The sequence below is a fragment of the Mytilus galloprovincialis genome, chromosome 12 (assembly GCF_965363235.1).
Source record: "Mytilus galloprovincialis chromosome 12, xbMytGall1.hap1.1, whole genome shotgun sequence".
Lineage (NCBI taxonomy): Eukaryota > Metazoa > Mollusca > Bivalvia > Mytilida > Mytilidae > Mytilus > Mytilus galloprovincialis.
In genome coordinates, this window is record NC_134849.1 from 9,410,726 (window position 1) to 9,699,083 (window position 288,358).

General features: G+C 32.5%; 5 protein-coding genes across 11 annotated transcripts; all 5 read right to left on the minus strand.

The window, feature by feature from the left end:
* Positions 1–78,699: 78,699 nt before the first annotated feature.
* Positions 78,700–177,601, minus strand: LOC143055047 (polyadenylate-binding protein 1-like). Of its 3 annotated transcripts, none has more exons than XM_076228191.1 (20): positions 107,040–107,244; positions 105,772–105,884; positions 105,520–105,610; positions 104,778–104,900; positions 103,318–103,406; positions 101,771–101,864; positions 100,112–100,330; positions 98,111–98,161; positions 97,533–97,724; positions 96,141–96,206; positions 94,162–94,375; positions 91,297–91,490; positions 90,051–90,169; positions 89,214–89,292; positions 85,950–86,183; positions 85,374–85,577; positions 83,876–84,047; positions 81,927–82,204; positions 79,900–80,130; positions 78,700–79,078 (listed from the first exon to the last, which is right to left on the minus strand). In XM_076228191.1, exons 1-20 carry the CDS (start codon positions 107,118–107,120, stop codon positions 79,004–79,006), a joined length of 2,919 nt encoding a protein of 972 aa, XP_076084306.1. In that variant the 5' UTR covers positions 107,121–107,244; the 3' UTR covers positions 78,700–79,003. The 3 variants fall into 3 exon arrangements, with proteins under 3 accessions (XP_076084306.1, XP_076084305.1, XP_076084307.1); XM_076228190.1 differs by having other exon boundaries at positions 96,102–96,206; XM_076228192.1 differs by lacking the exons at positions 105,520–105,610; positions 105,772–105,884; positions 107,040–107,244 and adding an exon at positions 177,527–177,601 and having other exon boundaries at positions 96,102–96,206.
* On the minus strand, positions 126,417–162,794 carry LOC143055045 (polyadenylate-binding protein 1-like). Of its 3 annotated transcripts, none has more exons than XM_076228187.1 (23): positions 162,579–162,794; positions 161,100–161,263; positions 158,251–158,366; positions 155,203–155,362; positions 154,892–154,966; positions 153,908–154,141; positions 151,950–152,138; positions 151,242–151,401; positions 147,338–147,609; positions 145,771–146,052; positions 144,146–144,427; positions 142,563–142,826; positions 139,692–139,794; positions 139,249–139,275; positions 137,978–138,054; positions 136,456–136,674; positions 135,866–135,978; positions 134,859–134,967; positions 132,628–132,750; positions 132,012–132,124; positions 129,942–130,047; positions 128,936–128,990; positions 126,417–126,760 (listed from the first exon to the last, which is right to left on the minus strand). In XM_076228187.1, the coding sequence occupies exons 1-23, from the start codon at positions 162,778–162,780 to the stop codon at positions 126,546–126,548; spliced, it is 3,660 nt and encodes a 1,219-aa protein (XP_076084302.1). In that variant the 5' UTR covers positions 162,781–162,794; the 3' UTR covers positions 126,417–126,545. The 3 variants fall into 3 exon arrangements, 2 of the variants coding, with proteins under 2 accessions (XP_076084302.1, XP_076084303.1); XM_076228188.1 differs by lacking the exon at positions 126,417–126,760 and adding an exon at positions 127,755–128,086; XR_012971925.1 differs by lacking the exons at positions 126,417–126,760; positions 128,936–128,990; positions 129,942–130,047 and adding an exon at positions 134,347–134,467 and having other exon boundaries at positions 132,113–132,124.
* Positions 168,717–171,482, minus strand: LOC143055050 (polyadenylate-binding protein 1-like). The gene is made up of 3 exons (XM_076228197.1): positions 171,435–171,482; positions 170,858–171,049; positions 168,717–170,007 (listed from the first exon to the last, which is right to left on the minus strand). Exons 2-3 carry the CDS (start codon positions 171,029–171,031, stop codon positions 169,945–169,947), a joined length of 237 nt encoding a protein of 78 aa, XP_076084312.1. The 5' UTR covers positions 171,032–171,049; positions 171,435–171,482; the 3' UTR covers positions 168,717–169,944.
* A 12,308-nt stretch (positions 177,602–189,909) lies between the features above and the next one.
* Positions 189,910–232,089, minus strand: LOC143055049 (uncharacterized). Of its 2 annotated transcripts, XM_076228196.1 has the most exons (19): positions 231,986–232,089; positions 227,137–227,284; positions 224,187–224,261; positions 221,958–222,158; positions 220,315–220,509; positions 215,324–215,480; positions 208,869–209,173; positions 207,495–207,558; positions 204,437–204,732; positions 203,568–203,628; positions 200,122–200,342; positions 198,818–199,042; positions 194,528–194,640; positions 193,939–194,047; positions 192,619–192,741; positions 192,238–192,350; positions 191,977–192,082; positions 190,564–190,590; positions 189,910–190,239 (listed from the first exon to the last, which is right to left on the minus strand). In XM_076228196.1, exons 7-18 carry the CDS (start codon positions 209,079–209,081, stop codon positions 190,573–190,575), a joined length of 1,662 nt encoding a protein of 553 aa, XP_076084311.1. In that variant the 5' UTR covers positions 209,082–209,173; positions 215,324–215,480; positions 220,315–220,509; positions 221,958–222,158; positions 224,187–224,261; positions 227,137–227,284; positions 231,986–232,089; the 3' UTR covers positions 189,910–190,239; positions 190,564–190,572. The 2 variants fall into 2 exon arrangements, with proteins under 2 accessions (XP_076084311.1, XP_076084310.1); XM_076228195.1 differs by lacking the exon at positions 190,564–190,590.
* Positions 232,090–234,993: 2,904 nt separating this feature from the next.
* Positions 234,994–251,215, minus strand: LOC143055048 (polyadenylate-binding protein 4-like). Of its 2 annotated transcripts, none has more exons than XM_076228193.1 (11): positions 250,767–251,215; positions 249,648–249,841; positions 246,954–247,069; positions 244,054–244,213; positions 243,100–243,174; positions 242,109–242,342; positions 241,416–241,619; positions 240,611–240,782; positions 237,785–238,092; positions 237,265–237,495; positions 234,994–236,292 (listed from the first exon to the last, which is right to left on the minus strand). In XM_076228193.1, exons 1-11 carry the CDS (start codon positions 250,969–250,971, stop codon positions 236,218–236,220), a joined length of 1,974 nt encoding a protein of 657 aa, XP_076084308.1. In that variant the 5' UTR covers positions 250,972–251,215; the 3' UTR covers positions 234,994–236,217. The 2 variants fall into 2 exon arrangements, with proteins under 2 accessions (XP_076084308.1, XP_076084309.1); XM_076228194.1 differs by having other exon boundaries at positions 237,815–238,092; positions 250,767–251,214.
* Between the last annotated feature and the right edge of the window lie 37,143 nt (positions 251,216–288,358).

A 288,358-nucleotide genomic window follows, 5' to 3' on the forward strand; every position in this document is an offset into this window, starting at 1 on the left:
AGCTTGAAAGAAGATAGAGTAGGAATTTGACGAATATGCAAATCTAATTCATTCCACAATGTAATAGAAGATGGAAAAAAAGACCGTTGATAAACTGATAGACGATTCAATTGTATATTAATGTTATGTCTATTTCGCTGATTATAATTATTAGTATCTGCTACATACGGAGGAACCAATGCTTGTAAATAATCCGGTGTTTGGTTATTTACAATTTTATAAAACATGGCCAGTTTTTGGGATACGATTGCTTTCAAGCAATCTGTAGACTTATACTAGTGGCCCAGGACAATGCCCTCACGTCAACCGTTTTATTCTAAACATTAATGAACATCTCAGATTCTTATGATTGTCTTGGTTTAAAAGGTAAAAACAAACAAAGGGATTGAACTTAAACAACTTTCCTATAATGTTCTTTTCATAATCTTCATGGTTGATATTTCCCTTGTCTTATATGTGCGTTTTTAACAACACGGAAAATCATAATCAAGCAGTATTTATATTTAGTGTTTTTATAAATTTAGAAACACGTCAGAGGGAATTCCCCAGTTGTGATAAAAATGCGAGAGTTCTCTGAATTCCGATAAATCTATTTCTGTCATATAAGAACTGAAGTGAAGTTTTACTTATATGTCACCGTTATTAAACTGATATTTGATATTGTACTTCCATAAAAAATAGAAAACCATTTAGGTTTAATATACGTTCTTACTAGAGGGTTTGTTTAGGTAATTATGCGCATGCGTATAGTTTTCTTGACTTCAAGGCGTACTAGGTTAAATGGTTGCTCTGGATTCCCCACTCGATTGATTAATTTATAACTCATGGGATCCTTTCTATGTATGTCTACTATTGAGGGTTATTGTTGTTGCATAATTTCAAATCATATGCATCATTTAAATTAAAATTAACTTTCAAACCCCTTCAGGCGAAATGGAGTCTTCCATGTTATCGTTTCGAGTTGTGTCCCTTCCGGAAGTCACTTCCGTGAATTCACATTGAGAAAAATTAACTCGTTCTGTCGATAAACGTCGTATTATATTAAAAACGATCGCAATTTAAACAGAGGAATGTGTACGGAAAGGAGTTATGATCACTGGCCCAAAGGAAATTAAATATTTAAAGAGTTAGGAATGGGGTTCCTCCTAGAATTAACGTAGGAAAATAGGTGATAAGATACGAAGTGAAATACTTCTCTCACTCTGAGTCTCACCGACTGCTGTGGAAAGTAAACTTGGAATTGATAGTACAAAAATAAAACACAATAGGCCCAAGTACATTGTTCATACACTTTTAACCGGGATTGGCTATTTTGTAAATATTCAGATTACGTAAATTACATTTTACATGTGCAGTTGAATTAGTTTTGAAAATAATATTATCCAGCTACCTGTATACATGTGTCAATAAAAATAATGGCAATCGTATCCCCCAGAGCAATCTGCTCTTTGATTTAACTTCCCTTCTGACACTTAATTTCTCCCATCCCGTCTCTCTATAAATATAGTTGATACTAGCATAACATGGTAAACCGGTAACTATACGTGCAGCTTCAATCTGAATCTTTTCCAACCGTTCGGAATTTATTTGCCAAACTTCAGATGAATATTCCAAAATAGGACGAATAAAAATCATATAAATCTTTTCAAGATATTCCCTTTTTAGTCTAAATTTTAGTTTCCTCAGTACATTTACTTGTTTTGACATCTTCTCTATCAGTTTATCAACATGTTTATTCCATTTACAGTCACTACTAAAAATAATACCTAAATGTGTATGTGTATCTACAGGAGCTATTGAGACACCACCTAGTAATAAAAATCATAATATCTGTTTTTTTAGGATTAAATTTTAGCATCCACTTTTCAGACCAATTTTGTAAATTATCTAAATCAATATTTATTAAAGTGCTGAGACTTGTAACATCGGGTGCAGTATGGCCAGTAGATGTGACATCAGCAAAAAGTCTACTGAACCAACTTAGATCATCTGCAATGTCATTTATGTATATCAAAAATAATAATGGACCGACCCCTGGGGCCCACCAGCTCTTAAACGGCCCAATGTGGATAGTGAATCTTTTCCTTCAACAGACAGACCAAAAAAGATAAAGATACCAGAGGGACATTTCTGCTATCATCTGTGAAACGGATATTATAAAATGGTCAACTATAAAGTGATGACTTCCATTAAATTTTGAAAAAATTCTTTCAACATGTAACTCTCTGTTAAAACATTTCTTGTGAGCAGCACCCTCTATCACGTAAATTGTGATATAAAAAACAAGCACTGGAATATTGAGAAATAGCTGCTCTAATTTTGTTTTTGTAACATTTTAATTTTAAAAGAATATCACTGAATGCATGATGTTAGACGTCCTCAACCAAATAATATTGTATGACCTTTTTATCTATTGATCAAAACCAACAATCAGATTTACAACCTTGGGTATGCATTTTTGATCAATATTTTATTTCACATTATATCTTTTATAAAGTAATCTTTTATATTTGAGCATTTAAATTTTACAAAGTTACGCCATTGTGATTGTTGAATATATTCGATTAGAAAATTTAAAAATAAAATAAATAAAAAAGCATTGTTAGATCAAATACAAGTTAGTCTTCATTCAATTTAAATCTTGGCTTGCTGTGTTGCACAGTGTACAGCAAATCTTGTAACGAGTTTCATCGCATTTTTAAAATCGAATAAACTTGGTTTCGTTTTTGAATTTAAGAAGTTCTATAAACTATGTTTTGTATTATATCGCTTATCATTTTCGACCTTATAGATTTCATTGAAAAAACATTAGACATTTATAAGCCAGTAAAAAATCTAAATGTATTTCCCTCTTGGTAGAGCGCTCTTCGAAATGCACTCATTCACATCAAAATGTATTCCCTTTGAAGTAGTTGTTTTTCTATATTTATTTTTCTAATTCTTTGACAATTTATCCCTTTATGCGTTCATTGTACTAACAAATCAACTCATTATTGCCGTTTATCTCAGACGACGATTTGATGTAATTGAGGGTCATAACTTCTACTGGATGAATCAAAATATGCTAACAGGTGTTAATGAAGTTGACAACTTTGTGGCATGTAAAAGGCAATAGAAGGGGGTCTTTATCTAACAAAAAATGAAAATTTATTTGTTAACATTAGAGTACAGATTCTTATATAGGCTATTTTTTTCTCGTGGAAAAACGGATTAATCCGATATCGATAGTTAAAAATCCGAGGTTATAATAACACTTTCAAAAACCTTGAGTGTAAAAGGCGTGATTTGAAATTGATAACGCATTGTTGACAAATGCATTTCATTCTTTTCCCTCTGTGTTCCTCTGACATTCTATTAGTGTTCTCCAAAAAACAGTTGTTGTAATGACACTGTTCTAACAAAAAACGTTGTATATATCCCGACAGTTTCCTGAATAAATATTGACATCTCTGTGTTGTGAAACCACATGTTTTTTTTCTGTACCAAAAGAAGAGGGTAAAACATGATTAATCTTATAGCTATTCAGCTTAATCTCAACACTGCATGATTGACAAATACACACAGCAGGGACAGTTTTTCATGAAAGAGATATGATTACCAATGAGACAATATAAGGCCCGACACGCCAAAGAGAAAAAATAAATATATCAGGCCTGATGCATGACAAATTGATAAAACAACTAGACGTGTCAAAGCGACACGGATGGCCCCGTCTCAAAAAGGTAAAAAAAAATGTGCAATTTCAATAACACATGTAGACACAAACATGATGGTAGTCTCACATATCAAGAATCAGCTCAACATCTGGAGGCGTATAGAAAAGAAGTCTGTATAACTGTGATTTTCAACAATTTTCAATGTTATAAACCCATACTTTTGGCCACAATTAGCAGAGCATCAAAAAGTTGAAAGATCTGCAATTTCAATAACATATGTGGACACAAACATGATTGCAGTCTCACATATCAAGAATCAGGTCAAAATCTGGAGACATATAGAAAAAGAGTCAGTACAACTGTGATTTTCAACAGTTTTCAAAGTTGTAAACCCAAAATTTTGCAGAGCGAAACGAAACTTAAACTTGATCTGTAACTAGTAATGGTTTGCTCACATACTAAAAATTAGCCCAATATCTGAAAGCATTTAGAAAAAAGGTCTGTATAACTGTGATTTTCAAAAATGTATCATAGTCCAAAGCCCTAAATTACAGCAAAAAATTGCAGAGCGGAAGGAAACTTAAACTCCGTATAATAGTTTGTTACAAATATGACGGCCAACCACTAGATAACAGGTTCCTGACTGGGAAAACATATACTGTGACGATATCAAATATGTTTTTTAGCGCCAAGCCCTTTAATTCTCTTACCTAGAACCATTCTATTGTGTTACAAACTGTGATTCGGATTTGAAATGTTTGCCCCAAAGATACACACAGGTATTGGAAACTAGTTGGAAGTAAATATCAATACAGGAAAAATCAGAAGTACAATAAACATTTATCATTCAAGGGTTTGATGTACAGACGTCATAAACAATCTGCAAATAAGAAAAACTCCTTGTGCAATGCCAAGATTTAAGAAAATGACATTTTCCATGCGTTTTTGTTTATATATATCCATGCATATAGTCATGTTTGAATTTATCAAAAACCAAATTTACAAAAATCAGCAACCTTCTATCAAGGACATCATGATAGAAAATACAAGCTGGGGAATATCGTATCAATTTGGAGATATATACTTGGTATGCAGGCGCTGCTAGAATGAATCTATATAAAAATGGAAAGTTAACAATTGGGAATCTTAATCATATCTTTTGTCCTAATGTTTTTGCAACCGACCCTAATGTTCAATTTCTAGATGTTAGTTAACATATGAAGCCATTTGGACTGTATTTGTTGTATCCTTTATTTCGAGTTCGATGGGATAGATCCGTTTAACATAGTCACCAAATTTATAATTAATTAATGAGAGAACATCGTCTATATAGAGGAAAGTAAAAATAAAAGATATCGATGACATATTTTGTTACTTCCAAAGAGGTTCCTGTATGTAGTCAACCTTAAAGCCTCGGTCAATCACCGGATAGCTCGAACAGACGCCTAACGGATAACTTTTTTTCAATCCGTTCATGTCCGTTAGACGTCCGTTCTTATCCGTTAGACGTCCGTCCATATTCGTTGCATGTCCGTGAAGCGTACGTTTTATCCGTCGTTGTCCGTTCTGTCCGGTGGAAAATTTTGAGCATGTTTAAAACTTTGAACGAACGTCCAAAGGATAAAATGTCCGTTGAACGTCCGTTAGGCGTCCGTTTTGTACTGTACTCGTCCGTTTCGTTTCCGTTTTGTTACCGTTACGTGTCCGTTATACATCCGTTGGAGGTCTGGAAGATAAATTCACCAACGGACTTCTACCGGACGTTTAACGGATAAAACGGATGTTGAACGGATGAGAAACGGACTTCTACCGGACGTATAACGGATAAAACGGATGATGAACGGATCTAAAACTGATAAATGCTAATTGAAATTTCGCGTCAGAAATGCCAATTATTGGTATGTCAGATTTCTTAAGGTTCATGAATTCTTGTTATTCATAATCGATCTTAGAGTATAGGCACGTCTTCACAATCAAGCAGTTCTTTTTTCCAGGCCAGACACTGCCCTTTGGCGGAATTTTGAGGAACAAACCAAAACCAGTTACACAGAAACATTTTGAATATTTATGCGATTTACATGTATTATTTTTGTCGCCTTTGATTTTTCCGTATATCTTGTTCATCCGTTTTATCCGGTACGCTTCCGTTAGGTGTCCGTTTATGCGTTACTCGTCTGTTAGATGTACGTTCGACATCCGTTCTGTCCGGTAAGTGTCGGTTTCTCGTACGTTGCATATCCGGTGTGTGTCCGTTATGCATCCGTTACACGTCCGTTTTATTCGGTCAGTACATCAACGGACATCCAACGGATAAATAAAGGCAACAGTAGTATACCGCTGTTCAACGGACATCCAACGGATAAATAAAGGCAACAGTAGTATACCGCTGTTCAACGGACAACTTTTATTTTCATCCGTTAGTCGTCCGTTCGTGCTATCCGGTAAGGTGTGACCGAGGTTTATGCGAATAAAGGAACAAGTCCACAAGAAGAGGGACACAATTGGTTCCAATGTGAATGCTGATAATGTGTTTAAAACCAGTCCTCCAATCGTAACAAATATGTTGTCAATCAAACAAGCATGCATCTTGATAATGTCAGTTTCAAAGAACTTCTTGTTTGAATCAGAGTAATTATTTACAAAATAGGATTTATGTACTTCTCTGAGACAAGACTCTTGTATCTACGTTGACCTTATTTTTTATGAAACAAAGCAAAAAATAAATGTCGGTCGCTTATGATACCACTATATATATGTAAACAGATGTGTTTATTTTTTTTTATAACGAAATAAAAAAAGGAATAGCATTTAACATAATTGCTACTTCCGAATTACACCGTAAAACATGAACAGATGATACTTAAATTTATAAGCTGAAGTATTTTACATTCTGTAACTTTTAGTTTCACGTACTAGTTTGAATCAGAGTAATTATTTACAAAATAGGATTTATATACTTCTCTGAGACAAGACTCTTGTATCTACGTTGACCTTATTTTTTATGAAACAAAGCAAAAAATAAATGTTGGTTGCTTATGATACCACTATATATATGTATACAGATGTGTTTTTTTTTTTTTTTTTATATCGAAATAAAAAAAGGAATAGCATTTAACATAATTGCTACTTCCGAATTACACCGTAAAAACATGAACAGATGATACTTAAATTTATAAGCTGAAGTATTTTACATTTTGTAACTTTTAGTTTCACGTACTAGTTTGGTTGAATTTTCTGTTTCTTGAATGTTCAAGGAAATCATGGTTCAAGCTGGATCATAGTTGAATGACATGATTCTTAAAATTATCATCACGAATCTCCTAATATGGCACATATCTGTGATGTTTACGTTTTGCATCAATTTTACATACTAGTAACTTGAGGCATTGACACAAAACGCGTTCAGCAGTCACCCTCAGCAGTTAGTATTCAAATTGTCAGAAAAGTTGCAAATATATATTGATTTTAAACCTTGACAAAAAGAATGTAACTACTAATTATGGGTGTTTAGTCATCATTTATTAAAAAAAAAAAGTAAAATCACAAAAATGCTCAGAGGAAAATCGAATTAAAAAGTCCCCAATCAAATGGCAAAATCAAATGATAAAACACATCAAACAAATGGACAACAACTGTCATATTCGGGACTTTGTACAGGCATTTTCTCATGTAGAAAATGGTGGATTGAACCTGGATTTATAGCGCTAAAGATTGCAGTTATATAACAGTCGCATCAAATTTCGTTATTGTTGAGGCTTGTATAGGGTATATTGGGATACGGGATATTTGCCATTTCAATTTTAGGGATATGGGATATCTGTCCTAAAGGTAAATGGGATATGGGATATTGATGCATTTATAAGGAAATTGAATTTTTAACATGAAAAAAAAATAAGTGGAATTTAAAGTTAAGTACAGAAATATTTACATCTCACTTGATTAAATTGCCCAAAAAAGTTTAATATTAAAGGTCATTTTAGTGCTTTGTAGATTTTAATTGAGTTTATGGTCGTTTTATTCAAAGGTCATCAAAACCCATTGAAGCGAAAAGTATTGATCTATTTTCGATATTTATATGCTCATATGTACTGATAATTAGGTCTTTCCACTTTTCTGTGGAAAGACCTATTGTTTTTCTTCTGATTATTTTTTTTTTTCTTCCACCTAATTTTGTTCTTGCGATAAATATTTGTTTCGCAATATGTCGCTTAGATATTTGGTATATGATATCGAACAGTTTATGCGCTTTTGAAATTAACCCTGCGTAACCGAATATTTTTCTTTGTAGGAGTTATCTCCCCAAACACTATGAACGCTCCATATGAGAGTTATTTCCCCTTTTGTATTTGAAATTTTGAAATGTATTTTAAACTGGAACACCATAAGTGATAGAGTCCTAGGATGTTTTGATTTGAGGTCCTTGGTCCAAAAAAATGAAAATTAGGTCAAGGTCAAAGGTCAAGGTCATATTCTAATTTTTGAATTAGGCTTATTTCCACTCATTTCCAGAAACCGTATAAGATATCGACCAATTATTTTGACTAAATTGTTAGTTGTGACATGTCGTAACTTAATAATTTCAGTTGAAAGGGTGCGTAGACAATGAATGGGAGTTTTTGCCCCTATCATATCTAAAATTATGTGTAAAGTGATATAACTTATTAACCATACGTATTAGAGACCCAGGGTCTTTTGATTTGATATCCTCAGTTTGTGACCTTCAAATTGAGGTCAAGGTCATAGGTTAATTTGACGTTCTAGATTTTGACCTTTGCTTTAAATTCATATCTATACATCATAAAGCCATATGAACTGACATTTTAGACTGATTTTAATATTTTAATATCGAAATAGATATTAACTGGTGGAAAGACCTTCTTGGTTTTTAATTTTAAAAGTATTTGTTTTGCTTTCCATACTTCGTTCCTTATTGTTAATTTTCCTTTTTTTAATGGTGATGTTCCTTTGGCACTATCTTACGGTGTTTGTATATCACAACACCTCCGCTTTGCCCGTGTCTGTTGTAACGTTTTGGATTTTAATGAACGAAGTCTATGTATTACTGGTAATTTATTAAGTCAGGGATTTCGTTACCACAAATCACTTAAAATCTTTACTAAATTCTAGATTTGGTTTTGAAGTTTGGTTCTACCTGTAGAAAACTTATTTCAATCAAACGGGATAGCACATCCTCATTTTTACGGAGATGTTGTTTACCGTGCAATTGGATGCTGGATGTGTGCATGATTGATAGTTTAGTCTCAGATGCTTACTTTTTATTAGTTGTAATTGACTTTGAACTAGCTGTCACGGTAACTGCGAGTACTATCAGATCTGTACTTAGTGTCTTTTTGTTGATGGGATGTACAAGTACTCGGTCACATCCACTCTCTGTTTTTGTTAAATGTATTTCTATTTGTATCCATCTGATGAGTTAAGCCTTTTTCAACTGATTTGTATAGTTCGTTCTTATGTTGTACTGTTACACCACTGTCCCAGGTTAAGGGGAGGGTTGGGATTCCGCTAACATGTTTAACCTCGCCACATTCTGTATGTATGTGCTTGTCCAAAGTCAGGAGTCTTTAATTCAGTGGTTGTCGTTTGTTGCTGTGTTACATATTTGTTTTTTGATCATTTTTTTATACATAAATCAGAGCGTTAGTTTTCTCGTTTGAATTGTTCTACATTTGTCATTTCAGGACCTTTTATAGCTAACTATGCGGGATCGGAGCTTTGCTCATTGTTGAAGGTCGTACGGTGACCTATAGTTGTTAATTTTGTGTCACATGGTCGCTTGTTAAGAGTTGTCACATTGACAAGCATATAACATCTTTTTTTTTATATTATATGCTCATATGCATTGATAATTTTCTTGAATAATCATAGATTTTTGTTAGATGTATCCATCTGATGAGTTAAGCCTTATTCAGGGATGGGCACGATTACTGACAAATGTAATCGATTAATAATAATCAATTACATGAAGGATTTTTGTGCAATCAATTAATAATCGATTACTCAAATTTTAGTATGTAATCGATTACTTTATCAAAAGTAATTACATTACTTTTCGATTACTGTTAATTACATACGTCAACATTTCAACAAAAAATAACATGAGTAAAACCACGGGGGGGGGGGGTAACTTCCTATTATTGGGTATACGGGGATGTGCCAAAAATATGGGTCATAATTTTGCGAGATTTTATATAAAAATGACCCTCCTTTTTAATGACATCCTATATTAAAATGCATTTACGTTTGATAACTGTATATTGATTTGGGGTATGTCATCTACATATCATATATAACGATACCATATATGTGCACCAAACGATGTCAATTCATATATAAAAACTTAAGGGTAGCTGGTTTATTTATGAATTATGAGTGATGATGAGTTAGTGCTTATTTAAGCATGGGTCATATTTTAAATATTGTATATAAGTATAGGTCATTCTTTCTTAAATATTTATATAACTATAGGTACTGAATTTCAGTGAATGTTATATTAATATAAGTACGTTTTTTGAGGCAAAAATGGCACACCCCTACCAAAAAATCTTGAATTTTTTACTTTTAACATGTATGAAAGATGTCATCGCATTGCAATAATCAATTATATATTCATAACTTATTGTTTTTAAAAAAAATAGCTTTCTTACTGACTTAAGTTAGCTTTTTTGTTTTTACTCTTTAAAAAAAAATTATTTTAGCATAGTTAAATATAATGTTTAAGGAAATATAAAAAAAAAGTAGAATAATTAATCAGTTAAGCTAATTTTTAAGATCAAAATTTATTTTTATAATGACATGCATTATTTAAACCTTTTGTTTGAATAACCACCTTAATTACAGATTATTTAACTGCCACTGGAGTACAATTTATTACCTGGGGCTAAATATTGTAAATTTCCTTCAGATAATTGAAATAAAAACAAAGTGTTTGTTATTGATTAGAATCCTTTGATCATTAGTTGTTAAGATTTGTTAGCTTCTTCAATCAAATTATATACAAAATATATTTATAGTGTCAAAGGGATATATGGATCTATTTCTAAAAAGAATTGCTATGCATTGCTATTGGTTCATTGTTAAAAGGATTTTGTGTTCTTTTTTAATTTAATGTATATATATGTATATCATAACATTTAAGAAATCAACTGTTTATCTATTCTAAGGTTTAATTTCAACTCTGATTGTAAATGATGTTTTCAGGACATTTAATACAAATAAGCTTACTACTTTTAAAAAATGTAGTACAGAACTTAACGAAAGACAGACACATTTCTTATTTCAAATCTTATTTTATTATTTCAAATCTATTTTCTTGTTTTAATATAAAAGCTCTTGAATTATTGACAAGCACATACATTCATTTGTTTCAAAAGCTAGATATAAAGTAAATTTAGGTATGGGATCTGGTTGCTCAAATAATAGATAGAAATAAGGCAGTTGCTTAACTCTAATGTAATGTTGATGCATAATATTTATCTGTACCACAAAGTGATAACATACATATTTTCCTCTGAAATAGGTTATTTTTCATCAAACTATTTTACTAAAGTAATCGAAATGTAATCGAAAAGTAATCGATGATTACATCCAAATTTTTGCTGTAATCGATTAAATTACGATTACATGTAATCGAAAATGTATTCGATTACAGATTACTGTCCATTACTTGAAAAAATGTAATCAATTACAATCGATTACGATTACAGATTACGATTACCCCATCCCTGGCCTTATTGCTGTCAATGTTTTTATATGATTACAGGATATTTTCTAGTGTTTTACCTCTTATTTTTACGTGGCGCGGATCTTCAGAGGTCTCCATGCTAGACAAGCTGGGCCGAAGTCCGTCAGAGCACGTCCCATATCAAAAAGTAGATATTTCGCCGTATAAATTATGGTAATAACGAATAATTACTAAATAATCAATGTAAATTAATATATTTCTTTCTATTACTGGTGTTGTGAGGAAGGAAATTTAAAAAAAGTAACAAAAATATTGGGATCTATGTAATTCATAAAGTTAAAGATCACAGAGTCAAATGCTGTGTTATTTCTTTGCAAAACAAGGGCTGAGCAGATTTTGCCTGCTGTAAAAATATTACAACAGGTAAGTGTAATATAGGTACATTAGCAGAAAGCTTTCTTGTGTTAAATTTTGAGTTATTGAACTTGCATGCTATATATCCACTCTTTGATATGGACCTGCTCTGACGTCCCTCAGTCTCAGTTTGTCTGGCAAAACAGCCGTTGGATGTCAGAGCAATCTCGGACAAGAGACAGGGTTGAGTCCTTCTGTTCTTTCCAACATATTGTAGAGTACAATGACTAGGATACATGTATTTTATTGTGACGTGTTATAGACATGCAAGATATTTTTGATTTATGTTTTTATTGGTATAAACAAGGATTTGTATAGTATACTATACAAATCCTTGGTATAAATTAAGCATAATATTCTGTATATTATATAAAAGTTATTATGTAGGAAACAGTAACTGTGTGAAATAACTTGTATTATACTACTTGTAATGCTTGTAGTCTGGAACATATGATAATTGAAGCAAATAAGTTTTAATTAACATTTAATAAGTATAGTAAGAACAATTACAATATAATGTATGTACTGAGATTCCGCCAATTAAGACGCACCCCTTGATTGACTGCAAGGGTACAGCGGATCCATGTACACTCCCTAAGGATTAATGGAGATGTGTCCTTTACAATATTATCCCACCACCAGAACAATCCCCACCCAACACCGCCCAAGGGAGCGTGTAGGACACCGGGAAGTCTGTTATTATGGTGGAGGAAGCCGAAGTACTCGGAGAGAACCACCGGGCCACTCGGTGGAAACAGACAAACCAGAGAGATATCAGAAGATTGATCTCCAGGTCAAAGTAGGGGACAACTTTGACCAACCGAGGCCCCCAAAGTACCCATTCTAGTTTAAACTCCGGTCTGGGTACCAGAGATGTGTGTGAGAGGGTGAAAATTACCCTTCTGATGTACTGATATTTTTAGCACCCCGAGTGAGAATCGAACTCGGGACCTTCAGCACTGTAGCCATTGGTCTTAACAACTAGACCACGAACTCACATATAATGATTTTTCTAGAAATATTGAATTAATGTCATTTGCATATATTTGATAAACCAGTTGAAGTTCATGTAATAATTTACCAGTTCATAATAATAATCCACTGAATAATCCAACTGTAGGTTTTGTATTTTTGTGATGATCCAATTGTAGCAACTGTAGTAGATCGTAGTAAATCGTAGTAAATTCCACGCACCTGTACTAGAATTTTATGAATGAAATGTACTGACATGCGCAGTAAAACCCATGTGTCCCTTTGGACGATTGTTCAATAAAAACACTATTTTTACATGTTGGCAACTGTTTTCAAATACTCCTTGTAATTCCTTAGAGTATTTGTAGTCAACGTCTTCAATGTTTTGCAGATGTTAATGCTCACTATCCTTGATATTTAACATTTTGGTCCGCCGCTGACACACATAACTTTTCGCAAGGTTGTTTACGCATTGTGACTTCCGGTGATGCAGCTGTCTATACTATGACAGGAGTAATTCCAATACAAGGAACAATACATAAAGCTGTCATAAATATTTATAACAAAATATGTGGAATGGAATCCTCAATAGAAAAGGAACTAGCTGAACGACAACTACTTATGTCTGGTTTCAACTCTCAAAGCTGGTTCTCAAAAGCAAGATGCATTCTAGCACAATATAATCTACCTTCAGCTCATGATCTAATCACAGGGACTCGGTTAGCAGATTAAAATTTTGTAAATCAATGTTTTTAATTTATTTTTTATTATTTCCTGTCTATTTGCATTACTATATTAACGTATTTAACGTTGCCATCACTATTTCTTTGTTTTCTGGCAATGTACAGTTTACTATCCATATCCATATACTGAAAAAACCTAAAGGGATCTAAGTCGCCATCTTGAATTGCCTTCCCTACTTTAGATAAAAAAATAATTAAAAATATTAATAAATTACTATATACCTTACAACAGCCCTCATTTTCTTCCGAAATTATTCTTCTATCACATGCATATTTTGATTTGTGGATTAACAGAACCCTTACGCAGTTTCAGTTGCATTCGTGTAAGAATATTCAAATTTCCCGGCGAAAGCAACGTATCATTCGGAAACTTCCAGGTTGATGCGTTTACTACAACGATAAATCCTTATAAACAGACGAGTGCTGTCCCCTGATTTATTATTACATATCGAGCGCAAAATTATTACTATGTTAACGAATAGAAGCTTTCTTCAAACGGGGTAACATAAATCATTGACTTTTTCGTAGACACATAAATAAAATGAAGAAGTTACTTAAAATATTGACACGTTCAATGGGATTTTATAAGGTTTACTAGCAGTACCAGGATATAAAAAAAAAGGGGAGAGCCGGTTGGTAGATCAACTTGGAGTAATACTTTGAAAAAGTATATTAACTTATCATACATGCATGTATGAAGTTCAATCCGTAGGCCGCTTTTCCATATACATACATACTCCTCTGATTATATAAGTGTTGTACTGCATAAATCCATGATTTGAAAAATATCAGGACGATGTCAGAAGATCTCAGAAATACAACCCGATAGTTTGGGACAATCATTTGATATTTTTAATGGGCGGAAGGATAGGAGGATAATCTGATATTGAAACAATACATGCACTAACTGTTCAAAGACATTTTTGTTTGATATTTAATTTATATGAAGGATATCTTGGTGTGGCGTAGGTATGAAGTTAGGGGACAGCACTCGTCTGTTTATAAGGATTTATCGTTGTAGTATACGCATCAACCCGGAAGTTTCCGAATGATACGTTGCTTTCGCCGGGAAATTTGAATATTCTGACACGAATGCAACTGAAACTGCGTAAGGATTCTGTTAATCCACAAATCAAAATATGCATGTGATAGAAGAATAATTTCGGAAGAAAATGAGGGCTGTTGTAAGGTATATAGTAATTTATTAATATTTTTAATTATTTTTTATCTAAAGTAGGGAAGGCAATTCAAGATGGCGACTTAGATCCCTTTAGGTTTTTTCAGTATATGGATATGGATAGTAAACTGCACATTGCCAGAAAACAAAGAAATAGTTATGGCAACGTTAAATACGTTAATATAGTAATGCAAATAGACAGGAAATAATAAAAAATGAATTAAAAACATTGATTTACAAAAATTTTATCTGCTAACCGAGTCCCTATGGATCTAATGCTCAATCCGATCAACGCAAATCGATGGAAAACACAAGTAAAAAAAGCAGTTGACAGTGTCTGGCATGATCAATTGAGAACAAAAGTATCCCTATATAGTTCTCTCAATTATCTATCCACTAACAATATACTCTGGCGAAACACTCATCCTTGTCTTGCAAGTGTAGGCACATCATCTCAGGATATAAGTCGTCTTCAAACAAAACTAAAGCTCCTTACAGGCACCTACTATCTTCAAAGCAACAAAGCTTCATTTAATCAAAATAGCGTAGATCCAACCTGCTTACTATGCAAAGAATCCGCAGAAACGGTAGATCACTTCCTTCTGGAATGTAAGACTTTGCATGATATCCGCATACCATACCTGCATGAACTTGAAAGCTTTCTTTGTAGCTTTAGAAACTGTACCAAATGCTTTAATCTTACTAACGTTGTAATAGACGCATAGCTCATTTTAGATCCGAGTCACTTATTATGTGCTTGTGGTTGCAGATGCAAATGCACTGACAATTGTTTTATGGTAGAATACATATCCAGAAAATTATGCTATGCGTTACATGCCAAGAGAAACGAACTCTTAAAGACCTTACCGTCTAGCAAGAGCAAGAGTCAAAGACTGTAGCCAACGTACACCCCACGGGGCGTACATTTATATTTATATTTTTTATATTTTCAAACTATAAGTGTGTATAGACATATATATTCATTGTGAAGTGCTCCTTTGAAGGAGGGATTTCCTAATACAGATACAGATACAGATACAGATACAGGTGGCGCTGTATATATTGTTGTATTTTTAGTTACCATAGAAACTTGTTTAGTACCATGCAAACTTTGTTTATTATAAAGGTTACTAAAATTGTATATTATTGTGATTTTTGTAATTCAAATATTTAGTTGGACGGCAAGCGCAATCCAACAATCCAACTTTTCAACAATCCAACAACCCAACAATCCAACATTGACGTAATTTCGACGCCTGTTCGTCAGTTCTGCTTAAACTTTTGGTTCTTTCGGTTGGTATTTTTATTTGCTCGTCATTTATTTTAGTCAAAATGGTTTATTTTTCTTAGAAACTTCATTTTTTTAAAGGTTAAATTGTAAAGGAAAATAGTAAAGTTAGCGTTTTCAAAGTTTAAAAGGAATTTTTCATTTTAGGCTAGCGGACTCTTTGAAGTTTTATTTCTAGTTTATCTTTTAAAGTTAGGATTATTGGAATTGTTCATTGAAGTTTATATTTACTGTTAACGTTTGTCATTTTGTAATAAATAGGATTAAATAGGAAAACATTTGACAAGTAAGGGATAATTTCCTAAATGTCTGCAAATTATAATAAACAATACAGTTTATGTATGGTATAAGCTGTATTTCATTGTTAGTTATTCAGGAAAGGCTCTGAATATATAACTAATAATAATAAACATTTTTTTATGTAACTGGTGAGGTATCAGTTACAACTATATACAAATATGTCAGAAAGAGGTCTTCTGACTAAATTCACTAGAAATTAGTATTTTCTCTTAGTGTAATTTATTAATTATCTTATAAAGATAGCAGGACTCAGCCTTTTTTATGTATTTTTCTGACACACCAACATATTATCTCTTGAGTGTAGAGATAAGTTAATAAATATCTCTTGAGTTTAGAGATAAGTTAATGAATATCTATGGCAAGCCGTTGTGGAATTTATTCCCTATTTATTAATATTAAAAAATCATTTATTAATATTAATAAATGATTTTTTAATATTAATGAATCATTTTTTAATATTAATAAATCGAATTTTTAATATTAAATAATACGCTGATTTTTTAATATTAATAAATGAATATTTAATATTAAAAATTCATTTATTAATATTAAAAAATCATTTTTTAATATTAAATATTCAGTCTGATTTATTAATATTAATAAATGAATTTTTAATATTAAATAATACGCTGATTTTTTAATATTAAAAAATCATTTATTAATGTTAAAAAATCAACATCAATGTAACTTAGCGTTTAATATAAGGCAAATCAGTCATTATCTGTCAAACGCTTTAATGATGATTATTGGACAAGTCGGTCCGTAGAAATTTTGGAGACCAGTCTATGTTAAGTTAACTCGGACCACAGGCACTAGACGTTCTGTCAATAGTATAAAAATATTGGCAATTGGAAGAAAATAGTGTCCATATATATAATATATTATATATATGGACACTATATTATATATATGGACACTAAATTGGAAGAAAATAGTGTCCATATATATAATATATTATATATATGGACACTATATTATATATATGGACACTATTTTCTTCCAAATGCCAATATTTTTATATTATTGACAGAACGTCTAGTATTATATATATGCATGGATATGGAACGCCAACACTGTCTTGTTTTTCATTATATGAAGTGCATTTACCTTTATATGATGTGTATTTACCTTTATATGCTGTGCTTTTACCTTTATATGATGTGTACTTGTCATTATATGATGTGCAAACACCTTTATATGATGTGCAAATATCCTTATATGATGTGCAAATATCCTTATATGATGTGCAAATATCCTTATATGATGTGCAAACATCATTATAGTATGTGCAAACATCATTATAGTATGTGCAAACATACTTATATGATGTGCATATATACTCATATAATGTGCAAATATACTTATATGATGTGCAAATATACTTATATGATGTGCAAACATTCTTATATGATGTGCAAACATTCTTATATGATGTGCAAACATTATTACATGATGTGCAAATGTACTTATATTATGTGCAAAGATCCTTATATGATGTGCAAATATACTTATATGATGTGCAAATATCCTTATATGGTGTGTACATATCATTATATGATGTGCAGTTTCCCTTATATTACGTGCAAACATCTTTATATTATGTGGTTGTGTCATTATATTATGTGCTTGTAATCTTATATTATGTGGTTTGGTTTACTTCATTATATGAAGTCGAAACGTCATTATATGATGTGCCTTCATCGTCGTTATGGTCAATGAACATGATTACGATTAGAATGATTACTGTCTACGTCATAACTGATTTCGATCTGCTTCTGTAAACTATTAACCCGGCTCAAATATGTGTCTATCGCTAGCGAAAGTGCAATTCATAGGGAGAATGAGACAAAGCAATTTAACAAAATCAACGTTTCAACATTTCGGTTGAAGATTAAAATCAGTTAATACAGGAGCTAGTTGAAGAAATCTCCGCCTGTGGAGAAAATGATAACAAATTTAAGAGCCTTTTATAACTTGCTATTCGGTTTAAGCATAGGCTCCGTGTTGAAGGTCGTACTATGACCTATAATTGTTTCCTCTTACAAATTATGACTTGGATGGAGAGTTGTCTCAGTGGCTCTCATACCACATCTGCTTATTTCTATTCATTGCAAAAGACACCATTGAAATCACAGTCTGTTTCAAAAATATTTCATAACAATAGCTATAAAATTATCTACTGATGCATACTATGGCGATGTGGTTTGTTTTATTAAATGTTATTGAATAATATTAATCTGTAAATGGTAAGATGTATAATGTAGTATTGAATATGTACAATGATATTAAATCTAGTATATCATATAATCTATGCCACTAAAGGAGTAGACCGATTTCATTGAGCCGCAACTCCTCTAAAACCATACCAAGTCGGAAATATGTGTGATAGGACTTTTAATTTGTCATTGAACCAATCTTTTTTTTCCACAGAAAACGCCAATTATGTGAGAAAATACCCAATTTCGAAGACTGCAAGCTTAGTCGACGTAGACTGAGTGCCCACAAAATGCGAAATGGCTATGTAGGTAATTATAAAAAATGAAAAAGTGGTATCTTTGCTAATGAGACAACTCTCCACAACAGACCAAATGACACAGAAACTAATAACTATAGGTCACCATACGGTCTTCAACAATGAGCATATACAGATTGTTTATTTTCAACTTATTCTAATGGAGATTTTTTTAATTGCTTATAAAATTCTGAAACATTAGTACTAGTATGTCAACAGATTTGGAGTAGCGTCAACGATTTCTGAGATATAAGGGGTTGATTCCTGATGAAGTGTTTTAGATTTAATTTTTCGTCCGATTAGATCGGATTTTACCGTTGTGGTACTTATTTCGATCCTTTTCGGTAATGGCAACGGATTTTACGTAGACGATACAGTTATTGAGTTAAAAGGGGGAAAAACCCACTGAAAATCACACTTTGCCACACTTTTTCCAATTTAGGGTACTTAATATTTTTATTTTCCAAGATGAATGGGGTGACGCCCGTCTTTTGCATTTTGTTCCTCTTTATCGTCTCTTTAAAACAATTTTAGAATAAAACGCATTAACTTTGTCATTACTGTGTCCACCTTATTACTGTGTCATCACTCTTTGTTTCAACACTTGCCCACTCGCTGGCGTCTTCTTGTATCATCGGGATAGGTACATTTTGTACTAACCAAGGGGTCGTGATCGATTTTCCTTCTGACACGGTACGAAAATCTTTGTTTTGTTTACATTATATCAATGTGTAACAGTACTTCATTCAATCTAAACATATTTGTTGTTTTAAGAAATGATTTGGTCGTAGTTTGGTGATAAGAGAAGTCTCACTATTTGCCCAAAACAAGAATCCTTACTAAAATTTGTGCAAATACTTGTCAAAGAAGTTGGCGCTCGTCTCACCCGATATGATTCTATATTCATTGCAACTCTGTTTCTGATAGAAGGCCACTGTTTGTGCGTAATAAGTATAGCTGTTTCAATAATTGGCATTGAAATATTTTGAACCTATGTTATTTTTCGATATTTTATTCCGACAAGAAGCGTTGTGTATAGCTGACCACATGAATCCTTCTGTACGGTGCATAGTTAAATGAATGTACGGTATATAGTTTTTCATGCTTCGAAGTACCTACAAAGCTATATCCGCTGTACCGATGATACACGATAGTAATCATAATTCGGAATACTTTGCTTGCTTGTGACAATGGTGTTCGACAAGGAGAAAACTTATCACCTTTCCTATTTTATTTACTTTTGATTGACTAAAATAATTTCTTAGTGACTAGAAGTATTACATGACTTAACAGAACTATACCAGAAGATCTGGAAAGAAAATTAGAAATATATCTTAAGTGTTTTGTTATATTGTTTGCAGATGACACGGTGTTGTTGGCTGAAACAGCACAGGACCTGCAGAGTCAACTCAATGCTTTTCATGAAAATTGTAAGGCTTGGAACTTGAAAGGAAAGTTGTCAAAATTAAAGTCTTAGTGAGGTTTTTCTTTGGACGGAAGCCAAAAAATCTCCGATTTTCTTACAATGATACTAACATTGAGATGATAAAACAATATAACTATTTGGGAATTGTTGTTACTAAAACGGGAAATTTCAATATGACAAAAAACATTTATCCGATAAGGCTTTAAGCCATGCACGAAAACTTGAAAACAGGAAGGATGTATAAGATTTCTGTAAAATGTCAAATTCAGCTTGTTCGTTTATAAAAAAATATATAAACACGTGCGTTTGTCCTCCAGCTGGCTTAGTAATTTTGAAACCTCTCTCTCTTGTTTTGTATATATATATATATACTGTAAATAATTATTATTTTTATCTCTGTATACTGATGTCATACATTGACATTGCTAATATATAGATTAAGAGGCCATAAGTATACCGGTATGGATGATTGATTGACTGTTATTTAGCGCCACTTTCAACACTTACATGCTATTTCGTGGCGGTGAGTTTATATTGGTGGAGAAAGCAGAATTGCCCGGAGAGACCCCCGGACCTTCGTTTGGAAAACATACAATTCTGATCAATTAAGATTGGAATCGAGCTTACCTGCCACGTGCGGGATTTGAAATCGCACACCTAAGTGTTGACATGCTAGAGATACAGCAGTTCGACTACTTATAAAAAAGAAGAAGTGGTATGACTGCTAAAGAGACAACTCTCCACAAGAGGTCAAAATGACACAGAAATTAACAAGTATAGGTCACCGTACGGCCTACAACAATGATCATAGCACATACCGCATATTCAGCTATAAAAGGCCACGAAATGATAATGTAACCAATCGACCACCGAGCGCCCTTCACTTTCACCCGAAATGGATTAAAGGAGATATGGAATGAACCTGAACTCGGTGTATTACATTAACGTGCAGCTTTTTATCATGTTTTTGTGCATATATTTGACAGTTTCAACTATGGATGATTATGGGTGGATTCTTGAGGTTCAGCGGCAAATTGCATATATATGCATATTCGTACAAGAACATGTTAATGTGGGATGAATATTAACCCTGTTTTGTACTAGACCGACACCCTGAGCCGGATTTTTTAACATGTTAGTTCAAAAGGTAGCATTCCGAAGGAGGACATGTATATCACCTTTCCCGGACACATTTTCTGATTCCGAGCCGACCAGCTTTTGCTCTTAATCCTTAATCCCGCGTGCTTATATAATTAGCTGGGAAGCAGCATGTAAATAAGAATTTTAAAGTCTTTGGTTTTGACCCGGCCGGGGTTCGAACCCACGACCTTTTCACTCAAGGCAAACATGCTACGACGAAAGTACCACCACTAGACATGCAGTAACCCGCAATATAAAAGGTTTCGTGGAAAGCCGCTCATATACTAGTATTCACCTCTAGACTCAATTAAACAGGGCTTACGTACCGACCATTGATATTTTTATGTGAGGGCGGGGGGGGGGGGGGGGGGGGGGGGGGGGGGGTTGGATTCTAAATTTCTTGAAAGAGATTTATTTCAGAAGGGAAGCGAAATAGTGTGTTTCTATTTAAAATGAGGAAAAAATAAAACAATGATGAAACTTTAAAAAAAAATAAACCATGTTTTTTTTTAATTTTGAAAAAGAAAATACACGTGCTCCTTCCCTTAAACTAGAGTCGGTGTCTAACACATTTATTTATTAATATATAATGAACAGATCATCTGTTTCAGCTTTGGATACAAGGATCTGACAACACGTCATTTTTTGCGTTTATCCTGGAAACATTATAGATTAAAAAAAATAAAAATAGTGCAATGTGTCTGAATATACTCTATAGTAAAGATACTTTTTGGGTAGTTTTGGCTTTTCAGAGTTTTGTTGTTTTATTGGCTATTATCTTGATAACTAATAATAAAGAAACCTTTTCTTGCAAGGTATATACAAGAACATATATAATCAAAGTACTGAAGTATGAAAGTTGTTTGCGACTTCAGGGAACTAGTTTGTTCTTATGTTGCACTGTTATACCACTGTCCCAGGTTAGGGGGAGGGTTGGGATCCCGCTAACATGTTTACCCCCGCCACATTATTTATGTATGTGCCTGTCCCAAGTCAGGAGCCTGTAATTCAGTGGTTGTCGTTTGTTTTTGTGTTACATATTTGTTTTTCGTTCATTTTTTTACACAAATAAGGCCGTTAGTTTTCTCGTTTGAATTGTTTTACATTTTCTTATCGGGGTCTTTTATAGCTTACTATGCGGTATGGGCTTTGCTCATTGTGGAAGGCCGTACGGTGACCTATAGTTGTTAATGTTTGTGTCATTTTGGTCTTTTGTGGATAGTTGTCTCATTGGCAATCATACCACATCTTCTTTTTTATATTAGTTTGGATTTGCCATTTGTGGTTTCATTAATATTTACCACACCTTCATTCAATAATAGCATCAGATGAAAAATTCTCTGCTAGAAGAAATTGTTGAAACTAAATTTTCAGGTTTTAACAATTCAGATGACCGAAACGAGTCGTAAAGATTGATGCCTACGGTTGACGAAGAATTCGCCATAACATTATACCGCGGCAAATTTATAACTATATAAAATTGAATGCCACTTTTCCTATCCCCTCTTTTTTTTTGGTTACAAATGACCGGTTCCTTATATGAGCCATTACTCTATCAGAGTCCGATTTATTCCCAATTGTTTGTGTCTATCTTGAGAATATATTAAGAGAAACTCGAACAGCTAACATGATCAGAAAGGCAATATTTACATAAATGAAAATACAAAACTTCGTGTATTATCTTCTTATAGAAAAATTGCTAACTCTAGGTATACCGAAATTGACAAATATAATGCCTTCCCTCGTCAAAACGATCATAAAGCATGACATAAAAGAATTATTTATTCAATTCAATAACCTTAACCGTATTGTAGACTCCGTATGTTTATGAATAAAGATTTGCAATTCATATATATTTTTACAATTTTCCAACAATATCAGATGTGAATTTTTTGCATCTTAAAACGAGGTACTACATGTAACATGCCAAGGTTTATTTCAAGTCTCAACCATTTTCCAAACGGTACCAACAGATTTGATCCTAATTAGTAGTAACGGTTACTCCGCAGAAGCAGATCGGAATCAGTTATGACGTAGACAGTAATCATTATAATCGTAATCATGTTCATTGACCATAACGACGATGAAAGCACATCATATAATGACGTTTCGACATCATATAATGAAGTAAACCTAACCACATAATATAAGATTACAAGCACATAATATAATGACACAACCACATAATATAAAGATGTTTGCACGTAATATAAGGGAAACTGCACATCATATAATGATATGCACACATCATATAAGTATATTTGCACATCATATAAGTATATTTGCACATCATATAAGGATCTTTCAACATAATATAAGTATATTTACACATCATATAAGAATGTTTGCACATCATATTAGTACATTTGCACATCATATAAGTATATTTTCACATCATATAAGTATATATGTACATCATATAATGATGTTTGCACATCATATAATGATGTTTGCACATCATATAATGATGTTTGCACGTCATATAATGATGTTTGCACATCATATAAGGATATTTGCTCATCATATGATGACAAGTGCACATCATATAAAGGTAAATACACATCATATAAAGGTAAATGCACATCATATAAAGGTAAATGCACATCATATAATGGTAAATACACGTCATATAAAGGTAAATGCACAACATATAATGAAAAATGGGCATAATAAGACAGTGTTGGCGTTCCATACATGGACACTATTTTCTTCCAATTGCCAATATTTTTATACTATTGACAGAACGTCTAGTGCCTGTGCTCGGACCATCTTATATCGACCCTGACTAGTATTTAGGAAAGTTTGAACTATTTAATGATTATAAACCATTAAATATTAAATGTTTAATTAGATTTTCTTTTAATAGTTTCTGAACTTGCCAAAATAAAAGCGTTTTAGGGACAAAACAAATTGAGAATGACCGATATTTAGCAAACATACCACAGTACCGTGGTTAAATATTCTGCATTGCCCCTATCAGAGCTTTGAAAAGATCTATTCATATCAATATTTAAGTTCAGGAACAAATCAAAACATAATGTCACATTCAAGTGAACCACTGACTAAATTCTCGATCGATTTATTTACTTGGGTCGACATAAGCGATTTGTATGCATCTTTTTACTAGTCAAATAAGACACGGAATTTCGACCCTTCCATTTTTTACATTCAAATAATTGTAATACGATTTCCCTAACTTGGAGTCTGGACTAAGTAAACAAACAAACTATTAGTCCAATGCATACAGTTGAGTTACCTTGTTTCTTCCAGGGGCGTAGCTGCCTTAGGCACGTTAGGCACGTGTCTACACATAATTTTTGTATAAAAAAAAATAATAAACAACGCTATCTGCAGATGCACGCCAGAGAAGTCGTCAAAACTCTTTAATTATCAAATATCATGTATACACTAGTAACTATTAGTGAATGGAGTATTGGATATACTTAAATGTCATCATATCCCCCTTTATATAGAAAATATAACTAGAACTTTCGTTCAGATCATTTCGCTTCTATCAACAAATGCTAGAATAAACCTCAACTTAGTTATAAGTAAATGAGCTGTAACGACAAATTATTCACCAAAAGAGAAGCCTTTCATGTCCCTCTCTGGAACGCGGCGTAAATTTTTGTTTTACGTAAGGACTTATTGCCACCTCAACTTACACACATGATCTTTTGTTAATTAGTTGCTGGTTTTCAACTAACTTCCCACTTAGTCTGCATTCTACCTACATAAAACCGTGCCAAAGTTGGGCGTCCGTTTGGCTGTGCAGGATGTATACAGACGCAGTCAATTCAGGTCAGAATGGGGACGTTAAATCCGATGCATGATGGAGAGAGAATGCCACGCTCTCTGCACGTTAAGAAACTTGCAACAACTCTTTGAGGGGTTCGTAGGTGGTCTACTGAAATTCTAAATTTATGTTCCTATCCACCTCATTTGCGAATGCATGGGATTTCCAAATTTCCAGACCTTCATTCTCGACGACCCCTATTACAGAACCTAGCTTCCTGTTATATTTATCATTATTTTTGATTTAGTCCTGAACATGCATGAACTATTTGCCACTGGACGTTAAACAATCCATCAATCAATCAAGCTTTCAGTAACTTCGAGTAATCAAAGATCTACGTGTAATGACCATAAACATGCATTCAAATTCCTTAGCAGGTAGGGAGTTTACTGTACAGGATATAAGGAAATATGAATTTCTTGAATTTTGTTCCAAAGTATGAACAGAACTTCTGCCCGAGGCATTGACTGTGTGTATATCATTAGTATGTGTTTGTGTAGCCAGGGGCATATCGTCAATATACATGTTCTTTCAATTGACGTATATTAATTATTCCCAATCAGAAAGAAATAGATGTGAAAATACTATATAAGTTATGCTGCTTAATTAAGGGCTTATGTTAATAAAGAAAATGTTGTATGATTACCAATGAGACAACTCTCCATAATTGTAAAAAAGAAGATGTGGTATAATTGCCAATGAGACAACTCTCCACAAGAAACCAAATGACACAGAAAGTAAAAACTATAGGTCAACGTATGGCCTTCAACAATCAGCAAAGCCCATACTGCATAGTCAGCTACCTGCACTGGGCAACACATATTGTAGATATTTTTATTGCACTGGCTGCATCTAAATTACAAAAACATTATTGTTACTTTGGAGACTACTAGTAGTTGCCGGAATAAATGGTTGGGTAGGGATCTGAATAATTACAAACGTAACATATTATTTAGGTCTACGGCTACCATGTTACTTTGCGTTATTGTTACATTAATGCACTTCAATGTACGCTAGATTTATTAAAGTAGTCTCTAATGTAACAATAATTTGTATACGACCGCAAAAAAATTTTGCAGTCGTATTGTGGTATCACGTCGTCGTCGTCTGCGTCGTCCGAAGACACTTAGTTTCCAGACAATAGTTTTAGTTTAAGTAAATGGATCTCTATGAAACCACAAAAAGAAGGTTGGGATTGATTTTGGGGGTTATGGCCACAACAGTTTAAGAATTTTAAAAGGGCCTAAAAAGCGGTCCAAATAAGTATTTTTTGAGTATCCAGACACTAACTTGTGTGTAAGTGTATAGATCTTTCTGAAATTGTACCATAAGGTTCCATACCGGAAAAGGAAGGTTGGGATGGCTTTTGGGGGTTATGGCCCTAACTGTTTAGGAATAAGGGGCCAACAAGGGTACAGAAACAATTCATTTTTAATACTTTGTATAAATTGGTTATTTCTTGACCAAATATCATAGTAGATACTTGTTGAATGTCATCTAGTTATATCAGGTGATTGTTGAATGCCCTATAAGTATAACAGGTACTTGTTGAATGTCCTATTGGTATATTAGGTTCTTGTTGAATGTCCTACAGTATGATAGGTACTTGTTGAATGTCCTACAGTATGACAGGTACTTGTTGAATATCCTATTGGTATAGTAGGTTCTTGTTGAATGTCCTACAGTATGACAGGTACTTGTTGAATGTCCTAATGGTATAGTAGGTTCTTGTTGAATGTCCTACAGTATGGCAGGTACTTGTTGAATGTCCTAATGGTATAGTAGGTCCTTGTTGAATGTCCTACAGTATGATAGGTACTTGTTGAATGTCCTACAGTATGACAGGTACTGGTTGAATATCCTATTGGTATAGTAGGTTCTTGTTGAATGTCCTACAGGATGACAGGTACTTGTTGAATACTCTATTGGTATAGTAGGTTCTTGTTGAATATTCTATTGGTATAGTAGGTTCTTGTTGAATGTCCTACAGTATGGCAGGTACTTGTTGAATGTCCTAATAGTATAGTAGGTCCTTGTTGAATGTCCTACAGTATGATAGGTACTTGCTGAATGTCCTACAGTATGTTAGGTACTTGTTGGATATCCTATTGGTATAGTAGGTTCTTGTTGAATGTCCTACAGTATGACAGGTACTTGTTAGATATCCTATTGGTATAGTAGGTTCTTGTTGAATGTCCTACAGTATGTTAGGTACTTGTTGAAAGTCACACAATATGACAGGTACTTGTTGGATATCCTATAGGTATAGTAGGTTCTTGTTGAATGTTCTACAGTATGTTAGGTACTTGTTGAATGTCCTAATGGTATAGTAGGTTCTTGTTGAATGTCCTACAGTATGACAGGTACTTGTTGGATATCATATTGGTATAGTAGGTTCTTGTTGAATGTCTTACAGTATGATAGGTACTTGCTGGATATTCTACAGTATGTTAGGTACTTGTTGGATATCCTATTGGTATAGTAGGTTCTTGTTGAATGTCCTACAGTATGACAGGTACTTGTTGGATATCCTATTGGTATAGTAGGTTCTTGTTGAATGTCTTACAGTATGATAGGTACTTGCTGGATATCCTACAGTATGTTAGGTACTTGTTGGATATTCTATTGGTATAGTAGGTTCTTGTTGAATGTCCAATTGGTATAGTATGTTCTTGTTGAATGTCCTATTGGTATACTAGGTTCTTGTTGAATGTCCTACAGTATGACAGGTACTTGTTGAATGTCCTATTGGTATAGTAGGTTTTTGTTGAAAGTCCTACAGTATGGCAGGTACTTGTTGAATGTCCTAATAGTATAGTAGGTCCTTGTTGAATGTTCTACAGTATGATAGGTACTTGTTGAATGTCCTACAGTATGTTAGGTACTTGTTGGATATCCTATTGGTATAGTAGGTACTTGTTGAATATCCTATTGGTATAGTAGGTTTTTGTTGAATGTCCTACAGTATGAAAGGTACTTGTTGAATGTCTTATTGGTATAGTAGGTTCTTGTTGAATATCCTACAGTATGACAGGTACTTGTTGAATGTCCTAATGGTATAGTAGGTCCTTGTTGAATATCCTACAGTATGATAGGTACTTGTTGAATGTCCTACAGTATGTTAGGTAATTGTTGGATATCCTATTGGTATAGAAGGTTCTTGTTGAATGTCCTACAGTATGATAGGTACTTGTTGAATGTCCTACAGTATGACTGGTACTTGTTGAATGTCCTATTGATATAGTAGGTTTTTGTTGAATGTCCTATTGGTATAGTAGGTTCTTGTTGAATCTCCTACAGTATGACAGGTACTTGTTGAATGTCTTAATGGTATAGTAGGTTCTTGTTGAATGTCCTACAGTATGATATGTACTTGTTAAATGTCCTACAGTATGACATGTACTTGTTGAGTGTCCTATTGGTATAGTATGTTCTTGTTGAATGTCCAATTGGTATAGTATGTTCTTGTTGAATGTCCAATTGGTATAGTAGGTTCTTGTTGAATGTCCTACAGTATGACTGGTACTTGTTGGATGTCCTATTGATATAGAAGGTTTTTGTTGAATGTCCTATTGGTATAGTAGGTTCTTGTTGAATCTCCTACAGTATGACAGGTACTTGTTGAATGTCTTATTGGTATAGTAGGTTTTTGTTGAATATCCTACAGTATGACAGGTACTTGTTGAATGTCCTAATGGTATAGTAGGTCCTTGTTGAATATCCTACAGTATGATAGGTACTTGTTGAATGTCCTACAGTATGTTAGGTAATTGTTGGATATCCTATTGGTATAGAAGGTTCTTGTTGAATGTCCTACAGTATGATAGGTACTTGTTGAATGTCCTACAGTATGACAGGTACTTGTTGGATATCCTATTGGTATAGTAGGTTCTTGTTGAATGTCATACAGTATGACTGGTACTTGTTGAATGTCCTAATGGTATAGTAGGTCCTTGTTGAATGTCCTACAGTATGATAGGTACTTGTTGAATGTCCTACAGTATGACAGGTACTTGTTGAATATCCTATTGGTATAGTAGGTTCTTGTTGAATGTCCTACAGGATGACAGGTACTTGTTGAATATTCTATTGGTATAGTATGTTCTTGATGAATGTCCTACAGTATGGCAGGTACTTGTTGAATGTCCTAATAGTATAGTAGGTCCTTGTTGAATGTCCTACAGTATGATAGGTACTTGTTGAATGTCCTACAGTATAGTAGGTACTTGTTGAATGTCCTACAGTATGTTAGGTACTTGTTGGATATCCTATTGGTATAGTAGGTTCTTGTTGAATGTCCTACAGTATGACAGGTACTTGTTAGATATCCTATTGGTATAGTAGGTTCTTGTTGAATGTCCTACAGTATGTTAGGTACTTGTTGAAAGTCACACAATATGACAGGTACTTGTTGGATATCCTATGGGTATAGTAGGTTATTGTTGAATGTCCTACAGTATGTTAGGTACTTGTTGAATGTCCTAATGGTATAGTAGGTTCTTGTTGAATGTCCTACAGTATGACAGGTACTTGTTGGATATCCTATTGGTATAGTAGGTTCTTGTTGAATGTCTTACAGTATGATAGGTACTTGCTGGATATTCTACAGTATGTTAGGTACTTGTTGGATATCCTATTGGTATAGTAGGTTCTTGTTGAATGTCCTACAGTATGACAGGTACTTGTTGGATATCCTATTGGTATAGTAGGTTCTTGTTGAATGTCTTACAGTATGATAGGTACTTGCTGGATATCCTACAGTATGTTAGGTACTTGTTGGATATCCTATTGGTATAGTAGGTTCTTGTTGAATGTCCTTAAGTATGATAGGTACTTATGGAATGTCCTACAGTATGACAGGTACTTGTTGAATGTCCTATTGGTATAGTAGGTTCTTGTTGAATGTCCAATTGGTATAGTATGTTCTTGTTGAATGTCCTATTGGTATACTAGGTTCTTGTTGAATCTCCTTCAGTATGACAGGTACTTGTTGAATGTCTTATTGGTATAGTAGGTTCTTGTTGAATATCCTACAGTATGACAGGTACTTGTTGAATGTCCTAATGGTATAGTAGGTCCTTGTTGAATATCCTACAGTATGATAGGTACTTGTTGAATGTCTTACAGTATGTTAGGTAATTGTTGGATATCCTATTGGTATAGAAGGTTCTTGTTGAATGTCCTACAGTATGATAGGTACTTGTTGAATGTCCTACAGTATGTTAGGTAATTGTTGGATATCCTATTGGTATAGAAGGTTCTTGTTGAATGTCCTACAGTATGATAGGTACTTGTTGAATGTCCTACAGTATGATAGGTACTTGTTGAATGTCCTACAGTATGACAGGTACTTGTTGGATATCCTATTGGTATAGTAGGTTCTTGTTGAATCTCCTACAGTATGACAGGTACTTGTTGAATGTCTTAATGGTATAGTAGGTTCTTGTTGAATGTCCTACAGTATGATATGTACTTGTTAAATGTCCTACAGTATGACAGGTACTTGTTGAATGTCTTATTGGTATAGTAGGTTCTTGTTGATTATCCTACAGTATGACAGGTACTTGTTGAATGTCCTAATGGTATAGTAGGTCCTTGTTGAATGTCCTACAGTATGACAGGTACATTATGTAATGAGGGAATAGGGGATGAGTTTCATATATTGTTTACCTGTAAAAATGCTGATGTTTCTGCTCTTAGATCAAAGTTTATACCAAATTACTATGTAATGAATCCAAGCAAGAACAAATTTACTGGCTTGCTGTCTAAATGTAACGTACAAGTTCAAAGGAAATTATCAATTTTCGTGAAGAAAATTATAAAATACTTAATCTAATTGTACCAATTGTCTTTTATAATATACTATGTATTTGTGTTTCGTTTGTCCTGTCTCGCTATGTACTATCTAAATATGTTTGTATATATTGTCCTCTTGTACACAAGTATGTGTCTGAGATTATGAATAAAATCTTGAAAATCTTGAAAATCTTAAATGGAATATAGCATTTTAAACCCTACAACTGTACGAGTTTATCAGCAAAGTTTAATAACCAAACTAAGAGATTTGTTACGTGTGCCTTGTAAATAGAGAGGGGGGTTGACATTTCCCAAAGTAATTAAAGCAATTAAAGCTTAGACCCATACGTATATGTCAGCAAAAAATGGGAGTTTGGGTGTCTTGGTATGGCAAATATACCAACTTTCCTAAGATATTTTCCATGTTGACCAGAAGTAGAGGTAGGCATGGTCTCTAATATTACCCATAGTACCAGACTTGTAAAAGTTTTGAATATAAACAAGAAGATGTGGTATGATTGCTAATGAGACAACTCTCCACAAGAGACCAAAATGACACAGAAATTAACAACTATAGGTCACTGTATGGCCTTCAACAATGAGCCAATCCCATACCGCATAGCCAGCCAATAAAGGCCCCGAGATGACAATATCTCTTGAGTGTAGAGATAAATTAATACATGCATTATACTGAATAGATTCTTGTCATATCATCTAAGTCTATAGTTTATGTATATTACTAGTAAAAATTGTTGTTTATCTTGAATATAAATGTAAATATATGATTCTTGAAATGAATAAAAGATAGAAACTTATTTATGTGACTTTTAGCAAATGCCTATATTATACTGACCAGCTCATATATCTTGTCATACTGACTTTGTTATTTACAAACTACTCATAAAATTTGAGTAAAAACTCTTGGGTCGAAGCATTTCAAGCCCCTGCCCGCTACAATATGTTAACGTGTAGGATGAAGTTTCTTATCAATGAAAGAAGAATGCTATCAAAATGAAATTTTACAGTCATATGCATCACGGTTTGAACAATTTTAAAAAAAAGTCTGAAATTAGACCCCTTACACTAAATTTATCGTTTAAGATCACATAAAAAGAGTTTGTTATACAAGGCTCTAAGATGGAACACTTCATCTTCTGGACACATACATGTATATTCGTATTTAACACTGGAAGTATGCACTGTAAATTTCCTTAAACACAGTTTGTTTTCCCAGTCAAAATTGTTGACGTTGTGATGATAAGGAAAAACATGAGTTTGGGAATGAATTCATAATGATTTTTTGGGATATTTAAAAATAGTTTTAGGGATATGGGATATTTGTAAAAAATATTTTATGGGATATTAGTGGTAAACATTATAAGGATACGGGATATTGGGATAAAAACTTAATGGGATATGGGATATTAATTTTGATACCCCCTCTAAACAAGCCTCATTGTTACAACGATGTGTGAACAAAACAGACATAATCGGTAAAATAGTAATAATATGAATAAAAAAACACATTCATTGTTTCGCGTGTTTGGCGCCATAAAATACAAACGTCACATAGGAAGAAATCTTGTCGTTCAATGTCTATACAAAACAATTATATTTTCACATGATGAATGGTGATAGGCAGGGTTATAGAATCAAAAATTATTTTAGAACTAATAACAGAAACAGACCGAGATTTGAATTATCCACAAATTCTTTAGAATTTTTAAGAATCTGTATATGGTAGATACTACTACGCGAGTAAGATGATTTTGTCGTTTGTCGTACTAAGTATTATCAAATTTATAATAGAACTATACCTAATGACACGTAATAGAACAATAACATAATGACGAGATCTTTAAAAGTAGAGAAAGAATATTAAACTATGAGCATGGAATGTTTCATTATATACTCTGCCTGCGACCCGAATAGCATATCATATTTATGTATCTTTTTTTTTTAACTTTATGTAATTTGTTTTTTCTAAATTACAGGTTATTGCTATTGTCTGTGAAATGCTATCAAGGTATGTATTTTATTACTTTTGCTATATTTTTGTTGAATACGTTTTTAAATCGATGAATATGGACGAACGACAGAATTTTTCTTTTTACTTAAGTTCCTTAGAATCTGCAATAGTAAATGATGTTCAAATACTCATATCACATTTAATATGATTTAACTAAAATAATGATTTGATTTTAATCTTAGATATTTAAATGTAGTGTATTCAAATAAGGTTAATATGATTCATTTTTACATAATGTAATGTTAGTATACTGATAAAGAAGCTACGTATTAAGCTTATAGATTTATCATTGTTTCCCTTTTTTTATATTCTTAAGCTTGTGGTGGTTTGTGCACTTTAAAGGAGTTTATATATTTCTCAATAGAGGTAAAAGTTTGTATTTAAAAGATAATTTCTGTCATCTATATAGCTTCATTTAAATTGAAACCTTCCGAGTAAAAGCGCAAATAACGATGTTGTTTCCCCGATTCCAGACATGTATCATAGAAATTCTATTCATAACTGTGTATGGTCAATCGTCAATGTCTGTGAACAATTTAACATAACGAAACAAATAAATGTAAAATAATGAATTTTGAAAGTATGCTTTTCTCCGACATATGCCTTGTCAAATTGAATCTATTTTCAGAGCTGAAGAATAAGGACTACATAAAACATGGATTCCCCTGAAAAAATCAAGTTTATAAGATGCATTCTCATCGTATTAGATGAATTTCCTCAAATAATGCAATGCATAATGAATCATTCTGGAGTGGATTGCAAATTTATTTACGACAAAATACAAAGAGATACTTATTTCAAAAGCAAAAAATTGAACCCAGAAGATATGAAAGCTATACAAACTCTATTATCAGATGGATATACTAAGCTTGATTTTACACTAATGTTCAAAATTATTACGCACTACAACATTTTCATATCACCTCCAGCGAGGGGATGGTCATCTGTCCCAAACGATCAGGAAACTGATATAGGAGATGATGCACAGCGATTACGTCTTGAACGAAATAATTTAGTTCATATGGTATCAGCAACTATAACCGAAAACCAGTACACTGATTTCTTTAAGAGAATAACGGAAATTGTGAAACGCATCGATTCACATATTGGTTATTTTGGAGAAGCGTCATTTGAAAGACGTATTCAGAAATATCTTAGTATTGTTATCAAAGATGAAATTGTTGAAAATACGCAGAAAAGATTTCTAGAAATCGAAGGTTTAGAAGGCAAGTATATATTTGAGGAATTGCTTTTGTGAAATTTTGTCTCAAAATTGTGAAAAATTATTTATTTTTTATTCTGGTTTATTTCCTCCTAGTTTTCCAAAACTCATGTTACACTCTATATGTCCGTTGTGCATTTTCAACTTACTTTACTGGTTAAAATTTAAGATTATGATATACAACATGGCTGATGTCTCTTTGTGTCATTCTTGTATTTTTAAACAGTACACTGTTTTTATTTTTATATTTTGCCAAAAAAAATGAAAAAAACTCATCAATAACTGCTGGAGGAGGCTACGTGACCTTTGACTGTGTTTAAATCAATGCAAATTTTGTTTTGTTGATATTCTTTAATTTTGCTGATTAGAGTTTTTTTATTATCTATGACCACTAATGCATTTAGAATCTAAATCACCACACGATGGTTGATATGCTTTGCACAAAGACAATAGCAATGTTAATTAATCCATTAACAATTTTGTAAAAAAGCTGAAATGGTGAAAAAACTCCTCTAAGGAGTCAATGCGTTTGCATTGGCTACTTTGACTTTTTTATAGATTCATATACGTACAACTTTTGCAATGTTTTGTTTTTATGCCCCACCTACGATAGTAGAGGGGCATTATGTTTTCTGGTCTGTGCGTCCGTTCGTCCGTCCGTCTGTCCCGCTCCAGGTTAAAGTTTTTGGTCAAGGTAGTTTTTGATGAAGTTGAAGTCCAATCAACTTCAAACTTTGTACACATGTTCCCTATGATATGATCTTTCTAATTTTAATGCCAAATTAGAGTTTTTATCCCAATTTCACGGTCCACTGAACATGGAAAATGATAGTGCGAGTGGGGCATTCGTGTACTGAGGACACATTCTTGTTTATTCTGGGTTTCAAGACGAAAGGCAGAGGCTAAAAAGTAGCATCACTGTCCTTGATTGTCCCAATACTCATCTAGTGCAGACCAATTGGTTTCTAAATATATCAAACCAAACATTGATTGCAAAATCTATCTCGGGTTATATTTGCCTTATAAAAGATTTTTCTTTTCCAATAATACTTCCAAGCAAACCTAAGCTTAACTATTTTGAATTCACTAATCTGTATGCTGGAGAATATCATAAAACATGTTTCCCTGAAACAAAATGTATTTACAAGTAAGTATCACATACTTCTACTTATTCAACATTATTTACTCGGTGTCAACATCCATTACCAATTTGCATTTTCAGAGTATTTTATTTTCAAAGCTGGGAACAAAGAGTTTCACGTTTGGCATGGAAAATCAATAAGAGATTTTATTCAACAAATGGATCCAGATTGCAGTAAGTACTATTTATCAACTTAAAAAACCTTATTAGATGAAATCAAAAGCAAAACATGACCTGAATACTCATTTTTTGAATTGACTACACATGTTTAACTGACATCTTTTGTGGATTCTTATTCTTCTGTCTTCCAGGGGGTGAGGCATCTGTCATGGAGACGTTTTGAATATCTGCTTAAGTTCCGAAGTCACATATGCTTTTATACGTTTAGATAATGTATAAGACATATTCTCAAAATTTTCAAATAAGGGATTAGTTAGGGCTTTGTGTATTGTATAAACGTCACGTAAGGAACATATTCTGTCGTCTATTTGGATACAATTGCTTGTTTGTTGTGTTATTGCTGTTATTCGGAGCTCTTTTATTCTATTTCGATGAACATAAATGTGTGGCTTTTTTCATTTGATAATTTGTTCAAACTATTTGCTCGGATTTTTGCATTTCATTCAATCTCTAAATATTTTTCGATTACAATTTTTGTTTCTTTTCAGAACTCACTTAATCATTTGAAAAAATGTGCTTTTTTATAAAAAAATATACATAATTTTCATATTGTTTGTATATTTACGGAATAATTTTACTTGATTCATTGTCATGACCTTATAAAGCAATTTTTTATTTTTCTCATCCATAATTGATTTGCATGTATGTTGTGTACTTTTAAATTGATTTTGAAGTGACAGGATCAACTCCGATTACGTTGCTGTTTCCTAACATAGAAGATCCAGGGAAAATAGCTGGTCTCATTGAGCCTTTGAAGGAAGAAATAAACAGAGGTTCAGTGTTGATAAAGTTGAAAGGAGCCGAAATGGGCAGTCTTATTTTACTTCTTGTGATCGATAACAGAACTTTTGCAGATAAGAATATATTGACAGTTGCCATTAGCGATTTTATAATTCGGCTTGTGAAAACACTTGATATACACAAATGTTTCTATGAAAGGAACGATATCGTTATAACAATAACTGAAGGTAAGCCATTGTTGAAAGTAAGTGAAAATCAATCATAATTTTTCAAGAAATGTACATGTTTTATCTGACTTAAGTTTCAAAGTAATAAAATGATTGGGGTGACGTAAAAAATTTAAAACACCTAGTTTGTTTTTAGGAATCAACACGTCTAAACACCTGTCTTAAGATATATTCATCTGTCTGCTTCTTATACTACAGTTTGAATTGGCTCATGTTGATGTTTGTTGCACTTTCTATTTTTCATCTTTTCTAAGATCAATAGTTTTACATCATTGCTGAATTTCCCGAGTACATAAATTAAGAGGATCGTGAGGAACACCGTCGTCTTTGAAGTTACCTAAAGTAAGATTACTTCATGTTGACGGCATCAAGATGGTATATACTATTTCTAGAAATATTTAAATGGCGTAATTTACCCAAAAGGAAAACCAAAACACACAAGACGAAAATATGTAGACAACTTTGTCAAAAAAGGAAACACGACAAAATGATAAATATCTAAACACAACTAAAAAATATCAAGACTGACCAACACGAGCCCCAGAAACAACAATGAGACTGAGCCCCTGTAACATTATAAGTTTCACTCTTTAAGGGCATACGATACAGTTACAGAGGAGGTAATGACGTTGCTAACGTAAACTGTTATTTTTGCGACGTCAAACTGTGACATATCGGGAAAAGATGCTTTTTTCAACTGATTTTTATCACTCAAACTGATTTAATTTAAAAACGAGTGTATGGACCCCTATTTTTTAAAATGACATTTTGTTTCATTTTGCATGGAGATTATGTGAACCAAATTTTATAAAACTGTAAATAGTGCAATTTTTTTTAATGTTGATAAATACATGAAATATACAGCAAAAAAATACGTTTTTTTCTCAATTTATGACCATTTGATAAATATGAGTTATTCCTGAATAAAAAATGCATAAATAGTTAGGATACTTATAAAATACAGAAATTACAAATTATTTAACAAAAAACAATTTGTGTTTATCTTTTAAAACAAAAAAGGTATGGCTTTTTTTCGAGAGGGAAAATACGGCCACAAATCCGAATTTTGAGCAAATATACAAAGTTTCGACCCCTTTTAACTCAAAAAGTAGCACATGAAGGTATATTTTTTATTACATATTTGATTTAATCAGGCAAAAAATAGCCTATATGGAAATTTTCAGCAAACTGTTAATACAGGATCAAAACTGTATCGTATGCCCTTAAACATTTGTTAAAAAGCACAAAAGCGGATTTGTTATTGTCTAGTATCGCACTAGGGCAGGGAAAATATATCTAGTTTCATATATGTTTATTATGCAGGTAGAGAATGCACAGGTAATGACGATCGTATGATAAAAAAACAGAACGAAACGGGGTCTCTTCTCCTAAATTTGGAAGTAGAGAATGCAGTTCTGATGTCAGAATCAAATTTACAGGACAATATCGAACAATTCCTCGAGAGAATGGTTTTAAAAATTAACGGACAGAAATTGTTCAATCAGACGGAGTTGACGGCTATAGTTGAGCTTAATGATGCAGGTATGAAATATCTTATCGAAATATTTATTGCGTAACCAGCTTCTATTTTTCTATTTTTTTGTTACATTGTATGAATGTACATATACATTATGCAATATGTATTGTGTGTATCTCTTTACCAAAGTAGATTTGTTGAGAAATAAAGATATGTCATAAATTTTAAAAGCGTTTTCTTGTGTTTCAATTCGCATTTAATTATCTAAACTGCTTTATTATTTTGCAGTAGGACAATTCCGGGAAGTATCAGAAAGGATGAAAAAAGGTAAGTAGTTACATCATATAGATAAGTGTGTGTGTGTGTTTTGGCAGTTTGATGTCTGTACACTTATGTTACGCAGGTGCAGTAGAGGTTAGATAAATAAGTGACTGGCATGTAGTAAAAAAATGCATTGATATCAGCAAAACCTCAGTCATGTTTAGTAATGTGTTTAGTCTAGTCCGCCATCATATACATTTTTTCTCCTCTGAAACTACTCAGCAACATTTAACCGAAATTAGCCTAAATCATTATTAGTATATCTAGTTTATAAAATGTCTTCGGCAATCCAGCTTGTCTAACAAGGCCGCAATGGCTTAAAATAATGAATAGAAGGAAAATGCAGTTTTTTTTGTTTATATCTCTGAAACTTAAGCCTCAAGAGTTAATCGGATATTTTACCAAAATGTTCATCAGGTTAATATCTATCTGCCCTGAAATTTTCAGACGAATCAGACAACCTGTTTTAAGGTGCTGCCACTGAATTAGTAATTGTATTGAGTTTTTTTGTTATTCTTTTAACATAATTATAGATAAAGATAAGCTGTTATTGATAAAGCTTATAGATAAAAAATAACGATATACAAACGTTATGAGGTTAAGATCTATCCGTCCCGACATTTGTAGACGAATCGGATAACCCGTTTTGGGTTGCTGCCTGTGAATTAGTCTATTTACGGACATTTTGCAGTTTTTGAAATTATCCGGAATTTTGTCATAAATTGAGATAAACTCTAATCAGGAATTATGTTCAGCAATGTAAGATCTACAGATAAGTCATGACAAATAATTTCCCTTTAATGTCAATGCTTGACAATTTTCTGAAAATATTTAAAACTCTGAAACTACATAGAAACACTCAATCAATCTTTGCAACAATTATACTCACAGTATCTAGTTCATAGTATGTGTCCTCTAATCCCACTTGCAAACCAATATATGCACATTAGCTAAAAAAAATAGTATAGGGGGGAAATGCAAATTGTGTTTACTATCTTGAAAACTGCTGTAGATCTACCTACTGTCTATATAAAAATGTATATTCATCAAATAGAGCATAGAATACTTATGTGTGCTGGGATAAAATGCATAAGAGATTTTTAGCTAGCTTTCAAAGTTGTTATCCATTCTTTTAATGTGTTTGAGCTTATGATTTTGCTATTTGATTGAGAACTCTGAATTTTCCTCGAAATCAAGTTATTTTTGTCATTTTACTTTTTATAGTATTTATCTATTAGTCAGAAATGCATTTTGGGATTTATCTGTACAAGGAACGTTCAAACCATAGACGTTTGCCATATAATGTAATTTGGCATAGCCACAATTACTATTTGATTTTTCTTGATAAAAACAAATTTATCTGGTTACGGTGTCTTACAACCAAAGTGGGCCTTTTTTTGGTAAATATAGAACAATGGGGTTTACAGTTGAAGACTATGGGGAGTTATAAAAATAAATAATAGCAGATGGTTACAATTAAAAACTAATTCAAATGATGATAGTAGGTATTCAGTAAACATTGTTTGACTACCATTGAATGACTCTTTTCAGGGGTACAATTGTTTTATTTTTGCTTATTGGTTCTCCTTGATATATTCCATTTTTAAATATTCATGGTGACTCTTTTATAAATATTTGTTATATCTTTTCTTTCAACAAACTTATTTCTATTGAATGCACCAAGACCCGGCAGGTCAGTCGGGTTTATGGAAACCCCTTTCGAAATTTTGTTTTCAAGGGTGTTCCATAAAACATGAAACACATTTCAATGCATATAAGCATTGTATAGACCCTGGTTGAAATAAATTTCGGAGCGGTGGAAAGAAATTTTTATATCTTTTGTTATGTATATTGAATATAATTAAAGATCGAGACATACTGTAAACAGCAAAACATATCAAGCAAGGAAAGACCTACAAAAAATTTAACATGACCAATCTGCAATTTCTATCTTATTAAAGTTTTAGTCCTTTAAATTTATTTTCAGCAATTAGTTGATATTTTTGGTAAATTTTCTGCATATTATTAAGCTGCTCGGCAAAATTAATAAATGTATATAATTATGCAAAAGCCTTATTTTAGTATTCGTATTGTCATCTGATAAAGTCATGCCGATTATAAGATACACAGTTTTCTCTGCTTGCAAATCTTTCTGTTTGTACCCGTCGACCTGGAACTGATCAATTATTGGTAATTACTTGGAAAACAAAAGGTCCTTGTATGGAATATTTTTTAATCAACAGCATTGTGATATATATTAGTTATAAATAAAGTTGAATTCTTTGAATCGCTGTTTTACATCATGCCCGTTAACAAATTGAAAATTGTACCTATACGCCTTATTCTAAGTCCAGATTCAATATGCTTGATTTCTTGATTGACAACATATTTGTTACGTTTGGGTGACGTGTTTTTCAACAGACTGTCGGCATTCCAATGGGAACAAACTGTGTCCCTCTACTTGCCGACTTATTTCTTTATTATTATGAGGCTGACTTCATGCAGGAACTTCTTAGGAAGAAAGATAAAAAGTTAGCAATATCCTTCAACTCTACTTTCCGCTATATAGATGATGTTCTTTCACTAAATAATTCAAAATTTGGTGACTATGTGGAACGCATCTATCCCATTGAACTGGAGATGCAGGATACTACAGATACAGTTAAGTCGGCTTCATATCTTGACTTACATCTAGAAATTGACAATGAGAGTCGGTTGAAAACAAAACTTAACGACATAAGAGATGATTTCAGCTTTCCAATTGTGAACTTTCCATTTCTAAGTAGCAACATTCCAGCAGCACCTGCATACGGGGTATATATATCCCAATTGATACAATATTCCCGTGCTTGCATTTCCTATCATGATTTTCTTGATAGAGAGTTGCTGCTCACAAGGAAGCTATTAAACCAAGAGTTCCAAATGGTGAAGTTGAAATCATCCCTTCGTAAATTTTACGGACGCCATCACGAGTTGGTTGACCGTTATGGAATAACCGTTTAACAAATGATATCGGATATGTTCCTTACGTCGTAACTAAAATCCCCTTCCCTTTCATGAATGTGACCTACCGAATTTACCAGATTTGTTATCACATAAGCAACACGACGTGTGCCACATGTGGAGCAGGATCTGCCTACCCTTCCGGAGCACCTGAGATCACCCCTAGATTTTGGAAGGGTTCGTGTTGTTTATTCTTTAGTTTTCTATGTTGTGTCATGTGTACTATTGTTTGTCTGTTTGTCTTTTTATTTTTAGCCATGGCGTTGTCATTTTGTTTTCGATTGATGAGTTTGACTGTCCCTTTGGTATTTTTCGTCCATCTTTGTTAGTATTCGTATTGTTATCTTAGAAAGTCTGACTGAGTAAAATTCTACAATAGGGAACAGTTTGCTAATAATTGAAATATGTAGTGTAAACCCTGTGATAATGACCCGTGTATATAGCAAAATCATAAATACACCGTCTGGTAGTGCGCCTGTAAAATGTGGAACGTACAGATAAGGTAATAGGTAACAGGCGAATATACTGTTGGTCAGGGAATCGGATTATACCCGGAAGTTGTTAATTATTGGGAATATTAATTATGTGGAAAACAAAAGGGTCTGGAGTGGTGCAAGTTTTAATATACACTATTGTCCTATATTAGCTATATATAAAATTGAATTCTTTGATTTGTCGTTTTTTTCCATGACGGTTGCGGCACGGGACGTTTGCGCTTTTTAATAGGACGCGTTTTTTTATTTGGACACTTGCGCTTCAAATCATAGGACATTTGCGCTTTTTACTTCAGACATTTGCGCTTTTGCAATATTCGGTTTTTATGACTATTCATCCTCTTTTATCCAGACTTGGGACTGGCACGTTTGACATGGCAGATTTAAAGTCATATTTTCCTTTATGGTTTAAAAGTTTCAAAATCACTTCGTAGCACATTTTAAACCTCATTCATGTCATAGCACTTTGATATCTATTATAATTAAATAACGAGGTCCAATTTGTCAGCCGTCATCACGTTAAAACGATGAATCAAATAATTCAACTTTATGTATAACTATATAGTACAATGCTGTTATAAAAATTAGACCACTCCAGACCCTTTTGTTTTCCACATAATTAATATTGCCAATAATAAAGATGTTCCGGGTCGAATCCGATACCGATACCAATAGTATATTCACCTGTTACATGTACCAATTACCTTATCTATACTTTCCGCATCTGACAGGCGCACCACCAAACGCTGTATTTAGGATTTTGCTATATTTTGACAAGGGTCGTAATCACAGGGTTGACACTACTAAATTCAATCATTGTCACATTGTTCCCGATTGTAGTATTTTAATCAGTATGACTTTCTTAGATGACAATACGAATAATAAAAATCAGGACTTAAAATAAGGTGTATAGGTACAGCATGTACAGTTTTCAATTTGTTAGCTGGAATGACGTAAAACAGCGAATCAAAGAATTCAACTTTATTTATAACTCATACAGGACAATGCTGTTGATTAAAAAATACTCCTTTTCGGGCCCTTTTGTTTTCCAAATAAAATTAATAATACTATTAATTGATAAGTTACAGGTTGACGGGTTCAAACAGAAAGATGTTGAAAGCAGAGAAAACTGTGCATCTTATAATCGGCATGACTTTATCAGATGACAATACTATCAATTATGTCTGTAGAAACATATGTTAGTGGTCGGTCGTTAAGAATTTTCTCTATTTCTGTGACAAATATCTGTAACATATCCAAATTGATTAACGCACGTCCTAGTGTCTTTTTCAAATTTGTTTTTGTAAGTGCCATTAATCTCTCCCAACACCCTCCGAACCAGAGTGCACGCTTCGGAATGAATCTCCATTCGACTCCAAAAGAAGATAAAGCTTTTCCAATTTTCTTTGACTCACATAGCCGTTTTACCTCCTGTGACGCTGAAATAAAAGAAAGCGCATTGTCCGACATAACGATCTGTGGTAATGATTTTCTACTTGTAAATCGTCTAAATCCAAGTAAAAAAGATTTTTCGTTCATAGTTGGTATTATCTCCAAATGGACGGCTCTTGTCGACGCACACGTAAATAAAACATGTGTAAACTTTTTTCAATGTACCATCATTTTCCTTGACTTGAAGCGCTGGTGTAAAGTCTATACCTGTAACTGTGAAAGGCGGTGCTTCTTGAAGGCTTATTTTCTGTAGTGGTGGAGGGTCTGGTGCCCTGTACGGTTTTCCGTTGACCTTTTTGCAAGTTGTACATTGTGAAGTAATTTGCGGGTGAATTGGCGCAAAGACGGTATCCAGAATGTTTGACGGATTTGTGTAACGGTGGCATTAACTCCAGAATGCATAACTAGTTCGTGTGACTTCAATACTATAAGCTCTGATAATCGGTGATTTGCTGGTAAAATATAAGGATGTTTTGCTGATTCTGATGATGGCGCATTATGAATTCTACCTTTACATCTCATTAAATTGTTTTCATCTAAATATAGTTGAAGTTGTCGAAGTCGTGGAAGTTTAGTTTTCTGCGAATTTTTTAATGTGAGTGCGCGTACTTCACCGGGGTATGCCGTCGCTTGGCAACATCGTATCCATAGTATAGTTGAATGCTGTAATTTATCTGGTTGTAATTCCCCAGTGTTTCTCATAGACTTAGTTGTCTTACAATTTTGAATAAAACGTTGGACATAAGTTGTCACTCGCAAAAGTTTCTCGTAAGATCCATACCTATAAGCATTTATAATTTTGTCAATTCGAAAATGAAGATCATCATTTTTGTCAGTGTTGCTTTCTTCATCTAGTGTCTCTTCATTGTCGTCTGCTAATACGGATAAAGCTGTGTCAATAGGTATATGTGTTTCCAAGTTGGTTGAATTTTGAATTAGGCAAGTCGGTCCTGTTTTCCATAATACGCTCTCCATAAACTGTTTTGCGGTTATACCACGAGTGAGCAAATCAGCAGGGTTACAATTTGTCGGGCAGTATTTCCATTTGCATTCTTCTGTTAATTCATTTATCTCTTTAATTCGATTCGATACGAAGCGTTTCAACGGTTTTGACGTATTTAACCATTGAAGTACAATTTGGCTGTCCGACCAAGGTGTCACATCTGTACATTCCAAAGTAGATTTAAGATGTTGTGTCAGGCGAGCTCCTATTACGGCGGCCATGAATTCCAATTGAGGCAATGTGAGCTTTTTAACGGGTGCAACTGGTGTTTTTGCCATCACTAATGCGGCACTATGTCCTTTCGATAGATACATGTATGCTACCGCTCCATACGCTTTCATGCTTGCGTCGACAAATACATGTAGTGATCTTGAGTTTGTATTTCCGGTAAAGTATTGTCTAGGCAATTTCATACTTGTAATGATTCCTATGTCTTTTGCCAGATCCTTCCATTGTGACTGTAGATTTTCGGGTAGGGGTTCGTCCCAATCATAGCGCTCTTTCCACAGATCTTGCATCAAAATCTTTGCTCGGATACTAACTGGGCTTAAAAATCCTAGTGGGTCAAATAACTTTGAAGATTCTTTCAGAATTCCTCGTTTTGTGATATTTGACGATACAGACGGTAAAACTAGATTTTGTTTTTTGTCCATGGATTTATGAGTTTTGAACAGCGGTATACTACTGTTGCCTTTATTTAGCGTAAGATAATTCATCCGTTTCGACATTCCAACGCATTCCCAATATTTTTGCTTCTTTTTCGGTATCTAACACGTCCTCCTTGATAGCTAAATTTCTCACATTTTCGTTGTTTGAGGTCCATGAGCGAAGATTTAATCCTGCATTTAACATCAATTGTCGCGCTTCTTTGAAATAAGTTACGGCTTGAGTTTCATTGCAAATGCTAGATAAAATGTTGTCAACATATAAATCCCTTGTCAGTATTTTAGTAGTTTCATTTTCTGTTTGCTGTAAGTGTTTTAGCAGGACAGCGTTTAAGATAAACGGCGAACACGTCGCTCCAAATAGTACAGACTTGAACCTGTATGTCGCTAAATCGCTTGGTGGATCAACAGGGTTATCTAACCATAAAAATCGTGTGACATCACGGTCCTGTTCATGCAGTCCGACATGTAAAAATGCCTTCTCAATGTCAGTTACTATGGCACCGGGTTCAATCGAAATCTGATTAAAATCTTTGTAAGGTCGTTTAAAATCGGGGGTGTGTTCATTAAGCAATCATTAAGACTCGGTAACTGGGATGACTGTCGGCAGCTACACTTGTAAACTAGCCTTATTGGTGTAGTTGTTGAATCTTTTTTAACGGGATGGTGTGGGATATAATGTACAATACCTTTACTAATATCGGGATCCTTAACCTTCTCAATAAATCCTCTGCGTTCTTGATCATTGATTATCTGTCCATATACCTTAAGCATTTTGGGATCTTGACTTAATTTTCGAATGACGTTTTCAGTTCTTCGTTTCGTAACGAAGAAGTTGGTAGGCAAGGGTTCATAATCTGGTTTCCATGGCAACTTTGCTATGTACTTGTTTTCTCGAAATTCGATTGCTGACTTTTGATATGTTCCCATATAGTCTACCGTTTCAACATATGTCGTTTTGCTATCTATTCCTATGGACTCTAATTTCCAAAATCTTTCTAAATTGAACTCCTCTGGTTTGTGCGATGTCAATATGTTGTACAAACCTACATTTCTCTGTTGACGATTAGACGTCGGAATTGGACCAGACAACAAATAACCAAGTTAGGATTTTACGGCGGTTGGACCATTTCCTCTTAATATTGTATCCTCTACGAAATCCCAATAGAAATCAGCTCCGATGAGCAAGGAAATTTCAAAAGAAGAGTTGTCTTCTGTAAACGGATGAGCTAAACGTAATCCTTTCAGGTACTTGAATTCTCGTATGCCATTACCGATGTAATTGCTTAACGGGCTGGCGATGTTCGGTACTACTAGAACCTCAACTGGAATTTTCGTTCTATTTATCGACTCTACGTATACGCGTGCTCTTGACAAATGACGGACTTTGCTGTCGGTACTTCCAAATGCCGATAAATGTATGGTTTCTGTTCATAGTATTTCTAAATCTATTTTCGACGCGAACTCCTCGGTAACAAAAGAGCGCTGTGCTCCTTCATCAAACAAAATGTGCGTATCAACATATCGATTTCCCCCAACTGGTGCAACGGCAGTTTTTAGAAGCACGTTCGAACGGAATTTTTCTTCAGACGAATGAAAACTTGCGGCGATCAATGTATTTACGCTATCATCAACTACGGCATTAACTGACATTTGCTGATCATTAGTACATGTATTTCCATGGCAAAGACTTGTGTGGTGCTTTTGATGGCACTGGCGGCAGCGAAATTTCGATTTACAATCTACGGAACGGTGTGATCCTAAACAGTTAAAACATAACTTCTTTTCTTTGACGATTGATAGGCGTGTATCGTGATCTATAACATTTGGGCATTTTGCAGGGTCATGTTAATTCTGGCAGAATATGCAAGGTTTTTGTCGAATATTTTGTGTTTGTCTCTCACGGTTATCGAATGTAACTACTTTACTCGGTTCACATTTTCTATTAGCGCATGTCAAAAACGATGCGGTCATTGTGGTAGGCTGCATTGAATCCATAAACGACGACGAACGTTGTCCAGCTTCAACTATAGTGATTTCTTTCAAAATTCCACGTCTCAAATCAATCAATTCCCAATTATCGGAACCGTTTTCACGAGCTAAGTGTTGTCGTATTTCTGACGGAAGCTTGTTCAGTATTATCGGAATAAGTAATGCACCATACGATTCTCCGGAGCGGCCTAACGATTCAAGACCTCTTATAAATGCATCTAACTTGTCGTAATAAACACGTAGACTGAGTAGGTTGTTTTGTGGTGCTGTAAGTTCTAGCATAGCTTGCATATAAGCATTTGTAATCTTATGCGATTGTCCAAAACGCTCCTTTAAACGTTTAATAGCTTCCATGTAATTTGAGTTTGTGAGCGGTAACCCGTCAATAGTTCTTGCAGCATCATTAACAAGCTGGGGTTTTAAATAACTAAATTTCTGTACGTCTGTGAGTGTTACATTGTAATGGACGGAAGATTCAAAAGAGTCCCAAAATGTTTGTCAAGTCAGAATTTCTCCATTAAACATGGGTAGTGTAAGTTTCGGCAAATGGTGATTTTGGTTGCTAGGTTGCTGAAAGGGATATATTTGTGTTGTGTACGGAACAGAACTGTGTTGATTTTTGTTTTCAAAAGTGTGAGAAGGTAATGCGTGATCATGCTTTGTGATATCATTATCAGTACATAATTTGTTTGCGAATGTTTTCCGTAAATGTCGTATTTTGGTGTTCAAAAAGAATTTGTACTCATCTGCATTTAGAATTTCTTCCTCGATGTCCTCCTTCTTTAAAGAATTCATAATATCTTCGTCCAATGCACTAATAATTTTCTGTTTTTGAATTAATGTTTCTAAAAGTTCAGCACTTTCTTCATTGTCCAAGTTTGAATCATCTTCCGTTTTCCGTAAAAGTCTCTTTACTGCACTTTTGTGACCAGCTCTGACTGCTTTTAGCTTGCTGTCCATCTTATCCAATGTGTGGAATAAACTAAATAAGTCGTATATGTACTTTGCGTATAATATTTACAATGGCGAAGCCCATACAAGGTGTAAGCAACGTCACAAACATGTGAACGTAAATACGGGAAACGTAACGTTATAACTTCGAACTATTCTCACCACTTGGAATTGGTTCATATCCTTACTTGTCCAGACGCTTATATGAATAGCGAAGGGGAAAATGTGATCAATTGGAACCCTTTTGGACAACTCTTTGTGAGGCCTCTTCACCTTATCAGGAGCTTGTACATTATTGATGTGAGAGGGAAATCAGCTCTTTGATTGTAAATAAACATGTATTTGCGGCCATAAATCAATAATTTTTAAGATGTTTTAGTACTTTAGTGATTATATTTTATTTTAATCAATCTATCCAAAACTCTACATCGAAGATATGGACTAAGGACTCATCTTTGAAGTTTACGCCATATTGCTTTTATTGACCGGAAGTGTTATTTTTGTATTTAAACATTAACTATAGAATAAAATAAGTGGTTTAGAGGATAACTTAAAGCTAAAAGTTTAATGACCAACACAAAAAAAAAAAAAACATTTTCTTTACATTTTGAAAAAAAGTTAAATATCAATTTAAAAAAGTGATATTTCTATGTCCGCCATTTTGAATATTACCGGAAGTAAGGGTTTTAAAGACATATGTCTTATACATTGTATCCATTAGCAGCATCAAAGAAAGGTTCCTGCACAATTTAATGATAGTAGCAATTCGTCAAAACACATTTCAATCACCCTTCCTTAAAAAATAAGCTTATTTTAGTACAATGTCCGCCATGTTGGATTTTACCGGAAGTAGGGTTTTTAAAGACATCTAATCTATATGATATATTCAAAAGTAGTACATAACAAAGGTGTGTACCAAATATAATTATAGCAGCATGATACACACTAGCCTCTGATACTGGGCTGATTTAAGTATGATGTCCGCCATTTTGAATTTTATCGAAAGTGAGACATTTTTTCAAATGCCTATCTATCTAAAATAAAAGAGTAATAGTTGAAGAAGGTATATGCTAAATTTTATGCTTGTAGCAGGATGTGCACAATTTTTTCACAAAGCTGCCGTACTATAAACATTTCAAAGACATTAAATCACATATAGTCATCACAGGTCAGTTTTCGCTTGATATCTGATGTCCAAAGAGTGAACAAATTTAGCCCTTGTTTTCTGTTCTGACTGTTATTGCGCCAACATTTTAAATAAATAATAAAGTTTCTCTTTCTCAATTTTTGACTGGGGTGTCTGTTCATAAGAACGAATCTTAATGTAATTCGCCGACTCATCATACAAAAAATACAAAAATACAAAAGTACAACCCCTCCCGTTGTGGGTTTAGTTTCATATCATTATAAAATATACGATAGAACATAACCCGTATCATACCAACAACTGTAGTTTCAAAGCCTCGGTCACACCTTAACGGATAGCTCGAACGTATGCCTAACGGATTACTTTTTTTCAATCCGCTTATGTCTGTAAGATGTTCGTTCTTATCCATTAGACGTCCGTCAATATCCGTTTCATGTCCGTTTATCGTAAGTTTTATTCGTCGATGTGTATTCTGTCCAATGGGAAATTTTTGGACATGTTAAAAACCTTGAAGTGTCCGTTGAACGTCCGGTAGGCGTCCGTTTTGTAGGTCACACGTCCGTTTCGTCCCGTTTTGTATCTGTTACCTGTCCGGTAAACATCCGTTGGGGGTTTGGTAGACAAATTCACCAATGGACGTCTACCGGACATTAAACGGATAAAACTGATATTTAACTAATCTGAAAGGGACCTCTACCAGACGTATAACGGATAAAACGGATGATGAACGAATCTGAAACGGTTAAATGCCAATTGACAATTTCGCATCAGGAATGCCAATTGTTGGTATGTCAGATTTCTTGAGGTTCATGAATTCTTAATATTCAGAATCGAACTTAGATCTAAGAGCACGTCTTCACTATTAGGCAGAACTAATTCAGGCCAAACACTGCCCATTGGCGGCATTTTGAACCAAAACCAATTACACAGAAACATTTTGAATATTTTTGCGATTTACATCTATTATTAGTCTCGGCTTTAATTTTTTCCGTATATCTTGTTCATACTTTTTATCCGGTAAGTTTTCGTTAGGTGTCCTTTTTATGCGGTAAACATCCGTTCTGTCTTGTACGTTTCCGTTTCTCGTACGTTGCATATCCGGTGCGTGTCCATTATGAATTCGTTACGCGTCCATTTTATTTGGTCAGTATATCAACCGAGTCCTAACGGATAAATTTTTTGTCAACGAACAGTTTTTATTTTCATCCGTTTGGCGTCCGTTTGTGCTATCCGGTTAGGTGTGAACGAGGCTTACTAAATGTGTTAATGCACGTTGAAGCCCCAATGCATGAATCTGCGTTTCATGTTGATTTATATTTACAAATGATGACCTTGTTACGATGGTATAATGTATTCAATGTTTTGACTAGTTTGTTATAATCAAAATCCCTAGTGTAGTATTTTTTTCAGCAGATACCATATAAAGACTATATCAAGATTATCAAGTACTTAATCATAATTTTTAAGTAGAGTTGAGAACAAAGCCTTGTACATTTTAATACAGTTAGGTACAGTCTAGATCACAGCGAGTCTTGTCAAGTTTTTGCCCGACCAACAAGGTAATTAAAGGGATACCATATTAAAAACAATCGAAGACAAAATCAGACAGATCAAGAACAGTAGAACAGTGAGAACCACACAGTCGAAACTGTTGTGACAAATGTTGTTCCTTGCTTCCTTGGGTTCGAAAATTTTTAGTGCATTTTTTGAATAGGGAATAATTAATGTACACTTTTAATATGTTTATCGAGAAATACACTTGAAAAATTGTGCTTCAAAATAATGATACCTTACATACGATAATCTTACTTTATTTATATTACCATTCTTAAAGATACAACTGATATCACATATTTCTTCTTTGTTGTAGAATTTCAAAAGAATCAAATTTCAATTTGGAGGGAAAATCTCAAGCACTATGTGGCATCAAATGTCACTAAGGTATTTTTGGAAAAAATGGAAAAGGAGCAATGTCTCATTATAACGGGTTGTCAAGGATCTGGAAAATCAAGCCTTGCTTATTTTGCAGCCTTAACCTATGAAAAGAAGAATTTTACCATCCTTCCCGTTTCCAATCCTAATGATATCTTGACATCTAATTTATCAGATTCAAAAGCTGTATTCATATTAGATGATGTTGTAGGGAAACATGCACTAAATGCTAAAAAGATGTATAGTTTGGAGTTTGGTATGTCCGAAGTGGAAAAAATTCTTTTCAGAAATAGACAAAATTTGAAACTGATAATTACATGCTGTTCTAACATTTTTGAATCGAGTAACCTTCTAAGCATAACATCAGCATTTCATTTAAATTTGCATTCAAACGAATTCACACTCTCCTTAGATGAAAGAAAGGAGTTACTAAGAATGTATTCAAATGAATCCATTTTAAAATCTGAGTTAAGCGACGAGATATTGTTAAGCCATGATAACTTACCATTTGTATGCAGTTTCTGTTCAAATTATTCTTGTGATATCACTAATTATTTTGATAATCCACAAGAAATTATTCTGAAAGATTTAAAGGAGAAAATTCAGAAAAATGAGAAATTTTTCGTCTCTTTGGCCTTGCTTGTTGTTTGTAATAATAAAATAAACGAAAATTCCTTAGAAACAGAATCACAACTACATAATGCTATATTGAATGATATTAGAACTGAAGTAAATATTGAAGGAGAAGTTGTGAATACGGATGTTCTTCAGTGTTTGGATGCTGTTCAGAATTTAAGAACAACATTGGTGAAAAAAATCAACGGAATATTTATGATGTATAATGATTATATCTTTGACATCACTGTCGGTTTAATTGGAGAGCGGCTAATTAAAACGTTGCTTAAATATAGTTCAGCATCATTTATTGCTGATAGGTTTACTTTTTTAGACGTTGAAGGCTTTCCGTTTTATGTGCATATTAGTACAGACTTAGCAGATATGTACTTTAACAGACTTTTCAAAGATATTACCAATGGAAATAACTGGGAAGTTTTTACAAGTAATCAAACACAAAATGAAAATTACAGGACTTCTTTTATCAGCTTTTTAAAAGAAAATGGACACTCAAACTTAATATTTACATCATCCCCTTATGATGGCACTACCGCGTTGCATGTATGTGCTTATATGGGTTATCGAGATTTTTGTTCTTTTATTCTTGAAAATAGTCAACTGATCAATAGTAAGGATGATACATTTGGTAGTACTGCTCTGCATGTTTCCTGTTTTAAAGGAAATACCGAAATTGTTAATTTGCTTGTTGATAATAAAGCCGATGTCAATACATTGAACAATTTTGCAGCAACACCATTGTATTACGCATGTTGGAAAGGGAATAAGGACACTTTAGTCATTTTGCTTGCTAAGAAGGGTGATGTTAATCAGAGCGATATTAATGGATTAACACCCCTTATGATCGCGTGTCTAGACGGGTTCAAAGAAAAAGCTGAATATTTGCTTCAGAATGGAGCGATGGTCAATAAATCATGCAACAATGGCTGCACTGCTCTGCATTATGCTTGCACAAAGCATCACATGAATACTTTGAGTTTGATAAAAATGCTAATTAATTATAACGCGGCTATTGATGCACTCAATTTTGATGGTAAAACACCTCTTTTAAATGCTTCCTTATTGTGTGATGAAGATAGTTGTGCGTATTTGATCGAATGTAACCCTAAAGAGGTATATCATGTAGACAAAAAAGGTTTTACGTCCTTGCATTATGCTTGTTTTTCTGGAAAGTCAATTATAGTTGACATGCTTTTGTCATTTAACGTTAATCTAAATAAGAGAAGCCGTAATGGAATTACACCCTTGTATATGGCATGTGTACAGAATCATAAAGATATTGCAAAGAACTTATTAAAACACGGTGCAGTAAATTATCTGGAAAACGAGGATAGGAATTGTTTACATGCGGCAGTTTTGGATGAAAACAAGGAATTAGTAAAGATACTTTTAAAGTATGAAGCCAATGTTGATATACAAGATAGTGGCGGCATAACAGCATTGCATGTTGCAAGTATGAAAGGTACTTTTGAAATAGTGAAATTGCTTGTTTTGCATAATGCAACAATCAATCTTCAAAACAACCATGGTGACACACCGTTGCATTTTGCTTGCAAAGGCGGACATGGTAAGATAGTAGAGTTTTTGTTTTTGCAGAAAGCACTTTTAAAACTAAATGATGACAATACATCACCACTCCACCATACTTGTCGTAATGGCGACAAGGTTTTATCAGAAATCTTAATTTCACATGGAGCAAATATCAACCAACGGACGAAGAAAGGCATTACTCCTTTGCATGAGGCTTGCAACCAGAAACATCCAGAAATTGTGCAACTATTAATACAAAACCATTCTGAAATTAATCAAGGAGACAATAAAGGTATAGCACCGCTCCATATAGCTTGTTGGAGAGGTAATACAGCGATTATAACCGAATTAATACAACAAGGCGTTAATATTGATAATCAAACAATGGGCGGCGACTCACCATTAATATTAGCTTGTTCAAAGGGACATGTTGAAACAGTACAACTTCTCGTACGACACAACGCAAACACAGATTTAACTACTAAAAAGGGTTTAACACCAATGTATGTTGCGTGTTTCTTGGGGCATATTGCCATAGTACATATCTTAGTTGAAAATAATGCAGATACAAACATTTGTTCGTGCGAGGGATGTTCACCCCTGCATGTGGCATGCCATTTTAATAATTTTCAAATTTCAAAACTATTGTTAGAACACCAAGCACTTATCAACGCACTTGATAATTGTGGAGTTTCACCACTGTTTCTAGCATGTGGCAATGGAAATATTGAAATAGTTGAATTTCTTTTGGATCGTAGCGCTAATGTTAACACATCAGATGTAAATGGTAACACACCTTTGCACGCTGCTGTTTGCGTGGAGGATATTGATTTGATTTCAATGTTAATACTTTATAAAGCAAAAGTTAATAAAGTAAATAAAAATAGAACTTCCCCACTTCATGTGGCGACTTTTAAAAACTCAAAATGTGTAGCTGAACTCTTAATAAGACATCGTGCGGAAGTTAATCAAGTCGACCAATTGGGACTGACCCCATTAATGATAGCTTGCTCTCAGGACAGCAATGAACTTGTCGAAATGTTCATTCAAAATAAAGTCCTTATCAATCAAAGAAACAACATTGGTGATACAGCATTAGTTTTTTCTTGTTTGAATGACCAAGTTAAAATTTCTGAGCTTTTGATAAACACTGGCGCAATTGTTAATAATTCAAATATGTTAGGCATGACTCCTCTACACTACGCAGTTCAGAGTAAATGTGGAAGCTCAATAAGGATACTACTAGAGAACAAAGCAATTATAAATTATGCTGATGTATCAGGATCAACACCATTGCATTTTGCATGTAAAACAGGAAATAAAGAAATAATTAAAACGTTAGTTTTGAATGGTGCTGATGTCAACAAAGAGGACAATATGAAAAATACACCACTTCTGAACGCTTGCTTCATTGGTAGCACACCAATAGTGCAGTTTCTGTTACAAAATAAAGCAAACATGAATTCATACAATAACCGTGATATTGGACCGCTACATATAGCAATCTTTAAAGGACATTCCGACATTTTAAAACTACTACTGGAACATTGCAATACAATATTTAAGCAATCCGTGAATCACTCCTTTTCCTACTCAAGGTATTCGGCCCCTAGGTGTTTAGTAACTTATAACATAGTTAATAAAGGTGATGTAAACAAATTTACTCCTTTGCATTTAGCATGTTTTTTCGGGCAAACAGCTGCTGTTGATTTATTACTTCGTAATTGTGCTGAAGTCAACGTCAAAGGTTTAAACAATTGTACTCCAATACATTTCGCTTGTTATAGAGGACATGAAGATATCGTAAAATTGTTGATTCGGTTCAAAGCTCATGTGAATATAACATCCAGTAATAATTTTACGCCTCTCCATTGTGCCTGTATTAGTCGGAAAAGGCAAATTGTCGAAACATTGATAAGATATAATGCAATCGTAAACGTTGTTTCTAAGGAAGACACAACACCACTTCATATTGCATGTCATCAAGGTGATCAGGTTATAGTAGAGCAACTGTTGCGGAGTAACGCGTTTCCAAATATGTCGGATAAAAATGGAATGACGCCATTAGATATAGCATGCCACAGAGGCCAAACAACGATATGTCAACTGCTCGTTAAAGAGGGAGCTGCTGTTAATAAAGGTTTTCATAACGGGTTGACCCCCCTTTATATTGCATGTCAAAATGGTGATCCTGCATTAGTGAAATTTCTTCTTTGCCAGAATGCATCCATCAATAAAGGCATTAAAAAAAAGTTTACGATGTTTGATGTCTTGTTCATGTTGTTTAGAAATCAGAAGACTTTTTTCAATGATTTAATTATCTTCCTTTTAAAGATTGTACTCTCTATTGGAATTACATACATCTCTGCGGGTGACATTTTAGGAATCGTATTTCAATGTGTACTGCAGCAATTAGAGCAACACAGACTTGCACCAATACATATAGCCTGTCAGGACAATCATAATAAAATAGTCGACATTTTACTGAAAAACCATGCAAGTGCAAATGCGCGCGCATGCGGTGGCTTTTCCCCTCTTCATATAAGCTGCACACAAGGTAATGAAGAAATAACAAAACAGCTTATAAATTTTAATGCTAATATCAATTGCATGGATAATAACGGAATAACGCCGCTACATGCTGCTTGTTTTAAAGGACATATATCAATAGTGCAACTACTACTGGAAAATGGGGCAGCTATAAACTCTAACGATATCGCAGGATTAACGCCGTATGATTTTGCATGTTTTGAGTCTCACAGTGGTATTGTAAAGCTCTTAGGAAATAATATCATCGACAAAAATAAGGTTATACCATGTGCGACAAAACGCTCACTCATTGAAAGACTAAAGCCGTATTGTTCATTCAAGAACAAACTGTGTATGTTCGTTCCTCATGTTGATTCTGTAATCCGAATACCATACCAAAGAACTACTAATGAAACGGTCACCAATGTCTCAGTTTCAGCTTCTGATAAAAATGATGAAAAACAAATTTCCCCGGTGCATCATATTACAACAGAGCCAATGGTTAAGCCACCAGGATATCAAGGAATAGTTGGGGGAAATAATCCTAACTACGAAGCCGAGGATATTCTGAACTCTTGGTATCTTTCTGTAGAATCCAAGAAAGAATTAATGATAGAGCAATTTTCGACAAGCTTGTCAATTCAAGATGTGAACAGTAATATTCCATCTTCAATTGATACAAAAACAGATATCAAGGATATTATGAAGTATACTCCTACATTATATTCAAAAGTACAAGGTACGAGTGAAAAAAAACCTACTGAATTGACGGAATTACCCAACATTCACATCCCTTTCATGAGTTCTTTACAATATAAGACTGTTAATACTTGTACAGAAAGACGACGAACTGCTACTTACTATCGACTTCATGACTTCAAATCAATTTCACAAGACAAACTCGAAAAAATAAGTAGAACTAACTAGTTCTATGCTTTATTAGGTTCACGAACTCAGGTTTACAGGCGATGTGTTTGATTTTGGAGCAGCCAATGCTATTATCAGACAATTTTATCAGTTTGTTTTACAGGGTTTACGGCATCTAAAGGAAGATGCACAAGAGTCTTTGCAGAACATGTTGAAAGCTTTAGAAGCAAATAATAAAAAGATTCTTCAGTTACCTGAACAATGCACAGAGATTAGTAGATTTAATATTGACAGTTTATAGAATATAGCTATGTTTACGTTACCATTGAAATATGTAGTTTTTTCAGATGATGTCTACTTTTGTATAGAAGCGAATTTATTCTCATTTCCACATTAAGACAAACTATGTTCAATACATTGAAACTTCGAAACATATTTGAATAGAATTCTTAAAGGATAATAAATAATCGACACACACTTATATTTATTCGAAGCATCCTCTGTTGACAAAACATAACATTCGTCTACTGTGTAGTGTTAGAATTGTATGTTTTCATATTGCACATCACTTTTGGGATAAATATCTCTTTGTACACTATGTGTTGTACATGATTGATGAGCATCAACTTTGAATATAAAGTTATCAATTGTACCAGGGTTATAACTTAGTACGCCAGACTCGCGTTACGTCTACATAAGACTCATTAATGAATATTAGAGTGTTAGTGTTATTTTTATTTTGTACACTTTGTAGGCGTATATATTCTTTTCTATTGTGTATTGTACTGTTACATTTCATAACAATACAGTGCTCGTGTTATAAGTGCGTTGACATATATTTATACGTTTTGTAATATATAGTGTAACAAAAAATTGAATGGGGGAATGTTTCAAGAAAACAACAACCCAACCATATAGCAGAAAATCAGCCAAAGGCCATCAATTCCACAATGACTGAAAATAATCTCGTACCTGAAGGCCGGCTTCAACTTCACCCTCAACAAACTGTTACGTATACTAACAATAAAAGTGGATATCACACAAAACTCCAAAAATATAGAAATGAGCAAAAACTAGAAAATTTCATGGATTCTGTTTTGTTTTCAAATTCTAATAAATAACATCTTTCTGTTATCTTTTCCTCAACTGTGACGTACCGAGCTTATCCTGGTGTTTTTCCTGACAAAAGAAAAAAAACACCCTTCCGGAAAATCTTTGTTATGCTATTTGTACTGTTATCTAGTTTTGATACTTTTTCAATGATTTCCTTGGAATTGTCGATTTGACTACGATTTATGAGTTTTAATATCCATTTGGATTCCTTCAATAGTCTTGTATTAACTTTGTGACTTTATATCTGTGTACCAGTGCCTGTATTTGTTGGTACTGTGAAGCCATTCAAATATAAACTACAAAAAGCCAAATTGTCAGCTTGTTTGTGTTTTTTCTATCAGTTATACTTTTTGTGTACAAAGTTGAAAAAAAACATGTACAATTGAGAGAAACAATGAATGCAAAGTTTTCTTTTTTCTAAATATCAGTCAAATGATCATTTAAGATCGAAAATAAATAACAACGTCATGATCAAAAAGGAAAATAACAATAATAGTATTCAAGACACAACATAGAAACCTAAAGACTGAGCAACATGAACCCCGCCTAAAACTATGGTGATGTCAGGTGCTCCGGAGAGGTTGACAGATTCTTTTCTACATGTGGCACCCGTCGTGTTGCTCATATTATCACAAAACCTGTAAATAGTATAATTCGGTAGGTCAATTTGTATCACTAAATAATACAGAATAATGATAGCAGTTTAAACTTTTTGAAATTTAAGAAAATAAACAAAAGCTTTCTTCAATCTTGAAACAAAAAGTATAAGTACATGTAGTAGGTTATTGAAAAAAGATAAGGACAATTTTAACCTATATTTAATATGAAAAAGACGATGTGGTATGATTGCCCAATAGACAACCCTCCATTAAAGACCAAATGACACAAAAATGAACAACTTTTGGTCCCCGTACGGTCTTCAAAAATAAGCAGAGCTCATACCGCATATTCAGCTATAAAAAGCCCCGAAATAACAATGTAAAAACATTTCAAACGAAAAGCTAACGGCATAATATATGTACTAAAAATGAATGAAAAACAAATATGTTACATATAAACAAACGACAATCACTGAATTTCAGGCTACTAGACTATTTATTGAAAGTCGACGGGTGCCACATGTGGAGCAGGATCTGCTTACCCTTCCGGAGCACCTGAGATCACCCTCAGTTTTCGGTGGAGTTCGTGTTGCTTATTCTTTAGTTTTCTATGTTGTGCAATGTGTACTGATTTGTGTCTCTTTGTCTTTTTCATTTTGGCCATTGCGTTGTCAGTTTATTTTCGATTTATGAGTTTGACTGTCCCTCTGGTTTCGTTCGCCCCTCTTTTGGAACAGGCACATACAAACGGAATATGGTGGGGTTAAACATGCTAGCGGTATCCCAACACACCCCTAACCTGGGAAAGCAGTTTAACAGTACAACATGAACCGTGGTGTAGGGGTTAGTGCATCGGACTACTAACACAAAGGTTCTCGGTTCGATTCCCGTAGGAGTTAGTGCATCGGACTACTAACACAAAGGTTCCTGGTTTGATTCCCGTTCGGGAAGAAAATTTCAGGATCTCAATTTTCGGCTCTCCCTTGACATATTTGCGAGTATGGTCTTGAGGAAACGATGATAGTCCGTCGGAAGGGGACGATAAATGGCTGACCCGTGTTAAGAGAGAGCCATATCTCTTGCACGTTAAAGACATCCTTGTAGATTTCAGAAAGAGTAGGCTAATGCCGCTACAAGGCAGCACTTGACCCGCAAAGTGGAAAGGGATTAATATAAGTTGCAAAACTTGTTTCCCAATCCACAATAAATACATATGTTTAAACTAACAGTACAACATAAAAGCGAACTATAAACATCAGTTGACAAAGGCTTAACACATAATTAGATGGATACAATACAAATACTACACAAGAGTAAACGTGGCAGAGTACATCTCAACGACAAAAAAGACACCAAATACAGATATGAGAGTACTCGCATTTACCATGGTTACTGACAGCAAGTTTAAAGCCACTAACAACAAATTAAAAAATCGTTTATCTAAGATTAAAAATTCTTCTTGCTGACCTCTTCTTATTTTTATATGAATTGGAGTACATTCAGACACTTGTCAAAAACAAAAGGATCAAAGAAGCCAGATTATGCAATTTCACTTTCAGATATATTGATGATGATCTTTCTATATGTAACATGCCAAAAAATATATTAGAAATTTTTGAGTTACCTCTCTTTGCATATATAGAGTTCAACTATTGAAGTTTTGTAAAATGTCAAATACATTGAATTACATTAGAAATGTTTGAGTTATCTATCTTTGTATAGAGTTAAGCAAATGAATTGAAATTTGGAAATTAAATAAAATTGGAAAAAAGAGACAAGATAATTTTTATATTAGCATTTATATATTTTATCAAATCATATTTATGATACAGTTTGATTATTTTGTCCAGATATTATTTAAAGGTATTTCAAAATATTACTTACTTCATTCTAGTAATTACTGTACAGGTAAAAACTGTTCACTACATTGTATATTTTTACTATTGATAAATAACTGATCGACAGGTGTAGTTGTGTCTCAGTTTTGTGAACAAGAATATTTGAAGATTTAAGGTTGGTGTATTTTGTAAATATTTATGATGATTGTGAATATGACTGTTTGATATAAAAGAGTTTTATAAAATACAAAAAGAACAAAAATATGATATGTAAATGTAAATAACATTCTATATTTTTATCTGAAGTTTTGCAAATGCAAATATGATTTTGAAATTTGGTTTAATCATTTGAATTTGAAATATAGTTTTATTGAACTAATTGATAGGCATTGTTGAGAAATATTTATACTATGAAAGATGTGTTTTACATTTTAAATATAAAAGGTTCTGATAAAGTAAATATTGTTCACAGGTAGATCTATATGTGATTTTCATACTAGACGATGATATTATTGCAGTAAAATTGTCTTCCATTTCCTTATTTAGGGTATGTATATTGAATTGTTATTATGTGCCCTTAATTGATATTATGATAGTGTTTAGTTAATTTTTGATATTTCTAATTGAAACATTATTGATTATTCATAAACAAATGTTGTTTACTTTGAAGACTTTCTCTTGTGTTCATATTTTGATTTGAGAAATGTTATGAATTGTAATATTCAGAAAGGGAGATAATCAAGTTCTTAAAGCTTTTATATAGCTTTGGTTAAATTAATGTTTCTATTGTATTTAATTGATATTTGAAAAAGCAATCTTTATTTCAAATTAAATTTAATTGAATTTATATCTGCATTTCATTAGTCTTATGATGTTTTGTGTTTTTCTATTTTTCCACAAATATTGCACTATTCAGCGTTGCCAATAATTAATATTATTTTCGATATATGTATAATGTGAATTCGGATATATGAATACAGTATAATAAATTCATGAACCTTACATTTGTGCTTTCGTAAGCCAGTTTTATCGTTTTCGGAGGTTACATATAAACAATTTAAACTTTTCTGATTGGGTTCAATTAATATATCCCACAGAACTAAAAATTAAAGAAACAACAGACACGGTTTCCTCCGCCTCATTTTTAGACTTATATCTCGAATTTGACTTACACAGTCATCTCAGTACCAGAATCTATGACAAACGAGACGATTATAAATTTCCACCACCTTTATAGCAATATACCAACTGCACCTGCATATGGGATATATATTTCCCAACTTATTCGATAGTCAAGAGCTTGCAGCTCCTACTTAGACTTTTTAAAACGTCTGCAAAGAAAGTTGATGAACCAGGGGTTTGTCAAGAACGTATCGTCCTTTTTCTAAAACAAAGTTCATCGGAAGTTACCAAGACCTTTGATAAATATTCCACAACTTCACAAATAATACATTATGTGTTATATTGTTCTTTAATTTTTCTTTTTTCAATTACTAATATTACTTTTACTGTTGGATTGTTTTATGTAATATCCATTTAACGTGACTTGGTACTTGAAAATCCCGTCAATGTGTTTGTATTATCTTTCATTTTTGTTGGTGTGTTTTGTATATGCGACTTTTGGTGTTTCTTTGGTTCTTATAACATGACTCTGTACTTTAAAAGTTCCCGTCAGTATGAGATTGTTTTATTATATGTCATAATGATATATTTCTATTATGAATTAGAAAATACGTTGAACCACAAACGTCAAAATTATTCAGTCGCGTAGTGGAATGAACTATTTGTGGATTCTTATAAATTCTATATAACTTTTGATCTATTTTCAATCTCGGTATATTTCTGAAAATAATTCTTACATACTTTTTATTTTTTAACCCTGTCTATTAACATTACCCATGTGAAATTTTAAAATTACTTTTATAAACATTGAACGACAAAAATATGTGACGTATATGATTTTCTGACGTCAGACCTGCAAATCAATGAATGTGCTTTTAGATAGATGTGTCTGTGTTCTGTTGATTTGTTCCTTTTGAAATTGTTACACGATGATGACTGCTGTTCCCATATTTTGACCATATTATTTATGATGTCTGTTTAGTTCACGCATCATTGTGAATATAACGGAATTTGATGACACTGTCAACAAAGCGAGAGATTTAACGCTATAAAACCAGGTTTTATCCACCATTAGTGTGCTAGTGACCTAATACGATATATACGGAGTCAATAAATTCCATATGGGGTTCGATCTTCGCTCTCGACCCATTTGGAATTTACTGACCCCGTATATATCGTATTAGGTCACTGTCATTTATGGTGTTTAAACTCTAATGTCTAATGAAGACGAAAGGCGCGTGTGGCGTATTAAAATATAATTCTTTCTCTTTTGATAACTAATCACAACCTCAGTGTTGAATGGCTAGTAATAAGTTTTTGATATATTTAATCCACTCGGTAACCGACGCATCTCTGATTCTGGTTCTATATATTTTTCCAAAAGATCATATTAACTTTATTTAACATGATACGATTTTTCCCAAATCAAACAAAAAATAAGAGGTTCATTGCGCGATATTTTCCGAAAATTAAATTTCATAACAAATCCTAAAAAAATTTAAAAAAAAAAGATGGTTCAAAAGCAATATATTTATTGGGGGATCGATATTTGTATGCTTAAAAAATGAATACATGCATATATTTTAGGTCAAAGAATATTTGTTTTATAATTTCAAGATGCAATTATAAACTATTGCTTATAGAACAGCATTCTATTGAAGTGTTTGCAGTTGCCAAAAAATCTGCCATCTGCAAATAGCGATCATTTTGTTACTCTATGTTAAGATAGCAGGGAATATCAGGGAGAAGAACGATTTTCCATAATACAAGAAGGGGTATTTAATGTTCGAAAAGAAATATACGAGCTAATTAAGGTAAACATATGTTGTTTTTAAAGTCATACCTTTTTGCCTTTGGTAATTATGTTTAAATGCAAACATGACTTTGCGACTAAATCGTAGTTAGCATTGAAATAAGTAACCATCGTAAAACACGTGGTTGTCTAAAGCAGGATATAACCGAACTAAATATAATGCTGCTGCTTTTGATTTTGTTTAAAAACGTGTTAAACATGTAAAAGGTGTTTAGAAGTTTGATCTCTTTTATTATTCATAAAATTCAATCATTCGCTGTTTTAGGCAGTGATCGTTCTCATTCTGTGCTGTATTCAATTCGTATCTCGGGCTTTTAATACTTTCATTTTGTTCATGTTTTTATTTAAGTTTCTTTGCTTAATTGTTTGAGATTGATTGATTGTTTGATTGATTGAGTTGATTTACTGATTTACCCGTCTTGTGACTCATGTAATTATTAACTTTGTGACAATCCTCATTTAGTAGGTGACGTCCAAGGCAAACAGATGGCGTTATATTGGTTACGTCGATTAGAACTTACCAGTCGTCATCTGGCGAATCATATATTTTACAATTGTCAACCAACTTGTAGTGGCGTTTCAAAGGGGTGATCTCAACTTTGCTTTTGAACTCTGTTCAAACCACCATTTTCTTCAAGTCAGGCGTTTTTTTTATATTTGAGTTAAGCCTTCCAATTGATTTTTATAGTGTGTCTTTCTATGTTGTGATGTTATACTATTGTTTCAGAATATGGAGAGGGTATGGTACCATAAAATTGTTCTATCTCGCTGCAAATATTTGCATCTGTCCTAAGTCAGGAATATGATGTACAGTAGTCTGTTTATGTAGTTCATACGTGTTTCTCGTTTCCCGTATATAGATAAGATTGTTGGTTTTACCGTTTGAACGGTTTTACACGAGAAATTGTGGGGGACCTTTCTCATGTTAATAGATTGCTGTTCGCTGCGAGTCAAGGCTTATAGTGTTGAAGGCCGTACCTTGACCTATAATGGTTTTAACTTTAATAAATAGTTACTTGGATGGAGTGTTGTCTCACTGGCCTTCATAACACATCTTCGTATATATATCTATCGATTTCATCCTTTCATTGAGACTCTTCGGGATAACTGATGTAGTGTCGCTATAGGCAACGTCGTTAAGGAGATTAGTGACGTTCCGGCATTGTTCGTTATAAAAAATTCTCTGGAGAGAGAGAAATTCAGAGAATTTTTTATAACAAACAATACCGGAACGTCATAAACCTCCACAACGATGTCGCATATAGCGACACTACATCATTTATCCTGAGGAGTCCTAATGGAAGCATGAAATCGATAGAATTATACTGTTAACTTTTTATTTATTTTACTATTTTAGTTAATGAATATATATATCTGCACATGTGAAAATTATGTTTTACGCCTATATATATATATATATATATATATATATAAATAAACAAGACTAAATTGAAAACTACGTTCAAACCTATGATTGCGTTGGATAAAAACCGCAATTTTTATACGTGTGCATGCAAACAAATTTCGTTGTAGAAGGGTCTAAACAGCACAAACAACATTTTCCAAAAGACCAAAAAGGTGAAAAAGTATATTTAAACAAAACGCTTTTGACTAACAGGTCGAACAACTGATGTTCTTAAACCCTGCTGACCCTATATATATAGAGCCCAGGTGGTCGTGTGGTCTAGCGGGACGGCTGCAGTGCAGGCGATTTGGTGTCACGATATCACAGTAGCATGGGTTCGAATCCCGGCGAGGGAAGAACCAAAAATTTGCGAAAGCAAATTTACAGATCTAACATTGTTGGGTTGATGTTTAGACGAGTTATATATATATATATATATATAAGTTTACTGGTTGGTAGATTCTTATGGACTCTATATGTCTAGCGGGACGGCTGCAGTGCAGGCGATTTGGTGTCACGATATCACAGTAGCATGGGTTCGAATCCCGGCGAGGGAAGAACAAAAAATTTGCGAAAGCAAATTTACAGATCTAACATTGTTGGGTTGATGTTTAGACGAGTTGTATATACATTATGTACACAGCCATGTATCACCATCATTGATGGCGATCCGATGGATACATCTGTTGTAGGGTTGTCACTGACTCAGACGTACTTATGAATATAATTATTTTCTGTGACTGTATCTTACATGAATTTGTAGGATCCTTTACTATAGATAATTTAGCTGATCTGTAACAATAACATCTTCATGCCTTATATATCATGTACTGTAGTACGCCGCTAGATTAAAACTGACGTGGAAAGGTAACACATGCCCACCGAAAGCTCTTTTTTTGAGAGCCAAGGTGGTCGTGTGGTCTAGCGGGACGGCTGCAGTGCAGGCGATTTGGTGTCACGATATCACAGTAGCATGGGTTCGAATCCCGGCGAGGGAAGAACAAAACATTTGCGAAAGCAAATTTACAGATCTAACATTGTTGGGTTGATGTTTAGACGAGTTGTATATACATTATGTACACAGCCATGTATCACCATCATTGATGGCGATCCGATGGATACATCTGTTGTAGGGTTGTCACTGACTCAGACGTACTTATATATATATATATATATATATATATATATATACAACTCGTCTTAACATCAACCCAACAATGTTAGATCTGTAAATTTGCTTTCGCAAATTTTTTGTTCTTCCCTCGCCGCTGACTGCCATTGGCGATTGCCAAATAAAATTGATCACAAGATGTAACAAAATAGATCTTAATTTAAATTTAATACTAAACATAAAAATAAAAACTTGTGGCCAAGATGATATATATTATTTTTTTTAAATTCGAAACTACATTTCATCAAATTATAACAGTTCGTTAAAATATTGTCACTATTCATAAATAAAGGCATCAGTAGTATACCGCTGTTCGAAACTTATTGATCGATAGAAAAAAAAATCCGGGTTACAAACCAAAACCTAGGTAAACACATTAAGGATGTACACCTCTAAGGAGCCAAACATTTCTAGAATTAAACTTTTTTCCTTAACCTGATTTTTGGGTTTATATGACTGTAAAAAAATAATTGGTAAAGAAAAGATCAGAAGGTGGTGCACTTTTTTTTTGCTACGGCTCTTTACAAACGCCCAATTTTGATGATTTTCCCATTTTTCATCACTTTTTACCTATTTTGGGGTTATTATCGTGAAAAAAATTAGTTCCATAAAACTTTAGTTTGGTGTTAGTATAAGAGAGTTTTATCATATTTTGATGCATTTTTGTGCCAAATTTACCATGCTGTCAATTCTGTAAATTAGTGATTTTTCTCAGTGTTAAGGAAAAAAAAATGCATATTATTTGATCTTTTTTGTTAAAAATGATTGAAAAAAATACATGTCTTCAAAAAATTGAAAAGACAAAAAAAAAATATGGGATGTACATTATTCTTGTAAAATTTATTGTAACACTCATCCATTTTCTTAAAATTTTGGCTCAAAAATAAAGGCAACAGTAGTATACCGCTGTTCAAAACTCATAAATCCATGGACAAAAAACAAAATCGGGCTAACAAACTAAAACCGAGGGAAACGCATTAAATATAAGAGGAGAACAACGACACAACACTAAAATTTAACACACACAGAAACGGACCAAGCATCAGACAAAATCCCACGAGAATAACAAATATAACATCAAAACCAAATACATGAATTTTGGATAGACAAGTAACGTGACACGTCTTTTTTGTTTTTTATAATGAATTTTCTTTATTGTAACAAATAGATTAGCACAACATGTATGAACAAAGGTATACAGAATGACATTTTCACACAAAGGAAGTATTAAATAATAAAACAACAATTGAATATATATGATGATGCAATAATAGGTTGAAAATAAATAAATATCTTATAACATTGAAATCTTACGTGTTCTTGCAATATACATAAGTGGTGTTTCAATCAAATTTTAACATTTGTTATTTATTCTATGATAGGGGCCCAGGGACTCCAGTATTTGTTATATTCCTCTACAGAGAGGTTTTTAAATGAAATGTATTTTTCTAAGTTCAAGTGTTCCTTTAAATAGTTTTTTAAAGCATTTAGATTTGGCAAAAACTCTTGTAGTTTTGTTCTGTAAATGTAGTATTTTGAAAGTAGAATAATCTTATTTTTAACAAAATTAAATTTAACATTTTCGTAGATACCAAACAAAATAATCATAATATTCAAAGGCAGTTCAATGTTTGTCATTTCAAAAATCCAGATGTTAAGTGCATGCCAGAGACTGGCAACCATCGGACAGCTCCAAAATAAATGTTCTATGGTCTCTGGTCCTTCTTTACAAAATGTACATATGTTGTTGCTATTTATTTTCATCTTGTAAAGTAATGAATTAGTTCCCAAAATTCTATGGATAGTTCTATATTGGAACCAGCAAAGCTTAGTGCTTTTACTATATTTTGTACACGAAGTGTGTATTTTTTTCCAGTTAATACCAGTCATATTAAGATGGTTCTCCCATTTTTCCTTTGCAGCAAATGTAACATATTTTTCATTCAATACTTTGTACATTTCCCTTGAACCTTTTTTTGATTCAAAAAAGATACTGATGTTAAAAGGTAGTATTGCATGAATTTTTTTCTCCTTTACTTCAATATGAATCGTGTTTAACCACTCATTAAGCGAGTGCGCTATTCCATAATAATGTAAAATATTTGGCCTAAATTGAATTAATAGTTTGAAATTTTAAAATGACATAACTTTGTCCTGGTCATCTAACAAATCTTGTACTGTCCAAATTCCCGCATTTGCCCAGTTTTTGTAGTAGACTCTTGAGACACCAATTTTAAAGTTTTCTGCCTCCCATAAAGAATACGATAGAATTTCATCAATACATCTTGGTTTTCTAATTTGATTAAGGGTTTTCCAAGCATCAAAAACCTCTTGCCAAAATTTATTTGTTGACCTTTTGATAGGCCCAATATAACTTATTTCAATAAAATTTATTTGCTCCACAATAGAGACTAATCTCACCCACTTTGAGTTCGAATTATACAGACGTCTTACCCATGTAAGTTTTAGTCCCTGTATAAATGCTTTTAAATTTAGCATTTTTAAACCACCCTTATAATAATCTTGACATAAAAGATCTCGCTTGACCTTATCTGGTTTATTATCCCAGATACTGAATTTTAATGTGCGTATAGTTATGCGTTTACTTTTCTACATTGGTTAGAGGTATAGGGGGAGGGTTGAGATCTCACAAACATGTTTAACCCCGCCGCATTTTTGCGCCTGTCCCAAGTCAGGAGCCTCTGGCCTTTGTTAGTCTTGTATTATTTTAATTTTAGTTTCTTGTGTACAATTTGGAAATTAGTATGGCGTTCATTATCACTGGACTAGTATATATTTGTTTAGGGGCCAGCTGAAGGACGCCTCCGGGTGCGAGAATTTCTCGCTACATTGAAGACCTGTTGGTGACCCTCTGCTGTTGTTTTTTATTTGGTCGGGTTGTTGTCTCTTTGACACATTCCCCATTTCCATTCTCAATTTTATTTGTTAAATTACGTAACATATTCCCATCTGGACTAGGGATAGATAGAAACAGATGATTTAATTTAGCTATGACCAAAGTTTTTAAAATGGTAATCTTTCCAAAGGGGGTGAGATACTGTTTTGACCATTTTTTCAAAGTGTTGTCTATATTATCTAAAACTGGCCTATAATTTAAATTAATCATTCTATCTAGGTCGACTGAAAACGTAATTCCAAGCAACTTAAATGTACTGGAGCCCCATTTCAATCCCCACTTTACACAAATTTGATCCTGGCTATGTTTTTTGCGACCTATCCAAATAACACTTGTTTTTTCTATAGTCCCGAGATTTCAGCATATAATTGGAGAACACGAAGAGATGCATCGAGCGATTCTGGCGAGCCATCTAATATCAATGATTTATCATCCGCATATTGAGAAAGTACAAATTCTGTATCATCTATAGTAATACCCTTTACGTGACACGTCTTATCGCAATGTGAAATTACACTCAAAGGAGAAGGTTCAGTAAGACCCCATTTTGGCCCAAAAATATAGCAGTTTTAGAAAATTGTGAAAATGTAATCTTTAAGCTATATTTTGGAAAGTAAAATGCTACTGCTACATAAATATGAGCTGCTTTTGACAATATAATGCACAAATATCGCGTTCTAGCATCATTTAATCATGCTAAATTACTGAAATCTTCAAAATTTTAGCATTTTGATTAATTTTTAGACGGTTACCGTCTAAAATGAAAGTGGCCGCATTCGTGTTCATTCATGATATTGAAACGTAAGTTGTATTTGATGATAATACAAAACATATATAAAGTTTGAGGATGAACACGGATGTGGCCACTTTTATTTTTGACAAAAACCATCTGAAAAGTGACGTTTTTTGGCATATTTGATAGATTTTTCATATTTAAGCTGGAAGCAGAGCGTTTTTAATGACTAAACCAGTTAAAATCTTTCACACACATTAATCGAATCAATTGAAATAGACATTTAAGTGTTTAAAAATTGTCCAAAAACTTTCGTTAGATGAACCTGAAATTTGAGGCCAAAATCGGCCCTTACCGGACATACTCCTTTATTTAAAAAAGACTGACGAGATGGGTCAAACAACTTAAAAACCGGATTACTCAAAAAACAATTAATGAAAATACACAAGAGTTATGTTTGATTATAATATTTTATAAATTCATTCATATTTTCCACTTGTATCACATGTTTTGGAAATAATTCAAGAACGAGATTTCAACGAGACTGAATGAGACTGAAAAGTAAGAAGAACACATTCTTAAATATAAGAGGAGAACAACGACACAATACCAAAATACAGCACACGCAGAAACGAACCAAAACACCAGACAAAATCCGACGAGAACAACAAATATAACTTCAAATCTAAATACATGAATTTGGGATAAAATAAAAGTACCGTGACACGTCTTACAGCATTGCAAACCCACACTCAAATATAAGAGGAAACAAACGCCCCAACAGAAACACAAGGCTAAAATGCAACACACACAGAAACGAACTATAATACATTGTACAACAATGGCCATATTCCTGACTTGGTACAGGACCTTTTTAAAGAAACAAAAGGTCGGTTGAACCTGGTTTTGTTTCATGCCAAACCTCTCGCTTTAATGGCAATGTTGTATATAACATTAAAATGACAACATAACATTACAGGACTACAATACATACAAATTGGGGAAAATGTTGGACAAAGAAACACACGGATAATAGCTAACAAAAGACACCATGTTTACAATTTAATACGTAAATAATTAATTATGTTTACGTACTGGTTCCCAGATATGATCCCTGTGTTTCATACCGTAGAGACATAACTAAGGAATGTTACCAGTAAATAAGCATATGCATTTTGGTCTAATTGAAATCTTAAAGTCAAGGTTGGGGTATCAAAAAATTTAAGTGTAAGTTTAAACTCTTAGCATTCGGGGCATATAAATGTAGAAAATATGCCACAGAACCCTATTTTTTTACCTTTGAAAATAATAGAAGTACATATATACTTTCCATTCTAGGATCTTACCTTTTTCAAAACTCCATAGTAAAAGTGGTACAGTTTTGGCCGTAAAGGGAGTGTTTATGGGAAATTGCATTTTAGATATTTACAGAAATGCAACCTACAGACGGATAGAGAAAGTTTCGCTTGTTGTCATTCAATTAGAAGCATTGATACAAAACGTTTGCATTATAATTATAAAGTTATGTGTCATGAATTACACCAAATAAGGTAACACTTGCTACTGGTCACTAAAGTTATGATTCCTAAATTCTATAAATTAAAGGTAATTCAAATTTAATGTATCATTAATGGGTAACATTTTGTAAAATTAGGTATTCTCTTGATCATTGGATGCATATACACTTAACCAATTACCAATGCTATACTTCATGCTAATCAAAAGGACATCATAAATTATCAAAAATGATTGTCAGGTCAATAGACGTAACTCACTCCTTACTTTCGGATCCTCTTTAAAAAAATATGGCATACTACATGATAATAAAAAGTAACACGCAATAGGGAGTCCATGGTATAATTATAGATTGTCGATGGTATTCTCAGCGAGATTGATCTTCTCGCTGGAGCCGGTACGGTGGAAAACAGAAAAGCAATCGTTTAAGATGACTTATGATAACCTGTATGTCGCTATTTAAACTAGTTTCTAGGGAAAGTTCATAAACTACCGATAATTCATGATAACTGAAAAGGACTGAAAGAGTTATCAAAATTATCTGACAGGAAAATAAACTACTCTTATCACCACATGTATCCATCTTCTCTGTGATAATAACAAACAATAATAGAACATTGTATACTTCGTGATAATACAAAACGACTAAAAGAGCTGTATTTGAAAGTACCAAAAACTGAAATAAAGACGATACATACCACCTAAATGTTGGTCCTCTCAGAAAATTCAAACAGTAAAAAAGCCACTGGCTTGCTTTATGATACTTAAAATGGACAATGAGAAAAAAGTAAAAACACAAAAATACTGAACTCCGAGGAAAATTCAAAAAGGAAAATCAAAAATCAAAAGGCAAAATCAAAAGTCCAAACACATCAAACGAATGGATAACAACTGTCATATTCCTGACTTGGTACAGGCATTTTCTAATGTATTCAGAAATATCAACAATACTTGACATTACAATTGACAATAATAACCAAACACATTGCTCCAGTATGTTGACTAAGTAAATCTGAATACATTGTTGGATATAACCAACTTTACAGTTTGTCATAAAAGATAAAAGAATACGATTGTGAAGCTACACTGACGGTATACATTGTAATACTGACATGGTTTCATGATTGACATGTAAACCTTGACTTACAAATAAGAATGGAACATGGAGTATGTATAAGTTTCAACAACCAAACCAAAGAACAGATAACAGTAGAAGCCCACCAATGGGTCTTCAATGCAGAGTGAAATCATGTACCCGGAATTGTGCCTAAGCTGTCCCCTAAAGAAAAATGTGTACTTGTTCAGTGAAAATGGACGTCATACTAAACTCCAAAACATATAAATAACTAAAATTTAAAACAAACCACAAGATTAACAAGGGCAGAGGCTTCTGACTCGGGAAAGGCGCAAAAAGTATACATATATTATCAACATGATCAATGTGAATCCAGTTTGCCCACTTTTTGACTCAGACTTAATATATATTATGTAATGCTGTACTCGGAATATATGCTTGATTTTATCGCAATGAGATAAAACCGTAACTTTCCTACAATGGAGATACATTAACTGCAATGAGAGTAAGATTACATTACCTTCAATGGAGATACATTTACAGCTTAACCTCCGATTACTCACCAACTCTATGATTATACACTGAAATTTTAGGAAGATAAAAACGAAAGAACAAAATACTTCCTCCACGAAATCTATTATAATTGTTGTAGAGAAATTTCCATTCGCTAATATTTTAACAAATAAATTAACAGATATTTATCGTTTTAAGGGATGTGCACTGGTTTTAATGTATAGTTAGGAAATACAATTACAATATAGATAAAATAAGAATTTCAAACAACTTTCCAATGAGATAAAGTTGACATTACCTCCAAAGGAGATGAGACAATATCTGAAAAGTCTTATATTTGGCAACGGGAAAAACAAACAAAAAATGTCTTTGGAGCCTGTATATTAAAATCACAAAACAAAGAAGAAACATTGCGAATTAAGGAAGAGTTGCCAGTATTTGTCAAAAATAATAAATGTGGTTACTTCGGCAATGTAACAAATGTTACCTAAAAATTTCAATTCTTTCCTGTTACGAAAGTGAATCCATTTTTTTTTAATGTGAATGAAGAATTAATACTATTTGTGGTTCACTAGTACATCCTGTGATATTGTATAAAACATAATAATATAATATAGTATAGTCCGATTTGTAGGTAACATGACATAACCTTCAGTAATAAGACATAGTTGGTAACAAGAAAACACTTTAGCTAGCTTTAAAACCAAGTTTAATCCACCATTTTCTACATAAAAAAAGTATGTAGTACAAAGTCAGGAATGTGACAGTTATTATCAATTTGTTTGATTTGTTTGAACTATTGATTTTGCCATTTGATTAAGGACTTTACATTTTTACTTTTCCTCGGAGTTCAGTATTTTTGAGATTTTACTTTTCATTTGAGAACAATTCCTTTCTCTTGATAATTTGAGAAAAGTAAATCATTTAAAATTGGTGTAAACAATTAGAGATAACAGAAAACAAAGTCATTTTGTCTTTTTAAACTTCAAAATGCAAGATGAAAAATATGTCTGTAATGAAAAAAAAATTACCATACTAGAATAGCACAATGTTCTCTGCTCAATAGTCAAAACCCTGTCTTGTAATTCAATATTTTTGTTGCGGATTATTTACTACGATAATGATAGCTCATATTACATAAACTGTTTGACATATAGTAATTAACTTTGTATTTCATCAGTAAAATTGTTTTTCACATCCTTCCTGTTACTGGTTATAGCTATACTGTTACTTTTTATCAGGTGACATGACATAACGGAATTACGCAGTACTCTTTGTCCTTTTATTTGAATAAGATGGAAGTTTACCTTAATAATTAACACAGTTTTGAACAAGAAAAATGTTAATTGTTTAGATATGCCTTAGTAAAAAAAAATATCAACAGGGAACATTTTTCTAAATAATCTATTATATTTGATTTGTATATTTGATTTGGATATTCTTTGAATACTTGAGAAAACAGCAGTGGACAACATACATTTTTGGGGGGTTGAACATTTAGATAATAATATTATAGTGAAACAAATTTAAGAAGCAGTAAAAAATTGTCAAAAATTGGTGCATTATATACTCTAGATAATGCTGAACCTTAAAATTTTCCATATAAAAGATAATTGAATTAAAGAATAATTGCCGGTGAATAATGGAACAAGGAAGAAATACATTTTCAAGTATTGTCTGAGCTTATCTCTGTTCACATACACCTCGATGATTATACGCTGCAGTTTTATGAAGATGAAAACGGAAGAAAAAAATACTTCCTCCACGAAATTTATAAGACTTGCCCTGAAGAAATTTCCATAAGCTCATAGTTTAAGAAATAAATAGACAGATATTTATCATAAGTGATGTGCATGAGTTTAAATGTACATGTAGGAAATGAATAAGAAAGTAGATAAAATAAGAATTGCAACTAGTTTTATTAGTTTATTAGTCTTCATCATATGTTTAGTAGTAAATACAGTAGTTTTGCATATGTGATAAATAGCCTGCTGTTTAATCCATATCGCGCAACTTTGATACGCACCCTTTATCGCATACCCTTTATCACACCCCTACCCTTTATCACACGCCTACTTTTTTTTTTTTTTTACATAGTCAGTTTTGGGTTTTTTTTTTGCTGAAGAAAATTTTTCCTCAAAATAGGTAAATTTTAGAATGGCGTCATTGTTTGGTATATGACGTCACGAACGTCGAGTTTTCATATTGTATATGACGTCACGAACGTCAAGTTTACATATTTTTTGGCACACTAAATGCAACTATGAAAAATACAAAACACACAAATTAATACAATAATAAACAAAATATTTTTAAAACAACAGCACGCAAATTGTAAGGTAACCCAGGTGCTCAAGTAATTGAGCAGTTCTTTTAAGGCCTTTGAAACAAGACAAAAGTAGAACTGAAGGTAACCCAACTTGCTATGGATCAGAAAACAGTTCATATACTATAATACTCTTCTGTTGAAATATATGATAAAGTGTATAATACATGGCAAAATCCGTATCACATGTCGTATCACCCTCGACCAATATCATCCCTCGGGCCTAAAGGCCCTTGTGCTGATATTGATGTCTCGGGATGATACGACATATGATACGGATTTTGCCATGTATTATTCTCTATATATTAACTTCGATAGAGACACATTTTCAGCTTAATCCCTGATTTCCATACCACTTCTATGATTATAATCTGCAGTTTAAAGGAGATGAAAACAAAAGAAAAAATACTTCCTTTACGAGATCTGTAATAATTGTTCTGGGGAAATTTCCATGGGCAGATAACTTAACAAAAAGATAGACAGATAATTATCATAATGGTTTTAAACTAGTTGAAGCGACAGCAAGAAAGTTAGATTAAATGAAATGAGAATTGCATCCCACTTTTCGTTGCACTCGATGATTTTTTGTTGTGCTTATGGAATGCATATATTTATATTTTTCGGCTTTTGCTTTTGGTCATGATCAGACAAACTCAGCCTTTTCAACTTATTTTTCGTTTACGTTGGGGACCTCGATTTATTACTCCATATACTAAGTAGTTAGTTTAACATTTCCAAATAAGATATATTTAGATGACTTTAAGAGACTCACCATATATGTCATTCAATTCAGTTTGACATGTCAAACAAGAACACATATGGTGTACGTTTTGTATCTAAACCAGTATTTTAATATATTGATAAATTCTTCAATACAAGGTTCAGATGGTCCAGCAAAAACCGGAGTGATCTCGGATGCTTCGGAATCAGATCTTGGGAAGCAGATCTTGTTTTAATTGATTTACGAAATTTGGAAATCGGCAAACTTCTATCACAATAGTTTACCATAGACACATACAAACATCACAGCAGTTGACCTGGACAGTACAAAACATGACAATAATTGACCTGGACACTACAAAACATGACAACAGTTGACGTGGAGACTACAAAACATGACAACAGTTGACCTCAACACTACAAAACATGACAACAGTTGACCTAGACACTACAAAACATGACAACAGTTGACATGGACACTACAAAACATGACAACAGTTGACCTGGACACTACAAAACATGACAGCAGTTGACATGGACACTACAAAAGATGACAACAGTTGACCTCAACACTACAAAACATGACAACAGTTGACCTAGACACTACAAAACATGACAACAATTGACCTAGACACTACAAAACATGACAACAGTTGACCTGGACACTATTAAACATGACAACAGTTGACCTGGACACTACAAAACATGACAACAGTTGACATGAACACTTCAAAACATCACAATAGTTAACTTAGACAATATGGAGAGACCTTCATATAACAATTATCAATAATGAATAATATGTCATGGACACTACAAAACATGACAACAGTTGACCTGGACACTACAAAACATGACAGCAGTTGACATGGACACTACAAAACATGACAACAGTTGACCTCAACACTACAAAACATGACAACAGTTGACCTAGACACTACAAAACATGACAACAATTGACCTAGACACTACAAAACATGACAACAGTTGACCTGGACACTATAAAACATGACAACAGTTGACCTGGACACTACAAAACATGACAACAGTTGACATGAACACTACAAAACATCACAATAGTTAACTTAGACAATATGGAGAGACCTTCATATAACAATTATCAATAATAAATAATATGTCATTAAGAAGAAAGTGTTGCTGAAATTAATTAAACATTCTGTATGTGCCTGTTCCAAGACAAGGACTTTCCATTCAGTGGTTTTCGTTAGTTAATATCTACAATTATTGATTTCTTCGTTTATTCATTTGTACTTAAATGAGGCAGTTGTCTTCGTTTAAGTTGTTTGATTTTATCATAAAATAGGGACTACGATGGCATGTAGTCGCAAAAATCATCGCCATTTAGTCTCTGTTGGATTGTTTTAATATTTCATTTGATTTTTGGTTTTTTAACGCCACTTTTAAGCACCGCATTTAGGCTATTTCGTGGCGGTTGATCGGATTGTCCGGAGAAAAACATCGACCTTCGATAGGAAAACTGACAATCCTAGTCAAATAATAGTCGAGTGCATGATTGGCAATAAACCAACACTCTACCAGAGATCATATAAAAAGACATTCATTAACAACGATAACTCACCGTACAGCCTTCAACAATGAGCAAAACCAATACTGCATAAAAGACTAACAAAGTCCCCGAAATGTCAAATGTTAAGCATTTCAAGCGAAAACTAAGGGCATGATTCATGTACAAAATAAATTTAGAATGTATTCGTTGGACACAGATGATGCCCCCACTTGCATAAAGTATTAGACTAATAGTCCACCAGCAGAGGCATCGACCCAGTGGTAGTAATAACATTAACGGTACCAATTTTCTTGCACCAGGAATCAGAGCTTTGCATGAGGGAGATACATTCCTTAATTTATAATAATTTCTAATATTTTGTAACAGCAAATTTTAATAACACAAAAATTCCGTATTTTCATGCCAGTACCGAAGTACTGGCTACTGGGCTGGTGATACCCTCGGGGACTAATAGTCCACCAGCAGAGGCATTGACCCAGTGGTAGTAATAACATTAACGGTACCAATTTTCTTGCACCAGATGCGCATTTCGACAATACATGTCTCTTCAGTGATGCTCGTGACCAAAATATTTGAAATCCAAAGCTTATATAAAAGATGAAGAGCTATAATCCAAAAGGTCAAAAAAGTATAGCCAAATTCGTGAAAGGAATCAGAGCTTTGCATGAGGGAGATACATTCCTTAATTTATAATAATTTCTAATATTTTGCAACAGCAAATTTTAATAACACAAAAATTCCGTATTTTCATGCCAGTACCGAAGTACTGGCTACTGGGCTGGTGATACCCTCGGGGACTAATAGTCCACCAGCAGAGGCATCGACCCAGTGGTAGTAATAACATTAACGGTACCAATTTTCTTGCACCAGATGCGCATTTCGACAATACATGTCTCTTCAGTGATGCTCGTGACCAAAATATTTGAAATCCAAAGCTTATATAAAAGATGAAGAGCTATAATCCAAAAGGTCAAAAAAGTATAGCCAAATTCGTGAAAGGAATCAGAGCTTTGCATGAGGGAGATACATTCCTTAATTTATAATAATTTCTAATATTTTGTAACAGCAAATTTTAATAACACAAAAATTCCGTATTTTCATGCCAGTACCGAAGTACTGGCTACTGGGCTGGTGATACCCTCGGGGACTAATAGTCCACCAGCAGAGGCATCGACCCAGTGGTAGTAATAACATTAACGGTACCAATTTTCTTGCACCAGATGCGCATTTCGACAATACATGTCTCTTCAGTGATGCTCGTGACCAAAATATTTGAAATCCAAAGCTTATATAAAAGATGAAGAGCTATAATCCAAAAGGTCAAAAAAGTATAGCCAAATTCGTGAAAGGAATCAGAGCTTTGCATGAGGGAGATACATTCCTTAATTTATAATAATTTCTAATATTTTGTAACAGCAAATTTTAATAACACAAAAATTCCGTATTTTCATGCCAGTACCGAAGTACTGGCTACTGGGCTGGTGATACCCTCGGGGACTAATAGTCCACCAGCAGAGGCATCGACCCAGTGGTAGTAATAACATTAACGGTACCAATTTTCTTGCACCAGATGCGCATTTCGACAATACATGTCTCTTCAGTGATGCTCGTGACCAAAATATTTGAAATCCAAAGCTTATATAAAAGATGAAGAGCTATAATCCAAAAGGTCAAAAAAGTATAGCCAAATTCGTGAAAGGAATCAGAGCTTTGCATGAGGGAGATACATTCCTTAATTTATAATAATTTCTAATATTTTGTAACAGCAAATTTTAATAACACAAAAATTCCGTATTTTCATGCCAGTACCGAAGTACTGGCTACTGGGCTAGTGATTAACAAAGGAGTTTAAAATCTGACATTTTCCCTAAAAAAGCTATGCAATGCTGACAATAGCTTCAAACCAATTATATATAGTGACACAATGTGGTTATTTCTTACAATTTTTGGAAAAAAAGAAAACAATCCAAATTATATAACTACTTGATAAATGTACAATAATAATAAACAAGTGGGCAAACATATCTAAACAAAAGCTCTGACAATACAGTTTATAAATGCTTGTAGTGATGATAACAAGAAAATCTGTCTAATTATCTGCCATTAGGATCTACTCCGGTTTCTCTAGTTCCCTCTTTAGTTTGCTGCTTCAGTAGCAGGTGTTGTTTCTTTGGCTTGATGAGCTTGCAGTACAGCAACGGCTTCATTTACCTGAAAAATATACAACATTTTTATTTTTGTTTATCAACTGACACTAACGGTAAACGTCAAGAATTATTGTATACAACAAATGTCAATTGACAAACCAATCCTGCTGCAATTTTTAACAACAAGATTCAGGCCATAATTTCTTAATTCATTTACAGTATTTGGATAAAACAAAATCTACTCCAACTACAACATATTAAATTGTAAGACATATAAATCTGACAGCCCTTTCAATATCTCATTAACAAGAAGTTGTATGATAACGTAAATCAAAATTTATTTTGATACAGAGTATCCTTTTAGGGAAATCCAGTCAGAACTCAAAACTTATTCAAATTCCAAAACACTTTCATATGTATTATTTGTGATGCTATAAATTTTAGTAGGAAAATCTTAGCGTATGAAATTAATTCAGGAGCTTTTACAAACGTTAAATTTGTATTGACTCACAGTGGTCTGGTAGATAAGGGTGAATCAATCTGAACAGTAGTGTACCATGTTATAAATAACACTAAATATACACAACAGGGAGATAACTGTAAAAATGAGCCGAACGTTTTAATCATGTCCTATTGATAAAGTTAAAGCTTTTAAACAATCAAAACTAGTGTTTGTCAAATCGTTATATATCCAACAATTTATCCGATAATATATATGAGGGTAAAATTTTTAGAAATTTTCATATTTTTGTTATAAGGTCGAAGCCAATATTTTGTCAAAGTTTTACAAGAATTAAAAGGGACAAATTATTTTAAGTCAAGGTGTTTGGGACCACCTTAAACAGAGGTTTCCTACGCAGTTCTTTAAATAATTTGTTCTACAACCTTTGCCTCTAGTGACGTCTTGGATTCGAAAATGTGTAACAACTCAGAGTTGTCATTTTCCAGTAACATTCCAGTGATCTTTCCAGCCAGGTCTGGGTACATACTTTGGATAAGAGGGAACACACGTTCTCCTAACATCTGTTTCTGTTCCTGTTGAGGGGAATCGGCCAACATTTTAGAGGTCAGAGACTCCTGAACTTGAACTTGAATCACTCCCCCTTGGGCTGAATGCTCAAACAGAGTTATATTTATTTATGTGCATGTGCTTATACTGACGGTCAATACTATATTTCTAAGGGACACAATATGTTTCTTACATGTACAGACACTGAATAATTTTCATTATGAATTCTTTAATGATGCTGTATTACCTTTCTTTGATCATTCAATGTTTCATTCTTAATTTTCGTCTGGCGTAAAACTAAAATTCAAATGTTCCTCCTCATAGAAAAACCAAATAGCCTGCTTTTTATGAGATGCCACAACTTGATAAATTTTGTTAAAAAAAAAGAAGTTATAAAATATGAGGAATCTAAAGAAAGTCATCCTGTAAATTCAGAAATTATTCAGTGCATTTATAATTGTGAATTTTGAAAAATAAAAAAAATATTCTAATTTTATTATCACTATATTAGGAATTGGGGAAATGCTACAGTAACTACCGCAATCGACTACGCACAAATTGAAATTACCGGAGTTTCATTAGACCTTTTTTTACCTACAAATTCATGGCGGAGAAGGAGGTGCGGAGTATGTACCAGTGCAATCAACACAAATCCGATTATGGTACATACATTTATATATGTTTTTGATATAAGATTACAAGTTCTTATTATTGCTATACAAGAACTTGCATTATTTGCATTAATTAAAACCTGGCTATAATTCCTTAGTTTACAGTAATTCAATGGCACTATTTTTTTACTATTCACACGAATCTTACTTTAAAACAACGAAGTTAAAGAGAACATGAAATCTTAAGAATGCCATATTTCTAAGAGTTTATCCTTTACTTTTTTTCAGTTCAGAGTACTTCTTTTTTAAAAGTGGTGGAAAGATAATTGGTCAACATGGTATATAATTGAAATCTTCCTTTTCACAAACCATCGCATTACCTTCGCTAATGGAACAGAATTTTGGATCAATATTTAATCAACTTCTCGGTTAGAAAAGACCCTTAAAGGACATACGATACGGTTACAGGGAAGGTAATGACGTTGTTAACGTAAAATGTTCTTTTGGAGACGTCAATCTACATGTATGACATATTGGGGAAAAGATGCCTTTTTCGATTAATTTTCATCATTCAAACTGATTTAACTTGAAAACGAGTTCATGGACCCCTCATTTTTAGAATGTCATTCGGTTTGATAAAGTATTAAGATTGTATGTACCAATTTTCAGGGGGAAAAGGTCAATAACTGATTCTTTATTAAATTTGATAATAAACAGCAAAAAATGACGTTTTTTTCTACATTTATGAATATTTGATAAATTTTGTAAACAAAAAAAAATCTTAAATTTATATGATATTTATATTAAACAGAAATTGCAAATAATTTAACAAAAAAACAAATTGTGTTTATCTTTTAAAACAAAAAGTTATGCATTTTTGTCAGACGGAAAAATACATCCACAAATTTGAATTTTTAACATATATCTTAAATTTCGACCTCATTTTACTCAAAAAGTAGGACATGCAGGTAAAATTTGTTATTACATATTTGATTTAATCAGGTCAAATTTCTTTATGGAATCAGAACTGTATCGTATGCCCTTAATTGAAAACAAAGCATGCTAATTCCTCAGTATGCCTATCTGTGGCATAACAAAGTTTACAAATTGGTGGCCTTCGACTGTTGTCCTCTTTGGTCTGGTTGTTGTCTCTTTGACACATTCCCCATTTCCATTCTCAATTTTCATTGATGATACATGCATTTCCTAAACCCCAGAGTTCCGGACCATTAAAATCAATTTTTTACTCGAATAAGACCTTTAGTTTGCCCCAGATAGCGAATTGTTCCTACCTGTGGCATAACCATGTTTTGCTGTCTTCCAGCTTGAAGTGGGATTCTCATCTGTGTAGATGAATACATGCTGGCTGGGTTCATTACTCCCGCTGGTGGTGGCACTTGTCCTCTGCCTGGTACAGACTGTGGCATGCGTGGTGGTTGTTCAGTGCCAGACTGTCCTGTGATTGGACGAGCATTCATGCCACCACGGATGTTACCTTGACCAGGTCGTCTTACTCGAGCGGCAGCAGGATTGCCAGGTGTGACCTTTTGTCCAGGCATATTCTGGAATCCTTAAATAGGAAGAATCATTGTTATACAAAGCAGGCTAGTAATTATTGCCTATCAAGAAATTTCATCACTCAATTTTAGGTTAACAAATCTAAATTTAATTTATTTATGTTATAAAATGTCTATATATATATATATATATATATATATATATATACAACTCGTCTAAACATCAACCCAACAATGTTGGATCTGTAAATTTGCTTTCGCAAATTTTTGGTTCTTCCCTCGCCGGGATTCGAACCCATGCTAATGTGATATCGTGACACCAAATCGCCTGCACTGCAGCCGTCCCGCTAGACCACACGACCACCTGGGCTCTCAAAAAAGAGCTTTCGGTGGGCATGTGTTACCTTTCCACGTCAGTTTTAATTAATCTAGCGGCGTACTACAGTACATGATATATAAGGCATGAAGATGTTATTGTTACAGATCAGCTAAATTATCTATAGTAAAGGATCCTACAAATTAATGTAAGATACAGTCACAGAAAATAATTATATTCATAAGTACGTCTGAGTCAGTGACAACCCTACAACAGATGTATCCATCGGATCGCCATCAATGATGGTGATACATGGCTGTGTAAATAATGTATATACAACTCGTCTAAACATCAACCCAACAATGTTAGATCTGTAAATTTGCTTTCGCAAATTTTTGGTTCTTCCCTCGCCGGGATTCGAACCCATGCTACTGTGATATCGTGACACCAAATCGCCTGCACTGCAGCCGTCCCGCTAGACCACACGACCACCTGGGCTCTCAAAAAAGAGCTTTCGGTGGGCATGTGTTACCTTTCCACGTCAGTTTTAATCTAGCGGCGTACTACAGTACATGATATATAAGGCATGAAGATGTTATTGTTACAGATCAGCTAAATTATCTATAGTAAAGGATCCTACAAATTAATGTAAGATACAGTAACAGAAAATAATTATATTCATAAGTACGTCTGAGTCAGTGACAACCCTACAACAGATGTATCCATCGGATTGCCATCAATGATGGTGATACATGGCTGTGTACATAATGTATATACAACTCGTCTAATATATATATATATTGTTTGATGATGTCAATGTTAATAACAAAACTTTAATGAACGTTTATACAAACAGAGCAAGCAAGCCTACCGACGATTTACTCTACAAGCATTAGGAAATTAGCTGTAATATCTCCGAAGACCTTTCTCCAAAAATCTATGTAATATAATTTGTATTTCTCTCATTTTTTTAATTAATCAAGCCGTTAGTTTTCTTGTTAGAATTGTTTTACACTTGTCTATGATGGATGGTTTTTTTTCTCATTTTTGAAAGCTGTACAGTGATGTATAGTTTATATCAACTTCTTTATGTCATTTGGTCTCTGTGTAGAATCATCTAATTGACAATTATACAACATCAATGGGTGTCATTTATTGATTTGTTGCATATTTGTTTTTCGTTCATGTTTTCTACATAAATAAGGCCTTTTTTTTTCTCATGTGAATTTTCTTAAATTTGTCATTTCAGGGCAATTTATAGCGGAATTTGCTGTATGGGTTTTGTTCGTTGTTCAAGGCCGTACGGTGACCCATATTGTTATATTTGTGTGTCATTTGGTCTCTTAAGGAGAGTTGTCTCATTGGCAATCATACCACTTTTTTTATATCTGCTAATTTATATACATACCACTAGCTGGTGTAGGCTGCCTAAGCTGTGTTGGCCATCTTGGACTTGCCCTCATCTGTGGTACCTGTATTGGGGCATAGAAGTTTCTCTGTCCCTGTGTCATGGTAGGAAGGATATATCCTGGTCCAGCTGTTGGGAACATCTGACTCATCATACTAGCAGCAGGCTGTCCCTAAAATCATAAACAAATCAAACATGTAAATACTCGTCAGAGATACCAGGCTCAAAATAAAATGATAATGTGTGTCTACATTACTCATTGGTAACACTCATATATAGAATCAAAGAGCTTGTAAGGACTGAAGGGTAAAGATTGGTTTAATTTTTCAGCAGGAGAAGTAACAATAATTTTAATAATAGGCTTTATTTTAAACACACTCCGTCACATTGACATGTGAAACAAGAGGTAACGTTAAACATTGCATTGTAAAAACATTGGTTGTATTTGATTCTATAAAAAAAGGCAGATAACTCTAATTTTATAGATTACTTTAACAATGACATCATTGATATTTTAAGAACAGACATATTTAAAAAGATAACCGCATCTTTTACAAGTTTTTCTTGACAAGTATTACATCATTTATTTAATTGAAAATTCGAGCATATATTGCATTGATAAATTTCTGGAAAGGTTCATGGATAAGATGTATAGAATGTTAAGATCAATGCACTATATTTTGTGTATATCAACAGTAGTGATCAACCTTGGGAGATTTAGAAATGAAGTCAGTTCCATAGGGGTTTGATTGCATTGCATGCAATCTTTACCCAAAAACACGTAGAAGGCATTTATAATGATATATGAAGTTGAGTCAACATTTCTGAATAGTGAAAATGTCCCTAGCGCCATCTATGGGCTATAAAGGCCATAGTGTTTTGCAAGTTTCAACATTGAAAATTACTATTTTAATGATATTTATCTCAATAAACAAAATATTTGGTGAAAAATCTACCAAGTGTAATCTTACATGTTCTGTCTGATGATTTAGGTTTATAATAAGACAACACCGACATCTGAACTTTTATATAAAGTGACAACCTCAACAAAAATTATATAAGTCTTGTGAAAATATGCCTAAAATACAAAAACAGATCCTCAATTCTTTAAGACTACAACAATACATGATATAAATTTTTATTTCGCTAAAGATTTTTTACAAACACTTCAACCACCCTTTATTCATTTGAGTGCCTATCGTCAACCAGGATCGATATTGGATGTTACAGCCCTTAATAAATACAAATCAAGGTTAACCAATTTAAAAATCTGTATTGAATACATTAGAACCTATATACCCAAAAACACCATAGAAATAAACATTATTTTTACATTTAAATGAAAAGTAAAATCACAAAAATACTGAACTCCGAGAAAATTTCAATCAGAAAGTCCCTAATCACATGGCAAAATCGAATGACAAAACACATCATAAGAATGGACAACAACTGTCAGAATTGGCATTGAATTAGCTCACACAAATAATTCAATTTTCACCTGTATTCTGATACTAGCAATACGCTGCATGTACTGTGATGCCAAGTGAGCCTTCCTGTCTTCTTTACGTTGGGCTACAGAAACATACAAATGCTTGGTAACCACAATCTTCCCATTCATTTGTATGATGGCATTGTTTGCCTCCTCTGGAGAACTGAAACAAACAAAACCAAATCCTTTCGATGTTCCACCTTCTGACATAACCTGAAAGTAAAATTGAAATAAAAAGTAAAGAAATAAGTGCTGTTTTGTTACATAGTTTCAAGAGATGGCATTTTGAAAAAAAGGTTGTCCGTCTATAAGTGGCAACTTCGGAATTTCAATTACATTTATTAGTACAAAAGCATAGTTGGCACCCATAAATAGTTGGAACTTTGACCTTCCCGATGTGTAATTCTATGGTATACCCTTGAAATCATTTGCATTTTCTGTAGATCATACATATATGTAAGCAAAAACAGAATCAAAAAGGCAAAAGTAAAATAGTGAATTTAATGCACACTTCATTCATTCTGGCTAATCATCACCCCTCTGGTTCATAAATTGACAATTGTTCTCTGTCATATTCCTACATACCTTAGCACTTGTAATGGTTCCAAACAGAGAAAATTCCTTCCTAAGCCTTTCATCATCAATGTTGTCATCCAAATTCTTTACATACAGATTAACTCCTTGGTATCTATTAATTCTCTCCATTCGGATTCTCTCATATTTTTCCTTCAGCTCTGCTTGTTTCCTTGACTTTGTCTGTGTTCTTCCAGAAAACAAAGTCCTTTCGTTGATGTTTGAACCGTTCAAATCTTCAACAGCCTGTTAAAAATAAGTCCTGTTAATGTTTCTTGTTGTCAACATTCATGTCATTTGTCTATATTTACAAAGCTATAAAAACCTGTACTTTTATGAGTATGTCAGTGAAATCAAAAATTAAAACCCTTCTTTACCGTAAAATAAAGTTCTTTATAATATATGATTCACTACTTTAAAAACCTCTTCAGACAATCTTATCGCTGATATCAGACATGATATGTCAAAAAATGATAAAATAATAAAATCGTTCTCAAATATCAAAACATTTGTTCTCATAACAATCATTTAGTTAATGAAATATATATGCCACAACCGCAACAAGTGTATAACGATATTTCTCCAATCGAGATAATTAAATTTTAATATTCAAAGCGCGAGGCTTGCCGAGCTTTTTAAATAATTAAAATTTAACTGTTGAGAGTGGAGAAATATCGTAATACACGAGTTACAGTGATGGAATCTGTTTCTCTGATGATTTTAATCCTTCCTTTACAAAGATTTAAGGAAAGTTGTGCACTTTTGATGTGACGTCATCAGAAATGGTCGCCTTTTTTTTATGACGTCACAATAAAATTATTCAGAAGAAAACAAGAAAATTTAACGTCACAATTAAATTTCATCCAATCAGTTGCCGAGAACAGACTTTTCACTAGTGAGGAGAAATATTTTTCTCACACCGGGCAGGAAATATGAAAAAAAACAACACAAAAATTAAAGAAAAACTCATTAGTTTTACAGTATACACACTACAAAATGCACTGTGACACATCACAAATGGTAGTTTTGATGATGTCACTGTTAAATAGAATCATTGATCTATAATTTTGGTGCTTGGGTTTGGAGCCTAGCGTACATCCAGAAAACCAATGGAACATGGAGAAACATACCTTACTGTATCACTTTCAATCAATTAAAATCAATGTGAAATCAATCTTAAGAAGGGGTTTTTAACACATTCTCTTTCTGTGTAATGTACAACAAACTGCGAATCATATGGTTCCATCAATAAAAAAATACTTCAACCATTGGAGTCTCGTACTGTAAGTTTCATACTTTTTTTTATATCCCTGAACAATGTCAGAAATATTGGAACATATTCCAACAACAGATACATTTAATTTTAGAAAAGCCTTACAAATAATCGGTTGCCAAGATAATCCTTCAAACAATAAAAGTAACTAACATGCCACTGCACAGCATCACAAAAGTTTATCTGGCAACTACCACAAATTAAAATGGTCAGATTATTCATATATGTACAGTGCTTGTAAGTGACAGTCCACTACCCAACATCACGAAAGTTAACCTTCCCACTTCAAAACATCCTAATAATCTACATGGAATCTATAAAAATCATTACAATAATTTTCCTGGACACAACAAAACATCAACGTTTTTTACCTGGACAGTACAAAACATCACAACAGTTGACCTGGATATAACAAAACATCACAACAGTTGACCTGGACAGTGAAAAACTTCACAATAGTTTACCATAGACACCTAAAACATCACAACACTTGACCTGGACAGGACAAAACATCACAATGGTTTTCCTCGACACTACAAAACATCACAATAGTTTACCATAGACACCTAAAAACATTACAATAGTTTACCATAGACACCTAAAAACATTACAACAGTTGACCTGGACACAACGAAACATTACAATAGTTGACCTGGACACTGCAAAATATAACAATAGTTTACCTTCAAACTTCAAAGCATTAAAATAGTTTGTTTGACACTACAAAACATCACAACAGTTGACCTGGAGAGTACACAATATAACAATAGTTTACCATAGACACCTGAAAACATCACAACAGTTGACCTGGACAGTGCATAACATCACAATTGTTGACCTTGACACTACGAAACATTACAATAGTTGACCTTGACACTACAAAACATGACAATAGTTGACCTGTTCAGTACAAAACATCACAATAGTTTACTAGGACACGTCAAAACATTAAAATAGTTTATTTGACACTACAAAACATCCTAACAGTTTACCTGGACAATACAAAACATCACAACTGTTGACCTGGACACTACCAAACATCACAATAGTTTACAATTGACACCTAAAACCATCACAACAGTTGACCTGAACACTACAAAACATCACAATAATTTATCTTGACATTACAGAACATCAACCGTTTACCATTGACACCTTACAACATCCCAACAGTTGACCTGGAGAGTAAAAAACATTACAATAGTTTACCTGGACAGTACAAAACATTACAATTGTTGACAGGGACACTACAAAACATCACAACAGTTGACATGGACACTACAAAACATCACAACAGTTGACATGAACACTACAAAACATCACAACAGTTGACATGGACACTACAAAACATCACAACAATTAACATGGACACTACAAAATATCACAATAGTTTACAATTGACACCTAAAACCATCACAACAGTTGACCTGAACACTACAAAACATGACAATAATTTATCTTGACATTACAGAACATCAACCGTTTACCATTGACACCTTACAACATCCCAACAGTTGACCTGGAGAGTAAAAAACATTACAATAGTTTACCTGGACAGTACAAAACATTACAATTGTTGACAGGAACACTACAAAACATCACAACAGTTGACATGGACACTACAAAACATCACAACAGTTGACATGGACACTACAAAACATCACAACAGTTGAAATGGACACTACAAAACATCACAACAATTTACATGGACACTACAAAACATCTCAATAGTTTACCTTGACACTACAAAACATCCCAACAGTTTACCTAGACAGTACAAAACTGTGTGTTACATAACAATTGTTTACCTAACACTATCATAAAATAAAGTAGCAGTACTAAATCCACTATAGTTCACCTTCAAACATAAGTGAAACCCCTCCATACCCAAAGTCTTCTGTGAAATTTATAAGTGAACACACCTTTACACTTATAAGTTTCCCAAATGGTTCAAAGATATCTTTCAGTTCATCCTCAGATATATTGTCACAAGAGTTATTTACCTCGACATTGTTTAATTTCTTCATCTTGTCTCCAAGAATTTCGAGTCGTTTATGTCTATTTATGAATCGTCCCACAAACCTAAAAAAAATGGGGATTTTAGTGCATTAAAGTGATATTCATTTAATGTTAAAATTATGAATAGGTTTAATACTTCGACCTAGGAAAATTGACTCGTGGTTCCGGTATAATGCTGGAGCAAATGGAAAATGTAAGTAGTCAAATTAATAAATAGACAGGTGATTCCGTTTGAACTAAGCAGTGCTTGTTCAAAGATAATCAAAACAAAGTTAAAGAGGTAGATGCAAAATATTCGTTGGTAAGGTAAATATAAATTTATAAAATAAAAAATATGAAGCATAAACAGCTTGTGGATGTTCGTTGCATTTTTTTTTTCTTTTAAATTTATGTTCTGGTTTTATCCAGGTAGTACCATTACAAATTCGCCCGTTAACTCCTACTCCTTTTCTCATAATTTAATAAAATATATTTTATAAGGCCAGAAAATGAAAAATTGTACCAAAATCTTGTTACTTCATCATAATTTTTGAACGAATAAAGGTGCCAATGTTAAATATATGAAACATCTAGAGAAATGTGTTTCCAAATATATTTGCAATGGCTTATATCTCAAAATCCAGGATATGAATGTATATATTATTTTTTTCTGCTGTTTTTGTTCCAGTGTCTATAAACCTCTGCAAATAATAGATGTTTTAAAAACTTCTTATTTTGAAACAATAAGTTATTTGTTTTTCTAAACTCATATATTCCTATTTTTGAGAGTGAAAGATCAACTGATAAACACAAGACGAACAATGGTTACAATGAAAACTTACACTTTCTTTCCATTCAACAACATCCCATTCACCTTTTCAATACAATTTCTGGCTGCTTCCGCAGTCTCAAAATGTATAAATCCGTATCCACGGGATCCATGCTGTTTATCACAGACAATCTAGAATAAACACAAAAGTCTTACATCAACTTCATCTGATATATCTCAATGCAGTCCATCCTGATTATATAGGAATTTTTAATTCCCTCCAGTATTTCATTTGATAGTAAAATGCAAATGATGATATTAAAAAGCACAACAAAAAGTCAATGAATCGTGATCCAAGTTACACATGTTACATGGCCACATTATTTCTTTGACAATTCTTGTAGATCATGATATCAAATATATTTGACTTGTCATAAATTATTCCTTTCGATTGACCTTATCTATGACTTTAACATGTAAACTTTTAAAAGGTTTCAATAGACCATGACTTAGAGTAGAGTGGTCAACGTATCATGGAAATGAGATGCACCACTGCTATACAATCACAAAACTATTATAATGGACCATTAGTGCTTTTCCTACAATTGGATTTATCACAAATTTTTCAAACTGAAGAATTGTTTTGAAGTAAAATTACCATCATTACGGATCCAACCGCAGGCTGATAAAGTAAAAACTTTAATAAATTTCCACTGCCAAAACATCATATCTACGTCTCGATATAAGACTGCGTCAAGAGGGATACATATTTTTTTTAATAAATTCATCATAACTTACAGGATTGAAATTTTGTATGCTGGAACAAAAGACTTAAAAGTAACGTTCGATACAAAAATGAAAAATAAAATACAATGTTTAAAATAAAATATTTTTTTACAATAAACTTTCTGACCGCCCTCTGTAATACATGTAACATAAAGAATCCCAACGAAATTAAGGTGGTACCTAACGCTACAGGGAGATAACTCTGTAAAGTCAGCTAAACGTTTTAATTACGTTGTGTTGTAAAAGGAATATTAAGCTTCTCATTGATCAAAATTGGTGTTTGTCAAATTGCTATATAACCAGTGTAATTTTTCTGACAAAACGTTTGGTATAATTTTTTTTTAATTTTTATCTTTTTGTCAAAGAGTCAAAGTAAATACTTTGTCAAAATTTTATGAAAATTAAACGAGCCAAATTAATTTTAGTTAAAGTGTTGGGTACCACCTTAACCAAAATCTGATTCTTCATTATCTTTTGCTACTGAATTGTTATAATCTTTTGAACAGATTTTCTATTTTTAACAGTTGTCTTACCTTAGAAGATAAAATATTTCCAAAGGCAGATAAGGTATCGTATAATGCCTCATTGTCAATACTTTTATCAAGATAATTGATGAATACGTTGCCAACATCGGATTTTCTGAGATATGGATCTCTTTGTGACCACATGATTCTTATTGGTCGACCTTTCAAATTGTCAAAGTTCATTGTGTCAAGAGTTCTCTCAGCTGCAAGATATATTAACAAAGCTTTTTATTTGAGTATTCTATACATTTTGTGCTAGACAAATACAACAAGAAATAAATGTAGCATGATGATGTTATAAATGAATGAGGGACGAAAGACACCAGAGGGACAGTTAAACTCATAAATCGAAAATAAACTAACAAGGCCATGGCTAAACATGAAAAAGACAAACAGACAAACAATAAAACACATGACACAACATAGAAAACTAAACAATAAGCAACACGAACCCCACCAAAAACTAGGGGTGATATCAGGTGCTCCGGAAGGGAAGGCAGATCAAGATTACAGCCGCCAGTACTCCCCTTGTTATTTATTCAATTCATATGGTAAAAAAATATACGATCTGGAACAATTACAAGTAGCTGACAAGTTATAAGTATGAAGGATAAGAATGACCTCTGGGAATTGACAAAATATATTATGTAATGCATTTAGTCATTAAAGAACATAATACAAAGTTTAGGAGAGAGGATTTCCACCTTTTACAAGATATTAAAATATTTTTTTTACATAAAAGGGGATGACGGGGTGTACGTAACTCTTGAAAACTAACCTTATTTTTCTTTCAACTTTTTATCCAGAAAAGAATGATCAGTTCTTTATGTTCTTCAATTTGGTAAAAAGGTTGGCAGGTTAAAGCTAAAGTAAATTTACTACTTATATCACTGGGCCACCGAGGTACCAAGAAAAAAGGAAGAAGACAATTTATATGTATGTCCAGAAAAAGTATTGGACGCGTCAAACATTCTGACAGTCTCAGAAAATCAAACTTTGTATGCAAAGAAACATACTCAGTAAGCAGTGTTAAGTTGCTAAAACTCGGTGATAAGACTAATACGATAGGTCACGTTCGGGGGAAAGGACAACAGATTGAAGGTACGACACTTAGAACATCACAGTTGTAATCTGTTGAACATATATTCTATCAATTTATATAGTGAGAAAGTTAAAGGATATTGTAAGCTTCTTTTCATTCTCCTTTGTGAAGTTAGCGACTGATATAAATAAAGAAACAGGTCGACAAGAGAAACACATCTGGTGTACATGTGAAAGTACATTGCTTTTTGAAAAACACGTCCCCGAAACGTAACAAATATGTTGTCGATAATGGTTGCGTTCAATATCGTAGCAGATAGCGTAGCAGCTATGTCTTAGATATCTACCTATGTTGAACGATATGCTATGTAGCTGGCCTATCATAATGGGATCATAAGTAAGTACCTTTCCAACGCCATTTTTTATCGACTTGATTTTGTTGGGCTATATAGATCTATTTATCGGCTAGGATATATATGCGTTCATTAGCCAAAATCCAGACAGCGCTATGAAACAAACCAGAAATTTCTTTCATTTTTTTTTTTTTAAACGGAAATAGAAGTTTGGGATGTATCATCCTGATCAAAGAGCAGACAACTGCCGTTGCAATTAGATTGGTGAAGGTATAAAAAAAAATGATAGATACAGACAAATTTTTTTGAATAGAAAAATAATTGAAAGTAAACTGAATTATGCAGAAGGATATTTACCAACTTGTTGTCAAAGGGAATTATTAAAAAAGTATCTTTTTTCCTTCTAATTTTTTTATGCAAACTGATTTGAATAGTTTGTGACTTACAATGTTCGATATGACAGGTTTTTTGTTAGGTTGAAGAAAAGTGTGTGGCAGTGATTAACAATCATGGGTTGTACAGTTGTGAAAAAGTTTCCTTTAGATGTAATGAATAACCTATTTCAAACAAATGTTGAATCATCAATTTGTAAGTTTTACGGACGCCATCACCAGTTGGCTGATCGTTATCGAATATCCGTTCTATAGATGATATCGGATATGTTCCTTATGTCGTTACTACAATCCCGCTCCATTTTTACGATTGTGACCTACAGATTAGACTTTTTATGCTATTTGTGACATATTTACCTATTGTGTCTGTTTGTTTTGTTTCCACGTTTGATGTGTATGAGCTTTTGATATTGCCATTTGATTAGGGACTTTCCATTTTGAATTTTCCTCGGAGTATTTTTGTGATTTTACTTTTTATGGTCATTGATAGAGAAATCATTGAGAATAGGGAATTCATAAATAAGATGACCATGACTGTGTCTACGTTGAGAATTAGATTGGAAATTGTCTATAATGTTCACCGAGCTACAGAATGGACCGAATAGAATACACATACCATCGTTGTTGTCATCGTAACCATGTGATGTTGCATACTCTTTTTAACAGTGATTATAGAATATCTTGTTTTACATTAGTCTGACATTTCCTTTTGAAATAGAAAAGGGATCTGAATTTATATTTTAAGATGAGATTTGTTACCTTTTTTTTCATTTTAGAGCTGTGTTGCTGACTATTTTTCTTAAGCTTCTTACCTACGTTTAATGATACTTAGGTTGTGCATTTTTACTTTCCTCCTCAAACATAGTTTTTTCTATTTGATTTTTGATTTTTTCCAGGGTACGGGGATTTTGACACACATGTTTTCTCAAATACATGTTATGGGTCCTTCTATGTCCTATTTTTCTAACAATTTGTTTTCCATGTATATGTTGTCGACTTTTCAACATCAAATAAACCAAACAATATACAATCAAAATGTATCATTTAGAACATGCAAATTGCGAAGCCTTTAACTCTGAACCGCTTACCATCTCCTTCCTGTTGAAACTTAACATATGCATAACCACGCGAACTTCCTGTGATCTTATCTCTACAGACATGGATACTGAGGACTTGACCTGCGGTGGAAAATTTCTCAAACAACATAGCTTCGGTGACATCTGGATGCAGATTCCCTACATAGACAGCTCCAGCTGAATTCATAGCTTGCTTTTCAATTGCTGAATATGGCGTTGTTAATTTCTAAAACATGTAAAAGATACTCAATGTAAAAAAAATCAAAGACGAAAGCCAACGATCTGGTTCGTCAGATGCGCGTGTCGTCTTGAGAAGACCCCAAAAACAGTTGGGAAAATAGATCAATTACAAAAGACCATAAAAAACTAAAATTGACTTATTCAAATTCTTGCACGATTGTCCCTACTATTAGCCAACTTCAGCACTAATCAACACTCATCAGCTGGTATTGTTTGTATTTCTCCTTGTTTTAATGATTCATTTTAGGAAACCGGGTCACTAATACAAGAAACTATTTTTTGGTAGTCTTTCTGTTTTGTTGTGTATTTAGAAAGTTGCTTTCATTTAAACTTAAATTGTCCTATTCAAACAATTTATCTTCAACATTTTAAATGTGCCGTCTATTCTGACCATTGTGGATATATCTATGTAGAGCGACAATCATGTTTCTATAAAGGTCGAATTTAAAATTTGTTTCGTATTTATGTGGAGCGACAATTATGTTTCTATAAAGGTCGAATTCAAGATTTGTTTCGTATCTATGTGGAGCGACAATCATGTTTCTATAAAGGTCGAATTTAAGATTTGTTGCGTTAATTTGTTTATCAGACTACATGTCAATATGCTTAAGGACATTTTCTTGGTCTTAACCAATATTTATATAAGCATCCTTGTTAATTTCTAAATAGATAGTATGATTAAAATGCCATATTTTGATTGGCTGCACAGGCATTTGTTCACGTGAATTTCAAATGAATCTCACATGAAATCCCAGTGCAAAATTTCATGTGAGATTCACCTCAAGCCAGCTTATACATGAAACTCATGTGAAAATGTTCATGTGAATTTCACGTGAATTTAGATTCACATGAATTTCATTTGAAGTTTACAAAAAAATATTTTTGAATTTTTCATGATTTCACTTTATTTTAAATTTTATTTTTAGATTTTGAGGTGAAGCTCATGTGAATTACACGTGAAGTTCACATGAATCGAAATTCACGTGAAATACAAGGGTGTTAATTTACATTCTTTTTAATGTCACCCTCTAGTCATGTCAAATCAAATATCTATGATTTAAAGGACAATGAATTGAATTTACATCAAGTAATCAAATACAATGCTTGAGTTCTACGTTTTGGGTCAAATTTTATCATTTGATTGTCTAAATAGAAAAATAAAACATCTGGCCTCGTTGGTTTTTTTTTTTCTTTCTAATACCCGTTAACGTTGCTATGTACGTGGCGTCATATATATATATAATAAAATAAATCTGTTAAAGACAATAATGATAGGACATTCAGTATAATACATTAAATAACACATTAATATCATATAAATAAATGAGAGGGTGAAGAACCGCGATTAACAATGTTTTCTCGGGGTGAAAATCTGCTCTATCACCGTCTTAGCTATGTGTTATTTATATTGTAGCCTATTGAAGATTTATAGTAGCGACTCCTTTGTCATGTTTCATTGTAATTTTAGTGAAGGATTTATGACACTCTAATAAGTTAGCTTTTCTATATAACTTTTGGAATGGAAATGGCGTGAAGTGTTGCTATTAAAAGTAATGTCGGCAAGTACGCGTTGTCAGCTGAAGTCATTTATGATTAAAACTTATATTAATACTTATAAGTTTATCTGTATATGGTAAGAGCTGATTGTAGTGTTTATACGTGTAATCATAGAAACAAGAACATCTTTGATATTATCTAGCCTTTAAATCTACCCTGATTTGGTTTCCACGACACCCTTCGTAAATTGTTACCTCTATGGTAGTTGTGGTAGTTTCGTTTGCTTGGTGAGCTTGCAGTACAACGACAGCTTCTTGTACCTGTAACATACGTGTTATTAAAGGTAATCTATACAGTCATTATCATAAATTTACTGTTTGCAAAAGTATGAATTATTTTAAATACTAAGGATTGTCTTATCCCAGGCAGATAACATAAGACGTATTTGGCACAATTTTTTGGAACTTCTGGTCATCAATGCTCTTCAACTTTGTACGTGTTTTGGCTTTCGATTTTTTTTTCATCTGAGCGTCACCGGTGAGTCTTAATTAGACGAAAAGCGCGTTTGTGTTTGGCGTATTAAATTAAAAGCCTAGTACATTTTGATAGCTATTATTTGTATGTTTCTCTGTTCTGTATGTTCTCCCATTTATTTCTTTGTAGTCCTGTCATGTAATGTTGTTATTTTGATGTTATATTTAACATTGTCATAAAAGCGGAAGGTTTTGCTAGCCACTAAACCAGATTCAACCCACCTTTTTTTCTAACACAAAATGTCATGTACCAAGTCAGGAAAAATGGCAATTGTTATCATATAGTTTGTTCATGTGTGTTGCATTGTCGTTTGTTTTTGTTCACTTCAGTGTATGTGTTGTTTTGTTGTAGAAATGAACTACACATTTATTGTATTGTTTATTTGCTTAATTCTTTGTCCTGCTCTTGCATTTATTTATTCTGTATTCCATTCATTTACTGGTGTCATTTAGTGTTATATTTAACTTTGACATAAAAGTGCTAGTTTTGGCTCAAAACCCACCGTTGTTTTCTTATAATGTCCTGTATCAAGTCTGGAAAATGACCATTGTTATCATAGTTCATTTTTGTGTGTGTTGTATTTTAGTGTTCTGTTTCTATTATGTCGTCGTTTTCTTATATTTGATGTTTCCCTCATTTTTAGTTTCTAACCCGGATTTGTTTTTTTCTGAATAGATTTATGAATTTCGAACTGCGGTATACTACTGTTGCCTTTATTTAGTCATAAATGGTGTTGCTATCTTCTCAGTCTTGCAAAAAAACAAAATAATATGCCTCATAGATAAACTGAACCATAAGCAGTAGGTCAATGGAAACGGAAATTTGCATCTGTTCAGTTCAAAGAAATTTTTTTCAAAGTTAACAAACATCGTCGAAGGACAACTACGCGGAAGATACATGATGGCAAAAACTCACAATGACCTTTGGTCAAGTGAACAAAAGGATTTTGTTTTCAATGTTTTTATATAATCGTGTGTTAATTATTGTGTGCGGAAAGTTGAAAAAAGCCAAATCGTTTGAAATGAAGTGCACCACGTGATAAATCTTAGTATACAGTAAAGTAAAACATAGAGTGCATTGACACTGTTCTTTTTATCTTTTTTCCTACAAACCTTAGATGCTAGTGACTCCTTAGATTCCAGAATGTGTAACAATTCAAAGTTGTCTATTTCCAGTAACATTCCAGTGATCTTTCCAGCCAGATCAGGGTACATACTTTGGATCAGAGGGAATAGACGCTCTCCAAACAACTGCTTATGTTCCTGTTGTGGGATTTCAGCCAACATGGTAGAAGTCAGTGGCAACTGAAAATTGTATGACTTGCTTTTGCTCATTCTTATTTATCAAAATTTTATTTTTATTTTCTTATTAGTTTCAAATCAGAAACTTACCTGTTCTCCCTTGAAGAAACACATATACTTTATTTGATGTTGTATATAATTATATAACCACAGCATCATCATTTTTTAAAAGAATTTATCAGTATTAAATTAATCATGATAAATATAATAGAAGGCATATAATCAAATGACTTGATTCTTTACAATACAAATACTGCTGATGAGCAGTTGTAATACCTGAACCAAATATATTGAATTAAAGATCGATCTTCAATCAGATTGACATTTAGATAGAGAGGGAGAGTTGGCAAAAAGAGTGATTGACTTATTACTACCCAATTTATTGCTACCTGTGTTTCTTTTGCATGATGAGCTTGCAGTACAGCAATGGCTTCTTGGACCTACAATATATTAACGGTAATGTTGGTCATTGATGAATTAGTAGAGTTTTTATACAAACACACAGCAGCATAGATAAATACACTGAACCATGAAAAAAGGACAACATACATATACAGCTGTATAGTACATAGTATCGAGGTTGTCCATTTTTAAACAAATGAAACTTTATACAAAGAGTGTTTGTATAAAAACTCTACAAATCCACAATTTTCTACATTTGAAAATGCCTGTACCAAGTCAGGAATATGACAGTTCTTGTCGATTCGTTTTTTATGTGTTTTGTCATTTGATTTCTCCATGTGAATAGTAACTTTCCGATTTGAATTTCCTCTGAGTTCAGTATTTTTGTGATTTTACTTTTTGCCATTGTATTAGCATATCTATGTCTAGCATTCGTCACATGCAAGATGAAAATAAGAGAATACAGGTATCATTACTTAAAATAGTTCCTCGTTCTAACGTTTCCTCGTTTTACTTATGCTCAATGACGGGGTTCAATAATTCTTGTAAATTTTATTATGACTATTATATTATCTGGATAACACTATTAAACGTTTTTTTTATAATGCTGCAAATTGATCATGCTTGTACCAAAAGGCAATTGTTCATGCTTCTACCAAAGGGTTTCCTTCATTTTGATTTTAAAATATCATTCCTATCTTTTTAGTGACAGAACAAAACACTTCGATAATTGCAAATTTGGGATATTAATGTATGGTAAAATGATGATGCAATAGGCACTTATATGGTCAGAGAAAGCAATTATGTATATGGAAGGAAAATACTGTGAATTTTTAATTAACAAAAGCTTAGCCATGGGATGTTTTTTTTCCTTTTTGACCTTGTATTGCTGATAATTGTTTTCATTTTTGTGTCTCTCTTTCTACAATTATAATTATAATATTTAATGTTTATCTCTTACTGTTATAGTTTTTAAATGATATATAGCCAAAACAATACAAAATTGTTAAACAATGGCATTTCAGGACAATTTTCTATAGGAATAGGTTTGTGCTGTCTTGGCCTAGCTATTGCTATGTCAGATTTTTCTTTTTCTTCTTCTTTAAAAATATAAGACAAATCTTGCATCTCTTCCCTTTTTAATTATATCATTGGTGGTCTTGTATGGATCATTGATGGAAACAACTTTTAAAAAACGTGATACCCCAGGATAATAATGTTATAATTGTGAAGTTTAGAAATCACTGGAACAATCATGGATACTGATAAAATTATAAGAACTTTCTGTTTGACTTGTATAAAAGGGGGACGAAAGACGTCAGAGGAACAGTCAAGCTCATAAATCGAAAATGAACTGACAACACCATTGCTAAAAATGAAAAAGACAAACGGACAAACAATATTACACATGACACAACATAGAAAACTAAATAATAAGAAACACGAACCCCGTCAAAAACTATGGGTGATCTCAGGTGCTCCGGAAAGATAAGTAGATCCTGCTCCACATGTGGCACCCATCGTGCACCTTGTGTGATAACTAAGCCGGTTTATAGTCTAATTCGGTAGGTCACATTCATGAAGGAGAAGGGGATTGTAGTTACGACGTAAGGAATATGTCTGATATCATTTGTAAAACGGTTATTCCATAATGGTCAACCAACTCGTGATGGCGTCCGTAAAACTTACGAATACCATAACAATTCCGTTTAGATTGCAACTGTATTCTCTTGGTTTCCTCGTATAATGTTCTAGACGTTTCCTCTCTAAAGTTTTCTAGAAGTTTCCCTTCTAACACTGTTCTAGACTTTTCCCCTCTAATACTGTTATATTATTTTTAGTTTGTTGACGTTATAAAAAAGGTGATTTCTGGCCGTAACTCAAATTTGTGAAGTACGCGAAAAGCTATTTGAGAAGGCAAAAAGGGAAAAATCAATCTGCAAAGTAGTTTGCATGTATCAACCCTCATTAATCATTTTACTACAAACCTTAGCCTCTAGTGACTTCTTCGATTCCAAAATGTGAAACAATTCAGAGTTGTCTATTTCCAGTAACATTCCAGTGATCTTTCCAGCCAGGTCTGGGTACATACTTTGGATCAGAGGGAACATGTGTTCTCCTATCTTCTGTTTTCTTTGCTTTCTTTGTGGGTCGGAAATCATGGAGTTAGTCAAAGGCGCCTGATCTTTGACTTTGATCACTTCTCCCTGTGCATCAGGATAAAAAATAATTATTGTTCTTGTTAATGCTAACGACCATAGGCAGTATAATTATAACTTATGTATGTAATACTTTATCTTACTACTTGCTGCCATGCACTTAAGAAATTATCAATTCATTTCTACATAAGGAAATGCTGTATCAAGTCATCAACTGTGTTAAGAATTTCAAGTAAAATGTTTAACACAATACGATCTACAAATAAATTAACCTGGTCAAAATCAACAACTGACTCCTTTCATGTATATGAGTCATTTCCCTAGCATGGTCCATTTTTGTATTTGGCAACTTATAGATACCTTTTTAAAGAGAGTCGAAAGACACCAAAGGGACGTTCAAACTGTATAAGTCAAAAATATACTGAAATCGGCATGGAAAAAAAACCCAATATGTATTAGCAACAAAAAAAAAATACAACAATATGCCAAGAATTGTAGAATACTTTACAGAATTCATTGCCATTATATGGAGATTTTTCTCTAAATTATATTATTTGATCAGAATTTTGATCGTAAACTATAACAAATGATTATCAGTACACGCAGTTCTGATAAGAATGATTTACAAACTGACGCCAATAAAAATAAGATAAATGTCAAAATGATTCATTTACGAGGTGAGCGACCCAGGCTTTTGAAAGACTCTTGGTCTTTTGTTTTTCTACTGTAGTATTACGACGAATTTATCAATTTATTTGTCTGGCTGTCTTTGTGAAACATGCAAAGTACGGAAAGGCTAATCTGCACCTTCAATATGTAATCTGACTATGCGGTATGTGCTTTGCTTGTTGTCGAATGTCGTACAGGGACCTATAGTTGTTAATTACTGTATCATTTTGTTCTCTTGTGAAGAGTTGTCTCATTGGCAAACATATCACATCTTATTTTTATGGTACCTTATCAACCTGTCGAAAGTAACAGTTTTACTAACATCTATTAAGGATTTTGTTTTTAATTCATTTGGGATGTGCTAGTTATCGTACTACGAGTAGTACATGAATAATAGGTAGTATATTGATCAAACCCGCTACTTTGTGAGGGTTCGAAGTATTGCCCCTTATATTCAACGGTCTCGTTATTTTAAACAGTGAAGTTTATCATGTTTGTCTTTTAATCGGAAAAAACTAAGTTACTCTGGAATGAATATGGAAAGTATCTGGATAAAGACAGTTTTGTCATATTCTTGTCAAGCATAATATTGTAGGGAATTCAAGAAATATGTGAGATGCAAAAAAATCTTTTGTTAGTGTTACAAAAATTTGCAAGGAAAACGGAAGGATTAAAAAAAAGCAAACCTTAAACTTGGATGAAACAAATGTTATCATCAGAGTTGATCAGTTCCTGTATAAACACTATTTATTGAAAGTCTAAATGCGTTCGTGTTTATTAATCTACGAAAAACTAAATAGTAAACCTGTTCAGACCTACCTCATTTTCTGTAATGGAAGAAACTCGTGTTTGCTCTGACAAACCACTAGGACCCAGCGGATCAAGCAAAAATGCAATCGATTTCGTTGTTTTTCTGAAAATTGAATAATTGAAAAAGAAGATGACTGTATCATGTTGTAAGCATGGCCTTCGTAAAACGTAGATTGTTACCGTCGCAAATTGAGTTTACGCAACTTAAAAAGAATGCGAAGAGCAGTGAAGACCAAAGACTTAAATATGTTTTCCAAATGCCGCTTTGCATGGAGCAAAACGGCTTTAGTGATCAGACTTTCTTATTGACAACCTATTTGCTGAACTTGGGGTATAATTGTCAACAAATTGTTGTTATTCCAATTGGTACTAAATGTGCGTCTCTGCTAATCCTTCTCGACTAATCTTTATATGAGTCTGACATTTATAAAAAAAAAACCAAGAAGATCAAAGACGCTAGATCATTTAAAACAATCCAAACCTTTCTGATTGGTTTCCATTATTATAACCTCTAAAATTAAAAAACACCAGAGCTTCCTCTGCCTCAAACTTTATGAAACATTTCACATGTCTAACCAGATAGTTGTTGAACCAGGGTTATGTTAATGAAAGAGGAGGGTTTTTACGTTTGTTTTTTGTTTTTTGATTTTTGTTTTTGTTTTTTTTTTTTTTTAACTTTTTAGAAATTAATTATTTCGATTCTAATAGGACAAACAGTCATTAAAATCTGAAGCGAAGCGCGGTATGATGTGTGTATGGCTGTTCATTTTCACTCCCTTTTTAATAAAGTTCATACATTTTTATAAATCTGTAGCTTACATAGATAATTTCGTGAATAACCACAAAAAAAAATCTGCTTAATTCTTTAAATTATCAAGTTTTTAATACTCCGTTACACGTTGAACCTGACGTGTTGCTCATTTGATTAAGTCCATGTAAGTACAAACTTGGCGACAAGTCCAATTCGGTTAATCACCTTCAAGTAATAGTGAACGGGATTATGGTTATGACAATTGAAAATATCCGTAGTCATCTCTAAAACAGATAAACCATAACGGTAAAGCATCTCGTCATTTTTTCGGACGGAGGATTTTTACAACATCAGTTACAACTCTTGGTTCACATTTATGAACATATAACATGTATAAATAAAGATTATGAACATTTGTTTTTTTAATTTTTGAATCAAATTCTACCATTTTGAAATATAATGTGTCTGTAGGCAATCTTAAAGGAATTAATTTTTATAATAATGAATTGTATTTCATTTTATAATCGACGTTTATCAATAAGTACCTCTCAGTGATACTCGGGCCCTAAATATTGAAAATCATAAACAAAAAACTAACTGTGAAAAGCTGAAAAAGACCCCAAAAAAGGACAAAAGTATAGCCATAACAGGACATGAGACCTATCATCGAGGCTTGCGTAGTTGTGTAGTTGTGTAGTTTTAATATTTGTTTTTATCAAAATAATATGATATTTTGAAGATCATCAATATAGAATTTGATATATATTATTTACAATCGTAGATATGATTTATAAGATAAACTTACGGGTTTAAATGATTGCACGACTGTAATTCTTTGAGATATAGGAACACCTCGCTGAATAGTCTTTTGTCAGGTCTACATATATCTGCATCCTGTGGAACATTATGCATATTATACATTAATCATTAAACACATTGATAGATGCACAAGTTTAAAACTGAGAATGGAAATGGGGAATGTGTCAAAGAGACAACAACCCGACCAAATAAAAAAACAACAGCAGAGGGCCACCAACAGGTCCTCAACGTAGCGAGAAACTCCCGCACCCGGAGGCGTCCCTCAGCCGGCCCCAAACAAATATACAATAGTCCAGTGATAATGAACGCCATACTAATTTCCAAACTGTACACAAGAAACCAAAATTAAAACAATACAAGACTAACAAAGGTCAGAGGCTCCTGACTTGGGACAGGCGCAAAAATGCGGCGGGGTTAAACATGTTTGTGAGATCTCAATCCTCCCCCTATACCTCTAACCAATGTAGAAAAGTAAACGCATAAGTTTGCCTATTTTGCAATATGGAATTCCAAGATAACAAATGTTTTGTTCCATATGTGAAGGTTGATGATAATAATCATTTTGAAATGACTTGAAAGCAATACTATAAAATGTAAATAATCAATGCTTGCCCAAATGGAATAAAATGTAAATAATCAATGCTTGCCCAAATGGAATAAAATGTAAATAATCAATGCTTGCTCAAATGGAATAAAATGTAAATAATCAATGCTTGCCCAAATGGAATAAAATGTAAATAATCAATGCTTGCCCAAATGGAATAAAATGTAAATAATCAATGCTTGCCCAAATAGAATAAAATGTAAATAATCAATGCTTGCTCAAATGGAATAAAATGTAAATAATCAATGCTTGCCCAAATGAAATAAAATGTAAATAATCAATGCTTGCCCAAATGGAATAAAATGTGTAATAATTGGAACATCATGTTTGTAAGCTTTTATTTTTTTGGTCGACCAGTATCAAGTAGTTATCAAAGGTATCAGGATTATAAGGTTATGGTCAATTACGTGTCACGGTACTTTTCTATCCCAATTTCATGTATTTGGTTTTGATGTTATATTGGTTATTCTCATCGGATGTTGTCTAATGCTTAGTCCGTTGCTGTGTGTGTTACATTTTAATGCTGTGTCGTTGTTCTCCTCTAATATTTAATGCGTTTCCCTCAGTTTTAGTTTGTTACCCCGATTTTGTTTTTTGTCCATATATTCATAATAGCGGTATACTACTGTTGCCTTTATTTATGACAAATATATTGTTTTGTTATCATTACGTTGTACTGAAGAACCTTATACTGTATAATTTCTATTGTTTCTACCTTTTTTCAATTCAGCCATTTTCATTCCATCAATTATTTGCGATCGCGGAGAGATATGAAAAGAGGTTCTTGTTCTTCTTTAATTAAGTCTTTTACTTATTGACCAGAGAAAAAAAAATAGTTATACCTTCAATATTTGTACAGCGCATGACACAGTTACATCTGTTGAATGTTCAAGAAGAACTAGCAGCAAACTTTTTATCAAATACCTTAAGACAGGTATACTTTGAACAATACTTCCACCTGCTACCTATATAAAACAATTCGTAAATTTTATTTATAAAAGTAAATAAGCAAAATACCAAACTCTACGAAGCATTCCAACCTGAAAATATTTTATAAAATGTCAAAACCAAAAGCTCAAACACACCAAACGAATGGAAAACAAGAATTTACACATTTTTTAAACCACAAATAAAAAATGTCATTAAAATCAAGGAGACATGTGATCACCGATGTTCTATTCTCATGAAAGTAGAAAGTCGAGAAAATAATCGATTATAAGATGTAGTTTAAAATTGTTGTTGTTGTTTTCTTTGTACTTGTTTCCCTCTTGTACGCAGACATAGGCTTGCTTTGACAGCATGTTGTACAAGTAGATTCATTGGTATTTTCTTGTTCTCAAAGAAAACAAAGGAATCTTCAGTCTTTCTTGCTTTGATTTGTTTAATGTATCGATGTTTTCTTAAGGAATTAAACCTTGAGCAGTTGGTGAAAACTTTATATTCGAAGACAAGACAGCTTAACTATAGCACAACTTTTTCTTAAATTAGATAAAGCAAATTATAATCCACAATGTTGCAATGTTGAGAAAAACTGTTCACAAATGTCTTACATCTGTGATCTTAATAAAAGAATAGATTGCTTACTCCTTTATTAAAAAACAACTCTCCAATGAAAATCGCCAACCGACAGAGTCGAAGTACTGTTTCCGAGCTCTTTAAATATTCTTCCTTGCATCTGTGATTTAAGAAAAAAACATCTTGAAAATATATCAATAATAGGATGACAAAGCATTATCAACATGTTCAATATTCAAGTTTAACAATTATGCCATGTGTAGGGTTGCTCCTTGTTTACATCACAATCAGTATAAATAGAACGATAAACTGTTAACCTACCTCAAAAGAAAAAGATTTCCAAAGTTGGCAAAAGTCTGTCTTGTCTTTGATTTACAAATTAAGTACTGTACAAGTGTTGCTCCCGTATTTTGAAAACTCTGATCACTTAGGCACTGGAGATATACAAAAGCAGTATAAACAAATGCATGTGAAATAGATACACAAGACGATAAAAATTGAAATGTATATTTTGGTTAACCACAAAATTTAGGTTCATCACCCTATGGTTTCTTAAGTCTTGTGCCAAGTCATGAATATGGAAGTTGTTATCAAATAGTCCATTTCTTTGTATGTTGGCTTTTGGTTTTGTTGCAGTTAGTTTGCCTGTTGTTCCTTTATTTTCCTCAGTTTTAGTTTTTAATCCGGATTTGTTTTAGCTTAATCGATTTATGTCTATTGAACAGCGGAATACCACGTCGAAATTTCGCCAATCGATGGAAAAGAGTACATAGGGTAAAAAGAAAAACTAAGGGAATCGCATACGAAATATACAGTTGAATATTGCCAAAACTAAATTTCCTCGGACCTCATATTATTAATCGAGATATTTCAATCATGCGTTAAGAACAAATTTAACAATGCACCACAATGATGTTTTATGGTACATATCATACCAAAAGATTGAAATGTCCATAACATGTGCCCAACTAATTGTATTTTGTTGTCTGCGGACTTTCATGTAGATAATACAAATTTGTAATGATGACCCTCTATATAATCTTGTGTGTACTCTATCAAAGTATTGCAACCAAAATGTATAATTTATCATTCACATAGTTTTGACGGTCCACGCATAGGTCCGTCAAATATCAACCAATGCTTCATTCAATTTACATATATCTGTCTCAATTTATGTTTAGTCTGCCATATGATTGTGATTTAAGTTGTCGTGTGTGCTGTTGTTTGTTTGTCTTTTTCGTTTTTAGCCATGGCGGTGTCAGTTGTTTTGGATTTATGAGTTTGACTGTCCCTTTGGTATCTTTCGTCCCTCTTTTACACAGTAGTGGCCGCTGCGTCTCAGTTTTTAACACATTCGCCAATTATGTCTGTTTTGGTAACCCATCAAATTTTGTAGATATAAGGACGAATTAACTAGTTATACAAACTAGGTGAAACAAGTCATGTCTTCTTCAAAAATGTGACAGTTAGTTTTTGTTTGGTATGTTAGATTATTTATTTTGGTATTTGATTTTGTCAGCTTTTATGGAATATCCTTGGAGTTCGGTATTTTTGTTTTAGTATACCTTTTTTTCTATTCAGAGATATACCTTTTCAAACAAACTTTCTACAAAATATGTTAAAACCATATCACTAGAGCAACTGTTTAGCATCTGTAGAATAATGTCCATTGTTTCTTCTAAGTCGTCTGCACATGAAGTCAATCCATATACGATATTATTGAAAGCAGAAATAATGGCGTCTACATGAAAACAGTCACTTGCATCACCAACTAGCTGGCAATCTTCTGTTAAGTTAATCTGAAAATATTTCTATTGCAGGTGAACCCTTTAGAAAAATATTTCAACTTGAAATATAGTTCTTCTTATTTGATTTTTTTAATTTTTTACGTCATTACCATTAATCATTAGCGTTCTATCTATTCCTTAGCTTATCTATTGATGAAAGCCGTACGTCAATTACAGTTTCTTTCGTCACGACATTTTTTATCTGATGGAAAGTTGTCTCATTGTCAAATCTACAACATTTCGTCTTATTTCTATATACAAGGCTCGTTTAACAAGAAAGAGTCTGATTGACACAAACTGGGACATGTCGTAAAAACTTGATAAAAACTGACAAATAAAATTTACTCATGTAAGCGTGAATAGAAACATGATAAATAAACTCATCCTAGATACCAGGATTTTTACGCCAGACGCGCGTTTAGTCTACAAATACAAAAGACTCGTCAGTGACACTCGAATCTGAAACGGATAACAAGGTCAAATAAAGTACCAAATTGAAGAGCAAATAAAGGACATAAAAAAACACATTTATTATTTATTTATTACGCATGTTGAAAATAATCGTTAGCTAACTCATTATGATGTGGAAAAAAGCTTTTTGATAAAAATCTCAAATTCTTCGCTTATAGTTTTCCAAACCAGTCAGACTATCTTCAAACGATTGTCGTCAGTGTATCAGTGAGTTTTAAACGACCGTTGTATGTTTCTTTTATCAGAAATCTGCAAACGTCATTCGTTGGTGTTTACCAGAAATCTTTGATCTATTAATCTGGATACCTTGGTATTCCAAGCAGTTGAAAAAATGTAGGTAGGTATATTTAAAGAAACAATTTAACTTTATTACAATCATTATTATATAATTATTTTTCTTAACCTATTTCCAGTAATACACAGTCTTACTGTACTGAAAATGCCGATTGGAATTGTCTTCATCTGTGCCATGTGTGTTGACGCATAGACATTTTTTTGTCCCTGTGTCGGGGTAGAAAGGATATATCCAGGTACAGCTGATGGGAACATCTGATTCATCACAGCAGCAGCAGCTGACTGATACTGAAATCTGAAAGAATCAAACATGTTATATCTGTGTTGTGAAAGTACAATTTAATAATAAAGCATTGCAATTAAAAATATTGTTTGCATTAAACGTAACTGCCGTGTACAAAGTTGTGGTGATTGTTTAATGAGACACTTGCTGTGAACACCCATGTAAGATTTTACCCGCTCGGACCCGCTTGTATTATACAGAAGGAAGTTCACAACAACTCGTGGCAGCAATAGGAAAAATATTTGAGAAACCATATATAAACTGTAGTTGCTAGACCATCTTCATCTACCTGGTCATCACCTGTGATTTTAGCCCGTCAGAAGGATGGTTCTGTCGGATGGTGCGTTGACTATGATTTGACCTAAAAGGACGCGTATCTATTACAAAGAATCGATATGTGACTTGACTGTCTGTATTCTGCAAAGATATTTTTTCTATTTTGACCTTTAAAGTGGACATTGGCAGATAAAGCTGAATGAAAGAAAAAAAACGTGAGAAAACAGTGATATCCATTTCATCAATAATACTACAACCCAAGAAACAAATCGTCATTTAAAGGAGCTACGTATACTGGCCAAGTAAAACGCAGTGGCCCCAAACTCATTTCTATCTCTGTAATACCAGTTGCTGAAATCTTTTTCCCTCTTCAGCTATTAACTATCCACGCGTTGCTGTCTTTCACTCAAGGTGATGTTCTTTTGCAAGGTTCCCATAAACATTTTTACTGAGCACAGTGACATCAGCACCTGTGTCAATTACTGCTTTTAACTCATAATCATTTATTTTGACATACGTTTGAATAACAGCGGATTCAACTCTGTCAATACCTAAACTATTTTCTCAATCAAAACTATCAACAGGAGATTCGTTGTGTTTCTCTGGTAAAAATCCAAGAAGTTAAAGTAATAGTTTTCTTATTTATATTATCTCTATACTAATTTACAGCATCAACACTGGACAAAACTGTTTTTATATTATGTTTATTCTTGCTACATTGGTCTGATTTCTTGCGAACAATTTTAACATCACTTCTTGAAGGGCCTAAACATTCAGTAGTTAATGTTTCTCAGAAGAATTTTTCTCTGAGGTTGCAAATTTTCATTTCAACTAACTTTCTTCTGACCATTCACTTTCCTTCTTTAGAATAGATTGTTGTCTTTTTTTCAATAATTACTTCATTATTGCTAAATCCATTACTACAGGCACAGTCCTTTCAAATTTAAAGGATCGAAAGGTGTTTTGACTGGTGCATCAACACCTCTTTGTTGGTTTTCTATATAATCATGATTATTTCTCTTTGGTTTCCACTGATCTTGTTTTGATGGATAATTACGCCTGTGATGACCAATGCCATTGTAATTATAACACCTATTGTTATTACCCTCTGTTTTCCTTGCGTAATTGGACTGGTAAATATTACTGTTTGACAAATTATTAAAATTAGCCATTCCCTCAATAATGTTGTCTTTGAGTTCTCTGACAAACTGGTAAAGTCTTTCTTCAGTTACGTATTGTTTTTAGTGTAACCTTCTGACATCGTTTTCTTCACACTTGCTATCGAAGTGTACATCTTCTATTGAAATTGTTTTGGTTTTACCATTCCTAGATCATGCCACTTGATCATATTCATGGCTTCAGCAATAAATTTTGGCTGCTTGATTTAAACATCGTACGTCATATTTTCATCATTAGAACCATAAAGGAAATGATCAACAGTCAATTCCTCGAATAGCTGAGTGCCTTTAATTTCTTGGTGAGCTTTAGTTATCAGGTTAACAACTCTATAAACAAATTCGTGTAGGCTTTCTTTGTTCTGCTTATGAAGATCTTTGAGTGCTGCTCTGTATGTTGATGGTCAAATATTGTCACCGAACCTCTTCCTTAACTTAACAAACCAACTAAAACTGTCTGTCTGTACTGCATTTGGGAGCCTTGACGCAAAGGGTAAAGCTTCATCTTTCAAACACAATAACAGCTGTGTTGCTTGCTTCTCCTTGTCCCAAGTGTAGCCTCTTGAAATTATCTAGAATTGACACCAAATGATTCCCATTCATCTTTGTCATGATTATAAAAAGGAAGTTTATGGTGTGGTTTATTTGATGACTTACGACTAAATATTTGATACATTGGAATTTGTGTTTTCTGGACAACGATGTCTATCATATCTCGAATAAATATTACCAGCAAGTGCTCTTGGATATTCTGTTCCGCTATCTGGTTGTATAGTTTCTGTAGGAAAATATGTCTAAGGTTCAGCAAAAGTACTTTTGGTATGTGTATAATCAGACATATTTCTTAGTAATTTTGAATGTCTTGTGTAGGTCTCTGTGTACCCATTAAATCTTTCATGATGCGTACTATCAGAATTTTAAGATGACGATTGTCTATGATCAGGATAAGTATCGACATACTGATATCTGCCAACTGCAGAATAGTCAATTCTCTACTGTTCATGTCTCTTTATATCACAATTCTCCCTTTCAACAGTGCTATTATTGCTTTGATGTTCTCTATTGCTTTGACCAGATGATCTGTTAAATTCCCGTCATTCAGAGTGATCAGTACTCTAAGTATTTGGATTTTCCTTCAATGTCCGAGTGATCAGTATTCCATGCACTTTTGTATGAATCTCTATTTTCAGATGGAATAGTATTCTCTGGACTTTGATTTATTGGTCTCCTATTGTCAATTGAATTTTAATATGTAAGGTACTTTGATGAGCATATCTGTTAATTCCCCATCTAGGGATTGTATCCCCTTGTCTCGTTGTGGTTATTTCTATACTTCATTATAACTATCTTTCTATCTTGGCATTGTACATTCATCACCGAAAATTGGTTTATTAACTTCCGAAACACGGGTCATTGTTTCAACTTCATTTGTTTCTGAATTTTGTGGTACGTTTTCTCGATTTTCATTCAATATGTGTGAATCCAATAATGAACCTAAACAAATTCTTAGTTCATATAAATTTCTAGTTCTTTGAACAGTGGGTAACTGACGACTTCTGAGCAGTAATGTTTATGCAAATGTAAACTATTGTACGAAGGTAAAAATTATAACATTTTTAAAATGATTTCAAATGAAAAATATTTTTATTCTTAAAAACTTCTCGTTAGTACTTTTCGTAGTATTTCGCAAGTAATAGAAATTCGCTTATTAACACTTTAATTACAAAACAAAAACCTTGTTCTATATGTCTAAACCCGATACTTAAATCACAATTTACTCAATATTATTAACATCTGTAAAATTTCAAACCTAAAAGCTTATAAAACCATTAAAGGATTTGAAATGTTGTCTAAAAATCACATTAAAAAAAAAACTCCAAAACCAATAAATCAGCTATAAAAAGGCTAGAAGTAATGCTAGCCCTACAGTTAAATTTCAAATTCAAAGTTTAATACGATTTTAAAAGTTTTGAAAAACGTACAAATCAGCGAAAGCAAAAGCTGCCTTGAAAAATTTTGATTATTTAAATACTAGTAACACGAATACGATATTTCAAAACCAAAAGCTCAATTCGCTTTGAAACGTTTTGAAATCAAAATAACGCTAAGTAAAGGAAAAAGGGGTGAAGGGTAAAAACCAAGAACCAATGAATGCTTTAAAACATTTTGATACGCAGGAAACGCTGAACAAAAGGACAAATTTCAAAGACCAAAGCGAAATATATCCTATAAAGTCTAGAAATATAGGAGCAAGTGAACTTAAAACTAAAAGCCAAACCAGTGCCATCAGTTGTTGTGAGCTTACTTTTATACAAACGGGTTTGAGCGTGTAAACATGGTAAAATCTTATTTGGAATGTTACAACAAGTGTTTGTCTCATTTTAGCTCACCTGGCTCGAAGGGCCAAGTGAGCTTTTCCCATCACTTTGCGTCCGGCTTCCGGCGTCGTCCGTCGTCGTCCGTCGTCGTTAACTTTTACAAAAATCTTCTCCTTTTAAACTTCTGGGCCAAATTAATCCAAACTTGGCCACAGTCATTTTTGGGGCATCTCTAGTTTAAAAAATGTGTCCGGTGACCCGGCCATCAAATCAAGATGGCCGCCACGGCTAAAAATAGAACATAGGGGGTAAAATGCAGTTTTTGGCTTATAACTCAAAAACCAAAGCATTAAAAGCAAATCTGACAGGGAGTAAAATTGTTTATCAGATCAAGAGCTATCTGCCCTGAAATTTTCAAATAAATCGGACAACCCGTTGTTGGGTTGCTGCCCCTGAATTGGTAATTTTAAGGAAATTTTGGTGTTTTTGGTTATTATCTTGAATATTATTATAGATAGAGATAAATTGTAAACAGCTATAATATTCAGCAAAGTAAGATTTACAAATAAGTCAAGTGACCGAAATGGTCAGTTGACCCCTTTAGGAGTAATGGCCCTTTATAGTCAATTTTTAACCATTTTTCGTAAATCTTTGTTATCTTTTACAAAAATCTTCTCTGAAACTACTGGGCCAAATTAATTCAAACTTGGCCACAATCATCTTTGAGGTATCTAGTTTATAAAATGTGTCCGGTAACCCGACCATCAAATCAAGATGGCCGCCACAGCTAAAAATAGAACATAGGGTTAAAATGCAGTTTTTTGCTTATTACTCAAAAACCAAAGCATTAAGAGCAAATCTGTCGGAAGTTAAATTGTTTATCAGGTCAAGATCTATCTGCCCTGAAATTTTCAGATGAATTGGACAATCTGTTGTTGGGTTGCTGCCCATGAATTAGTAATTTTAAGGAAATTGTGCTGTTTTTGGTTATTATCTTGAATATTATTATAGATAGAGATAAACTGTAAACAGCAATAATATTCAGCAAAGTAAGATTTACAAACAACTCATGTGACCGAAATGGTCAGTTGACCCCTTTAGGAGTTATTGCCCTTTATAGTCAATTTTTAACCATTTTTCGTAAATCTTAGTTATCTTTTACAAAAATCTTCTCCTCTGAAACTACTGGGCCAAATTAATCCAAACTTTGTCAAAATCATCATTGGGGTATCTAGTTTAGAATATGTGTGGCGTGATCCTGCTAACCAACCAAGATGGTCGCCATGGCTAAAAATAGAACATAGGGGTAAAATGCAGTTTATGGATTATCACTCAAAAACCAAAGCATTAAGAGCAAATCTGACAGGGATTAAATTGTTGATCAGGTCTAGATCTATCTGCCCTGAAATTTTCAGATGAATCAGACAGCCTGTTGTTGGGTTGCTGCCCCTTAATCGGTAATTTTAAGGAAATTTTTCTCGAATATTATTATAGATAGGATAAACTGTAAACAGCAATAATGTTCAGCAAAGTAAGATTTACAAATAAGTCAACATGACCGAAATGGTCAATTGACCCCCTAAGGAGTAATTGTCCTTTATAGTCAATTTTTAACGATTTTCATAAAATTTGTAAATTTTTATTAACATTTTCATTACCATCACCAAAACACAATTTTGTTATGAATCCATCTGCTTCCTTTGTTTAATATTCACATAGACCAAGGTGAGCGACAAAGGCTCTTTAGAGCCTCTAGTTAATAATTACCACGGCAGTTACGTTTTTTGCGAACAACATGTAAACAAACAAAACTTTATTATCAAAACACAATAAATATTCAATAAGTTTATTCTCACAGGAATACGCGAATAAATGATAACAAATGAACAATCAACGTTAATGTGTTTGAATCGCCGATCGCGCTATATTTAACAATGGAATCTACGATCTACATTATCTATAAATAGGACAAAATATATATTTAGAACTTGATGCGTAGATCAGTATAATAATGTGTAATGTTGTTTACCTTTTGTAAAATATAATATACTATAAATCTTCTTATTCATTAATCCAAACGTCTACATGAAATTCTTTTGTAAAATAAAATATACCATTAAATCTTCTTATTCTCTCATAGAAACAACCCCTTCTTCAAAATTAGATAAACAATTTCTGGGCGGAAGTTGACGTCAACAATGGGAAAGTGAAAGTACGAGAATAAATATAACGTAACGTTGTGTAAGTTGTACTTTCACAACACTGTCACCCCCCTTTTTAAGCTCAAGATTGAAACAAACCAAATCCAAGAAATTATAGAATCTATTTCAAGTTGAAAGATTCCCGAAAATTTAAAAATTTCTCGGACTTTGCAACTTCTATAGGCACTTTATTTTACATTGTAGTGACTTAGCTCACAGGAAACAATGTCAAGTTTATATGAACACAAGATTGTGAAGCCGCTTTCACTAAGTTAAAGAATGCTTTAATGTCAACACCAGTCTTAGCCTCTACAAATCCACAGTTACCATTCATTTTGGTTACAGATGAATCTAATGAGGGCATAGAAGCAGTTTTTTTTCACAAGTTTTTCGCAAGATGTACAAGAAAAAGCCATTGCATTTCGTTCAAAGAAATTAAATAAAGCACAGCAACGTTATAATGTCAAGAGGAGGGAACTTCTGGCAGTTATCACATTTGTCCATCAATTCAGACATTTTATTCCAGGAACAAGTTAACCACAGCTCTCTTATATTGCTGTTCAATTTCAAAAAATCCCTAAGGCCAGTTAACCAGATGGCAAGAAGTTTTGTCACAATATATACAACTTTGAAATTCAACATAGAGTAGGAATAAAACACACAAATACCGATGCACTGTCAAGAAAAGACATTGATTCTTTTCCTGTACACGAAGACAAAATAGATTATGACTGGAGTGAGTTCCATGATACAGTAGACAATATCAAAGACATTGAAAGAACTAATGAATCAATTCGTGCAGTAACACGAAGTAGTAATAAACAAGCAAAAATTTTAAAAAATGCCAACTAGTTGCTGAAGTATACTGATTCCGAAATGAAAGAACTACAGAAGAACGACAAAGAAATTGGCCTTTAATTCACATGGAAGGAGTTTAAAGAACCAGCAACAAGAGAACAGGTTGCTAAATTTATTTCTGCCACAAGGAAATATTTGCTTAACTGAAATGAAATAATTATGGATTGTGTATTGTACCAACGATTAATTCCAAACAACCCTACTGATGTTTCAAAAATGGAATCCTAACCATTGCCTAACCAATGTTTTCATATCGGTACCCAGAAACACGCTAATGAGTTCGTTTCTAGATTTGGAATACCGCTGGAAATCTATACCGATCAAGGGACTAATTTTCAAATCAATTTATTGTAAGAGATGTGTAGGCTCCTTGATATCCATTAAACGAAATCAACCTCTTTTCCCTCATCATCTAAGGGCCTAATTAAGAAATTTAACAAAACTTTAAGGAAAATTATTAAATCTATGTAGATGAAAACAAAAGAAAATAGGATTTCTATATTCCAATATGAAGGAGTGCATACAGACGTACTGTTTATCCCTCTACTGGTTTAAGTTCAAATAAATTAATGTTAGGACGAGAGAAGTGAATCTACTCCATGAATTACTCTATCCAATACCACGTCATAATGCCCAGAAACCTGTAAATGAATACGTTGATGATTTGAGAATTCATATGGAAGAAATATACCATGTAGCTCGAGAAACTCTTAAACAGTCAGGGGAAAAGCAAAAGCGAGACCATGATACGAGAATAATTGATAAACCATCATTCAGTTGGATCTCTTGTATTGTAGGAACAGTATTGTGGAAGTACAATTTACACAAAGTTGCGTTATATTTATTCCCGTACTTTCACTTTCCCATTGTTGATGTCACCTTCCGCCCCGAAATTGTTTATCTAGTTTTGAAGAGAGAAATTTTGTTTATGTGACGTTGAAATAGAAGAATAAGAAGATTTATTGGTATATTTTATTTTACCTAAGTTATTTTTAGGTAAACAGCATTACACACTATATTGCTGACTTTGACATAAAGTTCGAAATACATAATTTGCCCTATTAATAGGTTGCACTTTGTAAATACAGCTGTTTCTCAAACAACGCCTCTTTTGGGGAGAAATAGAATATTCATACTTAATAAATTTGGTTTACATACTGGTTCCCAGTTCTGCTCTGTAGGTTGTATCTTATAGAGACATAGCTTATGAATGTTACCAGTAAATATACATGTGAATATTGTATATATTGAAATTTGTGGTAACCCTACAGTCGGGGAAGCAGTAATTAAGTAATTTAGTGTTTGTTTAAACTTTTAAAAGTTCGAGGCATATAAACGTTGAAAATATGCCGCACAGCCTTATATGTTGACGTTTAAAAAAAATAGTAGTGCATATCAACTTTCCATTAAAAAATTACGAAACTTCATAGTAAACGTGGTACAGTTTTAGACGTAAATGGCAAAATGCATTGTCAATATTTACATAAATGCAACCTATAGATCGAAGTTTCCCTTGTTAAATTGGCTATTCAAACACATAACTTTGATTGTTCATTTGATATTATTGTTTCGCGTATTCCTGTGAATAAACTTATTGTATATTTATTGTGTATTGATAATAAAGTATTGTACTTTTAAAAAAGTTGTTTGCATAAAACGTTACAGCCGTGTATAAAGTTGTGGTAATTGTTTATTGCGACAAACACTTGTTGTGAACACCCATGGATGACTTACCCAGTCACATCCGTTTGTATTATAAAGAAGAAAGTTCACAACAATATGACTCAATATAGCAGTAGCAGGCTGTCATAAAATCAATGTCAAATCAATTATGTAACATCACAATCATCGTATCAGTAAAAGGGTGAAACTGAAATGCCAATGAAATTATGCACACAAACTCTGACTCACATCCCTGTAGGCTGTCTGTGAAAACAAAACTCAATCAAATACGTTATATTTCCTTGACAGTCACATATTGAGGAGATGTTTAAATTTTGAGCTGCATAAATAACTGAGAAAGTAAATACCGGAAAAAAGGATGTTATACCCTGATAATTTTGATAACAGATAAATAGTTTTTCATCACGAGAGAATTTATTGCGTTTTAAAAATATATCACGATCTGGCTTAATTTGGAAATAAAACCAAAAAACATTCATTGATTGTTTTTGTGGTAATTTTACAATAATGTAGGATTCCCGGTAATTTTAATAATCACAAAGAAATATATGAAAGTTTAAAGTTCTGTACATACCGATACAGACAAAATCTAGCACGGAAGCCACTTAATATAACCTAGTTATAATAAGCACACCTTGTAATCACCAACGATATATTTACATGTACCAACTGTAGGTTTAAAACGTTTTGATAAAATTCTGTGTTTCAAGTTTTTTGTATAGATATTCAATGATAACCTCCATATATATAAATGTAACATTTACCACTTTATTATTATAGTATCATAAACAATGAAATATGACTTCCGTATACTTAAAAAGTAAATCAATACAAACGACAAGTACATGTGTAATCGTATCCCTACACATGAATAGTGTACACATAATAGCAACCAAAGTCATATAAATGAAGGTCTATTTTTCCCCTTTTCAGTCCTCAAAATGAAATCAAAAGTAAATAAAAAAAACGTCCTAAACATTTAAGGAATTTATGAATTTGATAATCTGTTCATACGATCATTACTATCATACTATCAATACTAAAACAACACTACATATAAAATTATAATTGTACATCCGCATGTCAGTATTATGTAAAATAAAAGTTGGGTTCAGAAAACGTCGAAAAATATTTTTCTAGTATTATTTTCGATTTCTCTATTCATTTACTACGACCATAAAATTCCCTGTGGGTTAAAAGATTTAGTCTTGGAATTCATTGTTCAGAAAAAGCTGTACAAATACCAAGCACTTACATTTTCCTTTAAAGATCATGGAGTCATACGTTTAAGACATATAAAGAATTAATAGGTCATTGCCGTTTTTCAAAATTAACACAAAAAATCGAAGGGAAGATATAATAATCAAATCAAAGTCGGCCAAATATTTAATTTTTTCTTCGTTAGTGATGATTTTTTTTATGTTTCTTTATATATCAAAAATGCTATATGAATTTTTATATTTATATATATATTTATATAATTGTAGAGTTTATATGATATACATTGTAAAATGCTTGTGATAGAGATTATGCTATAAGTCCTTTTAATTGAACAGTATTTAACAGAGAAGATAATTAGGATTTTTATTGTGATGGTACATAACACGACATGGAGATAATTTTGTAAATATCAACTGGACGTTTTAATCACGTTTTATTGTTAAAGACATCATGAGCTTCTCACTGGTCACAATTGGTGTTTGTCAAACTGTTATATGTCCAATATTTCCGATAAAGTTCGTAGACTAGTTCTGACCGGACAAATTGGCTTTTCCGACTCGAAGCGTGATAAGTTGAAAGTGATATCTCAGCCTTTTCACCAAAACTTAGCGTTAAACAACATCTGTAATCACGATAATATGCCTAAACAACCAATTTATTGTACTTAAAAGATTTTTAAAATCTAAAAGGCACTAAAATTTTGCACAAATTTGCTCTTTCTGCTACATTTTGACAACAAAATATATGTTCCTCCTAAAAAAAAAAACAACTAAAAAAATGATCTGTAATAAAAAGTCAATAACGGTAATTGGCAAACAGACAATTCAGGTTGTTGATTAATTCATGTATATTATAGGTAAATTTGCAGTTACTAAACATTCTGTCAAAAGAATTACCATAATATCCAAAGTGACTGCAAGCTCTCGCGAAATGTCGTACTTGTACTGCGTTTACGACAGACAAAAATGTTGATACTTAACTGAAAAACTGATATTAATGTTTCAGTCTTTTAAAATCCGTCTATTTTGGTTGCCTATCGGTGAATCAGTTACCGTACTTGAAATATGTATTCGATAAAGTACAGGAATATCATTGGGCAAGAACTAGATATTTTAATTTACTACTATATGTAAATACGAAGAGAGTATTGGTTAAATACACTAAATATTCTGTATGTGCCTATAACAAGCCAGGAGCTTGCATTTCAGTGGTTTGTGCTGGTGGATATCTACAATAAGGTTGGGTATTTTTAGTTCTTGTTTTTAACATAAACCTTATTTGGGTTGTTTTTTTTTTTTATTATTGCTTTTCATTTTGACATTTCAAGTACATTTATACTGGCTATACAGATGTATTGTGCTCCCTAAGGAAGGCTTTTAGATGACATATAGTTGCGAAAATCGTCACCATTCATTTTTTTCTTTGTCACACTAAAACACAAACGATTGTTTATGTAGTATAATAGACAATGAGCCGATTCTCGACCACATATCATATGAAAAAGACGTTAACAACGATGTGTCACCATACTAAATAATTAAAAAAAAATGTCTAGGACTATTATTTTCGTCAATCTCCCTGAATAGATCAAGAAGTAATGAAGTTCGAAATCAACAAAAAATAATTATATTCTGTCCTGTACATGGGCCTAAGAATTAAGTATGAGACTCCTTTTTCAATTTTTTTTCAAACTTTATAGAGACATTAAATGTTGATAACTATCATAATATGTTTGGTAAATAAAACTATGCACAATGTTAATCAAATTTTATTTAATTTTTCGTCAACACGTTATATTAATGTAACGCAATATTGTGTCATTGTAAATGGAATTTAAAAGAGGGACGAAAAATATACCAAAGGGACAGTCATACCAACTCATAAATCGAAAATAAACTGACAACGCTATGGCTAAAAATGAAAAAAGAAAGGTACACTTTGTTATCCACTGAATAACAATTACAAAAACAATGTACTTTAAATTTCATTTAAAACATATTAAAACAATTGTAATTGATCATTGATGGTGAGGGTAAAGTGTAGTTTTTACTGTAAAATTGTTAATTATTTGCATAATGTTTAATTGTCGGTTTTGCTCTTTCTACCTTAAAGTCATAAGAAACCTCAAATAAAAAAAAATAATGCATATGTTTATTTATAACTCAATGGATAGTTTTCATTATAAAACTTATGTATATATACTTTTTTCTGACGAAAATTCTTAAATATATTCATATTTAGAAGAAGTTTACTTTATTCTAATTGCTTCCTTCATATTTTCCGTATGCAAAGTGACCTCAATGTGACCCATCTCGTAAAAATCCGGTGTTCACAATACGCATGGATGTCCTTAAAATAAACTATTATCTGAATTTACATGTTAAACACGTGTTCAATTTCCGTGCTTTTTTGTTGATTTTTTGTCGATTGTTGACAAACAGGTGACAATCGTTAAACTTCGGCTTCCAAACACGAACTTTAATTACCTGCCATATTTTCACAACACTGACCGATTGAAATAAAAATTGACGATTATACGAAATTTACACGAAAAAAAAATGATAAATTCGTGCACAGAAGACTAATTGTTTGATGTTTGTATGCATTGGTTCAAGAATTGGAAAAACATTATTTTTCACCGGTCACTCGTTTCTTATGACTAACTTTTTAACATGCAAAGTGAACTATCTCTTCTCATCATGTATATGGTTTATTGTTACTTTCAAATTTTATAATCCTCTGAAGTGTAACAATCAAGATGAGAATTGAAAAAAGAGCCGGGGGATAAAAAAGGACATTCAATATTTATATAACGCAACAATGCATTGCAAAGTAATAGAAAGATGAAAAGACAAGCAAGTTCACAAATAAGTAAAATAAACGAGATTTACATCTGTGCTAATCGACCCCTTTCTTACTTACAAAAACATTAAATGGTCTTTTTTGTCCGAGATGGTAAGCAACGCCTGCTTCAATCTTTAAACCCGACATATGGCTCTATATAGGTAAAGTTCGTGAACGCGATTGATTGAATACACCAAGGAATTTTATATTTAAAAGGAATGGAAACGCGCCCGACTTGGAAATTTTATGATGAATCTCTGACTTGGGCGGTGCGTTAATTACACCCTGTCGCTCTAACTGGCTTATCATTTTCTTTTAACAGTTATCAAACATGGTCATTTAATCATGAAATGAAACAAGGTATTGTCTATTTAGATATGAGCCAGTCCATGCGAAAAGGTACAAAAAGTCCTTTTGGTAAACTTTACAGGACACGTTATCAAAGTTTGTTATAATGTATAGTTTTGAAAAACGATTTTATCAGAAAAAAATACATTAATGTAAACATTTATAAGATTGTCAATTCTATCCCGAATTTGTCAATTAAAACAGCAAAAGACGTAGAAATATCTAAATTTTTAGTATTTGAGAAAGTGTAAAATCATTGGTTGCCCGGAATAATGCTATACCGACCAGGAACTTAAAATTTTACGACACTAGAGAGACAAAAGTCATTAATTTTCTTCCGTATTACCGGTTAACGGAAAGTAAGACAACATTAAAACATGAGGGAAAATACAAAAACTATGACCTCTTGTGTTTTAGAAATTGAAATTTAAGTTAAGTTAAGTTAAGTTATTTAATATGATATAAATCAACCGTCTTTGCTAGTTAAGTTAAGTTAAGTTATTTAATAGTATATAAATCAACCATCTTTGCACGGGATTCGAACCGTTGCCCGTTCTGATTGCATTGATATCAACATCGTAAGCTAGAGCATTATTCCCACTGCTACCGGGGTTAACATTATCATTTGGCAAATCAAGCTCACAGTTTAAGGATATGAGGAAAAGTAAATGTGTTTTATAAATCACAAGTCTACTACTAATAATTATGCACACTTTTTAGAATTTCGTAAAATTTTCGTTTTTGTACCTTTTCGCATGGACTGGCTCATATACAATTGCTTAAATGAAATAAACAAAAGATACAACCTTAAATAAAGTATTTTCTGAAAATCAGTTATATTCCTGTTCCTCGTCATGATATTACACTAATGTATGCATCAATTAAGATCAAGTTATAGATGGAATTCTACATTCTACGAGTTTTTAAAAAGAAACTAATGGGAATGCAAACAGTTAAACAATAAATTTGAATTTTGGAATATGACTGGTATAGAAAAGTATGAAGGGAGAACAGATATAGTATCTTATCTTGTTATAAGAACTAAGATTATATGTGTTATAATAATCACCGTTATGGGATATCCAATTTGCAGAAATAACAATGTATAACCTATTATTCTTATTTTTGTCGTATATATAATTAAATTTAAGCAGTATATACTACTATAAGTTGTGTCTGACCTGGGAACAGTATATCTAACATTTAATATATATATGATCCTGGTCTGATTTATCAACTGTGTAAAGTGTAAAAAACAAATAACGGCGAGCACAACCGTTCATTATTTAATGCTACATTATGCTGAGTTTCCATAAAAAATTTAATTAGAAACAGTTAAAACATTCACACGTTGAAATATTATTTATTTTAACACCGAAGGAATATTTTTCGACCTCTAGACTACTACTCTGCGAGAAAAAAATGGGAAGGAACTGTTTTGCTGTAAAGATAATGGTAATTTGCGGCAACGCTTTATAATGGCAAACTGCAATACCAAACAACGACTCAGAATAAAAGTAGTATTTGACAACAAAATAAATGAATAAAATGGTTTCTCGCTATTTTACGAAATTTTCCTTTGGTCTTGCTGACTGATAATTTTCTTTCTCAGTGGAGTCGATAGAAACTAAGGGAACACGTGCTCGTTGCAAATGAAATTGACATGAAATTGACAACGTCGTCATAGGTAAAATTAAATATGAGTTTGACTGTCCCTTTGGTATCTTTCGTCCCTCTTTTATATACATTTTTTGCCTGTAATTTCCAACTTCGTCGGTTTGGAATTTGACTGAGCAAAATGGCGTCAATGTGAACTATAAACATGGGATGTTTTGCAAAAATATATAGCAAATTCGTTGTTATCACCATTTTCATATAACAAACTCTATGTGATATAAAAAAAGATTCAAGTTGTTATTTAACCCTTACCAGAATACGGCGTGTTTGTATATTTATTGTCTCACTAATTGACGCACGACTTAAAATTGTCAACATGTTTCGAAATAAAATCATTTACATTGTTCCAATAACATAAAGCATTCGTAATTTAGACCAAACTGTAGGAAAATGTCCCTTCTTTAAAATGATATCTCATTTTATCCCTTAGTTTTTTCTGCTTTCCAATATTTTTTAGAAATCTTATTTCACTCCCAGATTGAAATACATATTTTGACAGAATAATAAAATTAAAAACTGAAATTTCGAAAATCGAGTCAGACATGGATTATAGCTCTGTGGGTGCGCTGCAGTTATCCCGTTTGATCTCGAGCCGTGTTTCCATTCCTTTTAAATATCAAATTGAATGAATGAATGAATGAATGAATGAATGAATGAATGAATGAATGAATGAATGAATGAATGAATGGATGAATGAATGAATGAATGAATGAATGAATGAATGAAATGGGGAATGTGTCAAAGAAACAACAACCCGACCACAGAGCATGAATGAATGAATGAATTAATTAATTAATAGTGCTATACTCAACGCTCAAATTGACACTAACAATAAAATGTTGATATACAAACCTTATAATCAGGTTGTAAAAATCTCATTCAATTATAATCTTTATAACAGTTTTTCTTGTTTCTGAAACTCTTTATTGCTGTTGTGTATTCATCATGTGCATGATCTGTGCATTTTACAAAATATTCGCATAAAATTAAAACTATTATCTATGATAGTATAAACAAGCAAAGTTAATTCTATTTCAAACAAGCTATACACAGAGGGTTACAAATACAAATATCATATATGTATTATTATACAGAAAAGGAAAACCTATAAAACAAATATGCATACTGTCATTGTTTACAAAAGCAATTGAGTACACTTTTATAAAAAAAAAATATTACCTTACTAGGATTGAAATCTGTTTTACTTATTAATTTGTACTGATACAAAAATTATCACTGATGTAGAATAGTAATATATTTATGTATAAAATGATATGACATTTGAAAAATATTAATTTTCAATACTGCCGGATAGCGAGGAAGTTTTGAGAAAACGTAATAGTCTTCTGCCTGTACCAAGTCAAGAATATGACAGTTCTTGTCCATTTGTTTTTGATGCGTTTTGTTATTTGATTTTGCCATGTGATTATGGACTTTCCGAATTGATTTTCCTCTAAGTTCAGTATTTTTGTGATTTTACTTTTTTTTCAGAAGGGAACGATAAATGACTGACCAGTGTAAAGAGAGAGAGAGAGACATATATTTTGCCCGTAAAAGACACCCTTGTAGATTTTTAAAAAGAGTAGGTTAATGCCACTACAAGGCAGCACCCGCAATCGAAAAGTGGAATGAGATTAATACAAGTTGAAATTACTTGTTTCCCAATAATCTACAAATAAATATGTTTAAACCAGAAAAGAAGTCAATACGGAAAATAAGAATTTTGAATTTATTTTAAATCCTTGAGAAGAAAAATGGGAGGTCGGTAAATATTTCAAAATGACGAAGCTGTCAACAATGTGTAATTGAATATACAACACACTGTATTGACGTCTATTTATGTGTAATACTATGGCTTCATCAGTTCCTTAAGTTCTTTCGTCATCTATACATAGTCTGAAGTCTGTGGTATAACTATTGGTTGGTTCCAATGCTTATAGAAATCGGGAATCGCAGGTTCTTCAACTGATTATTAAGGACTTCAATTTGAGAAAAAACAAGTTATTGTTTTGAGTAGATTTTTTTAAAATGGATTACAGCTATCAGTTAATGCAATCACTTCAACATGTATTCAACAAAAACAATACATAATTACTTCAGAGATAAAACTAAACCTGCCATTCCATATTATTACACTTTATTTCTGAGTTTTCATTTTTGCTTATTAACTGATACTCTTCTATATGTAATTTTGTTTTTCTTTGTTAAATACTTGTTGGTTTTTATAGACATTAAGGTAAAAAAAAAATCTTGTCTGTTGTACACCAATTTGTGACATTTTTACCTATTATAACTGTTTATTTGCTCACAATTTTTTGTCAATATAATGGAATGGTACGTGACTGTTAAACAATCTTTCCTCTTTTATAATAGTGAGCTATAAAACCACGTTCAATCCACAAGTTGTCCACATATTAAGGAATATGAAAGTCGTGTTTTTAGTTTGTTTGATGTGGTAAAGGTTTTGATTTTTTTTTTCTACTTGACTAGGGACTTTCCGTTTTGGATTTTCCTCGTTAAATTTGGTTTTGAACTTTTTGATATATAAAAATATACCAACTAATTGATTTTATGTTTAAAAGCACTATATAGGTATATACAACAATATTCACTTTAATATCTTCAAAAATGACCCTACCACGTGTGATATGCTGCAGACTTTGTTATAGAGAAAATAAAATTGTTTGTCAATTCCGGGGAAATAATCTAACGTAGGCCAATCGACACGATGCCCACTACTTCACAGGCATGAACAGTTAGCTTCTTAAAATTGATATAATTTTAAAATAGTTATACAGGATACCTTTTTATGGTTAACTTACTTTGTATCCTATATAACTGTTTTCAAATTATAGCAATTCTAACATTTGATTTATACAAAATAATTTTTTTATTATTCAATTATAAAAGTATTTTGACCATCATTTTAGTTTCGTAGGTTTTTTTTATCAAAACCATGATATTGTCGTAGATATTATCAAGAAACGATGAAAAGTAAACAAATCGTGGTACCATTTCACCCATTGTGTAACTCTCCTGATTTTACTTTATATATTAGAAAGCAATAAACGTTTTTGTCGTACAAAGCCAAATATTTGTTTTTTTAATTTTAATCTTTAATACAGAAGTTGTGTTTAAAATTGCAAACGAATTTAACTGTAGATGCACGTTTCCGTTGCTCAATCCGGACGAATTAACCTAAAGTAAATGATTTGTACAACTTGTTTCCCAATCCACTATTAATAAATATATTAAAACTAAAGCAAATACAGTATCAGTCGTTTTGATATTTATTGTATTCTATAGAAATTGAGTCCTACAGAAATGTTTACACGGGACAACACTTTTTAGAAAGTGACCTGGGAAATATCCAAAAGGCACTAATTCCAGATGATTGAAGTTAAGAATAGAAAAATTCTCTCTATAATTGAAAATTAATTGAACGTATAAAGACGAAATTTACTTCAGATGAGTGTTCTAGAGTGCTCTTGCGTCTTATTTTAATTTTATTCCCTTTGAATATAAAATACTTTCTGACTACCAGTATATTTTATTTGCATAACACATACAATCATAGTAACATACAAATGTTGGAGATCAAATTATGTTTCTTAAGTATTTACATCAGTTATGTTTCTAACTCAGAAGCATAGATTTTTTTAAGCAAAATACAGAGGTCTACTTTCTTTGATCTTTTTTCTACAAATTGGACATTGTTTCACATTTAACTTGTCGCTGCAGTTCTTGCAGCAGCATACATGCATACATGGCAAAAATGTTACTTCTACTGGATTATCAAAACATATTTTACACAGATATTTGTCATCCATATTGTTCCCTGAGTTCTGATTATCTTTTCCCACGCTCTTATTTTCTGAAAATTGATAAATGAATAATGAAGTCTTGATTTTTTATAGTTATTGTTTTGTGGAGATACCATCACATGGCAAAATGCATTTTTAATTGTAATAGACATTATCTGGCAAGAGGCATTTATACAAATCTAAATCTTAGAATGCGTTCGGTTGCAATAGGGATTAAAATTATACAAATACTTTATGGCAAGCGTGAACTCCGCTTGAACAGTTAGGGCAATGACCTTTGTTTCGATTTTGATAAGATTCATTTGCAGGCAACTTTAAATTTTAATTGCTACATGTAGTCTGAACATTGAACAGATTGTAAAATGACGTACAAATACAGACTAATCTATCTTGCAATATATCTATGGTCCCACTACTTGTTCAGAAGTGTATATAAAGGCATCAGTAGTATACCGCTGTTCAATGGTCATACATCGATTGAGCAAAAACCAAATTCGGGTTTCAAACTTAATTGATATATTCTGTTTCTCCATTCGCAATTTTGCTTTTTTATCTAAAGACATTTTTTCTGTAGCAACAAACATTAAATGTAATTTCAAGATATAGACAAATTCATGTATTTAGTTTTGTTGTTATATTTGTTATTCGTATCGGATTTTGTCTAATGCTTAGTTCGTTTCTGTGTGTGTTACATTTTAATGTTGTGTCGTCATTTTCTTGTATTTAATGCATTTCCCTCGGTTTTGGTTTATGACCCGGATTTGTTTTTGTCTATCGATTTATGAGTTTGAACATCGGTATACTGCTGTTGCCTTTATTTGACGACATAATTAAATATATTACATTTTTCTTACAAATGGGTTGTAGTACAACAGAGGTGAAAATACTAAAAGTACATTCAAAATCAATTGTCCGGAATATATTGACAACGCTTTGGCCAAAAAAAATTTTAAAAAAGCAGTAAACAAAACACAACACTGAATTCTAATGACTGACCAAACCACATTACCCAGTATAAATTATTATGATCCAATTGTTAATATATATAGCAAGTCCACATATATGTTTGGTGTATAATGATAGAATTGGGTCGGAGTCTTCCATTATAGTTATTTTGCATACATATATAGTGTATTATAATTCTGCCTATATTTATCTGAGTAGTATATGAAGCGACTATCAAATATATGCAGCCCAGCCATTAGACCAAATATACTCTGCCTTTTATGTGATTGTTAACCAGAAGTTGTGTGTACACTCAGGTCAATGTATGTATTGACATATTTTTCAACCACAAACCCCTTCAGTATGACAATTATCAACGAAGAGGGTATGAAGTGTAGTTATATTGTCCCGAAATTCGGTCACTGTAAAAGCTGAAAAGAACCATTTAAATATGAAAAAGGGTATAGTGCATTGATGGGGGAAAAATTGTGTGTTATCTATTTTCTATGATAAGTATCATGTAATAAACAACTTGTAAAATGCATCTTGTACTCAGATCTAGTATTTAAATGTTTGTATGAGCATATAATAGTATTCTCTTTTTCTTAATTTAAATAAACGTTTTGTTTATGAATTAATGCAAACAATGATTAAGATTAACAAAACCTGTTTCAATGATGACTTACTATGAAATTAATATTGAATGTCTATCACATTTAGTATTCTATTCGACGGTCATCATTCGTGTCATTTCTGTACATTGTAAGTTAAGAAAGCAATTACTTGATTTGTTTGATATCGAATGTCAAATATATAAGACACAAATAAAAATTCACGCCCAAAAACGTGTCGGAAGTAAGACATAATCTTAACAAAATCAAAAGGATATTCATCGGAGAAAAGGAAAGATTTCAATATGCACGTTCACTAACAGAGTGTAATTCTTCACTTAAATACTTAAAATATTTCAAACTTTTGGACTGATTTTTTTTTATCCTAATATTTAGGAAGCTATTAAGGTTCTTGTGTTTGTGTTAATCTTGAAGTTATTGATTATATTAGATACTATCGGTTCTCTGTTTCAAAAAAACGTTTTATTATTTTCTAGATTACGTGAAATTATATATTTTATAGTTTTTGTTTTTTCACAGTTTTGTCATTACAATTTTGTTCTATTTTCAATTTAAGGCTTTTGCTCATCAAAAAGAAAAAGCTTGCAATGCAAATTCATTTATTATAACTTATACCTAACGAAAATCGAGTGAATATAACATATTTACCATTGTTCTCCAATGTTATGGAACCAAGGGAACTTTCCAACTCATGATCAGTTTGCTGAAAGAAATGTCAAGAAGATATTTGGTATTCTCTATGCTACTGTATACGTATAAAAGACCCACAAACAAGTGATAGTGGTCAAAAATCTGTATCAACAATATAATGATTTATTTGTTGATATTTAATCAGATTTAATCATTTTAAAGTAAATCTTCCGTAAATGAATTAACAACTGTTTAGCAATGTTGAGATAAACATTCACTGTGTCATCAACTGCGTTATTCTTTGTTCTACATATACTAAACATTAATACATACACACTTATATATAGTATTAACAGTTAATTAGCACTTGAAAACCCTGGTACGCACTTAGTAATTACTGTACTTAATCCTGAATGAATAATTGTCTTGATAATTGAACTAAATGCATAAACAATACATGTCGAAAACTGATTATGTTAATATTACCTTTAAATAGAATCGGTTTATAATTCGTTTTCAATTATTTATTTTTTTCTTGATTCTAGCGTGACTTATGAGTCTTTCCGAAACGCGCTTCTGTCGTACAAAACAATTTATAGTGGTAAATGTGAGAAATGAATTCAATTATATCAATCTCTGTTTATTAGCCCTTTTGCCATATTTCGTGAGTTGCCACAACCTACGTGCTGTTATGGTATCGTTTAAAATTTTAAAAATCTCAGATACAGTTAACATAATAAGTAATTGTTTTAATTTTGCTTGCCTTCTGGTTATAAAACTTTTTTCACATTTCCAGGTAGATCTGCTTTGTTTTGTTTGTAGGAGCGTTCCTGATCAAAGTAGATCTATGAAAGAGCTTTGGACGAGCGACAACGAGTGACTAATTTATTAAAAACCTTTAAAGGTAAATTTAACAAGTATGTTTTTGTTGATGAATTCTATGAATTTCAAATCGTTTATTTTCCCGTTTACTCGTCCCGTCAATCGCAAATTTACAACTGAGAATTCCACAGGTAACACTTACTTTGTTTTGAGTAACAGATCGTGTTGCACGGAGCTGTAAAGAATCTCTTCGATCCCATTTGCGGGACTTAAGTTTAAGAAGCGATGTTATTGAATACTTCGTTGTCCTGTAAAGAAATTGTCAAATGAATACTCCTTTATTTTCAACAAAATCAATACATATTTTGAAATTCAGGTCGCATGTAGTTCATCAAATGTACAGTGTACTGTAAATTCTTTCTTTTGATCCTACGTTATGATCAAAACCGTTCAATCTGAAACTTACTATAACGGGTTGACCTATATTTAGGTTTTCACTGAAAACGGTATTAGTTTCAGATTCTTTTTGATCTTGAGCAGGTTTCAATAGTCTTGAGTGTGTTATGTCGTTTGGATACATATGAACTGTCAAAATTGATGTATGTGTTATAACAAACAAAATGTGCTTGATATACATACAATTCGTTTTATTTATCTGATTTCCAAGGTATGATGCTTATATACCATCCGTCATTAATTACATATTTTGATACAAATTACAATATCGTAAGGAATAGGTCAATATGTGATCGTACTATGTTTATGATAAAGCAAATGTTAAAATATTAAATTATACAGTTTTGAATATATTGGCTTTTAACAATGCTTTGTCAAACAGATTATAGCAAACCATGTTTACAAACACATAACGTCAACAATGAATGAGTAACCCTTAGAACACGTTTTTTTACTTAATTATCGAGTAAAAAAGTGACGTTAGGTAGTGACAATTGTCTAACGCTGTTTAAATTTTGTGGAATTGTTTAAAAGGAAAATGGGATATCGCATTAACTCTGAAAAATTGCGGTACGATTTTTGTCGGTAGGATGAAAGTCTTCTTCTGCTTTTCATGCATCATTCGAAATGCAAATCAAAACTTAGTCAACATGCCATTATCTCTAATCTGTCACTGAAGATCAAACACTGCAAACCCATGTTGATATTATGTAACTGTACAATTGACCAACATATATGGCTACCAATTTATGAAGTTGATCGTTGAAATTACGTATAATATTTCAGGATTCACAGAATCGCGTGTTAGTCTAATCACGGAGATCTTAATACTTTGAAAGTACTTTAATTTGTGGGTATCAAATTTCGTGGATTGAGCAACATTTACATGCTCGTGGTTTTTGATTTCGTGGATTTTAGTTTTCTAAAAAAAATAATTAAAAATTGTGCTATTTGAAATCGAAGGTTACGAGTTGTCTTGATTGGAGGAAATCAGAAAGTAAACATTGACCCGTGAAAATCGTAGTGATCACACTAATTTACCAGCGATAGAGTGACCAAAAGATCAAAGGTGTTAATTATGCCACATAAACATGTCACCTAAAGAAACAGTAAGATAAACAAATGCTATAAACGCATCTTGAATTGTAAAATAACTCTAATCAAAAGCCAACCCAACATGGAATTATTATTTCCCATAAGTACGATAACTATGAGGATATTAAATGAACACTTTATCATATGATAGCATATCAATACCGGAAATCTGATTTGTATCGATAAAAAATATTTGTTTTGAGAATTAAAAAATCAAAAGTTGTATAGTCTATGTTTTTAAAGATTAAATGGGTATAATCCTGCCTACAGTTGCAGTTCATATTCAATTTGTACTATGACTACTATTATAGTATTCTCAGATTTGACGATAATCAATATTTTCTTTAGATCATATCAATAGTCAAACCTACATGGCGACCGTTCTATGTCTTGATTTGGACAACGGTTGATTTATTTCGTTGGACACTTAAATTCGTGGATAAAGTCATCCACGAAAACCACGAAAATTGGTTCCCCACGATTACAAGTACTTTTACTTTTACTTTTACGGTATACCCTCCATAATGATTTTCAACTATTATGTTTATTATGCTTGTTTTGTGATCGTCCAAACATATCCTGTTATCCATCAGGTCGCTTTATATGAAATTACTAATTTATTGTTTTGTCATTCCGAAATAAAAAAAATCAAAGTATTCAAATTGAGTATACTGTTGTACAGAATTTCATTTACCGTCTTTGAAATGATTTCGAAACTTACTCATTTAAACGAGATTGTAATTCCAATTGGCCAATCTGTGAGAATACTTCACTGAAATTTCCCTCTGCAGGTCCATTTAAATGTGCTGTTTCTTCCATCAAAGCTCCTGTTCTCTGTAAATTATTTTAAACTTTTTTAAACAAGATTAAAATGATATTTTGAAATGGATCATAAGCGCATTTCCGGATTTACCTTCATCGGCAATGTAGAAAGCCAGATATTTGAAAGTCACATATTATAAGTACCGACACAAGTGACCAAAATTATAGCCATATCAACCTAAGGTAAGGGATAAATTCAATTACAAATTTTCGTGGAAGCAAATATTGCAATATGTACAGATTCTTAAATTCATTTCAACCCTAAACAATTGGTTTGATTTAAAGGAAGTGTGTTTATAGGTCTTTATTATTTCAATGGATTTGAACTGAATTGCAATATTTTTCAAAAGAATTTTGTATGTCCGTTTGTTCAAATCAATATTGCATTTCTAATCGGGTCATTGGGCATTCAAGTAGAAATACAGTTTTATCAAGGCTTGAAAACACGATAAAATTTAGAATGAATCTTACTAATTAATCACAACCGATCAAGTTATCAAGTATTAGAAATTAACCTTCAATATTTCCGTAGCACATATTACAGTATCATCTGTTGAATGTTTCAGTAGAACTAGCAGTACATCTCTAATCATAAATCGTAAGACAGGTATTCGTTGTTTAACTCCATCAGTAGTAACCTATAATATTAATCGAAATCGTTAACAATTACTTCTTAAGGTGGTACCCAACGCCTTCACTAAAATTAATTTGGCTCGTTTAATTTTCATAAAATTTGTACAAAGTATTAACTTCGACCCTTTGACAAAAACATAAAAATTTAAAAAACAAATTAAACAAACCAATTTATCAGAAAAATTACACTGGTTAAATAGCAGTTTGACAAACACTAATTTTGATCATTGAGAAGCTTAATAATACCTTAACAACACAACGTAATTTAAACGTTTCGCTGCTTTTACAGAGTTTTCCCTGTAGTGCTAGGTACCACCTTAATATTAAATATTATGTCCAAATTTTGTAAACAAAAAAGTAGGTCCAGAAAGACCCCTTTTTGGCCCCAAAATATAGCAGTTTTAGAAAATTGTTAAAATAAAATTGAGAAAGGAAATGGGGAACAACCCGACCATAGAGCAGACAACAGCCGAAGGCCACCAACGGGTCTTCAATGTTGTGAGAAACTCCCGCACCTGTAGGCGTCCTTCAGCTGGCTCCTTAAAAATATGTATACTAGTGCAGTGATAATGGACGTAATACTAAACTCCGAATCATACACAAGAAACTAAAATTAAAAATCATACAAGACTGACAAAAGCCTGAGGCTCCTGACTTGGGACAGAAATGTATACTTTGTGTTATTTATTGGAAAAAAAGAATGCTTCTGCTACATAAATGTGGACTGTTTTTGACAATACAATGCACATGGATCGGGTACTATCATCATACAGTCAAGCTTAATTACTGAAATCTTCACAATTTAAGCATTTTAGTTAAATTTTAGACGGTTTCCGTTTTAAATGAAAGTGGCCGCATGTGTGTTCATTCTTTATATTGAAATGTAAGTTGTATTTGATGATAATACATAACATATATAAAAGTTGAGGATGAACACGGATGCGGCCACTGTCATTTTCTTACAAATAACTATCTGAAAAGTGACATATTTTTGCATATTTGTTAGATTTTTCATGTTTAAGCTAAAATCTGAGCGGTTTTAATGGGTAAATCAGTTAAAATCATTCACATAAACTAATTGAATCAACGGAAATAGACACTTAAGTGTTTAAAAAGTGTCCAAAATCTTTCGTCAGATGAACCTGAAATTTGAGGCCAAAATCAGCCCTTAACGGACCTAATACTTTAAGACTTTGATAAAAGAAATACATCAAATATTTACGTCATTATATTTGTATTACAATGGCGAAGAAAACTACATATTGCCTGATTATTCAAAGGTGGTAAACATTGTCCAGTGTTTTATTTTCGTTTAGTGTTAATATTGCGACTTGCTAAAGAAAAACCTGTTTGCGAAGGTTTAAGATCGTGATTTTCTTTCCATCATTCAAAATCTCATTGGATAACAAACTTACACGATAGGATATTTTCAACTTCAACTAGAAATGATTGCAAATTCACTCGGGTTAAAGTTTTTAAAATTTAAATAACTTTCTTAAACTATGCTGGATTTCTACCAAACTTTGACAAAAGCTTGTTTATGATCAGAAGATGGTATCCAGAATTATTTTTATCAGACAAAAACATCCTTTTTTTCTTACCTTACTTTGTTTTTTCTGCTAGTTAACTTTACATTCTCTCTGGTGTTTTTTAAATTTTAATATCTTTCTTAAACTATCCTGGATTTCTACGAATGATCCTTTACTATTCGTTATGAAGTATCTTAGAAGATAGAAATAGTAAAAGCATTATATCTTAACTTATTATAATTATCACTTTACTGCACTCTACACGACTTACTTCTCACTCGGTAATATTTACTAGTCATGATCAGTTGCATTTCTTTATTTTATTTGAATCTGTAATGCATGTATGTATATTTATTTTGCTTTTGACCAATACACGTTACAGCTTCGAAGTCATTTTACCTTATTTCATTTGATATACATTACATAGATTAATTGATTACGAAATTAGGTTGCATAATACATTTTCGACGTTATTAAGGTTATGGTGCGTGAAAAATGGTAAGGTAAACATCAACAAGACATGAAGTATTCAAAAACATGATTATAATATTGCTGAAAAATGTATATTGAAAAATGAAGCTAACTTCCCAATTCAAAAACAAGTTTCCGATAAAATTTGCAAATCCACATATCCGAGGTACTGAACCCGGATTTGATATCAAATCATCTCTTTTTAAGTATTCTTCCTTGCATCTGTGATAATAAAAAGATAAATTAGAATCAACATGTTTATAGTCGATAAACCTTATCATTACATGTATTAAGACATGTTTATAGTCGATAAACGTTATTATTACATGTATTAAGACATGTTTACTCTTCTTTCATATACGTGTTGCTTTGTCCCGAGTTAACGAGTTCGAGAGCTTGCATTTCCCTTTGGTATATTTTGCCTCTCTTCTACAAATGTGTTAAGCAATTCTTTAAAAGCAGTTTAAGGTTATGTTCAATTCAATGAAGTGCATCTATTACAAGACTAACATAACATTTATTTTGTCACTAAGTTTTGCTAATGAATACTGCTTTATGTTTATTTGAATTGGTAAAAAGAAATAATGTAATGTTGTTTTCAGTTTTGATTACTTTTATATCATCATTTTGAATTATTTGTTAGCATATACTTTTTATAAGAGACATGGTAATGTGTACATAAACTCATCATAGATACCAGGACTAACTTTAGTATATACGCCAGACGCGCGTTTCGTCTACAAAAGACTCATCAGTGACGCTCGAATCCAAAAAAGTTAAAAAGACCAAATAAAATACGAAGTTGAAGAGCATTGAGGACCAAAATTCCTAAACGTTTTGCCAATATAGCTAAGGTAATCTGTGCCTGAGGTAGAATAGCCTAAGTATTTCAAAAAATTCAAAAATTAATGTTAAGGAGACAAAAACGACACAAATACAACATATGAAGGTGAACGCAGTGACTTAATTAAAAAAGAGTGTAGATTCAAGAATATAGACAATTCTTTGGCATGATTGATTCATCTCAGGAAGAATAGTACTGTTGTATTACAAAGAATGTTCTAGAGGATTAATAAACTAATTTTTTTAAAGAAATAGATCAAAAACAACTCTCACTTACCTCGTTAGAAAAAAGTTTCTGAAGTTGGCAAATGCCGGTACGGTACTAAGTTTATCAGATAAATACTTTACAATAGTTGCTCCAGTACATTGGAAACTTTGTTCAGTAATGGACTGCACACATGCAAATAAATGTACTATACATTATTTAAATATTAGTCAAATCTACATAAATACTAGAACAATGTTTGAATGTTTTCTTATAGTTTAAAACAATAGATATATTTCTACAGCATATGTATAACTCTAAATTGTATTGTCTATACGTTTGATAGTCTACCTTTATATTATCATCATACAAAATATACATGTTTAGCGAAACTTTGATCGTTTATGTTATTTTCGGTAAAGGGTGAAGTCGGTTAATACCTACTGACCAATAATATTTTTGTTGTAATGGGCTGATTCGTCGACTAATTATGACAAAATTCTTGCATTATGGTGTCTCATATTGTTTATTGTCTACGACCGGCAGACAATTAAATTAATAGATTGAATTTCAATGTACTGGATAGTGTTATTAAGGAGTTGTTTTTGACAGTGAAATAATTGATTTATTGAAACTTTCCACTCATTTTGTCAGTTATCTACCTTTTCAAACAACGTATCCACAACATGCAAAATACTTGATAAAACTTGGTCACCAGAGCAATTTTGTAGTATCTGTGCAATTAAATCCGTGGTTTCCTCTAAGTTGCCTGGTCGTAATGTAGTTTCGTATATGATGTCATTAAAAGCGGAAATACTATCGTTATTAGAACTGTCTGGTCTTACATCTGCGGGTCGCTGCGAATCTCGTGATAGGTTATCCTGAAATAACGTCGATAATCAATATGTGTTTTCGAAAAAAAAATGTGTACCCAGTAGCAAATTAGAACTGAAACAACTATTCATGTATTCATGTTATCTTATCGGGCTGTCTCTTTGACATATTCCTCATTTCTATTCTCAATTTATGTAAAACAGAGTATACCTTAGGATATACTGAGCAATAGTATAACTATGAATGAAAGGCGATAAGAAGTCTAAATGGCTAAAAGAAATATTGGTAATAGAATCTCCTTCAAAGTGGCTAAAAGCACAAACAAAAAAAGATAGCCAAAGATATATAAGTACCACATGTTGATATCTTGTTGACCACAACATACATAAAATTAATTTATTCTAATGTTAACTTTACCTATTTTTATACTTCACATGTTGTTTATAAAATTTGTCAAGACTCAATCGTAGTCGTTGATAGCTATATTTCCAAACTGATAAACAATAAATATCATTTTATGATTGAAGTGGACGAATAATATTAATAAGACAAATCTCTGTTTATAATAACATAGAAGTTGTGTTCGAAATAAATTAAGGTACTATATGGTTAGCTACAACAGGCTCCTAAAAGCATTTTTTATTCTTATTTGAGAAAGATTAATATACAAAAAACACGAAATGAAAAAGCATATTCGTGGAAATGACCCATTACCAATTATCTAATTCATAAATCAAAAGGATATATAAGATAAACGTTAGGTTAGTTCATAACCAGCAGAACAAATATTGATAATGTCAATTGATTGTAGTCTATTGAAATCCTTCCTGTCTTATTTGCAGAAACGATGTATTAAATAGGTTTAAGTGATGTATATCAATGTATATATATATATATATATTTATATGTATAATTCGTCTTCTAAAAAACAACCAACACTGTCTTGAAATTGTTGAAACGTATTAGTTCAGAAGGTTTTACGGGTTAGCTTAGTTGTTATAACGAGTTAGCTAAGTCGTTATAACAAGATAACTCAGTTGTTTTAAAAAGTAAGCTATTTTGTTATAACGAGTTAGATTAGCTAAGTCGTTATAGCGACTTAGCTTATCCTTGTGAACGAGAAAGCTAACCCGTGCACAAGTTATCTACGTCGTTTTAACGAGTTAAATAAGTCGTTTAGACGAGTAATCAAAGTTGTTTAAACCAGTTAGCTTAGTCGTTCAAACAAGTTAGCTAAGTTGTTTTAACGATTAAGATAAGTTGTTATAACGACTTAGAAATACAACTCCAACATGACACTAACTGGCTTCCATGCCAATCTCTGTTTATTTTTATGTAACTTGTACCTACCTGAAAATCTGAACCACCTCGCACGTTTGCTTGTAAAAGCGGAGGAGTTGTTTGATGGGTCATAAACGGATATTGTCCTATGAAAATAGAAAAATTACATAATGCATATGGAAAAATTTGCGAGATATTTATCTTATATCTTATATTTTCTAATTTGAAATGTCTTCGTTCATTTAATTACAGTAATAATCTAGAAATTTCAGTTTTTAAAGCCAACGAAGCCTATTGACAATTTCATTACCAAAACTATGTGTTAAAAAACCCTGACGTTTTTAAAGTTGTTCTCGAAACAAAACAGATAATGTAAAAACGGTATTTAATATGAACTACACGAAACTGTACGTCGTTCGTGTACATATGTATTCAGAATAAGACGAAAGTCATGAACAAAACATTCGATATACTAGTAAATCAAACTGATCGACCTTGTATTAAAATCTGGTCATACCTCGAAAAAAAAGTGTACCGATTCATTCGGAGAAACACGATCTCAGTCGCAAACAGTACTAGCCGTCATCATGTAAACCAATGTTATAAAAATATTGGGAATATCAGTTAAATGTTAGAAAGGCAAACTAAGCTATGAATCATTCATTGTACATAGACATAAACACCCTTTAATCACCACCTGATGAAATAGAAAAGTTGATTAATATTTTCTATTAAGTAAGCAAAAACTCTTACTTTACCAAAGAAAACACAGCAAATTTAAGCATAAAATTAGCAAATAAATATTTAACACAAGCTTTCTGTGGACTGAAATAAAATAGACGAATAATGGGCTTGTATAAAACCAGAGAAAGGTCAGCAAAACATCCACAGCTATAGGGATAACTTGGCAATTATAACCTGAAAGAAATTGGTGTGAAAGTCCTGACACGAAAAGAAGAAGTCAAAGTGGTTTTTTTTTGTGTTTGAAATACGAAACGAGCCCACAAGCTGACGGAATCTCTGTTTAACGCTAACAAATGATAGCAACGGATCGCTTACAAATATAATTATTATGAACATTGTAAATCGTCAAAAAAGAATGACCTAGCGCGTACTACCATCTGTTCTCAATGGGAAAAGATAAGATATACCATAGAAAATAGTGATTTAATGTTATAAACTTCTTATTCACATGCATAGAGAGCAGTTTCTCCCAGAAAGAATAGAACACTAAATACTCCAACAGAGACTTAAACTTAAACCATTTACAATGGCAATCTTACTGAAAAACTTATAGATCGTATAATAAAAATATGCGATATTAATAAAGTGTCACCAACCTTGTTCGATGATAAAGCCTTGGTGACCTGAAATAGCACAAAGTACAATCATTGCAAGACATAGTATACGACAGTAATTTCATCAGATAGATAGCCTCAAATAAAGCAAAGACTATACGAGAAAGAGGCGAATGATATAATAAGAGGCGAAAGAGATAAGATATTTAGATTTTAAAAAATGGAGATATTCGACGTTATTGCTATTTTATGAAATTTTCCTATAATCTTACTTAATATCAAAATCCTTTCTCAGCACAATAGAATGATATGAAAATTATCGCTAGAAACTAAGGATACACTTGTCAATTGTCAAGGAAAATAGCAACGTCGTCATCGGTAAAATAACGATCAACAGATTATCATTTGTTTTTCTCACTTTCGCCGTAAATATCTGAGTAAAATCATTCACCAGAAATATATAATTAATTTTGTAATACGCATACCCCAAGATGGAATAGGATGTGGCATCTGAGTCTGAGAATTTGGAAATATATATCCTGGTCCGACTGATGGAAACATCTGACTCATCATACAAGCAGACTGTCCCTATAATGATAAGCAAAATGAAGGGATTACGTTATATGTACAGAGAATACAATAAAATTGTAAGTAGACGAAAAACACACAATCTAAAAAAGATGGGATATTTTGCCAAGGAGACAACACTCCACAGGAGACTAAATGACACAGAAAATTATAGCTATACGTCACCGTGAATCAAAGAAATATTCTTATAAAATGTTAGCCTTTTTAAAAAGAAAAAGATGATATCATTTGTCAATATAACAGAACTATATACAATAGTCAAACAAGTGGGATAGCTATAAAACCAGGTTGAACTTACTATTTTCATCGGATAATAACTGTACTAAATTAAAAATATGGCACTTGCTCCGTTGCTTGATAATGTTTGATTGTGCCAGTTTTTTTCCTTTTTCCCCTATATGACTTGGTCTTTGAGTTCGGTATTTTAATATACTTTTTACATGAAAGATATGATTGACACCTAAGGACTTTCATTACAATAAAATAGATATGTAGAACTAATCTTAATATCTAATAGGATTTGGAACCCTCAAATGAATAATTGCATATTTAAATTCTAATGAATCACTCGAAACCTTTGTGAAAACAAACTTAAAACAGTAACCTAATAACAAGACATGTTATCAAACGGTATTCATATATAACCACAGGAATGATAAATAACTATAAATATTCCGCCCAATAGAAAAAAATATATTAATTTAGACAACAACAACCATTATGCTGCCATATACTTTCTCTTTCTTAATCAGTAACAAATATTAACATCTATCTTTTCTGTCTTCTTAGTACTGAACGTGAACTAGTCTCGAAATTGACTTTTTTGCCTTATATATTTTTTATATGCGTTTCTCTTTGATGAGTATTCTTGTGTTTGTTGTTGCTGTATATCTGTAATGTAGTGTTGTAATTTGAGCGAAACTGTTTAACATTGCCATATCAGCGGAGGTTTTGGCTAGATATAAAACCAGTTTCAACTAGTTATTTCTTACAATGTTCTGTACAAAATCAGGAATAGACAGTCGTTATCAAAAGGTACATTTCTATGTTTGTTGGCGTTTGTTTATGATGCACTTCAATGTTTCTGTTGTTCGTTTTTTACAACTACTTTTGCCTCTACTAAACCATTTCACCATCACATGCAAACAGTTACTGTAACAATATCGAATATGAAATGCTGGTATATTTTTTAAATTTTTAACGAAGATTGTGTACACTTTTATATTGTATATCATTATTTCACAAGTTTTGGAACAAATCTTACATTTGTGTTATAAAAACTTAACATTCTAAAGCAGTATCGTATCCATGAAACATAACAAAATTAGATATAGGCTATAAAATAAAAGTTCTTTGTATTATGGCATACATTTTTCGTTATTGCCTTGAACCTTGATGCTTTCATAACATACATGGTCATATAGCTGCCTTCAAACATAAAGGTATAGACACCTATATATGTGTAGTTTTCAGAAAAGAATGTTTGATCATGAATTTAAAAAAGAGCTTTTTCTAAACTCTGACACCAGCAACGCTTGAAATGATATGCAATGACACAAAATGAATGAGGCAAATGACCATGAAAGCAAATAAGGTACTAAGAAATTCATTAAATATGCGTGTATACAATATTTGAATTAAAACATTCATATTTAAAAGCACGCATTCCACAGTTACTTAAGAGCAGTCTTATATCATATAATAATTCATTAAGAATGTTTGGAGAAAAGCTATGACAAATTTTGACTCTCCTCAGTTGAAACTTATCTATTTGCAAGAACTATAATATGAAAAAAGAATCAGAATAAACCGAACTGACATTTACACTCATAAGTAGAAGGCAAATACGCAAGAAGAAAAGTTGGAATGACTCTTTCAATAGTTAATATTAAACTATTACATAGCTACAATAAAAAAAAACATTACAAAAGAGGAACCAAAGAATCCAAAGGGACAGTCAAACTCATAAATCTAAAACAAACTGATAACGTCATGGCTAGAAATGAAAAAGGCAAACAAACAACAGCACACATGACACAACATAGAAAACTAAAGAATAAACAACACGAACCCCATTTGAAAGATGGATAATTTTGTTATCATGCTACGTTATTCAACTATTGTCTAAATAAATAGGGGATGGTTAAGATCTCACAAACATGTTTAACCCCGCCGCATTTTTGCGCCTGTCCCAAGTCAGGAGCCTCTGGCCTTTGTTAGTCTTGTATTATTTTAACTTTTAGTTTCTTGTGTACAATTTGGAGTTTAGTATGGCCTTCATTATCACTGAACTAGTATATATATTTGTTTAGGGGCCAGCTGAAGGACGCCTCCTGGTGCGGGAATTTCTCGTTGCATTGAAGACCTGTTGGTGACCTTCTGCTGTTGTCTGCTCTATGGTTGGGTTGTTGTCTCTTTGACACATTCCCCATTTCCATTCTCAATTTTATTTGTAACACTAACGATTGTTATGGATTTCTTGGATACTCCTGTATCTTATACATTCTTGGCTTTGAGCGTTCCGGACGTGTGAAACTGCTATAGTATTAGTTTCATTACAAAACAAAATATTGAATAATAGGCGTTCATTCAATTGACTCTAAACGACTAGTTTGACCATATTGATAAAACTTTCTCAGTTTTTCAAGATATTCGATGGCCTAAGTTTTAGTAACCATTCGGAAATTTTATTTCAAATAAGAGAAAACTGTTTCTAGACAGCATTAATTCAGTCTAAATAACAACTACACATTCATTATTGTACCTACCGGAGGCCTTATCATGTTTGCTTGTCTTCCAATTGTAGTTGGGTTTCCGATCTGTCTTTCTGAATATCGACCGGATTGCATTGGAACTCTAACAGGGGTGGTAGCAGTTGGTCCTGTGTCTGATGCTATTAATGGTATACATGCTGGTTGTTCAGTCACAGATCGTCCGGTAACGGGATGAGCATTAATAGTAACAGGAATGTTACTAGAAGTGGAACTATTGTTATCTTGATGAGCTTGCAGAACAGCAACGGCCTCTTGTACCTTAAAAGATAAAGCTTAAAACATTTCAAATAGTCTAATCTAAACATACCTTCATCAGGAACACTCATAGCCAAAACATTTGAAAGATGGATAATAAACAGATCTTTAAGACTAAAACGAACATAAACTTAGTAGCCAAATTCAACATAAGGTCATCTTTTGCTGAGGCAGTAGGATTCGTTTTTGTAAATACTTTCATAATGTATCAATCGAGATCTGCAAATTGTAAATTGTATAATTACAAATTTCATTCTCTTAATTTATCAATTGAGAACTGCAAATTGTAAATTGTATATAATTCTAACATGACGTCCTTCAAAAGCCTAAAAGTACACACCCGTTGTAAAATATGAATACATTGCATGGGCTGTTCCGATCGTACTCCCACGTCATATGCTTTTTTATGAATGATGTACCCGACGTCATAGAACGATGACGTAAGAATATAAGCATTTTACGTGAAAATACACGCTTGTGAAACCGGAAATCATCACAACAGGAAACGTAAACAAACGATGCTAAAATGCAGTATACGCCCTTTTTTATACATGTAAGTAAAGCAAATATTTGCCTCCTAATAGAGCTAAACGATCCAAAAGAATTGCCATATTTGTCCTATCAGAATCTAAATAATTCATGGGGCCTGAATATATCGTGATTTTACCACGGGTTGTCCCTTTATGCCGATATTTTACACCTCGCAATCGCTCACGGTAAAATATTTGTCTTAAAGGGAAAATCCGTGGTAAAATATTTACAAAAAGGAAAACTTATTCAGAAAGAAAATGCTTGCAAAACCACAGTATTGTTTATAAACAGCTTCAATCGGAGTATTTGATTGGTCGAATCATTTAAGGTATAAATGCATCGCAGGTTACACGCTACAATTGGATGAACCTAGAGATAGAAAAAAAGTAACCCACGTTTTTAAGTGAATTTGCATTGTTACGCATATTACTTTACAATAACAACGCTTGGAATTGATGAAATTATATCATGCATTATTTGTATTCTGACATGGCCAAATAAAAAGTAATTCAACTTAAATACCGACCTCAACGGAAAATGTGAGTCCTGGAATGTTTCTGAATTTGTGCAGGCATTTCTTTTTTGAAAAATAAGAGAATAAAGCTGTATCAAATTAACCTCTGACCTTTTTAAAACACTATATTCTTGTTAATATCTATGCTGGTGAAATAAAATTGGTATGTTTTATGAGATGATTAAACTGCAACACACGTTCAGTATCGGTTGGTAAGCTAAATACACAAGAGTACTTTACTCTCCTTGATTTTTATTTATTTTATTCAGCTACATACCTTAGCTTCTAGTGACTCCTTGGATTTTAACAACTTGAGTAACTCTAAATTGTCCATTTCCAGTAACATTCCAGTGATTTTTCCAGCAAGATCTGGGTACATATTTAGAATCAGCGGAAATAAACGCTCTCCTAACATCTGTTCCTGTTCCTGTTGAGATGCGGTTGCCAACATAGTGGCTGTTAAAGTCTCTTGACTCTGGTTTACGTTTACTTTGTTCTCGGACGATGTGGTGCTATCATTTGCTTGTTCAGAATGTAGTACAGCGACAACTTCGTGTACCTTTAAATAGATATTAGTTCATAAGATTTGAATAATGAATGAATGAAATTCTGACTGAAGAAGAAGAACAAGAACAAGAAGAACAAGAAGAAGAACAACAACAACAACAACAACATGAACAACAACATGAACAACAACATGAACAACAACATGAACAAGAAAATGAACAAGAACAACAAGAACAACAAGAGAACAAGAGAACATGAACAAGAACCAGAAGTACAAGAACAAGAAGAACAGCAACAACAAGAGCAAGAATGAGAAAAAAGATCAAGAAGAAGAATTCTCATATATAAAATTTTTAATCAACAATCAATCATTTAAATTGTATTCTAAAAGTAATCATCATTTTATTATTTGTTTCTTGCTACTCGTTACATAACAATAACTTGTAATCATATATGCATGATTAGCGCATCCATGGGATAACACTGCAAAATGTAATCGATTACAGCTGATAACGATTATTGACAAACCAGATTTGAAAACTGGCAGAAGAAGATACACATTGTCTATTGTTTTATGAAACTTTTACTGCAATATAGTCACTAGTGTATACACGTTGAGGAAATCCTTAACGATGCTAAAAATGTAAGCCCAGGAACTACCTTAAATTATCTTTTAGGTGTAATACCACCAAATCATAGCACTTCACATCCGGTTGCATACGAAAATAGGTCGAAAAAAAAATGTTCCCTTGAAATTGACAGTTGTAAGTAATGAATCTAGATTTCATTGCAATAAATCATTTGTGGGTCATAAACATATATCTTGGGTATTTCAAAGCACCATTATTTTTTTTTCATTTGGGGTTTCTATAGAATATCTTAGAATCTTGAGGTTACATGGTAAGTAAACCTTGCACACAGGTAAAAAGACGTGAAAATTTATTTGGTTAACTTCCAGTGATGGTTATTTTCTTATATGCAATGAAGTGTTTTGTGACATTTTTTTTCTATAGTGCTAGACAGGATAAAACTTAACTCATGCCAAGTATTTCCTTTTTTTGAAAAAAAGATAAATCTGCACAACTTTTTGAAAAGTGCACTTTAAATAAATACTAATTGGCGAAAATCAATGATGATATTACACCTTTTCTGTTATTAAGAAGAGATGCACTTATTGTTTTATTAGAGAATAAAAACACAGCCTACTAAAAACAATCTACATAATACAATAACTTTTTCTTGTTGCAAGATTTACAACTTAATGTCTCGTTGCTTATATAATCAAAACATTTCTATATGAACATAGTTTAAAATAGTTATCATTCATCTACCTGTCTATCTTAAGGAATGAAAAAAAAACAATATCCGGTGATAGAATTGTGTATAGCTACAAACCTTGGACTCAAATGACTCCTTGGATTTCATTATCACTAACAACTCTGCATTGTCTGCTTCCAGTAACATTTCAGTGATCGTTTTAGCCAAGTCTGGGTACATTTTTTGAATCATCGAGAACAAAATTCCTTGCAACATGTGTCTTTGCTCCTGTTCAGGTGTACTACCCAACACGGCAGCAGTCAGAGGCCCCTGGGGATCGACCTGTATCGCTCCTCCTGTGTAAAATGTAGAACTATCTTTGGCTTTCTGAGCCGGAAGTTCATCAACGATTTTTCGTGCCTGTAAAGAATCATTATGTATTTAGCTATGAATGAAGTGTGGAGTGTTGAACAAATTAGATAGAAAAACCAGCTGAAATCTGAAGCTGATGCAAATTTTCTTTAGTTTGTCTTTTGAGTATGCACACAGCATAAACATACTTTGGTGTAAGCCTTCCATTTGTATACAACATAAGTGAATATTGAGCAAATTGATACACGATGGTCTTGAAGTATATATTCTCGGTATTGACGTTGTTCATTTTGTTGTTTATCGTCTTTAATATAATGTGTTACAGTTGTCTTTGATTTGTATTCATAATTGTTACTTTTACTTTTTCGTCTGCTTGATACATATGACGTGACTGTGTACTTATACATCCCGTCATTGTGCAATTGTGCTATGATAATATTTTAACTCTTGTTTTTCATTTGTGCTAATGTTCCTTATCTATATGCTTTTGTGTGTTTCTTTGATATGTATGTCGTGGCTCTGTACTTATACAACCCGTAATTGTGTAATTTATGAGTTTGACTGTCCCTTTGGTATCTTTCGTCCCTCTTTTAATTGTACTATTGTAAAACATTTAAATTCTTGTCTTTCATTTTTTGCTAATGTTCTTTGTCCGTATGCCTTTTTGTGTTTGTTTTGTTTGATGCATATGACGTCGCTCTGTACTTATACATCCCGCCATTGTGTTATTGTCCTATGGTACATTATCGTAATCGTGTCTATAATTATTGCCCATGTGCATTGTCTATATGCCTTTTTCTGCTTCTTTGTTTCATATTTGTTTGATTTATAGTGATTAAGATTATAACGCAATCTTGACTTCTGTACCACTTTTTTGACATTTTGTCATATTACATCTGTTTGTTTTGTTCACACATTCTTGTCAATCTAATGGAATTGTATGTGACTGTCGTCAGGTGAGAGGTTTTGCTAGCTATCAAACCAGGTTTTATCCACCATTTCTACACAAACTCATGTCTGTTCCAAGTCAGGAATATGACAGTTGTTATTTATTCGTTTGATGTGTTTGAGATTTTGATTTTGGCATATATTTGATTATGAAAACTTAGAGTATATCGTTAAATAACGTCATTTACAACGATTGACCTCAAGACGCTCACTCAGCAACATAAGGTATAGTATAAACTGAGAGTTCATGCAAATCATGACTTCGTGGATCAGCTGACAAGCAATATATTAGTATTTTACCACAGATGAACCTGTTTGGCGTTATATCTATTTTGATCTTAGTCTCATGTAGACACCGATGCTTTTTCCTAATCTAGCTACAAACCTTTGCTTCTAGTAACTCCCGAGATTCTAACATTTTTGACAACTCGGAATTGTCTCTTTTCATCAACATTCCAGTGATTGCTCCAGCCAAATCTGGATACATTTTTTGAATGAGCAAAAACAATCGATGTCCTAGCATCTGCTTGAGTTTTTGTTCATCTGCGTTGGCCAACATGGTTGCCGGTGTTCCAACGCTGAATTGACCGGGTTGTCTAGCTCTGATGGCTGCATATGTTCGATCTCCCATTTGTGGTCCTGGTATACTTTCAAACCCTGAAAAAAGAAATATTCTCATACTGGTAAATGATCCGAACAATTTTACCATAATGATAACTTCTATTAATTGAAATAATGATTCTGCCTTTATATCACATTAACTTTGAATGACGGTATCTATATTATATCGGCACAAGAGGGAATGCGTTAAGTTGTTGCAAGATTCAAGGCTAACAATTAAGAACCTTAGATTAAGCGATGGCATTCAGATCTCCAAATCACTCATATTGTTAAACAACTGTTCCCTAAAATCTCGATTATTTCTAACGATTGTTCGCTCTTTTGCCTTCTAGACAAGTCCTTCGATTGTTTTATAAGTTCACCTCAATCCCAATAAGACAAAATTGCCTCTGCAATCACTGTAAGTTTCAGTAGGTTTAGAAAAGATCTGATGACAGTCTTATCAAATTCCGTTATATTTACAATGATGCGTGAACTAAACAGACATAATAAATAAAATAGTCAAAATATTGGTACAGCAGTCATCATCGTGTAACAATTTTAAAGGGAACAATTTAACAGAACACAAAAAAAAACATCTATTTACAAACACATTGATTGATTCGCGTGTCTGATCTTTACGTTACATAAATTTGTCGTTCAATGTATATGTTACAGTGAATTTGTATAATCAGGGATTAATACTGACTTTATCAGTAATAATATCAAGCGATCCCTTTTTGATATTTTTTATTTTTGATGTTATGTATAATATTTTAATATTAAACATTTTATTTACAAACTAAATTTGGATGGCATCGACTATTAAACATTTGCCCTGATTTCTACAGGCCTATCTATCAAATTCACATCTGTTTTTACCACGATATCAACATTAAAAAAAACCCTTGTCCTCCACATTTAATCAGATTTTACAGCACGTCTCAGAGAAATAGAGTTTTCAGCACAAACATCTGAAGGTACAAATTGTACCAATGAAGGGAAAGCAGCAACCTCAAATTGATTTCTTGTATTAAAGATCCGAGCAGGATTCCATGCTATATAGCAAGGCGATATCCTTCTTCAGCCTTTTCGTGAATATTGACCATTAGTTTTTTTTTGGGATCTCTCTTTCCTGGAACCAAGGATTTGTATAGTGAGACTATACAAATCCTTGCTGGAACCACTAGTGTAATTGGTTTGAGATATCATCTTTGAAGCTTTTAATTATTGATAATCCTTGAAATCATATTAGGGAATTTGTAGAATAATAATTAAAATTATCAGTGATTATATAAAATCACTGGTCATTTTCAGGGAATCTATATAATCACTAATGTTTTAGTGATTCTACATAATCCCTTGAAAAATCAGGGATTCTACATAATCCCTGATTATACAAATTCACCGTAACATATATACAAACAATTAAAAAATTTCACATGGGCAATTTTAGCATACAGGGTTAAAAAATCAAAGTGTGTAAGAATTAATTTCTGAAATCGACCGAGATTTAAAAAAGTCCAAAAGTTATAATGACATATAATAGAACAATATCATATTGACGGGATCTTTTAAAGTACAGTCACGTTATAAGAACCAAAAAAACACAAAAAGTCGCATATACAAAACATACCAGCGAAAAATGAAAGATAAAGCAAACACATTGACGGGATGTTTAATTACCGAGCCACGTTAAATGGATATCACATAAAACAATCCAACAGTAAAAGTAATATTAATAATACAACAAAGACAAATGAAAGAACAATATAACCCGTTGTTAAGATGATAAACAACATCAGTACGCAGAATCTATACATGAAGACCATCATGTATTATTTGTGAAGGAGATACGGCATATTTATCAACAAGGTCTTGGAACCTTCCGTTGAACTTAAAGTACGAGACGTCACGTCTTGTCCATTCGTTTTTTATGTGTTTTGTCATATGATTTTGCCATGTGATTATGAATTTTCTGATTGGATTTTCCTCTGAGTTCAGTACTTTTGTGATTTTACTTTTTATAAAAAGGGTTAAGAATGTAATTGCATTTTAATAGATTTTAGTAAGATTTACTACATTGAAAAGCACAAACAGAAGGTTAAGTGTTTAACCCTTACTCATAAATTGAGACAGAAATGAGATTTTATACTTTGGCTTGGCAGTTTTCTTTGAATAAGTGTTTGTTCCGTTTCAGTTTTAACTGTCAATCTACATGAATATTTAATTACCCAACCAATTATCAAAATTAAAAGGCTATTTGGTCCTTTTATTACGCAGAAACCAAAAAATTCATTAAAAAGGAGAACTATACACAGAGAGTAATTTTGTTTTTTATTTTGGCCTCCATAACTTAATCTTGTTCACTGATCCATGAAATCAGGTCGAGGTCAATTGAAAACAGTCTAACGCGTATGAGAACCTTGCAAATAAAGATATCCTGTTACATATAATAAGAGAGAATTTAACATTACAAAAAAAAATTGAACTTTTTTTTCAAGAAGTCACCATGAAAATGAGGTCAGGGATATTGCACATGTGACTGACAAAACTTCTATAATGAGGCATCTATATACAAAGTATAAAGCATCCATGTCTACCACCTTCTAAAATAATCTTTTAAGAAGTAAGCTAACGCCTCCGCCGCCGCCGCCGCCGTCGGATCACTATCCCTATGTCGAGCTTTCTGCAACAAAAGTCGCATGCTCGAAAAAAAAACCCTACTTTTACTGTGTTATTGTTATATGTATATGTATATCAATCATCTGATTAGATAGGAAAAACTCACCAAAGACAGCAGGCTAATAATTGATAACATCACCTTTTTTCGTCAATTTTTGTAATATCTTTTTTTTTTAAATATCTTCAAATATTCTACCTTGGGCATCACTGAAGGACATTGATTGTCAAAATGCTCATCGGGTGCAGAAACATTGCTACCGTTTATGTTATAATATAAGGAATACAGTAGATTGTTTGTCAAGACGATGTCTCAAAACATAAAATCCAAACAAAAATTAAAAAAAGGAACTATTCATCATTAAGGTCTTAGTATTGAAAAATAACTTTTGAAAATTAAAACAAACTGAAATGGAATCAAAGCAAACATTTAAACATAGGCATATTAAATGTGCATTGAAACATATATTGATAATTGCATAACTTGCAAAACTTTTGAAATGGTAAGCAATTTCTTATAAAAATCTTCACGTAACAAGCACTTCAATCATTTCATCTTATATTCTACAACATTTAATTAAACATCTGCAAACATACATGTGTGCCTTTTTCTATTTTTATTTTGTTTTAGCAATATTGATAATGAACTTGAAAGCTTCATTTGTATAAATACTTGCGTGTGTATCTGATGTGCCCAATGCATTGTTTTATTATATTTTACATATTGATATTAAAGGCTTATTTTTTGGTAAATGTACTCTGATGAATAAATTCTAGTTCGCTTTATTTAACTTATTTTCTTTTCTATAGTTTAGTAAATGTTTGTTACTAACTTTTATCTTAACTATATTGTCCGTATAGTTATTATGGAATCATAATTATTGATAAAATGTTGGGTTTTTTTATCGTTTAGTCGGTACTGGACCACAATGTATAAAAAAAATGTTGTATGTGACAATAATATATCAGCTTAATAAAGGTAATTTGTGTAATATTTGTTTTACTACCTGGTGGAGGCTGTCTATGAAGTGCTTGCCATCTTGGAATTGGGCTCGAGTGTGGCACAGGTATTGGTGAATAAAAATTCATATGTGCCTGTGTCATTGTAGAAAGCGAATATCTCGGCTCATCTGTTGAGAGTATCTGACTCATTTTACAATTCTGTCCCTAAAATTGACAGATATCATAATAACAATCAATTTTTGATTTGAAATGGATATATTATGAGCCAACCTGATGATAGGAACTTACCTTGTTCACTGGTTTTTTTTTGTTGTTTTTTTTTTTTTTTTTTGTTTATGTCTGTCAGAATATGGTTTTGATGATCGAATATGTCTTAATACAAATCACGCTAGGCTTATACGCATTGTTGCCTTCTCAGTTATTAAATCAAAACATCGACTTAATAGAGAATTGTTAGCATTGATGCCTTATAAATCCAGTAGTAGGCACTTCTGTGTTGACATGAGTTATCATTTATATGTACATAATTATAAATTAACTGTTGTATAATTTACCGTTATTATGGATAATACTTGTATATGTATCTCTGCAGGAAGACTACGATGGTGTTTTAAACGACCTTGACACGATGGTCTTACCGTTCGTATAATCCTTTTTTCTTCAATTATAAATACTCTTTCTGTCCACTAGAACAGTATTGGTATACAAAAATTGCTAACTTTTTGCTATCTCATATCTTATCTAATACTTGCATTGTTTTGCGGATACTGCGTTGACAGGATAGCCTTGCGTACGTCTTTGCGTTGTGCTAGACAGACATACAGAGCTTTATCTGCCAAGACAATACCGTTCATTTCTGTAACAGCTTTATTAGCTTCTTCTGGAGAGCTAAAACACACAAAACCAAATCCTTTGGATATGCCATCTTCAGTCGTCATCACCTAAAATTAAAAAATGCAAAATATGTCAGTCAGGAGCCTATGTCCTTTTTTAATATGGTATGATTTTTAATTTAAGTTCATTTATATGTTTTTGAGGGTAGTTTGTCCTCCATTATACATGAATTAGTACACATGTTTGTCAAGAGGCCAGCTGTACGCCTGTGGTGTAGAACGTTCTACCTGTTTGGTCACACATTCCTCATTTCCATTCTCTATTTTATTACATGTTAATCAATGTTGACATTAGAAATCGATAAAAAGGCAGCGATCGATGGTAACACACAAGACATGAGCTTAGCTAGATAAAAGGAATCATGTACGATGTTTTTGTGCAAACACAAATGTAAAATGGCCATATAACAATTAATTACAATGAAAAATAAAGGTTTTTGCAAAAAAACAATTAATAATTAACAATAAAAACTTTTCAAGTATAGAAGAAAATCCAATAAATTCCAACTTTGATGTAATGTATGCTTTCAGTGACTGACATGTTCTTTTTTGATAGGATCATTTTTTTAAAAACAATGTAACATGAGTACAATTCATAAATGTAATAGTTTCTTAACTATTTAATTCATCTGTAGTAAGATTTCCACAAAAACCTGATGTGAATCTTGTTCCAAAACTCAAACATCTTGTTATCAGAAGTGCGCTCATTATCAAAACACGAATTCCTTTGTGTAAAAGCTTCCTTTGAATCTTCAATTTATTTCTTGTTTATAAAGATTATTTTTAGTTGCAATTATTTTTCATGGCAATAATGTTTGAAACCGCAGTCTTTAACAAAAAATCTATTTCGCTGAATATCTAGGTAATACTGTAAATATGTGTATTGTTTTTATGTTTAAAAATATTTAAGAAGATGGTATGATTTTCATTGGGACAACTCCCGGTAAACATAAGGCCTACAGCGATGATTCAAATCTATACTTCAAACCAAGCATTGAAAGAGCACAAAATAAAAAATGGGGAAAAAAAGAGAAAACAAACGTTTAGAGTAATGTACAAAACATAGAACCCCCTAAAAACACGATATACAGCTACACACAACAACCACTTAATTATAGGCTTTAGACATGTTAGATGTGGATCATGCATATACAGAATGTGGAGGGGTGTTAAATATATTTATTTACTCCCAATTATTCACTTAACCTGAGTCAGTTGTATTACAGCACAACAATAAAACAATCTATTAAAGTCAGTCGAAAAGGACCCAAACTAATCAGATCACTACAAATTTACAAGAACACTTTAGACACAAAAATAAATATAAAAATACTGGTAATTACTGAACGCAAGTTAAAAGCCAACAAAACATACTAAACAAATGTATCTAAGACTTAAATCAAAACACATTCAACATTCCAGTAGTAAGTAAATTCAACGGGTACTGAACATACATGCTTCATTAGCTGCAGAACTGAAAGCTGTATTCGATGATTTAGCTAAAATTAAGATACAAAAAAAATATACTTTGTTTAAAGGTATTGCGTACATCGTCCGTTTCTCGATTACAAAATAGGGCCAGAAATTCAAAAAATGTTTTAGAAAAAATCCAGTAGTCTTAATAATCATGAAAATGAACTATGCTATTTGCAACCTTGCATAAACTCCTGATTCTATTCAAATGTAACTCACTTTTTATCTAAAAATTAAAATGACAATTTAAAAGGATGTGTTTTATGGAAATAAGAGAGAATACAAATAATACTTCTAACTAATTAGAAATGAGTATGAAAACCACTGCAACAATTTATGCATACCTTTGCACTTGAAATCGTACCAAATTGAGAAAATTCGTTTCTTAATCTTTTATCACTAATACATCTGTCTAAGTTTTTCACATAAACATTGAGACCATCATACTGCATATTTTTATTTTTTCTGATTTCTTCATTTTTGTCCATAATTTCAGCTTGTCTCTCTGTTTTGTTCTGTGCTCTACCCACATACAGGGTTTTCCCGTTGATAACTATATCGTTCAGTTCTTCCACAGCCTATTAAAATATACAATACATGAATGAAGGATGATTAATCATAGCTATTGATCAAGTGAAAACAAGACACAATCCTCATTTGATAAAGGACATTGTTGTAAAACTAAGTATTCGAACGAACAACGCAAATGCGTTGAAACGGCTCCGTTGACAAATCACATAAAACCAAACAATAAGGACTTACTGCACAATGTAGAGATCTTAATATAAGAAGAGGATTAAAAAAAGTAATTAAATGAACGGTTGTTTCATTTTCTGAAATCAGAAGCAAGCATTTTTTTTCAAGAAAATCTGTTAAGTGATAGTTCCGAAATCCACCCAAGTTAGAGCATATTCGTGCAATATTTAAGGCGATTTTAATTCCACCAGTAGGTGATGGTTTTTTTTTAGTTGGGTGTTGTGTTCTTTTCTATTAAACAAAATGTTGATGTTTTTTTAAATTTTGGTTTAACAGTAAAAGTAAAATAATTAAATACGTGTTTTCAAGTTTGGATGATAAAAAGAGTGTTAAACAATTATAATGGGTATTATTAAATTTTATGCAATTGTCGTACAAGTGAGCGGTTAAGCTGTCTATAAAACTAGGTTAAATCCACCATTTTGTACATTAGAAAATTTCTTATTCAAGTCAATCATACGACTGTTGTTAGCCATTCGCTTGATGTGTTTTAGCTATTGATTTTTCTATACGAGTAGGGACTTTGGTGAAAATGTTTTGTTTTTTTTCGCTTTTTATTCAAAAGAGCTTACCTTTTCAGCGTCATCAGAATTTTGATAGCAAACAAATCCAAATCCTCGACTTTCGCCCCTGACATCAGTCATTATCTAGTAAAAATTAAAATAAAACTGTATGACTAACTTGTAATTATTAAAGTTAACAACTATAATTCGATTTGGCCTTTCAAAGTTATATATTTCGAGTGCCACTGATGAGTCTTATGTAGATGCATTTCGCATCAGGCCTTCAACTTTCTTAGCCTCAAATCTATCACGAATTTTTTTAGCTACATTTTCTATTAGTTGCTCTCAAAAGCTTAGTGGCAATAAATATATCAACAAACCTTTAAACTGGTAATTTTACCATACGGCTCAAACAGTTCTTTTAACTCTTTTTCTGACATTTTAATGCCAAAATTCTTTATATAAACATTCTTAAATTTCTGTGTCTTGTCAGCCATGATTTCAATGATATCGTCTTCGTTCATTTCTCGACTAACGTAGCTAAAACAGAAGACTGATGTTTAACGATAAAAATAATTCATGACATTTTTAAAAATTAATACGGTTAATTGACGAGATTGTTTTGTTTTTTTTTTTTGTAATAAAAAAAAACGCTCGACGGACCCATTCTTTATGTTTGTAATTGCAGATGCTTTGAACTCACAATATTTTAAAGGACTATGACATTACTCTGATGCGGAGTGAATGTTAGAACATCCATACCAACGTGCTCTAATTTTATAGATTAAATTCCCATTTAATTGGTAAATTCTGTTTCTAAAGATTGTTTAAAACCATTATATTGCAATACCTTGTCTTACATATAGTTCTTCGACCATTTATCAGAAATGATATCGTAAGTGGTACATCAGATGTAAATAAAGTTATAAAAGACTCACTCTGACAAACAATTGTTGAAACTGATGAATATCAGGACACTTGGTTTATTCTTTACAGGGTTTTTGAAATATCCGATAAAAGCACTATTAGCGTGTGTATAGGAACTGCATGTATTGTAATGCGATTATTTTTGTACTCGGAACATGTTTGGACTAAAGAAAAACATTAGATAATTAAGTATATTTATTGAATTCTCGTATCAAATATCAAAAAGGTTATAAGTTTATCATTATTTTCAACACCAAAATCGAGTTTTCATGAAATAAAATGAGATAAAACTGTTACTATGCCAGAATTAAGAATCTATATACATCATGTACACATGATACAGATGAGCTGAAATTGTGATGCAAAATATATAAAGCAAGTCAGTAGAGATTCACAATAGAATCTGTAAGTAATTGGAAACTTAATTTGCTAATCTTGAATATTAATACCGTTATCCTGTGGAGCCATCTGAAGTTTTTGTACTAGTAGAAATGTAAAAATCATAAAAAAACAACCAGAAATACCAATTAAACTTCTAAACGGAAAATCAAATGTCAAAAACAAAAGCTCTAATACATCAAACACATCAAACGAATAGATAACAACTGTGATATTCCTGACTTGGTACAGGCATTTTTGATGTACAAAACGGTGGCATAAACCTGGTTTTATAGATACTTAAACTTGTATGACAGTCGCATCAAATTTCCTTATATTGGCAACGATGTGTGAACAAAAGAAACAGACACAATAGGTAAAAATGTTAAAAATAAAATGGGTAAAGCGTCAACATTGTGTTTAAATATTAATCACTATAAAACCAAACAAATTGACTGAAAGCGAATTGTAGGAAGATTGCTAGATGTACTGCAGTGTATAAATCTGAAAATTGACTGAAGGACTGAAAAAAGACAAAACAGTTTATCATTCAGTTTATTAAGGTCGATAGGGTGTCTTCCTCCATCTTGAGTTTTAAAATACCAGAAAACACAGATCTTTAATAAAATGTGCAAATTTTGTGAGAAAAAGGGAATTCATGCGTAAGAATTTTCATTTCAATTATATAAAATGACATGTTTTATCATCTGTATGATTGTATTTTACAAAACAGAGAATACTTTTGTTAAATTCAATTTTTTCCAACTTTGCAACATAAGGGTCGACAACTCAAATGTAAGGACAGATAATTTAGATAGAGTTACTTTTACAATAGAATGTATTAGGAATTTACCTATTTTATCATTTAGTAAGAAAACGAGTCCCGTGACCCCCATTTTTTCTTTTTCTTATCTGAAAGCATAACATTGGAACTATCTTCTCATAATCTATCAGAACAATCTATGCAGTAGTTTTGGTTTATTGGCTGAAATTTGGGTTTTCCATGCATAATCTATACAAAATTTGTCATTTTTGCACAACCTGTAGCGTGAAATTAAAACCAGTGACACAGTCTTTTTATTAATTTTTAAAAAAAAACATGATATAAACTACATGAACTACATTTTGGAAAATTCTAAAACATATACGAGGGATTATAATTTAGACACCCCATCTACCTCAAGAGCTATTCAGAGCCATGTATCGCTTACCTGCATCTCCAACAATGGTTACCGTTTAGTTAAAGTCTCATTGAAAAAGTATAACTGTATTCAGATTTTACTGACAATTTCAGCCATGTCTACATATTTGTAAATACTTGTTTTCTTTTCAAAATTGGTATGTATCTATTATATTCGTTAAGATAATAGGCCAAAGGTGGAAAATAAAGATTAGAAATTATCATTAACGGGCAATAACTCCAATAAAGCGTCTTGCTGATTATTTGTACATTGAAATGGAAAAATTGTCATTAACGGTGACCTAAAGTTGTTCATTTCTGAGTCACTTTTGTCTCTTGTGGAGAGTTGTCTCATTGGCAATCATATCACGTCTTCTTTTTTATATGAAACGTGTTAAAGTGCAGTAACTTCAATAAGACGGCCACTATCAATTTCTCTCAAATTGACTTATTTTTAAATGTTGTCTTGTTGGGGTTTTTTTTTCTATTTGAAGTTCTATCTTTCTAACATAGCTTTTACGATATGAGACAAAATCATCATTTAAGGAAATTCATTCCTATTCGAAGCAATCTGACAATATTGATGTAAATGAACAATAGTTAGAGCTCAAAATCCTGAACATTCATACCAATGTGACATTTTTTTCTCTTCGTACTTGTTTAAAAGAAAACAGACAAAACTTACATTATATTATCGGCCATGTCGGACCTCTTGTTTGGTAAGCGGGACCATTTTTTAACGAGATGTCCTAATGATGATTGAGTCGAGTTTTAATCAATTGGCCAAGAAGTTTAGAGGAGTAGATTTTTGTAAAATTTAACGGCAGCAGCAGACGACACCTGACGTCAAGTGATGATAAAAGCTCACTTAGCCTTTCAGCCAGGTGAGCTTAAATGTCTTACTAGTGTTTGCTTATATTAACATCAAGCAAAATAAACTTACACCCTCTTTCCATTCAATAAAATGCCATTGACTTTGTATATTGCATTTCTGGCTGCTTCCTCAGTTTCAAAAAGAACAAATCCGTATCCACAGGAACCATGATCATCACAAATTACCTTCAAAATTTATGAAATAAATTGATGCGTGAATATGCTAGGTTAAAACAAGTAAATACCAAAACTGAATATTTTTGGCAGGGTTTTGGTTCTTACCTTATTTGACCTTTTATCTTAAGTGATTACATACCAATCATTTTTTGTGTGTTATTTCATTTAAAAAATAGAAGTAAAACAATTGAGAAAAAAGCTGTTTCTGTTTTTAATAATTGAAAACTCGTCATGAGATATAAAGCTTTACATATGTTTTGTAATAATATAATACCAAAAATGTTGCACTCACAGGCTTGAACAGAAATGTCAAATTACTTTATAGAACATGTGTACTTATATATTCAATAATAGTTATTGTCAATGCCAAGAGTATCAGGATGTATTCTGGGTGTGACAGCTACTAAGTATTTGTCAACTTAAAACCCAATCCCTTATAATACTTGTATGTAATTGTGTATCTTTCGGTAGATAGCAATGGAATCAAATATAAAAAAATAGATCTCAACATAAAGCAAGGCCAGAGCCTAAGGTGCGAAAAATAAATAGTCTAATGGATACAAAATGCATGTTTAAGTTTTAGTTGTACAATCATAGACATACAAACCAGTTGTGGTTACATTGCATAATGTGTCATATATGTGAAAATTGACCACGCTGGTAAGATACATATTCCTTATTAAATGAATGTGCCTACAACTAAACAAATGTAAACAAAGAAATGACTAAATAGTCGTAAAATATGTATTTATTTAGATAAAATGGATGTCGAGTTGTAGATTAAACAACATATGATGCATTGATTTGAGGAGATGAACATGGAATAAAGCAAAATCATTTGTTTTATGGTTTGAAATCGTCTTCATTCTGTTCCAATTACATTTGAAAGCTAAAAATAAAGCAAAGACCTGGCTTTGGTCAAATTTTGTTTTCTCTTTGTTTTTCAACAATATTTTTCTTCCTAGGTAATCCGTTCACGTGTCATTCGACCCACCTGTAACTTGTCAATGGCATTTTAAGTTGAAAATGGCGGTTCCAAAGACTGAAATAAATGACTTGATAATCTATTTCAACGATATATTTGTGCGACTTTTTATGTTTTTCGAAGAATTAAAAACTTATGATATCATGTACATGTATACGACTCGTGTAAACGTTTGATTTCTGAACATTACACAAATTCACAAATTCCTTCCGTGTCGTCTTTCGATAGGAATTGCTTTTTTGTGTAGCCAGCAACATCTAATGAATTTTTGTGTATTTATAAGGTATTTGCATTCCGCTTGTATACTATTTTAAAGAAGTGATAGATCTCTCTTGTCTAATTATAAGACAACAAAATTTACGTCAATGACATTATGATATATTCTACACGCTAGACAGAGAACTATATGTGACAAGAAATATCTTATCAAAATCACATAATTAAAATATAGTACATCAGACGCACGTTTCTTTTGTTACACAGATTTGTTGTCGCTCAATCGATTCATGACCTTTGAACACCGGTATATTACTGTTGCCTTTATTTCAAAACTACTAAATAGCAACACCACAATTAGACAATTTAGAATGCCAAATCAATTCAAAACATTGTAAATTAAAGTTCTGAAAGTTTGTTTCCAAACCATGTCTGCAGTTTAGTACGTTGGATGATTCTAACATTAATTGAACAGTAGTATTTGGTAAATAAACTAGTTAATATTTCTCATGTCAGAACATTAGAATTGCCTTCTTCATTAGTGAACCTCTCCACAACCTTTCGTTCACTGGAAGTGGTATCGACTTAATTGTCGAAACATCTGTCAGAAAACTTTAAAGATAGACAAATTATATATTTTATGAGCATAAAATAAATGCACAATGTCCCCTTAAATATATTACATCTCAGATTAAAAGCGACAGAAGTTTACAGATACTCAAGTATCGTTATTTTATAACGAAGATACATATCAAGATAACAATTTGAAACTAATGGGAACCCAATAAAAAAAATTGAAAACTGACCAAAATGGTGTGTGTTGACAAACTAAGAAAGATTCTCCTGCTATGAATGCATCACTTTGTTCTAGTTTACTTAGTCAACATATCACAATCGATAATAGAACACTATATGCAAATAATAGATAAGTCGTGTTTTCTGTTGTTAACGTATCTAAGACCGCAAAATAACATGTGAATAATGAGTTGAAATACTTTTACTGTCCCTCTGGTATCTTTCGCCCCTCTTTTATAGATCAAATAGGTCAATCAGTTGTGATGGTTACCTTAAAAAATATGTAGCGTCGCATTAGTCGTTTTTCCTCATTGCTCTTACGGGAGCAAACGCCTATTAATGAAGTTCCTATTGTAGAGGGAACACAAACCAACACAACATAGCAAACGAGATATTTAAACGTCATACAATTGAACAGAGGGAATATTTCTGCTGGGAAGTTGGGTGTTGCCATCACCACGTTTGTCATAATTCTAATTTGCAGTCGTTCATTAATGTCAACACCAAAGACAAGATAACGATAATGAAAAAAGAGAAATGGTTAGGCAATATAAAGTATCAGAATATGTTTTTTTTTATTTAGTCTATAAGTTATCATGTATTAAACACTACTTCGGGATTTGATTAGATAGACCAATCTGTCATAACTATGGGTTAATTGTGCAACCGTTATGTACATCATAAAACCATGAGAAAATGCAGATATGCAAGGATATGTACCAAATATAATTTAATTGTCAAATTACCTTACAGGATAAAATATTCCCAAAAGCATCAAATATATCATATAATGCCTTAGTATCCATGCTTTTATCAAGATTCTTAATGAACACTTTGCCATCCCCAGCTGACCACATAATTCTGATTGGTTGACCGTTGATGCTATCTATTGTCCCAAGAGCTGTTTCAGCTACAATATATATATTAACATAATAAGACAATTGTATACATTTTTGGTGATGTTGACCACGTTGTTGGCCATTACCGTTTTGATAAAGGGATATGTGGGGCCAATATCTTTTATTTTATTGTGTAGACACCCGTTTGTAAAATTATGCAATTTAAGATTCTTTTACTTACTTGTCTTTTAGACTTTAGAAAACGAATTATATAAAGTTTGTTTATCCAGCTTACAATATGTATTAAATAAAAGAATAAGGGGTTGTTGTTTAAATGTGTTACAATCGAATAAATGTTTTAGAGATATGTTAAGGTAAATTTCAAAAGCTGTACAACAGCAATTCCAAAAGATTCTCTCATGTGCCAATTTGGTCATCAGGTGCAATCAATGTGAGCTGGGATAGTTTTCGTCACTATTGTAGTGTTTATTTAGATAATTGAAGAACACTTTGTATTTTCCTTGTATGTTTTAAGTTCCTGCTTTCTAAAACAGTAATGTATAGAACAAAACTTTGTACTCTACTGGGTTACATCCTCGATTTTATGTTTCTTTATATGTTCCTGTTTGCCGTTTGAAGAAAATGTGCATGATGCTGATTTTTTTCTATTGACTATGTTCATGGTGTTTCTTACATGTAGCTTTCGGGTATTCTATTTCAATTCGTCATTTCGAATCTCCTTTTCTTTTTTTCCAACGATTATTATGTATTAGGTTTAATGAATATTATATGTATTTAATAAAATTGCTTCCAAGATTTTCAGTAATATGAAACTTTTATATTTATGTTTGCATTCTACATTCAATCCTAGCCCTTACCCTAACCCTGAAATTAATGGATTCGTAAATGCATTCAAATCAAAATATGATAATTGCTGCAATACTTATGTCAAGTGTTCGTTTAAATATCAAATCTGGCCAAAACAGAGCAATCCAATCAGTCTATAATCTTATGTGGCAATAATACATTATAAACAAATTCAAACTTAAAGGAAACATTCATCATTCAATAGTTATCAAAGACACGAAACGTCCATCAGCAGTGGCATCGACCCAGTGGTGTAAATAGTTGTCAAAGCTACCAGGATTATAATTAAATACCCCAGACGCGCGTTTCGTTTACATAAGACTCATCAGTGACGCTAAGATCAAAATAGTTATAAAGCCAAACAAGTACAAAGTTGAAGAGCATTGAGGACCCAAAATATCCTAAAACATTGTGCCAAATACAGCTAAAGTAATCTATTCCTTGGATAAGAAAATCCTTAGTTTTTCGAAAAATTCAAACAAACATACAATACTTATCATTACCCTCTAAAACACTTACCATCTTCTTCTTTTTCAAATTTGACAAAAGCATAACCAAGCGAACGTTCTGTGATCTGATCTCTACAGACACGGATCCTGCTGATTGGTCCTGCTGTGGAAAACGCATCCAGCAATTCAGCGTCTGTGACATCTGGATGTAGATCTCCTACATACAAGGACGTCCCCGAATCACGTTTATCAGCTTGATTAGCAGTCGTCATTTTCAGACGCTGTTTTTTTTCTGGAATAAATACGCATACTATTAATTTCTCTGTATTGAAAGATGCTGTGCCCCTATACTAATTAAAGTTTATCAATTTATGCATAGGCACTATTGACTTAAATAACGCTACAGAATTAGTTTAAAGAAAGCGCACAAGTCTAATGCACATGCATATAGAGAATATGCGCAAACATTAATTCAGGTCAGTTGTTGGTCACTCACTTACATAAAAAAAACATGAGGCGGCAGAATCTGTCCAAAAAACACATATTTTATCATCGACGAATGCTTTGTGTTTAAAGTATAGGATAATGCTCAATGGCGGATGCTTACAGTTCCGGAGCGCATGAAAGAACCCCTAGTTGTTTATGGTGTTGTGGCGTAGTCTTTAATTGGTTTTTTTTACGTTGTGACTAGAATATTGTTATTCGTCTTTTGGGATTATTTTTGTTATTGTGTTTGTCATGGCGTTGTCAGTTTATTTTTTGACTAATGAGTTTGGATGTCCTTTTTGTATCATTCACCCTTCAGTTTACTTCCTGTGGAGCCAACAACCGTGTTTGTAGCCATCCACCTATTAATCTAAGTATAGTTGTACATGAAAAAATACCTCTACTTCAAGAGGTGTTTGTTTTAGGAATATGACAGATTTTTATTAGTTTATAATTGTGTTTATTTAAACTTCAATGTTTTTTAACAGTCCTAGGAAAATATAAATACAAAGTCAAAAATATGTCAGCTTTTTTTTACATATTTAATTGATTGATAGTGTTTGATTTTGTCAGCCTTGCAGAGCGGAATTGTTGGCACAATTTTTTTGTGATACATATAAATAAGAAGATACGGTATGAATGCCTCTGAGACAACTCCCAATGAAAGTCACAATGTATAAAAGTTCACGTTTGTATTTGTTCTGGAAATCATTTTTTTATCATGATATTTTCACATTATATCAAACCTGTCAAGAATATGAGTCAGATTTTTGAATTCCACACAAATGTATGTATTGGTTCTTAAGAGTTCATAGCTTTAAATAGACATATGGGACAAGCTGGCAGCTAATTCACTTTCAAACATGATTTAAAGTACATAAACAAAATACCTCAAATTTTATTTAGGTAAAAGCGAATATTCCTTCATTAAAAATATTTATGAACAAAAATCCAATTGTATCTACCTGGTTCGCCACGCACAAAAAAAAACACCTTTAGTGCATTTTATTTTCTCTGATCCAAGTTTTTATATTTTAAAAATCTTAAAGGATATTTTTAACCTCTTTCGTTTTCATAAAATACTTAGCCCTTCTTCTGTAAATGTGGTACATACACAATTAACTCTAATTTGCATTTCTTTCCGTAACTCTGTTCTCATTTCATGTATATATGAAAAGATATTTACAACAATGTTTATTGTTATAAATAGATAGATATTCAAATGTTTTGCTAATATTACGATATGTATGTTTGATGTGTTGAATTTGTTGTAATTCTTAAAAATGATAAGAATTTAAAAAAAATAAGGTTTACATATTGTTTTATTCAGTCTGCCTTCATCGCAGTTCATTTGTTTACATATATATATATAGGTAGAACGTATATGTCATGTATATAAAAATAAAATAATCAAGATAACATCGAAAACTATATTGAAAAAGCATTTATAGAAACTAATCTAAAATATTGTTGATATTCAATATCATACAATTATTCATATACTGATATATAGATATAGATAAAGGTACATATATATCATAAAAATTCCTACTTATTCTCTACGTTTTTTATTTATCCTCTAGAATCAGTTATTGTTTGTCCCTAAATAAATAGAGTTATCAATGCGAAGCGCTGCTACTAAACAAAAACACCGTTATAAATACCGTAAAATACTTACATTTTGCTTCAAATGACTACAGGTCACATATATTTTCACTTTTGATTAATTTACTTTCGTTTTTGGATTTAATCGGAAAATTTGAATGTTATTAATAATAGAATCAAAGGTGGGTGAAACTCCGTATAATGTAATGCGTATATGTAAGATAATAAAATACCTTTCTTTGTTATTTCTGACAATCGTTGGCCGGCGAGTACTTACGATGATAAAAGAGATAATCATTTTTCTATAAAACCTATTGTAAAATGCTCAGCTAAAAAAATCTTGATAAGTTTAACAAAAAAACATGTCCCTTTCATTATGTTTATATTAAATGCATGACTTCCCTTTTTAGCCATTTCGTTTATGGATTAGTTAAAGTAATGTAAGGACTAATTTGAAAAATAGTGTTTTAGGCACAACAGTGCGATGCAATGGTAGAAATTGTATTATTAACTTATTAAGGGTATGGATGTAAATGTGTATGTGTAAATGGGGAACTCTTTTCTATATTTACAGTTAATTGGTTTAAACTAAATGCCTTTTGTATATATTTGAAATTTGATTTAGATACCTTCTTTTCTATCATTAGTATCGAAATATTTGTAGTCTTATCATCCGCTAATACAGTAATTCAAATGAGTTTTTGTAAACTTGTTAACTATAAGGATTTAGAATACATTCAATTCTAATAAAAATCTTGTTTTAAATTTTTTTGGTATTGTTAAAGTCATATGAAACGATTGACTGCAGAAAAATGTTTATCCAATTCTTGAACCAATTAGTTCAAACATATTTATTTATAGAGGATTGGAAAACAAGTTATTGAAACTTATAAATCCATCTCCACTTTGTGGGTCCGAGTGCTACCTTGTATAGCGGCATTAGCCTACTCTTTTTTTAAATCTACAAGGGTGTCTTTACCGTGCAAGAGATATTGCGCTCTCTAAACACGGTTCAGCCATTAATCGTCCTCTTCCGACGGACTGTCATCGTTACTCCAGACCATACTTGAAAATGGTGTCGAGGGACAGCCGAAAATTCAGTCCCTGAAATGTTCTCCCCGGAGCGTGGTTCGAACCAGGAACCTTTGTGTTAGTAGTCCGATGCACGGACCACTGCACCACGGCATGAACCAATGCATGTGAATATCATAAACTTGGTCTTCTATGCACGATTACTAGTATATCATTTTTTAATCATCCATTTCGTATAATCGTCAATTTGTTTTCTCTGTCTGTGTTATGAAGTGAAAATATAAAAACAAGTCGTAGTTTACTGATTGTCACCTTGTAGTAAACAGTTAATAAAGAAGCATGGATATTGAGAACGTGTATATTTTTATTTTATTTCAATGACAGATCCGTGCGTATTGCAATCACCAGATTTTTATGGGAAAGGTAACGCTGAGTTCACTGTATAAAGAAAACATATTTAGGTGATTGTTTAATGGAAGCAAACAATTTTAAAAAGTAAACTTCTTTAATAAATTTGGACAAATAATAGAATTTTGTTGAGAGAAAAAAATTATAAGTACAAAAGTTTTAGAATAATACTGGCCATTTAGTTAAAAAAACATGCATTATTTTTTTTTAATTTGAAGTTTCATATAATTTTAATTCGTTCAGCAATTTGGAATGTTTTAACATTTCCATAATAACATTAACGGTACCGATTTAGAACACCCGTAAATCAATACTTATTTTGAATTTGGTAGTTTTATTTATTTCATTTTTTTCAAATTTCAGCTTTTTTCAGTTTCAACCACAATTAACTTGACGGTTTTCAAGCTGATAAATATGCATCGTCGGTTAAAATGTGTTATTATATGCCGACTCTAAATAAACCTAATTTCAATAATAGTGTCAAACTCAGTTTTTTAATATGCTAGTGAGCATACACATTAGTTCATTATCAAATTATAAACCTGGTACCTTTGATAATTATTATCTTTGATTTATTAGTGATAACCTATAGCTATTGGGGAGGAAACATTGACATGTTGAAATAGTACCAGGATTATAATTTAGTACGCCAGACGCCCGTTTCGTCTACATAAGACTCATCAGTGACGTTCATATCAAAATATGTTTAAAGCCAAACAAGTACAAAGTTGAAAAGCATCGGGGATGCAAAATTCCAAAAAAAGTTGTGCCAAATACGGCTAAGGTAATCTATGACTGGGACAAGAAAATCCTTAGTTTTTTGAAAAATTCTAACTTTTGTAAACAGGAAATTCATAAAAATGACCACATTATTGATATTCATGTCAACCCCGAAGTGTTGACTACTGGGCTAGTGATACCCTCGGGGACGAAACGTCCACCTGCAGTGGCATCGACCCAGTGGTGTAAATAGTTATCAAAGGTACCAGGATTATAATTTAATACGCCAGACGCGCATGACTTTTAATAGTATTATCAACGACTGAAATGATTTAAAAATATCTTTAGATCGCAGATAGTACTCGAAATTGACCCGACCTCTTTCCACACGGAATTCAAATAATGATAGTTTGTAATCAGGTTGACTGCTTATAATGCAAAATACACATTAACAAAAAGTTTTTAAAACAAACAATACACACTGATCGTTTTTTTATTTCCCAATGTAAATGAAAGATCTAGAAACAAAAACAATTTCTTACCAGAAAAAGGAGAGGAGAAAATTGAACATTTCCGGATCTATTTCTGGCCAAATGACCATCTACATAGATTTGTTGGACGTCGCGTATGAAAAGATGTACCTCATGACTTGAAAGTCAGGCCTTAAAGCACTGCTTTTAAAAACTAGGTAAATTAACCCATGCATTTTGTTTATTAATACCAATACGACTGCTAGTCATGTAGATTGGTACATTTCAAAGTGTGCATACCTGGACAATACAGAATATAGATTTCTTCTTAATAAATACTCTATTTAGGTTATGCCCTGTTGTAATAATAATTTAAAAAAAAAATAGAAAGTACATAATTGTTTCCAAAAAATTAACTTCCAACAGAAAAGCAAGACTATGCTTAATTAACAGATTTTGCACATTTTGTTTTAAATCTCATTTCCATATAAACACATCATTTACAAAGCATTTCCAGTTGATTAAGCTGTTTGTCTTGCAGAGGTAGATTATTTCATGCTCAATATCAATTTGTAAAATCTAGGTCGGTTTTTAACACTTTTTGGTGTTTCTGTTCTTATTCTAGTGTGTTATTTAAACAGATCCCCTTTTGAGACCAAGTTGATCTTAATTTCTTAACACCCACTTACAGAAAAGGCTGTAGCATTTAAGTATAATAATCGTGTTTGGTCCTTTCTCCTCATATAACCTCCTTGGACATACTGAGGTAAAACAATATCCCATTTTCTTTATAATTAGTTTTGAGCTGGGTTGTTATTAAAGCAACCAACAGTAGTTTAACAATGTCATCTCATAAATCGATCAAGACATATCTAGCTTAAACAAAACTTATATGAGCTGCAAGATTTCAAAATGAGGAAGACTGGATGCATCAACAAGGCAAATATCTCCTGCTATGTATTTATCACCCACCAAACCACTCTAATCAAAATGTCACACGTAGCAAAATTGCAGATTAACTATTTTGGTATCCAAAGAATAGAATTTGTGAAAACATATTGCTATTAAGTTTTTCGTTGCTTCTTTTTATACGTAGTTTATACATAGTTAGTTTTCTCGTTTAAATTGTTTCACATTGTCATTCCTGGGCCTTTAAGAGCCCACTATGCAGTATGGGTTCTGCTCATTGTTGAAGGCTGTTCGGTGACCTGTAGTTGTTAATTTCTGTGTCATTTTGGTCTATTGTGGAGATTTGTCTCATTGGCAATCATACCACATCTTCTTTTTTATATATAAACATTAGTGAGTCTGAGAAAATGTTAATATTTAATGTGGACTAATAGGCATACAGGTGCATTATTCCATTCAGATTTTGTTATGAAACTTATCTGAATATAATATAGGAAGTCTAAGTGTAACTTATTTTAAGGATGTTAAGCAACAAGAACAATATTGTACTGGTTTATTCAATAAGACAAACTCTATAATTATTGAAACGGAAGTTTTATGTATATAATAACATAGTAGATTATTAACAGAATCCTGATAATTTCCCTCTTCTCTGTAAGTTTGTATGTAGCAAGTGTCAAGTCTCTTTAGTTTATATTTTAACATCATTTTTATCAATTTTTTCTTAGTTGCATAACTAACATAACAAAATATATAAAACACACAACACTAATCTGTTTCAATTTGATCTTATTCTCATCCATTTGAATTTTGTGTGCCTTTAATCCAATTCTTTTTTTTTCAGTTGTTCAAATGGACAAAAATTTAATGAAATGATATCAGAACAACAACACATCACTTCATTGGTTTAATTGTTTTTATCAGTCGTATTTTTTTTACTTTAAAATCTTCAATGAGTGATGAGCTCTTCATAAAGGAGATACAGAAAAGTAAACAAAGTGTAGAAATGAAACAGAATCATTTTCCCCCAAGACAATAAGCATGGGAAGAATTAAAACTTCTGTCATAACACAAGCTCAATTTTTTTACACATTTTACACAATTTACACAATTTTTTGTGTTTTTTTTTTTTTACATAATATATTACACTTTTCATTTCACAGCTACACTATACAATGTAGTTGTATATTTTCATATTAATACAATCAATGAAGGATAAAGTTAATAATCTAATAATGTGCTTACATACTAAAAACCAGTATATAATGAGCAGTTTTCTCAATTCACATTTTTTTTCTCTTTTTTTACAATATTTTTCATAATTTTCATTACAGGATGGATTCTTTTAAAAGAGGTTCACCAAGGGAGATAATTAAAACAAGATTTCCACTAGATAACCTGTTACACTGAATGTTTTAAATTCTTATTTAGATAATGATTTGAAAATGTTTTCTCAAGAAATAACATTGGCTATTTAATATTTGATAAACAGAGTAGTTTAAATTCTGACATTTTCCATAATAATTACATGAATACTGAAAAAGCTATTGTAAATGCTGACAAGAGCTTCAGCTTTTATGGTTATTTCTTACAATTTTTGGAAAAAAGAAAACAATCCAAATTATATAACTAAATGATAAATGTACAATAATAATAAACAAGTAGGCAAACATATTTAAAAAAAAAAGCTCTGACAATACAGTTAATAAATGCTTGTAGTCATGGTAACAAGAAAATCTGTCCAATCATCTGTCGTTAGGATCTACTCTATTCCAGTTTCCCTGGCACCCTCTTTAGTTTGCTGCTTCAGTAGCAGGTGTTGTTTCTTTTGGCTTGATGAGCTTGCAGTACCGCAACGGCTTCATTTACCTGAAAAATATAAATTATCATTTTCATTTTTGTTGAAAAATTCAATAACACAAACTCTACAATTACTGAAGCGGAAGTTTTATTTACACACATGGTAGATTAATTAAAGCCTACCACGAATTACTACATACAAAAACGTCAACATTGACAAACCTATCCCGCTATGATTTTTACAACAAGATAATCATGGCAATAATTTTTAATTTATTTACAGTAATAATGTATTTGGATAAAAAAAAATTACAGCAAATTTTATTGTAAGACATATTAATCTGACAGCTTATTAACAAGATGTGGAATGATAACTAAAACCAAAACTTTTATACAGTGTCCTTTTAGGTAAATCTTGTCAGAACTCAAAATTCATTCAAATTCCAAAACACTTTCATATGTATTATTTGTGATGCTATGAATTTTTGTAAGAAAACATGAAATTAATTAGAAAATTGCAAAATAAAATAGCTGCTAATTGTTTTTCAATGCTCTTATAATTGTTAAATTTGTATTGACTGTCGCAGTGGGTTGGTAGTCAAAGATAAATCCATCTGAACGGTAAAGTACAATGGGATAAATTACATCTAATACTGTAAACCAACTTTTTTGTCACTTTTGCAAGTAGAAAAAAATAAGCAGAAAATCTTTGTGAACATGAACAACTTTGATCTTTCCTTAATCAACTACATGAAATAAATTAGAAAATTGCAAAATAAAATAACTGCTAAGTGGACTTGAAAAAGGGTAAAGTGCGAAATAAAGTATCCGCGAAAAATAAGCTGGTTTACAGTATACAGTTAAACAATGGTTTCCTACAAATCCCCCCCCCCCCCTTTAAATGATTTGTTCTACAAACCTTAGCCTCAAGTGACTCCTTGGATTCCAACATGTGTAACAATTCAGAGTTGTCTATTTCCAGTAACATTCCAGTGATCTTTCCAGCCAGGTCTGGGTACATACTTTGGATCAGAGGGAACAGACGTACTCCTAACATCTGCTTCTGTTCCTGTTGTGGAAAGTCAGCCAACATGGTAGCAGTGAGTGGCACCTGCAAATTGTATGATTTACTTTTGCTCTTTCTTATTTATCAAAATTTGATATCTATTTTTCATTTGTTGCAAAACATAAATTTAACTGTTCCCCCTTGAAGAAACACCTATACTTTATTTGATGTTGTATATAATTAAATAACCACAGCATCATCAATTTTGAAAAGAATTTATCAGTATGAAAATAATCATGATAAATTTAATAGAAGGCATATACTAGTAATCAAATGACTTGATTCTTTACAATCCAAATGCTATTGATAAGCAGTTGTAATACCTGAACTAAATATATTGAATTAAAGATCGATCTTTCACCAGATTGTCGTTCAGATAGAGAGGGAGAGTTTAAAAAAAACGACTTATTACTACCCAATTTATTGCTACCTGTCTTTCTTTTGCCTGATGAGCTTGCAGGACAGCAACGGCTTCTTGGACCTACAATATATTTACTTAACGGTAATGTTGGTCATTGATGAATTTGTGGAATTTTCAAACAAGCATGCATCGGCTAAGGATTTTCTTATCCCAGGCATAGATTACCTTAGACGTATTCGGCACAACTTTTTGTAATTTTGGATTCCCAATGCTCTTTAATGCTCTTCAACCTTGTACTTGTTTGGCTTTATGAATATTTTGATATGAGCGTTACTGGTGAGTCTTATGTAGACGAAACGCGTGTCTGGCGTACTAAATAATAATCCTGGTACCTTTGATAACTATTGTCTATTTTTAAACAAATGAAACTTTAAACAAAGAGTGTTTTGCCATTACATTAGTATATTTATGTCTAGCGTTCGTCACATGGAAGATGAAAATAAGAGAAGACAGGTATCATTACTTAAAACATTTCCTCGTTTTAACGTTTCCTCGTTTTACATATGCTCAATGACGGGGTTCAATAATTCTTATAAATTATGACTATTATATTATCTGGATAAAACTATTAAACATTTTTTTTAAATGCTGCAAATTGATCATGCTTGTACCAAAGGGCAATTGATCATGCTTGTACCAAAGGGCAATTGATCATGCTGTACAAAAGGGCATCCTTGATTTTGATTAAAATATCATTCCTATCTTTTTAGTAATAGAACAAAACACTTCGATAATTGCAAACTTGGGATAAAAAAGTATGGTAAAATGATGACGCAATAGGCACTTATATGGTCAGAGAAAGCGATTATGTATATACTGTGAATTTTTTTAAAAACAAAAGCTTAGCTGTGGGCTTTTTTTCCTTTTTGACATTGTATTGCTGATAATTGTTCTCATTTTTGTGTCTCTCCTTCTACAATTATTATTCTATATTTAATGTTTATCTCTTACTGTAGCCAAAACAATACATAATTGGTAAACAATGGCATTTCATGGCAATTTTCTGTAGGAATAGGTTTGTGCTGTCTTGGCTTAGCTATTGCTTTGTCAGATGTTTCTTTTTTTTTTTTGCTTTGAAATTAGACAAAACTTGCATTTCTCCCCATTATGTTATCATCGGTAGTCATTGGTGGACATAACTTCCAAAAAAAAGATACCCCAGGATAATAATGCTATAATTGTGAAGTTTAGAAATTACTGGAACAATCATGGATACTGGTAGAATTATTAGAACTTTCTATTTGACTTGCAAAACAATTCCGTTTAGATTATACTGTATTCTTGGTTTCCTCTAACAATGTTCTAGACGTTTCCGTTTTTAAGTTTTAAGAAGTTTCCCTTCTAACACTGTTAAAAGTTTCCCTTCTAAAACTGTTATATTTATTATTGAGTTTTTTTCTTTTGTTAATGTTATATAACAGGTGATTTCTGAACGTAACTCAAACTTGTCCTTTGGGCAAATTAGGCAAAAAAGCTATTTGAGAAGGCATAAAAGGCAGCTGTTTGCATCTGTCCTAAGTCAGGAATTTGATGTACAGTAGTTGTCGTTTGTTTATGTAATTTATACGTGTTTCTCGTTTCTCGTTTTTTATATAGATTAGACCGTTCGTTTTCCCGTTGAAATGGTTTTACACTAGTAATTTTAGGGCCCTAGTTCTTAATTATTTTTACTTTTTTTTGTTAACTCTTACATAAGCTTTACGATTGCTTGACTAGCTGGCTCGTAATCAACTTTTTGATCAAAATGTCGTTCTTCTTTTCACTAGTTGCAAAACTGTAAATGTATTGTTCCTTTATTAAAAAATCAGGAAATATTTCAAAAGAGGGGAGAAAGATACCAGAGGGAAAGTCAATTTAGTATTTAAATGTATATTTAAAGAAGCATCCTACATTAATACCCGTATTAAGAATTTCAAGTAAAAACCATAAAAAGAGGAACAGCAAACATGTTTAGCACAATAAGAATTACAAATAAATTAACCTGGTCAAAATTAACAACTGACTCCTTATATGAGTTTTTCCCGAGAATGGTCCATTTTTGTATTTGGCAATTTATAGATACCTTCTTGAAGAGAGTCGAAAGATACCAAATGGACGTTCAAACTGTATAAGTCAAAATAAGACTGAAATCGCCATGGCAAAAAAAAAACAATATGTATTAGCCAAAAGAAGTACAACAATATGCCAAAAATTGTAGAATACTTACAGAATTCATTGCCAATACACGGAGATTTTTCTCTAAATTCTATTATTGATCAGAATTTATATTTTTAACTATAACAAATGATTATCAGTACACGCAGTTCTGATTAGAATGATTTACAAACTGACGCCAATAAAAATAAGATAAATATCAAAATGATTCATTTGCGAGGTGAGCGACCCAGGCTTTTGGATTACTCTTGGTCTTTTGGTTTTTCTACTTTAGCACTACAACGAATTTATCAATCTATTTGTTTGGCTGTCTTTGTGAAACATGCAAAGTACGGAAAGGCTAATCTGCACCTTCAATATGTAATGCCTTTTATAGCTGACTATGCGGTATGTGCTTTGCTCGTTGTTGAATGCCGTACATTGACCTATAGTTGTTAATTTCTGTGTCATTTTGGTCTCTTGTGGAGAGTTGTCTCATTGGCAATCATACCACATCTTCTTTTTTATGGTACCTTTTCAAACTGCCGAAAGTAACAGTTTTACTAACATCGATTAAGGGGTGGGTTTTTAATTCATTTGGCATGTGCTAGTTATCGTAGTACGAGTGATACATTAATAATAGGGAGAATATCGATCAAACCCGCTATCTTTTGGGTTCCAAGTATTGCCCATTATATTCAACGGTCTCGTCATTTTAAACAGTGAATTTTATAGTGTTTGTCTTTTAATCGGAAAAAACTCTGGAATGAATACGAAGAGTATCTGGATAAAGACAGTTTTATCAAATTCTTGCCAAGCATAATATTGAAGGGAATTCAAGAAACATGTGAGATGTAAAAAAAATCTTTTGTTCGTGTTACAAAAATTTGCAAGGGAAAAACGGAGGGATTCAGAAAAAGCAACCAAACATTAAACTTGGATTAAACAACTGTTATCATCAGAGTTATTCAGTTCCTGTATAAACACTATTTATTGAAAGTCTGAATGCGTTCGTGTTTTATCCAGCGGATCTAGCAAAAATGCAATCGACCTCTTTGTTTTTTCTGAAAATTGAATAACTGAAATAAGGAGATGACTGTACTGTCTTGTAAGCTTGGCCTTCGTAAAACGTAGATTGTTACTGAGTTAACATAGCTTAAAAAGAATGCGAAGAGCAGTGAATAGCGAAGACTAAAGATTTAAAGATATTTTCCAAATGCCGCTTTGCAAGGAGTAATACGGCTTTAGTGATCAGACTTTCTTATTGACAACCTATCTGTTGAACTTGGGGTATAATTGTCAACAAATTGTCATTATTCCAATGGGTACTAACTGTGCGTCTCTGTTTGTCTATCTCTTCTAATTTGCATATGAGTCAGACATTTATAAAAGAAAAAGCCAAGAAGATCAAAGAAGCTAGATCATTAACAATCCAAACATTTCTGATTTGGTTCCATTATTATAACTTCCAGAACTAGAATTAAAGAAACAACACCATGGCTTCTTCTGCCTCAAACTTTATAAAACATTTCTAGTGTCTAACCAGATAGTTGTTGAACCAGGGTTATGTCCATGAAAGAGACGGGTTATTTTTTTTTTGGTGTTATTTTTTAACTTTTCTAGAAGATACTTTGTTTATCAAGTTGATAAAATATAACCAAATGAACTCCACAATTATTACATGAAGAATATATCTAGGTACTGGCATTGTTTATCATCTTAATTAAGAAATTAATTATTTCGATTCTAATAGGACAAAAACAGTCTTTAAATTCTGAAGCGAAGGGCGGTATTATGTGTGTATGGCTGTTCTTTTTTACTCCCTTGTTTGATAAAGTTCCATACATTCTTATAAATCTGTAGCTTACATAGATTATTTCGTGAATAACCACAAGAAAAAATCTGCTTGATTCTATTAATTATCAAATTTCTAATACTGCGTTAAACGTAGAACCTGATGTGTTACTTGGCTACAGGTCCTACTCGGTTAATCACTTTCAACTAATAGTGAACGGGATTATGGTTACGACAATTGAAAATATCCGTAGTCATCTCTTTGAAAATGCCTGTACCAAGTCAGGAATATGACAGTTCTTGTCCATTCGTTTTTGATGCGTTTTGTTATATGATTTTGCCATGTGATTATGGACTTTCCGAATTGATTTTCTTCTAAGTTAAGTATTTTTGTGATTTTACTTTTTAAACAGATAAACCATAACGGTTAACCACCTCGTGATACTGTTTGTAAATTTTTCTAACGGATGATTTTAATGACATCAGTTAAAACTGTTGGTTCACATTGATAAACATATATCATGTATAAGTAGAGATTATGAACATTTGTTATAAAATTTTTAATCCAATTCTGCAATTTTGAAATATAATTTGTCTGTAGGCAAACTTAAAGGAATTATATTTTATAATACTGATTTGTATTTTATTTTATAATCAAAGTTTATCTATAACGAATCTTAAATACGACAAATGTTGATTAATACGGTGTGAACGAAACAATCTGAGCTGGCGTACTTGTGTATTTCAAATATTTGTCTTCATCAAAATAATATGTTATTTTGAAGATCATCAAAATAAAGTATTTTTTTGAAATATACTATTTACCATCATTGATATGATTTATACGATAAACTTACGGGCTTAAATGATAACATGACTATAATTCTTTAAGACGAAGAGACACCTCGCTAAAAAGTCTTTCGTCAGGTCCACATATGTCTGCTTCCTGTGGAACATTATGCATATTGTACATGAATCATTAAACAAATTGATAGATGCACATTTTTGCCAAGATAACAAATATTTTGTTCCATATGTGCAGTTTTATGAAAATATTCATTTTGAAATGACTTGCAAGCAATAATTTAAACAACAAAAATAATCAATGCTTGCAAAAATAAATGGAAGAACATGTGTGATAATTTGAGCAATATGTTTGTAAGATGTTATCCTTTGGTTCAGCAGTATCAAGATTATGACCAAATATAGCTTTTACATGCTTTGTTATCATTGTGTTGTACTGAAGAACCTTTATATAATTTTCTATTGTTTATACTTTTTATTTTTTCAGCCACTTTTCATTCAATCACACAAACTGCCGAACTTTTATATAATTTTCTATTGTTTATACTTTTTTTTTCAGCCACTTTTCATTCCATCACAAACTTCCGAACTGAACGTGTCAAATCACAGATATGAGAAGAGGTTCTTGTTTTTCTTTTACAAGGTCTCTTACTTATTGACCGGACAAAACAAAGATAGTTATACCTTCAATATTTGTACCGCACATGACACAGTTACATCTGTTGAATGTTCAAGAAGAACTAGTAGCAAACTTTATCAAAAACCTTAACACAGGTATACTTTGAACAATACTTCCACCTGCTACCTAGACAAAAAGTTATAAAACAATTCGTAAATTTTATTTATAAAAGTAAATAAGCAAAAATACCAAACTCTACGAAGCATTCCAACCTGAAAATATTTTATAAAATGGCAAAATCAAGGGTTTACATGTACACATTTCAAAATAACACAAATAAAAAATGTCATAAAAACCAAGGAGACATATATACATGTGATCACCAATGTGCTATTCTCTGAAAATAGAACGTCGAGAAAATAATGCACTTTAAAGTTGCTGTTTTCTTTGCACTTTTTTGCCTCGTGTATGCAGCATAGGCTTGCATAATTCATTGGTATTTTTTATTCTATTTTGGAAAACAAAGGAATCATAAGTCTTTTTAGTTTTGATACGTTTAATGTATCGATGTTTTTGTACGAATTAAACCTTGAGAAATTTGTGAAAATTTTATATTCGAAGACAATAGAGCTCAACTTTAGCACCACATGGTTTGAAATTAGAATAAAAGATTATAATTCATAATGTTGCAATGGTTAGAAAAAAAATTACCCAATAACATCTGTAATGTTGATAAATATAGATTGCTTACTCCTTGATTAAAAAACAACTCTCCTGTGAAAATCGCCAATCGACAGAGACGAAGTACTGTTTCCGAGCTCTTTAAATATTCCTCCTTGCATCTGTGAGTAAAGAAAAGGCAAACGTGAACATATATGTTTGCACCTGTCCTAAGTCAGGAATCTGATGTACAGTAGTTTTCGTTTGTTTATGTAATCTATACGTGTTTCTCGTTTCTCGTTTTTTTTATATAGATTAGACCGTTGGTTTCCCCGTTTGAATGGTTTTACACTAGTAATTTTGGGGCCCTTTATTGCTTGTTGTTCGATGTGAGACAGGGCTCCGTGTTGAAGGCCGTACATTGACCTATAATGGTTTACCTTCATTCATAAATTGTTATTTGGATGGAGAGTTGTCTCATTAGCACACATATCACATCTTCCTATATCTATATACCATTAATCAGCATTTTCAACAGTGTAATATTCAGGTTTTAACATCATGACATGTGTAGGTTGCTCACTGTTAACATAGCAATCAGTAAAAATAGGACTATAAACTGTTAACCTACCTTAAAAGAAAAAGATTTCTAAAGTTGGCAAAAGTCTGTGTTGTCTTTGATTTACAAATTAGGTACTGTACAAGTTTTGCTACCGTAGTTTTTAAACTTGGATCACTTATGCACTGGAGATATACAAAACAATTATATACTATCAAATGCATGTGAAATAGATTCACAAGTCGAACAAAATTAAAATGTATGTTTTTTCTAGCCACAAAACCAGTTCCATCGCCCTATGTTTTCTTAAATGTCATGTACCTAGTCGGGAATATGGCAGCTGTTATCAAATAATCCGTTTCTGTGTATGCTGTCAGTTTCTTTTAGTTGCTGTTCAATGTGTCTGTAATTTTCTTGGTTTTTGTATTTACCCCCGGATTTGTTATAGCTTAATCGATGTATGACTGTTGCACTGTGGAATACTTCAAATTTCGCCAATCGATTAGAAATTAAGATGAAAAGAAAAACCTAAGAGAATCGCGGACGAATACTCAGTTGAATAGTACATATTCCATTGAAAGGTTGAACTGTCCGCAACATTTGCCCAATTCATTTTATTTTCTTGTTTGCGGACTTTCGTGTAAATAATCAATAAATGTAGTTATGATCCTCTATATGATTTAGTTTCTTTTCTATTAAAGTATTGAACCCAAAAGGTATCTTAAGTCATTCATATACTAGTAGTGGTCTACGGTCCACGCATAATTTCTTCAAATATTAACCACTGTTGCATTGAATTTAAGTCTTAGTTATAATTACGTTCACCAATTATGTCTGTTTGGGTTACCAATCAATTTTTATAGATATAAGGATGGCTGAAATAGTTATACAAACTAGGTCTGCTAGTCGTGTCTACTTTAAAAATATAACTGTTGATTTTTGTTTGCCCTGTTAGATTATATATTTCAGTATTTGATTATGTGAGCTTTTATCAAATGTCCTTGGAGTTCGATATTTTTGTTAATACTTTTTCTTTTCTATACAGCAATATACCTTTTCAAATAAACTTTCTACAAAATATGTTAAAACCTTCTCATCAGAGCAATTGTTTAGTATCTGTAGAATTATGTCCGATGTTTCTTCTAAGTTGTCTGCACATAATGACAATCCATATAGTATATCATTTAAAGCGGAAATAATTTCGTCTACATGAGAACAGTTGCTTGCCTCACCAACTAGCTGGGAATCTTCTGTTAAGCAAATCTAAAAATATTTTTGTTGCAGATGAACCCTATAGAAAAATATTTCAACTTGAAAAAAGGGTCTTCTTTTTTTTTAATTTTTTTTTACTCTTTACGCCATAACAATTCATTTATAGCGTACTATTCTCTATGTTATCTATTGATAAAAAACAAATGTCGATTACAGTTTCTTTCATCGCGACATTTTTTATCTGGTGAAAAGTTGTCTCACTGTCAAGCCTACCACATATCGTAACATTTTTTTTATAAAATGTTCATTTAACAAGAAAAACTCTGATTGGGCATATAATGTTAAGTGTACCATCGGCACAAACAGGGACTTGTCGCAAGATCTAACAAAAAAACTGACAAATTAAACTTACTAATGTAAGCAAGGATATGAACATAATAAAGACCATTAAATATACACATTTAGTATTCATAAATTACGCATACTGAACATGATGACATCTAAGTTATTGTGATGAAGCGAGAGGTTCTTGTTAAAAATATTAAATTCTTTGCTTGTGATCTGAATCAACCAGTCAATCTTTAAACGAAATTCGTCGATGTTTGTCAATGAGTTTTAAATGATGGTTGTATGTTTCTTTTTTCAGATATCTTCAAACGTCCTTCGTTGGTGTTTTCCAGAAATCTTTAATACATTCATCTATGAATATCATGGTACATTTGAAGAGATGTAGAGGGGTATATTTAAAGAAACAATTTAACTACAATCCAATCAGTATTATATAGCTATTTAGAATGCTATTTCCAGTAATACACAGTCTTACTGTAGTGAAAATTCCAACTGGAATTGTGTTCATCTGTTCCATCTGTGTTTGGGCATATACATTCCTTTGATAGTGTGTCATGTTAGGTAGCCTATATCTAGGTACAGCTGATGTGAACATCACAGCAATAGCAGACTGATAATTAAGTCATGTAACATCTGACTCATTTCAGCAGTAGCAGGTTATCCATAAAATCAAACCCAAATCAATCATGTAATATCTGACGTATCATAGCAGAAGCAGGCTGTAACTAAAACCCGATTTAATCAAGCATGTAACATCTGACACTCCAAACTAGTGGCAGGCTTCACCACATGAAATTTAAATCCCAAACAAATCTACATTTAGCATATGACTCATAGGGTCAGTGGTCTGTCCTAGAAATTAATATGTTGTAAGATATTTTATATATTCCTATACAGTCACTTATTGAGAAGATGGTTAAACTTTGAGCGCCAGAAAACAACTGAGAAACAAAAAGCAAAGAAAGATGTTAAGTGAAGCTACTTTTGATAACAGATACAAAAGTTTTCATCACGAGGGACAAATTTTAGCGTTTTGAAATTATATTGACGATCTAGCTAAATTTTAAAGTTAATTAAAAAAAAAATTCAGACAGACCTTTACCATCCAAGACCCAATACATTATGAGTAAAATGTTGAAAAATCCACAAAAAAAGACTTTCTGTCAAAATAATATGCCTATGATAATATACCGATAAAGAAATAATTTTCTTCATGAAAAAAAAATATATTTTGAAAGAATGTTAAAATTGGCACCAACATACCTGTCATTCGTATTTTATATACAAAATGTATCATATCGCTAAAAATAATTGTGAAACCTGTTTTAACGTTTGTAATTATTGATAGATAAAAACTGATGATGACTAGAAACTGAAAAAAAGATAGAAGCTTTATAATATTGATAGGTAAAAAACATAAAAGGAAATACAAAAGCTACAAATAAAAAAATATACTTCTTAAGAACGTACTGCATGCTTTCCACACTAGTATTCCCGTATCTATTTCTTTTTTCTTCAACGACGTTGTTCTTATTCTTTGTTTCTTCCTCACTTATTCCACAATACATACTCACCACAAAATTTCTTTTGAATATTGACTTGAAGATACAAGTGTGGTAATCAAGATTGAAAATGCTAAACAACTTGACAAAAAGAAACTGTGTACACATATTGTTTATATAGTTATTTTGCAATATTGTAGATTTCCCGGTAATTTACAAAGGACAATGTCCTGTACATACCGATACAGTAAAATCTAGCACGGAAATCACAAAATATAATCTGAACATAAGCACACCTTGTAATCACCAACGATATATTTACATGTATCAACTGTAATTTTAAAACATTTTGATAATATTAGGTATTAAAAGTTTTTTAGTATAGGTATATATAAATGTGACATTTAACACTTTATCTTTATGAAGGAAATATGGTTTCCGTATACTCAAGTGCCATTAAAAGTAAATCAATACAAACGACAAGTGCATGTGTAATCGTTTCCCTACACATACTGAACATATAATAGCAACCAATGTCATGTAAATGAAGCCCCTTTTCAGTCCTCATCTTTTTCATGGATGAATGACTGAATAAATGAAGATATTATGAATGAATGAATAAATGAATGAATAAATGAATAAATGAATGAATAAATAAATAAATAAATAAATAAATTAATGAATGAATGAACAAATGAATGAATGAAAGAATGAATGAATAAATGAATGAATGAATAATTGAATAAATGAAAGAATGAATAAATGAATGAATGATTGAATGAATGAATGAATAAATGAATGAATGAATAAATGAGTGAGTGAGTGAGTGAATGGGTGAATGAGTGAATGAATGAAGGAATAAATAAATGAATGAGTCGAATGAATGAATGAATGAATGAATGAATGAGTGAATGAATGAATGAATGAATGAATGAATGAATGAAGATATTATAAATTATAGAATAAATGAGTAAATGAATGAATGAATGAATGAATAAATGAATGATTGAATGAATGAATGAATGAATGAATGAATGAATGAATAAATGAATGAATGAATGAATGAATGAATGAATAAATGAATGAATGAATGAATAAACGAATAAATGAATGAATGAATAAATGAATGAATGATTGAATGAATGAATGAATGAATGAATGAATTATTGAATGAATGAATAAATAAATGAATAAATGAATGAATAAATGAATAAATGAATGAATGGATGAATAAATGAATGCATAAATGAATGAATGAATCAATAAATCAATAAATCAATAAACAAAGAATGAATAAATGAATGAACGAATGAATGAATGAATGAATGAATGATTGAATGAATGAAGGAACGAATGAATGAATGAATGAATGAATGAATGAATGAATGAATGACTGAATGAATGAATGAATGAATGAATGACTGAATGAATGAATCAATCAATCAATCAATCAATCAATCAATCAATGAATGTGCTACCACTAGAAAACTGACATTAACAAGAAAATGTAAATATACGAACATTATTACCAGGATGAAAAAATTTCATTCAGTTATAATCTTTCTAAACGTTTTTTTTTTTTTTTTGTTTCTAAATCTCTTTATTTCTGATGTATTTTGATCATGTGCATGGTCTGTGCACTATATAGAATATTTTAATTTAATATTATCTGAATAACATAACGACAATAATCAAACATACTATGAATAAGCACAGGTAATATTATTTTAAACAAGCTATATAAAGAGCGTTACTAACTCAAATATGTATTATCATATTAAACAGAAAAACCTTCAAGACAAATGGTCATAGCTTCCTTGTCAATCAAAAGCAATGCAGTCGCATACTTTCATAAAAAAAATGTATAATTTTACTTGAATAGAAATCCGTTCCATTTATTAATTTTAAATGTTATAAAAGTTGTTAGTGATGTTCATCTTAAGCCGATACCGAAACCGAAACCAAAAATGGAAGTGAGGTAAATGATAAATGTTCATAATGTTAATTAACTCAACCCTTAAACTCCATTGTATTGTTTTGAAATTTGAATACACTAGATGGAGTATTACTTCAAAAGAATGAATTATTCAAAATACTATGATACAAGTCTTGAGAATGAATTTCCGTCGCCTTACGGCTCGTGAAATTTACCATTCTCTCGACTGGTATTTTTCGCAAATACCCCTCCTTAACATGATATATCTGTTTAATATCTAATACTCTTTGCTTTTTTGATAGATTCATATAAATTGTTGAATGAAAGTAATACTCAATCTAGTGTATTCAAATTTCACACAATATAATAGAGTAACAGATTTGAGTTAATAAAATATTATAAACATTTATTATTAAGCTAACTACTATTTTGGGTTTTGGTATCGGTTTCGGTATCGGTATCGGTATCGGTTTCGGTTTCCGGATCGGCTAAAAGTGAACATGTCTAATGCAAACATAATAATACGTTTATATGAAACGTTGCATTAATATCAATTTTTAAAAAGTCCTGAAAGCGAAGCAGTTCTTTTATACATAAATGTCTGGTATATAGAAATGAGATTTTAGCTTCTTAATAATAACATATGTTATGCTGTATTCATTGTTATAAATAACTGAAATATGGACCGTTGCCAATTATTGTACTTGCATTTGTGCCAATGAAATATTTATATATTTGTATTTGTACTTTTTTTGTATGAAACATAAAAAGTATGACCATTGAAAATAAATTTATTTGGAAATTTGAATTTGTAAAAATAATTAATTCATTGGGGGAAAGTGTTACTTCTGTAAATATGTGAAAATGACGAAGTTGTCAACAATATTTGATTGAATATGCTACACTCTGTATAACCTTCCATCCAGGTTTCGTGAATAAATATTATGGTAGCATGAGTTCACAAAACACTTTCGGCTTCAATACATATTATGAAGTCTGTGGTATACGTTTGTTGTAATGTTTATAGAGATTGCAAATTGCATGCTATTCAATCTATTATTAAGAGACTAATATAAGAGAGAAGCAAAGTAGTTATTTCAAGCAGAATTATTTAAAAACGGAATTAAAGCTATCAACGTTCATCAATTTCGTACTTTATTTGGCCTTTTTAACTGTTTTTTATTTGAACGACACTGATAAATAAAGGCAACAGTAGTATACCGCTGTTCAAAACTCATAAATCCATGGACAAAAAACAAAATCGGGGTAACAAACTAAAACCGAGGGAAACGCATTAAATATAAGAGGAGAACAACGACATAACACCGAAACGTAACACACACAGAAACGGACCAAGCCTCAGACAAAACACCACGAGAATAACAAATATAACATGAAAACCAAATACATGAATTTGGGATAGACAAGTACCGTGCCACGTCTTATCTCAATTTCTCAAAAATAAGAGAAAACACAAACGACTCAACGTTAAAATGCAACACACACAGAAACGAACAATAATATAACAATGGCCATCTTCCTGACTTGGTACAGGACACTTTTAAAGGGGAATAAAAGTGGTGGGTTGAACCTGGTTTTGTGGCATGCCAAACCTCGCACTTTAATGGCAAAGTTAAATATAACATTGAAATGACAACATAATATTACAGGACTACAATACAAATTAATAGAACATATTAGACAAAGAAAAACATGATTAATAGATAACAAAAAGCATCAGGTTTAAAATTCAATACGCCAAAAACGCGCCTTGTCCACACAAGACTTACAAGTGACGCCCAGATATAAAAGATCGAAAGTGAAAAAAGTACAAAGTTGTACAACACTGAAGATCAAAAGTTGAAAAGGTTTCGCCAAATACGGCATTGTTTTTATGCCCGGGATAAGAACATTCTTATTATATAGAACAATTCGTGCTATTGCAAACAGTAAATTTTATCAAATGAATATGAAAGAGATATACATAAAGAAACTGAAGTATTAACTAATTACAGAAAACTAACCCGAATACATAACGCCCAGATATAAAAGATCGAAAGTGAAAAAGGTACAAAGTTGTACAGCACTGAAGATAAAAAGTTGAAAAGGTTTTGCCAAATAACGCATTGTTTTTATGCCCGGGATAAGAACATCCTTATTATATAGAACAATTCATGCTATTGCAAACAGTAAATTTTAACAAATGAATATGAAAGAGATATACATAATGAAACTGAAGTATTAACTAATTACAGAAAACTAAACCCGAATACATAATGCTATTAAAGTTTAAAACATAATAGACACACCCGAATCAGTCCAGGCGTCAACGTAATTAAAAAAATGTGACGTCATATACGATGGCGAAAAGGCACGAACGTTATGCCACATTTGAATTTATGAAATTTAGAAACAGCATGACGTCACATATGAAAAACTATCAAAGTGAGATAGAATTAGGATTGATTTAAGATTATATTAGAACTAAATACTGATAATTCATTTAAACAAAATGCATATTGCAATACTTATTAATAACAATTAACTGTAATATATATATGTCCAGTTTGTTATGAATCCAACTTCAAACGTAAATAATCGTACAAAATTTAATATAATTAATAAAGGCGGTGATTAATTTTTCTATCCGTAACACCTAAATATAATAAAAAGACGTCAACACATTTGACAAAATCCGATGAGAATTACAAATATAACATTAAACATGTAAACTAAATACATGAATTTGGGATCAGCAAGTACAGAAACACGTCTTATAGTAATGCGAATTCACATTCAGCAAAACAGTCACAATCGGGAATAAGTCACGTTTGGTAATTAAGATAAGTCTTTTTTGGCGCAAGTACAAAATTTCAATCTTGGTATCTGTGATGACCTTATTTAATTCGATACTTTCATCAAATCGGTGCCGAACACACTACCTAATTACTTCAAAGATAAATCCACACCTACCATTCTATACTTTACTTTAAACCAATTGCATCAAACCTTTTCATTCATAATCAGGTATTGACACCTTTATTCAGAAGAATGTAAAGTCAAAACCTCCCGATTGATGTAATAAAGATTGAAACGTTGGGACTTTTCTACAACATGTCCAAGACAGTTCTACAGCGGAACAGTTTTTGAAAGTTCTACAGCAGAATATATTGATACTATTTTTCAGATATCGAAAAGTGATTGAGGAGGGTTTTTTATACGGTTTTTTATTATATACTATAGTGCAACGTATTTTGACAAACTTTCCAGTATTTCTAAGAAAATAACAATAAATACGAAAGTAAAAGTACTAATCTGAAAGAAAATACTTGTATTGAAATCACACAGCTTAATCATAAGCCCATCATCAGTGGCATCAATTTATTTATATAGACAACGATGTGTGAACAAAACAAACAGATATAACATGTAAAAATGTAAAAAGTTGGGGTATAGCAGTCAAAATTGTGTTATAATATTCATCACTATGAAAACAAAGAAAGGCAAAAAGTCATATAGACATAAAGAAACTCTGTAGACAAAGTACATAATAAAAAAAGACAAGAAAACGAGAAACGACAATAGCACAATGGAGGGATGTAATGAAACTGAACGACGCTAAAAGTATTTCAGAAAATAGACTCAACAGTTAAGGTTAGAAATATACAAAGAGAAATCGACAATTTAAGACAATGATGTATCATTTGTGAAGTTTAGCGGAATATTTGTTATTTCTACACAGCAAAAATTGCACCGCATGTTTACCAGGTGTTTTTGAAAACGTATGGTAAACATGTGTTTCACCATATGTTTACCAGGTGTTTTGAGTAACAGGTGGTAAACATGTGTTTGAAACCATGTTTTTTCCCATATGTTTGAAAAACATGTGGTAAACATGCGTTGATGAACGCATGTGAAACACATGTTTGCAAAACGTATGACAAACATACGTTTGACCATATGTTTACCATCTGTTTTAAGAAACACCTGGCAAACATGTGTTTAAAAACATGTGGTTAACATGTTTTGAAAAACACCTGGTAAACGCAAGTTTTGAGTAACACCTGGTTAACATATGTTTGAAAACAGGTTGTTAACGTATGTTTTGAGTAACACCTGACAAAAATATTTATGTTCAAAAAGATATGTTTTCATATTTGATGTTACTTTATATTAATAATATTAAAGGGGCAATCATTAAACTTCAAGAAAAGGGACGGGAAAGGTTTATGATTTTTTCTGACTCAGAATTTTTTTCGCGCAAAGTGTGAACAAATTTATTTACTTTTTCGACGCTTTAAATCAAATTATTTTGTCAAAATTTAACACTATAATGTAAGGGGGAAATTTGCATTCGGAATAATTTTGTTTTTGTCATCTGCTTGACCAGATTATATGCTTTTCATCAAATTGGAGATCAGAATTTTTTGGGAAAAAACATACCCCCCGCCCCCCTTTGAAGTTAAATGGTCTTCCCTTAGTAAGTGTCAGATTTTCTGAGGTAGTTTCTGTCTTGTTCAATGAGGCTCATTAGAATTAGTGGAAAGAAACATTTTATCATGTAAAATCATGACAAACAATAGTCACTAAATTATGTCCCTCCAATCCGCCAAATCATGCTACTAGAACAATTGTAATTCTTGGTAATAAACGTCCCTTCAAATTTTTTGTATACAACTCGCCCAACTCAACATTCACTAATTATTACAACTTTATCAAACTATATTGATTTGATATGATGCATAAGAACATTAAAATAATGAAATGCTTTTTGTAAAGTTATTTTTAGGGCAAATCTGTTGGTCTTATTTTGAAATGTCAAAGTAAGGCAATTTTGCCAGGCACATGTATTATAACTTCGTTTTATACAATTAAACATTTTTCTTTTAGCATTTTAATTGAAAGTTCATGTACTTAAACACAGTAGAAGAAGATAATCAACAAAACAGAAGTCATTAGAGGCAATGCTTTCTAGATTTATATATAGACTAGTAGCTGATTTGATAATTGCTGTATTGATTCATGTGCAAATAAGAAGCAGCAAGCAGCCAATGAAACATTGCAATTGTGTGATGAGAGGTATGTCAAGAAAGTTATGCCTTTGTTTAAAATTATTTTTTTCAGACTTACATGCACATATGTACAAGAAAATTTTGAAGTCATAGAGGTGACATTTTTTATTCTTGGGTTAGTTTGAAAATTAGCCATGTTAGTAGTGACTAACTATTTATTTTAATTCGTCAATTTAATATAAAATTGCATTGGAAGCTCTCTTAACACTACATTACTTGTTTTTTTATTTTTAGCTTAACTGGCCAAAAGGGCCAAATGAACTTTTCTTATTATTTGGTGTCTTTTTAGCTCACCTGGCCCACAGGGCCAACTGAGCTTTTCTAATCACTTGGCGTCCGTCGGCCGTCGTCGTCGTTAACTTTTACAAAAATCTTCTCATCTGAAACTACTTGGCCAAATTTAACCAAACTTGGCTACATCCATAATTGGGGTATAAATTTAAAACAATTTGTTTTCTTATTAAAAAGAGTGTGCTCGAAAAAATAAGTTAATTAGGAACCATATGTGATTCTCTATTAAAAACTATTTTATTAACTGAAACTAGATTATTAATTTAAAATCAGCATTTCATCCATTTCCAAACATTTTTTTAACATTTTCTCTGTTATTTACAATAAACATGTTTATTAAACCTCATTTAATACGAATCAATAAATATTATAATTGAAATAACAATGAAACAAAATCATACAACCAGAATTTTTTCACTCCCGTTTGACTTCTAAAAATGAATAGCTATCGAACAAATGTTCTTGATAGTTTCCCTTTCCTTAAAAAAGTCATTTTGATAAATCTTTCTCTGCTAAAGGATAATGTATTAAAAGATTTTTTTTTCTTTTGGCATAAAGCAAACTTGAAGTATTCCATTAGAAATCAATAGTACCCGGTCAAATGACGTTTTACTTCTGAAATTCGTCGTAAAGTTAACTGAAATCTCTAAAACAATAAACCCTGAAGTGTTTACCCGTAGCACAACATTCAAATTATATCAATTCGAACATCTAGATAATACCGGATATTTTGACCGTAATTTCACAATTTCTAATCACAATGTTATTGTAAAACTTTTCAAGTAACGATAAAAGCAAACGAAAGTTTATAAAATGACAAAATTATAAGCTCAAACACATCACCGATGGTTAATGACTGTTAAATTCTAAACTTGATACAGGTTCCTTATGAAGAAAATAAAAAACTGATTGCTTATAATGAGATTCTAGATGGTCTTTGTATTCTTACGGTACTATTACTCCAGATAGACGATTCAACATAAAACAAATGCAGTATCAGCCGTTATAGTAAGTTGTAATCTTTATTTTGGTATCGCCTTACATCCAATATAAATGTATCCAAGAGAACGGTTTTGTGAAAGTGGCCATGGAATAATTTAAAGGGCATAACGTACAAATGTATGAAGATGAACAATAGAAAATTACTCATCATTCCTGAAAAATAATGGAGAATTTGAACCGAAGATTTATTTCAAAGGTGTAAATAAATTGTTTACGTGTTATTTTAATTCTTTTTCGCTTGAGGTTGAAATTGAAAAATACCAACCTTCAATGGAAAAACAAACGGAAAAACATCTTATCAAATGGCAAAATACAGGGCTCAAATACAATAAACAAATGAAAAATAACTATCATATTCCTTACTTGGTACAGGCATTTCCTTATGAACAAATGGTGATTTAAACCTAGTTTTATGGTTAGCTTAACCTCTCACTAGTATGACAGTCGCACATTCGAACAGACAAAATAGGGATACCGTAGTCGACATTGTTTTATAACCTCAAGCACTAAAATAGACAATAGTATGACATATAAACATAGCACATATTAAGCAAAAATTTACTAAAAAACATATTTTAGGAATCAAATTATAACAGTGTTATCAATAAATTTCAAGCCAGACACAAAGGTTTAACTCTTCAATCGTTCTCTAACAAATTGGACAGTATTCCACTGTATATAAAAAAAAATTAGATTGCAAAAGGGGGAGGTGTCAAAGAGACAACAACCCGACCAAAGGGCAGAGTACATCCCAACGCCATAAATATCCGCTTCAGTTCTTACAGCAGAATACATGCTTGCATGCATAGACAAATATTCATAGATAATTGGTATCCATATCGTTTACTGATTTCTGATTATCTTTTCAAACGCTTTAATTTTCTGAAAAAAAGAAAAAAGTATAATTTCAATCTAATCATGTAAGTTGTCTTTTGAATTACATTTGTATTGATGATATCTTGCCTGCTGATATCATGTTTTTTTCGTTGATTATTAAAATCACATGTAATATTCTTTTCTAAATGATGTGAAATTATTCTTTTCTTCGGCTTTCTTTGGTTTTGCTTATTAGACCCTGTTGTATTTATTTAGTTGATATGTTAAACTTCAATGATTAAATAATTTTGATTTTTCATAATAGATTTGAAAAAGATTTTATTGCATTTCAAATTGTCTACAAAAAAAAGGTGTAATTAAACTACTTACCATTTGACTTCAATTATAATCAACTGACTGCAAAACAAAACAATACCAAAAAAATATATATTTTAACTCTGTTCTGTTGTTTATGCTGTTGCCTTACACATGTTACATACAGTAACAGTTGTAAGATAGAAAAATGTATAAACAATATGAAGAACTTATTTTTAGATAATCCTTAAGTAAATCATGTATATATGTTTTATCGTTCATTATCAAGTTTTAGATGATGACGTTCCCTTGTCACCATCTTACGGTGTTTATATATCTCAACTTGTACGATTTGCTCGTGTATGTAACAATGTCTTAGATTTTAACGAGAGAAATTATATATTACTGAAAAATTATTACACCAGGCTTTTCGATATCACAAACTAGTCAAAACATTTACTAAATTTTATCATCGATATAAGGACATCATTCGTAAATATAGCTCAACTTGCAGACTTCTTATACGTTCAGGTATTTCACATCCAATTTTTTAAGGAAATATTCTTTATATAGCACAAAAATGTCAGTATTCACCTCAGAAACTAACAAAACTTTTAAATAGACATATTAAGAAGGGATATAGTTACAATACTGTTGTCAGGTTATAAAGATTGCATATTTTGGCGTTAATATTGATTCACTTATAGGGTATTTGCATCGGAAACATAAACATGTTTAACCCCGCCGCATTTTTGCGCCTATACCAAGTCAGGAGCCTCTGGACTTTGTTAGTCTTGTATTATTTTAATTTTAGGATCTTGTGTACAATTTGGAGAATAGTATGGCGTTCAGTATCACTGAATTAGTATATATTTGTTTAGGGACCAGCTGAAAGACGCCTCAGGGTGCGGGAATTTCCCGCTTCATTGAAGACCTGTTGGTGACCTTCTGCTGTTGTTTTTTTCTATGGTCGGTTTGTTGTCTCTTGGACACATTCCCCATTTCCATTCTCAATTTTATTGATCAATTCAAAGAGCATATAACATTGGACATACATGTGGTCATACCTCTTTTAAGATTTAGTCCAATGTAACTTCAAACCCAAAATTGAGAGTTTTCCGTTCATTATACATTTCAAACATTTGTTATTTTAGCATTTGCATGTAGATGGTTTACAAGTGAGCATTTACAAACATTGTGACATTTATGTTCTCTGTAAATAGCTGGATTTTAACTCAAATAAATACTTAATAAAATACTGAATTAAATGTATAAACAGCGCATGCGCAAAATGAAGAATATATATCAATTTTGACTTTGTCATGGTATCGAATTATTACCACATCTACATGCCGCGTCACATAGTTGTTGGTCAATTAATATAAAATTAAGAAGATGTGTACTGATAACAATGAAACACATACCCACCAATGTGAATGAAGTGGATGTAGGCATTTATCAAATTATAAAAAAAAACATCACACTAACCTCATTTTCAGTTACAGAGGTTATTGATCGAGGCTGTGAAGAATCTCGTCGATCCCAATTACGGGACTTAAGTTTAAGAATATCTGTGATCGAAGATTTTGTTGCCCTGAAAAATTGAAGTATGTCAAATTATTACTGCTCTAGAAGAAACAAAACTAAAATATGATGTTTTTGTAATAACGGAAAAAAACTTTTAAAGATTACAAAATAAATGTATTGTGAAAAATAATTCGCAGTCTTTAAAACTATTTCAAAACTTACTGATTTAAACGATCATGTAATTCCAACTGGCTAAGCCGTGAGTAAACCTCACTAAAATTTCCCTCCTCAGGTCTATTTAAATTAGCTGTTTCTTCTATCACAGCTCCAGCTTTCTGTAATTTAAACATCCTCTTGTATATACGTTATACCTTCTGACAATTAGTTGTTTTATTCATAATTGAAATTAAATTGTGGCAGATGTTGTTTAATTAGACGTTTAACAAATATTGAGCTAGTATTTGTAAATTGCTGTGCCTTACTCTAATTAGAAAATATGCATTGAACTGAGAATTTAACGAATCTTTTCACATTATGAACAACTTACAGTGTTGATATTTTTGTATTTTTCGTACTATGAACAAAATAAAACTAAATAAAGACCTTCAATACTTCTATAGCACATGTAACAGTTTCATTTGTTGAATGTTTTAGAAGAACTAGAAGCAAGTCTCTGGTTGCAAATCTTAAAACAGGTACTTTTTGTACACCACTGCCAGTAGAATTCTGAAAATGGAGTTAAACAATACATATAAATAAAGGTTATAACCTTAAACCGAGACAAAAACAGAACACTGATATACAACAAAAACAAACAACAATGCAACATACATAGAAACGTACTATTTAATTACAACTGTCATATTCCTGACTTGGTACAGGATATACAAAACAATGTTTATAGTTGTTTAAAAAATGTTAAAAAATTCATTAACACTTGGTAAGAGACAAAACAAATGAAAATGAAAAAAGATTCAATGTGCATTGGAAACAGCAATGTACTAATCAGACCCGAAAAAATATCACAATGATCGATGTTAATCTATTTATCAATAGTACTTAAACAAGAATATAATCATTTAAGTTAAGCAAATAAGAATGGCAGTAAGATCAGTAGAAAAACTATAAGTCAAATTATTGGAAATATCTTTAACAGATTTAATCAAAATATGATTAGCTATCACTCATACAAAGCATTTGCTTATGGTATTTTCAACATTACAGATAGCAATATCAAACAAGTGAACCATGAAAATGGGATGAATCATGAAATTAAGACGCGGGACAATGAACATATGACCGACTGAAATGTCAAAACATTTAGCATCTACATGTATTTACAAATTATGAAGCATTCATTTATTTTACCGTTTAAAATATTAAGCGTTAAAACAATTATTAATCGCAGCCATCGTCGCCTCCGTATCACCATCAATATAAATTGCCTCCTGCAAAGGTCTAAGGTAAGAAAAAAATATGTTTTGATAATATAATTACCATCGATTGTATAAGAATTTTTATAATATATCCTGTTTAAAAGCGAAATCTGTCTTTTTTTCATTTAAATATTCAAAGAGAGAAGGACTATTTTGTGTTCTTCCATTTTTGTAAGAGCAAAAAGGAGGTTTGATTTTTCTCTTTTGTTAATGGAGAAGGAATCAGTTATAACATGAACGGCGGGACTATATTAGTACAGTGCTTATGATGATTAAGAGCAATAGTGAGGTTTGAAATTTACAGGTTTCAGGTTAAGGTCTCCAATGGGCACGTGCATGTTGTTTAATACAGGATTTAACTTGGTACGAAAATATATAAAAATAAATGAATCGTCTAACGTTTCTGTATATAAGTACGAGAATATCTGTGAAAACAGACCCTCTAAGCAATACCTATAATTATAATAATAATAAATAGCTTTCGTACTTCCAAAACTAAAAATAATTCCATTATAAAAATTGCAAATCTACATAAACGCGGAACTGTATCCGGGCTTGATATCAACGTTTCCCTTCTTGAAAATTCTTCTTTGCATCTGTAATTATAAAAATACAATGCTAATAGAATAATAGTTTTTTGATATTTGTTTCTGTGTATTTTTTTATCACACGAGTTGCACATACTCATTAAACGGGCTTTTAAAGCAATGGAAACGGTGCCTTGTTAATTCACTGCTTTATAATTCAATCATGATGAATCAATTGTCCTTTCTGTTTTCTTAATTTTTTATTGAATATTATATCAATAACACTGTGGTAACGTCATGTTCTATTTTTTCATTTATTTCTTATCATATTTTTGAATGCCATTACATTGTTATCTACTTAACTAGAATGTGACTGCTATTCGATATAAAAAAAATAACATAAGGAATTCATCGTGAGACAAAGTCGATGTCATGCTTAAGATCGCCTGATCCAAATTTACAATATTTCTATGTTTTCGTTTATAAATATAAACATTATAAACTGCTATTGTTTTTCAAAGAAGGATATATAATAAACGCTGTACTTACCTCGTGAAAAAACAATTTCTGAAGTTGGCAAACGCTGGTATTTTACTGATCTTGTTAGCTAACACCTTAACAAGTTGTGCACAGGTATATTGAAAACCTGGTTCAGAAATTGACTGAAACAATACAAGATACCTTAATGTAGTATACATCCGTTAGACACCATTCGAAATCAATGATAAAACTCTAAAAAATACCAACGGTTATCTTGATAAATAAAACAATTAACTAACATCGTTTCCAGTTTCAGTTCTCTAATATGTAGTTTGTCATCTTGCACTAACACTGCAATGTAATGTGCTGATCCGAGTTTGAATCTATTGTATGTCTGTAAATAGTTCATTTATGGGAATCTTCACTATTGTCAAAAAACGTTTGTTTCATTAGTTAATATCTGTTAATATTTGCAGCAGTCTAATTTTTTAATCCTGACGTAAACATCTGTGTGTTGTCTGTAGGTTTGGTGGGAGTGAATCATTTAATTTAAACATATAAATTTCTGATGGATTGGTAAACAAGTTATTGCAACCTATATATTAATCCCTTCCCTACTTTGCGTGTTCGAGTGCTGCCTTGTAGATCATTTCATCAGTAGTCTAATGCCACAGATCCTAAGTAATAATGTTTGCTCCTATGGATAAATGCCATAGTAGGTTAAGCGAATTTTAAATGCAAGACAATTGTTTTAGAAGTAAAATCAATACAAATACTGAAAATTCTAAACGAAAAGCCACTTATCTAACGGTAAAAATCTAAAGCTCAAACACATCGGAAGAATGGACAACTATAGTCATATTCCTGACCTGGCAGAGATATTTTCCTATGTAAAAAATAGGGGAATCTAACCTGGTCTTTTTAATTGAAGAATTTCTTATCTCGTGGTATTTGGTAGTCCAATGTTTGACATTTCGACATATTTCAAATAGGTCGTGCCATTTTTGCGTATTTTGTTTGTGTTGGACAATTTGAACTCGCAATTCGAAGGTAAACTCAAGTATCTGACATCAAGGATTTGACAGAAATGTTGACGCTCTACTCATTTCTCACACTAGACAAAAGTTAATTTTGATAAAATATGTGTTGCATTCATCCAAATTTTCAAGGCGTTTTCCACTTGATATTTTTCGGCTCGAGCATAACAGAAGAGAAATTTATTGTCATAGAGGCGAAGGATACCACAGCGACATTCAAACAAAAAAGTCGAAAATACTGACACCGATATGGCCAACAAAGAGAAGATAAACCGGCAACTAAAATTCACTGGTATACAGATTCTGCTCCAAATGTGGAACCCGTCGTGTTGCTTATGTTAGTACAAATCCGGTAATAGGTCTAGTAGAATTGTTACATTCGGAGGAAAGAAGATGCATCTTGTGTAGAGAAAAAAGTACCGTTAATTATAGTATTAGTATAAACGGTGAATACGTTGCACAAACGAATTCGAAATGAAATCAGATAAATTTGATATGTGTCTTCGTTTAGCATTAAGATAAGTCCTACCACGGACCTTTGGGAAAGTTCAGTTCGATAACTTGATATGATTAGAAAAGGTTATTAAAGTTATTATGTGTCTATTCTAGGACTTCTTAAACTAAACGTAAAATCATGATTTTGTATCTTTTCTTGTGCAATGATTTTTCATCCTGGTAGTAAAGTTTTGATAATTTCAATCAATTCGATTTTCAATGATCAGACAATGGCTCATATGTATTCAATTATCAGAAATTATTTCTTCTCTGACAGGAGCAAACATTTCCGTCATACTCTCTTGTCTAACAGAATCCTTCAACTTAAGCTTCATGGCATAAAACTATTAAATTTCAACATTAGAAATTTTGTTGTGAAAACCTTTATTGTAGAATAGTATTGTCGTTCTCATCTTGATCATAGTCATACACTATGATATCACCAAAGATAGTTCGCTTCTTTTTTTTTTTTTTGAATACTTCACGAATATATATACTCTTGATTAAACATTTGGGTTTTATACATTTTTGAAAAATTACCAAAATATTTGCCACCATTTCTTATCTAAATATGAATTATTTTCATAAAATGACAATGTTCTACTCAACGGGTTCTTATATCCATTCAAAAACAGCTTTTTGTTATTTCAAACAAAAGAAGTAAAAAATGGCACATAACCCGTTCCATCCAATTCATTATAAAATATTGCATTGCGTACCTCCCTCAAAGATATATTTCATACATCCTTTATAAGAATTCGTTGATAATTCCAGTTTCTCTCATTTTTGTGTTTTTTTCACGTTTCTTGAGCGGTGTGAGAAAAATATCCTCACTAGTGAAATATGTATTCCCGGCAAATGATTAGTCGGATTAGACTCCGAATTTGCCTGACTTCTTGTGCATTTTCTTATTGTGACGTCATGAAAAAGGGCGACCATGCCTGATGACGTCGCATATAAAGAACACAACTTTCTGAGTATCTTTGAAAAAGATAAAAACAATCATTAGAGAAAAAGATTCCGACACTATAACTCGTGTATTACGATATTTCTCCACTCTCCACCCTCAACAATGATTTGTTAATTAAATAATAAAAGGAGTAGGTCCAGTAAGACCACTTTTTGGCCCCAAAATATAGCAGTTTTACAAAATTGTTAAAATGTAAAATTTTAGTTATTTATTGGATAGTAAAATTGAGAATGGAAATGGGGAATGTGCCAAAGAGACAACAACCCGACCATAGAAAAAAAACAACAGCAGAAGGTCAACCAACAGGTCTTCAATGTAGCGAGAAATTCCCGCACCCGGAGGCGTCCTTCAACTGGCCCCTAAACAAATATATACTAGTTCAGTGATAATGAACGCCATACTAATTTCCAAATTGTACACAAGAAACTAAAATTAAAATAATGCTTCTGCTACATAAATATGGGCTGTTTTTTGCAATACAAAGCACAAATATCGGATACTAGCATCATTAATTCATGCTAAGTTACTGAAATCTTCACAATTTTAGCATTTTAGTTAAATTACTGAAATCTTCACAATTTTAGCATTTAAGTTAAATTACTGAAATCTTCACAATTTTAGCATTTAAGTTAAATTACTTAAATCTTCAAAATTTTAGCCTTTTAGTAAAATACCTGAAATCTTCACAATTTAAGCATTTTAGTTAAATTTTAGACGGTTTCCGTCTGAAATGAAAGTGGCCGCATCTGTGTTCATTCTTAATATTGAAATGTAAGTTGTATTTTATGATAATACATAACATATATAAAGGTTGAGGATGAACACGTATGTGGCCACTTTCATTTTTGACAAAAATAACATCGGAAAAGAGACATGTTTTTTAAAAGGAGCGTTTTTAATGACTAAATCAGTTAAAATTGTTCACATAAACTAATTGAATCAACTGAAATAGACACTTAAGGATGTTCGCAGCTCAGTTTCAAAATAAATAGCTTTTCATAAAACTAGTATGTATTGATAGGGAATAAATTGAGGAATCAAAAAAGCAAATAAAATATAGGGGTCAATGTGCTTGTTTTCGAGATATAAGCCATTGGAATTTTAGCGGGAAAATCGTCTCTCTTGAATTTTCATAGCTTTATCATTGACCAGTTTAAGTTCTCAAATACTACTAAAAAATAAATAAAGTTTTATAAGACTTTAACAAATGACTTATAATAAAAGATGTAAAACATTTATAAAAAGAAAAATGGGGGTTCATTTTTTTAAGGCATTCAAATGGATAAAACCAGAGGATTTCGAAAATCTGACAAAAATTCGAAAACATGACAAGCAGACAACCTTGAGTGTTTAAAAAGTGTCAAAAAACTTTCGTCAGATGGACCTGAAATTTGAGGCCAAAATCGGCCCTTACCGGACCTACTCCTTCATATGTCTCGCGTGGAGATATATCGTAACACACTTGTTGCAATCTATATTTCTCCTTGATTCCCTATTTCATTTATCTGAATAACATTCCTTATATGTGTGAATTATCCTTTTTTCATCATTAAGTTGTGGTTTCAAATATGCTCTGGTAACTGTGCTTGATGGACATTAACTTGACATATCCATTTTGTAACATCAGTATGCATGACCGAATAGGTGGCCATGCCAAATATTATTTATTGACTTGCACCAATGGAGCACATAACTAAACCTCACATATCAGCCACCGGTATTTCTGGTGATTGATGAGCTGGGATGCAATATCTTAGACCTTACGCAAACAATATATGGCGTTTTTCCTTTAGTGGAAAGTAAAAATTTTCGATTACAAAAACAATAAATTGACGTTATTTGTATATCAATACCTACCTTCTCGAACAAGGTTGCAATTAACTTTGTTAAAACTTGCTCTTCGGAGCTATGTTGTAGCATTTGTACAATTGCATTTGTTGTTTCTTCTACATTGTCTGGTCGTAATGACAGTTCGGATATAATAGCATTAGATGTGAAAATGATATTGTCTCCAGAATATTGGCTACTTAAATCGTCTTTCCTGAAGCCTACTTGTTGATGAAACTTTCCAGAAAAATAATTCTGAAAATGTTTTAAAATTTGATAATAGTGTATGATTTATAGTTCTCAATTATATAAAGCAAATAAAAACTGCTTCAATCAAATATATAGTAAGATCGGATTATGTTGACATAGTGGTAAAAATGAGAGACGAAAAACTCTTAACTGATCAACTGAATTTACGGTATGGGTTTTGCTCATTGTTGAAGGCCGTTAAATGACTGTCAACCTCTACACTATTTGGTCTCTGGTGGAAAATTGTCTGATTTGCCATCATACCACATCTTGTTAACTTTATATAACAGATATAGTATTGTAAATAGTATGTTATACACTAGTGTGAAAATATACTGTGATATTTGTTATTATTTAATCACCATGACTACATTTTGCAAAATTATTAAGAAAAAAAGTTGGTCTTTTAACACAACTATACTTTTTCCCGACTTTCTATCTTTTAGAAACTGTTCATTCTGCTGAACAAATAAATGCACTAGATGCACGATTTCGAGTTTGAAACGGTCATTTTTACTGATCAAAATTTGATCGACTGAATTCACAACAAGAGCATACGGTTTACAGTTTTTCAGATTTTCAGACGCAGTTAAATTTATGGTATTTGACTGTTCGGTCTGTTAAGTCATGTCAAGACAAGACATATTATTTTAGCGTTTGATTAACAACGCAAACTACTTATAAGACAACACACAATAAGAAGTAACTGAAGACATCCACTCATGACAGCAACTTACACATGTCATTGGCTTACACGAAACGTATCATTATTTTTTCTGTCCTTTGTTGGGGTACATTAAGGTAAATTTAGTTTAAAAATGCAATTTTGGTATAGCAATTAATATATTAGTAATACCACATGATGCCCCATTTTATGAAAGATTGATTATTTGCTTTCTAGGTCTTTGCAATATATCAAGCATATTTCTTTTTTTTCAATTTGAACGATTTTGAGAATGCTTATTCAGTTAAATTCGTTTACAAAGTTGGTAGGTGAATATCTCAACATCAATCTAGCTTCATCAAAACACAACTTTTTTAATATTAATTACTGCATCTAATCCAGTCAGAATTTTAGTACTCGCCTGCTTTGGTGTTACTGAATATCTGCTGTTTTGGTTCGGTCCAGGGGGATACATTTGTATTCTGTCTTTTTCTGACTCTGTCACGTGAAATGGTTGTTGTTTTGCAGACTGTTCAGTTGTTTGGACATCATCCCTACGAATATTGTCATGGCATAGTTTTCTTGTTCCAAATGCAGCAGGATTGGTATCTTCAACATGAGATTGGGGCAGATAATGGTATCCTAAACAAATATTAATTTCAGAAGTCATTGATTAATAATAAATTACATGTAACATGTCTATAACAACATTCTCTACATGTTTTCAATTACTGATATTGTATAATCAAATTAGTCTGGGCTGAGGTTATATCTTAAGGGCAATCATTATCTTAACCTTTTGAATAAAAAAATGTTTTCCTTAATTGGTGTCACAACAAATGAATATACAAGTATTTGAGAGAAAATATATAAAGGGTTGAAAGTACTATGGGACGAAAAGAAACGACACAAAAAACGCTCTATCAACGTTTTGCATTCATAGAGCTTTCCTAAATTTATCTTAATCTAGAAGGCTAAAACATAAACATCATATAGACAGATTTTAAAAATAAAGAAGTTGACAAGTGATTTGCGAAAACGATTGTTTGAATAATAACCAAATTTATTTGAGGTCCAATTTCCTGGATGGAGTTTAAACCTTAGCTTCTTACTAGCTTCTTTCTTTTATCACCTAGAAACACTAACTAAATAAGATAAAATATATGACTAATCGGGTCACCACTGTATGAATTACTATTTGGTTGACTTGTGAACTAACATAAACAAAAACAATGCAATATGAAGCTGATGTTTCCGATGCTTTTTTTTTTTGCTTTTTTTGGTTTTTCTTAATTTCACTACCTTACCAACTCAATTAATCAACCACTGCCAGTTACACCAACAAACGCAAAACGTAAGGTATTCTTCACATCAAACAAAGCTTTATTCTTCATGTAACAAACGTTTGAAACAAACCTCCATTCAAACCAATACAAACAGCTTTTATCTCGGTAACGCCAGTCAGAGACTTTCCAAACCAGCATCCTTTTTTCTTCATGTGCCAAAATAATTGAAACTTCAACGGAACAACAGACAGACTAGTTGATAATAACTGCTATATTCCTGACTTGGTACAGGAAATTTTATGAAAAAATAGTGGGATGATCCTGGTGTTATGGCTAGCCAACACTTACGCTTATATTGCCATGTTAACGAGTTTGTTGACTGTTATGGAATAATCTTTTCACAGATGATATCAGATATGTTCCGTATGTCGTAACTACAATACCCTTCCCTTTTCAGGAATGTGACCTACCGAATTAACCTATTTACCGGATTTGTAATAACATAATCAACACGTCGGGTGTCACATGTGGAGCAGGATCTGCTTACCCGTCCAAAGCACATGAGATCACCCCCAGTTTTTAATGGGGTTCGTGTTGCTTAGTATTTAGTTTTCTATGTTCTGATAAACAAAACCAAATTCCAGCATAAACAAAAGAACATCAACATCGTACTCTCCTTTGCACATGATTACCTTGTTCACACACAAATTGCTGGAATCTATTCATTAACTTTAATCAATGGAAAGTGTTTTACAATAATGTATTCCTTTTTCAGTATAAAAGTAATCAGTGGATAAACTTCTTTCTTTTCATGAACCTTTTTAATTCATTAACAATTCATATAAATTATAACTTTGTTCGCAGCTATCATGAAAAAAAAATGTTTTGAGATTATCAAATTTGCAAATTTTCTTTTTGCGATCTTGGTATCCAGTTTTCTTTATTCTTAAGAGGATGAAATTAAAGCCAAATATAGAAGAATTCCTGTATTGTAAAAGTTACTATTTATTGTTTTTCTCAGTAAAATTATATTTCATTTTCAAAGTTTTTTACTTTACCTAATGAACCTAATTCTAAAAGTATTAATAATGTATACGGTGATGCTCCTAAAATATAAAAAAGAGACAAAAATGACACAGAAATCAAAGTTTTAGATCACAGTACAGCCTTCAACAAGGAGCAAAGCCCATACCACATAGTCAGCTATAAAAGGCTCGGAAAATCACAAATGTAAAACAATTCAAATGAGAAAACTAACGCTTAGTAAATGTACAAAAATGAACAAAAAAACAAATAAGTAACAAAGCAACAAACGACAACCACTACTTAACAGGTTCCAGACTGAGGACAGGCATTTACACCACTTCCCCCCTTCCCCCTAATCAGGACAGTGGTGTAACAGTACTACATAAATTCGAACTATAAAGATCAGTCAAAAAAAAGCTTAACTCATCAGATGGATGCAAAGAGAAAAACATATAACAGGAATACATATTGGACGTGAACGGGTGCTTGTACAACAAAAAGATACTAAGTACTGATTTGAGAGTGAATGCAGTTTCTCACAGCTTGTCCAAAGTCAACATCAACTAATAATCAAAATCATGCTTTAAAGGCCACATTATAAGCCAGTACACACCCAACATTTAATGGATTTAGTATTAAGACGTCATAAACAGTCAGACCTTGTGCAATACAGGGGTCGACAAATTGTAGATCAATTTAATTTACTGCTAACAAAATCAATATCAATAACCAAAAAAACAATTATCTAATATGGGGACGAAGACCCCTATTACAGTAGAAAAATGAAAAATAAATTTAAAAAAAAACATCGGAAAAATTTCCCGAAAATTTCATTGTACTAATGAACTCAAAATTGTTCAAATTATTTTTTTGTCCCTTTTTTTTAATTCCCGCATTTTCGCAGAACGCATAAATCTACTTTCTTCTTCCGGTCTCGTTGTAGTGAGACTTTCAGTTGTCTAGTTAAAAATAGGAACTAAAGGAACACAATATCATTTTTAATAATTCTTTGTCTTTGATATGAATTAACGTTACCTGATGCATTGCGTTTCTTTCTTTATATTGAACATGAAGTCATAACTTAAATAACGTCACAAGTAAAATCCCTAACAACAGAACCATAATCGGAGACGTTACGGTATTTCCGTTTCTTGTTTTTAACAAATAAATATGTAAGTTACAAAAAAAATAATTCATACAGACTTCGTCCCCATTCACAGGTAATGCCTGCCTCATATTAACCTTTTAGAATAACTACATGTATATTTAAAGGATCGATAAGTTTACCTTTCTAAATTTCCAGGCACGTTAAACAACTTCTCCGTAAAATTACAAATGTACTATCCCGTTGAAATAGGGTACAACCGAACTTCATTTTGATTCATGTATTTTTCTAACTGCTTATTACCTCTTTAAAACATCAGTAGTTGATGTTTGTTACTTTCGTCATACTTTTTTCCGTGTAATGTATTATTATAAAGCAGGCAGTTATTTAATTTGCTTTTATTAATTCTTTTCCTTTTTGTTATAAGCTAATTATATCATGTATAAATACCATGTATACTACTAGCTGGTGTTGGTTGTTTTAGTTCTGTTTTCTCTCTCGTTTGTGGCACCTGAATAAAGAAAATATTATCATGTTCCTGTGCCAAGGTTGAAATAATAAGCAATACATCAGTTACTTCACATGGAATCACATTTTATAAAAGATTGAATGTTTTTAATATCTTGGTAATGGTTTTTTTAAACTGTATATTTAAGTACATAGTTTACTTCCTATAACTAAATAATTTCGTGTTTAGTTTTATCTTGATAACCAATTTGGAATAAAGGAAGTTACAAATACATTTTAGTTAGTATCATATCTTGAGATGCATCTAAATTTTTTCATTGAGCTTTAGTTAAAAATAAAAGTATACTTCAAAACTGATGATTTCAGTTCCACAATTGTGAACGTTCCATTTTCATGTAGTAAAATTTCATTTATTTTACTGTAGTGACTGATTATGAAATATATATCTCTCAGACTGAGCTTTTTCTTGGATGTGATCTACCGAATTATATTTATCACAGGATTTTGGTTCTGAATTGAGTAACGCAACGATTCCACGTGCACAACCGGATCTGCTAACATTCCCAGTGCACCTGTTATTTGCTCTGGTATGTGTTGTTTATATTTTGTTCGTTTTTCGTTTCTTGCCGTTGCATATCGGTTTGTTTTTGACTTATGAACTGACTATCCATTTAGCATATTGCTTCTCTCATTAGTATGGTTTCAATTTCATTACGGACAAAATGATTCGGTTGGCTGATTGTTAAATGCAAAAATGTTTCTCTATTGAACATATCACCATTAAATACAATACACATATTTACGACTCCATCTATAACTAATAGGAAAGTAAAAACTACAAATGGGCATACCATGAAGTTCAAAACACCTGGCCTCTCTTCTTGTAGGAAATTTTGAGTTACAGGGAATGTACTCGACTGATTTACTGGATATCCACTGACTTGGTTTAGTACTCCACACTGGGTATATATTGGTCCTCTTACTGGCTCTGACGACCTTGGTCTGAAGGATTGTTGTAACGTTTCAAACTGCCCTGTCATTGGACGATCATCTATGTCACTACGAATATTGACATGCCATTGTTGTCTAGCTCCAGTTCTTGTCGGATTGCCTGCTCTCACTAGTAATTGCGGCATATTTTGGAATCCTAATATAGATATATTTTCAGATATAACAAATACTTACTGGTCTATTTTCTATGAACGTATATGTTGCAGCAATCTTTAACATTAACATGTTGATTACATTTTCAATAATCTGAAATGGAATGTGCTGAGGATGCATGTACGGTTTCACACGATCATGTTTGATCTATCTTTTAAGTATAACCAACACATAACTATGTGTTAACATGTTTTGTTTGATCTTAGTGCCCTCTAATTTTGACTTTCAATAACTGTCTGACAAGTTAAAAGTTAAGCTAGCTATAAATCTGGAAAATTACAATACCGAGTCAGGAATATATATAGTTATCAAAGGTACACTTGCTTTTCATTAGTTAAAATGCTTGAGTGTTTGATCATGTCAGGTTTTATATATTTCCTCTTTTATCTATTTCCCTTAGAATTCGTTTTTTTATATATATATTAACAGCTATAAATTCACTAAACCTATATTTTGGCTACCTTAACCTCACAATATTTGAACAGTTGAAAAGGCATACTTCTGATCCCAAAATAAATATTTAATGAAAGAGAAATAAAAATTTCAAGGGTTCAAAGTACAAATGTACCATGGAATGAGGATATAAGGTATGATTGACAAAGAGAAAATGCAAATACCTCTGTATAAATTTGATACTTCCGACACGGTTTTCTCAATTCAAATTAATGGCAAAATACGTAGAATAGTACGAAAGGAACATTTAACAACAGGCTAGCGTTATTAATCTATAATAGATTCAACTTCAAATAGTTTGAATGTAAGTTTCTAAATCAATAATTTAACATTAGGAAATGACTTTTAAGCTGACGATACCCACGAAGACAAACAGTCCAGCAACTATTATATCGAAACAGTGCTAACACATAATTGTCATAGTCTATAAATTCGTGGGTTCTACTTTTCTATATATACCTCATGATAATCTTGGGGACAAGCAGAAAAAATATTCACTAGAGTTCAAAAATTTAAGTAATAAAAAGTAGAATGGAAGTGGGGAATATGTCAAAGAGACAACAACCCGACCAAAACAGCAGATGACGGCCTTCGGCCGTCAATGGGTCTTCAACGCTGCGGGAAAATCCCCCACCAGGAGGTAGGCTTCAGCTGGCACCTAGATAAAAGTGTGTACTAGTTAAGTGAAAATGGACGTCATACCAAACTAGTTCACACACCGATAGTCGTCAACAATCAGCAAAACGTGTACATTAGAGTCAGCTATTGAAGACTCCAACCAAACATAATTATAAATCAACAAACAAACAAGCAACGACTAAAATTTATTGCTTATGGGCATCTGTATTAATTTGTTAGACTTTCCTACATAATACATGATTATTTCTTTTAAAATGGTACACTAGACAATGACTGCTTTTCAGATATATAGACAATGACGAGGCAACTAACTATAACATGTATGACGGGTGGTTTCCATTTTTTAGACAACTGGGTTGATACCTCTGCTGTTGGACTATCCATCCCCGTGGGTATCATAAGTAGTAGTCAGTTCTGACATGATTTCGATTGTCGAATGAACTACTGTTGTCCGTATTTATATAGAAACTAACTCTAGGTATAAAAGCATATGCCTAGCTTTCATATTTAAGACAAATCAAAAAGACATTCAAGAAAAGTCAAAACTCAGATGAAAGAAAAACGTAAGAAGTGTTAAACCATAATTCTGAATATCCTGTTAACATTTTCATACACAATTTGAATAACCAATCATTGATTTTCAAAGGAGAGAATAAAGACAATAACGCTAATTAGTTAATAACAATATTGTTAATTTCTGTGAATTCATTAAGGAAAACTCATAAAAAGCAATTTTATTTTTACATGTTTTACTGTTATATATAAATATGCAATTTTTCTCTCTGACACCGTTTCTGTTATTTGTTTTTTTATTAATAATAGTACTTCAATAGTATAATATAATAATATTATTATCAATTTCGACATCAAAAAACGGCCTCAATATAATATACCTGTTTCTGTTTTGTTTAAATCAATGCTGATAGTATTTTTTGTATTCAAAAACTTTAAAAACCTTCCTAATAAATTAATTTAATCTTTACTATAACTGAGGAAACTTTCTACCGATACATTTAAGGAATCTATTTATGAAGAAATAACATGAAAAATGTGGTGCACACTGAATAATCCACATTTTTTATCTTATTAAGGAATGACTGTAATATTTTTTCTGTCTATGAAGAAATAACATAAACAATTTGGTGCACACTGAATAACGCGCGTAGCGGGTTATTTAACAGTGTGCACCACAGTTTTTTATGTTATTTCGAATAGACAGAAAAAATATTACAGTCATTTCTTATAATTTAATTCTAAATTCCATTTTAAACCGTAGAAAACCATGAAAAAACGTTGATGACGTCACGGTCACATGACTAAATTATGTCTATGGGCTCATAAAAAAATAACGTCAGCCAATCAGAAGACGCGTTACATCCAAAATTAAATTATTTTCGAATAAACAGAAAAATTTTTACAGTCATTTCTTATAATCTAATTCTAAATTCCATTTTAAACCGGAGTAAACCATGAAAAATGTTGATGACGTCACGGTCACATGACAAAATTATATCAATGAACTTATAAACAAAACAACGTCAGTCAATCAGAAGACGCGTTACATCCAAAAAAAAATAATTTTATAATACTATTCACTATTATTTTTTGTTTTATATTTCAATGAGGGAAAATATATCTGAATTATACGTATACCACTAGTTGGTGTTGGGTGTCGTAGTTCTGTTTGACATCTTAAACTTTCACTCATTTGTGGCACCTGTATAAAATAAAAAATAATTTGGTTCATATGTCAAGGTGGAAATCAAAACAAGTATATAAGCATCACCGCATAGATACACATGTTATGGAAGATTGCTCGTTTCATTGTTCAGCTTCTTTGACCTACAATATTTTTTTCCAATTATATCCTTTTAAAACTGTAGGTTAAGGTACATTTGTAATCCTCTAACTAAAAGATTTTGGAGGGAAATGCGTCATATACAGTTAAGTATGTTTCGTATATTATCATAAATTTAGAAAGTCATAAATTTTTTTTATAAAAAACGTCAAAAAAGAGGATTTTATATTCGCTAACTATTTCTACGTAACATCATAATATCATCGTTTAGATGTGATATGCATATGGAATATATATCTCTTGGTTGAACTGATATTCCAGGCCTTGCACGTCCTAACAAGATTTCTTTGATCGAAGGTTTTTGCTTACAAGAAAGCTACTGAACAAAGATTGCGCCTGAGTTATTAATCAGGGCTGTTTGGTCACGACTTTTTATTACGTTGATAAATGGCTGCTTAATGAAATAAAGTCGAAATGCACTGAACTATAATATTACCGTGATGTCCAAGGCCAAAATATTGGAAAATCCAGAGCTTACTAAAAGTATGAAGATTTATAAACCAAAAAGGTCAAAAGTATAGCCAAAACAGGCACGGAATCAGAACTTTGCATGAGAAATAACTTAATATTAAATAATTTCAAACATTTTTTAACAGCAAATTTTTATACAAGAAACATAAAATCCGCTTTTGCTCCAGTACTGAAGACCTTGCTACTGGAATGCTGATACCATCGGGGACAATCAGACCACAAGCCGAGGCATCTACCCAGTGGTAGTAATAACATAAACGATACCAATGTTCATTTCGACAACCAATGTCTCTTCAGTGATACTCGAGGCCAAAATATTTAACAATCCAAAGCTTACTTAAAGTCTTAAATAAACCCATCCTTTATTCCCTGAATGTGATCTATCATTTATAATATCGCTGGACTAGTTCGTACCCAAAAAAAAAACAATAAGAGCCAAATATGAAGCTGGATCTTCCATTGCACCTGAGTTTACTATTGTTAGGTTTTTTCATAATCCTAATTGTTCGGCATTGTCACCTTGTATGTATCTCCCTTTTCACTTTTTTGCCTCTATCATAAGTCTTAATTTCCTTTTAAAAAGGATTAAGATTAGCTGCATATAAAATTGAACATGTGTCTTTTAATCCAAGCATTTTTGAATAACAATATTTTCTACTGAATAATTGAATGAGGAACAATAGCACAACTGTACATACCGTAAAGTTCCTATCACTTTGATTGCCTTCCTGTAAAAACTTCAGAGAAACAGGTTTTGTACTTGTCTGATTTTGATTATTCATCGGTGCCACTGAATATCCACTGACTTGTTTCAGCAGAGTGGGAAATAACGGTCCTGTGTCTAGTTCTGAGGTTGGCCTAGGTGGTGTCTGTACTGTTATATACTGCCTTGTTGTTTGACAATCATTCATTCCACTACGGGCATTTGTATGCCATGGTTGTCTTGCTTTAGCTTCAGCAGGTTATGCTGCTCTAATTTGTGATTGAGGCAAGTTCAGAAATCCTGTAGCGTAATATTTTTGAATATGATACATAATAACAATTTGTTTTCTATTTATATATATATACCAACATTTTTAACTATCAAAACGGGTTTTTTTCTCACATTTTGTGTAATTTAAACCAGCATGCATGCACCAATGATTGATATAAGGTTATATTTTACATGACCATATTGACATAATTGAAACATGCTGTTTTCACAGTTTTGGCTGCTTGCTCATGATTATTTTCAATTTAAACAGTTTGCTATGTTATGGTTGCTCCTTCCTTTTGTCAATATAACGACAATTAACCGTTAACAACTGTTTAAGGTGGTACCCAACACTACAGGGATATAACTCTGTAAAGTCAGCTAAACGTTTTAATAACGTTGTGTTGTAAAAGGAATATTAAGCTTCTCAATGATCAAAATTGCTATATAACCAGTGTAATTTTTCTGGCAAAACGGTTGGTTCAAAAATGTTTAAATTTTTATATTTTTGTTAATTTACTTTGACAAAATTTTATGAAAACCAAACGAGCCAAATTAATTTAAGTGAAAGTGTTGGGTACCACCTTAACAAGTTAGAAGTTTAGTTAGCAATAAATCAAATTACACCCACCAGTTTCTTTATAAAATGACAAAACTACAATATATCATATATAGCAAATTCTAATGCTTGAACAGTTATCGTTATTGCTAAGTGTCAAATTGTAGACTAGACAATGCATTTTTGATCCACTTTGAGGCACTAAAATGCTAACCAATTAATTTCCCCGACATTCTGCTCGGTATGCGTAAAAAACAATACACAATGCTTAAACATAAAACAAATGTCTTCTTAGTTTTCTCGATCTGTAAAAGTTATATTTGAAAAGGTTTTATCCATCTTTAATTCATATGAATAGGGTTCCGCAAACGCATCTTTCCTCTAAATTGATTGGATACCTACCATATCATACATTTTTTTTAAATCAAAATCTTGAAAATTCTGATTCATATTTTTTAATTCAAATAGAAATAGGAAGATGTTGTATGGGCGCTAATGAGAAAACTATTCATTCAAGTCACAGTGTTTAAAAAGAAAACAATTATACGTCTAAGTACGGCCCTCAACAATGAGCCTTAGCTCACTCCAAACAGCAAACTATAAAATACCCCCAAATGACTAACGTAAAACAATTCACAGGGGAAAACAAAAGGTCTAATGTATACAAAATCTTCATTAAAATAAATCCCGTGTGTGAATAAACATTATTAAAGAAAAAACGACATTAGAAAATTCAAAAAAATCGTTCAAAAACTGAAATACACTTATCTTTAGTGAAATTTTAAATGTATATTATCAAATGCTTTCTACTAATACGTTTTTAAACTGCGGCATTTTTCAGCTTTCTTAAAGACTGATATATGTATATACGATCATGATCTGTTTCTACTTTTTGCAGTTCAGCTAGCTATAAAATCCACTATTTTCTGCATAAGGAAATACCTGTACCAAGTCAGGAATATGACAGTTGTTATCGATTCGTTTGATTTGTTTGCACTAATGATTTTTCCATGTGATAAGGGACCTTCCGTGTTGAACATACCTCGGAGAACGTTATTTTTGTGATTTTACTTTTTCAGTTAACCTCGTTAGATATGTCTTTGTCGAAAACATGTATAATGATTAATTGGGTTTTTTAATATAATCTGCACATATATTTAACCTCAAGGGTTTTGTTATCATTGTTTAACTTACACAGTTTGCTAGATTCATTATAATTTTGAAGTTCCTTTGTACCTAGTAACTTAATGACACATTCTTATATTTACGGTGATGAAGTATATAGACCCTATAAATGAAGATACAATCCACGTTAACTAACTCGTGATCAATCTTATAATTAATTAGTTATCTAGTTAGATCTTTGAATATTGTCTCAATCTCTCAATCGATCTTAACATTTAGATTGTTTTTAATAAGTTAATTCAGTCATTCAGTCATTGCTGTAAATTTTTCACCACGTATGGCCCTATACCCCAGTATATATTTATATTTTGGAAATCCATAAGATCGTACATTTCTTATTTACGTCTTTAAATAAATCGTTATGTTTTTTGTACTGTTTGGTACATAATTTATCAATCATTGTTAATGTTAAAAATTTCGTTATTTTTACTTATCACCTGAATATTTTCATCACAACATTAAACACATATTTACCTAGTTTTATCGATATATGTGCAAGAATAACTAATTATATATTCTTTTATTTATTACTTCCTGTAATTTGACAATTATCATAGATACCGAGAATGTAATTTATACGTCAGATGGACACTCCGTCTTAAAAGGACTAATAAATAACGCTGGAATCAAAAACGGAAAAAGCCCAAATAATGTACGACTTTAAAGGTTGTATTTCTGTAAATATAGACAATGCAATTTCCCATAGGAACTCCTTTTGCGGCTATAACTGTGACACTTTTACTATGAAGTTTGGTGAAAAATTATATCCTGGAATAGAAAGTTGACGTTTTAAACTATTTTATTCAAAGGTCAAAACATAGGACTGGACGGCATATTTTCAACATTTAATGGCCCCCAATAAAACTCCATTATTCATTGTTCACCGCAATAGAATACTGATGTTGTTTATCATCTTAACAACGTGTTTTATGGTTCTTTCATTTGTCTTTGTTCTATTATTAATATTACTTTTACTGTAGAATGATTGTATGTGATATTCGTTTGACGTGGCTCGGTACTTATACATCTCGTCAATGTGTTTGTATTGTCTTTCTTTTTTTGGTGGTGTGTTTTGTATATGTGACTTTTTGTATTTCTTTGGTTCTTATAACGTGACTCTGTACTTTAAAAGATCCCGTCAGTATGATATTGTTCTATTTTATGACTTTATGATATATTTCTATTATGAATTACAATATACGTTGAACCACAAACGTCAAAATAATTCAATCGCTTAGTGGAATTAACTATTTGTAGATTCTTATAAATTCTATATATAACTTTTGGACTAGTTTAAATCTCGGTCTATTTCTGAAATTTATTCTTACATACTTTTGATTTTTTAACCCAGTATGCTAACATTTCCTAAGTAAATTTTAAAATTGTTTGTATGCACATTGAACGACAAATCTATGTAACGTATACAATTTGTGTGACGTCAGACACACAAATCAATGAATGTGTTTGTAGATAGATGTTTTTGTGTTCTGCTAAATTGTTCCTTTTAAAATTGTTTTACGATGATGACTGATGTACCCATATTCTGACTATTTTATTTATTGTGTCTGTTTAGTTAACGCATCAATGTAAATATAACGAAAATTGATGAGACTGTCATCAAAGTGAGAGGGTTAGCGCTATAAAACCAGGTTTAATCCACCATTTTCTACATTTGAAAATGCCTGTACCAAGTCAGGAATATTACAGTTCTTATCCATTCGTTTTTTATGCGTTTTGTTATTTAATTTTGCCATGTGATTATGGTCTTTCCGAATTGATTTTCCTCTAAGTTCAGTATTTTTGTGATTTTACTTTTTATTTTTTATACTGGTAATAGTACCAGGTTATGTCTCTATGAGTTGAACCATAGAGATCATATCTTGGAACCAGTATGTCAACAAATCAAATTATCTATGAATATTATATATATCTCCAAAGGAGGCGTGGTTTAAGACTCAGATATATGTACAAAGTGCAACCTAAAGAGCTTTAAAAACCAAAACTTCAGAAAAAAATTGCCATATACAGGAACGGTACCCTTAGGGTACAACATTCTATATATTTTGAAGAATGAAAAGTTTGTCCCCGTTTATCTAAAATTATGGGCATACCAATACAGTGCTGACTACTGCGCTTGTGATAACCTCGTTTAGGAAACCTCATCAGTATAATAAATAATAAATAAATGAAGTTGAAAGAAAACAAAGAAATTAAGTACGACGTTGATGAGCATTAACAACCAAACCTTCCGTAAGCTTCTGCAATGGAATACCTGGAGAGGAAGAACGCTCATTTATAGTCTTTTCCCTTATCATATTAAGGTAGCACAATACAAAGATTTTTTCACTCCCAATCAGACATCTTTAAACTGATGTAATTCATTTCATCCTTCTTTATATTTTATAAATGAGGTACCAAAAGAAAGAAGAAAGATTAATCTTTCAGATTGTGATAATTTCATTATGACATAATTATTACATAATTAATTATTATGTAATTAGTTGCTATATTGTGATGTCCACACTTGAATGAATTTAGCGTCTTCGTTCTTCATAGCATCCCACAATATTTTATAGATTCTTGTACAACACAACTTGACCTCCAAAACCAAGTCTCAGATTTCCAAAAACATCAATACAACAAATTGTATACCCAATTGAATTTAGTGGTTTCTTATGAATTGATGTTGCAAACTTCATTGGAGATTTATGATAGAATGAAATACAATAAGAAAAATCTGAGACACAGTTTTGGATGTCCAACTGTGTTTTGCAAGAGTTTATAAAATATTTTGGGATGCTATAAATAACAAATAAGCTAAATTCATTCAAGTATGCGTCACTGATGAGTCTTTTGTAGACGAAACGCACGTCTGGCGTATATATAAAATGTAGTCCTGGTATCTATGATGAGTTTATTTACAACAACTGGGTCGATGCCACTGCTGGTGGAGATTTATTTCCCCGAGGGTATCACAAGCCCAGTAGTCAGCACTTTTTGTGTTGACATGAATTATCATTGATATTGTTATGTTTATAAATTAACTGTTTACAAAATTTTGAATTTTTTGAAATACTTAGGCTTTTCTACCTCAGACATAGATTACCTTAGCTGTATTTAGCAACACTTTTAGGAATTTTGGATCTCAATGCTCTTCAACTTCGTACTTTATTTGGCTTTTTGAACTATTTTGATCTGAGCGTCACTGATGAGTCTTATGTAGACGAAACGCGCGTCTGGCGTATAAAATTATAATCCTGGTACTTTTGATAACTATTAGTAACTTTTTTTGATTCGAGCGTCACTGATGAGTCTTTTGTAGACGAAACGCGCGTCTGGCGTATATATAAAATTTAGCCCTGGTATCTATGATGAGTTTATTTACAACCACTGGCTCGATGCCACTGCTACAACACAACAGAAACACAGCATTAAAATGTTACACACACAGAAACGAACTATAATATAGCAATGTAGAAGAAACGTGCGTCTGGCGTAAATACAAAACTTAATCCTAGTATCTATGATAGTTTGTATACACTGTGTGACTTTTATAAGTATGAAAGACGGTGGCTTGCATTTTCAACATGATGTCCCTTGCAAGACTAGTAACATTTGAACAAAATATTCCAACTCTAAACAAATATGAAATGTTCCTTAATGTTCTTAAAAGGACTTCAAAGTCACCTTAAACGAGTGTGCCGTTAATAAACAAATAATCGGTCAATCCAAACTCAAGACATGTTTCTTAAATATAACAGGGGAACATGAGTGTTCTTATTTACCTTTTAATGTGGTACCTAACACTACAGGGAGATAATTCTGTAAAATCAGCTAAACGTTTTAATTACGTTGTGTTGTTAAGGGAATAGTAAGCTTCTCAATGATCAAAATTAGTGTTTGTCAAACTGCTATATAACCAGTGTAATTTTTCTGATAAAACGGTTGGTTAAATTTTTTTGAAATTTTTATATTTTTGTTAAAGAGTCAAAGTAAATACTTTGACAAAATTTTATGAAAATTAAACGAGCCAAAGTAATTTTAGTGAAAGTGTTGGATACCACCTTAAACATTTCTTTTTGGGAATAAACTCCTTTTAACTACATCACTTTTTTTAGCCTTATTTGAAATTTTTATTTATTTTCATCTATCTACCCATCTAACATATTATTTGTGCCTGTCCAAGTCATGGGTTCTTCAATTCAGTGGTTGTGATTAGCTGATATTTTTATTTATTTTCATCTGTTTAACCCATCTAACATATTAGTTGTGCCTGATCAAATCATGGATTCTTCAATTCAGTGGCTATGATTATCTGTTTTTGTCGTATTTGTTTTTCGTGTAATGTTTGAGCATATATCAGGCCATTTTTGTTTTTTTATATGAACAATTTTACATTTCAACACGAGAAATACATATCCTTGTCATAAAAATACCATGAGATAGTGTTGGTTGTCGTTGTTGTGTCTGCAATTTTGTACTTTCCCTCATTTGTGGCACTTTTGTAAGGGAACGCAAATCATTCTCTTCCTCTGTCAAGGTGGAAGTTATGTTTCGAATTTCATCCGATTGAAGCATCTCACTGCCCAGTCCCTGCAATAACAGAACACGTATTGGTTAAATGTATGTAGATTCCAAGTGAAATAAAAAAGAATAACAAAAACAACAATAGACGACCTCAAACATTGAAAAAAATTCAAGATTTTAAAATCATGTTTGATGTCTATCGATAAACCCTACACCAGCAAATGATAAGTTGTATGTCGTTCCATTCCACATATATATATGATCAAGTTGGTAAAACTGCATTTTATGTTTTAAATCGAGTTCATTGTTGAAGTTTTCCGTTTATAAATTCTATATATAGAGCTTGAAGCTTATGATAGAACCTTCAGATTGGTAATTGTGTAAAAATGTGGACGAAGATCTCATGATATTCAAAATGTATTAGTCGAAAGACAAAACTGACGAATAAAAGGGGAAAATTCCGAATTATAAAGTTACGACAGATGATTACAATTTTCAGATGTAAACAGCAACCAAAAGTGTAGTCCGCGGTATGACAACAATAGAAATTCGACAGTTCCTAATTCGATATAATAAAAAAGAGATGTGGTATGATAGCCAATGAGACAACTGTCCAACATAGTTTAGATATAGAGGAAGAAGCAATTATAGACAATTGTTTGGCCTTCAGCAATGAGAAAAACTAGTAACGTTTAGTCGGCAATAAAAAACAAGTATGGCAGACGAGAACCAACGATTTCTTTGCTTAGTAGCTTTCAATACACGAATTAAAACGCTAAATTCTAGAAATCAAGAAAATTCAGGTTTTCTTTTAGTCTAAGTTTCCAGCTGTTTATACTTGTCATCGTTTGTAATGTACGTTTTGTTTTTCTGATATACTTCATATAGGTGACACCAAACGTTAAGAAGTAAATGACACTAAACTTAGCTAGCTATGAAACCAGATTCAATCCATCATTTTCTACATAAGATAATACAGATACCAAGTCAGGAATAATAGAGCTGTTTTACATTTGGTTGGTGTGTTTGAGCTTTTGATTTCGCCTTTGACAAAGGACTTTCTTTTCTTTTTTTAATTTTCCGTGGTATGTTTCCTTATTTCAACTTTCAAATGTTATACTACGAAAGTTGTTTATGTAGAAGTAATTTGGTCCTTTTTTGAATAGGAGCATTAATTTATCTTAAATATAGAATATTTAAGCAAGTATGTGTACTCCTTTTAGTAAATAAAATAACGTAGTGTTTGACAAATAAAAGCAACAGTAGTATACCGGTGTTCAAAAGTCATAAATCGATGGAGAGAAAACAAATCCGTGTTATAAACTAAAATCGAAGGGAACACATCAACTATATGTGGAAAACAATGACACAACAGAATCATGCGCAGTGCATTTGTCTTTAAGATCATATTGGTTATAAGAATATCCTACTTGTAAGCTTTACTAAATTATAGCATTATTTTCTTTTTGTTCACGCTAATTCTCGAAATTGCAGGAACAAATCTTGATTGCACTATGCTATAATGATGAGCAAGGTTTAAAGTTATGCACAATGGCCGCGGTAACAATGGAAACAGCAAAAATGTAAAAAAAAAATATGTAAATGCTCTTAATTTGATGAGACTTAATTTGAATTGTAAAAGTCAATTGAAAGTGAGACTTTTGAGTTAAGGATTTCCAAAAAGACCGCTGTTGCCATGGAAACTTCAAAAAATGTGAAAAATTGAAAAGTGTCCTATACTTTCTGAAAATGTATACACGTATATATGGAATTTTTAAACGACTTTGACCTGCTATACAGCCCTTGCACGGTCGGATTGTGATGTAAGTATATGCTTTGACCGTTTCCAATTTTTTAAATTAGCTGCAGTTTAGTGGCAATGTGGGAAGGATGCCATCTGGTATTCCTTGCAATGGCAAATCTGGTTTATTTTCTTATTGCGTTTGCGTTGTATATTGTATTTGAAAATTCGGCTGTATTTTTTTTTTTTTTTTTTTTTTTGATGTTTCAAAAGATGCCACTTATTAATTGGAATGAGTGTCGTAATATCATCCACGACTCACTCCGTACTTACTGTTTGAAATAGATAAAACGGGAAAAAGCTGACAAAAAATCTTTGGACTCTTTTTTTATTTCAGTAATGAACATAGCATGCATAGCTGATTTACGTATTCAACATTTTAAATAGTTATAAGAAGATGTTGAATAGTTAAATCAACTATGCATGCTATGAACATTTTACTATAAACAATAACCACAATAAACCTATTTCTCGTATCAAACATTAACTAAAAGAACTAGCCAAGGAATTTGTTTTTGTCCCGGCCGATAAAGCTGCTAATAATATTATCATTGTTTGACGTAAATTTTACATTGAGGTTCTACAAAAAGAAATCACCAATTCACCAACATTCCAACTGACTCCATTTTCAGAAAACGACATCTGTATCAAACATAAACTTGTAGCTACCACTTTACAAGCAGAACCAAAAACAATGAAAGTCCCCACTATGTATTGGCTTCCGAAGCTACACAAAACAACTTACAAATATAGATTTATTTCGTCTTCAAGCCATTGTCCCACTACTAAATTATCTATTCTTCTTACCAGTACACTTGGTACAATCAAAAACCTGATAATAAATTGCTCAAAAAAGGCCTTCGAATATAGTGGAATTAATTACTTTTGGAGTGTCAAAAACTCGTTGGACGTACTTGATAAATTGCATGCCAATATTGGTGATTTCGAATCTGTTCACAGTTTTGATTTTTCTACCCTATATACCACATTGCCTCACATTCTCATTAACAACAAATTCACACAACTAATTAAATGGGCATTTAAAAAGTCAGAATGCGAATATATATGTTCAAACTCTTTCAGGTCATTTTTAAGTAGCAATTAACAAAAAAAACTATGTCAATTGGACATGCTTTGATACCATATCTGCCCTTGAATTTTTACTAGATAACATTTTTGTTCGCTTTGGATATTCCGTATATCGTCAGATTATCGGAATTCCAATGGGGACTAACTGTGCACCACTTATTGCGGACCTGTTTTTGCATTGTTATGATTTACAATTCATGACAAAAATCAGCAAAGACCCATCGAAACAACATCTGATACACAAATTTAATAATACTTTTAGATATTTGGATGATATATTGGCTCTTAATAATGACGACTTCAGTATGTATACTAAAGAAATTTATCCTGTTGAACTTACTTTAAATACAGCTAATACTAACAATGACCACTCCCCTTTCCTCGATCTTGATATCTATATCATTAACGGAAAGCTCAATACTAAAATTTATGGTAAAAGAGATGATTTCTCATTTCCTATCGTTAATTATCCATTTTAAGATGGTGATGATCACTTGTCACCATCTTACGGTGTTTATATATCTCAACTTGTACGATTCGCTCGTGTATGTAACAATGTTTTAGATTTTAACGAGAGATATTTATGTATTACTGAAAAAATATTATACCAGGGTTTACGATATCACAAACTAGTCAAAACATTTACTAAATTTTATCATCGGTATAAGGACATCATTCGTAAATATAGCTCAACAATACAGACTTCTTATAAGTTCAGGTATTTCACATCCAATATTTTATGGAAATATTCTTTATAAAGCACAAAAATGTCAGTATTCACCTCAGAAGCTTACAAAACCTTTAAATAGACATATTAAAAAGGGATATAGTTACGATAATGTTGTCAAGTCATTAAAGATTGCATATTTTGGCGTTAATATTGATTCACTTATACATTTTATAGGTTCTTTGCATCGGAGCTAAACACATTTATTTAAAAACCAGTTGTTGGCATGACACGGGTTATGTTCTTCTCATATATGTTATGATGATATGAAACTAAACCCCTCACATGAAGCATTGTGCCTGATATTCATATGATGAAGACATAAGCTTTCAATCAGTTAAATTGAAGTCTGGAGCTGGCATGTCAGTTAACTGCTAGTAGTCTGGTGTTATTTAAGTATTATTGAACTGAATTTTAATGTGCGTATTGTTATACGTTTACTTTTCTGCATTGGCTTAGGTAAAGGGGGAGGGTTGAGATCTCATAAACATGTTTAATCCCGCCGTATTTTTGCACCTGTCCCAAGTCAGGAGCCTCTGGCTTTTGTTAGTCTTGTATTATTTTTAATTTTAGTTTCTTGTGTACAATTTGTAGTTTAGTATGGCGTTCATTATCACTGAACTAGTATATATATTTGTTTAGGGGCCAGCTGAAGGACGCCTCCGTGTGCGGGAATTTCACGCTGCACTGAAGACCTGTTGGTGACCTTCTGCTGTTGTCTGCTCTATGGTATGGTTGTTGTCTCTTTGACACATTCCCCATGTCCATTCTCAATTTCATACTTTATTCTTCATCTATCTTTCTCCGAAACAAATATATGAAAAGAGTGTGATTATATTCTCCTGAAGAATAGTATCTATGAACATATCAAAATAATATTGCACAAGGTATTATTGTCATTTTCTCCGACTGGCATCACCAGCCCAGTAAACTTTTCGTCGACGTTATGATTTTAAACACATGTTTATGCAACATGTTCTACTAAGAACAATTAAACTATTAGTATCGTTTTGAAAAGATGTTATACAGCTTCAATATTGGTTGATTTAAGATAGTATATGCAATTATTTAATGTTATACATGTTTTTCTGTTAGATATTCATATGTTTTTTGTATGAGTTTTTTTTTGCGTTCCTGATTATACAAAAATTATCTTATATGAGTACCTCGAACAAAAAATAAAACAATAGGTTAACTCAATTCACAACAACTGCATATGAATAAAATTTTAAAGAAGGCTGGGTAACATAGTGAAGACTAAAAGCAGTGGTATCTAAGTTTACCCGCAATTTGATAGAAGCAATATGCATCATGGCCTGTGACAACAATTCAGTCTTCCTTTTTTCAAATAAAGTCACATGCAAAGGTTTCCCTTCCACGATCCTTCCTTCCATTTGATCGACAGCTTTACTTGCCGCATCGGGAGTCCCAAAACCCACGAATCCATATCCTTTTGATCTCCCCGCTTTTTCCATCACCTACAACGAAAAAAAATACCAAGCTATAGTATCCATCTACTATAAAATGAGAAGACCTCATTTTGTATATCGCTTCTCTTCCTTCCACAATAAATTAATCACCATGCATCTGTGTCCTATAGGTAACATGCATAGCCCATTTATCATCCTCGCTTATAATTATTTAGTTTGGTTTATTTTGGAAAGAAAACGAAAAAAGGGCGTCGGATATTGTTTCCGTCATCGGACTGACTTTTAAGTCGTTTAGAAAGCTTCCGTTTAGGACTGTTTCAAAATTACACATTATTTAAGTCCTTGGGGACAAGACAATTATTTTCGCGTGTTTCTGTATACTTGGATCATACATTTATATACTTTTAATAACGTGTATTTGGTACTTAATGTCAATTTCAATAGTTTACCTTCTACGGCGGTCACTGCTGATAGTCTTTATATAATACCGGTATTTATCAGTGGACAATGATTAATTTTGGTATTTATAGTATATGTATGTTCATAGTAAACAGAAAAGCAGGGGAAAATAACAGTCGTTAGAATAAAAAAAGTGTGAGTACCTATGACTTTTGATACCTTTCCTGAAGTTCATAAATATTTTACAAAATTATCTTACATCTGTTGAAATAATTTAATTACGCTCTAAATGCCCGTGATTTCGCGGGTGCGTTCTACTGGAGATTAAAAAATGTTTGTCAGCATTAAGCTACAGCCAAAAGTTAGCAAAACCTGAAATAAAGTTTACCGAAAAAAATAGAGACATGTTTTTTTTCAACACAACTTTTAAAAAATACTTTTTATTCAGGAAAAAACCCAACAACATAGTATGTTTACCAAAACAGTAAACATAACATGAGATAATCGCTATCTTGGCATGTAGCTCAGACATATTGCTAAAAAAAATGAAGGCAAGATACTGGTATGTGATTCACAGTTTTTATGTCGAAATTTGAAAGTTCAAGAAATCTTTACAGAAGTCGAAAACTAATATATAGTCGAGCATTTAGTCCCTGGAGTGTATACAGGGACGTGAAATTTAACTACAAACGGCAAAATAGTACATCAGGTCAAATCTAAAAAATAATTTTATCATATATGAAGATAGTGTTATTAGAAATGGTAACTAATCACATAATCCTAAATATGATAATCAACCCTAGCTACCTCCTTTTGGGGGAGGATCAACATTAAGATGAGAATCAAAGATTACAGTAACACACTTACCATGTCTATATGAAGACTGTTTTCAAACACATTTCAAAAAATATGACAAAAAAAAACTATAATATTATTAGTTACTGATACATATGAGCAAATATATGTAAATAGAGTAAGTGCTTATAGGGAAATTAGACAATTACATGAATTACTTCACAACACAATGAAGGAAAAGACGTTAATACAGATACATATTTGATTCATTTTTTGTTATACAACTCTGGTCTTATGAATACCTTTGCATGTGTAATCGTTCCAAATGGAGAAAATTCGTCTCTAAGCCTTTCATCATCAATGATGTAGTCCAAGTTATTCACGAAAACTTCGAGTTTCCTCGATTTTTCTTCTATGTCAGCTTGTCGCTCTGTTTTTTCTTGTGCTCTTTCAACAAATAAGGTTTGGTTACGAAAAGGTACACTATTTAGTTCTTGTATAGCCTGTTAAAAGTTGGAAATGGTCAATGGTACAATATATGAATGTTCCAGATCATATGAATATTTGGACCGTACACATACGGTCATCTAGAACGAACTGGACCGTATATGTATTTGGAGCATATGGGTTAACTTTTGACACACATTTATCAAAATCTTTTATTGAAATTTACAAATTCATACTATTTCAATTAGATGAATAAAGTAAAATAGTGAGCATTCAAATCAATTGAAATTCTCAATTGTTTTGATGCTACTTCATCCACAACGTCTTAACATCCGATGAATATAATTATTAGATTTTCTGCACTATGAAATTATCCGTTTTCATTTCACTGGGAACTCATATTAATTCATTGAAACTAATTTAATAGAAGTTAAAAAAAAATATAATATGGCGTATAAAAATGATTATATTTCCGAACAATCTATTTTCACTTAGATTTTATTTGTAATTCGTTTTTATTTCAATGTTATTATTAAAAATGAACTGTATTTTTGTTCATAAACCACTTAGAATACTAGATAGTCCATATGATTTAATAATGTATAAGATTTGAGTCTATCTATGACTGAGTAAATGAGATGTTATGTTTTTTTCCGGCTTCAGATACGGCTATGACTGCCATTTAAAACACGATCCATCGAAACATCTATCAGACTGAGTAGTAAAATAAGGCAATAGCAGTTAACAATGTTCAATGGAGAAGATAAATCAGGATAACGAAAATTGAGGGAATCTCATAAACTAAAAAACTAGCGAGACCAGGTGCGTCGCCATTGGATTGTATTGGTTGGCATTAAAAAAAAAGGTTCATTCATCTAATAAGGCAAGGAATAACTCATAATACCTATGAAAGAAAAAGACAAAAGACGACCTAAAATTAAAAACCGTGAAAATCTGTGTGGGACTTTATGTAAACGGACGCCTAACCATATTCTGCTTGTTTTCCATTATGTAGTTCAAAATTGGCTCAAATAAGGTGGTAAGTCTGATTCGATGAACTCAGGATCGAGGAACAGATAATAAAATTGTCATTGCGACAATGGGTGTTGTAAGGCTGTAAGTTCCCGTTGGTACTATTTTATTTCTTATTCATGTTTTAAAATACATTTCTAACATTTAATGTTTGTTTTCAAAATCATGATGAAGCTAAGGTTAAAATTCCCTCCGGCAAAGTTGAACTCGAATAGATATGGCTTTGTATGTGTACCTTTTTATCATATTGCCCTTTAACTGTTTCGGTTTTAATACAACTTTGGCTTTGAGTGTTCATGATGACGGTAAATCTGAAAAGCGCTTCAGACGCGTGAATCTCATAACGTGTTTTTATACCGAACGGTATCATCAGTTCAGAAGTCTGTACCTCGATATTGGTATAATGTATTACAAACTTTTTATATCCTTTGACTACAGGATATAGCTCTTCAATTGTTTCACTTATTAAATGAATATGATATTCGTGTTTAGCTATCCTGGAAAGCGAAGACCTTCATAAAGAGTTGTTTTCATTTAATAATGTTATATATCTCCAAGGCTTGGCATATGTATTTCAAAATTATTAAGTTGTTGGATCATTGCATCTGGTATTTTTTAGGGTAAATAATAGTTCAGTTATTTATTCATAGTTTACGGTAAAACAGGAGTGTTTCTTCTATTGTCATGTATAAGTAATCTGTACATTTTTTTCCACGCAATGCACAAGTTGGACTCTGTGTGTATTATCTAAGCCATTTACATTATCACATATATTCATGGCTTTCAATTGATAAGTATAAGCGATTCACATTCAGATAAAACTGTAGCTCATCGTACGAACGAAATTTATGAAGTGATATTTCAATCAATTTACGATATATATATATATGTTCTATTGTTGAGGACAGTTTTTGTTTCACTTTAGACGTCGGTTGGCGAGTTTTATTGTTATCCTTCAGTATCTGCGAATGAATAAAAATGACAACATCTATTTTTCAACAATTTGTATATTAATGCGTAAAGGTTATGAACTTAATTTTACAAAATCTTACTGTATGGGCGTCTTCATGATTTTCATAACAAACAAAACCAAATCTTCGATTTTCCTTGTCCACATCCGTCATAATCTACCATAAGATGAAAAGAAAAATAACATAATAAGATCATCCACTTAAAATAAAAATTTTGCATGAACAATCGCCCTTATTGTTTCTGCTAATATGTTTGGACACTCTTTAAATGATTGGCTTTAATTTGAAATTTTGTTTTTCCTTATATGAATATTATTTGCTATACTAGATATTTCATTTTAAAAGATAACAGAACAATCAGTTTAGCCTTAATATATTTGTATCTTAACATTTAAACACGTGCATCGTGTTAATGAAAAGATTTATAGCAAGATGGCAATGGAAAAAAATCAATTTGACATACGTGTACTTGTGCATGTTCGACGTGTGTATTACTTACTATTAACAAATCTAAATATGAATCAGACCTTGTAGTTTAAGTAGCCTCCGTCCGTAATGTCCATTTCACTGTGATTCATTGAATGTAAGTGCTTTCTTGTGATTTATTTAGTCATTGATATAAAACAAAATTATAAATCATTTAAACCAAAATGTATGCCATTTTGTTTTTCTTTGTTGAAATATTTATTTGTTTTTAAAGTAATTAACATTATAACTACTGTACCAAAACTTTTGACATATTATCTACTGGTATTTTGTCTGCCGTTTTTCTAACACATTTTGATCAATATAATGTCATTCTATGCGTTTGTCATACAGAGTTTTAGCTTCATCTTAAACCAGGTTCCATCCACCATTTCTACATGAGGTAATGCCTGTACCAAGTCAGGAATATGACAGTTGTTTTCTATTCGCTTGATGTGTTTAGCTTTTATTTTTGCCATTTGATACAGGAAGGTCAATTAATTGTATGTTAGCAATAGTACGACCTTCAACGATGAAAAGAATTCCATACCTTAAACTAAGAGCAGTCTGCTATGAATACCTTAAACTAAGAGCAGTCTGCTATGAAATGCCCCGATATGAAAACATGCAATTTAGGGAACTCATTGCCTAATTTAAAACAAAACAATTTACGAAAACCACATGTGACAGACATGAACCAACGATAACAACTTACTACATGCACATGAAGAATGTTGCGAGGTTAGGCAAATTTGAAAACGCCAACCCTACCCTAATTTGGAACATTGGTGAAACGGTACAACATAAGAACAAAATAAAAACATCAGTTTAAAAGCGGCTGTTGTCATCAGATCGGTATAAAGCAAAATACTATCAAATAAACACACAAACCAGACGTGGTAGGATATTTTTTTACATCCATCATCGATATTTAAATTTAAAAAGTAAGTGAACGTATAAGTTTGATCTGTGGCACAATATAAACATAGATGCCTATTTAATATAGACTTTACAAGATATAATAATAAATATTTAGAAACAATGTCAAAAAGACTTCAACGAAATGGCGTTTAGACTAGTCTCATTTCCCCTCCTTAAAATGTCTTACTGATGATATATTTTATAATATTTTTCATTGGCTACATGTTACTTTCAAATCAATAGTTGCATGGCATGTCGTAGCTAAGGAGTTTTTTTGTTTGACTAGTGAGCCCTAATGATTTGGATATGATGCGCTAGTAAATCTATGTAAGGAGCACGGATCACTAGGAGCCCGGATTACCGAAGCACCCGGAGAACCGGAGAACCGGAATTACCGAGCCTGGAATACATGGAACCCGATGCCCTAGTAGTCCATATTTGTATCCGGGCTTGTAGGAGTTATATAAAAGAGAGAAGGAGCGTGAGATAGGGGAGACAGGAACTATATTAAGGATAGGACAGTAACGTTGATATAGTGGAGAGAAGACCCGTATTGTTGAGCCTGAAGATAGATGTACATTTTTTTTTATACATGTATAATGTGATTTTGATAATACAGTACTGAACTTTTTTTCGACTGCGTGTTTATGTTAACTTATATTATATAAGTCTTCGTTCAGACTGCACCAGGATCCATTTATTTATTTTATGTGACCAGGATTTCCTTAATCACGCTACCAATAGATTACTAGGGTAACCCTGTAAAGAATATACTACGCATTTGTCGTCCGTGTACGAGTGAATTGTTCGACCTGAAGCGTATACACCCAGCAACGCAGCACAAACACACGGATACACACTTTAGATCAAGTCCATAGTAACGTTATCGTCGCAAATCGAAATTTTAATCGATAAAGTAATGTAATAACCTTTTTAAGTTCTCATTTGTATGACGTCACGTTTAGTAAAGCAGTAAAGAGGTATATGTGTAAAACTCATTCATGAAGGCGAAACGCGCGTCTTGCGTACAAAAGTCCTGGTACCTCAAATGAGTTTATTTATTTAGAAGTGGCATTTTATTTTATTAGAAATATGCACATGTTTGCAATCTCTAACATACCAAATTATAAATTTGGATTAACAAAACTGTAGTTGACGAGTTGTCGCCGTCAGTTTGGATCTGACGGTAGCAGATATTTGTGTTTGAATCTAGTAATACTGTATTGTCGACCATTCAATCGCCAATGAAAAGTGCCATCTCTTCAACTACATCACTGTTATTCCGTAAATTTTCAAATATTCTTTTTGTTCATTAGTGATCCTTTCCATATTGCAATTTTCTGACATTTCTATTCTGCAATTGTAAGTGATTATCATACAAAGTTTTATGAAATGAGTTCTTTTTAAACGAACAAACCATCTTTATACTTTACCTTAGTTATGACACGTCCATTGTGCATAGAAACTTTAACTGTCGAAATTCATTTACGTTGGCATGGTATTGATACATGTTTAGAATGCTCAAATTTGTAATACGAGTACATTTATCTATAGAAATTATATCTCATTTCAATTACCAATGTAAACAATTACTGTCAGTTTTTGTTTCATATTCTTGGTTTATTTTTCCTTTTTCTCTACAAACCTTTAAACTCGTGATTTTCCCATATGGCTCAAATAATTCTCTTAATTCTTCTTCCGACGCATCGGCAATATTTTTAACAAATACATTGTTTAATTTGTCTAAACTGTCCTCCTGATTTCTACCCGCATTCATTATTGCTCTGATGTACCTGAAATATTGAAGTATAGAAAGATATTCAATGTGTTGTATAACGTTATAGATTTCATAAATTATGTGAAACAAAATGAATTAGCTTTTGTTAACCATTGAAACTTTAAAAAATAACTTCAATATATTGAGCGGATGCTAGAGACAATGTACTTCAAAATTAATCTAACCATCTATGTTATATAGAAATGCATCATATACATTTGAGTACCTTGAAATCAACTCCAACATTTCAAAGCGAACGTGTTGATTCTTTAAGTTATTGCAAAAAGGGTGATAGATTAGAGCTTTGGTTATTGGTACGGCTTTCTATTGATGAAGTAAGAGATAAGTAACTGGTAGAAGATTTGACTTGTATTGAGATATGCAATAAACTGCAAATCGTGTCTTTGAATGAATATCGTATGAGCACTTTAGTAGAATATCGATATGTATCAAAATCATTAAAAGTTTTAACCAGTGCAGGTCAAGATATGTATACACAGCTACGTCGATTGCAAACCATTGCGCCAGGAACATGGTTGGGAGGTAGAACAGTTTTTGAATTCAAATTTACCCTTACTGTTGTGACAATAATCTAAGATTAGTTTCATGCAAAAGCTATGAGGTGAAAGATATACATTTATGAAACAGCCTTAAAACTTTCGATAATATTTCTTTTAAAAAAAGAGAAAAAAAGAATGCACAGTTCAATATGTTTTGATAGACACGATTAAAAAACAAACCTGTACTAAACATATCTGATATGATGTCCGAGGTTATGTCACACTTTCAGAGGCAATTGACATTTTCAAACATTGCTAGGACAAAGCATTGTGACAGATGCATATCATCTACTGTCTCGTTAAAGATGCCCTATCGTCATAGTCAGATTTCACGTTGTAGGCCATTTCTACGTATACCTAAGTGGTTCTTGCAAAAGATTTCCAAGCTCTGCATTAAATGTTTAACAAAGATGCAATATGACATCTCCGAAGCATTGATACAGCTGATACACTGATGATTACGTCAATTTATTTCATTTCAGGACACTTATAATCACAATAAATGAAGAATTTGGGTAGTTTAACTACAATGGCTGTAAGACCTTTAAAACTCATTCCAGCCAATATGTGGAAAACGAAATTTATCTGAATAACATTAGATTGTATGAAATAGTTAAATTATACATGGGTTACAAGCCTTTGCCAGTGTCATTTCATCAAAGAGCTGGTCCGAGAACACAGTTATTTCGTAGATCATTTTTTTAGACAATAAATTCAATTTAAAAAAAAAGCACCTGCTCTAACTCAAAAAGATTTTTACAGTGTATTGTACTATTAATGAGCCAAATTATATCAAAATTATGGAACCTTCTACCAGGTCTTACTCATAATATTGACAATTCTGTGTTAAGGGGGTCTAAAATTCAGTTTGACAGATTCAGACGTACTAATTGTTTACCTTTTTTAACTGGACCAAATCAAAACTTAACATAAAGATTCAGCACCAAAATTTGTTAAACATGTAATTTCATCCCCTTACTTACTATTTATGAATTAATTCAAATTAAGTTGTTGACTCTTTGACACATTCCTCATTTCCATTTTCAATTTTAGATATAATGAAATAAATTGGGAAAGTGTATCAAAATAACAATGCAAGTTATACACTGTTCACACAACGACAACGAAATCAAAGGACGATAAATGTGTCCTTAGTCCAGGTTAACTGTGAATGGAAAACCTGGTTTTATTCCCTAAGAAGTACAATTAGAAAGGACAGATTCAATGCTTTGTTGTTGATATATATGTTCACATGGATATACAGATTGACAATACAAGATAGAGAACAAATTATGCAGGAGACATTCTCGTAAATCGATGCCTGTAAAGTCCTTGTTTGACAAACAATGAAAATATTCTGTTGTTATACCCTGCACTTCGAGCCAGAGACCAATACTGTTCCCCCCTGTCCGTCCCATGAAATTTCCGTCGCATTATCCTCAGAAACTACAAAAAAAGCTGGAAGAAATTTTCTATCCATCAAGTAAACAATACCGATCGGTTCATTTTCATATGAATTGCATTCAAACTTACTAGAAAGCACACATTACTTCCGCTTCTCATGAATTTGAAGGGTTGGGCTTTCCATCCCCTCCCCCTGATTCTCATCAGGCTGAACTACAATTTTTTTATAATTCTTTCTTCTTTTCGAATACATATATGTCTATTGTCTTTCACTCATTTTTTCACTTTTCCATAAAAGTATTTTAACTAAATCTGCGTTTTATACAAGTTACAATGATGCCGAAAAAAATGACATTTAAATTTTGAAATGGTTCTATTTACAGACCTACAAGTTCAAATTTAGGTTTTGTGTCGGTCAATGGCATGATTACGATATAGTTAAAACAAAGTTGAAATGAATAAAGAAAATAAATCAATTATAAAACCAGCTAAGGATAGAGTGCTTCTAGTAAATACAGATATATATTGTATAAAATGAAAACCTACAAATCTATATACACGGCTGGTAATCTACATACGCAGAACAATTGGTTCTGCAATGAAAACCGTGAGAGGATTTTCCGGTTAAACTTGAGTGGGGTAATTGTCACCGCTTAAGGTATGTTAATTTCTAATCGCATTTTTCAAATTCAACCGATCAAATATTGAAAATCGGAGAATGCTATGCTGTGGTGAATACTTTAACGAAGCGATACATGGTTTCTTTTACTGTTGTACATGAAGTTAAACTCATACAAAATCAGTTGCCCCACGAGAAATTGCCGAAAGAAATGACATTTAAATTTTAAAATGGTTCTAATAACAGACCTACAAGTTCAAATTTAGTTTTTGTGTCGGTCAATGGTATGAATGTCGTTTTGGGCGGCGTGTATGCTGTCCATAGTTGATAGACGTCTTAAAAAATCTAAAAACTACAAATTTACATTATTTCATGCGTGAGGGGATTGGTACTGATTGAGGAGACTTGAAATCTTATCTTTATATCCAAGCTATGAGTCTGTGAAATTTGCCTAAATTTGATTAGATTATCCATGAAAAAACACATTTGTGTGCATAAAAATAACACTTTGAGATAGAATTTTGAAATTAGTTGTGGGGAAAGAGGGTCGAAATAAAATATGTCTTCAAATTTGCAGATTTGGGCAAATAACTAGACCGAGTATTTGCAATTTATTGGTTAGAAGAAAACTTGGTGATGTATAAATAAAAATAATTAAACAAATATCATTTTTTGTGTTTTTAGAATCATTTTTTTCAAATAATTTATTTAAGGGGAGATTACTTCTTCTTCCTTGGATCTTTTATAGGGTAACCATACTTTCGTATGTTGAACAGTTTCACCACCAAAAAACAAATGAAAAATAAATTAACAGTCATAACACAACAACATCATATACACTATTTACATTTTTAACTTTTAAGTTTTTATGTGATTTTACAAGGGAAGTTTACTGGTTTTTTAACTTTAACATGGGCAGTTGACAGTTTTTAAGACTTTTAACATGCAAAGTTAGAATTTTTATGATTTTTACTTTGAGCAGTTTAAATTATTTTGGTGTTCTGATTATGTACTGATGACAACATTTAAGTATTAATTCACATATTTACTTTTTAGATAATTCACAAAATGAAAAAGACAAAATTAATGGTCTGTGACCTTAAAAAAAATCACCTTTGTATCTTTAAAGTTAATTTGGCACTAATTTATTCACTACGTATTGATATGAGAGTAAATAGAAAGATGATGTTTTTCAAAACTATTTACAGTTATTTATTAACTAAGACTCTTGTGATTTAATAAAAAGAATTATACTGATAACTCTTTTCGTAAAATATATATATATATATACTGGGCTGATACAAGAAAACAAAATCTTAAACATCTTAAACACCATTTTTTATATTTATTTTTCGTAAAATATATGATAAAACCTATCTTCCCACAATTTATTTCAAATTCTATCTCTGACATACAGTTTTTTTATGCACACAAATGTGTTTTTTCATGACCAATCTAACTAAATTTAGGCAACTTTTAACGACCCATAGCTTGGATATAAAGATATGAATTCAAATCTCCTCATGCATTCACTATATCCTCAATCAGTACCAATCCCCTCACGCATGAAGTAAGTAAAAAATGAATTTGAGATTTATTAAGACGTCTTTCAACTTCGGGCAGCGTACACGCCGCCCAAAACAACATTCATACACATTGATTGAGACAAAAAAAATGAACGTTAGGTATGTTAATAGAACCATTTTTAAATTTAAATATCATTTTTTTAGGTAATTTCTCGTGGGGCAACTGATTTTATCCTCTTATCTTAAATGCGTTTTCCTCAGCTTTAGTTTGTAACCCGGATTTGGTTTTTTCTATCGATTGATGAGTTTCGAACAGCGGTATATATATATATACTACTGTCGCCTTTATTTTTTGTAGGAGCAGTACACCAGTAATGGATACATGTATATCTTTGTTCACCACAGCATAGCATTCTCCGATTTTCTATATTTTGATCAGTTGAATTAGAAAAATGAGATTTAGAAATGTACATACCTTTTGAAGCGGTGACAATTACTCCACTCAAGAACTACCGGAAAACGATCCTCTCACGGTTTTCATTGCAGAACCAAATATTCTGCGTGTGTAGATTTCCAGTCACGATATAAGAACAAACTTCCGTACTTACGTTTTCCTCCAAAAGTATGGCAGTCACATTTTGTGACTTGATTATCGTCGATTTAAAATCTAAAACTATAATGGCGTCAAAGCCGGATGCATTGAATTTATTGAATTTAAATACTCAGTTATGTGTGACTTATACATTGTTATATGAAATAAGAATATCTGAATATTTTACTGATTAAACCCGTTGTATAGTATAAATATTTTATAGTATAAATATTTATACTACCGGGTAGAACTTTGATGTCCTTGTTGAAGCACAGGTTAAATTTAAAGAAATTTAGTTCCTTTTAAAAAAAATCCTTGTGGGGTTTGAGGATATTTGTTACTGAAACAATTGACAAGAAATGTATTGGGGCCTGATGTCTATACAAGGTTATAGGAACTATTGAATTCAGACTCTGCTAGTCGTGGACATTAACGCCTTGTCCAGCGTTTCGTGAAATGTCAAGTGCCTTGTTGTGTTTTCTCTTGTGTATAGACTTTGTCTTTGACTAGTGGTTTTCCATTGCAAACTTGTTTTTTTTTTATCTCATAACCCAAGCAATACTCCTTATAAATGTATGACAAAGTAATAGAGATCGTATTAGAACAAGAAGTTTCCTTTTGATGTCAGTCACAAATATACATCTTGTTATATAGAACAACCACAACGCATGCAGTTTACTTTTTTACAACATGAAGCCATGAAGGTATGATATTCGGATATAAAAAAAATGATAGAAGACGATTCAATTCTTATATATGTCGTAGATACAAACGGACGTCAGCGCACGGTTTACATAAGTACATTATAATTTCTTCTTCTACGGACTCATACCGTGAAAAAGAGGCATTGAAACAGAAAAAACTATTTACTTTTGATGATTTTTTTGTTAATTAGATTCCTAGAATACGAAATACTAATCAAGCTTGAAGGCAGAGGTCTTTCTTTTAAATAAAAAAAAAACGTATTGAGTTATAGTGCCACTTCATAATTGGTGGACTACTAAGGAATCTGGATAAAAAGGGTATGCTGCAAATAAATTCATCATAGATACCAGGATTTCAATTGAGAACGTCAGACGTGCATTTCGTCTACATCAATGACGCTCCAATCAAAAAAACAAAAAGGCCAAGAAAGAACGCAGTTGAATATACCGATATTCTTTCGCTCCTGGTAGAAACTACTGTTTAAGAAAAATTGTTTTCAGTTTTTTTGTTTATGTAGTCACTGCTTTTAATGTCTCTCGAAGAGCACATTAAAACTCAATATGTCATACACTCATTTGCCAAATCGTGCTTAGCGTTGAAGCTTAAAGTTGACCACCGAGATAATTTCGACTAATGGACTACTTATTTTTCATACTTATTTTTTTTTTTTATTTTTAGTGTAGAAAAAGGTAAAATCACAAAAAGACTGAACCCCGAGGAATTCAAAAAGGAAAGTCCTTAATCAAAAGTTCAAACACACCAAACGAATTTATAACAACTGCCATATTCCTGACTTGACAGATTGCAAACCTCAAGTTCCCTTCGACTTAATAATAAGCTTGATATGGACATGTTTGGTGTTTTGATTTAAAATGGACACGTTTGAGCGTTTCAACAAATGACACTTTGGCACCGTTTTACAAGTTTTGCAGTCATGTGGACATGTGTTGCAAGATAGACGTTTCTGAGTGTTACATATAAATAAAAGTTATGTACACTTGACCATGTGTAATTGTTTATAAAAGAGGGACGAAAGATACCAAAGGGACAGTCAAACTCATAAATCTAAAACAAACTGACAACGCCATGGCTAACAATGAAAAAGACAAACAATAGTACACATGACACAACATAGAAAACTAAAGAATAAACAACACGAACCCCACCTGTTGAATGTACAGAATTTGATGGTGCGTATTTTACAATATTGTCATTTGATGTCACTTTTGGTAGTTAAGTTTACATTATAGTGCATTTCTCTGTGTGTTACGTTTCAGTGTTGTGTCGTAGTTCTTTTATATTCGATACCTTTCTCTCAGTTTTAGTTTGTAACCCGGATTTGTTTTTTTCTCTATCGATTTATGAATTTTCAACTGTTACAGCGGTATACTACTGTTGCCTTTATATATTTCCCACCCGACTAAAAGTATTGTCTATTTTTGATGCATATGAATAAGAATTGAATCTTTAAATTGATTCATAATTTTTATTTGTGATAATGAAGTGTTTTTATTATTGAAGATTAGTTTAAGGTAATAATGACTTTTCGTTTGCATTTGTCTTTAATAAAATCTAACATTTGCTGTACACTGTGAGGCATGGAGAACCCATGAAATGTATTGTTTATTTTGTGAATAATTTATGTTGGTTTGAATGTAATGAATTAGAACATTAGCTTACGAAGTAGCTTGATATGAACAGCTAGTACGGTGATTTATAGCGGACTCGACTAAACAACTAATATAGGGCTTTCCCCATGTATTTACACAGGGGTAGACAGCTTCCACTTACTTTTTTACAATGATTATCAAATCCCACAACACACCTTCTATTAGTAACGTATAATCATGCAGTGTTTCATCCAAGGATCTGCTCACCCTTCCGAACACCCGAGATTACCCCTAGTTTTTGGTGGGATTCGTGTTGCTTATTCTTTAGTTTTCTATGTTGTCATGTTTTCTATTGTTTGTCTGTTCTAGCCATGGCGTTGTCAGTTTATTTTCGATTTATGAGTTTGACTGTCCCTCTGGTATCTTTCGTCCCTCTTTTAAAGCAAGAGTGAAAAAAAGATATATATTTTTATGCTAAAGGATAAGTCAAGTCCTACAGGTTTGTATGTAGGACTATGCATGGACTGTCTCCTACTAGGCCTGTTGTTTTACCTTAAATTAATTTTTCTATCAAAAAGCATGTTTAAAAATGAGGAAAACTTCAGTTCATATCAATTTTCATTTCTACATATGTGCATAAACTAGTTCAAAGGTGTCAAACAACAAGAACAAAATTGTACTGGCATATACAATAACACAAAGTCTACAATTATTGAAACGGAAGTTTTATTTATACAATAACATAGTAGATTATTAACAAAATCCTGATAATTTCCCTCTTCTCTGTAAGTTTGTACGTAGTAGGTGTCAAGTCTCTTTAGTTTATATTTTAACATCATTTTTATCAATTTTTTCTTAGTTGCATAACTAAAATAACAAAATATATAAAACACACAACACTAATCTGTTCCAATTTGATCTTAATTTTTTCCATTTTCATTTTGGCTGCCTTTAATTCAATTCTTTTTTTTTTTCAGCTGTTCAAATGGAAAAAAAATTAATCAAATGAGATCAGAACAAGAACACATCACTTCACATTGGTTTAAATGTTTTTATCAGTCTTATTTTTTTACTTTAAAATCTTCAATGAGTGATGAGCTCTTCATAAAGGAGGTACAGAAAAGTAAACAAAGTGTAGAAATGAAACAGAGGCATTTCCCCCAAGACAATAAGCATGGAAAGAATTAAAACTACTGTCATAACACAAACTCAAATTTTTTACACATATTTTACATAATTTATACATTTTTTTTGTTGTTTTTTTAACATAATATATTACACTTTTTATTTCACAGCTACACTACACAATGTAGCTGTGTATTTTTATATTAATTCAATCAATGGAGGATAAAGTTAATAATCTAATAATTTGTTTACATACTTAACCGGTTAAAAACCAGTATATAATGAGCAGTTTTCTCAATTCACATTTTTTCTCTTTTTTTACAATATTTTTTATAATTTTCATTACAGGATGGAACCTTTTAAAAGAGGTTCACCAAGGGAGATAATTAAAACAAGATTTTCACTCTTACACTGAATGTTTTAAATCCTTATTTAGATAATAATTTGAAAATGTTTTCTCAAGAAATAACATTGGCTTTTTAATCTTTGATAAACAAAGTAGATTAAATTCTAACATTTTCCCTAATAATAACATGAATACTGGAAAAGTTATGAAATGCTGACAATAGCTTCAAACCAATTATATATAGTGACACAATATGGTTATTTCTTACAATTTTAGGAAAAAAGAAAACAATCCAAATCATATAACTAAATGATAAATGTACAATAATGATAAACAAGTGGGCAAACATATCTAAACAAAAGCTCTGACAATACAGTTTATAAATGCTTGTATTCATGGTAACAAGAAAATCTGTCCAATCATCTGCCCTTAGGATCTACTCTGGGTTCTCTAGTTCCCTCTTTAGTTTGCTGCTTCAGTAGCAGGTGTTGTTTCTTTGGCTTGATGAGCTTGCAGTACAGCAACGGCTTCATTTACCTGAAAAATATATATATCATTATCATTTTAGTTGAACAATAGACACATATGGTAAATTAATAAAAGTGATGTCAAGAATTACAGTATACAAAAAATGCTATCAACAATACAAACCAATCCTGTTGTTATTTTAACAATACAATAATCATGGCAATAATTTCTTAATTCATTTAAATCATTCGGATAAAAAAAATCTACTTCAACTACAACAAATTAAATTGTAAGACATATAAATCTGACAGCACTTTCAATATCTCATTAACAAGAAGTGGTATGATAACGTAAATCAAAATTTATTTTGATACAGAGTGTCTTTTAGGTAAATTAAGTCAGTACTAAAAAATCATTCAAATTCCAAAACACTTTCATATATATTATTTGTGATGCTATGAATTTTAGTAAGAAAATCTTATTCAGGAGAAATAGGCTCTCCAATGAAAAAATTTAGTTAATTTGGGGTTGTTTCTGAACATACATTCAGCTCATGTTGATTTCAAATTTCCAAATGTTATAAATGGGAATAGGAAACACCTAATCCTTCAATGAATGAGGGAAAACCTTTTTTTTCTAAGTAATTCACATAAATTGTCTGAGAAAAAGGCTAAATGTTTTTCAATGCTTTTATAATTGTTAAATTTGTATTGACTGTCACAGTGGGCTGGTAGTCGAAGATAAATCCATCTGAACGGTAGAGTACCATGGGATAAATTACATCTAATACTGTAAACCAATTTTTTTTTGTCACTTTTTTTGAAAAGTGCATATAAATTTTTGTGAAGATGAACAACTTGAATCTTTCCTTCATAAACTACATCAAGAAAAATTAGAAAAACATGAAATAAAATAGCTGCTTAGCAGACTTGAAAGGGTAAAGTGCGAAATAAAGTATCTGCGAAAATAAGTTGGTTTACAGTACACAGTGAAACAATGGTTTCCTACACAATCCCCCTTTAAATGATTTGTCCTACAAACCTTAGCCTCAAGTGACTCCTTGGATTCCAACATGTGTAACAATTCAGAGTTGTCTATTTCCAGTAACATTCCAGTGATCTTTCCAGCCAGGTCTGGGTACATACTTTGGATCAGAGGGAACAGACGTTCTCCTAACATCTGCTTCTGTTCCTGTTGAGGGGCATCAGCCAACATGGTAGAGGTCAGAGGCTCCTGACCTTGAACTTGAATCACTCCTCCTTGGGCTGGAGGCTGAAATAGAAGTATATTTATATTAAGTTAATACTGTCTAGTCACTAATGTATTTCTAACAGGTAGAAACCAGATAATTTTCATTATATATTCTTTAAATGAAGCTATATTCACTTTTTCTCTTTCAATCTCTCATTCTTAATTTTGCTCTGGTGCTATAATTAAAATTTTCCTCCCTATAGAAACACTAAATAGCCCCTTTTTTTATGAAGCCACGGCTTTGCCAATTTAAAAAAAATAAAATTTATCAGGTCTTAGGAATCATGCTAAAATCTAAAGAATGCCTTACTGTATATTCTGAACTAAATGTTCCTCCTACCTGTGGCATAACCATGTTTTGTTGTCTGCCAGCTTGAGGTGGGTTTCTCATCTGTGTAGCTGAGTACCTGCTGGCTGGGTTCATTACTCCAGCTGGGGGTGGCACTTGTCCTCTGCCAGGTACAGATTGTGGCATGCGAGGTGGTTGTCCGGTGCCAGACTGTCCTGTGATAGGACGGGCATTCATGCCACCACGGATGTTACCTTGACCAGGTTGTCTTGCTCCAGCGGCAGCAGGATTGCCAGGTCTGACCTGTTGTCCAGGCATATTCTGGAATCCTGTAATAGGAAAGATTCACTTTTATACAAAGCAGGCTAGTAATTTCGTCTATCAAAAAATTTCTTTTTTTAATTTTTTGTTAACAAAGGAGTAGGTCCAGTAAGACCCCTTTTTGGCCTCAAAATTTAGCTGTTTTACAAAATTGTTATAATGTAAACTTTTAGTTATTTATTGGATAGTAGAATGCTTCTGCTACATAAATATGGGCTGTTTCTGACAATACAATGCACATGTATCGGGTACTAGCACCCTTAAGTCATGCTAAATTACAGAAATCTTCACAATTCTAGCATTTTAGTTAAAATTAAGACTGTTTCCGTGTAAAACTAAACAAGAGGCTCTCAAGAGCCTGAATCGCTCACCTTAATTCTTTTGGTTAAATCTCTCATCAATGATTATTTTGGCTTTTCAATTTATTTAAATGTTTTTTGGATCGTCCTATTTTCTTCAAAAGCCAAAAAAAATAATCATTTTCTCCTATGTTCTATTTTAGCCATAGGAGCTATGTTTCTTGACATACAAGGAAATAAAATATAAAATTTATACTAGATACTCTGAAACTCATTTAGCCTAAGTTTGGCTGAAATTGATACAGCAGTTTCAAAGGAGAAGATTTTTTAAAGTAAGTCAACATGATGAACAAATTGTGAAAAAAGTCTTTAAAGGGCAATAACTCCTTAAGGGGTCAATTGACAATTTTGGTCAAATTGACTTAGTTGAAGATCTTACTTTGCTGAACATTATTGCTGTTTACAGTTTATTTCTATCTATAATTATATTCAAGATAATAAACAAAAACAGCAAAATTTCCTTAAAATTATCAATTCAGGGGCAGCAACCCAACAACAGGTTGTCTGATTAATCTGAAAATTTCAGGGCAGATAGATCTTGACCTGATAAACAATATTACCCACGTCAGATTTGCTCTAAATGCTTTGGTTTTTGAGTTATAAGCCAAAAACTGCATTTGACCCCTATGTTCTATTTTTAGCAATGGCGACCATGTTTGTTGATAGATCATAACTTCGGATACAATTTACAAACTAGATACCCTAAGGAACATTCAGTTAAAGTTTGGAAGTATTTGGCCCAGTAGTTTCAGAGGAGAAGATTTTTGTAAAAGATTACTAAGATTTACGAAAAATGGTTAAAAATTTACTATAAAGGGCAATAACTCCTAAAGGGGTCAACTGACCATATCCGTCATATTGACTTATTTGTAAATCTTACTTTGCTGAACATTATTCCTGTTTACAGTTTATCTCTATCTATAATAATATTCAAGATAATAACCAAAAACAGCAAAATTTCCTTAAAATTACCAATTCAGGGGCAGCAACCCAACAACGGGTTGTCTGATTCATCTGAAAATTTCAGGGCAGATAGATCTTGACCTGATAAACAATATCACCCCCATGTCAGATTTGCTCTAAATGCTTTGGTTTTGAGTTATAAGCCAAAAACTGCATTTGACCCCTATGTTCTATTTTTAGCAATGGCGACCATGTTTGTTGATAGATCAAAACTTCGGATACAATTTATAAATTAGATACCCTAAGGAACATTCAGTTCAAGTTTGAAAGTATTTGGCCCAGTAGTTTCAGAGGAGAAGATTTTTGAAATAGTTTACGACGACAGACGACGGACGACAGACGACAGACGACGGACGACGACGGACGCCAAGTGATGGCATAAGCTCACTTGTCCCTTCGGGACAGGTGAGCTAAAAAGTGGCCCTGTTCGTGTTCATCCTAAATATTGAAATGTAAGTTGTATTTGATGATAATACATAACATATATAAGGGTTGAGGATGAACACGGATGCGGCCACTTTCATTTTTGACAAAAAAACATCTGAAAAGTGACATTTTTTGGCACTTAGTAGATTTTTCATATTTGAGCCTGAAACGGATTGTTTTTAACTAAATTAGTTAAAATCTTTCACATAAATCTATTGATTCAAATGAAATAGACATTTAAGTGTTTAAAAAGTGGTCAAAATCTTTCGTCAGATGAACCTGAAATTTGAGGCCAAAATCGGTCCTTAAGCGTTTTGTCAAGCTCACTATTTCTTCTTATACAAAATATGAAATCCTTACCGGACCTACTCCTTTAAATCTAATATATGCAGGTTAAAAAAATGTCTATCATACTATTCCATGATGTCATTGTTAACTACAAAGCTTTAATAAACATTTATACAAACAAAGCAAGCAAGTCTACCAAAGTTTTACTCCAATAGCATTAGGAAATTAGCAGTAATATCTCCAAAGACCTTTCATCAAAAATCTAGGTAATACACATTTGTATTTTTGTCATTGTTTTTAATTAATCAAGCCATCAGATTTCTTGTTTGAATTGTTTAACACTTGTCATTTAAGAGCTATGAGGGTTTTGCTCATTGTTGAAAGACGTACAGTGATGTATAGTTATCTACTTCATTATGTCATTTGGTCTCTGGTGGAGAATCATCTAATTGGCAATTATACAACATCTGCTTTATACAATTGTACATACCACTAGCTGGTGTGGGCTGTCTTAGCTGTGTTGGCCATCTTGGACTGGCCCTCATCTGTGGTACCTGTGTTGGGGCATAGAAGTTTCTCTGTCCCTGTGTCATGGTAGGAAGGATATACCCTGGTCCAGCTGATGGGAACATCTGACTCATCATACCGGCAGCAGGCTGTCCCTAAAATCATTAACAAATCAAGCATATAATAAACTCACACAAGATCAATGATTCAGGGTTCTAACTAAGGATTTTGAAGGCCAGTTCAGGGACTCGTTACTTAATGCCATGGTGAGTCCAACAGTAAGAAAAAGATATTTTATTTCAATATCATTTATTATTTTGGTCTGTATGACCTAATAGAACATCAACAATGAAATGAAATTAAATTCAGATTACTTTTAAAATTTGCCATAAAATGATATGCCTATTCAGTTTATACAAAATATTTCAAACTTTTTGAATTTTCAGTTTTGGACTCGCCTAAGGGAGAACCCTGCTCGGATCCACCATTAGGATCAATATTGTATGCTTATACCCTTGGATACAAATAAATATCCAACAATTTCAAATAAATGTATTTATTGACTGTATTAAATTCTGAATATCATACCATATTTTGTTGTGTATTATATGCATTTTTTACCTCAAAAATGCAGTTGGTAGAGATCTGTATAATATACAATTGTTGAGGTATTTTTTCAGTTTTTTCTTGTATATTGTATGTACTTGTATTCATGTGTAACCCAAAATATAAATATCAATATTTTACGGCAATGAATTAGCTTACACACAAATAACTCAATTCTTTACCTGCATTCTGATACTAGCAATACGCTGCATGTACTGTGATGCCAAGTGAGCCTTCCTGTCTTCTTTACGTTGGGCTAGAGCCACATACAAAGGTTTGGCTACCACAATTCTACCATTCATTTCTGTTACTGCCTTAGTAGCCTCTTCTGGAGAACTGAAACAGACAAACCCAAATCCTTTGGATCTTCCACCTTCTGACATAACCTGGAAGTAAAATTGAAATAAAAAGTAAATAAATAAGTGCTGTTCTGCTAAAACATACATGATTTTAACAGATGACATTTTGAAAAAGGGCTAGCCGTCTGTAGTGGCAATTTTGGAATTTCACTGACATTCTCAGTTCAAAAGTATAGTTGACACCCATCCAAGAAAACCAGATAGCACCTTTACCTACACACTCAATGCAATAGGCTATAACATAAACTCCATTAAAAGTGACTGAATGAAGATAATGAACAGATTTTCTTCCTTCAAAATTGTCAATTCAGTACTAATTTGATACAAATATTGCACTATTCCTAATAGCAGTTTTAAGATAATCTAGTATTCGACAACAAGTCATTTTTTTCTGCATTCCAGTGGCTGAACAATAAAGTTAAGTAAAATAGCGAGTTTCGTGCACACTTATCCATTCTGGCTATTCACAAATCTGGATGATAAATTGACCATTTTTCTGTCATATTTCCTACATACCTTAGCACTTGTAATGGTTCCAAACTGAGAGAATTCCTTCCTTAGCCTTTCATCATCAATGTTGTCATCCAGATTCTTTACATACAGATTAACTCCTTGGTATCTATTAATTCTCTCCATTCGGATTCTCTCAAATTTGTCCTTAAGCTCTGCTTGTCTCTCAGCCTTTTTCTGTGCTCTGCCAGCAAACAAAGTCCTTTCGTGGATGTTTAAACCGTTCAAATCTTCAACAGCCTATCAAAAATCAGACATATTGTATTTTCTTGATATGTTGTCAAAAGCTAATTCATTTAAAAGGCTAAAACAATGTAATAATTTTAAGTGTGTCTGTGCAACAAACAATTAAAGTGCTGTGTTACTGTAGAAAATGTTTATCTATAGGTAAATAATAAATAATTGTTCATGAACATGTTGAATAGCCCTACAAATTTCTCTGGAAAATTGATTCCAGACCTGAATCAAGCAAATTTTATCAAGCTCACTATTGTTTCTTACACAAAATACCAAAATTCTTTTGCAAATTATGTGTGGACAAAGCCTTAGGACAACCACTATTTGAAAACTCTGCTCCAACAGTTTTGTTATAGACAAGAAATAATAATCTATAGGCCTTGAGATGATTTTAATGAGGAGTTTGAATTTCAGTTTTGGAGTTCACAACTTGTACACCTTAGGTCAAAAAAAATATTGTTACAGCTCTTCTATAATGGCATGCAAAGCAAACCTTTGATCAACTTGCTTGCTATGTTTGTTTGGATGTTTGCTAACAAAAGGAAAGTAGCCTGTTTTAGTCTGTTTACTATATACTAGAATATGATTGGACAATAAACATTAAGTACATTTCACGTCAATTTTTATTGTCCAATCATATCCCAGTATACATAAAATAGACTGAAACTCTGCCTACCTATTGATTGTAAACATCCAAACAGTTGATCAAAAGTTTGCCTTGTATGCTTTTAAATAAGAGCTGTAATTTATAGTGACCTACCTTTTCTGCTGCCTCTGGTTCTTCATAACTAACAAATCCAAATCCTCGACTTTTACCGCCAATGTCAGACATAATCTGTAAATAATAATTATAATCTTAAATCAAAATCATAATTATTATAACCATAACATAGATCCTTGCCCTTCAGGACCACCTCAAACTTTTCAAGATTTTAACAAGAGTTCCTATTGCAGTCTTTAGTTTTCTTTGTTGTGTTTTTTTCTCTCGATTAAGAGCGATTTGAAAGTAAATCACCATGAGTGTACTGTACCACATTCCTTTTACAAAATTGTTCAATCAATAACTATATAAATCAAATTATTGTGATTTTAAGAAATTTTCCTTTGACCTTATTGACTGATAATTTCCTTTCTCAGCACAATAGAGTGATCTGAAAAAATATCGCTAGAAACTAAAGGGCACACATGCCATTGTCAATGATTTTAATAACGTCGTCTTGAGTAAAATGGCATCAACAGATTATCATTAGTCATCTTTTTGAGATGACCAACAATAATCTATAACTATCTTTTAACTGTCTATCCCCTCTACACTTGTTTCTGACCACTTTCAATGTCCAACTACATACACGTAGTTCCCATAGAAAATGCATGTTTCAAAACAGAAACACCATCTAAAGGGTCAGACTTTTATTTTGTAATATTTAAATAATTCACCAAGTCGGATATAATTTAAAAAGTCATTTCCAACCAATCTAAATTTAATTAATTTTGGAATACTCATACAACTTATAACTTGCCCTTTATAAACAAAATACAGTGGCCTGTCACACCATGCAGTTGCAGTGAGTGATGGCCATGAATCAACAATGTACATGTACCTGGCCACTACCACAAAATATAGTGGCAAATCTTATAAAATCCAGTACAGTTTGTTCTAAATCAAAAACATACTATCATCATATTCACATCCAAAGTCAATAATAGCTCATACCTTGACACTAATAAGTTTTCCAAATGGTTCAAATATATCTTTTAGTTCATCCTCGGACATATCGTCACCAAAGTTCTTAACGTAGACATTGTTAAATTTCTTCATCTTGTCTCCAAGAATTTCAAGACGTTCCCTTCTATTCATGAATCGTCCTACAAATCTAAAATAAGAAAATATTTTGTTTAAGATTGTATGATTATAAACTGCTTGAAAAGACAGCATTCTAACATTTGAACTAATGTGTGATTACCAAACACTTTTCAAGAATCAATATACAATAAATGGATGTATCCATGGGAAATATGTCCCCTCTTGCATATCACGTTAAAAAGGGATATAAATCAAGTAAAGTAAAATTGAACATGAAATAACTTTATACATGTAGGTTATAAGCATTGTGTTTAAGCAATTTTTCCATTTGTAAAGGGACATAATTCTAAATCCATAAATAGGACATCAAAAGTACAAAGGGGCATAATAATGAAGAAATAACTAGAGGCTCTAAAGAGCCTGTGTCGCTCACCTTGGTATATGTGAATATTAAACAAAGGACACAGATAGATTCATGAAAAATTGTGTTTTGGTGATGGTGAAGTGTTTGTACATCTTACTTTACTGAACATTCTTGCTGCTTACAATTATCTTTATCTATAATGAACTTGGCCAAGTAGTTTCAGTGGAAAATGTTAGTAAAAATTTACAAATTTTATGAAAATTTTAAAAAATTGACTATAAAGGACAATAACTCCTTAGGGGGTCAATTGACCATTTCAGTCACGTTGACTTATTTGTAAATCTTACTTTTCTGAACATTATTGCTGTTTACAGATTATCTCTATCTATAATAGTATTCAAGATAATAACAAAAAACAGCAAAATTTCCTTAAAATTACCAATTCAGGGGCAGCAACCTAACAACCAGTTGTCCAATTCATCTGAAAATTTTAGAGCAGATAGATCTGGACTTGATAAACAATTTTTTCCACTGTCAGATTTGCTCTAAATGCTTTGGTTTTTAAGTTATAAGCCCAAAACTGCATTTTACCCCTATGTTCTATTTTTAGCCATGGCGGCCATCTTGGTTGGTTGGCTGGGTCACTGGACACAATTTTTAAACTAGATACCCCAATGATGATTGTGGCCAAGTTTGCTTTTATTTGGCCCAGTAGTTTCAGAGGAGAAGATTTTTGTAAAATATAACTAAGATTTACGAAAAAAATGGTTAAAAATTGACTATAAAGGACAATAACTCCTAAAGGGGTCAACTGACCATTTTGGACCTGTTGACTTATTTGTAAATCTTATTTTGCTAAACATTTTTTCTATTTACAGTTTATCTCTATCTATAATAATATTCAAGAAAATAACCAAAAATAGCAAAAATTTCCTTAAAATTACCAATTCAGGGGCAGCAACCTAACAAAGGGTTGTCTGATTCATCTGAAAATTTCAGGACAGTTAGATCTTGACCTAATAAACAACTTTCATCCGTCAGATTTGCTCTAATTGCTTTGGTTTTTGAGTTATAAGCCAAAAACTGCATTTTACCCCTATGTTCTATTTTTAGCCATGGCGGCCATCTTGGTTTGTTGTGCGGGTCACCGGACACAATTTTTAAACTAAATACCCTTATTATGATTTTGGCCATATTTGGTTAAATTTGGCCCAGTAGTTTCAGAGGAGAAGATTTTTGTAAAAGATAACTAAGATTTACGAAAAATGGTTAAAAATTGACTATAAAGGGCAATAACTCCTAAAGGGGTCAACTGACCATTTTGGACCTGTTGACTTATTTGTAAATCTTACTTTGCTAAACATTTTTTCTATTTACAGTTTATCTCTATCTATAATAATATTCAAGAAAATAACCAAAAATAGCAAAAATTTCCTTAAAATTACCAATTCAGGGGCAGCAACCTAACAAAGGGTTGTCTGATTCATCTGAAAATTTCAGGACAGTTAGATCTTGACCTAATAAACAACTTTCATCCTGTCAGATTTGCTCTAATTGCTTTGGTTTTTGAGTTATAAGCCAAAAACTGCATTTTACCCCTATGTTCTATTTTTAGCCATGGCGGCCATCTTGGTTTGTTGTGCGGGTCACCGGACACAATTTTTAAACTAAATACCCTTATTATGATTTTGGCCATATTTGGTTAAATTTGGCCCAGTAGTTTCAGAGGAGAAGATTTTTGTAAAAGATAACTAAGATTTACGAAAAATGGTTAAAAATTGACTATAAAGGGCAATAACTCCTAAAGGGGTCAACTGACCATTTTGGACCTGTTGACTTATTTGTAAATCTTACTTTGTTTAACATTTTTTCTATTTAAAGTTTATCTCTATCTATAATAATATTCAAGATAATAACCAAAAACAGCAAAAATTTTCTTAAAATTACCAATTCAGGGGCAGCAACCTAACAACGGGTTGTCCGATTCATCTGAAAATTTCAGTGCAGTTAGATCTTGACCTGATAAACACTTTTACCCCATGTCAGATTTCCCCTAAATGCTTTGGTTTTTGAGTTTTAAGCCAAAAACTGCATTTTACCCCCATGTTCTATTTTTAGCCATGGCGGCCATCTTGGTTGGTTGGCGGGGTCACCGAACACAATTTTTAAACTAGATACCCCAATGATGATTGTAACCAAGTTTGGTTGAAATTACCCCAGTAGTTTCAGAGGAGAAGATTTTTGTAAAAGTTAACGACGGACGACGACGACGACGGACGACGGACGACGGACGCCGGACGCCGGACGCCAAGTGATGAGAAAAGCTCACTTGGCCCTTCGGGCCAGGTGAGCTAAAAAGCATAAGTTTTCAACTTTTTCACACTGAGCTTTTAATTTTCGCATTTATATACTCTATACACAACCAATGATTACAAAGAAAACTTACACTTTCTTTCCATTCAACAACATGCCGTTAACTTTTTCAATAGCATTTCTGGCTGCTTCCTCAGTCTCAAAATGTACAAATCCGTATCCACGTGATCCATGCTCGTCACAGACAATCTAAAAATAGATGTTCCAAAACTTGCATATAGTAACAGAATAACACCTGTATAACAAAAATTATTCAATAATTGACCTTTTCTGAGAAAATTGAATTTGTAATTCCAAAACTTCTGATTAACTTAGGAAGTTAATATATGATTGTGAAATCTGATTAGTCAAATTAATCTGGTTACCTGTTTAATTATACTAGTTACCAGTAACTACAAAAATGTGATCAATGGGGTTGCAAGGTGATATTATAAACTTCTGAAGTTAACCAGAAGTTTTGGAATTAAAAATTCAATGGTCTGGAAAAAGGTCAATAATTTTCGACATAAGTGTGTTACTCTGTTTGAGGGGTTTTCTCAAGGGACATGAACCATGTTTTGTTGCAGAGATAAATCAATTACCCACAAACTGGTGTATGTTTAACTATGCATGAAAAATGCAAGGGAAAGTTAATAAATATCGGTTGAAGCAAACACATTGAAAATTGTTGACAGAAACAAATGCCTGTGATAAATTCCTTTATTTTACAAAGACCTTTATATTTAGACGGCCTTATTTTTTTATTTTAATTTTTGCTGTGTTCATGTAACATGGTTCTTTCATTTTTATCTGTGGAGATACCCAACTATTGAAATGGAATGGACTCCTTTCAGTGGCAAATCAAGAGGGGGGGGGCGTAGAGGGGGGCATAGAGGGCGCCCCCCCCCTCCTTTGCTTTTTTTTGGTTGTAAAATGATTAATTAGACTAGACTTTGTGAACTTTGCCATTTCCCGTGTATTTGATTTTCAAGCGACAATTCTTTACTTATAAAGATATTTGTCTCTGATAATTACTAATTATGTCAAAGTCATGTTATTTGCTATGGTCATGATGGTGGAGTTAACTGGTGTGTCAAAAATTAAAAAAAACGTCACTCAGTCATTTTGAAATTCAAATTACAGTTACACATTGCTTTAAAAGCTAAGAATGACAACCATGATACCTTCAAAGCGGCGCAGGATTGAGCAAGAACGTTGTGACTTCTATTTCTTAATTCAACCAAACAGAAAGTAATATTCTAACACACACTCATGAAAAAAATCCACAGCAATATTATTTACCTACGAAAACATGCTTAATCCCAAACGCCCAAGCCTATTTTAAAATAACATGATAGCTAAATAATGTTCCCCAGTCAATATAAGCTCTATAGATAGATTTAAAGTCTAAGGTACAAACCATCAGATATGAGGAGACAGTCCAAGGTATTTGAGAGAAAAAAATCTGACTAGTTTTTGCATTAAATAAGAATTCTGGTAGTATGTGAATTGAAAACAATAATCTTGTCCACTTTTGGGAGATATTAGAAACGGAAATTTCCAACAGAATTATTAAACATTAAGGTAGCACAATACAAAGATTTGTTCACTCCTAATCAGACATCTTTAAAGTGATGTAATTCATTTCATCCTTCTTTATTTTTTATAAATGAGGTACCAAAAGAAAGAAAGATTTATCTTTCAAATTGGGATAATTTCATCAAAACATAATTATTACATAATCAATTGTTATGTAATTAGTTGCTATATTGTGATGTCCACACTTGAATGAATTTAGCGTCTTTGTTCTTCATAGCATCCCAAAGTATTTTATAGATTCTTGTACAACACAGCTTGACCTCCAAAACTGTGTCTCAGATTTCCAAAAACATCAACAGAACAAATTTTATACCACATTGAATTTAGTGATCTCTTATGAATTGATGTTGCAAACTTCATTGAAGATTTATGAGAGAATGAAATACAATAGGAAAAATCTGAGACAGTTTTGGAGGTCAAACTGATGTGCAAGAATCTATAAAATATTTTCGGATGCTATGAATAACAAAGGAGCTAAATTTATTCAAGTATGGACATCACAATATAGCAACTAATTACCTAACAATTAACATGATGAATAAAAATGGGTTTTTTTTAGACTGCAATCTGCTTGCTGAGTGAGGCCTATATGTCTCAATTTGTTGACCGTCATTCATAAATTCGTTGTCATTTCAGACTCATTGGTTACCTTTGGTTTATTTTGGAACCCCTCACTTCCCTTAATTTTGTTGGGTGAAATATATCAACCAAACAATTTTATCGAATAGCCCAGGTATTTCTTGTTTGTGAGGATACAACAACGAGGATACAATAAACGAGAACTACATGTTCTACATTTATTTTTTACTGACAAGTCCCACATCAAATATATAAGTACGTAGCTTTGAATCCATACTATCATTATATATACAATGTATGATAGACAATTAATAGGGAGAATACAGTGTAAAATGCACATTTTAAACGGTTCCTGACGTGGGGCATGTATATTCTATAGTTGCTGTAAAGTGTAAGGGTTGGACAATTTTTTATACTCCTTATTTCATGTTTTTTAACGGGAAAAAAGATCCCAAAATTTTTTCGACTCGCTCCGCTTGGCAATCTTTAACAACTTCGCATCCCCCTTTCCAAATTCCTGAATCCGCCTCTGCCTTTAATTTTCACAACATAATTTTTTTATTCTCACCTGTCAACAAAAATAAAATCCATTACATAACAGTTTTCTTACCTTACAGGATAAAATATTTCCAAAGGCAGAGAATGTATCGTATAATGCTTTATTGTCAATGCTTTTGTCAAGGTTCTTGATGAATACGTTGCCAACACCAGATTTTCTCAGAGATGGATCTCTTTGTGACCACATGATTCTTATTGGTCGACCTTTGATGGTGTCAAAGTTCATTGTGTCAAGAGCTCTCTCAGCTGCAAAAGATACATGTGCATGTTCAGCCTGCATTTTATTTTCACTAGTATTTTGCATATTTTGTGTCAAGATTCTTTTTCAGAAAAGACATTCACAATCAAACCTGATAACATACATGTACATTTGTATTACAATTTTTACAAGTTTATAAAAACCTTGAATTTTACATTTTGTACATACACATGACATATAAATTTATTCTTGTTAGTCAGTGAGAACAATTTGTCAATGAAATTTTTTTTAAGGTACATGTACTATCCACTTTGAAATTCTAAAGTTAGAACAACGAAAATAGACGTCCGCTTTCCAATGGTCGGTTTGAAAAATATGTGGGTCGGAAACGACTGAGTGGTGTCTTGAATGAAAACAATAACGACAAAGCAACGCCACAGCAGCTGATTGGCCAGTGTTTTTAAACGTAATCTATTTTTGGAAAAATGGAAGATTCAGTGCTAACAAAAAACATTTTGAAGGGGGGTTAAGACCGTGCAGTGTTATCACCTAGTACAATGTAGTAATCTATGTACTAAACAGCAGACACTATTAATTTTGTGAAATTTTGATCATGTTACACTTCAAGCTTGATCTGACAACCAAGATGATGTTTTTACTTGTCCGAATATGGCATTAACTCATTGGGGCAATCGGACAAACTTAACTTAAGTATCAGAGCCTGATGTTTGCGATAATGGTATTGTTTTAGTGGGTTTGAATTCTAATTCTATTCTGGTGAGAAGTATTTTTTTTTAAAACATGTAAGAGTACAAAAAAATGTAGGTGGGAGGCAAGTTGACTTAATATTGCCACTGACAATCTGTCATGTGTCTGGTCTAAGGACTGTGAAATTGAAATGTATGAATGATCACAATTTGAATACATGGAAATGTAAATGTGTTATCAGATATACGACTTTGGATATCTTACCATCTGCTGGCTGCTGAAAGTTGACATAAGCATAACCAAGTGAACGTCTTGTGATCATATCTCTACAGACACGGATACTGAGGACTGGACCTGCTGTTGAAAATTTCTCAAACAACATAGCTTCGGTGACATCTGGGTGAAGATCTCCTACATACAATGAAGCCATTGGGTAACTTGCTCCAGCCGGATTGATATTAGTCGTCATTTTCAGAGGTTAAAATATGGCGCTGTTGATTGCTAGAAGAAATAAGTTGTTTTCGCTTCTGTTCTATCACAAACCTACCGTTTCAGTAGTTTTTTTAATAGTTTTGTTACTTTTTCAATTTTTTTGTATTTTTTAAAAGTTTTTTAGCTTAATTTCTTCCAGTTTAAGTGTTGTGTGAGACAACTTTTCGCACACAACACACGGCAACCTCACGATTTGAGAAGAGGGATAGGAGAGGTAAATTGCCGCGAGCTATATATCATTTGAAACCGGATAATCCTACACTCAAATAATCCAAGAATATCGAAACGAAATCGATATCATTAAACCACTGGCAAGTTATCATTTTCTACTCTTTCAATAATTTTCGAAACGTAAACTTTTATTTATGTACTCAGTATGAAGAATTATTCTTTATTGAAGGAAAATTTCCAAAGAATTTCCACCAATTTTTTTTTCAAATTGTGACGTGTAATATTACTACGCCGATTCATTAGAGTTATCTCCCTTTTAATCCACGTGTTTTACGGTCATGTATATGACGCAATTTTGTTTAACATTTTTAATAGCATGTCAATCTTTTCATCCTGATCCCTATTGTTTGTGGTCATTGAATTAATCGACCACCAACATTTCCCGTGGGGAGTTGTTAGATGTTGACATACATTATGTAATAAGTGGAACATGAATCAATGCAAAATTGCAAAATTAGAAGTAAAAAAAAAGGTTTTTTTTAAAGATCTTTAAACTGAGTTTAAACTGTTTTTATTTTTTTTAATCTGAAAAGGTTGACTTAGCAAGAACTGGAATAAAAAAAATCACAAAAATGCTAAACTCCATGGAATATTAAAAACGGAAAGTCCACATGCAGCCAGGCTATAGCTACAGGCCCGTAGCCAGGAATTTCCAAAGGGGGATTATTTGGTCTCACGAACTTAACTTTAACAGTCACAATTCGAACAGAACGTTGACTTTAACAGTGCTTATTTGTTTTCAAAGGGGGGGGTCGTCCGAACCCCCTCTCCCCCCCCCCCCATTGGCTACGGGTATGGGCTAATCAAAAAGAAGGGTAATACCTTTTTATGTTTACCTGTTTTGGCCTTTTTTAAGGTGTTGTTAACTGCGGTTATTTGAGATAAAATTGAACTGTTAACTGTTTTCAACCCACTGGCTGTTATCTGTTCTGTTAAAATTTGCAATGTTGTTAACTTTTTTTTTTAACAGGCGCGTAGCTCAATATACGCTAACACGCAGTTGCGTGCACATCGATTCGGCATGCAAAATAAAATGGCAAAATAAAAATTTAAATATTGAATGTTAAAGGAAACACCTAAGTTGTCACTTTTTTAATTGATAAAATATCATTAAATAACGGCATTTGGTTTCAAAATAAAAGTGTTATTGGAGATTATGACAAAATCGGACAGTAACTTGTATCTTTTACAAGATTTGAATTTGTAATACTCAGTCTAAGACATGTAGTTTTTGGAGCACATTTTACAGTGTACGGTTCATCAGTTTGGAATGAGATGTACCAATCGGCATTAGAATTATCTGAACCCTTCGATATCGTTGAAAATATGCCGAGGCGATGTGTTCGACAGACTACCATAGCCAATCACCCTGCAAACACGCCAAAACAGTATTGGAAAGTCTCATTATTTTTTGCGTATGTTGAAAACAAATGAACAATAAACAATGAATGACGACAGTTACTAGCATTACTGCATATTCATCGGCATTTCAGTGTGAATATTGACAATTAAAGTAATAGAGAAGTTTGTTTCTGCCTAGACCCGAAGAGCAGATTTTGGACAATTTTGAGTAAATTCTGTATCACAAATATGTGTTGTTTATGTATTACTCTATTCAGAAGATTTATTAATAGTTTTACATTCATAAATTTTTTATATAAAGTCCTTCATAAATTTTTTATATAAAGTCCTTCATAAATTTTTTATATAAAGTCCTATCTACATATAGCTCCTTTTAACCGTCCTATGACCGAAAACCGGAAAAGAAATTTAAACATTTTTCTGCATAACTGAAGGGTCCCAAACATTTTTCGCCTCGCTCCGCTCGGGGTAGTTGCTTGCACATTGTTTCTTTCTAGCTACGCCCCTGTTGAAAATATGACTGCTGTTATAAATATGTTAATTGACACTTAAACTGATAAAGTGTTCACTGTTTTTCACCATAATTTGTCTCTGTGAACTGATCTTCACTGTTATTTACAAGAATTTTAAGATTCACACTACTCATTAAATATAATTTTTATCCTTTCAAGAAGTCATAATTATTTGGACTAATATGTTAAGTATTGTCTTAATTTGGAGATCTTTGAGATTAGTAATCCTTGATAAAATTGAAAATTGAAATCGGGGGAATGTCTCAGAAGCAACAACCCGCCAAAAGAGTAGAAAACAGCCCATGGCAAAACTAAAACGAGTCTTCAACACAACGAGAGAATCCTACGCCAGAAGCTGACTTTTAAGAGAGCAATCATTTTGACTTCAAGCAAGAAGGAGATACCCGGGTAACTAGTTCATATAAAATCGACTTCACCACAATAAAGTCCGAAACGAATCAAAATTGACAAAAAAATCAAGAGGTATATATGGCTGAGGTTCCAGACTTGGGACAGGTACAACAAATGTTGCGATGTTAACAATGTTTTGTGAGATCTCAACCCTCCCCTATACTTCTAACCGGGTCCGATATAGTTCATTTCTGTCTCCTATTAATAATTGATCCCAAAGTTAACAGCAGGGGCCACTTCACACCCAGCTAAAACACTGGTCAGTCCCAAAGATACAAACATTTAAGATGATACAGAAAGTGTGATAAGTTACATTGACCCAGAGCACCGTAATGGAGTTGTGTCGGAAAAACAAACTGTACTGTTTGAATTTGCAATTCGAAAAATAATTGAACAGTGAGGACTGTTAGAAGAGGCAGACACATGAGGACTTGGTTCTCAAATTGATGCCAAACTTGCTTGCTTCAGAAATGTGAAGATGGACAAAAGGCTTTTTCTATATAAGATATAAGTTCTTGGGACGTTGAGATGGAAGAAGCATTAGCTTCTTCATCTTGTGACACCTTACAGGGTACTTGGTGATTTATACATTGATTTTAATTATTTGCAATAGAAATCAGTAATCTTTTCAATTCATTTTTATAAAAGCTTATAAGCTACGAGTCGTATGAATACACCGATATGTACCCATAATTTATTAGGGCCCAAACCATAATGGTTAGACCCTATAGTAATAACTCTGTCTGTCTGTCACACTTTCATACGTTGCACGATTACCAAAGTTTGCTTCGACTGATTGAAATAACTGTACTCAGCATTTTAAATTTTATGTTTATTATTTTTGTCAAAATTGAGGTGTTGTTAACCCTATTGCCCCTTCATCAAATGGCAAAATCAAAAGCTGAAACACACAAAAGGAATGGATATCACAACAATCAGGCTAATCCGGAACTTTTTATAAGGGCTACGCACTGACTGACCTAAGGGTGGGCTGCTCCAGACATGCCTCTGTGATTCCCTATGTAATCAAACAAATTTTTCCCACCTCCACCCTCCTTTTGGATCCGCCTTTCATGACAACTGTCATATTCCTGACTTGGTACCGGCATTTTCTTAGGTGGATTAAACCTGGCCTTGTATGACATAGCTTGCTTAACCTCTCACTTGAGAATGTAAAGAAGGCTTGGAACTGGCATTTGTTTACATCGGTTTGGAAGGGTAGCATTTCATTACTCAATAAAAGGCTTAGACTATTTTTGTGGTTCCTTTTAGTATTTATGGATAATTTTAGAAATTTAAATGAAAATTAGGAAAGGTTGCAAGATGGCTTACTGTGTAGTGTTAATTTCCAAAAAATCTGATAATTTTCAATTGTTTTCATTCTGGTTTTATTGTTGTGCGTTTGTTTTTCTACATTGGCTAGAGGTATATAGACGATAGATGATATCTAAAAAAAAAACATGTTTAACCCCGCCGCAATTTTGCGCCTGTCCCAAGTCAGTAACCTCTGGCCTTTATTAGTCTGGTATCATTTTTAATTTTAGTTTCTTTTGTATAATTCGGAGTTTAGTATGACGTCCATTATCACTGAAATAGTATGTATAGTTGTATATGGGCCAGCTACATTGAAGACCCATCAGTAGCCTTCGGCTGTTGTCTACTCTATGGTCGGGTTGTTGTCGCTTTGACACATTCCACACTTCCATTCTCAAATTTTTTGAGTGGTGTATGTGTTGCCCAGACTAAAATTTTATGACTATGATGTGTTATTTGTACTTTCCTTCTGATCGTAAGAAAGATTGAAAAAATTGGTTCAACTTGATACAATTATCAATTCGCAGCTAACAAAAATATATATACCTAATAAATACAAGGGGGATGAGGTATTTCAACTGACATCTTAACGGCAATTAAAATGCCAGCTTCACCTGCTTTTCCAACTGGTATTTAAGAGCTTGCAGCTACTACTTATACTTTATAAAACGTCACGTGCATGAGCACAAAGCTGACAAACCAGGATTGTCAAAGAATGTATCGTGCTTTATCGAAAAAAGTTCATGAAACCAAAAGCCTTTAACTTGTTGATAGATATTCCGTATCAACTTCACAAACAATAAATGATGGTCTAGATCTTGAAGTCAGTATTCTAGGCTGATTTATCCTACCTAACCCAACCTAACCTGGGACTTTTTATCAATCAGTTCACATCTAATATCCAATGGGTTTCATGGATATAGTGTAAATTAAGACGTCATATTAATTCAAAGCGGAAAATCCTTAATCAAATGGTAAAATCAAAAACTCAAACACACCAAACGAATGGATAAAAATTGTCGAATGTCTAACTTGGTACCGGTGTTTCCATATGTTGAAAATGGTAAATTAAAACCTGGTCACGTAGCTAGCAACACCTCTCAATTGTTTGGCAGTCGCATACAATTCCGTTGTATTGACAACGATGAGTGAACAAAACAAGCAGACATAAAAGGTAAAGATATCAAAAATAGGGGTATAGTTCGGTTGTCTTGCTGAATAAAACAGTTTGGTGAGTAATCACTTTGAGCTTGAAAAATGACCACATATAAAGTTACAGGTATACGATGTGTTATTTAATCGAATTTTTAATTGACGACTTACTGCAATAGTAAATATAGTCAAGAGGGCAAAATTAAAATTGAAAAAACACATGACACAACCAAATTAAGATTGCAATCGTGAAAATCAGTTACAATTTTTGCTTTTGCTGCTTCTGTCTGAAAAATCTTTATAGACAGATAATTCTTGTACAACTGCAAAAAACAAGTGTGTTCATAAAATTACTAGTAACACACTGACGACAAGGATGAATTAGGGTAACAATATGCCAAAGGGTGGCGTCTGCTCGACTCTGCGGGATGTAATGACACATATTTCTTTGAGGACATTTCATTAAGAACCTACATACTGCATTATTTGTTGAGGTGTTCTCTTCCTACATATGTACGAAATCTTTGACACTTATGACCCTTTGACCTCATGGAAGCTACAACATCTCTGGTATGTGTCTGTCTTTCTCTTTCTTATAGATGTCCAATGACGAATAAACACTCCTGTCCCTTATACCGTTAGCAAAATAGATAGGTGTTTTTTTCGTTGTACAATCCATTATGTACCAACCGCATTTACAACTGGTGTGCCGTAGGTATTGGGTACATTCCTTGCGGGTGTTACAAAACATTAACAACCACACGGCATTTAGGAATAAGAGAAAAGAATGGTCGACTCGAGTTCAGAATTATGCGTGTATACAGGTTGCGTGTCTTTAATCTTGTTAATACCAACTTTTAAGTCTGACTTCGAGTACCAGTATAGTATAAAATTGGGATAATCTTTCTTTCATTTCTCGTGCTAATATGATTGTAATATTTGCACCTTAATGCTGCCATCGTCATGATCTTTCGCGGCATCATATTTTTTGCCATCTTCTTTTCAGGGGATAATTGAAAGAGGAAAATGTCAACATGAATGCTTTGGATGTAAATTTAAAAGAGGTACGAAAGATACCAGAGGAACACTCAAACTAATAGATGGATAATAAATTGAAAACCCAATGGCCAAAATAGACAAATAAAATAATAGTACACAAGATTAACAACATAGAAAACTGAAGACTAAACAACATGAACTCCACCAAAACTGAGGCTGATCTCAGGTGCTCTGGAAGGGTATGCTGATCCTGCTCCACATGTGGCACCCGTTGTGTTGCTCATATTATGACAAACCCGATAAACAGTCTAATTCAGTAGGTCACATTCGTGCAAAGGGAACGGGATTGTAGTAACGACATAGGGAACATATCCGGTACCATCTGTGAAATGGATATTCCATAACGGTCAACCAACTCGTGATGGCGTACGTAAAATTTAGAAGGCGATGATTTCAACTTCAACATTTGGTACTCTTGGTTAAATAGTTTTCAACCGACACTCAAGGTCAGTTTATAGATATAAGTCTAGATATGATGCAGAAAGAATAAGACATATTCTTCGTGTTCTTTTTTTTTTAGTTTAATTTCCCTTTGGAAAAAAGTCACAGTTTAATACATAAATAGTGAAAGACAGTTAGTGATTGTCTGCAATCAGAATTAAATGTAATGTTATAATGATGATTACTGTACAATGTCCAATCTAGTTATACAAACTCCCATGTATGCACCTATCTGAAATGATAATTGACATTTTGCCATTTTAAACACATATATTTCAACGAAATTCATAAAATAGAACATTTCACATACATGTGCATACAAGCATACAAATGATTTCTTACGGAAAAGAGGGAAAAATCCTTTGTATAAAAAACCCCAACTAGAATATCTCTGATAGAAAAAAAATGATCTTTGTCTAAAACTCAAATACATCTTTGTTGCCTAATTCATAACGCATGCAAGTTATTCATGATGTTCTATGATGGTAAAGACACAACTCCATCAGTTGTAGATTTTTATTTTAAACATGGTAGTTGATTCCAATGGAGTGCCTTTGTCACACGAAAACAAGCTTGTTCTAGTTTTCGTTTCCACCTACCATGTATACTCCATTTACACTTTCTCATTTGAGATCTTTATAGGGATACGGATTGTTTCATATTTGAATTTTGTAATAGTCAATGCACCGAGTTTTAATGATTGAGTTGCTCCGATCCACAACAGTCATGTTGAATCTAATTAAGGAATAGGTGATGAGTTTCACATATTGTTTACCTGTCATAATGATGATATTTCTGCTATAAGACCAAAGGTTATACCATACTGTGGTGTAATTGAGCCGAACATGAAAACATTTACTAGTTTACTGTCTTATATATTATCGTATAGAAAATTAAGACATATTTCAACTGATACCAAATGTCTTTAATACCACACTATGTACTTGTGTTTTGTCTGTACAGTCTCGATCTATATTTTGTTTTGTCTGTACAGTCTCGCTATATGTTATGTTTTGTCTGTACAGTCTCGCTATATGTTATGTTTTCTCTGTACAGTCTCGTTATATGTTACGTTTTGCCTGTACAGTCTCGCTATATGTAATGATTTGTCTGTACAGTCTCGCTATATGTTATATTTTGTCTGTACAGTCTCGCTATATGTTATGTTTTGTCTGTATAGTCTTGCTTTATGTTATGTTTTGTCTGTACAGTCTCGCTATATGTAATGTTTTGTCTGTACAGTCTCGCTATATGATATGTTTTGACTACACAGTCTCGCTATATGTTATGTTTTGTATGTACAGTCTCGCTATATGTTATGTTTTGTCTGTACAGTCTGCTATATGTTATGTTTTGTCTGTACAGTCTGCTGTATGTTATGCTTTGTCTGTACAGTCTCGCTATATGTAATGTTTTGTCTGTACAGTCTGCTATATGTTATGTTTTGTCTGTACAGTCTGCTATATGTTATGTTTTGTCTGTACAGTCTGCTATATGTTATGCTTTGTCTGTACAGTCTCGCTATATGTTATGTTTTGTCTGTATAGTCTTGCTTTATGTTATGTTTTGTCTGTACAGTCTCGCTATATGTAATGTTTTGTCTGTACAGTCTCGCTATATGTTATGCTTTGTCTGTACAGTCTCGCTATATGTTATGTTTTGTCTGTACAGTCTCGCTTCATGTTATGTTTTGTCTGTACAGTCTCGCTATATGTTATGTTTTGTCTGTACAGTCTCGCTATATGTTATGTTTTGTCTGTACAGTCTCACTTTATGTTATGTTTTGTCTGTACAGTCTCGCTATATGTTATGTTTTGTCTGTACAGTCTCGCTATATGTTATGTTTTGTCTGTATAGTCTCGCTATATGTGATGTTTTGTCTGTATCCTCTTATTCACCTCAATTTGTCTGAGGTTATGAATACAATTTATAATCTTTTAGGTAGTTTCTTGTGTGTTTTCGTCGTTGTAATTTTGACTTTCTTGTTCGGACACCGGTCTATTGTTTAAACTTGATTTATCTATGTATGTCTGATGGCTTTTTTGTATTTCAGTCGTTGTCACATTGATGAATATACCAGCTCTCCTTGTATTAATGTCTATAGCCTTCTTTAATTACCTTTCTTGCAATCCACTTCGATTAAGATGGCTAATAATTGCTGGTCAAATATAAAAAAACATAATTCATATAGTAATGAGAATGATAATATTAAAATAAATTAAAAAAAAACACATGAATTAAAACAACTTAATATGGTATTATAACCAAAAAGTCTTACCGTTCATTTCAGTTAAGAGAATACAAATGATTGAAAAAAATTATAAAGGTAAAAGTCGCCTTTAAAGTACCTAAAGATAAAAAGACATGAGGAGTAAAAATTAATGTAAGATATTTAACCCCTAATCAATCGTTAATCTTGTCGTTCTGCATAACGATTCTTTTGTTATATTAAAACTCAACAAATGCATATTAAACCATACATTAGTAAACTGAAAATCGCTTCACAATCTTAAAATACATTTTTGATTCTATTTATATTAAAAAAAAAGTTTTAACTTTATAAATATTTACTACTGTAATGTCATGAATATATAATATAACAATATAAACAAGGAAAAGACAACTAGGTGAAAAGACAAACAACATCAAATTGCGTACAAAAAAGGTGTCGATTTATCTAACTTCATAGCGGACACAATTATATTTAAGTTATAAACTGCCGTAAGCATAGTAAAAGTTTATGATGGCATGATTCGTGGTGTTCATATCGGTAGGTATTTTAAAATATACTAGCAGCTTGCTTTTTGTTTTGGAACTGTGATTCTATTTATAGAATAAGATCACCAATATAGGTTTTACAGATTTACAGATCATTAAATTTTGATAGACATGACTGTTTTCCCAATTTTTCCTGTTTTCAGAAAGGGGTACTGCTTTAATAGTGAGGTTATTTTCATTAATACAACTAAACAGTTCGTTTAATGGCATTTTTGATGTTCAAATATGACAACTTAATTAAACTAAGTAAATGATTTATTTTTATAAGACATGTCATATTTGATTTAGGTACCAGTCTTGTATTACAACTCCAGTTTCAAAACACGGATGGAAACAGAATAGTCCAATTTTTTCTGAATTTTTTTCTGGACTCAATTTATTCTGTTTGTTTATAGGTTTATGATGAATTGAAACAGATATATAGATTTTAAAAAAAATCTTGCATCTTTTTGGGGATATCAATCCAGGAAAGTGGAAGGATTTCATGTTCACTGGAAGTGGTGAGGACTAGTAAAAACAGCAGAAAAAAAAATATTTTTTGACTTCAGGGTTACGTACTTTTTTATTTCTTGCGGATTTTTTTTTTATTAAATTACAATTTCACATTAGCATATTAGTACAAATAATATGATATGAACATGATTTTTTCTATGTAAGATTTATTATTTTTTTATTTTCAAAGATCAGCTGCTTTGCATGTAAGCCTAAGGAGCAGTCAATGACAAGACTACAACCTTATACTCAGTACTAAACAGGTAAAAGCTTTTATAAAAAGCTTGCCGTTTTAGCTCGACGACTTACTGCAATAGTAAATATAGTCAAGAGGGCAAAATTAAAATTGAAAAAACACATGACACAACCAAATTAAGATTGCAATCGTGAAAATCAGTTACAATTTTTGCTTTTGCTGCTTCCGTCTGAAAAATCTTTATAGACAAATAATTCTTGTACAACTGCAAAAAAAAACAAGTGTGTTCATAAAATTACTAGTAACACACTGACGACAAGGATGAATTAGGGTAACAATATGCCAAAGGGTGGCGTCTGCTCGACTCTGCGGGATGTAATGACACATATTTCTTTGAGGACATTTCATTAAGAACCTACATACTGCATTATTTGTTGAGGTGTTCTCTTCCTACATATGTACGAAATCTTTGACACTTATGACCCTTTGACCTCATGGAAGCTACAACATCTCTGGTATGTGTCTGTCTTTCTCTTTCTTATAGATGTCCAATGACGAATAAACACTCCTGTCCCTTATACCGTTAGCAAAATAGATAGGTGTTTTTTTCGTTGTACAATCCATTATGTACCAACCGCATTTACAACTGGTGTGCCGTAGGTATTGGGTACATTCCTTGCGGGTGTTACAAAACATTAACAACCACACGGCATTTAGGAATAAGAGAAAAGAATGGTCGACTCGAGTTCAGAATTATGCGTGTATACAGGTTGCGTGTCTTTAATCTTGTTAATACCAACTTTTAAGTCTGACTTCGAGTACCAGTATAGTATAAAATTGGGATTATCTTTCTTTCATTTCTCGTGCTAATATGATTGTAATATTTGCACCTTAATGCTGCCATCGTCATGATCTTTCGCGGCATCATATTTTTTGCCATCTTCTTTTCAGGGGATAATTGAAAGAGGAAAATGTCAACATGAATGCTTTGGATGTAAATTTAAAAGAGGTACGAAAGATACCAGAGGAACACTCAAACTAATAGATGGATAATAAATTGAAAACCCAATGGCCAAAATAGACAAATAAAATAATAGTACACAAGATTAACAACATAGAAAACTGAAGACTAAACAACATGAACTCCACCAAAACTGAGGCTGATCTCAGGTGCTCTGGAAGGGTATGCTGATCCTGCTCCACGTGTGGCACCCGTTGTGTTGCTCATGTTATGACAAACCCGATAAACAGTCTAATTCAGTAGGTCACATTCGTGCAAAGGGAACGGGATTGTAGTTACGACATAGGGAACATATCCGGTACCATCTGTGAAACGGATATTCCATAACGGTCAACCAACTCGTGATGGCGTACGTAAAATTTAGAAGGCGATGATTTCAACTTCAACATTTGGTACTCTTGGTTAAATAGTTTTCAACCGACCTCAAGGTCAGTTTATAGATATAAGTCTAGATATGATGCAAAAAGAATAAGACATATTCTTCGTGTTCTTTTTTTTTAGTTTAATTTCCCTTTGGAAAAAAGTCACAGTTTAATACATAAATAGTGAAAGACAGTTAGTGATTGTATGCAATCAGAATTAAATGTAATGTTATAATGATGATTACTGTACAATGTCCAATCTAGTTATACAAACTCCCATGTATGCACCTATCTAAAATGATAAGTGACATTTTGCCATTTTAAACACATATATTTCAACGAAATTCATAAAATAGAACATTTCACATACATATGCATACAAGCATACACATGATTTCTTACGGAAAAGAGGGAAAAATCCTTTGTATAAAAAAAAACCAACTAGAATATCTCTGATAGAAAAAAAATGATCTTTGTCTAAAACTCAAATACATCTTTGCTGCATAATTCATAACGCATGCAAGTTATTCAAGATGTTCTATGATGGTAAAGACACAACTCCATCAGTTGTAGATTTTTATTTTAAACATGGTAGTTGATTTCAATGGAGTGCCTTTGTCACACGAAAACAAGCTTGTTCTAGTTTTCGTTTCCACTTACCATGTATACTCCATTTACACTTTCTCATTTGAGATCTTTATAGGGATACGGATTGTTTCATATTTGAATTTGTAATAGTCAATGCACCGAGTTTTAATAATTGAGTTGCTCCGATCCACAACAGTCATGTTGAATCTAATTAAGGAATAGGTGATGAGTTTCACATATTGTTTACCTGTCATAATGATGATATTTCTGCTACAAGACCAAAGGTTATACCATACTGTGGTGTAATTGAGCCGAACATGAAAACATTTACTAGTTTACTGTCTTATATATTATCGTATAGAAAATTAAGACATATTTCAACTGATACCAAATGTCTTTAATACCACACTATGTACTTGTGTTTTGTCTCTACAGTCTCGATCTATATTTTGTTTTGTCTGCACAGTCTCGCTATATGTTATGTTTTGTCTGTACAGTCTCGCTATATATGTTATGTTTTGTCTGTACAGTCTCGCTATATGTTATGTTTTGTCTGTACAGTCTCGCTATATGTTACGTTTTGCCTGTACAGTCTCGTTATATGTAATGATTTGTCTGTACAGTCTCGCTATATGTTATGTTTTGTCTGTATAGTCTTGCTTTATGTTATGTTTTGTCTGTACAGTCTCGCTATATGTTAAGTTTTGTCTGTACAGTCTCGCTATATGTTATGTTTTGTCTGTATAGTCTTGCTTTATGTTATGTATTGTCTGTACAGTCTCGCTATATGTTATGTTTTGTCTGTATAGTCTTGCTTTATGTAATGTTTTGTATGTACAGTCTCGCTATATGTAATGATTTGTCTGTACAGTCTCGCTATATGTTATGCTTTGTCTGTACAGTCTCGCTATATGTTATGTTTTGTCTGTACAGTCTCGCTTTATGTTATGTTTTGTCTGTACAGTCTCGCTATATGTTATGTTTTGTCTGTACAGTCTCGCTATATGTTATGTTTTGTCTGTACAGTCTCACTTTATGTTATGTTTTGTCTGTACAGTCTCGCTATATGTTATGTTTTGTCTGTACAGTCTCGATATATGTTATGTTTTGTCTGTACAGTCTCGCTATATGTTATGTTTTGTCTGTATCCTCTTATTCACCTCAATTTGTCTGAGGTTATGAATACAATTTATAATCTTTTAGGTAGTTTCTTGTGTGTTTTTGTCGTTGTAATTTTGACTTTCTTGTTCGGACACCGGTCTATTGTTTAAACTTGATTTATCTATGTATGTCTGATGGCTTTTTTGTAGTTCAGTCGTTGTCACATTGATGAATATACCAGCTCTCCTTGTATTAATGTCTATAGCCTTCTTTAATTACCTTTCTTGCAATCCGCTTCGATTAAGATGGCTAATAATTGCTGGTTGATTCCTGAATCCCTAGGTTTACTTCTGCAAGTAGTGGAAGCCGTATTCGACAGTTTCTTGGATCACATGGATCAGTTGACTTAAACTCGTACATCATTGTGCTGCTATGAATGTTGGGTTCTTTATATCTTGTTCCACTAGGAACTACTTGAGATGGATACCCCAAAGACTCTTCCTGAACGGCTACACAATCGTATAAAAATTGAATAAATTTTACATTCATTTGCAAAATGAAAGCAATTGAAATTAGAAGCGATATTCAATGTTTTGATAGCGTTCTTAATTCTACGGAACTGTCCAGGCCACCGCTTTTGAAGCATAACTGACAGACAAAATATTGATATTTTTTGGCAAAGCACAAACACCACTCCACTCCGCCCGTATATTATTTTTTTATGTTTAATGTTGGGTTTTTTATTATTATTCTAGAATATAGTTTTTAATTGGTGTAAATATTGATTTTGTTATCAATAAATCAAAACCATACCAAACAATACACATGTACTTTCACGGTACTGCAAACTGTCGATACCAATATTTTGGCGTTGCACATGGTCATGTTTTATTTTGGCAGTTGACTTTTAAGGATGTCTTTACAGTAAATACATAAGATGTTGGATGCGTACTGATTGATATTTAAGTCTTAAATAAATGATTTTTTTATAAGTTGATACTGCATGGCTTTATGGTGAGGAATTCATAAAAACCCAGCTATGTTTTGTATGTATTTTGTGTTTTTTGGTATCGTTTAACGTGTAAGACTTTTGCAACTATATTTTAATGAAGTTGTGCCGCTATTCAACTGTCCATGATAAAAAGGTGGGGTTGCAACATCACAATCATGTTTAGCCCCCACAACTTTGTTTTCGTGTCTGTCTCTAGTCAGGAGCCTGATATCAGTTGTTTGGGTGGTTATATTTGTTTTTCAACATATCCAGAAATCAATGCCACTTTGCTTATTTGAATATTATACAAAAGAAATCGGATACGGGTCACGGAAATGACATTAAAATGATAGGGAATTTTGAAAAAATGTCTGTTTTAATTTTAATTTAAGTGATAGACAGGTTGCCGGGGCAGAAAATGAATATACGTATACACAACAATATACACCATTTAAACGAAACATAATGACTGTTGTTGCAAAAATACAGGTTCCTGAGCTATTTTAAAAATCGAAGCGAGAGGCTTTTAACATTGCAGTGTAAAATACAGGCTAAAATGGCTGAAACGTCAAATTTGCAAACTTCGTGTTGAAAATTGGCTTACAAGGTCATTACAAAAACAAGTTGCCGGGGCGAAATATGAAACTTGAATTTCCAAAGAATAAGCAAGTCCAAACCTTGTATGTGTAGTCGTTGAACTCTAGGTTCCTACGTAAAACTAAAATGTCACTATTTCAAGAAGAATAAACTCACGAAAGTACGAAAAATTCACTAAATTCGCGTTTATTGTTTTGATTTTGACCACCTGACAACTTTACGGAAATATCAAAGTGATTGTAAATAAGGACTCTGTGACGGACAACTTATAATATCCGTGTTTTAAAGATTTTAATGATATCAAGCCTATCAAGCAAGTCCAGTTCAAAGTACTATCACGTGGTACAATTCTCATTTACATATTATGAATATTAATTAGCAAAACCACTACTAATTTCTGGCTATGAATTTGAAGTTGTTGTGTTATACATAAGATAGTCAATTAGTTTTCTCAATTGTTTTTTTCATATTCAGTTTTTCAGTCGTTGTGGTTGATTCACGTCTGTTTCATTTTTTTTCCTTAATTGCTTTGCTACACATTTTGTCGTTAATTTTCTCAATTGGGTATTTGTTACTATGCCTTTTATAGCCGACTATATCATGTGTATGCTATAGGTTTTTCGCATTACTGAAGTCCGTACGGCTGCTTATGATTACATACTTACATCCACTGTATTTGAACTATGGTGGTTAATTATCTCATTTGCAATAATGCAGAATCTCCTTATTATCATAGATGAAAATAATTTTAATATAAAGACTGAAAAAAACATAATTCATATAGTAATGAGAATGATAATATTAAAATAAATTGAAAAAAAACATGAATTAAAACAACTTAATATGGTATTATAACCAAAAAGTCTTACCGTTCATTTCAGTTAAGAGAATACAAATGATTGAAAAAATTATAAAGGTAAAAGTCGCCTTTAAATAACCTTAAGTTAAACTTGAGATGAAAAAGACCCGAGGAGTAAAAATTAATGTAAGATATTTAAACCCTAATCAATCGTTAATCTTGTCGTTCTGCATAACGATTCTTTTGTTATATTAAAACTCAACAAATGCATATTAAACCATAATGGAATCAAAAATGTAAACTGAAAATCGCTTCACAATCTTAAAATACATTTTTGATTCCATTTATATTAAAAAAAAAGTTTTAACTTTATAAATATTTACTACTGTAATGTCATGAATATATAATATAACAACATAAACAAGGAAAAGACGAATAGTTAACGAATAGGTAACGAATAGGTAACAGTGTATTAACCGAGCGCTGGAACGGGTACATGCACGCTAATAGGGTCATTAGTAAACTGAAAATCGCTTCACAATCTTAAAATACATTTTTGATTCCATTTATATTAAAAAAAAAGTTTTAACTTTATAAATATTTACTACTGTAATGTCATGAATATATAATATAACAATATAAACAAGGAAAAGACGAATAGGTAAAGAATAGCTAGGTAACGAATAGGTAACAGTGTATTAACCGAGCGCTGGAACGGGTACATGCACGCTAATAGGGTCATTTTTCTCTAAATACATTGTTACCACCAGCGACATCAACACAATTGAAAATCCTTTTCTAAAAGGTGCAACGTACAACAAACGTATTATAAGTGAATAGGTAACGAATAGGTAACAGTGTATTAACCGAGCGCTGGAACGGGTACATGCACGCTATTAGGGTCATTTCATCTCTAATTACACATTGTTACCACCAGAGACATGAACACAAGTGAAAATCCTTTTCTAAAAGGTGCAACGTACAACAAACGTATTATAAGTGAATAGGTAACGAATAGGTAACGAATAGGTAACAGGGTGTTAACCGAGCGCTGGAACGGGTACATATGCGCTTATAGGGTCATTTCATCTCTAAGAACACATTGTTACCACCAGAGACATGGACACAATTGAAAATCCTTTTCTAAAAGGTGCAACGTACAACAAACGTATTATAAGTGAATAGGTAACGAATAGGTAACGAACAGGTAACAGGGTATTAACCGAGCGCTGGAACGGGTACATGCGCTATAATAGGGTCATTTCGTCTCTAAGAACACATTATTACCACCAGAGACATAAACACAATTAAAAAACGATTTATTTCAAGGTGCAACGTATACTTACCCCGCGCATTAAAAGCGAATAAGGAACGAATAAGTAACAGGGTATTATCCGAGCGCTGGAACGGGTACATACGCGCTAATGGGGATATTTCATCTATAAGAACACATTATTACCACCAGAGATATGAACACAATTGAAAATCCTTTTCTAAAAGGTGCAACGTACAACAAACGTACATGTATTAAAAGCGAATAAGTAACGAATATTTAACAGGGTATTATCCGAGCGCTGGAATGGGTACATATGCGCTTATAGAGTTATATCACCTCTAAGAACCTAAATCTACCACCAGAGACAACAAAACAATTGAAAATCAGATACACGTATTATAAGCGAATTATAAGCGAGTGATGGAACGAATTAAACAAGGTAATAGCATGCTCCGAAACGATGTACACCCTGCTAACATGTTTAACCCCACCACATTATGTTAGTATGTGCCTGTCCCTAGACAAGAGCCTGAAATTAAGTAGTTATCGTTTGTTTTTGTGTTACATATTTGTTTTCCGTTTATTTTTTTTGTATATGAAATACGGCCGTTAGTTTTGTTGTTTGAATTGTTTGAAATTGTCATATCTGGGCCTTTTATAGGTGACTACACGGTTTGGGCTATGCTCATTGTTGAAGGCCGTACATTGACCTATAGTTGATAGTTTCTGTGTCATTTTGGTCTATTGTGGGTTGTTGTCTCATTGGCAATCATACCACATCTTTGTTTTTATGCAAGCGCTAGTTAGTTAACACGGTGATTTCATCCCTTCGAACCAAGATCCATCTCCAAACATACGGACATAAAGCAGTTAAAAGGTAGAACGTATAAAAATCAAATAAGGAACAAATGAGTATCGAACATAAAGTAAAAGGATCGGTTGAGCACAAACACATATAAATAGGTCATAAAAAGATCATTTTACCTCAACAAATTTAGAACTATTACCAGATATAAGAGTATAAACAACAAGAAGTAATTGTAACAGGATGCTGTTACGAAGTCTCCCAAACAAAGCTCCCATAACTCGCAATTCATATGGTCCCATGTTCATTTGATTTGATTTTTTGTCCCATACAAGAATATACATGGCTTACTGGTGGGGATATCCACCATTTACAAGTATTCAAACAGGAGGGGGTGGTGGTGACCCCCAGGGACTTTACCTACATTTCATTTTATTTGTTTTATTGTCCCCTACAAGAATATATATGGTTTAGGGGTGGGGATGTTGACCGTTTACAAGTTTTCAAACAAGAGGGGTGGGATGACCCCCTCAGGACTTCCCTTTTATCTCATTTTATTTGTTTTATTGTCCCCTACAAGAACATATATGGTTTAGGGTGGAGATCTGGACCATTTACAAGATAATAGTACATTCTCAAATTGGACGGGGTGGGGGTGACCCCAAGGAACTTCCATTTAATTTCATTTGATTAGTTTTATTGTCCCTTCCTTACAAGAATATGTTATAGTTTAGGGGTGGGGATGTTGACCGTTTACAAGTTTTCAAACAAGAGGGGATGGGCTGACCCCATAGGGACTTTCCTTTTATTCATTTCATTTGTTTTATTGTCCCCTACAAGAATATATATAGTTTAGGGGTGGGGATCTGGACCATTTACAAGATAATAGTACATTCTCAAATTGAACGGGGTGGGGTGACCCCAGGAACTTCCATTTAATTTCATTTGATTAGTTTTATTGTCCCTTACAAGAATATATATAGTTTAGGGGTGGGGATGTTGACCGTTTATAAGTTTTCAAACAAGAGGGGGTGGGGTGACCCCCTAGGGACTTTCCTTTTATTTCATTTCATTTGTTTTATTGTCCCCTACAAGAAAATATATGGTTTAGGGGTGGGGATCTGGACCATTTACAAGATAATAGTACATTCTCAAATTGAACGGAGTGGGGCTGACCCCCAGGAACTTCCATTTAATTTCATTTGATTAGTTTTATTGTCCCCTACAAGAATATATATGTTTTAGGGGTGGGGATCTGGACCGTTTACAAGATAATATCACATTCTAAAATTGAACGGGGTGGGGATGACCCCCGGGGACTTCCATTTAATTTCATTTGATTTGTTTTATTGTCCTATTGAAGAATATATAAGGTTTAGGGGTGGGGATCTGGACCGTTTACAAGATAATAGTACATTCTCAAATTGAACGGGATGGGGGTGACCCCCAGGAACGTTTATTTAATTTCATTTGATTAGTTTTATTGTCCCATACAAGAATATATATGGTTTAGGGGTGGGGATCTGGACCGTTTACAAGTTAAAAGCATATTCTCGAATTGAAGGGGGTAGGGATGACCCCCCCCCCCCCCAGGGACTCTCCTATATTTCATGTGATTTGTTTGATTGTCCTTTAATCATTTCTGAAGACTGCATGTATCTATCACTTACAGTTTTCAAGTTATATTCATTTGAAAATTTTAGAAAATAAAATCCCATAGGGTTCTATAGTAAACCCCTCCCTTCTTTCTGCCCCCAAAATACCCATATTAGTCTAACATTTTATGAAACCCTAAGTAAATCTGACAAGTAGTTTTGGAGAAATGCTGCGGACAAGTTCATTTTTAAAGTGGCGGAAGAAGAAGAGGAAGAAGAGGAAGAAGAGGAAGTAACGAATAGGTAACGAATAGGGAATAGGGAATAGGTAACGAATAGGGAATAGGGAATAGGTAACGAATAGGTAACGAATAGGGAATAGGGAATAGGTAACGAATAGGTAACGAATAGGGAATAGGGAATAGGTAACGAATAGGTAACGAATAGGGAATAGGGAATAGGTAACGAATAGGGAATAGGGAATAGGTAACCAACTTGACGTCCATCACCAATATAGGTTTTACAGATTTACAGATCATTAAATTTTGATAACCATGACTGTTTTCCCAATTTTTCCTGTTTTCAGAAAGGGGTACTGCTTTAATAGTGAGGTTATTTTCATTAATACAACTAAACAGTTCGTTTAATGACATTTTTGATGTTCAAATATGACAACTTAATTAAACTAAGTAAATGATTTATTTTTATAAGACATGTCATATTTGATTTAGGTACCAGTCTTGTATTACAACTCCAGTTTCAAAACACGGATGGAAACAGAATAGTCCAATTTTTTCTGAATTTTTTTCTGGACTCAATTTATTCTGTTTGTTTATAGGTTTATGGTGAATTGAAACAGATATATAGATTTAAAAAAAATCTTGCATCTTTTTGGGGATATCAATCCAGGAAAGTGGAAGGATTTCATGTTCACTGGAAGTGGTGAGGACTAGTAAAAACAGCAAAAAAAAAATATTTTTTGACTTCAGGGTTACGTACTTTTTTATTTCTTGCGGATTTTTTTTTTTTTTATTAAATTACAATTTCACATTAGCATATTAGTACAAATATATGATATGAACATGATTTTTTCTATGTAACATTTTTTATTTTTTGATTTTCAAAGATCAGCTGCTTTGCATGTAAGCCTATGGAGCAGTCAATGACAAGACTACAACCTTATACTCAGTACTAAACAGGTAAAAGCTTTTATAAAAAGCTTGCCGTTTTAGCTTATTTTGTTGTAAAATGATTTGATCTGTAGTATCATTCATTCAAAATATTACTCGGCTTATAAATTGTATTGGGGTAAAAAAAAGTACTACATTTGAAAGGCCAATATATGTTTTTAAGAGTTACGTACAATTTTCTTTTTGTGCGTGGCAATTTTCACCCGTGGAAAGAGCCTAAAAATGTGATAAATATCTTTCATTAATATTCCCGTGAAATAAATCAACCAATAATATTTTTTAACTACTATTCCGTTACACCACTAAATCTGTAAGTGAATGATTGCCCTATATCCTACTTGCGCAGGTTCCATTAGATGAAAAGGGTATATAATCGCTTTGAATAATGTTTATAGAGTGAATGGGTTTAAATATAAAAAAGAAGATGTGGTATTGCCAATGAGAAAACTCTCCACAAGAGATCAAAATGACGCAGAGATATATAGGTCACCGTATGGCCTATAAAAATGAGCAAAACCCATACTGCATAGTATGTACAAAATATGAACGACAACAAATATGTAACACATTCACAAACGACAACTTCTGAATTACATGCTCCTGACTTGGGACAGACACACAAAAAGAGAATGTGGCGGGGATCAACATGTTAGTGGGATCCCAATACCTTCCCCTAACCTGGGACAGTGGTCACGTTAACAGTACAACACAACAAAGAACAATGAAAATCAGTTTAAAAAGGCTTAACTCATCAGATGGAAAGTTAAAGTCGGTTATATAGGTATTCTTCTTCATATTTTTTCCAGCTCTGTGTCCACCTCTTATAACTGATTTTGACAAGAAGATTTTGCATAATAGAAAATAAATGATAAAGGATATCTATCCATGACATCGTGCAAAGTCAGATCATGCACAGTCAAAAAAAAACATTAAAGAAAAGCCAAAGGAACAGCGGTTTTATTTGTGTCTGTTCCTCTTTAACACCAAAGTCCCAGATTGGGCATCCAAAAACATAGTAATGTATGTGCAACATTCGGTATTTGTCTGTCCCAAATTAGAAGCACATAATTCAGATGTAATTGTCTGTTTATCTTTAACATATTTGTTTTCTGTTCATTATTTTATACCTAAATTCGGCTGTTAGTTTTCTCGTTTGAATATTTCACATTTTTCATTTCGTGTTTTTTTTTTATAGCAGACTATGCACAATTGGCATTGGTTGAAGGCCGTACAGTCATATATAGTTCTTAATTTCTGTTATTTGGTCACTTGTGACTCATTCGTAATCATACCACATCTTCTTATTTTCATATTAACCGCGCCATGTAGGAAGTATAGCTGTGGCAAAATTAAAAGCATAGATTTTAATCATTGGTTATTGTTGATTGTAGTGTATTCTATTTGCCTTTTTAAATTGTACACAAATCACTGATATGCCATTGGTTTATTTGTTTGACTTTTTTTACATTTGCCAATCCTCGATACAAGTGTACATGGTGTATGAACAATGTACTTATTGTGTTTAATTTTTGTACTATCAATATTCCAAGTTGACTTTCCACAGCAGTCACTGAGAATGAGAGAAGGTATTTCACTTCGTACCTTATCACTTATTTTCCTACGTGAATTCTAGGTGGAACCCCATTCCTTACAGTTACTCTTTAAATATTTAATTTCCTTTGTGTCACTCAGTGGGCATGACTTCTTTCCGTACACATACCTCTGTTTAAATTGCGATCGGTTTTAATATAATACGACGTCTATCGACAGAACGAGTGATTTTTCTCAATGTATCGTCGTTGGACGAAAGTTACCTACGGAAGGGAGACAACTCGAAGTACTAATATGGAAGACTCCATTTTGGTTGAAGGGGTGTACTATTTATACCTTTACGTTGTGGACTTCATTTATTTTAATTCAAATGATACATATGATTTAAAATTATATAACAACAATAACCCTCAATAGCAGACAGACATAGAAAGAATCTCGTGAGTTTCAAATTAATCAATGGATTGGGGTATCCAGAGCAACCATTCAATCTGATACCTCTCAACTTAAGAAAACTATACCCATGCGCATAATCACCTAAACAAATCCTAGACTTGTGATTTGTAGCGAGGACGTATATTAAATGTAAATTAAACGATCTCCATTTCTTTATGTAAGTACAATTATATCAAATATAAGTTTCATAACGGTGACATATAAGAAAACTTAACTTCAGTTCTTATATGACAGAAATAGATTTATCAATCGGAATTCAGAGAACTCTCGCATGTTATCAAAACTGGGGAATTCCTTCTGACGTGTTTCTAAATTTATAAAATCACTTAATATAAATACTTTTTAATTCTGATTTTCCGTGTTGTTAAAAACACGCATACAAGTCAAGGGAAATGTCGAAACATGAAGATTACGAGAAGAACATTATTTGCATTTTTAAATTGTTTGTTACACAAATCACTGATATGCCATTGAATTATTTGTTTGACTTTTTTTTACATTTGTCAAGTCGAATCCTTGTAAAGCTTGCAATGAAGTATGAGTCTTTCTCATTGTTGATGTTATTTGTTGGCGAAGGGTTCAACTTGAATTATCTCCCGTTTACTGCAGGTGGGAAACACTCTACATCAATTTTATATAAAAAAAAAATATGCTTACAGTGACACTTGCTACGAAATATATAAAAAATCTAAAGTATGATTTTTTTTCAATCATTAATGAAAGTGAAATGGTTTAACAATATATTGCTTTAAGCGGCCAGTATGGTTCAATTTGTCAAAATAAGCAAATAAAAACTAATGATGAATTATTAACTTGCAAATGAATAATTCGACCTCATTGAATTCGTATTAATGTAAACTTAGCTGGAGATGGATATATATCGCATGAATTGTGCGTGTTCTGTTATATAAAAGAAAATGATGTCAACATTGAAAGTGAAACAAAGGTTAATCTTTTTAATGACTGATTCGATTTACAAAAATATTATTCTTATACAGGTAAAAATGTTGATTAACATAAAGTTTTATCTATAATATGAACTTAAACAGGCCTGAACAAATCCAATTCCACGAGTTCGCTGTATTTATAACTATATATATATATTGATGTTTATATTGCATATATGACCATCGATCAGAGATTTTCGGAGGTCAACTCGATCGTTAATTAGATGTCGTCAAGTCAAAATACACACGAAACGAAGCTTCATATTATCGACCACTTGCTCTGCAAATTGTTTATTTTAGACGTTTCATAATTTAGATAGATGTATTACATGCTTATAAATCAAGTACTAGAGTATTTGAGTAAAATCGGTGAACATATATTTGACAGCTAGTGGCCCTTTAATTTCAAGCGTGAAAACGATTTTGCGTTTTAAATGGAATTACTTGATCATGGGTTCTGAATTTAAATGAGTCACGACGTTTTTCTGACTCTATCGTTATAGAATATGTGTATCACATCTGGTAAATGATGTTTAATTGTCGAAACCACAACGCCATCTTCTTTTCCAAGTTATGGTATTCCCCAATGCATGGTACTTTCAACCGTTTGGTTATTTTTTTACATTGAACAACATGATGAGTGTCATAAGTGGAACAGAACCTGCCTTCCATACCGATGCACACCGTTTAAGTGTCATATTTAGTGTGGTTCCTGCAAGTTGCTCAATCTCTCTTTTTCTTGTTTTTTTGGGTCGGTAGGTACTTCCCTGTTTCGCGTTGTTCCAGAAACGCGCGCCTGGCGTATTAAGTTATAAGCCTGGTACCTATTTACACCACTGGGTCGATGCAACTCGTTCGACAGTAAAACCATAGAAAAAGGTGGCGTCTGCTCGACTCTATGGAAAGTAATGACACATAGTTCTGTCAGAATGAGGACCTTTCATTAAGAACGTACATACTGCATTAATTATTGACGTGTTTTCCTCCTTAATGTGTATGACATATTTAACACTTGACGTTATGCAAGTAACAACATCCCCGTTGTGTGTCTGTCTTTCTCTTTCTTATAGATGTTCAATCATGAATAAACACTCATGACCAGTCCCTATACTATCTACCTGAATTATGTTTTTATTCCTTATACCGTTATAAAATGAGTAAGGTGCTTTTTCGAGTTCAGTATTTTTGTGATTTTTTTGTAGTTTTGAGTTTTTATTGTACAATCGATTATATTCCAAACGCATCAATAATTTCGTATGCCGAAGGTTTTTGGAAATATACCCTTGCTGGTGTTACAAGAATATACAACCACACAGGTTAGGTGTCTTCCTGCAAACTTTCAAATCTGACTTCGAGCACTGGTATAGTATGTGAAATTGGGTTAATATCAATATTAATAGTGTATCAATTCTCGTTCGTATATGCTGGAAACATTTGTTCCTTAATACTGCAAGCCTCATGATGATTCGCAGCCTCATATTGTTTGCCATCTTATAGTCAGGTGATTATTCAAAAGCGAAAAATGTCAACATGAATGCTATTATTGGTATTTAATTTATAGATGAGACATATTTTTCATGTTCTTTTTATTAAGTTATATTTTACTTTGGAAAAAGTCACAGTTTAATACATTAAAAGCGAAAGACAGTAAGTGATTGTCTGTAATCAGATTTAAATGTAATGTTATAATGATGATTACTGTACAATGTCCAATCTGGTTATACAAACTCCCATATACATGTATACACCTATCTCAAATGATTATTACCATTTTGCCATTTTAAACACATATATTTCAATGAAATTTATAAAATGGAATATTCCACATACATGTGCATACAAATGTCTTCTTACGGAAAAGGGGATAATACATTTATATTAAAAAAAAAATAGAATATCTCTGAGAGAAAAAAAAAAGATAGTTAAAAAAGTTTTTGTCTAAAACTCAAATACATCTTTGTTTCCTAATTCATAATGCATGGAAGTTATTCAAGATGTTCTATGATGGTAAAGACACAACTCCATCAGTTGTAGATTTTTTTATTTCAAACATGGTAGTTGATTCCAATGGAGTGCCTTTGTCACACGACAACAAGCATGTTCTAGTTTTCGTTTCCACATTATAAACTCCTATTATCCTTGGTCATTTGAGACTTTTTGATCGAATACAGCTTGTTTCATATTTGAATTTGTAATAGTCAATGCACCGGGTTTGAATGATGAGTTGTTCCGATCCGCAACAGTCATGTTAAATCTAATTAAGGAATAGGTGATGAGTTTCATATCTTTTTCACCTGTCAACTTGGTGATATATCTGCTATAAGACCAACTTTTATACCATACTGTGATGTTATTTAGCCGAACATGAAAACATTTACTAGTATCCGTCTTGTATATTTTCGTATAGAAAACTATGACATACTTCAACTTTACAAAATGTCTTACTACCACACTACATGTATGTACTTGTGTTTTGACTGTCTTGTTTCGCTATATCTTATGTTTTATCTGTATCCTCTTATTCACCTCCGTTTGTCTGCGATTATGAATACAATTTTTAATCTTTTAGGTAGTGTCATGGTAACTATATATTGTATGTTTTCGTCGTTGTAATTTTGACCTTGTTGTGCGAACAAATGTCTATTGTTAAAGCTAGATTTTATCTTTGTATGTCTGATTGTTTTTTTGTCGTTCAGTTGCTTTATCATTGACGTATACCTCAGCTCAACGTTTACTAATGTCTACAGTTTTGTTTTAATTACCTTTCTTGCAATATGCTACTATTAAGATGACTACTGTTGGTCGATTCCTGAATCCCAAGGTTTTCTTCTGCAAGTAGTGGAAGTCGTATTTGACAATTTCTCGAATCTAAACGATCAGTTGACTTAAACTCATATACCATTGTGTTGCTATAAATGTTGGGTTCTTCATATCTTGTTCCACTAGGAACTACAGTACTTGAGATGGATATCCAAAAGATTTTTCCTGAACGGCTACACAATCGTATAAAAATTAAAGAGATTTGAAAACTTCTCTTTACACAATAGAAGCAATTAAAATTGAGATAATATACACTGTTTCGAAATCTTTCATGCTTCCATTGACCTTTGTTTTTATCAGTTGTTAATGGCTTTGAATTAGCTGTCAGTAACTGGGAGAACTCTCCGATTTGTATAGTTAGCGTCTTTTTTGTTGTTTGGGATGAGGAATGGCTATAAACCCTGTCACGTTTTGTCTGTGTTTTTGTTTAATGTGTTTCATTGTATCGTTTTGATGTGTAAAGCCTTTTATCAACTGATTTTCCCCCTAAATTGTGGTGTGACACAACTGTCCGAGGTTTAAAAAAAGGTTGGGTTGAGATATCAAAAATATTTTTAACCATCATCACTTTCTTTATGTGCCTATCCCTAGTCAGGAGCCTGTAGTTCAGTGGTTTTGGTTGGTTCACATCTATTATATATTTTTTTCCCTATGCTTTGTTTCAAATAATGTCGTTTGTTTTCTAAATTGAGTATTTTTTGTATGTCCAGGCCTTTTATAGCCGCCTATATGGTATAGGTTTTTTTCATTGTTGAAGGCCGTACGTTTGCCGTTAATTGCTCAAATCCACTGTATTTCAACAATGGTGGATAATTGATTGTCTTATTGGTAAGCATGCAGAATCTCCTAATTTGTATAGACAAAATATTTATAGATAAAAATTCCTAATATAAATACCGAATGAATTAAAGAAAGAAATGATACCAATAGTGTTAAAATAATTAAATTAAAAATGAATTAAACTGAAGATTTCTTAACTAAATATGCTATAATGAATAAAATCTTACCGTTCATTTCAATCAACAAAATTAAATGATAGAAAAGTATAAACGTAAGACTTTCTTTAAAAAATATACTCAACAACAAAATATAAAATACAAAAGAGGTGTTTATTTCTAGTTGTCATTTGCTATGAAGTTTGATATGTATATGTCTCAAAACAACCAAATTTATCCAAAACAGTTTGGATTTGGTTTTTTATCGATTCGAAACAAGCCCAACATTAACTATATTTCAAGACTAAAGGCATCAAAATTTAATTATAAAACATCAAAGAAGACGATTTGAAACTTTATGAGGGTTCTGACTATCACTGCCAGCAGTGCAACGACGACTTATTGTATTCAGAACAAACCAACATCCTAGATGAAAGAAATGACAATAATAATGAAGGAATAACAACAGCTGACCTGGAGCTACCTCGTTCTTACACAGATCAACACACTGAGGAGGAGAATGAAGATCATACAACTCCAAAGCAAATTTTCTATGATTTAGAAAACCAACAAGCTCAAAATGGGATCAACATCATAAACTCCCCAAGCATACCAAAAGTAATTGATCAATCAAAACATATACAAGCTACAGTTGTGTCTGATATTACTCCTATGGCAGATGCACCTAAACAAAGATCCCTTGATCCAACCACTCGAACGAAAGGGAAACAAGAACACAAGAGGCAACCAAAAGCTAAACCATTTGACTCTGAACAACATATTAATACCATTCAGAAAACAAGAATTTTAAATTTGGAAAATGAGGTTAAACAACTCCGGAATGTACTGCAAACTTTCAAGGACTATGGCAGAACGGAAGTAAATACACAAAATAGAGACGGAGATCTTAATATACCACCTAGAGCTCAACTCAGAGAACAACTACCTCAACAAGAAACATGCTGCCCCAAAAGAACTGTCCAATGCAATCACAGGGAAGACCTCCTAGAAACTAGACTTAAGCTATTGGAAAGTCAAATGGTACAAAACATGATTATCAACTCTTCACTTATCAATCAGCTCTCTTTACAGGTCAGACCTCTACATCAGAATCCATCTTCTTATCCATCTCCACCTTATTATGCTCAAAATCCATATATACCATTCAATGGACAAAATCAAGTGCATCAACATTATGTACCTCATCCTATCAACACTCAGCACAATCAACCATATTCATCTTATCCGGTCCATAACCAGCATCACCATACCTCTGTACCATATCCTCACAATCACTTCAATCAACCATACATACCTCATCATGGACAACCACCTCAATTGTTAACAGGAGTACATACTCAGGCTCGAACAATTCCAGATATAACTCAAGGTCACAGAAGTCATCATAACGCCTTTTACCTCCATAGTCAATCTGTCCAGAATAGAACAATCAATACGGGCAACCCTGTATTAAGGAGCAACCATCCTCCACATGCATACCCACAACAGCAACGAAATCCTCATCCTAACATCATGACTACAGCTACTGCATCTGCTCAACAACATCCAAAAGTTGTCCCAAGTAAGATCCATAATGTACTCAATTATGATCCATTGAACCAACATCTCGCAGGACAATGCTCCCAACTACCTGGAGACATATCATCGGACCAAGACAGTGTTGCACCACAGATTATACACTCCTCTCATCCAATCGTACACGATCAGATTCATCATGTTATGTCTTCCTCTACCTCAGAGAAGCCAGTTCATCGCACAAATGGTACAACGGCTCGGAACAACAAAGGGTCTATTCACAGGACAGTGGTATCTGACAAACGTCAACAACGGGGACACTTATCTACCCCGCCCAAAGATGATAACATCACAGCAGAGGAAAAGAACCACCTTTTCAGAAGATGAGCCTCAACGAACAGCCACCGGATCAGCTTCTTCAGGAGGAACTACTTCTAACAGAGAGAATATCAGAATAACAACCTGTAATATAGAGGGAGTGAGATCAAATACATCTTTTCTCCAGCTCCTATCTCAAGATTCGCACATTGTATGCCTGCAAGAACATTTTCTCTGGGATTGCCAAGCAAATATGCTACACTCAATTCTCCCTGACCACGATAATCATACTAGATGCCATGACACAAACGAACCGTTATCAGGCTTTAAACTTCCTAGAGGGCGTGCAGGAGTATCTATCTTATGGCCAAAACAATGGAACAGCCAAATTCAAAAACTTCCTGATGGAAATGAGAGGGTGATAGCTATTCTGATTTCATCAGACATTGACGTATGTCTTATAAACGTCTATATGCCAACTATGGATAAAGACTCGTCTTACGAATATGGAGAATGTCTCGACCTCATTCATAACATAGCAACAAAATATCTGAATACTCACGCTATTATACTCTGCGGGGATCTGAATGGGACAATTCTACAAACCAGAAATAATAAGCATGATCAATTATTAAAGGAATTCATTCAAGAACTTGACCTTGCTGCTGATAAAGATAAATCTGACAAGCAAACTTTCTTTCACCATTCAGGACAATCAAGTTCCCAAATAGATTATATCTTCTCTTCTAAAGAAAATCTGTTTAAAAACTATACAATATGGAATAGTTCATCTTCAAATGTCTCAGCTCATGTGCCAGTATCAGTAACAACTAACATTACCATTCCAACTGATGTAACCAAAGCCAATAAAGAAATCCAAACAGTTCATAAACTTCAATGGGACCAGACCGATCTCCCTCTCTACACAGAATCTATTCAGACTGAAATCTCAAAGCTGCAATTGACTCAAAAACCATCTAACAGTATCCAAAATATCACAAAAGCCTTACTTGCAGCCTCAAACAAAGCAGTACCAACCAAACCCATCAAACTGAAAGGTCCAAAATGGAAGGCATCACCTAGAGTAAAAAAACATCTAAAAAACTGCAAACAACTATACTCAAAATGGAAATCCGAAGGCAAAAAAGCAGACCACCCAGTTAGGATACAACTAAAAGCAGAAAAGAAAAATCTCCGCAGTCAGCAAAGAAAGGAACATGCTGAAGATAGACTGAATTTATATCAGCAAATTATGGATAATCCATCCACAGACTTATTTTACAAATTAATAAACAAGAATAGATCTAAACCTAGAACAAATTCAACGGGTATAGATATAGAGGGCGAACTAGAATTTAATCCTGCTATACAGAGAAAGGCATTCGCAAAGTACTATGAAGATCTTAGTATACCAAAAGAATCAAAATTTGATAACTCATATCTGGAACTATGCCAAATAAGGCAGCATCTCGTGGAAGAAGTTCTATATAACCAACAAACAACAATAGAACCATACAAAGAAGATGACGTCTCCAAAGCTATTGACAATTTAAACAGTGGCAAATCACCTGATGAGTACGGACTATGTGCTGAACATCTAAAACTTGCTAAAGAAACAGTCACACCAACGCTTACAAAGATATTTAATGACATACTCATTCACAGAACTGTCCCAATTGAATTCAAGTCTGGAATTCTAACTCCTGTACTTAAAAAGGAAAAAAATCAATGCCTAGTCTCCAGCTATAGAGGAATCACTGTAACCCCTGTGATATCAAAACTCCATGAACTCTGTATACTTGGCAAACTCAGTATTACTCCTAACACTGATCTACAATATGGATTTACAGAAGGGTTATGTCCACTTATAGCTAGTCTCATTATATCAGAATGCAAATGTGAACGGAAAAACAACACTCTTTATCTGGCTACTGTTGATGTGCAATCTGCCTTTGATGTAGTCCAGCATCTGATACTCCATGACAAAACGCTAGATAGGAATATACACCCAGATCTATGGTTTGTCATCAAAGACCTATACTCTGGCCTTACTTCCAAAGTCAAATGGCAAGGAGAACTTAGTGACAGCTTTAATATACTCCAAGGAGTTAGACAGGGAGGTATACTATCAACTCATCTGTATAAAATTTTTGTAGAGGATCTCCTTGTAGAATTAGAGAAAAATGCAACAGGATTCAGTCTGGGAGATATTTACTGTGGAGCGCCTACCTGTGCCGATGACATCGCCCTGATAAGCTCTGATCCAGCAGAACTACAAATAATGCTAAACACCATTGGAAGATATGCAAATCAACATCATTACAATATCCACCCAACAAAATCGAAAGTTATCTGCTACGGATCTGCAATGAATCACAGAACAAACACCTGGAAATTATCAGATAATACAATTGAACTCTCAAACGCAACTACTCATTTAGGCCTAAAAAGATCAAGCAAAAAGGAAAATGAAGTAAATATAGAAGACCGTATAAAATCTGCACGAAGAACGAAATATGCCCTTATGAATTCAGGACTGCATGGTACAAATGGATTAAGCCCTAAAATCTCCTACACAATATATAGGACATATGTGCTACCAAGACTTCTATATGGTCTTGAAATCCTTTGTTTAACAAAGACCCAGATTCAGATTTTGGAGAGGTTCCATATTGGTACACTGCGTGCAATACAAACTCTTGCCACAAGAACAGCAAAACCTGCGGTATACTTACTTCTCGGAGTTCTCCCGGTAGAAGCAGAAATTCACAAGAGAAAATTGACATTCTTACATTCTCTTACAACCTGCTCCAACAATAAAATAAAAGAAATCATCAACAGACAAATAGCAGTGAACTTTGACAACAACAACAGCTTCTTCTTCCAAACTGCATTATTATTAGCAAAATATAATCTACCAGATATCTTTGACAAAAACATCTCAATTCCATCAAAACTATCCTGGAAGAAACTAGTAAAAACAGAAATCACATCCCTTTGGACCCTCAAACTCAAAGAGGAAGCTCAACAAATGTCCTCTTTATAATTTCTAAACCTCAACTTTGGCAATGCAGACTCAACTCATCCAGTATGGGACTCAGTAGAGCAGAATCTGATAGAAATTCGAAAAGCCTCAACTAAAGTGAGGATGCTCACAGGGACTTACATGGTGCAAGCCGACAAGCACAAATTCAGCCAATATACAATTGACCCCATCTGCCTGCTATGCCACAGGGAAATAGAGGATATACTGCATATTCTGCATTTATGCAATTCACTGTCTATGTATAGTGCACCACCGTTGGATTTTACCTTAATGTAATATATTTTATCCTTGTTTCTTCCCCCTTTTTAAATATTTTGATATTTTAATATTACCCGTTAAGGGGTGTTCCTTGTAATAGGAAGCTTATACGAAGAAAAGAAAGAAAGAAGTGGGGTCAATGTTTTAGTTTAAATCAGGGGGGAAATTTTAACAGCTTTGTTCTCATTGTTTTTTCTATTGTTTTCCTCAGCATATTCTAACAGAGGCAGACCTGTGTCTGGTAGGAATAATTAAGAAACTATCTGATTGTGTTGCTACAAAAGCTGATACTGATATAACAACATTAACGGTACCAATCAAAAAGTAACAGTTGCGCACTTACACAAATAAAAGTCTTTTCGGTGATGCCAGAATCCAAATTATCTAAAAATGAAAACGCAAAAAATAAACCCACTCTGAAGAGCTGATGAAACAAAAAGCACCCAAACTATAGCAAACCTTAGAGAAAGCTAATCTAATGTAAACAATTACATTTGAATTTAGGTGTAAGTGTAATGTAATCGATAACTAGTACATGACATTAGCAAAGTAATTGTAATGTAACCGATTTCATCAATCAGCTGCAGTGGCGGATCCAGGGGTGGGGGGTCCGGGGGTTGGAACCCCCTTTTTTTGGCCGATCAATGCATTTGAATGGGAGCATATAGTTGGAACCCCCCCCCCTTTACTCTGTGTTGGGACCCCCCCTTTAAAATGGCTGGATCCGCCACTGAGCTGAGTGATCACGAATAAACCATGACGACGTATAAGCAATGGTGCAATGTTACTTCACAGAAAAATGTGAAGGTTAAGGAAGAATCGGATTAAAAATTTCTTCTAAAACATCATTTTGAATTGCTATTAGATTGATATTAAGACATCTGTCTTTTTACTCGTCGTATTATTTCTAACTATTTCTAATATGATTTGCATATTTAAGAAAACGTTGATATGATTGGTCGAGAGAACTTCCGATAGTTGATCTAGAAGTCTTTAGAAACCAATGATTACATTATAGTACTGTCTCTTGAATTTTTAGTGATATTATATATTATCGCTATTTTGTGCATTTTTCTTCTGATCTTATTTTGTGATAATTTTCATATCATGCTTCTCGCTTGAGATGGAAAAATTATCGCTAGAAACTAAGTAGGCCACGTGGCGTTGCTAACGAAATTGACATGAAATTGACAACGTCGTCATAGGTAAAATTGCGATAAACAGATTATCATTGGTCATCTCAACTCGATTGCTTTTCTCACTTTCGCTGTACCAGCTCAAGCGAGAAAACCAATCTCGTTGAGATGATCAACGATAATCTATAAGTATACCACTATATATATTTTTTCATAGCAATCCGTAATATATTGTGTAAAACGTGTATTTTTGTTGATCAGTATATATAGTTTACATGGTATATATATAATACCTGGTCATATCACATTCACTTGACGAAACTATATATCAATACGTCATTTGCCAATAATTTCCCCGCGATATATGCATAATGGGCGAAGTCAAGTAAGACCAGGTAAGTACTAACCGCAAAACTAAAAAGGAATATTTAAATTCTATTTATATAAATAAATTTCTAACGTTATAGGTACTCAATACTGTAGCATTGTGCAGTGTATAGTATATATAAACAAGGAAGAAAATAACATTGAGGATCGAATAACAACCAACATAGCATGGACTACATATGCTACAAGAAATGGTCGATTAAGTTATTACCTCACAATGGACACATTTACATAAAATTATAAACTGACTCAGCAACCAATGTACGAGTTTATCATGGCATGATGTCATTTTGTTCTTATCGATAGGTTAACATGGTTAATATGTAGAAGTACCGTATGAGCTTGCTTTTTGTAACACACTGTTATTCTATTATTATTCAATTAAGGTTCATCATAACAAACGGACAAATATGGCTGTATTTACATGCCAAAAATTTCTCTGAGTACAGACTTACCTGTGAAGTTGGAAAAGTTTTAATGCCTGGCATCCACTAGATATAATAAAGTTAAATAATTACATTAGATGTATGTTTCATTATAATATTTTATTCCTATTGGCTAACTGCACATCACGTGTTATTCCGTAAGCAGTTGCAATGCTCAATACAACTTTTCACTCATGATAACACGTGCTCCAACAATAAAGTGCACAGGTGAATTAAATAATAAAATATATAAAATTCGTCTTTTCATGATCATAGCTAAAAAATGTAATTATAAGTATTGAATGCTTCTTTTTGTAACTTTATAGGGTTGTAAAAGCGTTGACCGTGCGTACATTTTTAGAATGAAGCGCTTCCGCGCTTCATACAAAATGTACTTCGGTCAACGCTTTTACACCCCAATAAATTTACAAAAAGAAGCATTCAATTCTTAAATGCATTTTGTGTTTCAGAAAGATAAAATCTCTTTTTGGATTTTGATGTGCATTTTTTTCCCTTCATGCAAAAGGTCTGAAAATTAACTAAGTTGTGGTACAACTATGAGATTCTCCCTCAGGTAAAAAAAACGGTTTGTATTGTTTTGATTGTCCTTAATTGACATGGACAAAAGGTATCTTCACAACTACAGGTGAGTTAAAGAGTTCATCTGAGTCAGTGAGTGGACAGTATCAAAGTAATTCAGGTGTGTGTTTATTTTTACACCTTCTGCAGAAAGGAAAAAAAATGCCCACCAAAAACCAAAAAAGATTTTATCTTTCTGAAACACAAAATGCATTTAACTTTTATATATCTAGTGGATGCTAGGCATTAAAACTTTCCAAACACCACAGGTAAGTCTGTACACAGAGTAGTTTTTGAGGTGAAAATACGGCCATATTTGTCCATTTGTTATGATGAACCTTAATAGATAAAAAAAAAATACTCAATACTATCCAAAAAGGATAACCGAATCACAAAATATAAACGATGAGCACATCAACCATCAGCATCCAAACTTGAAAAAATAGTAGACAAACATTACTAACAAACACGTGTATAAGGTACAGGTCCCACATCATTGCACATGGCCAAAATCTTTATAGTAAATACAATGATCTTAGATTCATGATTTTTTATAAAAAAAAACTTTGAATGGCTTTGAACTAGCTGTTAGTAACTGCGAGTACTCTCAGATCTGTATACTTCGCGTCTTATTTAAGGGGGGTGAGGAACCCTGCCACGTTTTGTATGCATTTTGTGTTTCTTTGTATCGTTTTAGGTGTCATACCACCAATTACTCCCTCAAATTGTGAAAGTAGGCCTACTCGGACACAAAATAGTGCATTTGATGTCATTGCTCACCTAAATTAACCAACAAATTTGCAGAAATGAAACTTTTGTTGAAAGAAAAATATATTTAGACCATTTTGAGCCAAATTTTAGCTGTCTAGGAGTTTGCATTTAAAATTGAGGATTAATGCGCTCCATGGTATACTAATTTAAGATTTCCAGAAAACCAGGGGTTATTTTTAGTGGTGCCTCCTTTCGGGAGCTCTCTTCTTTCTGATATGATTTTGAATGTATGTTGAAAATTGGCATGTAGAAAGGTGACACCTGTACAATTCAGGATATACCTAGTTTCTATGAATTTAACTTAAGGTAAAATATTTAGAAAGCTGTGAAAATTGTAAAATTTGGTTGAACAGATAGGGACTTTTAATTGGTGGTATGACACCTTTAAGCAAAATGCGGTGAAACATCAAAATCAGAAAACAATTGTTTTTTTTTTGTCTTAACTGATCATTTGAGATAATAGAAGCCACATTTCAATCTTTTTGGGGGCAAAAATGTCACATATTGCAAATTTAGAGCCTAAAACTTGAGTTTGTGCTATTTTTAGCTTTTCCCCTCCTGACAATATGCTTTATATAAAAAATGTCCTAAATAATGTTATAAATGCACAGAAAGTTATTCTGTGGTGTTAAACATTGAAATATAGGTTGTTTACTACCCCCAAACAAATTTTGTCATGCAGATTTAATGAAATTATTTCATTTTTACCCCTTATATCATTGCGTCATACTTTGTACTTGGCAGATAGCATAGCCTATTACACTATTACTAGATATCAATTATGAAACAAATACTATGCTACATAAAACGAATTTCAACACCTATCAACCTAACCCGAACTTGTTGAATTAAAACTGTTTAAAACCCTTTCAGTCCAATACTGTTTAAAACCAACTGTTTGAAACTATAGTCTGAAACCTAAATGTATGGAACTGGTTTGAAACATAAATGTATGAAACTGGTCTGAAACATAAATGTTTGGAACGGGTCTGAAACATAAATGTATGGAACGGGTCTGAAACATAAATGTATGGAACGGGTCTGAAACATAAATGTATGAAACTGGTCTGAAACATAAATGTTTGGAACGGGTCTGAAACATAAATGTATGGAACGGGTCTGAAACCTAAATGTATGAAACTGGTCTGACGGTTTGGAACTATTGTCTGAAACCTAAATGTTTGGAACGGGTCTGAAACCTAAATATTTGAAACGGGTAATATAAAAAAGAAGATGTGGTATGATTGCCAATGAGACAACTATCCACAAAAGACCAAAGTGACACAGACATTAACAACTATAGGTCACCGTACGGCCTTCAACAATGAGCAAAGCCCATTCCGCATAGTGAGCTATAAAAGGCCCCGATAAGACAATGTAAAAAAATTCAAACGAGAAAACTAGACGGTTTGGAACTATTGTCTGAAACCTAAATGTTTGGAACTAGTTTGAAACCTCAATGTGTAGAACGGGACTAAACCTTAATGTATCAAACCGGCTAAAACCTAAATGTATAAAAAAAATGGGGCTGAACCGAAATGTATCAAACGGACTGAAACCTGAATGTATAAAACGGGGCTGAACCAAAATGTATCAAACGGGCTGAAACCTAATTAAAACGAATGTATGGAAACTATTCAAACTGTTGTAAGCTTTCGACGTATGAAACTTTATTAAAATATATGTATAAAACAGTTGGAACAGGGTAGCACCAAGGTATGGTTTAACAACAAACACTCACGCAGTCCCTGCAATAGTGAGAGATGTGGAACGCAAAACCTTAGCACTAACCCTGTTTATACAGCTTCTACGGAACCGAAACTATCTATATTTTCTCAACAGGTTTCAAACACTCCACTTTGTTTGACAAATCCTGATAATCGTCTTTAAATATTAACGGTTCTACCTTTTTATTCTTTTTCTTTC

Bases quoted from the DNA above. Each gene is read 5' to 3' on its own strand.
- LOC143055049 (XM_076228195.1), bottom strand. From the start codon at position 209,081: ATGAATGATTGTCAAACAACAAGGCAGTATATAACAGTACAGACACCA. The intron at 204,733-207,494 runs GTATACGTATAA...TATCTATATTAG, and splicing joins ACACCCAACACCAACTAGTG to GATTCCAAAATATGCCGCAA. The intron at 192,742-193,938 runs GTACGAAAGCTA...CTCCATTTTCAG, and splicing joins AATTATTTTTAGTTTTGGAA to AATTCTACTGGCAGTGGTGT.
- LOC143055050 (XM_076228197.1), bottom strand. From the start codon at position 171,031: ATGTTGGCTGACTTTCCACAACAGGAACAGAAGCAGATGTTAGGAGTA. The intron at 170,008-170,857 runs GTTTGTAGAACA...TATATTTTTCAG, and splicing joins AGGAGTCACTTGAGGCTAAG to GTAAATGAAGCCGTTGCGGT.
- LOC143055048 (XM_076228193.1), bottom strand. From the start codon at position 250,971: ATGACGACTAATATCAATCCGGCTGGAGCAAGTTACCCAATGGCTTCA. The intron at 244,214-246,953 runs GTAAGTTTTCTT...TTCTTATTTTAG, and splicing joins TTGTTGAATGGAAAGAAAGT to ATTTGTAGGACGATTCATGA. The intron at 242,343-243,099 runs GTAGGTCACTAT...GATTTTTGATAG, and splicing joins AACCAGAGGCAGCAGAAAAG to GCTGTTGAAGATTTGAACGG.
- LOC143055047 (XM_076228190.1), bottom strand. From the start codon at position 107,120: ATGGACATTATTCTACAGATGCTAAACAGTTGCTCTAGTGATATGGTT. The intron at 97,725-98,110 runs GTAGCAATAAAT...TACAATTTTCAG, and splicing joins ATCATGCAAAAGAAACACAG to TTGCCACTGACTTCTACCAT. The intron at 84,048-85,373 runs GTGAAAATTGAA...TTATGATTTTAG, and splicing joins TTGCTAGTATCAGAATACAG to GGACAGCCTGCTGCTAGTAT.
- LOC143055045 (XM_076228187.1), bottom strand. From the start codon at position 162,780: ATGACGACTGCTAATCAAGCTGATAAACGTGATTCGGGGACGTCCTTG. The intron at 158,367-161,099 runs GTAATTTGACAA...TAAATTTTGAAG, and splicing joins GGAATATTTTATCCTGTAAG to GTAATTTGTGATGATCATGG. The intron at 132,125-132,627 runs GTTAATTTCTAA...AATAATTTACAG, and splicing joins GTGCTACGGAAATATTGAAG to AGAACAGGAGCTTTGATGGA.